The 237,733-nt window shown below is 40.1% G+C and overlaps 1 protein-coding gene and 2 pseudogenes across 5 annotated transcripts in view; 1 reads left to right on the top strand and 2 right to left on the bottom strand.

Moving 5' to 3' along the window:
• Nucleotides 1-17,360: 17,360 nt before the first annotated feature.
• On the bottom strand, nt 17,361-138,004 carry LOC308417229 (T-complex protein 1 subunit zeta-like; annotated as a pseudogene). Its single transcript has 6 exons — nt 137,885-138,004; nt 122,457-122,604; nt 121,212-121,431; nt 121,066-121,141; nt 18,472-19,234; nt 17,361-18,106 (listed from the first exon to the last, which is right to left on the bottom strand). The product of its transcript is annotated as a T-complex protein 1 subunit zeta-like (transcript).
• A 9,416-nt stretch (nt 138,005-147,420) lies between these two features.
• LOC308417207 (mitochondrial import receptor subunit TOM20 homolog) lies at nt 147,421-148,027 on the top strand (annotated as a pseudogene). Its single transcript has one exon. The product of its transcript is annotated as a mitochondrial import receptor subunit TOM20 homolog (transcript).
• Nucleotides 148,028-233,589: 85,562 nt separating this feature from the next.
• The window catches only part of BRMS1L (BRMS1 like transcriptional repressor), a 33,295-nt gene continuing 29,151 nt past the window's right edge, over nt 233,590-237,733 (bottom strand). For 2 of the 3 annotated variants that reach the window (XM_080939551.1, XM_080939552.1), the window contains 2 exons: nt 237,369-237,495; nt 233,590-235,162 (listed from right to left, as the gene is read on the bottom strand). In XM_080939551.1, coding sequence (XP_080795677.1) covers nt 235,045-235,162; nt 237,369-237,495 — 245 coding nt within the window. In that variant the 3' untranslated portion in view covers nt 233,590-235,044. The remainder of the gene's footprint in view (nt 235,163-237,368; nt 237,496-237,733) is intronic. The other variant, XR_013975586.1, reaches the window with a different exon arrangement.

Here is a 237,733-nt window from a genome sequence, read left to right as displayed (position 1 = left end):
GAGAGACAGGCAAGTAGATTACTGGAAAGAGGTAAAAACATTCAAAGGAAAAAGGACAACATCTTCAACAAATGGTGCTGTTTCAACTTGCAGTCAGCAGGCAGAAGAATGTAAATTGAACTTTTCTTATCTCCTTGTATTAAACTCATGTCTAAGTGGATCAAAGACCTCCACAAGAAACAAGGTACACTAAAACATAAAATAGAAAGTGGGGAAACCACACAATAATTAAAGTGGGAGACCTGAATACCCCACTCTCACCAATGAACAGATCATGGAAACAGAAATTGAACAAGGACACTATAAAACTAGCAGAGGTTATGAACCAACTGAAATCAATAGATATTTATAGAACATATCATCCTAAAACAAAAGAATACACCTTCTTCTCAACACCTCACAAACCTTCCCCAAAACTGACGACATAACTGGTCACAAAACAAGCATCAATATATAAGAAGATTGAAATACTCCCCTGCATCCTTTCAGATCACCATGGTCTAAGGCTGGTCTTTAATAACAACAAAGACAACAAAAAGCCCATATGCACATGAAAACTAAACAATGCTCTATTAATTGATAACAGAGTCAAAGAAGAAATAAAGAAAGAAATTAAGGATTTTCTAGAATTCAATGAAAATGAAAACACAACATACCCAAACCTACAGGATGCAATGAAAGCAGTACTGAGAGGAAAACTCATAGCTCTGAGTGCTTCCAAAAAGAAACTGGAAAGAGAATACATTAGCAACTTGACAGCACAGTTGAAAGCTCTAGAACAAAGGGACGCAGATACAACCAAGAGGAGTAGATGGCAAGAAATAATCAACCTTAGGGCAGAAATAGACCAAATAGAAACAAAAAAAAATTCAAAGAATCAACAAAGTCAAGAGTTGGTTCTTTGAAAAAATTAACAAGATTGATAAAACCTTAGCCAGTGTAGATAAACCTTAGCCCTTAGCTAGAGGGCAAAGAGAGAGTATCCAAATTAACAAAATCAGAAAGAACAGTGGACACATAATAACTGAAATTGAAGAAATTCAGAAAATCATCAGATTCTACTATAAAAGCCTATACTCAACAAAGCTGGAAAATCTCAAAAAAATGGATGAATTCCTAGACAGATACCAGATACTAAAGTTAAACCAGGACCAGGTAAACCATTTAAATAATTTCATAACACCTAAAAAAATAGAAACTGTCATCAAAAGCCTCTCAACCAAAAAAAGCCCAGGTCCAGATGGGTTCAGTGCAGAATTTTGTCAAACATTTATTGATGACCTAATACCAATACTAATACCTGCAAACTATTCCACAAAATAGAATCAGATGGAACACTACCTAACTCATTTTTTGAGGCTACCTCATTCCTAAACCACACAAAGATCCTACAAGGAAAGAGAACTTCAAGCCAATTACACTTATGAACATTGATGCAAAAATATTCAACAATATACTTGCAAACCAAATCCAAGAACACATCAAAACGATCATTCACCATGACCAAGTAGGCTTCATCCCTGGGATGCAGGGATGGATTAATATATGGAAATCCATCAATGTAATCCACCATATAAACAAACTCAAAGAAAAAAAACATATGGTCATCTCACTAGATGCTGAGAAAGCATTTGACAAAATTCAACACCCCTTCTTGTTAAAAGTCTTGAAAAGAATAGGAATCCAACGCCCATACCTAAACATAATAAAAGCAAAATACAGCAAACTAACAGCCAACATGAAACTTAATGATGGGAAATTTAAAGCAATCCCACTAAAATCAGGGACTCAACAAGGATGCACACTCTCCCCCTACCTATTCACATAGTACTGGAATTCCTGTCTAGAGCAATTAGACAGCAAAAAAAAAAAAAAAAAAAAAAAAAAAAAAAATCAAAGGGATACAAATTGGAAAGGAAGAAGTAACAACATCATTATTTGCAGATGACATGATAGTGTACTAAAGCGACCCCACAACTTCCACCAGAGAACTCCTACAGCTGATAAACAAGTTCAGCAAAGTGGCCGGATATAAAATTAACTCAAACAAATCAGTAGCCTTCCTATATTCAAAGGACAAACATGTGGAGAAAGAAATTAGGGAAAAGATGCCCTTCACAATAGTCACAAAAACTTTGAAATATCTTGGTGTGACTCTAACTAAGCAAGTAAAGGACCTGTATGACAAGAACTTCAAACCTCTAAAGAAGGAAACTGAGGAAGATCTCAGAAAATGGAAAGATCTCCCATGCTCATGGATTGGAAAGACCAACATCTTAAAAATGGCCATCCTACCAAAAGCAATCTATAGATTCCATGCAATCCCCATCAAAATTCCAACCCAGTTCTTCAAGGAATTGGAAAGATCAATGTGCAATTTCATATGGAATAACAAAAGACCTAGAATAGCGAAATCCATCCTCAACAACAAAAAAAAAAAAAAAAAAAAAAAAAAAAAAAAAATCTGCGGGAATCACTATCCCTGACTTCAAGCTATATTACAAGGCAATTGTGCTGAAAACTGCATGGTACTGGTACAGAAATAGGCATGTGAATCAATGGAATAGAATAGAAGATCCAGAAATGAGCCCTCACATATATGGTCACCTGATTTTTGACAAAGGAGCAGTAAACATTCAATGGAAAAAGAACAGCCTATTCAACAAATGGTGCTGGTCCAACTGGCACTCAGCATGCAAAAGAATGAAAATAGACCCGTTCTTATCTCCTTGTACAAAGCTCAAGTGTAAGTGGATCAAAGATCTCCACATTAAACCAGATACACTGAAACTATTAGATGAGAAAGTAGGGAAAACCTTAGAACACATAGGTACAGGAGAAAATTTCCTGAACAAAACACCAATGGCTCAAGCTCTAAGGTCAAAGATTAACAAATGGGACTTAATGAGATTGCAAAGTTTCTGTAAGGCTAAAGACATCATCAAGAAAACAAAACGGCAACCAACAGAATGGGAAAAGATCTTTACCAACACCACATCAGATAGAGGCCTAATATCAAAGGTGTACAAGGAACTCAAAAAGCAAGACACCAGAGAATCAAATAACCCTATTAAAATATGGGGTATAGAGCTAAACAAAACGTTCTCAGTTGAGGAACACCAAATGGCCGAGAAACATCTGAGGAAGTGCTCAACATCCTTAGCCATCAGGGAAATGCAAATCAAAACAACCCTGAGATTCCACCTCACACCAGTCAGATTGGCCAAGATCCAAAACTCAGATGACAGCAGATGCTGGCGAAGCTGCGGAGAAAGAGGAACACTTCTCCACTGTTGGTGGGGTTGCAAACTAATACAACCACTCTGGAAATCTGTCTGGCGATACCTCAGAAAATTGGATATAATACTACCTGAAGACCCAGCTATTCCACTTCTGGGCATATACCCCAGAGACACTTTAATACACAACAAAGATATATGCACCACAATGTTCATAGCAGCTCTATTTATAATAGCCAGAAGTTGGAAAGAACCCAGATGTCCTTCAGAAGATGAATGGATACAAAAATTGTGGTACATTTACACAATGGAATACTACTCAGCCACCAGAAACAATGACTTAACCAAATTCTTAAGAAAATGGCTGCATCTAGAGAAGATCATCCTGAGTGAGATAACCCAGTCACAAAAGAACAGACATAATATGCAGTCACTGATATTGGGATGCTAACACCAGAGGCTTGCACTCCCCCAGAAACAACTCACAGACTGTATGAAGTCCAAGAAATAAAGAAAACAAAACAAAACAAAACAAAAAAATCTTTACACAACAAGAAAACTTTGACTATTTCCATGTTACATTTTGTTTTATATGTACTTTATGCTCATTGTAACTATTAAGTTTTCAATGCATGCTATCAAACCTTTAAAAAATCAAGTACTGACTAAAAAATATATTCATATAGTTTTATGTAAAAATTATTTTAAAATCTGAAAAAAAGTGCTGAGAAAAATGTATTGTATAATTTTATGCAAAAATGCTTAAAATCTGTACATTTACCTTTGTTTTGTAAAATAAAGTTGTTTAGGAAAAAAAAGAAAAAGAATAAAGAAAGTTTCTTCAACAAATGGTGCTGTTTCAACTGAGAGTCAGCATGCAGAAGAATACAAATCGATCCTTTCTTATCTCTTTGTACAAAACTCAAGTCCAAGTGGATCAAAGACCTTCACATAAAACTAGATACACTGAAACTAATAGAAGAGAAACTGCAGAAGAACTTAGAACACATAAGCACTGGGAAATTTTTTCTGAACACCAATGGCTTATGCTCTAAGATCAAAAATAAACAAATAGAACCTTATGAAATTTCAAAGTTTCTGTAAGACAAAGGACACTGTCAAGAGGACAAAACATCCTCCAACAGATTAGTAAAGGATCTTTACCAATCCTATATTTGGTAAAGGGCTAATATCCAATATATTCAAAGTCATTTTCAACTGAGGAATACGGGATGACTGAGAAGCACCTAAAGAAATGTTCAATAACCCTAGTTATCAGGGAAATGCAAATCAAAACTACCCTAAGATTCCATTCCACACCAGTCAGAATGGCTAAGATCAAAACCTAAGATGACAGCAGATACTGGCGAGGATGTCGAGAACGAGAAACACTTCTCTATTTTTGGTGGGATTGCAAGCTGGCACAACCACTCTGGAAATCAGTCTGGTGGTTCCTCCAATAATTGGTCATAGTACTATCTGAGGACCCAGTTATAGCACTCTTGGTCATATACCCAAAACATGCTCCCACATTCAAAAATGACACATGCTCCACTATGTTCATAGCAGACTTATTTATAATAGTCAGAAGCTGGAAATAACCTAGATGTCCTTCAACAGAAAAATGAATACCAAAAATGTGGTACATTCATACAATGGAGTGCTACTCAGCTATTAAATACAATAACTTTATGAAATTCTTAGGCAGATGGATGAATCTAGAACATATCATCCTGGTTGAGGTAATCCAATCACAAACACACGTGGTATGTACTCACTGATAGGTGAATATAAGCCCAAAATTTCCTAATACCCAAGATACAATTCACAGACCACATGAAGCTCAAGAAAAAGAAAGACCAACATGCAAATGCTTCAGTCCTTTTGTGAAGGGGAAACAAAAATATTTACAGGAAGAAATGCAAAGGTAAATTTTGAAGCAAAGACTGAAGGTTATCCAGAGACTGTCCTACCTAGGGATCCATCTCATACACAACCACCAAACCCAGACAATATTGCAGATATTAAGAAGTTGCATACTGACAGAAGCCTGATAGAGCTGTCTCCTGAGAGGACCTGCCAGAGCCTCTCAAATACAGAGGTGGATACTCACAGCCAACTGAGAACAGGGTCCCTAATGGAGGTGTTAGAGAATGGACTGAAGTAGCTGGTTGGGTTTGCAACCCCATAAGAACTACAATATCAACCAGATTTTGCAGAGCTCCCAGGGAATAAACCACCATCCAAAGATTACACATGGATGGACCCATGATTTCAGTTTCATATGTAGCAGAGGATAGCCTTGTTGGGCATCAATGGGAGGAGAAGCCCTTGGTCCGGACAAGGCTCAATGCCTTCGTTTAGGTGAATGTCAGGGTAGGAAGGTTTGAGGGAGTGAGTGCGTTGGAAGCAGGGGGAGGGGTAATGGGATAGGGGGCTTCTGGAGGGGAAACTGGGAAAGGGAATATAATTTGAAATGTAAATAAAAATACCCAATAAAAAATTCCATCTAATCCAATGTTTTATTTTATCTTCAGTGTGAAAGACCATCTTCCTAAGGCTTATGAACTTACCCAGATAGTTGAATACATTTTCCTGAGAGACCCTCCCTATATGATAGCATAAGTCAGAAAACCATTTTGGAGAATTTTGAAAACATATTTTGTCTTAAGTCTTCTAATATGAGACCTCAGTTGGGATTTGTCATTTCGTTGGTATCTTTCTTTCTCTAAATCTTTAACAATACTCTTTCTTCTTCCTGAATTGACCTAGATGATCTCATCTTATCTCCTACACTACCCAGGAACACAAAATATGTGGTCTATTTTTGGCTCCCCTAGAAAAGCTGCTTTGGAGCAAATCTGTTTTCAGCCCCTCCTAGGATGAACAGGTGACATACAAAGTATTTTCTATTTCCAATTTTTACAACTCTTTCCAGAAAACAGCAGGCAAACAATTTTAATACAAGGCCATTTTCATTATGTGTCTACTAGAGAATATATCCTTGCATTAAAATAAACAGTAATAATACAAAAAGTTTGCTCATACAGTAATAACAACTTTTCTAAATTACAGTGATTGTATCACACAGCAGTCTAGTAGAAAATGTGGGTTTTTTTTTTTATCAGAAGACAGGGAATTTATTATTTCCCTCTTTTTGGCATTTTACAGCAATTGGAAGCAGGTTTCTGAAAGAACAATTCAGTACATCAGCTCTCAAATACAAAATATATTTTTTTCAGCACTGAAACAACTCATTTAATGCCCTACTTCAACAAAATATTGTCTACCCTATTCTGGTAATTATATCAAGTCTGCTGTGCACTGATTTACACAGTGTATTGTTTGCCTGGATAATTGGGGCTATTAAGCTGCATTCAGAGGCTGTAGTATACCTACAGTCTCTAATTAATTAGACAAACACGCAGAGAAGTAACCGGCAGTGTCAAAGTTGTGTGTTGTGTCTTCCTTCACTCTCCAGCAGCAGCAAAACCAAGGGAAACAGGCAACTTGAACTCTCTTTGTAGGTTTCTACTCTTGAGGGCTGGGAGGAGCCAGTACAGTCACCGCCCCCCCCAACACAGACCTTGTATTCAGTTCTTAACAATTTCTCACCACTGAACCACTCAACATGTGAGGTACCTAAACCTGTAAATCAACTGGTATAGTTTCTTCACCACGTCATCAAAGTGACAGCTTCCCCCTCTACCCAATTTAAACAGTGGTCACAGAACTCGTTCTTTTAGATAGCATCATCTCGCTAACCGTGGACTAGGTTGTCAGGGGACTATGATTTTTCCCAGAATTTACACACTCTTTGAAGACACTAAAAACTCCATATTCATCCAATATGTTAGACTTATGCATTCTGTGTGAGCCACTAGTGTGTAGTCTGTGTTGTGCATGTACATTGTCTCCCAATAGGCACACTGGGAGATGAGTAGTCTACTCATGAATTCAGAGCTGAATAGGTTATTGAGAAATGGAGCCTCCATCGAGGAAGCAGTCAATGGAGAAGGCCTCTGAAGGGTGTGTCTGTCACTTTCTTATCAGCATCCTTCCTTCAGATCTTTCTGAAAGGAGAAGCCTCATCTACCAAATACTTCAAGCACCATAATATTCTGCCTCACCTCAGACCCAAAGGAATGGCTCCCAATGACCTGGGACATTTTCTCCTTTTAAATAGTTCATCTTGAGTGTTTATCACAGTAAGAAACATTTGACCAACACAGTCTAAGGTTCAAAGTCCCTAAAGCATCATAGCATATTTACTAGTTTTGTAACTTCTCACAAGAGCAATACACGTCATACATCAACCCAGAGGCCAGATGCCTGCCCCAGGTCACCAAAGGCAGCAAGATACTCATGGTCCCTGGTCTTCAGCTGCCCTCACCTGGCACCAACAGCACACATAGTTATATTGCAGGGGTTCAAAACTCTTCAAAAATTAAAGAGAAAAAAAATCTTCCAATGCTCCCTGATTTACAAAAAATTTACATAAATACACAATACAAAGTGTAATACAAAATAATAGTGTGTTGGGTGTTTCACAATGACTCAGTTTGGGGCAAACTGCTTCTCTTTTACTCCTCCTTGTAATTATTTCATCCGTAAAACATATATTACTGAACACAGCTCCTGCTCTGTCAAAAGTGAGCCACAGGCTGGGGAATGTAGAAGCCAGGGAAATGCCAGAATATGGTGCTATTCAGAGTCTGTTCCTGCTACATAATTAGGAGATAAGTATGAAAAAATTCAGAATTCTTTAATGCACTTAAAATCGCTGTCATGAAGCAATGGCTGGCAGATTTGCATGTGAAAGGAGTGTGAACGGCATGTAGGAAGAATTGTGAAATTACTATAGTATTTATTATTATAACTTGGTGTCATGCTAGTCTCATTTTAGAATGAACCATAAGAATAGATTAAATTAGTGCCATTTTCTTTCCTTGTTAACATCTTTGTCACAAGAGCAAGCTGTCAGAATTTAGTATCTAAAATAGTCCACAGATTATTCCTCATGATAGCTGGCCATTTCTGAACCCTGGACTTTGATTGGTTGCTCTCAGTCCTGTCCTTACCGATATGGGATGGATGCAGGGAAATAATAATCTTTTAAGCAACTAATCAGGTTGCAGACACTCTGGTAAAGGCAAGAAAGACGGCATAGTGCTACAATTTTCAAACAGCATTTGATAGAAAATATTATGTCTTAAGAAAATACTTTGGACCATGGCTGAAAGTTGTATTTGACATGTGACTTTATGATTGCATTAGCATCTTTCTTCTTAAGTGTCTAAGATAATTAACAGTGAACATTTTTAGTCCCAGACATTTGAAAAACTTGAAGACAAGTACTGAGTTTGGCTTAACAGTCTTTTACCTCTTCCACATTGTATTTATACCCCACTGGTGCCCTAGTTTCTGCGTCTGCATCCACCAGGAACGTTCCCTTCTACCATCATTTTCCCAAGTCACATTTCTTCATAGCAAGGGCAATTGCAAGTCTTGGTTTCTCCCAAATTATCCCACTTTATGCCTGTTATTGGTGTAGTTACCCGCATCTTATTCTAACACTTAAAAATGTCTCAGTTAGGACAATGTGCTATATGATTACACACTATAGCATAGAGACGCTCACTGCTCATGTGACTGTGCTGACTTTGCCTCCTGCTTTAGCTTTTGGCTGACTGACTTTTGCACAGAAATTTGTCATTCATCTCTCTAGTTCTCATGGGAGCTTGAACAGAGAAAGCACTTGGCAAATATCTCTCAAATCAAGAAAGAATATACAGTTAAATCATTTCACTATTCAAACTACAATCATTAACCTCTTGTTTTCCATACTGCATGGAACCCAGGGGTCTTAGTTACCATTTTATTGCTCTGAAGAGACAATATGACCACAGCAACTCTTATAAAGGAGAGCGTTTAACTGGAGCTTACTGATAGTCAGAGGGTTAGTTCATTATCATCATGTCAAGGGCCATGGCTGCCTGCAGGCAGAACGTGCTGGAGAAGTCGCTGAGTTCTACCTCAGGATCAGCAGGCAACAGATAGACAGAATGACACTGGGCCTGACTTAAAACCCACTCCAGTGACACACTTCCTCCACTGAGGCCACACCTCCTAATCCTGTTAAATATTGCTACTCCCTGCTGGCTAAGTATTCAAATATGTGAACCCAACTAGAGTGGGAGCTACCCCAAAATCTGTTGCCTGTCTGTGAGACAGGTTCTAGCTGGGCTACCTCGACTAGCCTCCATGAAAGAGGATGTGCCCAACCCTGCAGAGACTTAATGTACCAGGGTCGGGGATACCCAGGAAGTTCCCTACTCACGCAGAATAGAAGCAGAGGAAGGAGAGGGGAAGAGTGCACTGGAGGGGGGGAGCAATGGAAAGGGTATAAAGTGAATCTGTAAAAATTAGTTAATTAAACCCCACCTGAAAAATTCAACCTGTGACAAAACAGCTGTGGAGAACTTTCAAGCTATCCTTTGAGAAAGTCACTCAGCCAAAGAAGCAGGTAACTTTAAAATATAGGCTCGCTTGGCTTGTTACACCATGTGCTGTGTAGACTGTTGAGGACTCTGCCTCATATCCAGGTTTTGTGGGGTCTGAGGTAAATACAATTTGTAAAATAGAAACAGATCATCATTCACTATACTGGCGCAGTTTTACCATTTTTTACCTCTATATATTTGTCTGCAGAATTTAAGTGTGATTTTAATGTGCAGATTCTGCTCCTTGCTAAGACCCTGTTTGAGCTCATGGTTTAATCTCTGTCCCCAGTGTCCCAGCTGCCATCGTACAGGGGAAGGAAGGAGATGATGACTGTACTTTGCTGCACATAATCTCCAATGTCCACTTAATTATACAGCACAGCAACCTCGTGGCTTCATGATGTCTGCCTGGTGCAGTGTGTTTGTCCAATATTCAAAAAAAGAAAATCTCCCAGGTTTTAACAGCATTTTTACCTGGTGCCACAAAATGTCACCTTTTCTGAAATGAGCCTTAAATTATAATGATCACTAGAATTACCAAAGACACTGGATGCCTGCTCCTATGTCATGATACAGGTCAGGATGTCCAAGCACTCGACACAGTAAGGTTCAGCACTAAATTCAACCACATGATCTTACCCTCTCTTGGGATTTTTTTTTTTAATCGTATAGAAATGTATCATTTGGTTCATTTCAAGGTATTGTGTGCGAGGCCCCCACAAAACCAAATCATTAATCGGAATTAATCATGGAAGTACGAGAAAAGCAGCGAGCCAGCCTGGCCAAGGGTGACCTGTCACATAATCAGGACACATTAAAACCACGGACGCTACAATTTTTTTGTAAAGGCTCAGGGCAGGAGTGTGGAGAGATAAGTGGGCATGTTTTAAAGATCATAGACAATGTGTTCTTCAAATGAGTCTAACTTAACGCTTCTCACAAGGTCAGATCAAGGGCGAAGAAATGAGAATTGGCCCAACAGAAGAGCAATTTCCAGCTGAACAAAGAGCCAGATACTCTCTTCTTCACTGACAACAAGAAAACCCATGGGAATTCGAGAAGGGTTGGCCACTGATGCTAAAAATGTGTTGTCCGTCTTCAAGGCTTACGAACTCTCCTTTCAGCCATCTTTTATACTGCTACTCTCCGTTTTCGTCAATGACCTTTCTTCCATCCAACTCAGCCTCCGCCTAATGGCCTGGAGAGGGACTTCTTCACACGAAGGAAAGCTTTAGATTTCAGATCCCTCTTTCATTAGAGGGGAAAGTGAACAGTCTCTGTGTGCTGGGTGTTAATGAATGTGAAGAAAGATTTTTTTTTTTTGTATGTGTTTTACACATTATGTTCTTGACTCCGAGAGGTGCCACAATAAATTGCCGCGCTTCATTTACAAGGAGCCATAACAGAAGCAAAATGAGAATCTGGCGACAAATTGCTTCTCAGTCACCCTGGGTCAGGCTGTTGGGGCTAATGAGAAGAGGGGCTCTAATTTTAAACTCCTCCTCAACCCAGCCATTCCTGCATTAATGTTCACTGTTGTAAATTGTAAAGTCAAATGAAGGAGGCACTGTTGAAAATTAACCAGTATTTTTATCCCTCGAGTGCCCAAGAGAGCGTATTTTGGCTTCTGTAGCTGCTGGTTATCAGGGGCCCGCTCAGCCTCCACCAGGGGTGCCAGCTCCCTTGACACACACATCCCTCCCCAGCACAACACTACCCTTCTGATTTCTTCTCCGTTTACTCCCAAGCTCTCTTTCCACCTTCACAAAGGAAAATCAACCAGCCGAGTAGAGATTTTAAACAAGATCGTAATTGAAGTCTTGGAGGAGCCGAGTTGGAAACCATCTTCTGTCTGGGTCCCGTTAACAAGATGCTGTCTGTACACAGGCGTTAAAACCCAGAGAATTGGCCTATCTGCTTAGTTGTGCTGCATAACACAATCATCTGTAATCGTGGGTGCAGAAGAAGAGCCAGTATCTCTCACCCAGTAAGACCGGAAGTGCGCTGTCACTGGAAGCTTAAAACAGGATTTGAATAAAGAGTGAAAACCCAGTACTGAACCTGCCACTTACAAAAATGTTTTCCTGATGCCCCTACTTCCTGGTCTGCAATAGCAAATCTCAAGCAAAAAGAGGTTCAGGAGAAGGGAAGATGTCGCATTAAATAGTCAGAGTTTTGATCCCACGAGATATCCAGTCAACAACTCAAACTTCAAGGTTGCGGGTGTGGGGGGCGGTGGGGATAGGGAGTAATGTGTTTTGAGTGAGTATTAATGAGACGAAGTTCCTCTTGTGTGTAATGGGTCTGTCCGGGTGCATTCTTTCATGGAATCACTACATAAAATACAAATTAAGCACACTACCCTAGTCTAATCATTGTAATCAGTTATGTTTTCATGTGTACATCACTGATCTATAAGGCTGTTGTCGTTCTTGTGTGTGGTTTAATTGCTTGTTTTTGCATATCTTGTGTGGTTGATGATGTTCTAGGAATCTTTTCCCCTAAAGGAGACTTTGTAAATTACTTTGTTTAGATGCTAATGATTGTATTTCATTAGTGGCCCTCTCATCCAGAATCATCTTTAAATGAATGAATATGCCATAATTAAAAATCTGAATTATGAATTACTTTGAAAGGAGACAACATTGTCCCGATTTCCCACTGCGACACAGTGTTATTTCAATTATGTAAATATGTTTAATCATTCCCCTTTTGTTTTTCTAATTATTTAATATTAATGTTGCTTTACCCCTTTATTGCTACAAGAAGGGATATGGCATCTTAAATGAGAGTACTTAGACAAGTGATACACAGATGACTAGATTAAAGCAGACATTTATCAGAATGCATAACCCATTTCAAAAACAAACATGCTATTAACATTCCTACTAACATGGCAATGCTGCCTATAATTGCACTTGGTGAATGTTTTGTCTGTACAAATCTAGCATATTCACAATGAACAATTTCCAGTTATCTTTTTCCTTATATAATGTCTAAGTCGCCTAATACAAGTTTTGATTATCTTGAGGTATCCATGTGAACCCATCTTGAGACTGTTATTTTTCTACGGTGTGGAATTTACACCGTTACAGTATGAACAGACTTGACCTATTCAACCTTCAACACTCTACATCTAAACCTTCGAAAAGTGTTTGTAACGGAAAGGGGGGTGTAGTTCTGAGTTCCCCATCCTGGTTCCTTTTTTTTTAAAACTCTCTCCCTGAAGTAGGAAAACTATTATGAAATACTTTCCTATTCACCAGCTCTTCAGAAGCCCCCCCCACCCCACCCCCCCGCATCTTCACTCTCCACAGAAGCATGAACCCAGTGTTGAGAGCCCGGAAGGGCCAGTCTATGACAGTCAACTCTGTACTTCAGGCATCTTATTCAAGCCAATTGCTGAAGCCTGGCTGGTCCTTTAGAAAACATGGTGTTGACTTCAATTTAGACATTTCTGTTTTCATGTAGCTACACTACAAGAAGCGTGTTCCTCTACCATCTAGTAATTTAGGTACTTTCAATATTATTGCAAACTGACTCTTGAAGTATAAGTGCCTTAATTATGTTGGTTTAATATTTTTGTGCTTAAATATTGTTATTTATAAACTAACAGTGGGAAGTGCTACAACTTCCCCATGTTTCTTTCTTATTTCGTTGCTACAATGTAAATTGCTCCGGTTGTTTGGCTGTTAAGTTTTATTAATGACATTTGTAACATTAATATTATGATTTTTACAATAGTTAGTCTTTTTCTGCAGATTTAAGGAGTAAACAATCTTTAAAAATTTTCTCTTTCGACTTCTATATTTTCCTAATTTAAACCCTTTGCTTTAGCTATCATGGGAACCAGAATGAGGAATTAATGCAACTGGTTATAACTCAGAGAAATGCGCAAATTGCCTTGCAGTTTTCATCACGAACCACATTTATAAAAAACCCAATGAAAAGTTATTGTTCAGTGTTATGCTTGCATAGAAATAAAATTACAACTAAAAACAAGTTATTAAGAAAACTGTAGAAATTACGATCTACTTTATCCAGCTTTTATTTTAGTTCTCCACTCTTGGGCAATGAGTAACTCTTCCATAATTACAAGGAAGCTTTTCTGCTTAGAAAATGTCTTGTGATTGACATGTAGGGCCACGGATTGTTAAAGCATAGCTGGGAAATCCTCAAATTCTATACAGACAATGAGTTATGTTGTCTTCCCTATAGTCAGCAGCACAATAATTACAGTGGCCTTTGAAAAATAGTCTATGTTCAATTTTAATGATAGGCATAATTTTCAAATTATTTCTAACTATACATGAATTATTATTTCTAATTATTTATTACTAAAACCCTATTTATAAATATTTTTCACATATATAACTGAAAATCCTGAACTATCACAGCACAAATACAGGGAAAGGCCAAGTAATCCTTTGAAAGCTGTGTTTGAAGACTTTGACTGGCTCAGGCTTCTCTGGGTGGGGCAGTCCACAGAGGGGAAATGTCTGAGATAACTGGGGGAGGCGAGCATTCACAGAAATCTGCAGTTCAGCTTTTAATCATGATTCTCCACAATCTCTTAAAGTAGATGGTTAGGATTTTTGTTCAATATGTATTATCTGGGAGAAAGATGAATGGTATTGGAAAAATCCATAACTCTTATCAACTGAATCATTTGCCCCTTTCATTACAGGTTAGGATGAAAAGTAAAAGGGAATCTGAGAAAATATATTCTCTGGGAGGCCAGCATTTCTTTTGCTAGAGACTGAAGTTTATCTCTTAGGAAGATGGTTCATCTAGGAAGCCCATCAAGGCAGGTGACTGTGTCTGGCTCAGAGGTCTGTTTATAACACATATGGAAAACTACTGCTTTTCACTAGTTACAGACAGCGTGGATATGTCAACCTCAGGGTTCAAATCCTCAGACTAACAACCCTAGTGACTTGATTCTGGTAGCTCAATGGGGACAAGCAAAACCTATGGAGTAAGTCGAATCCACACCTAGATCTAAACCTGGCAAGTCTCCTGCATAATGCTGGTTCCAAACCAAATCTCCAGATTAAATAGCCAGAGAATAGATCTGAACTTGAATCTTAGGAAACCTCCTCCCTCATGGCTGCTAAATCCATGGAAAATGGCTTAGAAAAAAAGCAAGCTCGTGATATCTCTCCCATGACAACTGGGGGAAAGCCGGTATGGGCCAGCGATTTTTATTCTTACCAGTCACCAGGTGTGGAAAGGCAAAGAGAAAGAGACATTTTTCTTTTCATTTTTCTTAAGTTCTCTTAACTTCATTCAAGAATTTTAACTGAGGGCCTACAATGACCAAGGAGCTTGGGGTACTCCATTAGTAATGAGACACTGGAAGCTTGGTTTATGCTATCAGCATGGAATGTGTAAAAGTGCCATGGGGTGGGTTGGTACAGGTTCTCGGGCACACTTTTTATATGAATACAGGATATTTTTTTAAAATCTCCCTTTAACTGTGTTTATTTTTGAAAAACTCATAGTATCATTTTATACTGAGTATTTATGGTTTTCTTCCACTCTCAAAATGATCCCTAATTTCTCTCCAGCTGTTGCTTCTTGACTCTTCACTCCATCCTGCATGTCTATACTTCCGTTAGTTATCATCGAAGTCATTTGAGAATTTATTTCTTACTCTGCTTAATATTTTTATACCTTTACCTGTCTTTACTTGGGATCAACTCCTCCAATCACTTTTTCGGTACCTAATTTACTCTTTGAATCCACTGAAAACTTAAGCTCTCCACTAAGTACTGTTTTTAAAATTGTTTATTATTGTTGTTGCTGCTGTTGTTATTGTACTATTTTTCATCATGTTTGTGGCTTATTCACTTTTATTTTATGACCATCATCGTTAGCTCATAACCAAGCATCTACATTATTATGGGTTGCTCTCTGGAGATTTCTCTGAAGCAGATGCCTGTAAAGGATCCTTTCCTGGTGTCAGTTGGCTCTGAAGTTTCAGTTATAAACGCTTCTTGACTATGAGTCTTTCTCTTTATACTTCATACATGTCCTACTCTGTGTGTCTGAGACTGTGTTCCTTGCTACAGTCTCTCTTCAGATAGTTTTTGCTCTTGGGTCAGACTCACTCTTTCTCTAACCATGAGAAGCTCATATTTAGCCAGACTCTAAGGTCATGGCTTTTCTCAGTTATTGTCCATGAGCAAGGTCACACCTGTATTTTACTTGAAATAAAATCTTAGTCTTCACAGTAACTGATGTACAGCACAGCTTTCTTCTGATCATGATTTCAACCACTTAAGGTTCCAGTCCCCCATGCTCTGTCGTTGCTTAGCCCACTGACTATGAAACTTCATATTATTTGTCTGTGTGTGTATGTGAGTGTGTGTGCATGCATGTGTGTGTTTGTCTGTGTGTGTGTGAGTGTGTGTGTGCATGCATGTGTGTGTGTGTGTGTCTGTGTGTGTGTGTGTGTGTCTGTGTGTGTGTGTGTGTGTGTATGCTTGGAAAGGAAGAATCTCTAAATGAACTCACATCTCTACCTTTCTACCTTGCTTCTGTAGACACAGGCTCCTCTCATCTTCAATGATACTCCAGCCACACTAATTCCAGCCTTATCCATTCTCCTTGGTCATCACGTCCTCTGTATCTTCTTGCCATGGTCTTATAGCCTTGAACTCCTGATATTTCCAAGACTTTTAATATAAAAGGGTGTTGAATTTTGTCAGTTGTTTTCTTTGCATTTAATGAGATGATCATGTGGTTTTTGCCTTTGAGTTTGTTTATATAGGGATTAAGGTGATGGATTGCCATATATTGAAACATCCCTGCATCCTTGGGATGAAGCCTACTTAGTCATGGTGAATAATCATTTTGATGTGTTCTAGGATTTGGTTTGCAAAAATTTTATTGAGTATTTTTGCATCGATTTTTATGAGGGAAATTGGTATGAAGTTTTCTTTCTTTGTAGAGTTTTTGTGTGGTTTAGGTATAAGTATAATTGTGAGTTAAAAGAATGAGTTGGGCAATGTTCTTTCTGTTTCTATTTTGTGAAATAGTTTGGAGAGTATTGGTCTTAAGTCTTATTTTTTTTAGATTCACTCTTAAGTATTATTAGAGATACTATGAAATCCATAGATTCCCAGATGTGTTTTACACTGGCAAGAATCTTACATGTTTAACGGGGAGTTGGCCGGATAATTTCAAATACATTCATTAACAAAATTATTCTTCCGAGCCAAATTTTCTGTAGCCTGAGTTGGTGAAGAACTTCCTGATTTTATTCCAAAGCTAGGCTTACAGGTATGTATCACTATGCCTTATTTAGGAGAAAACCACTACAAATTTTCGAAGAATACCTCAGAAACAAGGTAGACAACATGCTTATCTTATATAATGTATCACTGTAGCAAAAGCATCTTGTTCAGTGGGTTTAAAAAGACTTGCTCTGAGTGTTTTCAGACATTCAATGCAAAAATAAAACAAAATTTTACAGTATTATAATTTAAATAGCTGCCAAATGTCCTTTTCCTTTTCTCGAATCAATAAGAGTAAATTCTTTTGCAAATCACTTGAAGCTTGGACAAAAATAACCATTCCCCCCAATATTCTGCAGCATCACAGGCAGACATCTTCAACCCTTCAGAGAGGACATCCCAGCTCTCATCTTGGCAGTGAACACAGTACAGGAGTGAAGCAGCTGCTTCTTCACCCAGCAGTTATCCCACACGCCCATTTCTGCGGCCACCATCGGCTCACCTGTGTTTACTACAAGCTGACCGGATTCTGAATGTTCAGCCTAAACTTTAACTAATGTCTCCTGAAGGTCAAAACCAGAGTTGTGCTCAAGAACCTTGAGACTGATGAGCAAGGACTCCAGGATGAGCCCTGCCCTTCACACTGGGCTTGTAGTTAATCAGAGCTTCTTCCAGTGCCACTTCCACGGCACCTGCCCCAGGGACAACACAGCCATCATTAATATCATTTCTGACAGCCCTCAAGCCATCTCTTACTGCATCCTTGATTTGAGTCAGTGTGTACTTATTTGGTCCTTTAACCAGTAAAGTGACAGAACAGAGATTGTTATATTTCTCAATAAAGGTGAACTTCTCCTCACCCAGTGTGTACTCATAGACAAGCCCTGCATGTTCCAAACAGTAAGAATTCAGGTAATCAAAGGAATTCAGAGATATCCCACCACATCCAAGTGTCAGCCTGTCCATGTTTCTCCTCTTGGCTCTGTGCAAGGGTGTCTAAAGAAAAGGGGTCAGTCCCCTTTTGATTAATAATGACAAATTTTTTTCGGAATCACCACAGGCTTTCTTCTTCGGTTCTATGATTTTTTAACTCTATCTTCAATGAATTTTTTTAATTGAACAACTTTATTTTAAAAAACAAAGATAAACATACAGATTTTAAGCATTTTTACATAAAAGTATATGAATACATTTTTGTCAGTACTTTTTTTTTTAAAGGTTTGATAGTATGCATTAAGATCTTACTAGTTACAATGAGCATAAAGGACATGTAAAACAAGATGTAACCTGGAATTAGTTAAAGTTTCCTTGGTGTGTAAAGATTAAGCATAATGGTTTTTCATTTTCTTTTTTTTTTTTATCTTCAATGAATTTTCTTTCAACTTTTACTAGTCTCTCTCTCTCTCTCTCTCTCTCTCTCTCTCTCTCTCTCTCTCTCTCTCCCCCCCCCTCTCCTTCTCCCTCTCTCTCTCTCCCCCGCTCTCCCCCCTCTCTCCCTCTTCTGCCCTCTTATAAAAAATAATCCAGAATTCACTTCTGTTTTCTCATACTTTAAGGACACATTGCATGTGAGGATGTGGGCATTCTTTACTATTTTCTACATGTCAGGGTGTCGTGCCCCATGATCCAAAACAAGCCCTCTGTATCAGTTTCAGATTTATGCTTCATCTCCATGGTCTCAACCATGAAGAGGTTAATGGGTTCATCTTTTTTTCCTAATGACCAAAATGGAGTTCACCACAGCCTCTGTCAAGACATCTGCAAGTTCAGCATGAACTGTAGTCTGCAGAGAGGTCCTGACCACATCGATGAGTTTTCTCCGTCTATCTCTTTGCTTACTTTGACTTGTTCCAAAAACGGGAGTGCCTTTTCCTATGCAGCTTCAAAACCTTCAGTTACTGTTCTGGGATGAAGACCTTCAGAAATGTAGAGGTCTGCTTGTCTGAGCAGCTCCCTGATGATGAGGACACTGGATGTAGGGCCATCACCAGTTATGTCATCCTGGGCTGTAGCCACTTCCGCTATCAAAGAGGCCTTTGGGTGTTGAATTTGCATTTCATGAAGCAAGCACATTGCCATCTTTAGTAAGTTTGATGTCTCCAGCACCAGATACAAGTATCTTCATGGTGTCCTTAGGCCCCAAGTTAGTCCTCAGAACATCCTGTAGGCCCCGTGCCACAAAGATGTTCACCGCCAGCGCTGCCTGTGCCCCGGCCACCTTGGCCTTAGAATTTAGACTGCCATGGCTGGCCTAGTTCAGGGAGAGACCAAGAACAACTGGCTCTATGCGGGTCTTCTCAAAAAGTCTATGCTGTATTTAGTCTTCTATAAAAAGTCTGGTAGAATTCTGCACTGAACCCATCTGGTCCTTGGCTTTTTGTGCTTGGAAGGTTTTGATGACTTCTATTTCTGTAGGGGGTATGGGACTGTTTAGACAGTTTATCTAATCCTGACTTAACTTTGGTACCTGGTATCTGTCTGGAAAATTGTCCATTTCCTTTAGATTTTCCAGTTTTGTTGCGTATAGTCTTTTATAGCAGGATCTGACAACTTCTTGGATTTCCTCAGTTTCTGTTGTTATGTCTCCCCTTTCATTTCTGATTTTGTTAATTTGGATACTCTCTGTGCCCTCTAGTTAGTCTGGTTAAGGGTTTATCAATCTTGTTGATTTTCTCAAAGAACCAGTTCCTGGTTTTGTTGATTCTTTGTATAGTTCTTTTAGTTTCTACTTGGTTGATTTCTGCTCTGAGTTTGTTTATTTCCTACTGTCTACTCCTCCTGGGTGTGTCTGTTTCTTTTTGTTCTGGAGCTTTCAGCTGTGTTGTCAAGCTGCTAGTGTAGGCTGTCTCCAGTTTCTTTATGGCTGCACTCAGAGCTATGAGTTTTCCTCTTAGTACTGCTTTCATTGTATCCCATATGTTTGGCAATGTTGTGCCTTCATTTTCATTAAATTCTAAAAAGTCTTTAATTTTTTCTTTATTTCTTCTTTTACCATGTTATCATTGAGTAGAGCACTGTTCAGTTTCCATGTGTATGTGGGCTTTCTGTTGTTTTTGTTGTTATTGAAAACTGGTCTTAGTCCATGGTGATCTGATAGAATTCATGGGATTATTTCAATCTTCTTGAATCTGTTGAGGCTTGTTTGATGACTGATTATATGGTCAATTTTGGAGAAGTACCATGAGATGCTAAGAATGAGGTATATTATTTTATTTAAGGATGAAATGTTCTGTAGATATGTGCTAGATCTATTTGGTTCATAACTTCTGTTAGTTTCATTGTGTCTTTGTTTAGTTTCTCTTTCATAATATTGTCCATTGATAAGAGTGGAGTATTGAAGCCTCCCTCTATTATTGTGTGAGGTGCAATGTGTTTACTGAACTTTTGTAGGGTTTCTTTTACGAATATAGGTACCCTTGTATTTGGAGCATACATGTTCAGAATTGAGAGTTCATTTTGGTGGACTTTTCCTTTGATGAATATGAAATGTCCTTCCTTATGTTTTTTTTTCCTTATGTTTTTTGATATATTTTTGTTGAATGTCAATTTTATTTGATATTCAAATGGCTACTTCAGCTTTTTTCTTGGGATTATTTGCTTGGAAAATTATTTTCCAGTTTTTTACTCTGAGGTAGTGTCTGTCTTTTCCACTGAGGTGTGTTTCCTGTATGCAGCAAAATGTTGGCTCCTGTTTATATATCCAGTCTGTTAGTCTATGTCTTTTACTGGGGAAATGAGTCCATTGATGTTGAGCAATATTATGGACCAATTATTGTTATTTCCTGTTATTTTTGTTGTTAGGGTTAGAATTGTGTTTGTCTGACTCTCTTCTTTTGGGTTAGTTGAAAGAAGATTACTTTATTGCTTTTTCTATTTGTGTATTTTCTCTCCTTGTGTTGGTGTTTTCCATTGGTTATCATTTGTAAGGATGGATTTGTAGAAAGATATTATGTGAATTAGGTTTTGTCATGGAATATCTTCGTTTTTCCATCCATGCTAATAGAAATTTTTGCTGGATATAGTAGCCTGGGCTGGCATTTGTGTTCTCTTAGGATCTGTATGACATCTGCCCAGGATCTTCTAGCTTTCTTAATCTCTTTTGAAAAGTCTGGTGTGAGAAGTCTGCCTCTATATGTTACTTGACATTTTTCCCTTATTGCTTTTAATATTCTTTCTTTGTTTTGTGCTTTTGGTGTTTTGACTATTATGCGACAGAAGGAATTTCTTTTCTGGTGCAATCTATTCAGAGTTTGTAGGCTTCTTGTATGTTTGTGGGCATATCTTTCTTTATATTGGGAATCTTCACTCTTTTCTATACCTATTATTTTCCTGTAAGCCTGTGCATTAGCACTACTAGAAAATTAGCTCCTCCCAGCAACATCTGGGTACGTAAATCTGTGGCACAGGGTCAGCTCTGGGCACAGGTGGAAACCAGAATGATCCTGTCCCAGCATGCTCCTCAGTTCCTGTGTCCTGAGGGCTCTGGGCATGTTCCTTTTGGGCCAGGAGTTTAACAGCAGTGGTTGTCTCTCCTGTGTTCTCAGATGTGTCAGTACTCCTGTGAGACCAGCTCTCATACAGTTGGGTCTGAGTATAGAGAGTTTTAACACAGGGTCAACTCCTGGTGCAAGCGGGTACTGGAACAATTTTTTGTTCATTTTTATAAACATGTGATTCATACCAACATCGATTTTATTTCATGTAGATAGCAGGTGTACAGCACCATATGCTGAAAAGAATATTACTTTCCTAGTAAGTCTTTTTTCCTGTCTTTGTCAAAATAATTGCCCCATTTGAATTGATCTGTTTCTAGACCTTCCGTTCTGTTCCACAGACCCATGCATTTGTCTTAGATAAATCCATGCAGCCTCAATACAGGAGCTTCATAATAAGTTTAATGTTTTCATACACTATATTCTAATCATGGTTTCCCCTCCTCATATTTATGCCAGATTGTTCCCTCCTCCCTTTCTCCTATCCTCCCTTTCTAGCATGTAGTTTGTATTTTATATGTCTTTCTTTGTTTTCAAAATGTTTAACTACTTTTTTTTCACATTAATTTTAGAATTGGTTATATATAAAATATCCATTTTGGTTAAATATGTAAGTGCATTTATATGTATTTGATGTATTTATTATCTGAAATTTTCTAAGGCATGAGCATGTATGTCTTTATCTACTTAAGAGTTCCTTTGATTCTTTTTATCAGTGTTTTGTTATCTTCAGCATAAAATCTTCTATGTTGTTTTGGATAGTTTTATGCCAACTGAACACAAGCGAGAGTCATCTGAGATGAGAAAAACCTCAGTTGAGAAATTGCCCTCATGAGATGGGACTATAGGCAATTGTATAGGACATTTTCTTAATTAGGGAGGCCCCAGCCCATTGTGGACGAAGCTATGCCTGCGATGGTTCTATAAGAAAGCAGGTAGATCCAGCCATGGGGAGCAAACCAGTAAGCAGCACCCCTCCATGGCCTCTGCATCAGCTCCTGCCTCCAGTTTCCTGCCCTGTTTGAGTTTCTGCCCTGACTTCTTTTGCTGATGAACAGCAATGTAGAAGTGTAAGCCAAATAAATCCTTTCCTCCCCAACCTGATTTTGATCATGATGTTTCATCATAGCAATAGTCACCCTGACTAAAACACACATATTGCTGGATTTATACTTAAATATTCTATGGGTTGGGTGTTTAAAATATTAAATGGTATTGCTTTTTCTAAATCTTTTTTTCAATTTTATAAGGCTAAGGTATAAAAATTGACTATGTATGTCTTGAATCTTTTAATTTATACAAACTTATGGTTTCTATAAGCTTTTGTGGACTCCTTGGTCTTTTATTTAAAAAACAGCTTATTCATTTCTTAGTGAGACGATGCTTATGTGTTTGACAATGTTATATATGTATATAAAAAGTTTTGGTCATTTTTATTCCTCCATCACCATCTCTCATGCTTAAATTATTTTTTCTCGTGGTTAAAACCTCAATATGTATCCCCTTCTACTGCGTGTTTGTATATGTGCATATGTGTTAATGTGTGTGTGTGTGTGTGTGTGTGTGTGTGTGTGTGTATGTGTGTGTGTGTGTTTTCCACTGAGTTTTATTAGAGTTGCTTGCATGATCATGGGGAGATTATTTACTGAAACATAAACAATTTACCAGTGACTACACCACTAAGAAAAATTCTTCTTCTCCCAGCAACACAGTCCCATGGTTAGATATGGAACCATATCAGCCCCCTTCACTGCTTATGATAAAATGTTCACTACTTTATGTGCTATTTTGGGTAGACTGTTTAAGAAACTAAAGAAGTTTTCATCTTACTGGATGTGATGGCACACACCTTTAATCCCACCAGCAGGGAAGCAGAGGCAGGAGAATTTCTGTGAGTTAGGTCAAGGGCATCCAGTTCTAAGTAGTGAGCACCAGGACCACATAGAAAGACCTTGATAAAAAACAAAAAACAAAAAGGGAAAAGGAAGACATTTCTGTTTTGACCTTGTTTTCATTTATATTTTGCAAAATGCTTTCATTTCCTCAAATTGACAAAATCAAAGCAGGCTTTACTTTACTATATCATTAGTATAGAGCGCTGAAAAGAAACTATATCATTATCTATGAGCGCTGAAAAGAAACATCGTAAAGTCTGTTAATTTTTCCACAGAGCTTTGTTACTATTCATTATGGCTGCACCATCAAAAGCTAGTCACCAGTGAATGGCTTACTTGGTTTCACAAAACCCATACCAAATACAAGAGTCATGTAGAGTAACTGTATACGTGGTGCTTTTGTGCTTGTCCTCTTATACTGCTTCTATGTGATGTCTTTGGTTTTCTTTTTCCATGTGAGAACTTTTCTGTCTTCACAGTGTCATGGGCAGATTCTCCATTTGCTCACCCATCCATGGACACCCAAGCTGATCCTTTACCTTAACCATTGCAAGAGCCCTGCTATAAACACAGGGTAGAGGTTCTCTTTGACCCAATTTCATTTTTTTAACAGATGGCACCGGGAATATTGATTTATATTCTAGTGCAGTTCCATGTCTAGTTTTTAGGAGAAATTTACTGACATCTTCCTTAATGGCTAAATTGATTTTCATTGCCTGCCGAAAGTGTGTATGAGTTCTCCATCCTTGCTATCCTACGTTTGATATCATTGTTTTCATAATAGCTAGGCTGTGTAGGATGGGATGATACCTTATGGTAGTTTAGATTTACATTCTGGTGAGCATTTTTGTTTAATGTGCTCATTGGCCTTTTGTATAACCTGTTCTGAGAACTATCTGTTTAGGTGACTAATACAACTTCAAACTGGATTTTTTTTCCAACTGTTCTTTGAGTTCCTTTTGTATTGTAGACGCAATCCCTTCTCAGATGAATAACAAGCAAACATTTTTTTCCTTTTCTACAGACTCTTTTAACTCTATTCATTCCTTTGCTATAAACAATCTGTGAGGTATCTATGTGTGTGTGTGTGTATATACCTGTGATTCAGGCATGTGCTCTCTTGCAGAAGCTTGAGGTTAATAATGGGTTACTTCTTCTATCACTCTCTTCATTGCTGGGGTTTTTGTTTTGGGGGGGTTGTTTTGTTTTGTTTTGTTTTACCTGCTTGTTTTTTGTTCATGCTGGGGGTCTCATTATGTAGCTCTAGCTGGCCTAGAACTTACAATATAAACAAAAATGACCTCAAACTCAGATAGGTCCTTCCACCTCTGTTTCTGGGCCATGCTTGAGATGTTCCAGCAATGCTCTTGTCTCCACTTTCCCGGTCTAGCAAGCTCAGAGGTGACAGGCATGCATCACTGCGCCAGCTTTTGACATTAGTGCTGATGTTTCAAATGCATATCCTCATGGTTATGTAACGAGCATTTTACATACTAAGCCATCTACACTTTGTCTTCTTAATTCCATTTCTCATCTCTGCTCACATTGTCTGTGCTCTTTGCACAGGCTGTTCTTGTACTCTTCATAGCTTTGAGTTTTATGCTCATTTTATTTTTGTTGGATATTTTATGTATTTACATTTCAAATTTTATCCCCTACCCCCCCCTTCTGCTTGCTTTCCTGAAGATGATCCCACTACCACCTACCCATTCCCAACGCATTTCCCTTCATTGAAACAAAGGCATCCATATCAGGCTGCTGTCAGCAAGCACCTCTTGGCATCAGCAATAGTGACTAGATTTGTTGGCTGAATATGGGATGGATCCCCAGATGATGCAGAATTTGGATGACTTTTTCTTCAATCCCTGCTCTACAGTTTGTCTCTGTATTTCCTCCTGTGAGTATTTTGTTCTTACTTTTTTTTAATTGAACAACTTTATTTTAAAAAACAAGCAAATGTAAAAATTTTAAGCATTTTTGCATAAAAGTATACAAATACATTTTTATCAGTGCTTGTTTTTTTTTTTAAGGTTTAATAGTGTGGATTAAGATCTTACTAGTTACAATGAGCATAAAGTACATGTAAAACAGGATATAACCAGGAATTAGTCAAAGTTTTCTTGGTGTATAAGGATTAAGCATAATGTTTTTTCCTTTTATATTTTTTTCTTTTCTTGAACTTCATATAGTCTGTGAGTTGTTTCTTGGGTGTTCAGAGCTTTCTGGGATTAGTATCAAATTATCAGTGATTGCATATTATGTCTGTTCTTTTGTGACTGGGTTACTTAAGTACACTATCATGCCATCTGCAAATAGTGATGTTTTAACTTCTTTCTTTCCAATTTGTATCCCTTTGATTTCCTTTTGCTGTCTAATTGCTCTGGCCAGAACTTCCAGTACTATGTTGAATAGGAAGGGAGAGAGTGGCCAGCCTTGTTGAGTCCCTGATTTTAGTAGGATTGCTTCAAGATTTTCACCATTAAGTTAGATATTGGCTGTTGGTTTGCTGTATATTGCTTTTATTGTGTTTAGGTATGGGCCTTGGATTCATGTTCTTTCCAAGACTTTTAATATAAAGGGGTGTTGAATTTTGTCAAATGTTTTCTCAGTATCTACTGAGATGACCATGTGGATTTTTTCTTTGAGATTATTTATATAGTGGATTACATTGATGAATTTCCATATATTAAATCATTCCTGTATCCCAGTAATGAAGCCTACTTGATCATGGTGAATAATCATTTTGATGTGTTCTTGGATTCAGTTTGCAAGAATTTTGTTGAGTATTTCTGCATCAATGTTCATAAGTGAGATTTGTCTGAAGTTCTCTTTCCTTGTAGGGTCTTTGTGTGGTTTAGGATCGAGGGTTATTGTAGCCTCAAAAAATGAGTTAGGTAGTATTCCATCTGATTCTATCTTTTGGAATAGCTTGGTGAATATTGGTGTTATATCCCCAATAAATGTCTGATAAAATTCTGCACTGAACCCGTCTGGACCTGGGCTTTTTTTGGTTGGGAGGCTTTTGATGACTTCTTCTATTTCTTTAGGTGTTATGGGATTATTTAGATGGTTTACCTGGTCCTGGTTTAACTTTAGTATCTGGTACATGTCTAGGAATTCATCCATTCCCTGCAGATTTTCCAGCTTTGTTGAGTATAGGCTTTTGTAGTAGGCTTCTGATGATTTCTTGAATTTGTTCAGTTTCAGTCATTTTGTCTCCACCTTCATTTCTTATTTTGTTAATTTGGATACTCTCTCTTTGCCCTCTAGTAGTCTGGCTAAGGGTTTATTAATCTTGTTAATTTTCTCAAAGAAACAGATCTTCGTTTTGTTGATTCTTTCAATGGTTCTTTTTGTTTCTATTTGGTCTATTTCTGCTCTAAGTTTGATTATTTCTTGCCGTCTATTCCTCTTGGGTGTATCTGCTTCCTTTTGTTCTAGAGCTTTCAACTGTGCTGTCAAGTTGCTAGTGTATGCTCTCTCCAGTTTCTTTTTGAAACAACTCTGAGCTATGAGTTTTCCTCTCAGTACTGCTTTCATTGCATCCCATAAGTTTGGGTATGTTGTGTTTTTGTTTTTATTGCATTCTAGAAAATCCTTAATTTCTTTCTTTATTTCATCTTTGACCCTGCTATTGTTTAATAGACCATTATTTAGTTTCCATGTGTATATGGGCTTTTTGTTGTCTTTTTTGCTATTAAAGACTAGCCTTAGACCATGGTGATCTGAAAGGATGCAAAGGAGTATTTCAATCTTCTTATATCTACTGAGGCTCGTTTTGTGACCAATTATGTGGTCAATTTTCAAGAAGGTGCCGTGAGGTGCTGAGAAGGTGTATTCTTTTGTTTTAGGATGATATATTCTGTAGATATCTATTAATTCTAGTTGGTTCATTACCTCTGCTAGTTTTACTGTGTCCTTGTTCAGTTTCTGTTTCCATGATCTGTCCATTGGTGAGAGTGGGGTATTGAAGTCTCCCACTATTATTGTATGGGATGCAATGTATGTTTTGAGCTTTAGTAGGATTTCTTTTATGAATATGGGTGATTTTGTATTTGAAGAATATATGTTAAGGATTGAGAGTTTCTCCTGACAAATTTCCCCTGTAATGAGTAAAAAGTGTCCTTCCTTTTCTTTTTTGATAACTTTTGGTTGAAAATCTACTTTATTCGACATTAGAATGACCACTCCAGCTTGCTTCTTGGGGCCATTTACTTGGCAGTTTTTTCCCAACCTTTTACTCTGAGATAGTGTCTTCTTTGTCTCTGAGATGAGTTTCCTGTATGCAGCAAAATGCTGGGTTTTGTTTATGTGTCCAGTCTGATAGCCTATATCTTATTATTGGGTAATTGAGTCCATTTATGTTAAGAGATATCAAGGAATAGTGATTGCTGTTTCCAGCATTTTTTGCTTTTTGAGGTAGCATTGTGCCTGTGTGTCTTTCTACTTTTGGTTTTCTTGCTTAGGAGTTTCCTTGTTTTAACTAGAATGTAGTTCCCCTCGTAATATTGGGTTTTCCCCCCATAATTTGTTGTAGTGCTGGGTTTGTGGTCAGATATTGTGTAAATTTAGTTTTGTTTTGGAATATCTTAGTCTCTCCATCTATGGTGATTGAGAACTTTCTGGGTATAGCAGCTTGGGCTGAAATTTGTGTTCTCTTAGGGTCTGCATAGTGTCTATCCAGGATCTTCTAGCTTTCATAGTCTCTGTTGAGAAGTTGGGTGTGATTCTGATTGGTCTGCCTTTATATGTTACTTGACCTTTTTCCCTTACTGCTTTTAGTATTCTTTCTTTGCTTTGGGCACTTGGTATTTTGACTATTATGTGTCGGGAGGAATTTCTTTTCTGGTCCAACCTATTTGGAGTTCTGTAGGCTTGTTTTATGCTCATGGTCATCTCATTCTTAAGGATAGGAAGGTTTTCTTCTACGATTTTGTTGAATATATTTACTGTTCCTCTTAGTTGATATAATTCGAACTCTTCTATGGCTATTATCCTTAGGTCTTCTCATTGTGTCCTGGATCTCCTGGACATTTTGGGTTAGGAGCTTTTTGGTTTTTGCATCTTCTCTGACTGTTTTGTCTATGTTTTTAGTGTTGTCTTCGGCCCCCGAGATTCTCTCTTCTATCTTTTGTAGTCTATTGGAAATGCTTGCATCTGTGACTCCTGATTTCATTTTTAGGTTTTCTACCTCTAGGGTTGTCTCTTTTAATGTTTTCTTTATTGTGTCCATTTCCGTTTTAAATTCCTTCTTTTGTTCCTTCATCTCTTTGGTTCTGTTTTCCTCTAGTTCTTTGAGTTCTTTGAGTGTTTTTCTTGTTTCTTCTTTAAAAGCTTCTATTTCTTTATGCTTTTCCTCCCATTCTTGTTTAAGGATCTCTATCGTCATCTTGAGGTATGATTTCGGGTCTGTGTCTTCTTTTTCTAGAGTGTTTGGCATTCTGCTGTTTGCTGTGATGGGAGATCTGGATTCTGGTGTTGCCAGGTTGTCTTGGTTTCCCTGGGGTAAGTTCTTTCGCTTTCCTCTTGACATCTTGCTGTCTGTATTTATACGTGATCTTGTTGTCAGTGATTGGTTCTCGCCTCTCCCTTGTACCTGGCCTGTGTCCCTGGATTGCCAAGTGTTCCTGGTGGCAGATGGCCTGAGTGTTTATTCTGTATGCAGCATGGTCTGCTGGCTGATAATAGACAGTCCAAAGCAATGTTCCTCCTTCCGTGAACCAAGCAGGGGAGGTAGGGGGTGCACTTTCTGCTCACTCGGCATAGACCTCTCAGGTTCCACAGCGACTTGGCCACTTGGAGAACTGTCTCACTAGGCCTGTGTCCCTGGATCTCCGCTGTTCCTGGTAGCAGATGGCCTGAGCGCCTGTTCTGCACACACGGGCCACCGGCTGGAAACACACAACTCTGAAGCAGGGTTCCTGCTTCTCTGAACCAGTGGGGGGGGGGTGGCGCACTTTCTGTGTGCTTGGCAGAGATCTGTCTGCTCCCCAGCTACTCGGAATGCCTTCTCACCTGGCCTGTATCCCTGGATCTCCACTCTTCCTGGTGGAAGATCTTTGTTCTTACTTCTAAGAAGAACTGAAGCATTCACATTTTGGCCTTCCTTCTTCTTGAGCTTCATGTGGTCTGTGAATTGTTTCTTGGGTATTCTAAGCTTTAGGACTAGTATAAACTTGTCAGTGAGTGCATACCATGAGTGTTCTTTGTGACTTGGATACCTCACTCAGGATATTTTCTAGTTCCATTCAAATGCCCAAGAATTTCATGAAGTCATTGTTTTTAATTGCTGAGCAGTTATTGTGTAAATGTACTACATTTTCTGTATCCATTCCTCTGTTAAAGAACAGCTGGGTTCTTTCCAGCTCCTGGCTATTATAAATAAGGTTGCTATAAATATAGTGTCCTTGTTGCCCAGGAGTGGTATAGCTGGGTCCTCACGTAGTACTATGTCCAATTTTCTGAGGAACTGCCAGACTGATTTTCAGAGTGGTTGTACCAACTTGCAATTCCACCAACAATGGAGGAGTGTTATTTGATCCACTTAGTGATGTGATCTCAGCCATCTGGGAGCTATAGCAGGAAAACATGAGATTAAAGCCAGCCTGAGCTACATATATATTCAAAAGTCTTCAAGGTTAAGTGCTTGGGTAGCTAAGTCAGAGGGCCAGAAGTGGCCCTGGCTTTTCACCGGTGTTCCATACTCCAAGCCCTACCACCAATGTCATTATTCTCCATCAAATGTTAAGCTTTATTTTGAAATATATAATAGCACAAAAGTGTGAAAATAGGTGCATTTTTATGTGAGAGCATCCACATCTCTACATAAAAACATCCACATTCTTTTTCTTTTACACAGGTTGCCATTTGTTTGCAAAGTCATGTATGTTCAAAATTGTAGCTTATTCCACAATTAAATATTAACTGTGTTGTAATTATTTTCAAAAATGAGAATTGTGTAGCTTCTCCAGGATGTATATTTACATTGAGTGGCAATGGAACAATTACCTAACTCCTGTAAGCCACACTTTTCTGACCAGTAAAACCAAGAACAATAATCATGCCTGCTTAGGACAACTTCTTGGATTTAAGTGTGCCATTTATTAGACAGTCTGCCCAATGACTCATAGCAAATGGTACAACCAGTTTTGGTCCAGGGGGTGGGGTAAGATCTTTTTATTTGTCTGTTTGTGTTTTGATTTTGGAAGAAGTGGAGATTGAACATGGAGCCTTATACGAGTACTCCTCCCCTGAGCCATATAGCCCATCCTTTGACTTATTTGCCGTGTTCTCATCTAAATTATTAACCTCCACACAACAGTATATGTGTTAGAAATAAAAAATAGAAAATAGTTTTTTCTATTGGGAGGTATATCTCTATATCAAAATACTTAGGCTTTCACTTGGGAAGTTAGCCACTGAATATTCTTTCAGCAGAAACTAAAACATCGAAGCAGGAAATACAGGAAAATTACTTCAGAGTCATGTATAGAATATATTAGAGAGGTTGTAAGAACTCCAGTTGCTTACGCCTTTCTTCAACCACTACTAATATAATTAAGCTGATAATTATGAACAAATATAAACATTCATATCTAAAGAGATTGTCCTGATTTTTTAAGTTAAAGTTAGTCCATAACAATTCTTGCCTTTAGTAACTGATCTATGAATAATCTTTGTGGAGCCAAAGAATGGACAAGCAATCAAAGAAACATAAAGAATCAAATGTAATTTTGAAGATGGCCTTGATTTAAGAAAGCAATTTCCCCAAGAATGTAGAGCTACAATATAAAGCTTAATAATCCTTCAAAATAAACCCACCTTATAGTAGAGTTGGAAGATTTACTCTTCTTTAACCTAGAATTTTTCATTATTTAAACATGAGAACCATCAGTATTATACTTTCATGTCTGCAGATCAAAGCAAATACATAATTATCTTAAGTCACTGTGAATTCATTGATGCTTTAAAATAAATTGGTACTATATAATAGCGCCATATACACACATATTAGAACAGTGTGTATGAACACTTATCTAAAACCATATCATTTAATTAGTCTACGTACAATGACCAATATTTTAATAAATTCAAGGATCTTTTGTAATAAATTCAGGGCCACCTAGGAGATTGAAACATCTAAGTTTTCTTATATAATAATACTATCTTCAGAAATATCAAGGGTACTTATCATTGCAAAACTGTGAAAAGAATGAAAAAGAAAACAAAATTCTCTTTTCAGTACAGTGAAGCCATTAAGAACACTGGCAGGCAATATGGTTCTTGGAGTTCCTTTATAATCGCAAGATTTTTCACCTCCTCTCCTGCTCTCATCCCTTCTGCCATCAATATTTATTCTAGGAACCAATTGAAAATCTAAGGACCATCCATTTTATTCATTCTATTGACATTTATTTTGAGCTCAATATGTGCCAGGCACAGATAATGAGCTAACAGGCCTCGGGCCTTCCCTCACAGAGGTTACATTGTAGAAGAGACAGACAACTCTTCACAGATAATACAAACAAATGGGTCTGTCAGTGCCAGGAGAGGCAAGTGCCAGGCACTGTACACGGAGCAGAGGAACCTGATACACAATCTCACACTGGGAGTAGGACAAAGGAGAAATCCCGTAGCAAGTGACCCCAGAGCAGATGTTTCAAGGATGGGAAAAGACAAGAAAGGAATTATAATGAGAAAAATATTATTGGTAGACAGATTTAAAGGGCAGGATATCCGGCTTCAGCTGTAAGTTGAGTTGACGGACAGAACCAAACCCTTGGGAGGTGTGACAAGATATTCATTCTTGACCTGAGAAGTTACAGGCATTCTTTCAAGCCCTTCCCCCTCTGACTGTGGGATGGTGGCAAAGTCTCTGCCTTTTCTACTCTGCATTCCTCTTTTGTGAAACAAGGGTAATAGTTTAGACCCTGTATGGATGTGACGACCATGAAATTGTCATTGGTGAAGAGTGGAGTGCTGGGTAAATATTCCTAGTTCAGGGGTAACAAGTTTTATAGCAAAGGTTTCCCCCCACTCCTCTGCTTTCTGTCAGTTCTATTTACTCTAACCCAGACACCAATGATATCTTTTCCTTCCATGCCGCTGTTTCCTTCTGGGAGCTCAGGAATCTTCCTCTATGCTGTTTGGTTCACAGAAGAGCAATAATTTTATGGAAAAGGGAAAAAGAGGAACCCAACTTGTACAGCCAGTAGGAATTAAAGCTTTAAAGTTCAGACAGTTAAGTGCCACACCCCATCAACAAGAGACACTGTGGCTGTAGAAGTTAGGCCTGGTTCTACCTCCCAGTTTCATGCTCCCAGAAATAAGACTCAGACTCAAAATATATTTACAAATGCCTTGAGCATATAGCTGGGCTCTATTCTAATTAGAACCATAACTTAAGAGAACTCATTTTGTTTTTATCTATGTTTTTCCATGTGGCAGGATACCTGTGTTCAGGTAACATGTGTCCATCTCCTTATAGCTTCCCTGGTGGATCTTCTTATGCCTGGCTCTATCCCATAGTCTTTCTGCCTCCTGGATGTCCCTCCTCTATCTTCTGCCTAAGCTATACCCAATAGGCATTTAAAGTAACAGGTGATATATCCATATAACACACAAGGTATTCTCTCTATAGGTGGCTACTGTGAAAACAAAGCATTTGCCATATGTCAGAAAACTAATGAACAACACAGTTTTTGTTTAACCATAAAGCGGGGTTCTCCATGTGAAGGCTGCACCAACTCAAACACAGAAGTCCTTCCTCTGTTCATGGAACCGTCAGGCCTATTCCCCTTCTCTCAAGCCTATAACCCTTTTCTCACATTTTGTATTCTCTGCCATATGCTGTTAGGATCTTTGGTTGACAGCCTCTGTCAGACTCTATGCTCAGGTACTTTGAGTATCCAGCAGTCTCCTTTGATGATAGAATGAATTGTCACTGTGGTGACCCAACTGCCTTGAATGTTAGAGGGACCCCTGAAGAAGCTATACTCCAGCTAAAGAACACTATAGCCTCAGCTTCTGGGTGTGTCAGCTTCTGGGTCTAAAGGTCGTGGGACCAGTTACATTTGTTTGAACCTGTATCAAAAGAAGAAAACTTCACTTTAGCCAAGACAAGCTAAGTAACCTCCAACTGACCTCACCTACAGCAGCCCCAAGGGTAGCTTAGAATCTTATTAAGAGCTGTCCTCAGTTAGATGAAAGGGAGGAAGAATATGGCTTTTGGTGACTCAAGTTGTAACTGATAGATGAAGCTTGTATGTACTTGTGGTCTATAAATGGGGTTGGGGTTTATTTCATTTTGTTTCAGCAGTTTTAAAGACCAAATCCAGGACCTATGTGTGCTACCTCTGAGATGAACCCATAATCTCTGTGACTGTGTATCATTCTAGGCTAGTAATTGGTACTCTTGTGAGAGTTGTCATTGGCCTTGCCAGAACCAGAAACTGTGCTATTAGATATGTAAATTATAATTCTACATTTACATGCCACATCCCTTTCTAACAATGATCAAGGTGTGCCCTACATTTTTACAATTAATCTTAGACCTTTCCCTCTGATGTACAACACACACACACACACACAGAGAGAGAGAGAGAGAGAGAGAAAGAGAGAGAGAGAGAGAGAGAGAGAGAGAGAGAGAGAGAGAGAGAGAGATGGATGGATGGGGAGAGGAACATTACGCTCTAATAAAGACTCATCTCAAATGGTTTGTGGTTTTTCATAGGTACAACACACTAAGCCTGATATATGGCAAACAGAGAAGCCGGGGAAAAACTGAGAATGGTACCACAAGGAAGCAGCTGGAGAATTCCAAAAATCAGTGGCGTATAGACACTGTGGTTGCCAAGAATGGCAGCAGGTTGTGGAGCAGTTGATACAGCAGAAAGAAGCAGTGAGGAGCCCCCTGGTCCTGTGGAGGCTTGATGACCCAGGATAGGGGAATGCTAGAGCACGGAGGCAGGAGTGGGCGGGTGGGTGAGCGTCCTCACAAAGGCAGGGGGATGGGAGGAGGGGACCAGGGGCTTGTGAAGGAGAATAACATTCGAAATGTAAACAAATAAAATAACCAATAAAAATAGAAAAAGAAAAAATATGCCTGCCAGGACTACTGGAGAAGAAATTCCCATGCAAAGTAAATGTTCCATACAAAGATACTCTCAACAAACACACAAACAAATGGATTCATGTGATGAAAGTAATGTGTGAACATATTTAAAATTATGGAAGTGGAGATTTTTAGAGCACTAACATTTATGAGTCTGTTCATTTGTATTGTTTTGTTTTGCTTACAAAGTGGATCCGTAATTCTCCAGAGTTCTATAGTTTGAAATTTTTGTTTCAGGAACCACAAATCTGTTTATATATATATTATATATATATATATATATATATATATATATATATATATATATATACATAAATAATATATATATTACCATTAACCAGCCCAACTGGGGATCTACCTCATGGAGAGATGCCAAGGCCTGGCACTATTACTGATGCTATGATGTACTTACAGACAGGTGCCTAGCATGGCTGTCCTCTGAGAAACTCTACCAGCAGCTGAGTGGGACAGATTCAGATACTTACACCCAATCATTGGACTGAGGTCAGAGACCCCTGTGGTTGAATTAGGGAAAGGATGGAAGAAGCAGATGAGGAGGGCAACCCCATAGCAAGACCAGAAATCTCAACTCACCAGGACCTTGGAAGCTCCCAGACACTGAGCCACAAACCAGGTGGCATACACGAGGTGGTCTGAGGCCCCCAATACATATATAGCAGAGGAATGCCTGGTCTGACCTCAGTAGGAGAAGATGCAGGGAGTCCTCAAGAGAATTGAGGCCCCGGGGAAGGGGGGAGGACTGGTGGTGAGTGAGCATCCTCTCAGGGACAGGAGGCAGGAGGAATGTGGTGGAGAATTGTGGGAGGGGGTCCAATGGCTGGACTGCAAAGAGAAAGAAAGAAAGAAAGAGGGGGAGAAAGAGAGAAAGGAAGGAAGGAAAGATGAAAGGAAGGAAGGAAGAGAGAAAGAAATAAAGAAGAGGAGGAGAAGGAAGAAAGGAGGAAGGAGGGAGGAAAGAAGGAGGAAGGAAGGAAAGAAGAAAGAATCAAAGAAGCAAGGAAAGAGCTCTGGACAAGCCATTCGCAGCAATTCCAGCTTTATCTCATGGGTAGAGCATCTGGAATTACTGGTTTCAAGGTCACCGAAGAATGAAAAGAGAAATCTAGCAGTTGATAGAGGACACTTTGAAATCTAAAATGTGGAAAATAATTATTTTGACATGCATGCTATTTTCTAACTTCAGCCATATCATTTCAAACCTTCATTAAGGGAGGGTAGACGATGCAATCTTCTTGTGTGGAGAAACAGCAGCAGCCTACAGTGTAATATAAACATGCCGCTGTGCTTGCTGGTAAGTGAGAAAGCCTTGCCCCTGCCCAGGATGTTTTATAGGCATTATCTGTCCCTTTATTTCCACGGAAAAAGATAGAGACAATCAGCACTCACACCAACAGCTTGCACCTACCACTCTGCGCTGATGATGGGTATTTTCTCCCCACTTTAAGCTGGGAAAACTAAGACTAGAGAACAATACTACACCAATAGCAGACCTAGGCATGTCTGGTGAGCCTGAGTCCAAACAAAACAAAACAAACAAACAAACAAAAACTCTAGTTTTCCCAGAGAATGGTCATTTGTTATGTTTAGAGCACTTTTATAATCTTTTTACAAATTTTTGAGACAAGGTCTTTTCACGTAGTCCCAACTAACCTGAAACTCAGTGTGTTTGCAAGTCGGGCTGGCCTTGAACTCACAGAGACTCACCTGCCACTCTGCCTCTAAATGCTAAGATTAAAGAAATATGCCATCATGCCTAGCCTGAATGTTATAATCACAATGCCCACTAGATCTCTCTCCTATTGGCTACAATAGTCACATAATAATGGAACGTACAGAACCTGCCTCCACAAACTAAGAGGGTAGTGGGAGAAAAGACATTTAAAAAATTAAAGCATTGGTTATTTTTATTATTACATAACTGGTATTTATATATTGTAAAACAATAGCATGGGTAAAGAACTTTCATATCTAAGACCTGGGATTAATGAATAGTCTAAAAGGATCTGGATGGAAGCCCAGTGATGAGGAACTATTTTGAAAATGGAGAACATTTCTTTAAAACCCTCTCGTGGCTAATTGATCTCCACACTAGAAGGGAAAGCCCAATTTCACATGATTAAGAGAACAAAGGAGAAGCTCTGGCGTCCATTTGGACCACCACTGAGGCAATGTAAAGTCACAGAGAACAGTTCCACTGGAAACTGGCAGTTAAATCTGTTTTTCTTCCTTTAAGAAAAGAGAATTTGAGTGTCACTCACTTATTGCCCAAATTACAACATCTATTTAAAGCTGGTAGCGGAGGTTAACTGTGAGTTCCATTACTCACTGGAGTTACACAATGGAAACCCAAGAAACTCACACATAGGAACAGAGCTGGAGTACCTGCAGTGTGTCCCCTGGAGCATTGGCGGAGTTGGAAGCTGGGAGACGCATTAATCTAGGACCCTGCCCCAGACTCACCGAATCTGAATGTCAGTTTAACAAGATCCTAGGTGACCTGAGTGTACATTAAATTTTCAGAAGCACCTGGGGGAAGAGAGAATAGTTCCTGTTCTAATTGAAATTTGGGGTAGATAGTCACTACAGAGAGTTACTATACTGGGACTTGGCAGTGGTATAAATGACATCACACTGTCATACAAAGTCAAAAAAAAAAAAAAAAAAAAAAAGGTTACCCTAAGAGTTACAGCCCCCAAACATATATATTTTCAAAGTATCATTTTGGATTTGATGATTCCTTTCTACTATTAAATGAAATAGGAATTCCCCATACTGATAGGCAGTGGCTCTGTTTGTTTGTTTGTTTATAGCAAACATACACCAGCTACCAAAAATGGAGAGAAGTTCTTAAGTGCTACAGACAGACAGACAGACAGAGTAGTTTGCAACCTCGAATACTGGGTATGCCTCAATACATCTTATGCATTTACTATACTGGTGTTCCTTCATGGTTAAAAGACCAGAAAAAAATAAGTGACAGAATTTTACAAACATTAAGTGTGCAAGATTCCATAGGCATTTGTGGCTGACAGCTACAACCACAACAGCCTCAAGTTAATAGACGTGTTAGTGTTTCCCCTGAAGAGTATCCCCCTGTTGTTGTCATGTAAAAGAGAGGAGATGGGATTCAAGAAGACCTGTATTCCTAGAGAGAACGGGGTTCCGTAGGCCTGCAGTCCCCCTTCGTCTTCAGACAGTTCCCTCATCATGTCTCAATAACTAATAATGAAGTTGGCAAAGCAGCTACTTCTATGGAGACTTCTTACAATTTGCCTCAACCGTCACCTTGCCAACTGAGCTACCCTTGCTGACGTGACACATCTTTTTAATTAGAGCAATTTGTTTCATAGGATGAGTGATCCCTTTCTCGAGATTCCATGCCTGCTGTTTCTGAGCCTCTTCTCCTTGAGGACTCTTCTGCACCAGTGAGCCTCCAGCAAGTCTTGCTTCCAAGAGAAACAGAGTGCTGCATTTCAATGCTGCAGACCACTTCAAACTCATGTTTCCATTTCCCAGAAATGGTATTTTTTATGCATTACACTTCAGAAGCTATATCCTGTCAAATCCCAGGGCCAAGAAACAGCTCAACAAGTTCTGAAAAGAACTCACTTTCGTCCTTTTGTTGGAGGAAAAAGATAGGTCAAAGGGTTCTCTGGAGTGCTGTGGGAGAACACTGAGAGGTGAACGTCCTACCTTGCTCCTGTTTTGCACAGGTCTGGGCTGTGGTTAAATTATAAAGGCAGAGGAAGGCTGACTCCCACCTGCTTCCATAGTCAATAGTAGTTGCTCTGAGAACCTTCTCTCCCTCCCTCCCCGCCCCCGTGTGTGTGTGTGTGTGTGTGTGTGTGTGTGTGTGTGTGTGTGTGCGCGCGCGCACACACACACACACACACACACACACACACACATGCATTATCAGAGGAGTAGTTGCAGGTGTCCTCTGTAAGGTTCTACAGGTACTACATGATGAGTCTCCAGTGGTCAGGCTTCGAGTTAAGTGTCTCTACCTACTGAGACATATTGTTAGGCAAACCCCCAAAACTTTACCCTGTTACTCCACAACCACTCTCTTCAACTCTGCCCCACTGGGAAAACCTTAAAGATTTTACTTCAGAATAGGCTCCACGGGGAGTTAAGCATCGCACCTCTAAATAATAAGAGATAGTGAAATAGAACACTTTCACTGTCGAGAGTCTCTAGTGCTGTCATCTCTGTGTTTTCAATTGCCCACAGAGATGTTTTAATTTAACATTTGGTGGTAAGCATCCCTTGAAAGAAGAGGATAAATCTGCAGATCTACATTTTAAATTGAAGTGGTTGCTGCACATTCCCCTGGCTCGGGTGCTGGTTCTCCGGTGTTTTATTTTAGCCCTGTATTTCTTCATTACTTTAGGGAGAGGGGAATTTACTTACAGTAAGCAAGGACAATTTAATGTTTGTCTGTTCGTTGCGATCATGTCTCACTATATATGTATCCCAGACTCCTACTGGGGTCTCCCAAGTGTTTGGAATACAGGTCAGCACCAGCAGACCCAGCTAGAACTAATCAATGTTTTACAAAAGGGGTTTTCACTGGTTTCTTTGGTAAATATAAGTCTCATTTTGGTTTACTGGTTTTGTTTTAGGCAAATTGAGTATATATAATAATCTTCTGGCATGGCAATATCTAAAGAAAAACAAATATAATAAAAACTATACAGAGAAAATTATTGGCTTTATGTACTTGGTAAAGCACAATATTCATCATTATGTACCAGTATTGCAGGATTAAAGAGAAAAGCAACCTAAGAAATCCTTCTTCTTAGCATTCCAAGGTAGGATTTTATTGTTCTGGGGTTTTGTTTATGTTTTTGAAGAATCAAAGTACCTCACAAAGCTAGTCAGGTTATCACTGAGCAGGTGAAATACTTCAGTTACACTCTTCAGGATAGGAAGCAGGAGATTAGTGGAGGATTCCTGACCCTAACCACTAAGAAACACTACCATAGAAGCATGAACATTTCTATTGAAGCCAGTGAAAGGCATTTAAGATCGCCAACTGCAAAGAGTTTGAATGTTGCCCTCGTACAACATGAGCACCTGTAGCTCAAAGATCCGAACTGCTCCCAAATCTGTCTGAAACTTGGTATCACTGTTGTCATGAGGAGAAATTTGTAGAAGATTTTATTCCAGTTGCGTGGCTGCTCTCATCACATCCAAAGATCCAGCTGGAATACAGGCATGACGCATGCTTTTCGTCCCTCTGGCTAGACCTCTAACCCCAAGCAATGATGTCTAACTGAGGGACAAAGTGACAAATCAGAGAAAGATGACAGAAGGAGTCAGAGATAGGATGCACCTAACCAAGTCTCATGAGAACAATAGTACAGAAAGAGAGAGAAGGGAAGAGGCAGTTTCATTAGGACAATTTTACAAAGATAGATTGCAGGTGAAGAAGAATGAGCCAGAGACTGAGGAGAAGACAAAAGATTAGAACAGATGGCCTAAGTTAGTTTGAAGCCAAGCAGAGCAATTCAGTCAGAAGCTGGGAGGTCAGTTTGAATCCAGTCAGCTTGGAGAGGAGTATGGAACAGAACGGCTGAGTTGAACCAGTCAGCCAGAATTCAGAAAGAGCTAGAAACGGTGAGTTTGTTCATCAGAAAGCCTCCAAGATGAAATTACATCAGGTGAGTTAAAGTTACTTGTGCCGAAACTCCCCCAGCTGGTTCTATGAAATGACTGGCAATCCAAGTGCAGGAACACATAAAATCGTCCCTAAAGCTGTTCTCAAGCTGTGTATATAAGGTATGTAGAAGACACAAATGAGTTTATGCTTGTATATAATCCCCAATATTATCTCAGCATGTATATTCCAAAATCTCAGATACCTGAAATGCTTCTGTCTCAACGCTGCTTGGTTGGATACTATTTATTCAACAGACATCTAAGCAAAGAAAAACAACAACAAATCACTGCTAATGTTTACTGGATATTTCTATATTTATGGTTAGCATTTTATATGCTTGCTCTTACTTACAACCCCAGTAGGCAGGTTACTGGTTTAAAGAGAAAAATACAAGATACAGAGAAACACTATCTTAGTGGCTAAAGATCACAGGATAGATATGAACTCAACCCTGAAAACCAGTCCAGAGCCTGAAGTTTCACCCTTCTGACAACTAACATATTAGAAAATAGTTTAACCTAAGTATTTACAGGTTTTATAGCACTGAGTTTGGGGATATCTCAAAAAACACAGACATGATTATGTAAATAATTTGTCTTTTCTTATGTTAAAACTGCTAATATAAACAATATCAATCCATTAATTTCTTTTACACTTCACAACCATGTTATTAAGTTACTGCCTTTGCAAAGGCATTCTATAGTTAACAAATATTTATAAGATGCATTTTTAACATTAAGAACATGGTCTAACCCAGATCTCTGACTCCTGCAAATATTCACTGCCAGGTAGCTGCACTAATTCATCAAGTTAACACAAAAGTCCAGGGCATCTGATTACATCACAGGCAAGATAAGGCTCAACAAGGAAGGCAGTCTAAAAAGACTCTTGAATCCATCATTAGGAGATGTCCTTCTATCAGTGAATTTAATCAAGACAGCATCATCCTTATGTCTTAAATAATATATTTGGAGATGGCAAATTTTTCACGGAAGCATCTAAACATTGAGTGGGTAGAACAGACTCTTCTATCCCCTGAGTAGCTAGAACAATCTCTCACGTGAGTACCTAAACACTGATTTAGATCATTGAAATGCCATACACATCAAAACACTTCTACCTAACACTTCCTTTGAAGTCACGACAATCAGGTTTTTTTTTTTTTTTTTTTTTTTTTTTTTTTTTTTTTTTTTTTTTTTTTGTAACATCACTTTTTAGCATTTCTATAGCACTTCACTTGGACAAGTGCTGTGTAATTATTTCAACTCTTAGTTAACTGCTACCTACTTATTCAAATACAGTTACTCTCCCAATGATGTATAGACAGATTAACAGTACACACAGTTGGATCAACCCAGTCCTAAGAGACCAAAACGTATATCAAAATTCCAGATAAACACGTATGTATGAGAAAAATACGACAAATGGAAGACAAACATACAAATTAAATCTGTCACATCTCTGTATTGTCAGTCATGATATGAATGAGGGAAAAAACAGCAGTTACATTTGAACTAATATTGATGGAGAATTGTGTGTGGTAGACACTGCTGGTCATTGACCAATGGCTGATCACTTTTTACATTTCCCAACATCCCTTACAGCTAGAAACGGTGTCATGACTAAGTTTAGGGCAGTGGCATGGGAACTGAACATCACACAGCTGCTGGGTCATCTCAGTGAGAATACTGCTCACCACTGACCTCTTCTTTGCTCTTTTAGTTACTGTGAAGATCAGTTCTTGAGGTAGCTATCTTGGCTATCCCTCCAAGATTTCTGCTTCAAGCTTCAGCCTTGTCTTCCATCAATAATAAGCTCTAGCCTGTGAGTTAAAAATAAACTCCTCCCCAGCTTGCTTCTGTGCAACAGAGACTAAACCAGAGCATTAGAACTAATACACAAGAAATCCACTGAGAAGGGAAGGGAGCATGAGATTGGCTTGACTAACTCTTGGTAACAGGAGAGGTGGTGATTATAAGAACTTTCAGAAGGAGGTATCTAGAAACAACAGAGATGATGCCTATGGAAGTGGGTTTCGAATTCCATCTGCCCAGACACTCCGAAGCCACTACAACTATGGTCCAGAGGAGCCTGGCTACTTCTCTAGCTGCCAACAGAAACTGGCATGTCCGTTTGGCAATGATTTCACAGGCCTACAGAATACAAGAGTTATGGGACAATGCAGACTTACATCAAACTCTAAAGGAAAGTCTGGGGCCACACCATATCTAGCACGGTTGTAGTTCCTGCAGACAGCCCCGAATGGTATGTTAGGCAGTAAGGTTAAGCTTAAACTGCAAAGGAGAGCCAGTAAATATGATAGAAACATGAGCTAAAGATCTGCAGGAAAGTAGTGGAGCTATCCAAAGAGAGAGTGGTTGTGTGGGGCAAATAGCAAGCCATAGCACAGTGTGCCCAAGCCCACTAGTGTGCCCTCCACACTGTTCGATCCCCAGCTATGGAAGCGAATGTTTGTCCTAAGCATCAGTGTCACTTAGGCCCACCCTCCTGTCTGTGCCCCACTCCTCCATTTCTTTGGTATGGTAATAATGGACTCTCAGAAGAGACTTTGAACTTGGTCTTTGAACAGAGTTGGTTGTGTTAAGACTGTGGAGACTTCCAGAGAGGTACTAACTGTTTGGTATTATGAGACGGGCACAAGCCTTTTGAGAGCCTAGTGTGGAATGATATGGTTTATGAGGATGTGTTTTGCTTTGAGTTAACAAGGGGAGGGCTTGTGATGATTAATTTTTATTGTCAAGGTTTTTTTAGATTAAGAAATATCTATGAGATTAATGAAGGGAACCTTCAAATGTGTCTTGAGCAGGTTTGTAGAAAGGATTCCTGAGAAGGCAAGACATATACCAAATGTGTTCGGCACTTCACAAAGGTTGGGGCCCAGATAGCACAAAAGGGAAAAAAAATAAAATGTTAGCTCCATTTAAGGTTGCTGTCACAGATGATAAAATTAACTAATACCATTGATAAGTGCCATGGAGCCATCTAGGAATGTTTTGGTTGGTTGGTTTTGGTTTTGGTTTTTCCAGACAAGATTTGTAACAGAACCCAAGATAAACTCACTTTGTAGAGCAGGTTGGCTTCAAACTCACAGAGATCTGCCTGCCTCTTCCTCCCAAGTGCTGGGATTAAAGGCCTATGCCACCTGTTGGGAGATTCCTAAACTTGTACTACAGAAGGTATTACTATTATCTTTGTCCTAATTATCCTCAGGTATATAATTTGCTGTGCCTGAGAAATCTGAGCATATGTTTGACATCTGAAATTCTCTGACAATCTGTAAACTTCAACTTACAGAACACTGCTTTCTTTTCTTTTTTTTTTTAGATGTAGAATTAATATGCATTTATTCAGCATCTGGCCTATGTCTGCTGCTCCTTATTTCTACATAATGTCAATTTGAAGTTGTCAGCAGTAATCCCAGTTATGAGGTGAGGGAGCTATGTAACAATCACATGACTTGCCCAAGCTGGTAATTAACAGATTGGACCACTCTTGGATTTCCTGGCTCAGCATGTGGTTCCGTTTCTGACAACTCTACTTCACTGCCTCATCATTCTCTGATAGGTTTTTGCATGTCCAACCTCAATGAAATAAAACAAAATATATAAACAACAAAGCATAAAGTAATGACCTCAGACATTGGGGAGAAGAAAACAAAGACTGGTCCTGGCCAGGATGTAAGGACTGGGAAAGACCACAGGTAACAAAGGCAGTTCCTCTCCATATGAAAATTAGAGAATGTTTCCAAAACAAAACAAACAAGAAAAAAACAGCAGTGTGACAGCACTATTACCATAAAAATTGCTATCCTTTCTTGAAGACTATCATCTAGGACAAGGTAATTCCTCATCTAAGTAGATTCTGTTCAAAGTCAAAGGTACCAACGGGGATGATGAGAACAGACAACAGAGTCAGGGATTGTCCAGAAGCACAGGGTGTTAGATAGCTGAATTATTTGTACATATCACCACAAAAAAACTTCTAAAAGAACCATCCCATATGCTCAACCTCAATTTCTTGATCAAGTAGCCCTGGGAAAGAAAAGCCCTCTTTTTTTTTTTTTATATCTCCAATTGGTATTGTCTTGTCTATTTGCTACCTGAGTTGATCTGTCCAAAGCTAAAGAGGAAAAGTTAGGAAGAAAAAATGAAAATGATTAAATTAGTAATCTATACAATTCTTGGCCCTGACATTGAAATACAACCATATCTAGGAAGGTTATTATCTACTAAGTAATTACCAGTTCAATTACTCATAACTAATCATTCATTTGGCTCTAGATCTGGAATAAAACTTCTCACTTTCCAGCCAGGGTAATTTGGCATGAGACCACAGAATAAGCCTCCCTATAAGGAAATTATAAATGTCTGAATATAAATGTAGTCTCACGTTTCCACAATAAAAGTCACAATTCCAGTTAAAAGGTAACCAGCTGGCTACAGTAACTCAACCCTGACTCTACAGCACGCTAGAGGTAGAAAGATCACTTAAGCCTGGAAGTTTAAGACCAGCCTGGATATAGCAAGACCTCATATCAAGTTCAAAGCAAATAAATAATAAAAGAAATAGCACCATCATCTCTTTGCCACTGATGCACTAAAGTTGCAAAAACGTGTTACAGAGTTCAATAGTAAGATAAGAAATGCTAAATTATAAGCCTCGTGCTATCGAGTACTAAACAAAGGTGGGTGATAGAAAATAAAGTCAGGAAATAATCTGGGTCACATGGAAAGTCCTATGTGGGACGCCTTTCGCAGGACCAGTGAGCAGAGAGTCCCCTCCCATCCAGGGCATCAAGAGCACACCCTTGATTCTCAGTGTTTCTGATGAAGTTTCTGCTTCAATAGGACAACGGCTTTCTATCAAAGAGTGTCATAACATCTTATCAAAGATGTCATAACACAGAACCCTCATAATTGGTATGGAGAGCTCTGCAAGAGTATGGTAGTTGTAAGCCATGGCATCACCTCTCTTTAGGGAGAGGGAGCAAAATTTAATACACAGGGAGACAGAAAGATAATTAATTGCCTTCTTGGCAACCCACCAGTCTGCTGCCAGTTCGATCATTGTGACAAGTGATAAAATTAGAGTCAAAATATTTAACTCAGCCACTTACTAAAGTGGTAGACCCAATTTTAGGCAAACCCCCAGTAGGGGTGCTGATAGAGAAAAGACTGATTCATTTCCTGCAGCAGTAGCACAGATGTTGGCATCTATGGTGTCCTCAGTCCCAGGAGAGGCATGTATCTGTCTTTAATGTGTGTGTGTATGACATATATAATATACATATGAAATATATACATATATATATATAGTCTATCAATATAAGAAAGGGATGATAAATGGAGATAATTATAATATTCTAGATGGCTCCAGAAAAACACAGAAACTAAACCAAAACTAAGAGTAAATGAGAAAGGCAATGTTTGAGGAAATAATAAATGTTGTATTCCCTGAAGCGATTATTACACAGGGTGTAGGTGTATTGAAAGGTTATGTTGTTTCCTGTACACTTGTACAGTGACCAAAGAAAAACAAAACAAAAAATGAATAGGTCAGTCCTGGAAGGCTTTCAAAATGATCACATGCACGCGAGTCAATAAATAGAGCATAAGGTGAAAGAGCCGACATTCACCAACATTCCTAAATGAAATGCTGTTTTACCAACTGGATCCATTCGGGCTCAGCCTAATACAGCTTTAACGATAGGACTATACAGCTAAGGCAGGAAATTCTGTGCTGGAATCTTCAAAGTTTATAGTGGAGGACAAAAGAGCCCCTTGGGAACTAGGAGGGTGTCTGGAGGGATGCAGAAACACGCAAGCCTGTGTCTCCTGTTAACTGCGCCCAAACTTTCAGCGGCTCTCTGAGCCAAAGCCTGACTGAGGACTAAGAATTAAGAACTCCTTAGTGAAAACACACTCAACCTGTTTCCTGCTTTGCTTTTCCTCATCCTCACAGCAAGACACTAACATGAGTGAGTATGCATTTTGGTGACTTTAGATAGGTGTGTATATCCATGTAGTTAATCACACCATTCAAGATACAGAACCTTCTCAACCCCTCACAGAGTTTCCTCAAGCATGCGGTAGTTCCACCAACACAAGTCCTGTGTCTGTCACTGAGAATTGTTGCTTCTTGGTTTTTTGTTTGTTTCCCCCTGCCCCTTCGGGTATGCTTTTTTGGAGGGAGGGGACATTTCCTTTACTTATGTTTCTCTAACTCCTCAGTTGAGGACCCCATTCTCAGTCCATTTGGCTGAGAATATCTGACTCTATTTGTCAGGCTCTGGCAAAGCCAGAGGACTCTCACATTGGGCATTCTTTACACATCTATCTTGTTAAGAAAAACAATTAGTTCGTCCAAACTGCTTGCACCAGTTGCTGGTTTTCTGTTGCTGATGAGAACCTCAGTGAAGGAGTGCATGAGTCCATCCACCTCTTCCACATCTGAGTTGTTAACAGTTTTGAACCATGTAGAAGTTTTTGTGTGGGTGCATGCTTCCATCTGTTTTAGGCAGACTCTTAGGGGGAACTGCTGAATCACAAAATAATGGTTCAATCTTTTAAAGAAACTGACGGACTTAGAGCTTTGCAATCAGCATTGCATGAGCTTCCAATTACTTCACAGTCTCACCAATACTCAACACAATGTCTTCAGTTTTAGCCGTTCTAGTATGTGTAGTAGCACTTCATGGGATTTAATTTGCGTTGTCTTGACTAACACTGTTGAGCATCTTTATGTGCTTATTGCCCATTCATATATCTATCTTTATGAAGTGCCTGTTAAAAATTCTTTGTTCATTTTAAATTGGGTTGGTTCCTGCTATGTTGACTTCAACTTTTTTTACTAAGGATGACAGCACTTCTGGTCAATTTGATTTAGAGCTAGTAATTGGAGTCTCTCTAATGGCACTATTAGGCTCAGAATTACTAACCAAGTTTTAAGTGACAAGGTCAAGAATACACAGAATACATAACCTATATCATAGCACTGCTCTGCTTCAACTCTGGCAATGGCTTCCTATGGTGATTCAAATAGAATCCAAGCTCTTCATCTTGGTGCCCCAAACCCCCTGTGGTCTAAGCACTTGTTATTATCTGAAATCATTCTATATCTCAATGTATGTTGCCTGCTTCTCCTCCACTGGAATCAACAGTTCATGAGCACAGGAACTTTGTCTTGGTCGTGCATTTAGCATTAGACCCAATCGACGATTCTAAGAACACAGCATTCATCCACTGGCTGTTCTTTAGAAAGTCTGATTCTCTTTCCCTCCCATCTGTTTCCCCAAAGAAAAGTTTTCAGTCTCTGGAACCAGAGCATCATTTATGCGAACTATTGAGAGCTGCTGGTGAGAACTCTCAAAGCCCCCCATGTTCAGGCACCACTCTCTTCCCAGTCCAGCCATAACCGAAAGTGATTTGAGTTAGACAAGAGAAAGGGAAAGCGTGTCAGCAGAGGGGAAGAAGCACCATTTTTATACTGTTTCATAAACAGTTCCTTCTGGACGGCCTTGTTGCTGGAAGTTTGCACTTTTCACAACTGCCTCTGGTGGCATAAAGTTTCGGCTTGCTTTCCTGGCCAGGTTCTCTTCTTAAAATAGATAAGAGAAATAGCTGATTGCCTTGAAGAAAGCCTTATTTTGTTTCCCAGTACCACCCAGTACTCAGTGCATCACACACACACACACACACACACACACACACACACACAATCTTGAAATAATAAAAAGTCTTTAAATCTTACTTTTATTCCTTCTAGTATGTGATCTGATTGCCTTGATCCTTATAAAATTTTAAACATATATGTTTATATATATGTGTGTGTGTGTGTGTGTGTGTATCCTTTTTAAATTCTTCTCTCATACAATACATCCCCACTTACAGCCCCTTCTCCTCCACTCCTCCAAGTCCCCCTCACCTTCCTTCTTCCCCAGTTCCACTGCTCCTCCATTTACCTTTAGGAGAGAGTAATTCTCCCAATAATACCACCTGAATATCCCATAACAAAGTCTAAAAGACTAGGCACACACCTCATATCAAGGCTGAGCAATGTAACCTATCAGGAGGAAAAGGGTCCCACAAGCAGACAACAAAGACAACCCCCAGACTCCCACTGTTAGGAGTTTCCCCCCTCACACAAAAAAAACCCCACCAAACTAAACAACCACAGCATGTATGCAGAGATCCTAGTGCAGAGCCGTGCAGGCTCTGTGGTTTCCACTTCAGTCTCTGTGAGCTCCTGTGAGCTCCTGTGAGCCCTGTTTAGATGATTCTATGGGCAGTGCTCTTCTGGTATCTTCAACCCCTCTAGCTTCCCCTGTTCTGTAGGTTTGGGGGAGTAAAGTTTTTCCCTTTTCCCACTGGTTCTCCATTCCTGAAAAAAAAAAAAAACGATTAATAGAGAATGGCCATGGTGGTACAGTCCTTTAATCCCAGCACTTGGGAAGCAGAGACAGGAAAATCTCTGAGTTCAAGAACCATCGGGTATACATAGTAAATACTAACTGAGGCTACACAGTGATACTTTGCCTCTAAAAAACTGATAGATAGATAGATAGATAAATAGATAGATAGATAGATAGATAGATAGATAGATAGATAGATAGATAGATTTTTTTTTTGTTTTTTGGGTTTTTTGGGGGGGTTTTGTTTGTTTGCTTGTTTGTTTGTTTGTTTTTTGTAGAGCCATCAAGAGACAATGTCTGGTTCCTAATAGAACTGCTTCTGTAATGTGTGTGGCCATTTCCAGTGCCAAGTGTACTCATTCTCTTCTCATAGTCTAACTAATGATCAAAGCCCCAACTTCTGGTTATCATTATTTATTATAGAAGCCTCATAAAGCCATATATCTTCCCTGTAAAGATTAATAACAAATTAAAAGTAAATACTTTCATTTTGAAATAATTCTACAATTAAGTCCCCCTTTGTGAAACTTCCCTCTGTAAAGTTAGTTCATTGTGTGTGTGGTTATCTGTTCCAAATGTAACAATAAAACATACTGTGTGGCAGACGCCAGGCATGGATAAGAGGGAGGCTGACACACCCACCACTTAGCACAGGGTTTCACCTCCAAACTCTTCTTTTGATCTGGTGGACACTGTGCGCTGCTTTCATCAGGCACTCTCAGGGACTAGAGGGTATGTATACAGAGGGTATGTATACAGAGGGTATGTATACAGAGGGTATGTATACAGAGGAGTTTGGCTTAAGGAACTGGTTCAACCTATCATGGCGCCTGGAGAGTTCATGCTCTGAAGGGGGGCAGGCAGAAGGCTAGGAATCCAGAGAAGAGCTGTAATTTGAATCTGCCAGCCACCTGCTCAAGGAGCACCCTCCTCTCTGAGGAAAGACAACCTTTTATAAATATTGGGATCTTTTAGTGATTAGGATGAGACCCACCTACATTATGGATATTAACTCACTTTATGCAATGCCTACTGATTTGAAGATTAATCTCACTTAAGAAAGAAAAGAAGAAATTACCTAATAGCTGAGTAATACTTTATTGTGTAAATGCACCACATTTTTTGTATCCACTCCTCTGTTGAAGGACATCTGGGTTGTTTCAACCTTCTGGCTATTATAAATAAGACAGCTATGGACATAGTAGGGCATGTGCTCTTGTTAGATGTTGGAGCTTCTTTTGGGTATATGCCCAGGAGTGGTATAGCTGGGTCCTCAGGTAGTACTATGTTCATTTTTTGATTAAAAAGTCAGGAGTGGGGGAGGAGCACCCTCATAGAAGCAGAAGATGGGGAATAGGGTAGGGGGGTCGTGGAGCAGAAACTGTGAAAGGAAATAGCAATTAAAATGTAAATAAATAAAATATTCAATAAAAAAATCTAAGAAACAAAACCATCTAGGATACCATATGACCAGATATGTACACGTCTAGAAACTGGCATATAAAATTAGCCATCCATATGTAAAGCAACCAAAGAACAGTATAGTCTATATATTTTAAATGAAGAGTCCTATCATAGGTAAAAAAAAAAAAAAAAGAAAAAGGTACTGACTTTACCAGGAACTGACTCATAGTCAGACTTTTGCAAATTGCTCAAGATGTTAACATTTTTCAGATACTATCTCTGCTTTATAGGTGAAGAAGATAAGGCCCATAAACACATGTAAATTGTCCAGAATCACTCATCACAAATTCTAAGCCAGATCAGCATGGCAAAAATCCCCAAAAATTAGAGAGGAGAGGATTCCAGAAACACCAGGAAGGCAGAGATGGGGCCAGATCAAACTTGACAAGATAATGTTAAAAGTTCTCTGTCCTCAGTGAGGTACCTTTTCAAACTCAGAAGTCATATCATAAATGTTCACTTGTCTCTGCATTGTCCTTCTTCCTTAGAATGTGAGTCTCGATTGGAGGATGCGGTTGAGTGGTAGAGAGCTTGTCTAGCGTTCAATGTTCAGGACCACAGCACATCAATAGGGAAAGTAAAGTGCACATTTGTGAATAAGCAAGACATACGTTATGTAGACGAGTAAGATTAACTTCCACTCTGGGATATGCTTCACCTAAAACAAGTCTTTATTAACAGAAACATTTGTTGTCCCCAGTTTTTTTTTTTTTTTTTTTTTTTTTTTTTTTTTTTTTTTTTTTTTGGAAGCCAACCAAAACAGTATAACATGATTGTTTCAATCTTTAGAACATACTTTGCAGTGAACATCATATATAAGTCCTCATTCATGTAGCTCACCATTTTCTTTTGACAAATATTTAGAAATAAAAAGATTTTATCAAAATGGCATGTGAGTGTGGTTTTGGTTTCTCTTCCTGTGAAGCTGAAGGCGTTGCCTATTGATATATGTGGATGGTCTAGCGATGTTCTGTTTTATAATATGCCTAGTTAAGAATGCGGTCCATTTGTCTGTTAAGTTATTATGTTTTATATGTTTGGATGAATTATATATGCATATATACACATACACACATATATATTATAGATATATTTATTTTGCAAACATATTCTCCCAGTTTCTGGCTTCGTTTTTCGTTCTTTCCATATTATCTTTTACCAGACAAGTCTTTAATTTCAACATAGCCATCTACAGTTAATGCTTTCCCAGTCCTATTCAAATATGTCTCTTTACCTAAGGACAGGAAGGTAATCTATTTGTTTGTTTTCTAGAAGGTTCTACTTTTGCACTGTCAGAAGCTTTTAACTTAGGCATTTAAATTTATAATCCACCTTGAACTGACATTTGCATATGATACAAGGTATTTATCATAAACTAAAACATAGATATAGAAAAGTCACATAATATAATTATTGTAGGGAAATGTTGCCAAGGTAAAAAAAAAATAATGCTTTAATCTGAGTCTCTTGTACTCATTTCTCAATCAGTCTCCTCACAGATTCTGATTTTGAATACTGACAAAATCATCTCAGTTGGGACCAAAACTCTCTTGAGTGTAGACTCCCCTAGAAAGGTGTGACTATAGTCAAGAAGCTGACTGATCCCAGTACTCAACAAGATTTCCTTGGATAGCACAATTCAGCCTACAGATGAATCTGGGAGAATTATAGGGCCCTCTCTGTCTCTCTCTCCCTCCCTCCCCACCTCCCTGTGTGTATGTGAGTGTGTGTGTGTGTGTGTGTGTACCAATGTGCATATATGTGGAGCCCAGGGGACAAGCCTGAGTGTGTTTAACCACAGCTATCCACCTATGTTTTGAGACAGATTCTCACTGGCTTCAAATTCACCACATAGGCTAGGCTCCTGGTCAGTAATCCAGGGAATCTGTTTGGCTCTGCTTCCCCAGCCCTGAGATTACAAACACACACCTTAATACCATGAACTTTTATGTGTTTACTAGGGATAGAATTCAGATCTGTGTGCCTATGTGGAAACCACTTTACTGATAACTATCTCCCTTACTGTAGTTTTTATGAAAGCCAAGATCATTCTAAATATCAATCTCAAATCAGGGGTTTCTACTCCACCATTCACCATTCAGTTCCCAGATAAAAGACACAAAACTTTTATTTTATAATAAAACGTTAAAGCACTAGAGAAGGGCAGTTATACCCTCTATGCTATTATGTCTACTTCCCTGACAATAGTCCTGAGTTAACTTGCCATGTTACAGCTGGGCCACTCCTAACTTCAATTGGTCAGCCCTCGTGGCCATGTTTTCATGATTCATCTGCCCCAAGGCTTCTTCTCTCTCCACCTTCTTTTTATTCCCCTCGTAGTGGTCCTCTGACCCTAAGCCAGAAACCAACAACTGCACCCATTTCCCTTCTGCTCAGCTATAGGATGTGCACTTTTATTCACCCATTGTGATAACTTGGGGCAAGGTTACATAGCATCACTTGGGTCTACAAGAAAATCTCCTCATTCTGGGGTCAACCAAAGCCAGTATTTAGCATTACAATACATAGCAGCAGACCATATCTCAACAATAGATTTTCAAATTAAAGAAGTTTCTTCTATCTCTGTACTTTCTATTTGCTTCTTGGTTTTCTTTTGTGGTTATTGTTGTTAATTTTTTCAAGACAGGGTTTCACTGTGTAGCCCAACCTTTCTAGAACTCGCTCTGTAGACTAGGTTGGCCTTGACCTTAAATATCCATGTGCATATACCTCTCCAATTCTGGGATTAATGGTGTGCTCCAAGATCATAGACCCATTGATAGATTTTTTAAAAAATAATAATTCAAACATTGGATTTTTTATAGTTTTTTGAGACATGGTGCTGTGGTTTCAGTATGCTTGGCCCATAGGGAGTAATAGTTAGGAGGTGTGGCCTTGTTGGAGGAAAAATATCACTGTGAGGTTGGGCTTTAAGACCCTCCTCTTAACAGCAAAAAGAGGTCAAAGCGATACAAATTAGAAAGGAAGAAGTCAAAATATCACTATTTGAAGATGATATGATAGTATACTTAAGTGACCCCAAAAATTTCACCAGAGAACTTTTACAGCTGATAAACAACTCCAGCAAAGCTGGATATAAAATTAACTTGAACAAATCAGTAGCCTTCCTCTGCTCAAAAGATAAACATGTTGAGAAAGAAAGTAGAGAAACAATACCCTTCACAGTAGTCACAAAGAATATAAAATACTTTGGTATGACTCTAACCAACTAAGTGAAGAATCTGTATGACAAGAACTTCAAGTCTCTGAAGAAGAAAATTGAAGAAGACCTCAGAAGATGGAAAGATCTCCCATGCTCATGGACTGGAGGGATCAACATAGTAAAAATGTCCATCTTGCCTAAGGCAATCTACAAATTCAATACAATCCCCATCAAAATTCCCACTCAATTCTTCTTAGAGTTAGAAAGAGAAATTTTCAAATTTATTTGGAATAATGAAAAACCCAGGATAGCAAAAACCATTCTCAACAATAAAAAAACTTCTTGGGAACTCACCAACCCTGACCTCAAGCTGTATTACAGATTAATTGTAATAAAAAAACTGCATGATATTGGTACAGAGATAGGCAGGTAGATCAGTGGAATAGAATTGAAGAGTCATAAATGAACCCACATACCTATGGTCACTTGATCTTTGACAAAGGAGATAAAAACATTCAATGGAAAAATCAACAAATGATGTTGGTTCAACTGGCAGTCAGTATGCAGATGAATGCAAATCGATCCTTTCTTATCTCCTTGTACAAAACTCAAGTCCAAGTGGATCAAAGACCTCCACATAAAGCCAGGTACACTAAAAGTATTAGAACAGAAAGTGGGAAAGAGCTTAGAACACATAGGCACAGGGGGAAATTGCCTGAACTGAACACTAATGGATTATGCTCTAAGATCAAGAGTAGACAAAGGGGATCTCATGAAATTGCAAAGCTTCTGTAAGGCAAAGGACACTGTCAAAAGGACAAAACAACAAGCAACAGATTGGAAAAATATCTTTACTAATCCTATATCTGATAGAGGGCTAGTATCTAATATATACAAATAACTCAAAAAGTTAGACTCTAGAGAATCAAAGAATCCTATTAAAAATGGGATACAGAGCTAAACAAAGAATTCTCAACTGAGGAATATCAAATAGCCCAGAAGCATCTAAAGAAATGCTCAACATCTTTAGTCATCAGGGAAATGCGAATCAAAGCAACCCTAAGATTCCACCTCATTCCAGTCAGAATGGCTAAGACCAAACACTCAGGTGACAGCAAATGCTGGCAAGGATGTGAAGAAAGAGGAACACTCCTCCACTTGTCAGTTTTTTTGTTGTTGCTGATGTTATTTTGTCTTTCACTTCTTTCATTACTGAAGGGTATGCTTTGAAGTTTCCCAAATGATTGTATATTGCCCTGGTTCTCATATATTTCTACCAAATTTTGCTCTGTGTACTTTGAACACAATTTATTTTTATCTTCTGAATCCTTTAACTCTTGTTCTAGTTATTCCCTGTTGCTATAACAAATACACTGACAAAGGTATCTAAGGAACAAAAATGTATTTTGGCTGACAGTTCAAGGGTACAATCTATCATGGCAAGGAACTTACATTGGTTGAGTGAGAAACATTCCATCAGTCAAGAACCAGAGTAATGAGTCTTGGTGTTCAGAGACACCATTCCCGGAATAATGCCACTCACATTCCAACTGAGCCTCCCTCACACCAACCCCAGTCAACCTTAACAACACAGCTCCTCACATCATGGCCTAGGACTTTGGTCAGTTGATAATACATTAGCCAACACAACCCCAGACCCCTTGTCAACTTTAAATGTCTCCTTTTCCACATTTATGGTAAAACTTCTTGGCTTAAAATTACTTCCGTTATCATCAGATTAGACTGATTCTGTTTCAGGTTTGCATGACACAACCTTTAACTTTCAACATTGTTGGTCTTTGTATTCAATGTCTCCTCTAAGTATTTACAATGTAGTGCAGTCATTTTTAAAATGTGTTTTGATAACTTTTGATTTTTCGTTGAAGGATCCAGTCTGATAATATTAAATGTACTGCAGATAAATCACAGTTTGTGTTTACTGCTTACTGTTTCTATTGCTGTTTTATTTACCACTTCTTCAATATAGTTTTTGTTACCCCTTTCCCTCCTTCTTGTATCTCTATTGCCTTGTTAATTATATATTATTGGCTCACAGTTCAACTTAGTTATTTTAGTTTCTTTACTAATTTGTTGTATATACTTTTGATTTTATAGGTATAAACTGATTTTTTACCATTATCTAGATTTTATGTCCTTAGAATACTTTAGTTCCATTTACCTTTCCATCACTTTTTAAATAATTATTTTAAAACATTTAACTGTACATATAATTTAAAATTCATGAGCCAGTATCATTTTGTTGTATAATTATATTTGCCTATTGATTTTGCTTTACTGTGGTCCGTAGTTCTATATGTCTGTGTTTCTTCCTGGGATTCTTTTGGTTCTGCCTCTTTTTATTGCTTTATTTCAGTGTAAGTCTGTTGATAAACAAACTCCTCACTGTATCTTCAGTTCATACTCTCTTTAAATGATATATATGCTGGGTAAAGAGTTTTATATTGACAGTTACTTTCAGTTGTCCTGGAAACTTTGAAGACTACCTAATAACTTTAGGTAATTTAAATATGTTTTATTGGCTGAAACTTTGATGGTTATAAGTCCCCAAATCACTATCCAGGTTTCTCACTCAATGATAATTTGAAACTTTATTTTCATCATTTACTAACTAAAATATTTGTAAATTTAACATTTTACTGAGATTAGATATTCTATTCTTAGAACAAAAACAAAATATTTATTTTGGTGTGTGTTTGTGTGTCTATAAATGTGTCTGTATATGTATATGTGTGTTTTTATATCTCTATGTGTGTGTTTTTATATTTTATATATTGCATCTTACTAATGCTCAGAAGTATAAAAGCTTTGTATTAATATTTTAAATGAACAACACTTCACAATATTTACTGGTTGGTATACAGGCAAGTTATCACACAGCACTACTTAAGTATCTTTGTGCCTTTCAAGACAGACAAATCAGATCATCAGCTATGATAAAATTTTGTCTTTTCCCAGTATTCAAGCCATTTTGTATAAAAGTAGTTACAATAAAAAGTAAGTTACTAAATAAGTCTACACATATAATATTGTTTGCCTTAAAAATAACAAAAGCAGACTACAACACATATAAACTTTGAAAATATTACCCTAAGTAAAAGACACTACCAATGACCCGGTATCACGTGATTGTATTTACGTGGAAGCCCAGGATGAGAAATACATAGAGAGAGAAAATAGATTCATTGTTGCCTTCAGGATAAAGATGAAGGAAGTGACACGGGTAGGAGTGCTGGGGTGATGGCTAGAAGGCACAGAGTACCGAGACCCTCTAAAACCACCGGAACTAGGAATAAATACGTAATTAAATCGTACATAAATAAGACCTCAGTAGCACTGTTTTTAAAATAAGAGTTATGGTTTTGATTATTAGCCTAGCCTTCTTGGGTAGTACAATGGGGTACTGCTCAGTTGTTAAAAAAAAAAAAATGACATCGTGAAATTGGCAGAGAAATAGATGGAACTATGGGGGAAAATCATCCTAGGTGAGGTAACCCAGGCACAGAAAGACAAACATGCTATGCAAGCGGGTATCATCTGTCCAGTAAATGAGAATCAAGCCACAATCCACAGACCCAAAGAGGTTATCTATAGAGATAATTAATTAATAAATCTCGTCAACAGGGATTTGCTACCCGCTCCAGTGGTTTGTGTTCCCGAATGAAAGACACACACACAAAGACTTTGTAGCTAAATATACCTCAAGCAGCTCAATAGCTGAGCCACTGTCTAACCTCGAGTTACTACTTGCTAAACTTTGTGTTTTATCTTGACCTCGCTCTGGGCCATGATCCCCAGTTCCTTCCCATGGCGGTTGTGCCTCTCCATCCTGTATTCTTCTCAGACAGGGCATTTCTCCTCTCCTCCACACCCCCGGCATAGCCGCTCTCCTCCTTTCCCTCCTCCTAAACCCAAACCCGGGAATCCCAAAGTCCTGCCTCTGTCTGCCTACCCAGCCATTGGCTGCTGGCATCTTTATTTACCAATCAGAACCAACAGGGGGCTGGGTCCCTCAGTGTCTGACTGTGGACTCTCTAGTGCAAACAATTTGGGGGACCCAAATTAACATTAGAATACAATCAGGATTAGACCAAACTCACCACAATTAGGTAAATGGAAAGTCTCTACATAGGAATGCATGGACCTTCCTAGTAGAATTGATGTTGTTCACTAGACAGACGTGCAGCGAGAGCATAAATTGAAGGTCTCTATCAGGTTTCCTCTGGGAAAAGAAAAGGGGGAAAGACTGGAGTAGTCGGAGCGGATGGAAGACACCAGAACATAGCCTCCTGAATCAATAAGCAGGGCTCGTATGGGCTCAGAGACTGAAGCAGCAAACACGGAGCCAGCATATGTTCTAGGTCCTCTGCATCTATGCTATGGATGTTGGGTTGGTGTTCTTGTGGGACTCCTAACAATGGAGGCAGGTGTGTCTCTGAGTCCTTTGCCTGCTCTTGGGATTCCTGAGTTGCTCTGTCCAGCCTCAATGTAAGGAATTTCACTTTTTCTTATTGTATCATGTTTTGTCTTGTTTGGCTGTCCTCTCTTACAGGACTTGTCTTTTCTGAAGAGGAAACAGAAGTGGGGTTGGAGAAATCTGGGAAGAAGGGAGAGATGGGGAGCTGGTTGGAAATGTATGAGGGAAGAATCTGTTTTCTTTTGTTTAAAAAAAAGAAAAATTTTAAAAAGGAAGAGTTACAGTAACCTGACAATAGAAGAGAAACATTGTAAAAAGCACTTTCACAATAACAGAAATTGGGTTAAGATTTATAGACACTCATTTTGCTCTGTGGTTTCATTCATAACACCTGTGCTTTAATGTGTAGACAAGAAACTAGAGCAGCAAAACTTACTCTTACTAGACACTTGCCTAGTAAGACACTTCTAGTAGGTTCTGCCAGGGGAACCCACTGGAGAATGAAAGAAACATTCTCTGTTTGTGGCGTTGACAGAGACAGAGACAGCAAGTGCAGTCTCAGCCTCAAGCAGCAGCAAAGACAAAAGTGACCTGGCAGCAGCAGCAGCTGTGGACTGAGAGGCTACACTTCTGCCAGCAGCTGGGAGTAAAACATTGGGTACTCCATGGCCCCGACAGGCACATGCTCCTCAAACCTGAGGATGCTGCTCAGGTTCTGCAGTTGCTGTTTTAGCCAAACTTCCACTAAACCTGTCATCAGTTCTGGTCCTAAACTTCTGTCTTGTTTATATAGAGCAAATAGCATTCTTCTTGAGAGGACCCTAATTGTTCAAATAAGTTTTTTTAAATCAATTTAACAGTGGTTCTTATAATAATGCATATTAAATCAAATCAGCTGTGCTTTTTTTTTTAATTTGTTAAAGGAATAATTTGTTTCTTTCTATTGGCATAGTGACTAAATGAAATATACAAAGAAATTTCCTAATAGCCATTTCCTGTGCCTGTTCCAGGGTCATGAGTACAGGTGATCTAGTTGAGAGTCATTCCCAGAGCACTAGAGAGAGGGCGCAGAGAACCTGAGATACAGAAGGAGCAAAAAGCAATAAAAGATACACTGATGTCTGAGGATAGGAAGCAACTGGAGTTGATCCCTCCTGGAGATTTTTAGGGGAACTGTGTACCATGGACCTCAAAATGCCTCCTCATTATGTTTTAACTCCAGTGATTGATGGACCTATTAGCTAACCTATATATTACTAGGCTTGGAAAAGCACTAGAAAAGACAAGGTGTGGTGGGAGTCACAGGTGGACATAGGAGTTGGGCTAGAAGTCATGGGTGGGCAAAGGGATGTGGGGGAGTTACAGGGGGTAGAAGGATGGGGGAGTCACAGGTGGACATGGGAGTTGGGCTAGAAATCACAGGTGGGTAGAAGGATGTGGGAGTCACAGGTGGGTAGATGGATAGGGCAGTCACAGGTGGACAAAGGAATGTGGTGGAACTGTGGTCAGGTGAGCAAGAGGAATGTGGGAATCGCAGGTTGGCAGGTAAAGCATTAAGACTGTTTTCTTACAGATTTCATGTCATGTTTTATTTAATTTATGTCTCATAAACTCTAAAATACTTAAAACTGCTGGCTATCTATTTTAGCAAAACTTTGGAGAATTAACTTTTTCATTTATTGATTTTAATTAGCATACAAATGGGTAGGGTTTGTCCACAATACCCAGAGATATCATCCAATAAAAAAAGCCAAAGAATTGCTCAAGTTCTTAGCTTATAGTATACTACAAACAACTGAATTATTCACTCTTTAATTCAGCTATAGCATATCAGGGCACATAAAACACTAATAACCAAGAAAAAGATACCCAAAAAAAAAGATAGAAAGAGTAGAGGTGTCCCTAGGGCACTAGAAAAAGGTGTTTACATTTGAATAAAGGCTTTTCTTGTCATAAAAATTATTTTAATATTTTTACATGAAATGTTTTGACTTTCTCTTCAATGTCAAGCCATTTTCCCCTCAAATGACTTACCTAATAGACATGTGGAAGTGCTGTAGAGCATTCTCTCATGCAGTTAAAGTAGCAGGAAAATTATTCTACATTGGCTCCTGACAACTAGTATTCCTCCCTGGGGCGCATAATGAGAGGACTGTCAGGCATGCTGAGTGTCCAGTACAGAAGTATTTAATTAATGAGCTCTCATCTTGTCTCTAGGTAATTCTTCACAGTCCTAAGGATACAGAAAAAGCACCCGCTGATCAATCTACAGAGGTTTTTTATAGAACCCAAACCACATTTGCTGCTGAATTTCAATTTATATTTCTTTAAGTCTAAGTTACCTGAAATTAAATTTAAATCTAACTTAATCGCTTTTGTAACATGCTTACTTTTTTAAAAAGAAGAACACTAACAGAATTTATAGAACTTTATATTTTAGATATTATTTCTATATTAAGAGCATGGGAGAAAACTACCATGGATTCAATTCTCCCTAAACAGCCATTATCTGTTCATTAAAATGGCATGTCTACAGCCTAGAAAAGAGAAGCACATATGTGTGGGGTATTTATTCATCTACCAGTCTTGAAATCCCTCACAGATTTATAGCAATATTTCCATAGTCCTAAAATTTAACTACCCAACATCCTGGTCTAGAATTGTTCTAGATTGCTCTAGACTGTTCCTTTCCCATATCAAGGTGATTTCCTCTTTCCTGAAAAATCTCTGTTTCAAAAGCTGCCAGTGTTTTCTTTCAGAACAATAAGCAGCACCCATCTAGGGAACTTGCCTCTGGTGAGCACTAAAAAATGCTGTCCATACACAATTCCTAGGTCTTATGTGTTGAGTAAAACCAGGATCTCTGGACTTCCAGGGCAATGCTTCTGTCTATTAACTGAGTCGCCAAAGGAAGTGTGGGACATGCGCCTTTCCCATTGCCATTGTTCCCCTTTGCCCACCAATCCATAATCAATAAAAACAATTCTTCAGTTCCTACAGAGGTTAACAGTGTGTATTTAAGTACAGAGTTCATGGTCAGTCTAACTCTAAAAATTGGCTCTCCTTAGGTTTCTTTCAGATTCTTATGATATTTAATAAAACCAAATTGTAAAGTTTCTCTTGACTTCATCTCCATTCGAAAGACTTTCATTTTTGTAATATCAATCAATTATCCACTTACTACACTCAGAATGATGTGGAGCAATTTTATTTAAATGAATTCTAGGTACAATAACGTTAACTTTAAAGGAGAAAGCTTTGATGATTATTCTAAAAAACATGAAGACTATCATTTGGCCCTCTTCTTGAGTCTGAAGACAGACCTACCGTGTACTCACATTCATGAAATAAATAAATAAATAATCTATTTTTAAAGACAAATATCACATTTCCTGACATGTGTGGATCTGAGGTGATATATAAGTACATAAAACCAGACGTATACAGAACATAGAAGCAGAAGCAAGACAATCATGGGAAGGAGTGTAGGTAGTAAAGGGAGTGGCTCAATATGGTTAAAGTGTATGGAATCCTTGCATGAAAATATCTTTATGAAGCCCTTAACAATGTCCAATCAATATACACTAATAAAATCCAGGGTGTCATGATGGCTGGTATCTGTTGTAACTGGTCAGCAACCATACCACAACAGTTAAGTCTTTTACTATTGCTCTAATAGATCTTTCCAGACATTGTTCTGATAGCCTCAAAATCTCTTCCTAGTTCTCTTCTTCCAGGGTGGCAACCATCCTCCTGCCTCCCACCCTTCATTGCCTGAATACACGTGTCGGGCAAATAGGAAAACTAAGAATCTTGTTTAGCCAGGTCTGAATCACACTGACAACCATTGCTGTGGGCCAGGAGGAGGGAGAATGATGACCAGAATATAGAGGTTGGTGTCCCCTCTGTCCTTACAACTCTGTGACATAGAGGTTGGTGGCCCCTCTGTCCTTACAACTCTGTGACATAGAGGTTGGTGTCCCCTCTGTCGTTACAACTCTGTGACATAGAGGTTGGTGTCCCCCTCTGTCCTTACAACTCTGTGACATAGAGGTTGGTGCCCCCTCTGTCCTTACAACTCTGTGACATAGAGGTTGGTGCCCCCTCTGTCCTTACAACTCTGTGACATAGAGGTTGGTGTCCCCTCTGTCCTTACAACTCTGTGACATAGAGGTTGGTGCCCCCTCTGTCCTTACAACTCTGTGACATAGAGGTTGGTGCCCCCTCTGTCCTTACAACTCTGTGACATAGAGGTTGGTGCCCCTCTCTCCTTACAACTCTGTGACATAGAGGTTGGTGTCCCCTCTGTCCTTACAACTCTGTGACATAGAGGTTGGTGTCCCCCTCTGTCCTTACAACTCTGTGACATAGAGGTTGGTGTCCCCCTCTGTCCTTACAACTCTCTGACAAAGCAATGGCAGCAGTGGACACTGAGAAACACTCCCAGACCTACGCAATCAGAATCTGGGTTCAACAAGACCCCAGGTGACTCACATACAACTCTGAAACTGGAGTCTGTCTCCCAGGAACACTGCAGGGGCACACAGTGGAATTATCAAAAGAAGAAGACAGTGTGTATTCACAAAAACATGGCAGCAGTCAGCGGTGATTGTCATTTCCATTGCTAATTCCTCAGTGAAAACAGTCATGATTTTTCCATATTTCTCCTCAGTGTCATTAACTTTAGCATGCATTTAAAGACATTAGTAGGAAATGTTGGGGAGAAAGCTCAGCTTGTAAAATGCTGGTGTATAAGCATGGAAATCCTATTTTTGATCCCACATCACAGAGGTGAACAAAAGGAGCACGCAACCATGCCACTGGGCAGGCAGAGACAGGCAGAGCCATTGGACTTGCTGGCTCACCAGCTTAGCCTGCTTGGACAGTTCTAGACTACTGAGCAACCCTGTCTCAAAAACGCAGATGGACAATGCCTGAGGAATAACACACCAGGTTGACTACAGGTGTCATGTGATCACACATGTATGTATCCCACACCTCCAGATGCAAACATGCACACACGCATGCACACAAAAAGTATCTTAGGAGCATTTACAACTAGCTGTGACCATAGGGTCAAGCTATTCCATTCCTAGATACAACAGAGATGTCTGCATGCCTGTGTTTACCCCGATGCTATTTCACAACCCTAAGCTCAGCCTAGGTACCAACAAATGGATAGCAAAAAAGTGAGATACCTGTAGGATATTATTTATTTATCCAGAAGAATAAACCCATGAGAAATGGATAGAAGTGGAGAATTGTCTTCTTAAAAAGAAATACTAAATAAAGAATTTTTTTAAAGGAAACAAGCAAACCAGACTCAAAAAGGTAAAAAATCATGTTTGCTCTTTTGTTAGACAAAAGGTGGAGAAGAGAAAATCGAGGACGGTAGGGTAGGTGACTATCATCAAGAAAAGAAAACATTTGAGGGTTACTCTGAAGTTTCTTGGTTTTTGTTTTTAATAGTTTCTACCCTCCTTTATCAAGGCTAATATCTGATTTGGGTATTTTAGAGATGATTTATATGTATGTATTTCTGTCAGGCAGAAATGCATCAACATCTAAGTGTGTGAGTTGGTCTCTGACCTTGGTTAGGAAGCTTCCATTCAGCCAGCGTATCTACTCCCTAGAGGATGGGCAAAGCAGTAGTCAGGAGCATGGACCAGAAGCCAGAGACTAGTCAAAAACCTGCCTGTGGCTTAATTCCTGTCTGTTCCTCCATGAACAGTGCTCATCACCATCTTAATAAATTAGATGAACACGCCACACATCATTCCCTATGTGTGCTTTTGAAATAAACAGATGTTAGAACTAAACTCTCCATCACCATCACGAATTACAATTGTTTGTGGCTAACCCACCCAGGGAGGTCTGAGAACGTATTGCTCATGTAAGACTTGGATCTGCCAACCTTCCTCCTTTCTGTCACACCTCTTTTCCACCTCTGATGAACTTTTTCTTCAAAACATGAGATTGTGGAAGGAATTGCTCAGAATTCTTCTAGCCGACCAAAGCGACTCTGGCCAAGCTGCTAAAACAAAGGCTTCTAAGTTCCTACATGAAGACTTGGAACTCAGCAGAATGCTCAGTGGTTAAAAGCATCTGCTGCACTGTCAGAGGACCCAAGTTCCCTTCTTAATACAAGTCATCACAGCTATGACTGCCTGTATCTACAACTCCAGAAAATCTGGCACCCACACATGTATACACACACACACACACACACACACACACACACATGCATGCATGTAAAAGTAAAAGGCTGAAAATTATCCAAGCGCCCCCCAAAAAAACTTAATTAAGAATCTAAAAAAAATACAATTGTCTGTTTGTTTGTTTGTATTCTTTGCAAATTCTAGTTTTCTGACTCCTTTAGCAGGTTTTCAGGAGGATTTGGTAAATAAAGTCAATAAATACTCAGAACAATGTTTCATCGAAGCAAACAAGAGGTGTTATCACAATGGAGCACACTAACATAGGCTAAGGAGACCAGGGGTTCTGGTGACCCTGTAAAACACACCCAGGTGAGAGGGAGTGGGTGCCTCCCGTCTGATCCCTAGTCAGTACACCAGTGCATGGACGTTGTACAAGCCGTGGGGAGAGGTGGACATTAGAAACAGGAAGAGCAAAGGAACTAACAATGTTAAAAGACAATCCACACATCTGTCTGAATTATTTAAACTTCTCCAATTCACATTCTCCCTATTCCTTCACCTGAATCTCATTTATACACTGTTGCAGCAAATATTAAATAAATCAAAGGTTAAGCCTTCTATTTAATATTTGCTGCAACAATGTGTACCTTGTTGAAGGAGACAATTTGCACAAGAAAGTATTAGATATTTGTGATCATTCTAACAATGTTATATATTAGAAAATGCCCCAGTCCACGACGTGCCATAATTTCGGTAGCCTGGAAAATATTACAATTTGTTCAAACCGCAATTGATGTTATTTCTGGATGGTAATAAAGGCTGTTTATCTTAGGGAGCGTGAAAAATATGTGGGCTGTGCAAGTGCGCCATCTGCTGGCCACAGGGGACTCATGCGGCACGCTTAGCGTGCAGTTGAGACCGGAGCACCTAGGACACCAACCTAAATGGCTTTCCCAACTGAACGCCAGCCAGTGCCCGATCTTTAACTTTCCCTGACACTAGCATCTTGGGAGAAAGGGCAACTTGAGTGTCCCTTGGAAGCCAAATCACTGTGGAATACCATGCTTCACTCACGCACGAGAGGAATGAGATCCCCAGAGCCACACAATTTTTCTGAACGTTTAGCGACTCTGGAAAAAGTGAATAAAGGTGAGGTGTGTGCCACAACAAACAAAATGCCCCAGCCAGTCGGATGCACCACCGTCGTGCACCCTTGCTAGGCGTAGCGAGAAACTTTGAACCTTATACCCATATAAAAAATCCTGCTTATATTAAAACACAGGAGTCCTGTGTGGGTTTTGTTTTTGCTTTGTTTTGTTTTCCACTAAAGAAAGAGAAAACAAATTGGGACCGTTTCTGCCATCAACCCACTTGGGGTTGTTTTTACTTCCCAGGAGGACAGCAATCTAAAGATTCAGTCACAGTTTGGCTCCAGCAGTCACTGGGGGAAGAGTAGGGACTTCTCGCCCAGAAACCTTTTGTTCCGCTTCTTTGACAAGTCTCTTTTAGTTTAATCCAGCCAACTACTTTTTCAAAATTGATTTAAGTCCAATACCATCTTCTTTTCTTTAGTCACATGTCCCCCTAACACTAGTGCTCACTGACTTTGGACAATGAAGAGTACCGTCCAACAGGGGGCGGTGGTGGGCAGACACTTAACACCCCTGGTTCTGCCCTGCTCTCTCCCTCAGACAATAGACTAAAAATTATCCGAGCACTCCACAGCCATTCTGAAACTCTTTCGAAAAGGAGGAGCATCATTTTCTGATGCCAACGTTAATCTGGAAAGTCGGTAATCTGTCAAGAACAAACACCGGCCTTAATTCTTAATTCTAACTCAGGACTCCAGGACGTCTCCAAAGCAAAGCTCCTTCACCACATGAGAGACAAGTGTGGGAACTGTCTGTAAACAAGGCCAACACCTAGCAAAAACAAAACTCACTAAACACAATCCAAACAATCCCTAAGGGAAATAGCTTCAAGAATCTTGAAAATCATACCTATTTTTGTTTGTAATGTGTGAAATTATTATAAGTATGTTCACCAAGAGGACTATTGATGGATGGCTCACGATTTAGCTAAATTCAATGAACCGCACACTGAGCCTATCCCAGTAGGTGACTCATGCATTTTTTATTTCAAGTATCAAGTGTTTGCCAAAAACAGTATTTAAAAAAGAAAAAAAGTAAGGGAAATTGTTCTGAAAGTGCTCGTGAATAGGGTAGGACTACCCACTGGCAGGCGCATTTTTGCTCTGACCACTTAGGTGGGATTTGGTGGAGCTGCTTTAGACAGCGTTACACAGACAAGTGCTCACCACAGCAACGCTGGCAGGTTGGGCACAGGCTCTGCCCTCCTCAAATATGGTCATCTTGCCGGATACCCATATCAGCAAAGATTGGAGAACCCACCAGGTGCCCAGTCATGTATTTGATGGGGGGGGGGGGGGGCAGGGCATACCAGTCTTGCTTAAAACATGATGGAAATAAATGCATGTGTTCGGTTCCTAGATATCTTCTATTTGGGCCTAGCTGGTTTTCTTCTTTTGTTCTTAAATTTATAAAAAACTGATTATCAGAGAAAATGGAGGGATAAAAACTTACCCAGAAGAAATAATGAAAATGATTTCTGGTGTCTACAGCCATATCAACCTGAACATGCTGATCTTCTCTGAATTCGGAAGCTAAGCAGGGCTGGTCCCAATTAGCATTTGGGTGGGAAAATGACTACTGGTAAGGAACAGTTAAAACACCATTTGGGTTTTCATAAATGGCCATTTACAAATTTCTGGGTGAGATTCCTGATTCCCTGAGCCTTGATCAGTCAGAAAAGGAAATGTTCATAGGTCCCCATTGCCCAGCTAAATGTCTCTTCAAGTAGAAAAGAAAGATTCTGAATTCATTGATGACATAATACTATTCTTTTAAAGCTCGGATACTTGGCTCTTTTAATAAACACTTGTAGCTTCAAAATATTCCAAGGGGAATAATTTCAGCACTCACAATGCCTTATTTAAAGGGTGCGGGGATAAGAGGAGGCAACGTCCTCAATATTTGAATTTATTTCTAATGATTACTATTCTTCTAAGTCACAAATAATGACTGTATTTTGGATTATATTGGCTGTTTCATCTGTTTATTATTGCAGACAAGAAAGTGTGCATTATCCCTTTATGATCCTACACACACACACACACACACACACCCTACCAACCACATTCACACTGTGACTATTACTTCTTCAGATAGGTTTTTAAAAAGGAATGCTGCAGGAACTTAGTAGGACAACTCAACACTGTAGTCTATGGACACTCTTTACAGGTTTCTGATCTATTGTTGCTTAGCAACATCACAAAGATATAATTTCCATCTAGTGGTGAGATCAAGTATTTCTGCCTTCTGTTTAATATCGTGATAAGCTGAGCTCCAGCTACCCCACACAGCGCAGGGTGCTTGGTCAATTTCATCATTAGAAAGAGGAAGGCAGGCAGAAATCTGCAAGGCTTTCTCTTTCCCAGATACTTACCTTCACTTCCATGCTTAGCCACTGCTACACAACACACTGCTTTAAAACTCCAGTCTAAAACAGTTCCTTCCACAACCTCTGACAAGCCTGTTTGGCAAGGCTCAGCTGGCTGGCTACATCTTGTGATTGTTATCTGAAGGGCAGAGGCAGGAGCAGGTGAGCCTTCGGAATGTCACCCCAAATGGTTTTGTTCCTAAAGGTGCAGTTTGAGCTGAGGCTGATGAGAAGCTGGGAATGGCGTTGGCATCTGCCTTATCACATGGCCAGCTGGACACGCTATCACTGCAGGAGTGATGGGGTCAGACGGGGAAGTAAAAAGGCGACAAGAGAGGCCCGTTTGCGTTCTGTCATTCGCCCTCCTTCAGAATTGCTTGCGCATGGCTTTAAGGTTTGTATGACCTGTAGATTCCTCGCTCCTGCGCTCTCTGTATTCTAAATTGGCCTCCTCATGTCCACCTCCCTGACTTTGGCACACCATTGCTTCATGCATGGGACAGTCTGGAGAGTGAGGCTGAGTCATGTTTCCCTTCCCCCAGATCTAAGCTTTCAGAGGCGATGAATTCTGAGGGTTTTCCTTTGAGGTAGCTCCCTAAATCACACAGCATTTGTTGTCTTCGCAAAAAGAAGACAAAGCAGACCAAATAGATGCAGGCTGTGCTGGATGCAGCTGTAATGACTAGGGACTCAGTGATGGCCAAGGGACCCTTCATGTCCTTTAGGTCCATAGGATTGAGCCAAAGTTGGAACTTCTCACATTTCAACTACCGAAATGTACTATAACTTCCAGTGACTGAATTCAAGATTTTCACAAACCTTGGAATCTTCTGCTGAATTTTCTGCATTTTCCTGCAGAAATAACAGAATTTCTAGTTAGTTCAGAATGTTGCCAGTCCTTCAAATGGCCAGATTGATTATGAAACTCCACTTCTCACACGTACTCATCTGCCACTTGAGAACTTTCTAGAGCCACGTCTCTAGCATCATTTATGGTTCAACACTTCCCATAGAGCTATCGGGCCAGTTATGAATGAAATCTTCAGGTTCTCTGAATCTTTTAGCCATGAGAAACCTGAGTGTCAAGATAGAGGTTAAACTGTTTCTTATAACAGCAACGGTCAGCTGTATGCCGACACTGTGCTCTCTACACATACGAGCTCATTTACAAGCTACAACGACTACAGGATGTAGTAACCAGTACTAATCCTATAGAGTAAGGCCCAGAGAGGTTAGTGAGTGTGTCTCACCTACCAAAGCAAGTGAGAGGAAGGAACAATATAGTCTGGCTTCTTACCGTTCTAGAGGCTTGGGAAGTACAAATCAAAGATTCCAGAAGATGTACTGAACTCCTGGTTCTTAAACAGCACCTTCTCTCTGGACTTCACACAGAAATAAAGATGAGTGACTTCCCTTGGGTCAACAGTGTAATGGCATCTGTGACAGCACTGCTCTCATGACATAATCATCTCACAAAAGGTCAGGGGATAAGATGTAAACCTTGTAGGGGACTTCTGTAGAAACACCAACACTCAAGCTAGAGCAGATTTGTTGGGGATGCTAACAATATCCTCCTGCCTTACCCGTGGGTTGTTTGATTCCTACTGAGGGAGAGAAGAGCAAACAAACAGTGTCCAGTGGTATTAGATTACATTGGGTACAGTTCTGGGATGCGTGATGACTGAGTCTGTGTGTTTCATATGATGCCAGAGAAGATGTCATGATTCTGGACAGAAAGCTTTCCCAAAGGCAGTGCCCTCTGTGTCTCATCCTGTGTGTGACTGTGTGATTGGTAGATAGGTCCAGCAAAATCCAAGCCTGGAGAATCAAACAGCAGCCTGCTGTCAGCAGACCTCCATGACAGGCTATATAGTCAGCCGTCAGCTGATCTGCGCTATAAAAGACTCATTGTTCTGATCTGTCAGGATGTGAAGGCCCAAGACTGAACAAACTCCTAAAATAATTCTATATAGAGTGCCAATCTGATGGAACGGTTTCTTGCAAAGGGAAATCCAAGGCTTCAGTTGAGTCATTTCCTGAAGTAGAAATTTGGCTTAACCGAAAGAATAAAGTAACCTCAGAGATATCAGATATCAGATTCCAAATCAAACTTGTTATGAGCTTGGTATGGTCATTTAGACTATGGAAATAACACCACCAACAACAATAAAACAATGAGGAGCTCACAGGTGACTAAAGACATTCAAAACAGTTTGTTGTACAATAATAATGCCAATCAGACGTGCATTAGGATAAAAAGGCAATTTTTATTCCTACTCAAATTTACCCATTTTAAAGAATAGTCTTAATTGAGAATGCCTTAAATTAAGATCTACACATTCTTTTTTTTTTTTTCAATAAGACAGAAGCTATATTTTTTTTTACAAGTCAGCATTGAGAAGAAAAGGTGGGTCTATAATATGAAAGCTGACTCGTCAGCTGCTTCTGATGAAAAGGGAGATAGTTATGTGCGTAGGAGCATCAGGATGAAACTAAGTTGATTTTTTTTCTCCTGTTCTACCTAACAGTTTAAACTTGAAGAAGAAAATGACAAAGTAAGTCATATGCAGTAAATCACAAGTCCTAATTTAATTGCAAATAAATAGGTCACAACAATATTAAATTGTTCAGTGCTAGACTAAGAATGATAAATTATCATAGATGCTAAATCTTGAAGCCAGGGCATATTTCAGATGATTAGTTTCTCTGAGGAGTTGCTTTTAAAAAATAAACAGTTATCAAATGTCAGTGTCTGTTGGTGAGGACGTGAAGGAAATGGGACGTTGCCATTGCTGGTGGGAGTGTGAACTCACACAGGTACTATGGTTAGTACTGGAGCAGCTCCTCGGAACAATAGGAAGTGAGCTATCTCAAGCTTCAGTTACAGCACTCTTGGGCATATACCACAGGACGCTTCACCTTATCTCAGAGACACCTGTTCAACCATGTTCTCTGCCACTCTAGTCATAATAGACAGAAATTGGCAACAACCTAGAAAAACTCATCCTCAGAAAGGTAACCAAGACCTAGAAAAATAGATATGGTATGTATTCACTTATGTGTATATTATGTGTAGATATTAGCTGTTAAGACAATAACAAAGTTACAGTATACAGAACACGGAGGTCAGATATAGAGTGGAACACTAGGAGAGATGAAAGTGAAACTGATAGTTATGAAAGGGTGGAAAGAGACTGGAGTGGGAAGGTCAAGTGGAGAGGGGTGGGAGGAACCAGGAAGGGAAGGGAATGTGGAGAGACAGCTAAACTTAAGGGGCATTGAGGGGTACTGTGTAAACCTAATACAATAGTAGATTCCCAGAGTATGTGTATGTGTGTAAAAGAACTCCAAATGAGGTCACTAAAATAATGGAAGGGACCTACCCAACTGGCCATCTCTGGTCACAGAATAAAACTTCCCAGTAACAGGATTGGATCACAATCCAGGGTTGAGTTGTTGGCCAAAGGGTTCCACTAAACCCCCAAACAACCTAAGCTTTTGCCAAGACTTTAGATTGCTCTCCACAAACTGACAACAAAGCCCCCATTGCAGCTCTAGAAACTGCAGGAGGCCAACACCTTCATCGTTCACCTTCATCGTTCATTTAATACAGTGAGCCAACTGGGGGCAGAGATGCTGAGCATTTAAATGCAGGATTCTCATGCAATTTTGGGAACCCAAATAACATAATGCCAGCATTAACACAGAACCACAACAGTGGTGTTTAGGGGACCCCAAAGAAGAGGAGACACAACAAGTCTAAGAGCCAGAGGGGATGAAGAAAACAAAGCCCTCTAAATCAACAGGATCAGCACATATATCAACACATAGAGACTGAGGCAGTGTAAGCAGGGCCTGCAAGATAGGGTAGCAGAGCTGAAAAACATGGACACATGCCTCCATCCCTGATCCTGGAACTGTCTCCAACTGAGAAACTACTTGCAAAGGAAAGTTTAGTTTCCTCCAATGGAGTCTAATTCGGGAAACAAACTACTCAAAGCTGGCTGTCTGCCCAGCAGTAGATGGTAACAGAAGACCTCAGTGGTATCATTGGAAGTTCCTTGCCTCACAATGTTGTGTCAGAGTTTTCTCTTCTTTGCTATTTTATCTTCTTACTTTTTGTTTTCATCTTACTCTATTTACATATTTTTTTTCTCTTCTCTCTTCTTAACCTGCAGATCCTTTGTGTTTATGTCATGGCTTCTAGTTTATTGTTTTTTTTTTTTTAATGGAATTTCTGACTGTATAAACAAGGAAGTCTCTGTCCTGTGACCTCTCTTGGGATCTTTTCCTTCTGTATGTTTGTTTGGATCTATTCTAATGTGTTAGTTTTTTTTCTATATTATTTTATTAGTATCCATTAGAAACCTGTTTGTTTTCTAATGAGAGGCAAAAAAGGTAGCATATCCACACTGGAGGAAAGAACTAGGAAGAGTAGAGGAAGGAGAAGCTTAAATCAAGGCAGATACAACTCAGTTCCTTCAAGTCCACTGTCTCCAGTGTGTGCTGTCTTTATCAGTGTGATCTCACCTTTGGGTTCTAGGAAGTAACCAAGGGCGATGGCAACTGCCTATAACATATCGAAAGTCCCAGGGAAAAGGCCTCTCATAGATCAATCAATACAACATAGTCATCCCTATACAATATACCAATGAATATCACTAAATGAATTCAGCAGGCTGCATTTATATATACTTATGTATATGAATATATTTGTGACTATATGTGTGTATGAATATATATAATATGTAAATAATATATTAACCATAATTAAATATGTCTTTAATTTGAAAAGAAATTGGCTGAGACAATTGGAGAAATTGGAAGAAGGAGAGAAATGGGTAGAAATGAAGTAAATACAGTATTCATATATGAAATTCTCAAAAGATGTTTTAATTAAATAAAAAGAACCTGTTTAACTTTACTGTTGTTAACATCAGTATATATTACTCCACATTATGTATATTCTACAATTGAGATAATGTCTTTTTACAGTAAAAATATCCAAATGCCAAATTAATAGTTAATTAATTTTAAAATAAATCAGTTGTATTCAGTGGGACTTCCTTACCAGTAGCAAATGTCATTGATTTTCAATGACTTCATTAATATGGATATTTAAGTTCAAATTGTAAAGTTCATCAACAGTATTTGATTGAATAGCTATCCTAAGAACTAATTTCATAATATAACTTCTAACCACTCTCGTGGGATGGCTCAATAATAGGATTTCTATTATTGAAAAAACTCATGTTAGTCTTCATTAGCAAATTAATTGAACTTAATACACTAAGAATTATATCACAGAGAATGAATCAGAGAAAAGTTACTACAAAAACATCTTTAAAATGTTATTATACCATCCTAAGAAACATAATTATATGTTCTTCATTCATTCGTTATGCCACTCCTGCTAATTAACAGTAGACTCAATGTAAGAGAAATAACTCACCATAAAAAGTCTTATTTTGTGGATGCAGTGAACTTTATTAATGGTATTCAAGAGAGTAGGGCTTCCTAGGCCCCTCCCATTATTATGGGGGTCTGGGATGGAAATTGTGAGGGAGATGCTCAGTGTTGGGGGGGAAAGTTGGGATAGGAACTCTTCAGCAACTGAAGGCCTCTCTCTTGTTTTTAGTGTCCTTGCTGGGGTGGATGGTCCAGGGTTTTTTACTCCTTGGAGGCCATGTAGGCCATGAGGTCCATCACCTTGTTTAGTTTTCATTGCCATGCCAGGAAATGAGCTTTACGAAGTTATCATTGAGAGCAATGCCAGCCCCAGAATCAATGGTAGAAGAGTGGGAGTTGCTTATGAAGTCGCAGGAGACCCTCAGATACCTGCTTCACCACCTTGATGTCACCATACTTGGAAATTTTCTCCAAGCAGTCTGTCGGATCCATAACAGACACTCGGCAAGGATGGGTGGGTGTAGGAACATGGAAGATCATCCCATTCAGCTCTGGGATGACCTTGCCATAGCCTTGGCAACACCAGTGGATGAGGGGATGATGTTCTCGGCTGCCCCATAGCCATCATGCCACAGCCAGAGGGGTCCTCCACAGTCTTCTGAATGGCAGTGAACTATAGTCATGAGCCCTTCCACAATGTCAAAATTGTCATGAATAACCTTGGTTGGGGAACTAAGCAGTTGAAGGTCCAAGATGCATTGCTGACAATTTTGAGCAAGTTGTCATACTTCTTGAGGTTCACACCCATCACAAACTTGGGGGCATTGGTACAAGGAAAAAAATGATGGCCCTTTTGGCCCCATCCTTCATGTTGGTCCCAGACTTAGAGTTGTCTGGCAGTCTCTTCCATATTTCAAAATTTGTATTTAGACTGTGTCTGTCTGTCTCTCTTGAAGGGTCCAGATGGCTCACAGTTTTGAAGAGTACGGTCCTTTATCTGGCTATCTGAAGTTGTTTCACCAGGCTCATGAATCACCTCAGATTCCTGAAGTGACTCATTTTGTGAGTCTGGGTGTCCTTGAAAACTCAGCAGAATTCTTCAACTGGAATTTAAGAGCAAATTCATCTATTTTCTTTCTTAAAGATATGGTTGGTATAGGGAGTCTAAATCACGTTCTTGTAATTTGTGATTCTTTGTGTAATGAAGTTACGTTCCCTGGGAAAATTAAATTCAAACTTTGTATAATACAATATTAAAATCTAGGCATCCTTGATCCAAGAACATAAGTGCTCTGGATTTGGGGACATTTGAGCATCTTGTGAGTCTTATAATATTTTGGATTTCAGGGCCTGGGTGATGCTCGTTCCAGGACAGGATAATGAACAGCACTTGCCATGTAGGTATCTGAGTACAAATGCCCAGTATCCACAGAAAAGCTGATACAGCACCACAGACAACTGTAATCCCAGCTCTCCTGATGGGATGGAGGAATCAAGGATGGAGATTTCACAGGAGTTTACAAGCCAACTAAGCTGACATATGCAATGGTGAAAAGTGAAGAGCCATCTCAAACATGGTGGAGGGTGAGGACCAGTACCATATGTCCTCTGACCTCCACTCAGTGACAGTGTGGGCTGTCACACACTGCCTACGCTCACACTGAATACTTACATCATACATATACATATAAAAATTATTTTTTTAATTTCAGATTTTTTAACTAGGAAATGCATAAAGTCCATGCATAAGTTCCAAAATCCAAAATATTCCAAAATCTGAAACTCTTCAAGTCCCAATCATTTCAAATACCGGACACTAAACCACTACTATAACTGTAACCTCCCTTGATCGTTGTTTTCAAAGATCTGTGGAATAACATGCCCCAGTTGGGAATCACTCAAATGTCCATCTACAGGAAAGTAGACGGACAGTAACATACCCTCACAAAAATACTACTTGTCCATTAAAAAGTAACCAATTGATGTGTAAAATACAGACAAGTCTCACAAATCTTTTACTGAGTAAAGGAAATCTCATTGAGGAGTGTGTTCTACATGGTTCCATTTCTTATTTATTCAAATAAGAAATATACACAAGTTTTTCATCTTCTGTCCTTAGCCCTGAAATATATTTTGTACATAGATAGGAGGTAGAGAGATGTAAAATTAATCTGTACAGACAGAATATAGCTGTGGTTTCAGAAGGGGACAGAGTGGTCAACTAGAAAACTGCACCAGGGAAATGGTGGTAATGAGAATGTTCTGTGTCTTAGGGAGGGGTGACAGTTGCATATGTGCGTACAATTGTCACACTCATTGTGGTACATATTTATAATTCATGTATTTTATTGCCCGTTACTTATGTGTCAATAAAAGAGCCACCACAGCAGTTAAATTTTGCAAGGATTCTTTCCCCACAGCATAAGAGTTGACTTAGAGCTAATAACAGAATTTACTTCTGAGAAAAAGAAACAAAGACAATGACATGGTGGAATTGGTCAAAGGAGCCTCTACCTTGATCTGTAATGTTTCCCATCGGTTTAACTTTGCCCCTTTACTTATACCTGGGGATCAGTTAATATTTGTCTGTGGCGCTTCCTGGTCATTTTAAAAGTTGCTTACTTATATTGCCCAGGGTTCACTCAGCAAAGCATCTCGTGTTATAATACACACACACACACACACACACACACACACACACACACACACACAATAGAAAAATAGAGAAATGGGACATCATGCAAGTGCTAGAGGCTATATGGGAGTCACTGGTCAAATCTGAGAAGCCAGGACAAGAGGTGTGAGGAAGACACAAAGCAGAAGCTGGGACAGAGTCTGGGTGTGGCTTTCCTCTGCATGTCTGCAGTGATGTGCCAGTCATCGAGGAGAGCTGAGTACAGTTCAGAAAAGAGTAAACATTGACTGAAGAACCAGTCACCTCTCAATCCAGAGTCACCATGAAGCCCACAGCCTGAGGAAAACAAGAAACTTCTTTTGTCTCATTTGCCAACATACCACCCAAGCTCAGAGAGATCTGGTAATTTCTGGGTCCCAACACTATCACCAGACACTAGACACTCCCGGGAGACTGTATACATCACCGAAGCTCAAGCTCTGTCAACACAACCACCTCACACCTGTTACTTTGGGAGAGCTGAAAAAAGACACCAACCTCTTAAAGAAAGCGGAGCTTCTGCCCCACTGTCAATCTCCTGAAACTAGACCTCTGTCAGTGAGCTGCCACAGACAAATGCTATGGACATAAAACTGGAGCCATGCTCATCACTGATGTGGAGCAACCAAGTGTTCACAAAATTGTGAAAACTACCTGCTGTCATGAAGGCGGTATTCCTCAGCAGAAGAACTGGGAATAGGAGGAGGATAGGATGGGAGTGTTCCTGTCCTAATGGCTCCAACCATATGCAAGGAAGAAGAGTCAATGCTAACAAATGTTTTCTCAGAAAAAATTACCTTAAAAGGGCCACTACTCACAGCATTACACACAGAGAGATACACACACACTCTCCTACACACACACACACACACACACACACACACACACACACACTGTCCCATTCCTTCTGTGGCCAGTTCTAATTCAGAAGCCTGAAGTTGTCAGAGAATTATGACAGATGTAGTTCTATCTTTACTCAGGTGACCTGATACAAGCTGTCATTATAATATTTCTTAGAGAAACTTTTTTCAATTCATTTATATGATACCTATTGATGAACATCTCAGGATTACTGAGCTTTTGAAATCAGAGTTATGCAACCCCTGTGCACACAAGTACATGTGTAGACTGGAGAATATGTGGCCACAGAGGTGAAACTCCAAACTTGAACCCAGTCTGGGCCATCAGATGCTTTACAACAGTAGAGTAAGGATTATGGTATGCTATGTGCACACTATAAATAGTGTGCAGTCTCGGATTCCTCCATCCTACATTGTCCAAATAAAGGAAGATAGTTTCCAATAGAAGAATAGTTTCACCTGTGGCACTTTTGAAATTTGGAGTTGACATTTATCTGTTTCTACAACAAAAATGTCCTATGGAGAACAAAATGACTGCCACTGCCCTCCACATGGAAGGGCACTGGGGAAATAACAGCTTTCCAGCATAAAATGTGCTAATCTGACTAGGCAAAGCTGAAGCTGGAGCTGAATTGTCCTATAAAGGAAGGGAGACCAGGCATCTAAGACAGTCCACGAAGATCTAGAGCTCTAAGGTATGTCACACAGCGGATATGTAACCAAGAGAGAAGTCCAGTTGAAAACAGTCCACAAGAAACGTAATATTAGAGGTTGCAATACCCTAAGAAATGTGTTTTAAACGTTTTATATGTTTTTCCTCCTACAATGCATTAGAGCTAGAAAGCTGCCTCAGCAGTTAAGAGCACCTGCTGTGTTAGTACCCACATGGTGGTTCACAACTACCTGTAACTCTAGTTCCAGAGGATCTGATTCCCTCTTCTGACCTCTGAGAGAAGCAGGCATGCATGTGATGTACAAAGACAAAACACTCATATACAATAAATAAAATAAAATACCATACACATGTATATGTACATGCATACATACATACATACATACATACATACATACATACATACATTCATACATACATGCAGTACTGGTGAGATAGATAAGAGGTCAGGAGCACTGGTTACTGTTCCAGAGAACCTAGGTTCAATTCCAGAACCCATGTGGTAGCTCACAACTACGTGTAACTGTAGTTCCAGGGAACCCAATACAATGGCCTCTTCTGGCCTCTGTGGGCACCAGGCAAGTTGGTAGTATACATACATACATACATACATACATACATACATACAGACAGACAGACAGACAGACAGACAGACACAACACCCATACAATAAACAAGTACTTTCTTAAGGCAAACATTATGCTCATTTATTTTCTAACTTATAATCCACACGTCCCCAAATATTTTAAAAACTCTGCATGCATGAGGATTGTATGTAATACTCAGAAATAAAGGGAGGAATGTCACAAGAGATAAGGAATGCAGATTCTTACTGCAAAGGACTTGCTTTCCAAAGAATGTCCTGAAAGACAATGCAAACAGAAGAGGCATAGTGGTCTTCCCAGTGGTGCTTTGAGCCATGCTAGGCTATATGAGAACAAGCTGAGTACAGAAAGCAAGTCTTGGAAGCATGCTGGGTGAGGAGATGTCTGAAAGATGTCTAGGTTTGTGATTAACAGCAAGGTCTTGAAGTCAGAACGCCTGTTTTGAATCTCAACATTGCCACTAGAATGGTGTGTCTCTGTGCAACTGATGAACGTCTTTGGAGCGCTCGGTCCTCTGTGAATAGGGGAGTGATAACACCTCCTCACACGGAGGTCATAAGTACTGAATGAAGCACAGTTGTGAGGTGTCTGGGGAAAGGCTTGGTCTATGAGGTCTGTAAGTGCTTGTTAGGTAAAATAGGCACATATCAAATCATGAACAGTATTTATTCCTGAAGAGTCGTTTTGTGGCAATCCAATCTTATTATTAAAATTTAACATTTATCTCTGGATTTTTAAATGTTTTACAGCGGGAATGTGTTGTTATAAAACAAGAAAAGCTAATTAAAAGATACCCCATTTATGAAAAAATGAAAAGTAATCCATAAGGATCCTCGTGGTATACGCAAGAGGTAAATTACTTTCTACAACAATAACATAATCTACTTATGATAAACTTTTCTGGTGCATTAAAGCCTCTGTTTTACAGAAGTTTGGAGCTGGACATGTGTCCAGCTGAAGATTCAACTTATCTATCATCAGAAGACAAGCAAGACTAATGAGTACATTTGCTCCATTCTGTTTCTATTCCTAGCACCCACTGCCTTTATGGGACTCATTAGTATCTGCTTGTAAAAGACAATGTGCTGGAATCATAAAAACAGTGTCTTAAGTGAGGCCCAGACTCATTTGTTGGTGGCATTTAATTAAAATTGCTGTAGATGTATAATAGTCTTCTCAAAGATACATTCTGTGCTGACAAATAAGACTCGGCTCTATTATTCCCACTTAGAAACAATAGCAACATGTGTAGTGGATGTAAGATATTCTGACTTGAGGATATTTAAAATCGCAATTAATCCCAGCTACATCCCTGACATTTTTAATATACAGGTCAAACTTAGATCAAGCCTCCAGGTATTTGTTATTCACTCTGTGTAAGAACATTCCCCTGATTTAAGGCACACGATGCTGTTGCTTTTGCTTCCTATGTAGCATATGGTCTGCTTGCGTTTAGTACACACATTCCTTGGCTACTGGGGGCAGGGAGGAGAGAGGAGTGAGATAGAGACATATCTGAGGACACTCTCAGATCATCTACACATAGTCCTCACAGTATCTCTCAGCCTGCGCCTTCCCTTTTCCTCTACAACTCAGGCTGGCTAATCGATTACAGAAGCACAGGAACTGACAGGCCACCACATGGAATGAAACAGTGTGGAGTCCAGGAAACACTGGCAAATGTATTGTCTAAGGAGCAGAAAGAGCAGTGTAACTATAGCTTACTGACTGGGACTAGAAAACCCTGTACAGAACTGTAACCACCACTGCGTGACGGGAAATATCAAAACAAGGAGTCTTCTCCAAACTCTCTGATCAACAGATCAGTAGACCTTGCCCAGCTGTTCACCTTAACAGGCATACCTCACCCTTATTTAAGGATTTACTGCCCTCCTCCCAACTCCAAACACATTGGGAGCTAACATTTCTTTTATAATCATACTTTCCTACTCATAGTTCATGAACCTAAAGACAGCAGCCGCCTAGAACAGAAATCGGAATTCTTTCTCACTTGTTGTAGGAATAGTCTGCTTCTCTGGTTGAAGAAGCTATAAGATGGGCTATTCCAATACATGGCACCCACTGCCTTGCTAACTTCGAAAGGGAGTGGGCTGATCTGCAGTCAGAGAAAAGACAGTGCCAAGGGAATTAGAAACTCAGAAGAGAAATAAAACTCTGCCAGGCTAGTGTCTCACAAACCCCTAGGTGTGGAGCAAGTGAACCCTGCCACCAGACAGAAGAACCAGTACGGTTGAGCAGGTTCAAATCCTCAGGGGTTTCAGAATTGAGAACAACAGTCGTGGGGACAGCTCTCTGCCAAACTACCTTATCTGGAACACTTAACCATGATACCCCATTGAGAGGACCATGACAATCGGTCGTAGAGTATAAAAACCCAGAGTTCTCCATGCTAATGAGATTTCTAGATGGTCCTTGAGTGTTTAGCCAATGAGCTCTCCTTTTTGGGCATTCTTTCCCGAAAAAGTAAAAGGTATTTAACACCTGGTTCACCCTGAGTAAGGGTACGCAATCAAATAAAACAGTTCAGTAAATATTTTTTCTTGATTTCTTCTTTGACCCATTCATTCCTTGAGTAATGGGTTGTTCATAAGTTTGCATATTTACTACAGGATTTCTTCGTGGAAGAGGGGTCAGAACGATTTCTTTTCACTGTCAATTTTAAGTTTTATTACATTGTGATTATATAGGATTCAAGGAGTAATTTCAATCTCTTTGATTTTGTAAAGATTGTGTCCTGGAATATGATCTATTTTTTTTTTAAAGCTCCCATATGCTGCTGAGTAGAATGTACATACTTTGGCTTTTAGATAAAATATTCTACAGCTATCTGTCAATTCCAGTTGATGAATGGTGTCAATTAATTCTATTGTTTTTATATTTTTTTTATCCATATGGCCTGTCTATTGGAGAAAGTGGGATACAGAAATCACTTAATATTGATGAATTGATGTTAATCTGTGTTTTTATTTAATTCCAATAATAGATTTTTTATAATATCAGGTGCCTCTGAGCTTGATGAATATTTGTTTAGGATGATAATGCCTTCTTAGTTAACTGTTCCTTTGATTCAAAGGAAGTGTCCCTATTTATCTTTTCTGGTTAGTTTTAGTTGAAAATCTATTTTGTCAGATATTACAATAGTGATACCTACTTGGTTCCTGGTCCCATTTGATTGGACTTTTGTCCAACACTTACTCTGAGGTGCTTGTCTATTATTAGAATTAAGATGTGTTACTAGGCAATAAATGGATAGATTCTGTTTCTTGTTCTATACAGTCATCATGTGTCAATTGGTTAGAAAATCAATGTAATCAGTATTTAAAGTTATTATTGAAATGTGTTAGTTGTAGTCATCCTGTTATTTGTTTTTGGTGATGTGTTCTTAGTGGTGTTTTGTGTCTTAATAACTATAGCTTTGTGTTTGAGTTCAACAGTCTCTAGTATACTCATTTTTCTCTTCAATCTGAAATGTTCCCTGCAATTTTTTAAGTTTGTTTTATTGCATATAATTTTAGACTGTTTACGTCATGGAAAATCTTTCTTTCTCCTTCAGTCACAGCATATAGATTTGGTGGCATATTACTTTATGTTAGCTCTCATATTTGGACTGGAAATACTACATCACTCCAGGCTCTTATCACTTTTCACGTTTCCACCAATAAATCAGCTGTTACTCTGGCGGGTTTCCATTTATATGTGATTTGCGTTTTTTCTCTTCATTCTTCAGTATGTTCTGTAATGTGTACTCAATGTTGTGACTGTAAGATACCATTGGGACTTTCTTTTTTGGTCTTGCCCATTTGGTGTTCTCTGTGCTTCTTATATTTGTATGTGTGGTCTTTCCTGAGTTTGGGGAAGGTTTCTTCTGTGATCTTATTGAAGATTTGGGCTATGCCACTGAACAATGTTCTACTCAATGATATCTTGGTCAAGAAAGAAATAATAAAAAAATTAAGGACTTTTTAGAATTTTATGAAAATAAAGAACAACATACCCAAACTTATGGGACACAATGAAAGCAGTGTTAAGAGGAAAACTATAACTTTGAGTGGTCCTGAAAAGAAACTGGAGAGAGCACACACTAGCAGCACAAAGACACACCTGAAAGCTCTAGAACAAAAAGAAGAAAATACATCCAAGAGGAGTAGACAGCAGGAAATAATCAAACTCGGGGCTGAAATCAAGCAAGTATTTTAAAAAAAAAAACTATACAAAGATTCAACAAAACCAACCAGGAGCTGGTTTTTGAGAAAATCAACAAGATCGATAAACCCTTAGCCAGACTAATGAGAGGGCACAGAGAAAGTATTCAAATTAACAAAATCAGATACGAAAAGGGAGACATAACAACAGAAACTGAAAAAATTGAAGAAATCATCAGATCCTACTACAAAAACCTATACTCAACAAAACTGGAAAATCTGGAAGAAATGGACAATTTTCTAGACAGATATCAAGTACCAAAGTTAAATCAGGATCAGATTAAAACACCTAAAAAGTCCCATAACCCACAAAGAAATGGAAGCAGTCATCAAAAGTCTCCCAACCAAACAAAGCCCAGGACCAAATAGATTCAGTGCAGAATTCTATTAGACCTTCATAGTAGATCTAATACCAATAATTTCCAAACTATTTGACAAAATAGAAACAAAATCAACACTACCAAATTCCTTCTATGAAGCAACAATTACACTTATACTGAAACCACTCAAATACCCAACAAAGAAAGAAAACTTCAGACCAATTTCCCTTATGGATATTGATGCAAAAATTCTCAATAAAATTCTTACAAACTGAATCCAAGAACACATCAAAACAATCATCTCTCACAATCAAGTAGGCATTATCCCAGAAATGCAGGGATGGTTTAATATACAAAAATCCATCAAAGTTATCCACTATATAAACAAACTCAAAGGAAAAAAAAACACATGGTCATCTCATTGGATGCTAAGAAATCATTTGACAAAATTCAACATCCCTTCATAGTAAAAGTCTTGGAAAGATTAGAAATTCAAGGCCCATACCTAAACATAGTAAAAGTAATATACAGCAAACTAGTATCCAACATCAAACTAAATGGAGAGAAACTTGAAGCAATCCTACTAAAATCAGGGATCAGACAAGGCTGCCCACTATCCCCCTACCTATTCAATATAGTACTGGAAGTCCTGGCCAGAGCAATTAGACAACAAAAAGTCAATTTTGAAAGAAAGAAGTCAAAATATCACTATTTGAAGATGATATGATAGTGTACTTAAGTGACCCCAAAAATTCCTCCAGAGAACTCCCACAGCTGATAAACAACTTCAGCAAAGTGGCTGGATTTAAAATAACTTGAACAAATCAGTAGTCATAAAAACTGTTTGGTACTGGTACAGAGACAGGCAGTTAGATCAATAGAATAGAATTGAAGATTCAGAAATGAACCAACACATATTGTCACTTGATCTTTACAAAAAAGTTAAACCACCCAGTGGAAAAAAATGGAATTTTCAACAAATGGAGCTGGTACTACTGGCAGTCAGCATGTAGAACAATGCAAATCCATCCATTCTAATCTCCTTGTACAAAGCTCAAGTCCAAGTGGATCAAGGACCTTCACGTAAACCCAAATACACTCAAACTAATGAAGAGAAAGTGGGGAAGAGGTTGAACACATGGGCACTGGGAAAATTTTTCTGAAAAGAACACCAATGGCTTATGCTCTAAGATCAAGAATAAACAATTGGAACCTCATAAAATTGCAAAGCTTCTGTAAGGCCAAGAACACTGCCATTAGGACAAAATGGCAACCAACAGAATGGGAAAAGATCTTTGTCAATCCTAAATCTGATAGAGGGCTAATATCCAATATATACAAAGAATGTCAAGGCAGGGAGGCAGAAGGGGTGGGTGGGTCGGTGAACACCCTCATAGAAACAGGGCAAGTGAGGATGGAATAGGGGATATGGAGGAGAATTCGGAAAATTGAATAACGTTTGAAATGTAAATGAAATATATCAAATAAAATCAGTTAAAAAACAAAAAAAATGAAGCAAAATGGTCCCACATTTATATAAATTATGGGAAACTTTCCTGCCAAATCAAAGAATAAAATACTGACATTCATGCCCACCCGGAAGCACACTGTTATGCTTAGCACATGATAAAGCATGGCAATAAAAGCAATTATTTGCCTGGGTCAAAAAATGAAACACAAGCAAATAATTTTTATATTAATGTAAGTTAGCAGTCTAGGTCATCCAACTGTTGATATGTTTGTAATCCAGCCAACCATTTATATGTAACAATAATAAGAGAACAGAGAAATGCAAGAGGAGTTGGATGGAAAAGAGTTTGGAAAGGGAGAGAGGAAATTATGTAAATCCAGTATTCATATATCAAATTCACAAAAAAATAAAATAATACTATATATTAAGATATACATGGATTTCAGACTTGGTTAGGAGCTTGGAAGACGGCTCAGTAGGTAAGAGTACTCTGTGCATAAGCTTAAAAATCTGGGTTTGAATTGTTGTATAATATGAGGGCCTGGGTTCGAATCCCTAACATTTATGTGAGTCGTTATGGAAGAGACAGCTGGATCCCAGTGAGCTAGGTAGCCAGCTAGTCCAGCCAATGAAAAATTGTGCCAAATGTACCTGTTTAAAGTCTAGTGACTCGAGTAAGATTTTTCCAATCTGAATAAATTATGAAGTATTCATTTAAATATAGTTTGGGCATGTCTAGTTTCTGTTCCAGAACGAAGCTGATGTTCTGATATTTTACTGGAGCAATCGTTGGAATGAATTTCTCTAAGTAGTAGATTTTTCACACCAAATTTGTGAAAAGATTTTTTTTTTATTACGAGCCTGTTAAGATTATACTGATGGAAAGAACTTGGTACCTAATTCCTCTTCTTTGTTTTAAACAAGTTAAAGTCTTATGTTAGCTGCAGAAAACAAACCTCAAGCGCCATGTTTTCCACTATGAATTATCTTGTTTGCACATGGCGCTTGATCAGATCCTTAGGCATAACAATGTTTTAGAGTGCATAAAATAAGTTCTATTCACATCCAGTTTGGAGCTCTCAAAATCTCCATCTGCTTTATCAGAAAATAAGTGATAACATTAACGTACATTAGTAACAGGAACAGTCAGCCCGCTTCAGCCTCCGATAAGCAGGGACCACATGGCTAATTACCTTCAGAAGGGAGTGCTGGGCTCACGGGGCTCCTCGGTATGTCTAATTGTTTCCCCCTAAGACAACACAATCACCAACCATCCGAGCAGCCTTCAGTACTGGAGCAAAGTATGGTAAGGTTTGTCCTGGAGTCTTCTGAGGCTTGCATTAATGCTTGAGACATAAGAATGCACAATCAAACTGCGTACATACCTAGGTGAAACCCAGTAGTACCCAAAGGTGAAAGTTTGTGTGATGTCTTGATTCCCTATAGAGGCTAAACTCGGGGTCTGACTCTCCTTAATCATATAAACTAGAAAATAAATGACTATGAACAGCATCGAAAAGGCATGAGTAAATTATCCATTTCTGCAGTGGTCATGCTGTTGGAAGTTTCTATGCCATCTAATCACTTACAGCCTAAAGTAAGGTTTGCTGGTAGCATCACCAGGGTTGCTGGAAACTTCCTAGCAATCCAGAACCCGGAGTCCTGCCACAGAAAATGGGACTCCAAGCTCCATCTCAGTGCTGTCCCATTTGCACATTGAAGTTTACAAAGCATGCTTTAACCAAATGCCCTGGGATTATAGTTGAGGAAAACAGAGCTGGGGAGGGTAAGTGGATCATCATGACCAAGCAGATAGAAAACCAGCTGGCACTCCCAGGTCTCTTAGCTCACAAGCCAATCGAACTCAGAATGGTGCAGAATTTCAGAGAAGAGGAATTTAAGTAAGTGTACTGTCTCTAAAATGGCCATTGATTGGTCCCGTAATCTCGGTTCAAAGCTCACACTGAGATCCTGAGTGAGTCCAATCACGGTGCCTCCTCCAAACATCCGCCGCAGACCGGCTGCCCAGAAACCGCCCCTGTCAGACACTCCTGCCTCACTGAAAGGACTTGCGCTTCGCCTGCCTCAGTCTGACCAATGTCTGAGGGCCTGCTAAAGAGCCAGCTACTGAATGGAGACGTCCAACCCTCTCCTGTTTCTCTCTTCCTCAGATGTGCTCCTGCTGCCCAGTAAATGAATGCAGCCTGAAAGATTTTTCTGGAGTCTTAAAAATATTAACATAAAGATATGCCGATATTTTGAAATTAACAAATTATTCTGCTTAATTATCATGTTAACTATTGTGTTAAAGTTAGTATGTCTAATATCAATGTATACTAAAATATTAACATGTCTTATTTTGTCGATAAATAAATAAAATATGATTTATTTATATAATTACTTTATGCAATTTATCATATTTAAATTATTTATATAAATACATACACTAAATATATGACAAATATATAATAAAGATTAACAAAAAGATACATGGAGATCTTTTTACTCATTGCCCTTCTCAATACTGTATCTATGTCTCCTTTCCTGGCTTGCTTGTGTTATTCTGCCTGTATTTTTAATTGTTCCTAAGAACAGCACCAGAGATCAAGCTAAGCTCTGTAGTAGAAGGGACCAAACTCTTTCTCAATGGAAGATCTTTATGAGAGCATCCATGAGTTGTAGTCATTCTGTTTTTAATCACGTAATTCCCATGTTACAAAGCACAGCTCTATTTAAAAAGCTGTATTTTTGTGGCACTAAACAACTTTAGTTATCGTATAATTCTAGCAAGATCAATTTCTCCTTAACTTCTACTGTGTGCCCTCAGATCTGCCCTTTGAAGTAATTATAGCAAGTTGAATCCATCATCCATAGAGGGAAAATCACTATGATGATTTGAAATAATTTGACAAAAAGACTTTGTCAACCTACAGCAGACCCAGCAATTAGAAGCAAGGAACAAGCAGCCCTGTCTCATGTTTCTTGACCCTGTGCCTTGTACTGAATTCATGCTATCAATAAATCTCTATTGAACACCTCCAGGGAAGCCATGCCTTTCTGGGTGACTATAAGAAAGAGTAAGCTGACAACTTCACACAGCCCTGACTCTGAAGAATGGAGACCTGAAGGTCAATTTTCTCGATCCATACGGATCTCCCCAGGTTGGTAAAAGACAGCAGTTCTCTCTCGCTCATTCTAATGTGGCATCACACTTCTTCCTGGAATGTTGTTTCCATGACTGCACTCCCCGAGACTGCTTCTTGAATACTGCTAGAGCCCTACCTCCAAAGTTAATAAACTGCCCCAAAGTCCTGGCCTGCTTTCTTTAATACTCCATCTACATACTAGAATCTCCCCCAGAGGTTCTCTCTTCCTACTGCATATGTTCCTTTGGCCAACACATCACAAAGCCAGGGAAGGAGGAACTTCTATTCGCTGAGCCTCTGAGTAGCCTTCCAGATTTCTCAATACACATTCATTTGACAAACATTGAGAGCCTTCTATTTTCTAGGTATACACTAGGGAAGTCCACTTAGTAGACAAATATTTCTTTAAAAAAAAAAACCCATTGACAAGAATAACCAGAGAGTCTTGTGACAGTCCTCATAGCTACAAAGACAAATTTGTCTTTTCCAAACAGCCAAAGCATGGAGTCAGGAGTTCCCGAGGAGATCATCCAATACAGTCCCAAGTTTTGTTTACCTTCCTAGTGAATGAAGAACCTCTTCTGCTGCTGCACGCTGCTATTATAACCAGGGTAGCAGAAAGAACTCTTTCATACACAGAAGAAAATGGGGGAGGAAATGCAGGATTCGAAATTCTCATAGAATTCAAACTTTATTTAACAGGACACATCTGAAAACAAGCACTATTTCAAAGATCTATGAATGTCTACTTTCTCCTTAACTCACCTCCCACCTCCTCTGCATTTTCTCCTCATTAATGTGCAGCATTGGGCATCAGACTAAGGGACACTGGAGAGAGAAAGGACAATTTCTGTGGATTTTTCAGAGCTATAAGGATGAACAGCTATAGAGAATCTCTGTGGCTCACACCGATGTCAACCACTGTCTCCAAGGAGGTCCACCACCACCTTAGAAAAGTTCTCGGCCCAGTGAGTCCTATCTCATGGCTGGTTTCATCCACACCACAGCTCCCTAAGAGTAGAGTCTATCCTATCTACCTTTCTGTTTATGAAAATCAATACGTACTGAATTGAGACCTCTTCTAGAACCCTCACCAGAACATACAGTGTTTTAAGTGCAGCCTGCAAATTTATTAGTAAAGTGCTACATATTGAGTAGGCTCCCTTTGGCTTGCCTAAGATAAGGCAGCATAAAGAACAAGCCCTTGGGAAATGCCTTTTAGTGACAATACACTAAAAGTCATTATAGCACTTAATAGCAGCTTGCTACATATACAAACATATCATTTTAAAGGGGGAGGTACAAAGCAGAAAGGCTCTGAATTTTTACTTGGTTGATAACTAGCTTTTAAATAGCTGCAGAGTGCCAGTTGGCATGATATAAGTGCATTTTCACTTCAAAATAGGCAGCTCATGATTCTGAATATGTGAATAAATAAGTTGTTGTAAGGTATTCAATACACACACGCTTGCCCACACACACACTCACATACACACACACACACACACACACACACACACACACACACACTCGCAGGTGCCACTTTGACCATTGGCAACTTTCTCTTGGCTTGCTCGGACTTGAGTCAAGTGGTTTGCCCGCTTTGCCTTCCACTAGTGCCACCTCCTCGTAGACTGTAACTATCTGGCACAGGGTAGAATCATGATTTAGCAGGAGGGCAAGTAGGAGGCAGGATGGAGTGCTATCTTCCCTAATTGCTATTTAAAGGAGACAATAAAAAGGATGAAACAAATTAAATTAGCAAAGAAGCAAGAGCCTCCCAATGAACTGGCCAAGATAATCAACTTGGAAAATTAGCTATTAAACCTCCACACATACCCATTTTCATAATTTTGTGTGTGTGCTTATGAGATGCAACCCACCCTTATTGAAATGTCTGGGATGAAGGTGTTCTTCATTTCTGAGAGAAATGTCATTAGCAATTGGCCTTGATGAAGTTGGAACTGAGGGGTTTTCTATGTCCTAGTTCATTATTGCTCATTAAAGTCTTGGAGCATTTTAACTGGAGCTGGGGATGATGGGAAAGTGGAGAAAAATCACTCAGCTCTGTCACTCTTTGCTTTATTCTCATTTCCTAATGTGCTCACCACAGTACAGATTTTTATCCTTATGAAAACTCATTTCAAATGCCTGACATTCAGACTACATTTCACAAAAATATTATTTTTTGCATTCATTTAGTATAGGTTGGGGACACATACCATCGGCCACATGCAGAGATGAAAGAACAACTTCTGTAAGACAATTTCTCCTCCTGTCATGTGAGTTTGAGGAAATCAAAGTCAGGTCGTGTGGAAGTGCCTTATTCCATCCTGGGCCTCTCATTCTTCCCGTCTTCTACCTTGTCTAACATGGTTGTACCTGACCCCTGGGCATAGGACCGCTTTCTGTTGGCTTACTTTTGTTGGGTTCTATTACCTACCACCCTTTCAACGCTCATTCCACCTCAGTCTCTCCCAACCACCTAACACAAGGTAGGAGAGAAAGAAGATTAGAGAGGAAGGGAAAGTGGACCTCATTAGGTTACTTCCTGCTCATTATGGTGTCCAGTTCTTAGGGGCAAGTCCAATATCTGTCATCAGAATATACAGGAATTCAGCAAATACAGCAGCAGGAACCAGCAAAAACACAGACAGCAGTAGTTAAAGCATCAGTCACCACAGCCCCTCTCAGGCCTCTCCTAGTTATACCTGCTCCAGAGTCCCCAGAATTAAACTATCTGCAGCTAGCAAAAAGCATGCCCTTCCTAAAGCATAAGACATCATAGTTAATGGCTGTGAACAAACTGAAGTAACCCCATATCCCACACCTGGGCTTGAAACAAAAACATAATCACATAACGGGTCTTTAAAGAAACCCAGATTCCCACTACAGATATATATGTATACATCTGTTTAGTTGGCGCCCCCCCCACACACACACATGCCATACCTTATTCTCTACAGTTTGACCATTTGTGGGTGTTTGTAACTGTCTCCGTATGGTGCAAATAGAAGCCTCTTTGATGGGGCGGGGTTGAGGCAAGATGAGAGCTACACCATGTTGGTGTAAAGATAGGTATTTAGAAAGCAATTATAATTTCATTCATTTTCTTTCTATAAGTTCTTGGATGTTTATTCCTCTTTTCAGTCTAGGGTATTGTTTCCAGTACTTTTCTGTAGGACTGTGGAGGGTGGACATGAATTCTTTTAGCCAGTTTATATCATGGAGAATTTTCTCTTTCAATTATGGCAGACAGTTGTTGCGGGATAAAGAAATTTAGATTATCACCTATGGTCTTTGTGAGCTTGGAGTACAGTGCTCTGTGCTCTTCTGACTTTTAAAGCTTCCGTTGGGAGGTCGTCTGTGACTCCGATGGTTTTCCTTTACATGGGACTCATGATTTTTCTCTTGCAGTTTTCAATATCCTCTTTTTGCTGTGTCTTTAGTGGTTTAGCTATAACATGCCATAGGGAGTTCCTTTTCTCGTCTGTCTGTTTGGAGCTCTATGTGCCTTTCCTATTTGTGTAGGTAGTTCTTTCTCCACACCATTGGGGAGGGTATCTATAATCCTGTTGAAGAGCAGGTCTATACCATTGTCCTGGGATTCTTCTCCTTTACCTGTGCCTGTAGTTCATAGGTTTGGTCTTTTCCTGGTGTCCCAAATTTCCTGCACACACCTTTCATGTGTTTTCTAATTCTTTTCATATTCTTTGCTTGAGTGGTTCAAGTCCTGATATTCTGTCTTCTCCTTGACACATTCTACTCATGAGGCTTTCTCCTGGGTTCTCGGGTTACATTCTTAGTTTCTCAATCCACCATCATTTCAGCTTGCTTATTTTCAATATCTTATCCCCTTATTGAAATAAGATTTCAGATTCTGATTTTTGTCTTCTTTTCTTGGATTTGACTCAAGGACTTATTCTGAGCTTCTCTGAGTTCAGTGATGTATTTATTGGTGTCTTCTCTAAAATCTTTGATTATTTTTGTGAGTGTTCTTTTAAATTCTGTATCCTGGGGGTTCATTTAGGAAATTCTAATGAAAGAACATTTTATAGGGCAGGTAGACTTTGCAAAGAAATATTATCAAGACCTTTCATATTGTTTGTGGTTGTTATGTGACCTGGGCATATGGACTTCTTTTGTTGGTTGTGTTTCTGATGTGAAACACTCAGCTCTCAAGTTCAAGTTTAGTTTTGCTTTGTTGTTTCCAAAGTTAGGTTGACCTCAGATTAGGTCTGAGGAATTGGTAGGCAAATCTTTTTTACCTAAATGAATACCCAGTGCTTATTTGTATTGGAGAAATGCACGTGATTCTAGTTCAGTGCTGATCATGAAAGCATACAAGTGAGACAAACAGCCAGATTTGATGAGGCTAGTGTGCAGGCAATGCTGCCAAACTATGCCCGAGAGAGAGAGAATGGCACAGGTAGGCCAGGGGTCTTTGGCACTCACCATACTAGGCTGGTGCACAAATTGTACACCCAAGGCTACGCCTGAAACAACTTTCAGGCAATAGCGTGAAAGGGTAAGAGTTCCAGGTTCTCACTAGACTGTAGAGTGTAGAAACCTAGATTGTCCTGGTGACTGAGAATAGCAATGAGCAGGCAGGTTTCCAGAATCTTCCTGAATTAACATCATGGATCTATTCTGTAAATCAAATATTTAAGTGATTCCTGCTAGACATCCTTCTGTATGTTAAAAAGCTATATTTCTGTACTCACAGTAATGCCAAATAATCTTAGAGCTCTCAGATAATAATTTCTGGAGAACCAAACTTATCACAGCTAAACAACACAATCCTCCAGACAATGATCACAGGTGGCAGCCAAGGCTTTGGCCTACTTCTGAGAAGGTCAATGTTCAAGTTAAATGGCTCTTTTGTTTGTTTGTTTGTTTTTATTCACTTTTTTCTTTTTTTTTTTCTTATTTAGTATTTCTGAGGGAAAAATGAGAAACTCCAGGTCAAATGAGTAGATAGTACTTTAGGCTGAGTGTCTGGTATAAGTATTAATTTTAACTGAAGAGAGAACATCTAACAACAGGAATTAAAGCCCTTTCTCACCAGAAAAAAAAAAAAACAGACTTTACCTTTCAAAATACAAATTGCCTTTGATATATATCTTTGCTATACTTTACGTTAATATTATACTTTTATTTTCTTTGTAAGAATATAGTGACACATGCTCCTGGTTTACAAATGTTCTTAAACATTTAAAGTAGGAAATATATCAAAGTGCATACCCCAGTATTGATTTCTGTTTCATTAGGCACCTTAGATTCTTAAGAGACAAGCATCTACCAGTAAATTAGATTGCTTATATGTTATTTCAGATACGTTCACATCATTTTCTCAACAAGCTTCAATTCCCCAAATATATCAGGAGTACATCCTAAGAATGCAGTTTAAGGAATGAGCTAGACAAAGCTTAAGTTTAGAGACACAGAATTTAATAATAGACAAGAAAACACTGCTGTGCAACTTGGGAGGTGACATGCTTATGTGTAAAAATAGAGTATTTGTACTGTCAAATAACTTACCCACTATATTCTTCTGGTTGGTAGTCAATTCTTTATTGTTTGTGAGAATTTATGGTTGTTTTAGAACAAAAGTTAAAATGGAAATTGATAAACGCTTAATGAATACTGACTGTTCTAGGTATTTTAGACTTAAAAATAATACATCCTTCTCTAAGAGAATCATAAACCAAGCTGGGAGTGTAGACTCACATCTTTAATCTCATCACTTGGGAGGCAGAAGAAAGTTGTTCTCTGAGTTCAAGGCCAGCCTAGTCCAATGAAAAGAAGTTAAAGATAGTCTAGGAAGTATTAATGGAGGTCTCATATGTGTTAATAGGCTTGTCTGGTTTACACAGGAGGCATGGGGTAAATTAGAGATGACTGCAAGCTCCTGACCATGAGCCACCCTTCCCATTAACCAGACTCCTTCTTCAGCAGAGGCAATCTCTACCATTATGTTGGCTAATACAGTGCATCAAAAATTAACTGTGATGTTCTTCTAGGTCCATACCCTAAGACTTCCTGCCTCTTGAAACAGTCATCCTTAGAAACCAGCCATTGTACTGTGAGGAGACCTTAATAATAATCCTGATGACACAGACCCTATGGAGAGCAACTGCTACCCTGGCCAGTAATCCCAGGTGAACTCTTGGGTGGCATCCCATACCAGACTGCTAGCTATTTGAGCCAGGCAAGAAGTGACTCCTCACCCCATGTGCGTCACTTTGACAGCACGTGCAATAACAGCCAGATGTCAGTTCTTGCATTCCTGACACATAAAATGATGCCTAAACATGAACTGGTTCAGGGGAGGAATAGATTGTAGCTCACTAGTAAATCTTTGAAATAGAATCCAATATTGGTTAATGCTAGCACCTTTTCCACATGAATTGAGAGCACAGCTTATGGACCCAAACTGCACAGGGCCCAGCTGTGAGAGCTTGGAAATATTCCTCTGCACTTCTGATTCTACAGAATGGTGTTAATTATTTTTTGTATCTTATTTTTATTGAAAATAGATTTTATATGATATATTCTGATTATGGTTTCCCTCCCACCAGTTCTTCCAAGAATCTCTCACCTGCCCTGCCATCCAATTGCACACCTTCTATCCCCAGCTGGAAAGTAAGCAGGCATCTAAAGAATAACACTAAAATAAAATAACAAAAGCAAGCAAATTGTAACAGGGCAAAACAAACCAAAAACAACAAATAATAACAACAACAACAAAAATAGAAGAAAAGGAGTCAAGGCAAAAGCACAAGAAACACATGTAGACACAGAAACACACATGTTCACACACATAGGAACCCCATAAAAACACAGCCAGAAGCCATAATACACATGAGCTATAAGATGTTTTTTTTGTCTTTGAGCTTTAATGAATCGTGATGAACAAAGAGGCTCAAAGGAACCATTGAGATTGTCCTGTGTTGTGCATCCACTGCTGGGCATAGGACCTGCTCTTAAGAGTGGTTGTCTCCCCAGGAAACTCCCTTGGCGAGAAGTACTTTTTCATATGTGAGTGGTTATCAGTTACAGATAGCTTCTGGGTTAGGGATGGGAGCTTCTGTCCACTCCTCCTCTCAGAGCATCTGACCCAGGCCCTCACTGGCAGTCCCTAGGAACTCATGCATGCTCTGGTGCTGCTGTGTTTAGAAGGCATTGTTTTTTTTTGGGGGGGGGGTGCTTCATCCCCTCTGGCTCTTACAGTCTTTCCACCTCCTCTTCTGCAGGGTTCTCTGAGCTCTGGGGGTGAAGGGACAGGGGTTGATGGAGATATATATTCCTTTTAGGGTTGAGCTTTCCAAGGTCTCTCACTCTCTGCACATTGTTCAACTATGACTCTGCATTTGTTCCTTCCCAGTGCTCCTGGAGAAAGCTTCTCTGGTGGCCAAGGGAGATCTATGAGTATGGCAGAAGTCAATGAGACACCACTATTCCCATTAATAAGACAGGCTGAAGGAATTGGAAACTACTGATTCTAAACACAGTTTGAGAACACAGCCAATCACAGCCTGAGAGCCAATCTGTCTACATAAACAGATTCTCCCATTTTTCCCAGCTCAGCTCACTATATAAACCGTGAGCATTCTAATGACAGGTTCTCTCCGAGTTAATATGCTGTTATCCTAAACCCTTCTATTTAATGTACTGTGAAAATGTTGTTTCAAGAGGTGGTCTGCTCCCCAAACTCATGTCCCTTAATTGTGTTAAGTATGATGGCTTGTCATGTCAACAAGATAAAGCCAAGGTTAATTTAATGTAAGATCTGACGTTTGTTTCATTTTTCTCTCTTCTGGCTCTATTAATTTAAATATTTCTCCCTCTTTGATTTTTTTCTTCTGTTTTCAGTTAGTTTCAACAAGTTTGTTTATAAGATGAATTTGCAGATCCTGGATTCTAAATGGAAGCTATTCAACATGAGACAAAGTCTCGGTTCCCTGGGGACCGGAACCCTGCTTGTCCTGCAGGTAAATGTTTGCTGCTTCCGCTCCAAGTCACTCCAATCACCTCTGCTTTTGCTTTCAGTCTGAAATTAATTTTGAGCAGTTGTGCAAGCCATATCTATGAGAGCTTTTAAAGAGGAAAACCACAGGAAAGCTAAAAGCAAAACAAGAATATCACCCATGGGTTTTCAAAGCAAGGTCTGGATAATAAAACAGTTCTAATGTTTTAATCCAAAAACAATTAAGTTTCCTGTGATTGAGACATACACAAATGAGCACATTCTGAGCATCGCAGATTATTGTCAGGAACCCAGAATAGTATCACATATCAACCCATTAACAGTCTCTCAGTAGAGCATGAATACTGTTACTTGAAATGGTCTAATTAGTTTATAAAGTTTTCAGAATGGAAAACTCCCTGAGTATTTGTAGGAAATGAAGGCAAAGAATGCTACAAATTAAAATGAAATAAAAGGAGTTTATTTCCAAGCCATAACTTAGAATCATCTATTTTGAATGTTGCTAGCAAAGAATGTATTCTTGATTAAGTTTTGATGACAGGCAAAATGGGGGGTATATTTCTAGTCCTCAAGACTCTTCGAATCTAAAAATCAAAATTAGAGCTATATAAAACAGATTAGCCCAATTTCCCTCTCCATTACCCAAAAGCTAATAATATACAGAAGAATTCAACATTTTTAAGATGGTCTCAACATATGTGTGGGAAGAGACAGAGACAGACAGAGAGAGACAGAGATACAGAGAGACAAAGAGAGACAGAGAGACACAGAGCGACAGAGATAGAGAGACACAGAGGAACACACACAGAAAGACAGAAAGCAAATCATCTTGAGAATGGATGTTTAAAAGTAAGTCATGTATGGGAGTAGAGTCATAAGGCCACCAAAGCCACTGATGCAGGAGAAAGAAGAAGGAGGAGGAGGAGGAGAAGAAGAAGAAGAAGAAAAACAAAATGTAAACAGACCAAAACCAGCACTACTGGAAGAGGAGGAGGAGGAACCCCCAGGATAGAACTGAGTTCCTTGTGCACAGAACTACACACAGAATTGTACGCACAGAATAGGCAGCAATGCCAGAAGGCCTAGCCACCAAACTTGCAGTTTATTTTATGTAAATTACCAAACTTGCAGATTATCATATGTAAATTACCAAACTTGCAGATTATCATATGTAAATTACCAAACTTGCAGATTATCGTATGTAAATTACCAAACTTGCAGATTATTTTATGTAAGTTACCAAATTTACAGATTATCATCTGCAAGCAAGGAAATCTGCTTGCTATCCTGCCACTGGACAATCGCATGGTCTCAGCTATTTAAATTTCTGTATTTGTTTCTCCAGCTTTGGAGTGAGAGCTGCTTGTTTTACCAAAACCAGGAACTAGAAATCTGTCACAGCCCTGCACCTTGTATCAGCGGTGCAGTTTAAAGAACCCTCGCATCACTGAGGCAAGGCCCCTTGTTTAGAGCTGGTTTAAACTGCTTCTCTTCAGCTGTTCCATATTCTGCCAGCATGTCCCACACCTCCGCACAGAGAGGTCTTGCCCTTCTCGTCTTATTGTTGGCCCTTACAAGTTTCAACCCAGGACAACCTCTGCTTCTGTGGCTCCCCATGTCTTACAACTGTTTCTGTTATCAGATTACCTCCAAATACTCAGTCCCCCAGCAAACATTAAGTCTAATGAAAACATTACCAAACGGTATTAAAAGCTAAGCCTGCATGTGTCACATTCCCTCCAGAGTCTTATTCTGGGTAATTTACATAACGGCTTCAGAATATTCAACATGCATTTTTAAATGTCACCATTTGCAGGGATTATTTGTATTGCTCTTAATTAACTTTCACTTCAAAACCTAGTTGGCCAGAATACAATTTTTTCTTTTCTTTATTTCTTTATTTCTTTTTTTTTCTTTTTTCTTTTAGTACATGGAATCTTCTGGTCTCATTAGACTCCCAGCTTGCTTTCCCCTAGATCAAAAGCAGGAAGAGGGGACTTGAAGAGGATTATCATACTGAATAAAATACACTTCTTCTTTGGCTCCTCATTCTGTGTGTGTGTGTGTAGAGGGGGAGGTTCTAGCTTGTATTGTAGAAAGAATGAATGCAGAAAATCTATTCTACAGATGATAATACACCCAGGGGACTGTGGTCACCTACATGTTAAAACAACTGTGTTATTTAAAAACTGAACCCAGTTCTTACTAGCTTACTTATTTTTGTATCAGAAGAAAGCAAACGAAATAACTACATTTTTACTGTTGCAAAGACTCCATAAAAAACAAAAAATGCTTTCCAAATATTTTCCCATAATTCATCTTGCTAATTTTTAAAATGACAAAGAATGTACACACTATCACTTATCATAATAGATAAGAGAGTCGTGAGATCTTAGACTCTTGGGAAAACAAACCATAGCTGAAATGTACTAGCTAGAAGAAAACATACTAATTTTATCCCTTATATTTTATTCTATATATGCTTGTTTTGCCTGCATGTGAGTCCATGTACTGCATGTACGCAGTGCCCAGGGATGCCAGAGAAGGGCACTGGATCTCCTGAGACTAGAGTTATAGATGGTTGTAAGCCACTATGTAGGTGGTACTGGGAACCAAACCAAGGTCTTGTGGAAGAGCAGCTAGTGCCCTTAACCACTGAACCATCTCTCCAGTCCCTTGTAGCTCATGCATATTTAAATGTATTTAAAGTTTTTTCAGACAAGGCTGAAATATAGAGCATAAAAAAGTACCTTACATCCTCATGGTCCTTTGACCAAGTCCCACTCCTTGCTCATGGTTAGCTACTGCTCAGGATTTGGCATACAAGCATTCTGAAAACATTTCATGCCAGACAGGTGTATCAATACAAACATAAGTAAACCCAACCAACTTATATCTGTGTGGGTACACACACTCATGTTTTTATTTCATGTTTTTCCTTTTAAGTTAATATATTTTTTAATTTCCCACACACATCATTAGATACATGTTTAAATGTTCCTAGAGTACATGTACAAAGGAGAGAAAGCATTATTTCCAAAGATGGGCACATTCTTATTTTAGAATCTATGAGCACGTTTGCTTCTGAAAATTACTAAGAAAGTTAAACTCTCTCTGTGTTAAAGTGGGCAGTTCCATAAATATCCACTCTGGATATCACGCCACCTCTTGTCCTTATCCATCAGTATATTACATTGATAGAACCCAGCACTGGCTACGTGCATTCTTGGCCCTCTGCCCTTAATTCGCATAACTATTAAATATCTACAATGAGAAACAAATAGTTTTTAGCAAAATATAACATATACATATGTGTTGCAAGTATTTTTAAGTAGGCGATAGAGAAATTAGCCCGTAATTTCTTAGAAAATACAAATGTGCTGTCAATCTAAAAGCACTCACTTGCCCAGTTATTTCTGAAAGTTTCTGTTATTCAAATTGTAGGCTCTTTGGAAAGTTAGGAAGGTGACTGAGGAGGCATTGGGAGCATTTAAGAGATCCAACAGCACACACCTGCCATCACAGATTTTGAAACAATAAACATCATAACAAGTTTTTTTAATGGATCTAGTTCCAAACTAGAAGAGTTTAAACAATTTCATTATGATATAGTTTACTATAGTTTATTATAGTAGTCATCAGCAAGAAGTTTTATATCTCGATTTGCAGGCAGAAGGGCCTGGTGTGGGCTTTTAAAACCTCATAGCTTACCTCCACCATGATACACTTACTCCAGCAAAGCCACAGCTCTTAATCCTTCTAATCCTATCAGAGAGCACCACTCCCAGTGAGTAAGCATTCAAATATATGAGTGGAGAGGGTCTTACTAAAACTACCTCAATAATCAATAAAATTCAACTTCTTTTCATGATAAAGCATTCTCACTAATTTGATTTTTTTTATATTCATCTCCCTAAGCTACTGAAATTTATTTCCTTAACTGAAATAAACTACAAACCCATAGTTTTTAACTAATGGTGGATTTTGGTATAGTCGCATGTCTTTGTTATATAAGCCCCTCTCACTAACTTTTATGCAATGTATTTTATATATACTCAAGCTTGAACTGAGGAGTTGATGTATACTTGTAACTCTATATGTTATAAACATACATAAATAGCACATGGAATATAGAAAGCGCTCATCATGCAGTTGACCAAGGGAAAAGATGACCTAAGGGCTTATGGGAGGACTTTCTAATTACGACTGTAGTCCCATCAGGTTCCCCTAGGCAGATGCTCTGATTCTCTAAACATATAAAGTCAATATCCATGACCTGACTCCTGAGGCATTGGGACACTCTCCACCTCTAAACCTTTTGAAGCACTTCTACATAGACGGTGCTTACTTTGCTTTTAAGTGGTCTGACTCAACAATTCTCAAGAGATTAGTTAACATGATTTTGTCCCCAAGAAACTGAACCATAGTCAATATACTAACCAGGAATGAATAAGACCTGAATATACATGTATACAATATTTGACTTTCATTGCAAATGAATTTAAACCCTTTTTTTTTAAGGATTTTAACCATGAGTGTGTTTCTACAACTTATTAAGAACATAGCACTCTCTAAAGAGAGCATTCTAATCACATTTCATTTTCCTGACTGTTTTGCACCTAATTACTTGCTTTGTTGAAGTTTTAAACACTGTCTTTTAGGGTTCTTAATAGGAACATTTAAAAAATAGAAAAATCATTCTCATTTCAAAGAAGGATTAGAAGAGCATAAAGTCACTTATCTGGGATACAGACCAAAAATTTAAGAAATAGGTAGTTGAAAAGATGCAAAACAAAAACTATTTTCAGAGTCTCCCAGTGGAGACTTCAAAATGACTTAAAAAGAATGTTAGAACAATATAATCACAAACACTTATTTCAAATATAGTTTTTAATAATTTTTAAAGCTTACACCTATATTTCTACAATAGCAAGTAGGAAAGAGTGATTATAGCCAAAGCAATTATAGCAAAAACAGTCCAGAATTGATTTCACAAATCCCAGAGCAGATGTTTGAGTTTAAACCATAGTGAACCACTACTACATGTAGACAAATGCTGCCCAATTGTGGGTAACAGCCACATACTTAACAGCCAGGTAGAGTGGTACACACCTTTATTTCCAGCAGTTGGGGGGCAGAAGCAAGCAGATCTCTGTGAGGTCAGGGCCACCCTGGTCTAGAGTGATCTCCAGGACAGCAAGACCTACGGAGTGAGATCCTGACTCAACCAACCAACCAACAAAAAGACTTAACAGCAGGAAAGTAACCCCAGGAACTGCCCCCCTGAAAACTGTACAAAATTAAAGGGCCTCCGCATGGGAAAGAAAAGCAGAGGAGCAACTGTGGGGTGAAAAAAACTGCCCACTCTGTGTCTGACCAGAAACGGATGTCCAGAATCTGGAAAGAACTGAAAATTTCAAACACTAAAAGTCCACCCAATCAATAAATATACAAATGAACTGAACAGTTTCAGAAAAATAAATACAAATGACTAGTAAAGTCTAAAAAAGAAAAAAAAAAAAACCTGTTTATTCTTAGTGAGGGAAGTCTAAATTAAAACTGAGGTGAACTCCATGTAACCACAGTTAGAATATTTATCTTCAAGAAAAAACATTGTCAACAAAGGCTGCCAAGAATAAGTGAAAAATAATCAGTGCTGTTTGGAGCACAAACTGGTGCAGTTGCTACGTAAATAAATCTGGGGCATCTTCAAAACATATAGAACCACATAGTGCAACTACACCACTTCTCTATATGCATCCAGAGTTCAAAGTCGGGATTCACACCTATTGCTCACTATTTGCAGTGGCCAAACTACAGAACAAGTCTAGACGTCATCAGATGATGGGTAGAGGAACTGTTACATATACATACTAGAATTTCACTCAGCGTTAAAAATAAATAAATTATGACATTCACAGGAAAGAAGATGAAACTAGACATCACTGTGATGGTGAAAATAAGCTAGACTCTGAAAGACCAAAATGCTATATATCCAATCAAAGTGAAGCAACAGGGCTAAAAGCAGAGAGGGGAACAAGGGAAGGGAATATGTCACGAATGCAGAGGGGGTGTCATTCGGAGACAGGAAGGTGAGCGAGAAGCAGTAAAGAGCTGAGAAGGAAAAGAATGAACAAGAACAAAGAGCATGCATGTGGTGTTTGTGTGTGTGTGTGTGTGTGTAAAATGCCCCTTTGCTTTCTATGGTAACTGGAAACTTAGTAGTAATGAAATTTAAAAGAAATGAAGTTTAGTAAAGCCAATGCGTCATTGCCACAATGAAACTGAGAGCACATCTTAGCAGTGTTTTCGCCTAAATAATTTCTAGAAGATTGTCTGAAGAGAGGACTAGAACGAGGGTGGTGCTGAAGACAGCAGAAGAGGGGTGAGAGAGCCGGGACATCCCTCTCTACAGACAGCCATCAAAACTGTCCACTCAGTTCTTTTCACAACAGTTCTCATGAGTTTTAGCATGATAAAAAATGCAATGAGAAAAGTAAAACATTTTTAAAGGATTGAGTCGAGAATGACAAGTAGAAAAAAAAAACAATGAAGAATCCAGACAGTTAAGAAAGACAAAAGGATAATTAAGCAAGAATTTTGAAACAATTTAAAATATTTTTAAACATTGACACTTTAAAACAAGAATCCACGAAACATGAAAAGATAAGGTTTGGACTCTGCAAATTTAATACCAATATTTTTTTTAAAGAATGTAGAGCCAGAAAGATGGCTCAGTGGATAAAATCATCCAAAGAACTAACAAGCCAGAACCCACAGGAAACAGAGAGAAATAACAAACTTCCAACAGCGTTGTCCTCTGCCCTCCACATGCACAGCCTGGTACATGCACACCCACATACATACAGCACACACGCATCACACATGAACACACCAACACCACCACCAACAACAGGTAAGTAATAGAAGGTAGACATTAAGGTGTCAAATGATAAAAATTGTGATTCTTTAATAATTAAACACAGAAATAAAATAGGAGTCACATATACCTAAACAACAAAACATCATAAAGTCATTTGAAAGACATTTAATACTGACATCTTTTAAAGGTTTAGTCCTAGAAGCAGGGAAGTACTCCCTCCCTGCCAGTTACTCAGGGATAAAAACTAAATAGCTTAGCCCATAACCAACACCATTAGGAAGGAGGGAGGAGAGGGGAGTCAGGTTATAACTCCTCCAGTTAAGCATTGCACTTCAGGTACCTACCCTCTCACCTAAGTTCTCTTGGCAGGGACCTGGCTTGTTGTGTCTAGGGCATTGACTATTCTCACCAGGTTTCAGGAGGAAAAGTCTACTGTTCTTTCTTAGCTGGACAACTTAACATCTTTTATGTTCAGCTGTGAGCAAAGCTAGTAGTAGAGTTTGCAGATGCCAGTAACAGATGAAATGTCGGACTGCTTGTTCAGTATGAGTCTTGAGAGGCGTGTGGTTTGAAAGGCAGTGTGTCCTTCCTTCTGTTTGCTTCTCCCTCCTTTGGCATTGGAAACTTGGTTCCAGCTTTAGGAAGTAGCAGCTTCCAACTGGTTTTGGGGAATACAAACTATAAGTGAGAAGTGAGTGGTTTCCAGCTGAAGCGTGTATTTTACACATCAAAGCAGACCTGGCTTCCAGGTTCTCCCAGCATCCCTCAGTCCCTACATGGCACCTGCCCCTAACCCTGAAGTTTCCAGCCCAGGGACTGGGCTGCTCTTTCTCCATCGGCTCTCTCTCTCTCTGTGTGTGTCTCTCTTTCTGTCTCTCTCTGTGTCTCTCTTTCTGTCTCTCTCTGTCTCTTTTTGTCTCTGTCTGTCTTTGTCTCTCTGTCTCTCTGTCTCTCTGTCTCTCCTATTCCTCCATTTCTCTCTTCTTCCTCTCCGTCCGTGCCCTGCCACCCTGCGTGCTTTTCCCATGGCTACTTCTCTCCCACCAAAAGCAGTTTACCAGCAAACCTACCTTTAAAATACTCTGATCCAGCTTGAATTGGCTCATTTCCCCAGCATTGAACAAAATAACCTATCAGAAAGCATACCTGCATTGTTTCATACACCAAGATTTGGACTTGTCTGATACTACCGAATATCCTAGCCCTGACCAACCAACCCAAGACGAGAAAAAAACAAACAACCCAACTAAGTGCATTAGAATAAAGAGATTTGATTTAAGTCATCAAAGTCATCAAGGTCAAAACCGAAACTAGGTTCCTGACTCACAATGCTTTTTATTTAAGCCTAACTGGTTATATACATACATACATACATACATACATACATACATACATACATACATACAAGAAACATGATTTAGATGTTAAGTGCTAGGAATTAAATTACTTTAAAATATTTTTTTTTACTTATTAACTTTACATCCTGCTTACTACACCCCTCCCTTCTTGGACACCCACTCACATAATCCTTCCCTCATCCCCCTTAACCGAAATAGATAGTAACCTCCTCTCCCACCAAATAAGTTTCTTAAGTATGCTTAGGATGAATGGTCTTAATGCTTACTCTTTGGAGGGAAATTGCTGTTTGTCGTATGGTTGTCAATTTGGGTACAATTTCCCTAGGGCTATTTTACAATAATAATAGAAAATGTTTTATATTTTGAAATGAAAATCTTTTCTGGGAAAAAATACTTCAATATTTTTTTAAATTTAAGAGAAAGAACAATTTCTGTATTTAAAAAAAAAAACACACATAGATTCGAGTTTGCCAAAGAGTAACACTGAATCCTTATTACAGGCCTGGTTACACTAGAAAATATCAGTACTTAGAATAATTTGGGGCTAAGCATAGGTCTGTAGAATACACTTCAATCAAAGAACAAGAATATTTAAAAATGTCAATAATTCTTTATCCACTATACCTTACCAGTTCAAATGTGAGAATATGCTTCGAGAGTTCCTTAGCAATCATAAGACATTTTCTCAAGTTACACCTGGGAAAGTCAGGCCTGTTTGTCACACCAGTGGCCAGATCAAGAGCTGGTAAGCAGAGAAGGGGAAGGGAAAGGCTGAGAGGTTTCCCATGTCGCAGGGCTATCCGTACTTAGGTCAAGAACAATCAAGTCCAATCACCAAAAAGAAAAGCAAAGACAGGAAGTTAGATAGAAATATAAGATGTGAAGAAATCCTTGCTGGTTGCCTATGTTACCTCCTATACCGTGTGTCAATCTTTGGACAATATGCAGTTCCTATAAGCAGATTATTTAAATTAATTTTACATTCTGTAGTCCAATGAGGTTCTAGGACACTAAATGTGAATACAACTGTTTGCCATTCACAAAAGGTTTTAAAAGATAAAATTAGATTCAAGCCTAAGAGCCTTAGGGATAGGCAATGTCATCTTAAACATCCACAGATACGCGATGTGTCAGGCCTGGTGTCTCTGGAAGCGATTTCCCAACTTGGTGCCGGTGAACCCTGAGAATGCATAATTGGCCACCTTATGCATGCACAGCTGCACAGATGCTCTTTACACTGAGTGTGATTTGGGAAAGCAAGCATCCCAGGCAGATGTTTCCTCCATGGTTATAGAGCATGTGATACCATCCACATTTGTCATAGCTAAACCCTTAAAAACAGAGCCGGAGAAAGAGACCCAAATCCAAAGAGCATTCATTAAAAGATGTAACTAGCCAAGTTCTTGCTATTTTGTTTCGTTCGTCTTTATAAGGTTGAAAACAAGCAAGCCTCCTGTCACACAGACTCCAGGATCCTCTGGGCCCAGAAAGGGATCGTGACATTTTTAAATTCAGGACTGTTTTCATTCCTCTAAGCGTGGATACTGTGTTGGTCTCAGAAGCCAGCTGGGTATACTCCATAACCTCTTACAGGTGAAACATTAACCTGCACCTCAGCCTAATATCTATTGCAGGAAACACGAAAGCAAAGGCAACCATGATATAAATGATGAGAATGAGGCAGTCAAAGGAGAAAGCTGAGGGACTGTCACAGCATGGAGAGCCTTCTATTCTCATGGCCCAGATGTCATCCAAAAACACTAATAACCATGGCCCAGACCAAATAAAGCAGGCAGACTACTATCCAAATAATTGAGAAGAAATTACTAAAATCTCCCAACCAATACTCCTGGTACAATTAAATAAGCATGTACTGCAGAAAACACTTATTGTAACACTTAAATATATCACTTATAACAAACTGATAATAAACACTTATTATATTTTTATTAATCAGTAAATTGTATAAATGTCTCACTCCACAGGTGAGTGGTGGCACTCACCTTTAATCCCAGCACTCAGGAAGCAGAGGCAGGTGGATCTCTGTGAGTTCAAGGCCAGCTTGGTCTACAGAGTGAGTTCCAGGACAACAAGGGTTACACAGGGTTGTTTCAAACAACAACAACAACAAAAATATCTCCCTCCTTGGGAGACTGAGCTGAATGAATGTGTTTATACACATATGATATACACACAGCTGCTCTGCCAGACAGTGAGCTTTCAGACTCAGATCTAATACGGTTCCTAACTGTTTCACTGATGTCATGCCAAATAATTTTTCATGCGAAAGCTAGATCTCAGCATCATCTCCTGGGGAGTGCATTCCTGAGCATTCTGTAAAAGCTTTGCCATCCTGACTGTGACTCTTTGAATCAGAGTACTGAGTGTCATGACCATCAAAAGCTTAAAGACAACAAGGAAGTAACTAACGTGGAAAATCTGGTTGAGTTTTGCAAGAAATGTACTTACCCTAAGCAGTCAAATATCCATGATAACAAGAAGACAGAAATCAATGTATACATCAAAGAGTGTTCATTTCCTACATGAATAAAGAAAATTAGTGTGTGTTCTATGGGACAAGGTATGGTTCACTTATTAGAGACAATGGTGTATTTTCAAGCAGCAGACCTTGACGAACCACTTAAGGTTGTGAGATCAAGAAGCTTCAGAGAACTGGAGTCCTTATTTCTGTGTTTCCTGACTCATGCTGAAAAGGTCCCAGTGGATACAACACAGTTCAAAGTTTGCAGAACTCAGTAGACGGGCAGAGAGGGGCTAGGGACCCTGGTCTTGGTTAACATTTATTTCATTAGAGCTAATTGCCTCATTATTATAAACATTATTATATTCATATTTGTTTCATCTCAAACTAATTTAATTGATAGAATTCTGTGTCCTTGCTATTATATGATACAATTAGCTCTCATTAGTTCACATTTCACTCATTTTCCCCTGACTGATTGCACTACACACTGATGCTCACTAATAGAAATATGTAATGTAATCAGTCAGAAGGAAAATGTTGTTACAGTGGCTCTAAACTATCATATTCATCATTCTGATTGTCTTCAGAGTACTGATATTCTTCCTATGATTTCTGTAAATTTCAATACTGTAAAATTTAGTGTTAATAATAAAAATCCTACTACACTTATTGACACATTGATTAACCACCATTTAAGTCATTAGTAGAATGGACTATTAATATATTTTGAAAGACAAACTGTCATTTGCTCCTGTAGCCTTTAAATCAGAAAGAAGGAAAACTCTGATTATTTATTTCTTTGGGTTTTTTCTCTCCCTGGGATTTTCTTTCTGTGTTTTTCATTGTTAGAAGCCTTCTATAACCGTGCAGAAAGCTTCGGGAAAGCAAGGACCTGCAGCTGATGCTTTCCCTGGGAGGTCAAGAGGTCCCTCGAATCATGCTACTGTTAACTTGGAGCATCTACAGCAGGGAGTCTCTAACGACAGAAGCACAGCTCAGAGCTCTGTCTGATTATTACGTCAGAAATGCTAAAGGATGAAAGGGAAGAAAAGGCCAAAGGGTTTTTTTTTTTTTTTTGTAATCAATTTTATAAAAATCCACTGGTCTTTCAGTGAGGCTCATCTGAGTACGCCCTGCTAGTTTACAAAGACAAAACACACACAGATTACCCATCATTCTCTGCCTAGACAGTTCAGTGTTGTTACTTAAAAGGTGAATTTATACATATGTTTCTAAATAAAACACTTGCTGTCTTTTTCCCCCTAAGAATTCTACCCTGTGGGTTCCACTAAACTGCAAATCATTCTGTGAGAAATAATGGCACAACAAACAGCACCATATTACTCCCGTGAACAGAGCTCTCCAACAATGCATGCACTCAACAGTCTTTCAACTGGTCTCAAACAAGATCATAGGTATAAAACACACACACACACACACACACACACACACACACACACACACACTGAATGCCAGGAAATTTAAAGCAGAAAAAAATGGCTTAATGGACTTGATTTTTGAAAAGTCCAAAACAAAAATCATTTTAAGTAAATAGAAAAGAGAAGACAAATTTCCATTACTTCTGCCAAGCTGAGTCCTGCCTCAGATAATGGTAGAAGACATTCAAAAACCAGAGTTGCTATAATAATCCCTGTTTGAATCATGGTTTCCCTGAACTAGGTTAAGCCTTTAGACAGAAGCTAATTGCTACAAACACTAATTTCCAAGTCCCTTTTGTTTCCCTTCGCAGGCACCTCTGGACGCAGAAGGTACCCAATTAGCAGAATTCATGGTCCTGATTGTGTATTGTGGGGCTAGTGTGTGAGCCGTATAAACACTCTTGATTACCGTCCCTCTGTAACGGCTGATTTTTTGATTGCTTAATAAGGCCATCTATTCTGCATCAGGGCCTGGCAAAGCAGTTGGTGAAATCAGTTAGGGTCACTTTTTTTCTGGTCCGAGTAGCAGGAGGAGTCTGTGATGGTAGCAGTTGACTCAAAACATAATTACAGGCTATTTAATCATATCTGCTTCCCCACTTAACATTGTTTGTTCAAGTTAGACATAGTTAAGTAAATCAAAAGGACAATAACGGCAAAAATGCTAAAAAATTACTGTTACATGGTTAAAACTCTAGGGCTTGGAATAATTACAGAAAACATAGCATGCAGTGATTTTTTAAGGTACTAATTTTTATTAGCTTCTATACACACTTTTGCTTATTTGGTTGTTGCTAGGTTTTTTTGGGGGGGGAGATTTTTTTTTTAAAGATTTCGTGTTATGTAAATAACCATTTGTCTGACAGGACTGATTTCATGTGAAGGGTCCTACAGGGACAATATTGTTTATCATGATGATTTTTATGTACTCATCCAGCGTTATAATTAGCGGTCAAGTAACGCCTATCCTGTTTTGTGATTAATAACTAATCCTCTAAAACACACCTTCCACTACATTGGATTGTCTCAATAGATGAGTCCAAGTGAGCTTCATACCCAAGGGCACCGCCATTCACGCTGAGCTGCCCCCATCCTCCCTCTGAGTACCATACCTGTAATTTATCAATAACACAAAACAGCTCAACAATCAAAGGGATAAAACTGAGTGGCAACCAGACAGCCATGGCTGCCAACAGGCATGGAGCCCATGTTCTGAGGCCACTAGGCAGGCCATTCAATCCAGCAAGGATGACAAATCAATACTGGGTCAGATGAAAAGACAGGCAGCTGCTTTCTCAGAAGCACACACTGCTCAGAGTGCCGCATACAGTTGCAAAACGACTCACACCCACATGAGGCAGGCGCTTTATTAAGTAGCTCCGTGTGCATGTTTTAGGATAATTATCTTTTGTCGGTTGATGCTACAGAGAAAGTTGCCTTTTGCAACCATCCAACAAGACTGAGAAGCCACTGCCTAACAAAGAAGGGTTTACAAGTGAGAGCCACCCTCCACTGTCCAGCTGTCTATAAAGGATCTGACAGGGTGGCTCTAAGTCTAAGACCCTTAGGATAGGAAGGTTGTCAGATGCAGTTGTCATCCCCACAGGGTCACAGGTGTTTGTGAGGATGATACTGGGGCCCCAGTGTTTACTTCAACTGGGGCAAGAATAATCAATGTTATGAATATGATTTCATGAAAGAGACCACCTGCTCTAAAAAGAAATAAACCCAATACAACAGAGAGTCTACTAAGCATAATTTGAAAGCCCCATATAGTTTTCAGTTTCGGGAAAGTAATCTGAGGGCAACTATCATATAACAGCCACCATCAATAAAAATCTTCCATAGATTCCCAGTCTCATGGCCTATGAGCTTCAGCTGCCGTCCAGTATTTGTTTAGTAGTGAGATACTGTGGGCTCAGGCGGTGTGCAAGGATAGTCGTCAGTTGGGATTGTGAAGAACTCAGTCCCTGGTGTCAGGGAGCTCACGGCTCAGTGGAAAACAAACAAGTAAACCTTTGCCAAGCAAGACAGGTTAATGAAGGAAAACAGAATGTCCTGAAATGACCAGGAACACAATTCAGCCAACATCCCCAAGAAAGCATGTTGTTTATTTTAGTTTCCAAGACATGGTTTCTCTGTGTAGTTCTGGATGTCCTGGAACTCATTTTGTAGGCCAGGCTGGCCTCGAACTCAGAGATCCACCTGCATCTGTCTCACAAGTGCTGGAATTAAAGGCATGAGCCACCATGCCCAGCTGTTTGTGTTAATTTGCACACCCAAGTTCATTTCAGTTACATTTTCAATAGTGGGGTAATAGAAGGATCTTTTGCACCCATAGATGGACACATGAATAAAATATGGTGTGTGTGTGTGTGTGTGTGTGTGTGTGTGAGAGAGAGAGAGAGAGAGAGAGAGAGAGAGAGAGAGAGAGAGAGAGAGAGAGAGAGAGAGAGATTTCTTTTTGCCTGAGACTTCTGGGATGAGAAGATGAAGGCCTAGGAGACCACAGAAAACAGACTTTCTGGCAAGCCAGTGGCATGATATTGATCAGGATGGAAGTTATAGCTAGAATTTAGTGGGAAGAACATAAGGCATTGAAGAGACCAGAAATCTTTTGTGACTCTATCACTCGTGATAAGAAAAGAAGAAAGGATCATAGGTGAGAAAGGAAGAGAAGACATGGAAAACTCAAGGAAGCTAGAGTGAGGGACTCAATTGAACTCACCTGCCTCCACCAGACAGCTTCAGGTAGGAAAGTGATGAGGTCTGAGACTTTGACATGGCACTCTTCCGTAAAAGAATAAATGAGAATGAGCAAGATTGACAATATGGAAATGGGGGGGTGCAGATTACAGCCATGGAGAGGACTAGCATGTATACCAAGAAGAGAGACAAAGTAAGCAGTCAGGAGATGCTTGGGTAACAAGGGAATATTATATCTTTCCCCAAATAAGGCTTCTGCAAGCAAGATGGTCACCAGCATCTCTGCTAGAGTCACAGATGACAGTGTGACCAGGTCTCTCACTCTTCAGCATCCACTTAAACCACCACAGACTGATTCCCAAATACAAACTGAACATACACCAGCAGTGTTTCCATCAGTACCCAAAGGACATTGCTTCATGACATTGAACAATGACCTATCTAAACTAGATTACTGAAGATTGTCTGCCAAGAAAAAGAGAAATCATGTTGGCTTTTATATATATATAGCAATCATATAAACCTTCAAAAATGGCAAGTTTTATGAATGTGTCTTGTCTTCCAACTGTATTGTCATCTCCAAGACAGCAGAAATCATCTCTAGACTCTTAATGGAAATATCCATCTCCTGCTCAGTTTCTCTGTGGGCCTCAGACTATCTAAAGTGTAAACTGTTTTTTTAGAGAAGTATTTTTTGAAGGAACTAGCTTCCTGACCTGACGCTCGATGTCAAAGATGCAGTTGGACCCAGAATTCTTGCTTTCTGTTTACCAGCTCTTAGCTTTTCCATCCTAGAGCAGCTGAACTAACCTAAAGAGAATTAAACGTTGTTGGGGTTGAGAGTGAGAGAGAGCCTAACGTGGGAAGCCTGATGAGGATGTGTGTTAGTGAAACACAAGCCCCCCTCAGGTGGTCAGCAGACAAACCCCCACTGTACACAGACACACATACCAAAGACAGGACTCTTTGGTAGGCAAGGTTACTGACAAGGAATGCTTGCAGTGAGACCAGATTCCAAGATGAAAGCCTTATTCTAAAATAAAGATTTTATTTATCTCTTTGCTTCCGATCTACTTCCTGTCTCACTCGCCGTCAGAAAATGGGATGACCCTAAAAGTATGTATGTGGTTAGCAAGGCAGAGATGGAAACCAAAGCAAGAAAATAACAGATTAGAAAGGAAAATATACTATGAAAATAAAATAAAGACAGACAGGAATAATTCCGTTTGGTTGGAATGTGGAATAGATGAGCAAATAAGACTTAAGAAATGGCAACACTGTGAAAGAAAAATGACGAGCTGTGAGCATGGGTGTGGTAGTTCGAATATACTTGGTTCATGGGACAAGGCACTATAAGGAGGTGTGGCCTTGCTGGAGTGGGTGTGGCCTTGCTAGAGTGGGTGTGGCCTTGTTGGAGGAAGTGTGTCCGGGTGCAGAAAAAAAGCTCAAGCTCAGCCCAGTGCAGAAAAGAACCTCCTCCTAACTCCCTGGGGAATAGGCTCTTCCTGGCTACCTGTGGAAGATAGTCTTCTCCTGGCCACCTTTAGATCAAGATGTAGAACTCTCAGCTCCTTCAGCACTGTTCGCCTGCATGCTGCCATGCTTCCCACCATGATGATCATGGATCAAACTTCTGAAACTGTAAGCCAGCTCCAATTAAATGTTGTCCTTTATAAGAGTTGCCTTGGTCATGGTGTCTCTTCTCGCAATAAAACTCTTAAGACAATGGGCTAACTAGAAGTCATGGTGACATCAATGAAGAGACTCAGAAGGAGCTTAAAAAAAAAAAACAATTGAATACTGAATAGCCAGCGAGCCTAAGCTAACTCCCCATTTCACAGTGGAACAACTAACTTTCTGTGACTGAGGAGCCCTTCCATTCTCCTCTACCCAATTTCTCCGATTCTAGCACCCTCATACCATCTTGCCTTCTTGATATATGTGGCGTCTCTAGAGAAGAAGGGGAGATTGCAGATTTTAACACTGAAGCAAATCTGAGTGATAAGAAATATCTACCCATGAGAGACTGAAGTGCTGAAAGGCTATTAAGCACTACCAGTCACCCATGCTACATGCTATGTGCCAGACACAGTGACTGAACCATATCTGCAATACTGCAGTTTTTTGAAAATAACTTAAACCAAGTGTACCTCATCATAACATCCTTTCTACTATGCCATACAGCCTCTTAGTATATGCTCATTTTTTAAAAAAAGACAAATTACTGGGAGTGGGGAAGTACTCAGACACAAGACTAGAGGCAGCCATAAGGGATGCTGAGCTGAAGAGACTGGCAAATTCAAATGCGGTTTAGAGGCTGAAGTTCTAGAGACATTATCCTTAGGTGGTGGTATCAGCCTAAATCCCTATGGCATGTGTGTAAATGGATGTGCACACACTTTTCCATGTGCATATTTATGTACTTACATGTATGAAAATGAGGAAGAAGAGAGCTAGACAGCATTAACAGGCAGGAAAAGAAGCCTACAAGTTCTCTGTGCTTGAAGAAGGAAAGATGAACATTAGAGGTTTACGTTCCTTCATTTTGAAAATTATTCAAGAAATTTCACATGCCAAACAGTCCAATGAAAGAATAAATGTTATAGATGAGAAAATCAAGAACAGAATCTATTCATCATCAAAGATTACAATAATGAAGATGTGGGTTTTTAGAACTCGCAAATCAAAGGATACCTGACCCTGTTCTCCAGGGTGAGAAGCCACTGGCCACAGACCCACCCTGCAGGCCCTGGGAACACAGGGCATCTCTGGGCAAAGTTCTCTGGCAACAGATGCCTGAAGAACCAGATGTCATTCGCACTTGGTTCATTCTTTCAATAACTATGGAGAGGGAAAATTTCCTCAGCCAAAGTTCAGCCCTGAGTCCAGCACCAGCTGCATCCCCTCTAATCCCTTAAAACTGCAGCTTCTCAGGACCCACTCCAGACCTACTAAATCCTAAACTTCAAGGTGGAGCCCCATGATCTGTAACTTCACATGACTCCAGACAAATCACTGACATTTAAGAACCATTGTCTAACTTCAGCACTTCTAGAGACAAGAGAAGTGGAGACAGGAGAGATGTAGAGGCAGGAACCAGGAGTGGTTGAGGTAACCCAGAAACCCTTATATGTGCTTCTTGATTTAGACAATTAAATCCTTGTACAGATTTCTATTGTGTGAATGTCAAGTTAATTTGTTTAAACTCATCAGGTAACATCTGCAAAGGATCCCCAAGACTATCTGCATAATGGCTGAAAAACTTGGTGTTTTATTTGTAGGCAAAACTTCTACTTGCTTCAGCAAAAGGAGCATCATAACCCTTGATGAACACGGTAGTAAAATGAAAGTGGTAAAATGACCCTAAGAAACACAGAATTGAGGGACAAAAACCTGAATGGTCACTGAGTTGCACTAGTCTTGACCTCAATTACTCTCGAAGGCAACTGTAGATTTGATGCAATCACAATCAAATCATTAGTCCCTATAATAATGACATCAATTCTCAGGAAAAAGTGAGAGTATATTCCATATACAGTGAACAAGCACCAATTCTATTGAAAAGCCTTCAAGGGATTAAAAAAAAGTAAGCATCTGTTATCCAGAAAGCCAACACCACAAACGTGGTTCTGAACAATGTAAAATAAATTGTTTTGTGATTGTTTTAAACTCCTAGAGAAAGAAATGACAATGTTAAAAATTCTGGGGTAGAAGTTGCCACCTGGCACTGGTTGTGCCTCCATTAGCAAAAACCTAATCACCGAGTCAGATTTAACAGGACAAATTATTCATTTCTCAAGGAGGGGGACTAGGTACTCTCTCTTGGTTACATCACTGATAGCCAACAGAATTCTAATCTACCTCAGGAATCTACACTTTGATGTAAGCCTTAAATCAGAAATGTATTCCTTAAAACCACTTCCCCTTTCAAAGCTACAGACTCCTTCAGTAAGCCACCCCTCATATATGCCCTCAAAAATTAAGGCATTTAACAATCCACCTTAAGTGGTTACAATTCTAAACTGCAATAATCTTGAAAAAGAAACACCATTGCTACGTTGTATTTTTTCCAAGAAACTGCTTAATCTATATAGTTATTTGACTCCCTCATTAACAATCTTTGTGCCAAGATGGCTCCTAATCAAATTCTGGCAGAACACAAGTACCATTAAAAGGAAAGCATACAGATCTTTCGTCTGAGAAGAACGTATTTTTCTTTCTGGTTGAGCAATGTTATGCAACAAATGCTTCCAACTGGCTTTCTATCAAGGAAAATCATTAAAGATGAAATGCTCTAAGGGACATGATCATAGGAGCCTAATGCTTGTAAGTAATTACATTCATGCTGATAATTAGAAGAAATGTCTGTGTAGTGGATACAGCACAATCACCTTTCACCACTGGTCTTGGATTTGATTTCTCCAAGGAATGCCAAAAAAAAAAAAAAGTCTTTATTTAGCTGCAGTTTAGGCTTTCCACAATCCACTTCTTTTGTAATGTTTAAGGAAAAAAAGGAGACAGAATCTGAGAGAGATAGAGAGAAGGAAGAGAGAAGGAATAGGCACCTTGACATTTTAACTGCTTTACTTTTAATGAAAATATTCTTCTCTGAAATGATTGTGAAGCAGGAATGGGCAAAAAGCCAGTTGGTACTTATTTATCATCAAATAGCATTACATGTCCTCAAATGCCTCATTCCAGCCTTCAAACCTTCCCCCTTTTATTCCTCTGCTAGTGTGCATGCATGTACACACAATTGAAAGTCTTTCTTTCCGACCTAAACAGCAGCACATACGTGTACATAAGAGCAGTATGTGCTCACAACCGTGGGAATAGGTCCCAGTGCTCAGACCTGAGGAATAAAATTTGCCTCCAAGTGCATTATCACTAGGTCAACCTACATTAGACAAATGGCACAATTTATCACAATTGGTGTTTCTCCCCAACAGCACATTGACTGTGGTGAGCTCAGAATAAAATTGACAGTAATTCTCTCTTTTATTTTACAGTGAATCTGTTGCCTGTAATCACTGTAGACAAAAATGGTTCTAATTTCACTTCTTAATCAAATGTACGTTCAAAGAGCAGGGCAGGCACTAAACCAAAGAGACACTTCTAGGTCCTTAGCTGTCTAAGATAGTACTGTGCTCTTTCTGCTTGTTTTATCTTTTGTCCTAATTCCTCTCCCTTCTCCTTGCCATTTCATGGCCTCCTCCTGCCAGCTGAACCATTCCAGTCCCTCTAAGATTTTCTACTAGACTCATTCTTGTTATCACAAGGGGCAGCCTGCATCTTTAGAAAAATAGAATAAGCCATTTAATACAGACAGACTATAGACCATCCATGTAATACAAGACCTGGGCCCTCTGTTTTACTCTGAATTTCTCTTTTTAGGTCCATGAGAGGTCAGTCATCTAAATACTGAGCATATACATAGAGAGATCGTTTACTGTATCAGAACACCGTTGGCTCTTCCAGAGGACCCAGGTTCAAGTCCCAACACCCATGTGGCAGCTTCGGACCAGCCAGTGCTACATAGTGTAAGACCCCACGGTTTTTATAGTACTGTACAGGGTGCTAAAAAGAAGAAATAGTAATAGTCTTACCTACTGGGAACTCTGAATGCCATAACTCCAATTTGCCAGGCAAGATATGACCCCTGGTACAACAGAGGCCTGAAAGTTGTAGGGATCCCAACCACACAGCCTGATTGAATCCCAGCCTGCTCCGTGGGAGAGAATGTATGCCTGCCATAGAGAGAATGTCAACCTGGCCAAAAGTCCATGGCTCTGGAGGTCACAGGCCCTGGAGGGTGAGGGGCTACTGCTATTTTGATAAATGGATATTTGTCAAACTGCCTCTTGAGCATTTGCATCTCTACCCACAGAGTTGGGTTGTTCTCAGCCTGGACCAGAGAAGCCTTTTTCTGCAGTGGCAGCAGTGCAGAGACTCAGAACTGGACCAGGGCTGAGAAGTGACTGTTAAGTACTCAGACCTAAGTAGGACACGGATATCAACTGCAAGGCTCAGGTAACATCTCAGACATGGGAACAGAAAGAATATAAGATTTGGCAGCAGGAAAGGGTGCTCAGTAGTTAATCAGCATTAACTACTCTATCAGAGAATCAGAGTTTAGATCCCGACACCCACCTCATATAGCTCACAAAATGCCTGTAACTGTTTCCAAGGGACCCAGTGCCCTTCTAGCTTTTATGGGCAGACATACACACAAACACACATACACACTACCACAATACACTCACAATACACATGCACATATATACATATACACACACTAATATGCACACATATACACATTAATACACATATACACAGACAAATATATACACACATATACATACTGATACATATTCACTTATACATACACATGCAGTCACACATACACACACTAATACACACACATTAATACATACACACTAATACACATACAGTAAATGAGTAACTAAGATAAAAACAATCTGTTTATTAAAAAAATGAAGGGCAGAGGATGTGAAGGGGTCCTATGAAGTATGAAATACTGTTTTCTGGACATGGCATGACCATTGTGCTCACAGAGTCGGTGCAGCTACAGTTACTTGTACAAGATCATTTCAACATCAGCAGCCAACATCCCAGCAGAGAGCACCAGCAAGACACAGGACATGATGATGTGAGCACATATTGGGGAATGCCCAGGGAGAGAGGGGAAGCTGAGGTATTGTCAAAATATATTATATACATATAGAGAACTGTCAAAGACTAAGTCAGTAGATAAAGACAACAAAAAGAGATTGTAGAGAAAATAAGAAATTTAACTCCCATCTTAGGTTTGTGGTCAAGGTTCTGATGGTACCAGAAACCCTGACAAGAGAAAAGCATTCAAATATATTTATGGGTATGTCTGCCAGTTTGTATGTCAACCTTAAGGTACAGGAACCTTAAGTAAAGAGTAAACATGGAAACCACTTGGTTAGGTTGGATGAGGAGGTTAACACTTGTGGAGAAAATGCCCAAAAAAGAACAATATGAGCGCACAGAAAAAAAAAACATAACAAGACTTCTCAGATTCCTCTTGCTACCTCAGTGTCTTTGACCTCTTTCTCCCTAGAGAATTTCTTCTTCTTCATATATATATACATACATGCATGAAGATGCCTTCACATGACAGAAAAAAGGTCTCAGAGCCCCTGAAACTGAAATTAAAGGCAGTTGTGAGCCTAGGTATGTGAGTTCTGGGAGCCAAACTCTGATTCTCTGAAAGAGCAACAAGTGCCCTTAACCACTGAGCCACCTCTTCAGCCCTAATTGGTGTGTTTCTTGAATGAGGATCTTATGACTTCCTCCAGGAAGAGGACAGAAGAAGATAAGAGGAACCTTTTTACTTGTGCTATTCTCTCACACTCCAAGACTTCCTATCTCAGGATAGCATACATAGCCTGTCAAAGCACTTGAGGACTTTATGTTCTTCCTTTCCCTAGACTTCCACTCCTAAGCTCAAAAGATAGCTTATGGAAATTTCCTCAATACATAGATGTTCCCATGCAGCACTCCTCATGACTACCACCCTTGACAGTGATCGACAGGAGCCTAAAACATGGCGACTCCTAAGTCACTCATTAACTTCATCTAGTTTACTAGTATGGACCAAATTATGTGTTCCCCCCCCCACACACACACAACATTATGTTCAAGTCCTAGACTCCATTTTTTCAGATATGACTTTATTTCCAAATAAAATCATTACAGATATATAATTATGTAAGATTAGAGCTGCCAAAATGGCTTAGTGCACTTAATGCAGAAACATGGAGACCTGAGTTAGGCTTCCAGAACCCACTTAAAGATACAATAAGAGAAACCTCTCCATGGTGTTGTTTTCCAGCATTTGCGTATACACATGGCATGTACTCATGCACACACATGTGTACAAACAGGCGTGTATGCACAGACACATACACCATGCACATACATAATATTTTTTAAAGAATTCTATATGGAATGCATCTTTTTAAATTCACAAGATAAAATCAAACAGTGTAATGGAGAAATACCCAGCCAACATAACCAGTATCCTGATAAAAGGAAAATCTGTTCAAGGACATAAAAGAACAATATTGTGAAGACCACAGTCATACAGGAAGTTTCCAAAAGCTAGAAATCAGCTTAATATAAAACTTTCTCTAGTACCCCAGAAGGAATGGCACTTCCATGGTCTTCCAGCCTCTATACTTCGAGATGACACATGTATGCTGTTTGAGCCACCCAGTGTACCTTGTTGCAGCAGCCTACTGTACCCACCTTCAGCGAGTCCCACCAGAACAGCTCTGCTCTCCGGTGCTTCAAGCTCAGTGATGAAACACAAGATCACCACCTGCCACCTGAGCTTGGCCTCCAGTGACTCATTCTTCCACCTTCTCACCCATCCTGCGCCACATCATTTCAACCCTACTTAAGAAACAAGTTCGTTATCCCTTTCCCTCTTCCTATTAGCCCACGCCCCTGCTTGTCATCTGTCAGCAGGAAACAACACAGTTGGTTTTCCTACCTCTTTGTATGTTGTCTCTTTAATGCAGCTTTCACATGCCAGCCAGGTCAACTTTTCAAAGTCATACATCTGAGAGCTCTCGGCCTCTCTCAATCTGACCTCAGTTTACCTTTTGCTTCCACCTCACAGTGTTCTTTATCTAAATCCCAAGATTAGAAACGTCACTGAAACATCATATTCCAGAGACGAGATAAAGGAAATGATTTTTACAGGTATAAATCAACCATCCGTGATAATATATCTCTAGTCTGACTGGACCTTAACAAATTTCTGGGGTAAAATACCCCTTCTAGTTTGCATACTTAACATTAATAGAAAGTTACATGTTAAGATTTCATTACCATGAAAATACAAACTTCCTCTTATATTTCTTTCATTTCCCAAAGAAGTCATTACATTTTTTAGATTTAATACTAGTTCATATTTTGTCGCTGTAATTAAATATCTGAGGCTGTGTACTCTAAAATAAAACAGACTAGAGGGTGTCTGGCCCACCCTCTGGGAGACTGAAAATCTGCACAGCACAGCTCTGACTCCTGTGGAGAGGACCTTCCTGGTTGAGTCATGTTAGATGACATATGTATAGAGGAAAGGTCACCCAGTGGGCAGGAAGCCCAAGCTCTTTGTTTTGTTTTATTTTGTTTGCTTTGATACCCTGGCTGTCCTGGAATTCACTCTGTAGACTGGGCTGGCCTCAAGATCAGAGATCCACCTACCTCTGCCACCCAAGTACCTGGATTAAAGGTGTGCCTCACCACTGTTCTTTCTTAATAACTTGCTACCAGAAGAATTAACTAAGGCTCTCATAAAAGCTACCTTAAATCCATCTGAAGACAGCAACCCAACAAACTAATCAACTCCCCACTTTTAGAGGCTCTACTAACTCCAAATGTCACCTCACTGGAGACCAACCTTCTAACATGTGAATCCTTCCAACAGACCGATGTAGCTTTAATCTTCCTATTCATTATTTTCCCCTAAACTTTGCCAATTACAGGCTTTTAGCACATCCTTCTGCGGAGACATCTTAAAGTCGCTGTTTCCCAAGTCATTTTCATTTCTACTGTCAGGTCCTTCATCCCTCTCTTGAGCTTAGAAAAAAAATATAAAAGTAGCTAAATCTAGAGTAGGGCTAGAGAGATGTCTCAGTAGTTAAGGCCACTAGCTGCTCCAGGGGACTCAAGTTTCATGGCTGCTCATAACCATCTGAAACTCCAGTTCCTGGAGATACAATAACTTCATCTGGCCTCTGTGGTACTGCATTCAAATGGTGCACAGACATACATACAAACTAAACGCTAATGTGAATAAAATAATAATAAAAATCTAAAAAGTAAATCTAGATCACTCTGCCAGTTTAAATCCAAACTAGTGCCAAAGCACACACTTGGACTTCTTCCTAAATGTCTGAGCAATACCTTGCCAAGGGATGGTTTGTGTCATTAAAAAAAAAAACTAATTATAGAAGTGCACACATGCAAATGTGTTCGTGTGCATGTTACATAAACACCCCCAAAATATAGTTTGTCATCTACACTCCAAAAACATCTTGACTAAACCCCAGATTCCACCCTAAACCTCCAAACAAAAACCAAATTGCTTCCCCACTTACAGAAATGAAACCATAACATATCTGTGCACACACTTCACTAACCAGCCCCTCCTCCAGCACATGCACAGTGTGTGGCCTACACCAGGCCACTTCTGCATCCTCTTGCTTCCCACAGCATCCAGCACCAGTAATTTTTCTTCACTACTCTGGTGGGAGACGATAAGGACTGAAAAACTATTTTCAAAAGTAATTTTTCAAAGTGGCACAGCCAAAGTGGCAAAAGGTAACTATTTGTAATAATTATGGTAATAAAAAGCATTATTACACTGTTGACCTTTGGGAAGCTTTCAGCCTACAAACATGAACTAATGAACAATGAATTTTAAAACCGCATGCTCCGCTCACACTCCCATTCCTGGACCCCATGCCAACACTCGTTTTCCTCTTACTTGTTAAAGTTCAAGTGGGGGTAGCTCTGAAGGCCTAAATTTGGTGCAAAATAAAACATCCTATTAATTGCAAAATTAAAAGTCATTCATTGAAGAGCAAGCCACTGACTTCACACCCTCCACCTTCCTTACTCTTCACAGTGTAGAGCCTGCTAACATGGCCCCATGCAGCCTTCCCCAGGCGCTCTTACTTGACGATCCTGTAGTGACAGTCAGGAGTCCTCCTTAATTCAGTAAGTTTCCATCATCTCACTTCTTGATGCAAGTGCCTTTACTTTTTACGAGCTATACTCCCACTGATAGTTTCTAATACACCAGCTTGGGATTTCCCCTAAGCATCATATGTAGCTACTCTTGGGCTTTTTAAACAAACCCAGTTTGCTAAATTATGTGATCTTGGTTGATTTACATACAGGCAATGACAGAGCCCCAATTACATTTTATGCAAATAAAATTTTTAAAAATTAAATCTAGATCATCCTGCCAGTTTAAATCCAAATTAGTGCCAAAGCACACACTTGGACTTCTTTCTAAAAGTTTGACCAGCACCTCACAATGCTTCCGCCTTCCTGTGAGGCGATCCCAAGCACGGTCCATCTCTATGCCACACGTTTCTTAGCAGCTTCTTTAGGTGCCTCTGAATTTTTAGGACATTTACTCAGCACTCACTGGGGCACTAGACTCCTTGCCCAACACTTAATTTTCTAGTGTTAAAGATTGAAATTCAAATATGAAAATACTTAAATTGCTAGAGTCTAAACACATGCTTACGTCAGACTCCAGTTACCTCAAAGGGCCTCTGCTGATCTGTAAAGCTGTTTCTCCATCATTTCTCTTCCTACCTGCTGACGGGTGGAAATTAAATACAAGTACCCTGTTTAAAAAGACAACCATGCTATTGTGTTTGAAGTACTCAGAAATGGTTTATTCCTTTTACTTCAATATTTTCTTCAAATTTGCTTCCTCTAGTGGGACACGGCTCTTTATTTTTCTCTGCTCCAGACTGCGGGGACCTAAATTGCAAGAATTAGTTATAAGAGGGCATTTAACAGTCCTGAAGTTTGCTTTCATACCACACTTTACGTGAAAGCATCAGTCTTCGAGGGGGGACTGTTCCTATTATATAAGTTTACGAGTTGTTCTGCCTTTGTTGTATCTTCAGTTTTAAGTGCAATGATTTCCTCATATAAAATGCTGTCCTCTGCGGAAACTGTCGAGACATTCAGGAATGCTGCTCCCATGTTACACACGAACCTGTCGCTCTCCCACAGGATGTTTGCTTCCTTTCTGTAAAATGCTGGCCCTACATAAGCAACATGCCATAGTATGACCAAAAAAAGGCCCAAAAATATGACAAATGAAAAAGGATAGAGTTATTTAATATAATTTAAAAGTGATACTAACAGGATATATATCATTCCCGCCACTCCCTTGTACAAACAGAGTCTTGTACCTGATAGGAGTAGATGATTATTTCTCAGAGCCCTGTGGAAACTGCGAACACAGGCGAGAGCGCAGTTTCAACACCGAGGCAGTGGGGTACCAGGACCTGTGTGGCCATGAGAGAAACACACGACTGTAGCGGTAATTATTAAACAGTGGCATAAGGTCTCACACACTACACCAACGCTCCCCCTGCTACTCTCTGTCCTCAGCAACAGCCGCCCTCCTGTGGCTCCCTGCTGAGGGCTCTGCTCACATTCCCAGCAACGCAGTAAAATCAAAACCCTTGAGGCTTGTCATTTATCAATCAGATTTATATCAATAAATTCTCACTCCACAAAACGTCCACACAATAAACTCAAAGCCAATTGATATTGATACAAACTGCCCACCTAGATATGACAAATTGTCCTGTAATAATCCGTCCATTATAAGATATTCATAGCTACCCGTGACTATTTAAAGCCACACAGAAGCGAGCCATCCTCCTCCTCCATTTTCTCTTCTTCTCCCTCTCCTCCTATCTTCCTGACTTTCTAAAACTCTGCCCCCACCTTTCTTTTTCACTGCCCGACCATAGGCCTTGTTTTATCTTGTGCCTGTCCTTACCTGCATATAGACATCAACTACTCATGGTGGAGGAGGTTTCTACCCAGAGGAGCTAAGGGACTCGTATACAAACAGCTAGAATCTGAATGCATCAAGGCTGGCCTCAAACTTGAGATCCTTCTGCCTAAGCTTTCCTAGTGCTGAGGTTGCAAATCTATGTTACCACTTCCAGCCAAAGTTCAAGACCCTCACTCTTAGCCTTAAACAGTAGCCACCACTCACTAAGTGTTTTCTGTGAGCTAACCCTTTAATCCACATCATAATCTGCTACATTACCTCCATTTTTCAGATGAGGCGACTGAGACTCAAAAGACAGTCTGAGGAACCTGCCTTCTGAAGTAGACAGCTGCTGTTTCATGCTACGAGACTCCTTCCAACACCTCAGTTCCGGTTTGAAGAAGTAACTGGTACATAATGTAAACACCTAGGAGCAAAGGTGTTTTCTTAGCCTTCACATTCCTAATGCTCAGAGCAGAGTTTGATATTAAACAGTAAACACTTATGAGGTGTGTGCCCAGTTTCCCCGCAACTGCACAAAGCTCCTCTGCCCTGGCTCTCCGACCTTCCTGATGCCTCAAGCACCTCCCAGTAGTGTGCTTGCCCTAAGCTCACTCTCTGGGAGTTTTGAATCTTAAGAGTCCACAAACCCAGGAAAAATCAAGCCTGATCATTTCAATGGCCAATGTCCTGGTTTCATTCCATTGCTGTGTTAAAAACTCTGACTAAAAGCATCTTACAGAAGAAAGATTTAACAGGGCCATTGTCTAATAAAGACAAGGAGGCTGAGAATGTTAAAGAATGGTGCTTACCCAGCTTGTTTTCATTTTCGATTCCTTTTTATAGAATTCTGGATTGCCTGCCCAGGCATGGCACTCTCCACCTTGGGCTGGCTAGTTCTTCACTCATCATTAAACAATAAAAATAATGCCCCCATGAGCATGCCCATGGGCCAGTCTACTGATGGGAACAATTCCTCAATAGAGGTTCTCTCTTCACAGGTGTATCAAACTGATAGCCATGAGAGACCATTACAACCACGCTTCTGCAACAGATTTTATAGTGACTCAATGTTTTCTTTCTAGCTAGGCTTCTGTCTTAGTTACCTTTCCTTCGCTGTGAAGAGATACTGTGACCAAGGCAATCATTAGTAGATAGAAAGAGTTTATTGGGGATTACAGTTCCAAATGGTTAGAATCCATGACCATCATGGCAGAGAGTAAGGCAAGAAGCAGGCAGGCACTAGAGCAGTAGCTGAGAGCTTATATCCTTATCCCCAAGGAGGAGAAAGAGAGAAGATTTACAAAGAACTGAATGTGCTTTTGAAACCTCAAAGTCTAACCCCAGGGGCACACCTCCCCCAAAAGGCCACACCTAACTCCTCCCAAAACAGTTCCATCAACTAAGGACCAAGCCTTCAAGAATATAAACCTATGGGGTCTAGTTTCACTCCAACTATCAAAAATTTGTATTCTCTCTCTCTCTCTCTCTCTCTCTCTCTCTCTCTCTCTCTCTCTCTCTATCTATCTATCTATCTATCTATCTCTATCTATCTATATCTCTCTCTCTGTCTCTATCCTTCCTCTTCCCTCCTCCTCACTTCTTTCCCCCTCTCTTTTTCCTTTGTTCCTTCATATGTAAGGAAATGTTGACAGAGATCCTTAGGGCCATATAGAATTCTCTAGAATTCATAGAACTTAGATAAACTTTTACACTTCCAGTGATAGTTTATTACAACAAAAGGATGCAGATTAAAATCAGAAAGGGGGAAAGACATACAGGGTTGTGTACAAGACCAACTGGGCACCAGCTCTTGCTGTCTACTCCCAGAAGACTTTCATGTATCTCACTTAATTCTCCCATCAGCAATGCTTGAATGTACTTGTATGACCTACCTCAGCTATTCTAATTTCTAAACCCAAGAAGTCACAGTAATACACATAGCCCAAGGCTTCTGGAATAAAACCCATCCCTGTAAACAGGACAGGAGACAGTAGCTGAATGCACCAGGAAGAGTTTATAGAATATTTATTGCAGTGTTATTCTTTATTAGTGTGTGTGTGTACATGTGTGTGCCACAGTACATCAGAGGACAACTTGAGAGAGTTGATTTTCTCCTCCCACAGTTTAAGTTCCAGGTCTCAAACTCATTAGCTTGGAGACAGGGGCATTAACCCACTGAGCCATCTCACTGACCCCACAGTATTGTTTCTATAGTATAGAAACTGGAGATAATCTTCACACCTAGCGAAATAATGGGTTACGTCAAAAGCCAACCATGTTTTCTGCAAAGGGCAATATACTTTGATTTTTACAAACGATATAGTTTGTCACAGCTACTAAACTTGGACATTGCCACACCAAAGCAGACAGCCACCATTGCAACCCAGGAAAACTTCATTTAAACAAGCAGATAAGCGGAAAGGGCAAGGTTTGGGTAATAGATCAGAGTTTTCCCATCTTTAAGTTAAGCTGTAATAAATACTGTGCTTTTCCTTCTACCATCAACCTCTGGTCTTCATCAGTCAGATGTCCATATTTCTGTAAGCAACTCATTGAGACACCAAAGGGGGGAAAACGACATGACTGTAGGAGAACAAGGTGAGAAAAGAGTAGGGCAGGGAGAGCGAGAGGAGTCAAGATAGGGTGATGGGTGATTTACTTTGACCAAAATACATGATATATGTATGTGCAAATGTCATAATGAAGTCTATTATTATGTATTGAAGAATATTAATTAATTAACTAATATTGATAATTTTTAAAAGATTTTAACATGTTAGGTACATATGCCCCAAACCACAATAAAATGGTTATAGAAAAGAGGAAATGTATGAGAATATTCAAATGTATAAACAAAAAGGTAGTAAAGTGATATTAATAAAACTCCATCAGTATTTTGGGAAGGCTGGAATTAGAGAGGGAGAGTCACTTGCTATTTAACCATCATACCACTTGAGGGTTTGTTATAAACACAAATCTTTAACTTCTGAGTGCGTGATGGCAGCTGAGTCGTTCTCCCCATGTGGAAATTTACAACTTCTCAACTTTCTTTCCAAGTCAGGGTTCTAGAGAATTCTTTTAAAATCTTAAGTCAAGTTATCTTTTTCTGCTAACAGTATAAGTATCTCTATGTCTTCTTTCAAGTGAATAGGTATTTTTGTTTGTTTATAGTGTTCTTTTTTTTAAGATAGGGTCTCATATAGCCCAGGCTGGCCTCAATTCAGTATGGATCTGAGGCTAGCCCTGCATCCACAATTTTCCTACACTAATTCTTCCAGTCATGCTTCCAAAGAATAGATTTTAATAACCAAATATACATACATATACATATATATATATGTATGTATGTATGTATCTGAAAGGTGAGGGTTTGTGAGTATGAAAGGAAAATTGCTTCAGTCACAGCACCAGTTCTAGGAATTCCCATTAAGCATTCATACTGCATTGCATTTCTAAAATGTCACACAAGGACCTGAAACCGACTTGTCAGAAAGAATTTACCGACGAGCAACTCAGAAGCACTCAAAGCTCTTGGAAGCTACAAATACAGTACCTTCTTGAATTGAATTTATATACTTCATAAATGTAATTCTATACCACAGTACACAAAAAGCCCTCAACGCTACATTTCTTAGTATATACAAAACCAGATTTAAACAGACTTTTCATTTGATCTCTTCATCACTTTTACTACCGCTCGTGTTTGTGTGTGTGTGTGTGTGTGTGTGTGTGTGTGTGTGTGTGTGTACCAACTTCTTCCCTGGTAGCTTACAGAGAATCAAGTTTACCACACCACAAGCAGAGACTTTTGAAGGTCTCATTTACTTCCCAGGAGCTGTTTTATCCCAGCAGCTATGATCCTAAGAGCTCTATGCTGGCCACTGGTCACAGAAGCCTGCCCTTCCCCCAAACACAGATCACTGTAACTTCATTCTAATAAAGCATGGTCTGGAAGTACCTGAGTTTGATATTCTATCACAAAATGTTCTTATATTTAATTGCTTTTCATCTTTTTCCTAACTTTATTATGTGTCCAAAGATGACAGTATAGTATTTCGTGCTATTAACATAAGAAAACTTACTTGTGGGCAGGTTGCTCAGACCTAATCAAAGAAAAACTCTCTTTCTGTTAATTGGACAATTAATGGCTGTTTTAGAACTAGAGCTGATCCGAGTACCTTTTATGCTCCTTGCAGCCTGATTATCCAGGAGAAAGTTCGGTTATCTTTATTATCCCTGTGGATGGGAAGGAGAGCCTTGGGGAAGGGACAAAGGGATTAGCTTTGCTTACTCTCCAGTCTGCCCGTTCACGTGCAGCCCCCTTTGTGAGTTGGCTGTGATTTGAATCTTAGGGAGACCGGATGAATCTTGACAAAAATCTTTAATAGAATTAAAATCTATTTCAGGCATCAGAAAATAGAATTTCGATTATGTGCATTCATGGCTCCTTCGGGGGGAGGGGGAGAGGGAAAAAAACTCCTTGCCTACTTGCCTGTATTTATCTGCCAAGTCTTTTTTTCTGTACCTCTGTGTCCCTGCCTCCACCTCCAGAGTGCTCGCATTTCCAGGACTAAAAGACAAAACCATGGGCCAGTCCCTGCAACAGTATCATTTATTTGTGTTCTTCAAGCAGCCTGCAACACAGCCAGAAGATAATGGACGCCTCGTTTATTCAGGCTCTGAATGATCATATTTAATTCCCTGTGACAGCTGTCTTCTGCACATTAGCATTGCAAATAAGATGGGTTTTGTAATGGCCTTCTATTGAACATGATTCAATTATGTGTGGTCCGTATCGAGGCAGGATTTGGTCTTAGTATCTATAGCAATATTTCTGCACGCTGCTGCTCTTTACACGGCTCACATTTAATCTGGCTGTTTACTACAATGCTTTCCTTGAACTATACTGAACTCCCTACACTTTCAAATAAAATAAAGAGGAATGAATGTCATTTGAAAAAGCAGTTACCGGGTACATGGATCTTACATATCCTCTCCTCCTTACATATGTAATCAACCTGGAAACACTTTGGGGGGAAAAAAACTGCCAATTGTCTCATTTTAATACCTAGATAATAAAAATTACTACGGCCAATTAAGCGGTAGACAAAGCTAGACACACTAGGGTTCAATGCCTGGTTTAGCATATCGCTAACAACACACTGTCAGGCATTAAGCCAATCAGTGAATTCACAGCAGCTCTATTTAATGGAGGTGAGGAGCCTATGACTGGAGGAAAAGCATCCTCTCTGTTGGTGGATGGTTCCTCGTAACATGATCTTTGCAAGGGGCAAAAGGCAACACTTTCTCCTCTGAAATACCCAATTTCTGAGGCTCTTTCTTCCAGAAGCTCACGTGCAGATGTTGCCACCACATGCAGATGTTGTTGGGCTTCCCAAACTCAGCAGCTGTGGCGGCTTCATGTGATGAAAAGATGAAGCAGTCGGTGGGGGAGAATAGAGATGAGTCCACACGACATCATCACAGACCTTGAGTCCACCTGAGCTAGTTATGAATAGTTTGGTTCAATGTGATTTGGAAACAAAAGCCCTCGGAGACTTGGGATGTTTACTGCTAGGGAGAAGCACAACTCTGCCATCAATCACTGAGCACACACTGAGAGACCTCTTGCTCCAGTTACATATGTAGTTGAAGATAGCAGTGTCTGGCATCAATGTGAGAAGAGGTCATTGGTCCAGGGAGGGCCTGTTTTCCCAATGTAGGGGAATGCCAAGGCCATGGGGTGAAGAGGGTGATTAGGAGGCAGTGCACCTTATTGAAGACAAGTGGAGGGGGAGGGAGGATGGGAGAAGGGGATAACATTTTAAATGTAAATACAGAGAGTATCTAATTAAAAGGAAAAGGCAAAAAGAAAGGTACTCTTGAGGCTTAGTGCAAACACACACCTGGAGATACACTCTGTGGGCCTGGAATGGCATCTGAGAGGTGATATCAATGTTCTCAGGCCTTTGACCCTGCCCCAACCCCAGTCATGTGATGGCACTGGTTGTCAACTTGATGGGATTGAGAAAGTCTATAGGAGTGCCCATAATCCAGGACGGTATATCTAGGTGTGTCTGAAAGGTTATTTCTAGAGACAATTAGATCTTTTGGGCTCCGGTTTAATAAAATGTTTAAAGCATTTATTTCCTTCCAAATCCATAACGCATTTAGAATTTGAACAGGTTTGGAGGTGGGGAAATGAATGGAAGGAGGGACCTAGCTGGAGGAAGTAGCTCACTGTGGTATTCCAGCCCTGTCCTGACTTCAGGATGCTTCCTCACCAGCTGGCCCTTAGCAGGCTCTTCATAAGCTCCCTAGCACTCTCCCTCACTTTGAGTCCGAAAACTTGGCGGTCACATGACCATAAAACCATGCGCTAACCTAGAACCTCTTCCTTTAAGTTGTGTTAGATAGTCTATCCTGGCAACACTGAAAGCCAGCTCCTACGGGCAGCAAGGACTGTGAACATGCTCTCTGGAACCGAGCATAGAGAGGAGACCCAGAAACAGGGGGAAGAACAAGTAGATCTTCCAAAGACAGAAAACTCAAGTTTTAACATGGATTAAATCACCTGGGACTGAAGTGACTGTGTTTCTTGTCCAGGAACTTTTTTCCACAAGAGGTCAGGATGGAGGCTGGGCATCATTTAAGGTGACGGCAGGGATTGAACCTAGAACCGCATGATTGAGAAGCTTCAGCCTTGTCCAAAGGATGTAACTTTCAGCAGGTCATGCTCATACAAACCTGTGATTCCAGTACAAAAGATGGAGGAAGGTCATTTAGGAGTTCAAAGCCAGGCTAGGCTACATAAGACCTTGCCTCAAATTAAAAAGAAAAACAACACCAAAAGCCCAAAGCCAGCCTATAGTATATAATTTAGTAATTATATATATATATATATATATATATATATATATATATACTCAGATTATGCTCATGCTGATGATCTTGGATCTATACTCTGACACAGGCTAAGGAATGAGAGGATCCCTGTGGATCATTCATCATATGTTACCTTGCTTTTGTATGGCTCTATAGGTTGTATGTTGCAACATGTTTTCCTCTCAGCTATCTGAGTGGCCTTTTAAAATAACAAGGGTGTCTCTGTTTAATACACAGAGCAGGTTTGAAACATGTTTAAGGCCACAGACTAGGGTCAGACAGCTCAGGAGAAGGATGAGTGCATCTGTATCACTGAATTCTCAACTTAGAAACCCCTTCCACCCTAACAAATCAGGACTGATAGTAAGTATATTATTACCCACGGAGCTTGAAAGAAAAGACCAAGTTCTTCTCAATCCAATACAGTAAACCAACCAATCAGAACAATGTAGTAACAGACACTCTCTGGCTTATTTGGAAAGAAACAAACTTTACTAGAAAATAATAGGATAGTTCACAAAGTCATGGAGCAGAGCAGTAACGCAAGAGTCAAAAAATGAGCAGAAACAAGAGAGGCCAAGAAGCCAGTTCTGCCACCACACAAAAATGATTCTCTGGGAGCTGAAGAGATGGCACAGCAGCTAAGAGCACTGCTATTGAAGACTTGGATTTAATTCCCAGTATCTCAGTAGCGGCTCAAATTCATCTGTCACTTCACCTCCAAGAATGTCCTCTTCTGACCTCCATAGGGGCCAGCAGTTCTCATGGGGCACACAGATACATGCAGGCAAACATCTATACATGTTTTAGTTCTCCATCTCATACATGCTTACACACACAGAGAGACACACACACACAGACACACACACACACACACACACACACACACACACACAATATAGAATTAACTGGAGCAACAGTGATAAGCAGAAAATGCCTGGCTTACACCACATGGGCAATGTTATCCCCACTGCTGCCATTGATCCTGATGGCCCGGGACCTCCTCTTTCTCTGACCTTCTTTGCTGCCATCTTCAAATTTAGAGACTAGTGCAGAGCCCCAGGGCCAAGTCTTAAGTGACATGTCTATATTATAGCTGCACAGCAAGCTGAGAAATTATCAACCACTGTCAACTCTGAGAGAACTCCTGGCAATATAGGAAAGTATTAGCTAAATTAGTTAATGTAGTAAATAACTAGCCATATTCAGTAATATAAGAAAGTAGACGCTAAATATGGAAATGACATCAGTCCCAACAAAGCCTTTTCTCTTGTATTTGGAAGTTATCCATTAAGGAAAGAACACAACTCTGATGTTTTCTCTTTAATAGTGTGCACGTTGTATAGCCAAAGGAACATATTGGAATATGCCAGAAGATCTCTGCATTCTCCTACTTACCGCAGCACTATTCCTAACAGCCAAGGTGTGAAGTCAACCTTAATGTCCATCAGTAAAGAAAAAAGTTTTCAGAATACCTAACACAAAACGTTATTTGTTTTCCTCAAAGTTATTAGACAAAAATATAGCCCAAAGATTACTTTTTTTACTGTGAGCTGGGATAGCTCATTAGTGAGGCAAGGAGACTAATATCTTAAATAAATACTTTTATAGATAGATGATAAATTACATAGATAGACAGATAGATAAAACAGGCTACGTTTCTTTTTTATTAGATATTTTATTTATTTACATTTCAAATGTTATTGCCTTTCTCGGTTTCTCCTCTGGACACCCCCTATCCCATCCTCTCTCCCCCTGCTTCTATGGGGGTGCTCCCCAACCCACCCACCCACTCCTGCCTCCCTGCCCTGACATTCCCCTACACTGGGGCATCGAACCTTGGCAGAACCAAGGGACTCTCCTCCCACTGATACCCAACAAGGCCATCCTCTACTACATATGCAGCTGGAGCCATGGGTCCATCTATGTGTAGTCTTTGGATGGTGGTTTAGTCCCTGGGAGCTCTTGAGGGCCTGGTTGGTTGATATTGTTGTTCTTCCTATGAGGTGGCAAACCTCTTAAGCTCCTTCAGTCCTTTCTCTAGCTTCCCTTTCTCAGTCCAATAGTTGGCAAAAAGCATCCAAGAGGCTTGGACTTGCAGAGATTGATGAGATTGATGTATCAGAGAAATAAGTGAGCTGCGGGGTATCTTTTTAATCTATTTAATCACACAGCACAGTGAGTGAAGCAGTGAAAGTTCATGAGGACAATAGTTCGTGATGTGCCATGCTAAGGGGGTTTCTATGTAAAACACCAGATCTTTCATCATGGCTCTAACCATTCTCCCGGGGGCCACAGCAGACAGCTCCCTATTCTATCCTCAGAGTTCCCCCTACTGACTTCTCTGCAGCCACTTTCTGGAGAATATGCAATCAGTCTTGCTGCTTGTTTCCTCTAGGCGTGTGCTGGTAGATCCACTCCAACTTCTTCGGGTTCTCAGAACCCCCACATCAGCCTCTAATGGATTATTTGATTTGTTTATTGGTTCGTTTTTGTTTTTGGTTCTGGTTTTTGTTTTTGTTTGTGTGTGTGTGTGTGTGTGTGTGTGTGTGTGTGTGTGTGCGTGTGTGTGTACACTCTTAGGATTCTACCCCCACTCTCTTCTCTGCTTCCACAACATCCTGGTCTCAGCCCAGCCTGCACTTTCATCTCAGGGTTCTTCACATACTAAAATGATGTCATCTGGATGCTGGTCTCTGTTTGAAGAGGGAAAAAAGTTATTTGAAAGAATAACAAATGTAATTCCCGGCTGACCTGCTCTAGGACCAACCCAAAGTACTTTTCTGCTCTGCCTTTTACCAATGTCTTGACCTGATTGTGCCACTGTGGGTAATTTCTAAGCAGCAAAAACATTAAAATTTGGCAAACAAAAAAATAAATTCTAAGATCAAGAATTCAACAGACTCAGTATCTGGTGGAGGCCACTCTATGTTTTTCTACTTTTTCTGTGTCTTTTTATGATGGAAGGAGGGAGGGCAAGACAGCAGAAAATGAGGTTGGACTCCTTCTTATATGTCCTTTTTAATGGCCACTATCCTATCCATGATGGCTTGGCTCTCGTGACCTAATCACTTACTGAAGGCCCCATCTCATAGCCTTGGTGACACAGTTCAGCCCAGTGAATCTGGGGGTAGCACATCCAGACCACAGGACACAGGAACAGTGTATTGGATGACACTGTTTTCAGGAAACATGGCCAGTGTCTGACAACAGACCAAAGAATAGACATCACCAAAGTCTGATTTGGTGAACCACAAGTTTTATCGGGTTACTTACTAGAATATGGGTGAGTGGTTACTTATGGGTGCAAAAAGCAGCTGCATCATTAAAGGCCACCCCATCCTGGGTGACAGGTCACAAAAATTGGCAACCAGCAGCACCCTAAACAGACTACATGGAACTCAGCAGGCTGGAAAGCATCCTTTCCAGGTGGCTCGGTTGGTCTTAGCCTCTTCCAGGCAACTCACCTGCCTTGTTTCTTCTAGACTGGAAACTGTTGAAGTTCTTTTAGGCTGCTAGGCTTGTCTGAAATTCTTCTCTCAGTAGTCTTTAAAGTTCATATGCTCTTGGGAAAAGAGAGGTCTATTGAATCTTGTCAGTTTTAGGGACTTCCTGGAGCTAGAGTAATTTACTTCCTAAGAAAAGGAGCTTCCCTCTAGCATTCACCTTCCCTTAGAACATTCTGTTGTTTCACCTCTTTGTAAAAATCCTGTATTAAGAAGTTTGGCTCTAAAATGGAAGGTTTTACTTTAGAAAGAAACAACACATCAGGCTGAGATTGCTACATCTCTGTGACCACCACATTCCCCAGTCTTAGTGATAGTCATTCAACCTCCCATATCCTTTACTTTCTACCTCATTTCATTGCATAGTTAGCTAATCTAGAAGTGAAATATATCATTCATTCATTGAGTGCCACTTAATAAAAAGCATCCCTTTCATCCTTTGTATTAGTAAACAGCACAAGAGCAAGTAGAGATGTTTGTGTCAAGCAAAAAATGCACAAGTCATTGCATAGAATGTCCTAGGGTCAGTGGTGAGGAGACAGAGTCACCCCTCTACTGTGTCACTCTCAGCAGCCTGAAGAATACCTTTAATCTTTTAGAGACCTTAATTCAGGCCAAACCTTACCCTTTGTAGCTTTGAAACAGAAAAGGTTACAGGGCACTGAGTAGATGCTTGGGTGGTAAGAGCTCTTCTGCTCTTGCAAAAGACTTGACCTTGTTCCCAGTACCCATGTCAGGCAGCTCACAACTGCCTGTAACTCCAGCTCCAGGAGCTATGATGCCTTTGGCTCCCTGGGCATTTGCATACCCCTGCTCACACATTCTTGCAGATGCCTACACTCATGAATTAACATAAAATAAAATAACTTTTTAAAGATGTCAAGACTAGCCAGTATGAGGAAGGATTGGAGGTCTTATTAAAGATATATTAATATAAACTTCAAGCACAAAAGTTAGGAGAAGAAGAATCACTCAAAAAGAAAGTAAGACACCCAAGTGTGTCTATGGGTTTCTCAAAGGCAGTCTAATTAGCATTAGCTGTGTATGCCATCTACATGGCTCTCACGTTACAGTTCAAAGGGTTGCTAGGAAAACTTTTCTTCCTTTTTCTTTATCTTTTTTGATAAGGGAGATAATAGGGTAGTTTCAGGGGTGCCTTGGACAGGATTATAATCTGATTCAGGAAAACCAGGAGCCACTGGGGTTGCTCAGGTGACAGGGACAGTCTTTCCTTTAAAGGAGGATGCCTTGAGATGCTCAGAAATCTGCAGCTTTATGGGTGGGAGAGGGGCTTTCTGCAGTTGATTCACACCACTCTGCAGATGAGAGGATAAAAGCAGGCCCTAGGGTGAAGGGTTGCTTTAGCCTTTATGCCCCACAAATTCTTCATATTTCTAGCTTGCTTCAATATGGGCAGACTCACAATGGAAACCTGGCTGCCCTATCCCCAGTTTGCTGCAGTAAACCTCATGAAGCTACCTACCTCTTCTTTCCACAACCCCAACCCCTGCCCAGTGTTTTCTGACCCTCTCCAGGGACACCACCTCCCCACCCCTTGCTGGAAAGCTGTACTCTAGCATGCAGATATCTTTGACTATGTCTTCTGTCCTGCAAGCAATCTATATCCAGACACACACCCCATCTTCACTATACTAATACACCCCTACCTCTTCCCCACCCCTGCCTCTCCTTTCCAGCTCTCTCCCAGCCCCTGAGGGAAGAGATCTGCAGAGCTGAACCCTTTCTTCCCCAACAATAACACACAACCACTGTCAGCAGCAATAGAGCCTGGTCAGAGCAAAAAGTCTCACCACATAACCGTCAGAATCTTCCATTGAGGATAAAGGTGATCCTGACCATAACATCCCTAGGGACCCCCAAACCACTTCAGAATGTTAAACCAAGTCTCCTGCACTGGAAGACAGATTTTCCATTTGTAACTAACTTGGATAATGAGGATGCTTGGCTCAGCGGCAGTAGAGAAATTAACGAAATTTAATCCTGCCAACCAGCTTTATAGTGGGCTTGCTCATGCACCATGTAGCTGTGGGACCCACTTCAGATGGCAGGTGTGTCTTTAAGTTTTAAATCAGCCTGCACCAGCACTTGGGCTTCAATAAAACATCTTTGTTGTAATAAAACTGAATCTGTTCAGCACCTGGTATCTCTTCCTTAGCAATTTGACACACCCCAAAGCGTGCACATTGCTGGTAGCTGTAAAATGAGCCCAGAACACACAGAGGAGATGCATGCTGCATGCTCATTTCTTTCTTGTTCAATCCAGTTTTATTACCCAAACCACCACCCCAGAGGGTCCCGCTGAAGCAGTTGACAGGATTCAGCATTTTGTTCTGTTGTTGTGTTTTGTGAGATTTGGTTTTGTCACTATTGTTACTGTTTATTCTGTTGGCTAGGTTGTTTATTGTAATTGGTTGATTGACTGATTGTATATTGATTAAGATGGAGTCTCTTTATATAATCCAAGCTGCCCTATAACTCTTGCAGTATAGCCCAGGTTGGCCTCAAATTCACAATCTTCCTTCCTTTGTGTCTCTGGAACTGAGATTACAGGCATGCTGACAACAGATGTATGTTATTGATCTGTTTGACTTATGTGCTGTTTGTATGTATTATCTGGGAAGTCTCTACTAGTGTTTTGTTTGGTTTTGGAGTTTTTATAGTAGATTTTGTTCTTTCACAACACCACACAGGTACACCACATGCTCTGCTCACTATTCCCCGACCCCCTCCTACCCACTCTTCCTCCCCCAACCCCCTCCTACCTCACTCTCACCTCCCCCTAACCCCCTCCTACCCCACTCTCACCTCCCCCTAACCCCCTCCTACCCCACTCTCCCTCCCCCTAACCCCCTCCTACCTCACTCTCACCTCCCCCTGACCCCCTCCTACCTCACTCTCACCTCCCCCTGACCCCCTCCTACCTCACTCTCACCTCCCCCTGACCCCCTCCTACCTCACTCTCACCTCCCACTGACCCCCTCCTACCTCACTCTCACCTCCCCCTGACCCCCTCCTACCTCACTCTCACCTCCCCCTAACCCCCTCCTACCTCACTCTCACCTCCCCCTGACCCCCTCCTACCTCACACTCACCTCCCCCTGACCCCCTCCTACCTCACACTCACCTCCCCCTAACCCCCTCCTACCTCACTCTCACCTCCCCCCGACCCCCTCCTACCTCACGCTCACCTCCCCCTGACCCCCTCCTACCTCACTCTCCCTCCCCCTGACCCCCTCCTACCTCACTCTCCCTCCCCCTGACCCCCTCCTACCTCACTCTCACCTCCCACTGACCCCCTCCTACCTCACACTCACCTCCCCCTGACCCCCTCCTACCTCACTCTCACCTCCCCCTGACCCCCTCCTACCTCACTCTCACCTCCCACTGACCCCCTCCTACCTCACTCTCACCTCCCCCTGACCCCCTCCTACCTCACTCTCACCTCCCCCTGAGCCCCTCCTACCTCACTCCCACCTCCAATAGGCCTCTTCCCTCACTACAGATCCATTTCCCCTACTATTGATTTCAATTTTGTAGAGTGTCCTACACAGTTGAGCCAGTGCTCTCTGTGTGGTCTTAAACTCAGAAATAATCAAAAGAACCTGGTGGGCTCCCCAGTGGGTAACTACATGGGTTTTAAACTTTAGCATCTCCCAGGATCTGTTGGCTGCCAATGGATCAGCAGTAAGGGCTCCATGTGTTCCTTCTTCCTTCATAGCTGGTTGTTAGGAGGGCATCACATCTAAGAACCCAGGGAAAGTATGCACAATTACTACTAGTTCCCGATTGCCATGACCGTGTCATGCCTTGAAGATGATAATCCAAAACTCCTCTCCCTACCTCTCCTACATTTGTTATGCCCTTTCTTCCCTGGGCCTTAAGAGAATTGTATAAGTGTCTTGTATAGGGCTAGACCCTCAACTGTTTTTTTTTTTCCTTGCATTTACCTCTGTGCCCTGCATGGGGTAGTTTCTCCATTTACAAATAAGAATGGCCTTTGTCTATGGATAGAAACAGAGATATTTAAGAAATAGTTTGATTCTGTCAACTCATCTAAGCAGCCACCTTAGGTCCCTAACCCTCACAGTCGAAGACCATTTTAGTCATGGATTTATTTTATTTTATTTTATTTTATTTTATTGGTCATATTGTATTAGTTAGGGTTTAACTGATGTGAACAGGCACCATGGTGAAGGTCTTAAAAGGACAACATTCAATTGGGGCTGGCTTACAGGTTCAAAGGTTCAGTCCATTATCATCAAGATGGGAACATGGCAGCATCCAGGCAGGCATGGTGCAGGAGGAGCTGAAAGTTCAAGATCTTGTTCTGAAGGGAAATAGAAGGCTAGCTTCCAGGCAGCTAGGAGAAAGTTCTTAAAGCCTATGCCCACAATGACATACTTCCTCCAACAAGGCTATACCTCCAAATAGTCCCACTCCCTGAGCCAAGCATATTCAAACAACCACACAGATTAACAGCATTAGGCAGGAATTCCTTCTTTTAATCAAAGCCCCAAGTTCAAGTAAGGGGCAGGTGGTTATTCCCATAACAGTTGTACCACCTTTGCACTAATAATGGATACAGTTCACCTGGCAGGCGGGTACTGTAGTTTGTAGAGTTTAGAGCTGAATTAACACTGGATACCTTTATCTCTTAATAGTCTCAGTTGCACCATGTAACACCATTAGAGCCAGCCCGTAGTGGGAATCTTTCAGCCCAGTTCCAGCTTGATTTCCCTACACCTTGCATCCAAATGTGCTTACTAGAGCAGTGGTGTCTGTCTTTTATCAACTAGCGCTCGTAGGGAACCAGCAGGCAAGAGCCTATGCTATTTTGAGGACCTTCCTGACAAACAACTCCTACAGGGGTGTCCCATACTTAGTGCTGGGGTTTCTGTTTACTAACCATTGCTTCTGGGGTCTGCATTGTCTAATCTTATAGGGCTTATGCCTTTAAACTGCATGTTATTTTTTTTTTTTTTTTTGGATTGGGCCTAAGTGATTTTTCTCAAACCTCCTTTGTTTTACACCCTTCCCCTGTGTCTCCCACACGCCCCTTCTCTCCCCACTTGAACCTTTCTGCCCTTCACGATACCTCCTCTCAACACTTATTTAATCTGCGTGTCACTTACTGTGTCTTCTGCCGTAAGGCAGCCAGCCAACCACCTCTCTTCCTTTGTTAGTATCTTGGGTTCCCCAAATCCTCCAAGGTAAACACATGAGAGTCAAGGCTAGCACCCACAATAAGAAAAAAGAAACATATGGGTCTTTGTTTTTCTGGGCTTAAGTTACCTGACTCAGTAGAATCTTTTTCAGATCCACCCATTTTCTTGCAAATTTCAAGTTTTCATTTTTCTTTAAGGCTGCATAAAATTCCACCATGTACATGGACCGTTCATCAACGATAGGCATTGGGTTGGTTCTATTTCATCTCTATTAGGAATAGGACAGAAAAAACTGGGGGTGGGGGGCTCTGTAACTGAGCTCTGCCTAGTGAAGGCACGGCTCTAACTTTGATTCCCAGCACTGTAGCAGGAAAACAAGAGAGAAAGCCAGGTAAAGAAGAAAGGGGGGATTAAAAAGGGAAGACAAGCATCAGAGAAAGGCAATTATCCCACGGAGGGCCAACTATTTTACTCCTGGAATTAAGAAGAAGAAAAAAATAGAGCAAAAACTTACTTTAAATTATTTGATTAATTCATGTCAAAAGCCCACATGCCTAATGTATTAAAAATGAAATTTATTCTGACATAAATATTACCAAAAATATTAAACGATATTTCCCAAATCATCTCCTGCTCATATATTCTAACAAAAACAAAAACAGGAACTAGAAAGATGGGCCAGCAGTTAAGAGCCTTCACTGCTCTTGCAGAAAGCCCGGCTTTGGCTCCCAGCACCCACTTCAAGCAGCTCACAAATCCAGCTCCAAAGAAAGTGATGCCCCCTTCTGCATTCTGCACTCACCTGCGCACAGACACAGCAGACAGATGTACACACAGCTTCTTTTATCCTTTTAAAAACATCTAAAAGTATATAATACAGCATATACAAAGTGGTGATAATTTATCATACAGAGTCAAGAGCTGCGTAGAAAACAAGAACTTTACATCTTGGTTTCATTTTTCTTCAGTAATTCAGCACTGACAGAGAGATCCCAATTCAAATACAGATAGGGAAAAGCATTGTGTACATAAAAGAAATCCTGTCATTAAAACAGTTACCCAAGAGAAGCCAGCATCTGGCCCGATGGTTTGGCCAGCAAAGGCTGCTTGCGTGGAGATGATTATGAAGTGGCAGCATCCCAGGGCTCAAAGTAGGCAGCCAGCCTTTATCTTCCCAGACTGCCAAGCACACAGTACACAGGATGTGTTGGCATCAGCGCTGGTCATAGTACTTTCCCACACAGGTGAGCTTCCAGTGTGAATGCGTGAGCCAGAAGCAAGCTGCTCTGTTGTACTGTGCTGTCATTCTCTGGAAGCGACCAAGTGAACAAGAGGCTAAGCCCTGGTAGCCAGGCAGAGAACCAGTAATGAAATTTGGGTGTCTGAAATGTCACGTGGTAATTCAAGATAGGATGCTAGTAATACTATTCCACTCTGAGGAAATTCTTTATCAACCTGTACTGTAGGAGATTCCTCATCAGAAATCATGACTTCTTGACAGGCAAGAATGGTATACTTGGACCACTTTGTTCTCAAAACAAAGCAGTAGAGATTTTTAAGCTACCTGCAGTTGTCCTCCTGAAGCTACTCAGTTTGTTCCCCACCCCCCAATTCCTATACAGTCTCCTCAGACCAGGGCAGGGGCAAGTCCTCTCCCTGAGAATGAAACCCCACCTACCTCCTATTCCAAAAAAGGTATGAGCTCCCTCATACCTGCCCCTCCCCGCCCTCAACTAGATTGACATCTGTGCCTGCTTCCTTCCTGTGTCAGAATAACCTTGAACCATGAGTTTGTTCTTTTCCTCTCACTTCCTTCAGGATTCTGTCAGCCATATCCTCAATCTGTTCCATTTTTCAGGTACCTTCCCCTAAACCACTGATACATTCATGTTCTTGACTCCAGACTACTTCTGCACATCAGGAGCTTTCCTTCCGTTTACACCAAGTGCCTTGAAAAGCGGTCCACATGAGGCCTGAGCCCAACTCTTATTTTAAAAATCTCTTTATTAGGACTATTCAATTGCTCCTGTCTAAAGGAAATAAATGGGGACAAAGAGTGGAACAGAGGCTGAAGGAAAGGCCATACAGAGACTGCCCCACCTGGGGATCCATTCCATATGCAGACACCCAACCCAGACACTATTGCTGATGCCAAAGAGCACTTGTTGACAGGAGCCTGATACATCTGTCTCCTGAGAAGCTCTACCAGAGTCTGAACAATACAGATGCTGATGTTTGTAGCCAACTATCAGACTGAGCACTCAGACCCCAATGGAAGAGTTAGAGAAAGGACTGGGGGAGCTGAGGGAGTTTGCAACCCCATTGGAAGAGCAACAATACCAACCAGCCAGACCTCCTAGAGCTCCCAGGAACTAAACCACCAGCCAAAGAGGAAACATGGCTCCAGATGCAAATGTCGCAGAGAATGGCCTGATCTGGCATCAATAGAAAAAGAGGTCCTTGGTCCTGTAAAGGCTCCATGTCCCAGTGTAAGGGAATGCTAAGGTGGTGATGTGGGAGTGTGTGGGTGTGTGGAAGAGCACCCTCACAGAAGAAGGGGGAGGAAGAATGGAATGAGGGGTTTGTGGAGGGAAAACCAGGAAAAGGAATAACAGTTGAAATGTAAATAAATAAATATCCAATAAAACATTTTTAAGAAAGCATTCAAGTTGAATCCTACTTCTGGTCAGAATCCTGATGCCATGTTTTCTAAGTCCAGTGAAAGACAACAAACTTGCATTTCATAGCATAAGTGACTGACCTATCATTATAACAAAGAGCTCTCAAACTATAGCAGCGTACAATAAATGCTTATTCCATTCTTACCATAACAGTCTTGAGATCAGAGGACCAGTTGCCAGAGTATCTGTGTTTCAGGTAACAACTTGGAAACCCAGGACTTCCCCTGTCATTGACTCATCTGATTTTAATGTGTGTTCACATCACTGAGGTTCTGGTTTAAAGTGCAGTTTCTAAGAGGAGATTCACCCTATGAGTTAAGTACAAAATGTTACTTCCCTACTGAGAGAGCTGAGACATTATCATCTCTCCAAACCCAGCCATCCCCAAACTATAAGGATCTCTTCCCAGTCCCAGTATGGTTACAAACATATGTTATTATGAACGAAGATGACACCTCTCAAATTTGTGATCTCTTCTTCTTTATTTTACATTTTTATAGAGATATAGAATACATACTTATATCCACATACCATCTATCTACCAAGTCTATTGGGCCCATTGAGTGTTCATATGTACATGTATTTAGAGCTGACCACTTGGGACCTCTATATCAGTGGGCTCATTTCTAGAGAAAACAGATTCTACTTTTCTCAGCAGCCACTGGTTGCCTGAAGCTCTTCATCCAGCTCTGAATTTTCCCCCATCCATGCTGGTGTGCCATCTGCTGTTGTCTTTGTGGGGGTCTTGCTTAGGTAGCCATTATGTTGAGATTCACGGGTGCTTCTTCTCTGTCAGGTCTAGAATCCAGCAGCAGGTCCCCTGCCTGATACTATCTCCCCACCTGCTCTTTCTCTGTTTTCCCTGACCCTTAGGTATAGAGGTTGTCCTCCAAGCATCAGCTGGCAAAGAAACTCAGAAAGGATTCATTTCTTCTAAGCATAATATCCAGGGTGAAATGTTTATAGTGATTGTTGTTGATTTGTTGGTGTTATTGTTGTTGTTGCTGTTTTGTTTCTAATGAAGTTTCTGGTCTAGAAGTCAGGAGAAGCCTTGGTTTTGTATTTCTAACAAGTAAGTGATGAATGCTAGCCTGCCAGATTATTAATCACTCTGAATAAAAAGCTCTAGGGTATTGCCTCTTCCTGATTAATAAAATCTGAGCCACGGGAACCTGAACGTCAAAGGCATGTAGAATATGTGTGTGTTGGGACTTAGGACCCAGGCTCAGAAGAACTCTTGTTTGCTGGTATTCCAGTGGTCACACCTGGATTTAAGAAGACTGGGGACGTGTAGATGTTACTTTTTATCCATTATAGTATTTTCCGAGATGGACTAAAAACAGAGCAGAAATGTTTGGGTATCAAGCACGACCTGAAACCAAGACATTGTCTGGAATATAGTCAGATATTTTAACTACATTGGAGGTAAAGATTTAGAGAAAGAACAACTGATGATTTGCATAGGTGGCTAGGTCAATGAAAGACTGTGGGGTGCTCCCTTGAACGCCTACACTGCAACTCTCAGAAAATAAGTTCATCCCAGAGAGGAATGATGATTTGGGATGTTCAGGACTGAGATGTCCTCTACCCTTTCTTCTCGATTTTGTCATGTGTTCACATCCACATAGCGTTATATAACTCAGGCATCATACACCATGCAAGACCCCTTTGGAGCTTGATCTTGTGCTGCCTGAGCAGACTTTGCCTGGAGTATTGCTACTACTACATTTTTCTAAATTTACTCTGCATTAAAGCACATGTTTAGAGAAAGACATTTTGAGGTTAAATTCTAGTTCTGCTGTTTTCTGCAAAACTAGAGGCAACATACACATTTCTCTGTTCCTCAAGATAAATATAACACCTCATTGAACGTTCTGAAAATGAAATGGGGCACTATAGCTATAAATCTTACACAATACCTGATACAAAGTAATTTTTACATGTCACATTATGTCATGTGTATGTATGTATAGATACATATGTATGTATATGCATTTCTCATGACATTTTATTCCTTAAAACACTAGTCTCACCAACATGATGCTATTTTCCCATTGCTGTGCTATCTTTTTCCTTCTCTTACCAAAGACTTGAAGAACAAGTCAATTGAGTTTTATTGGTGACTCTGACAACCTCATAGACCTTAATATGTTGGGTGTGTTAGAAACACATCTCAAGCTACCCTTGAAAACAAGGAGCAACTTCTCGTCCACTGTTCTGCTCAACTGTCAAAGAGCACACATAGATCAGGACAATCCTGAAGCCTCAGTGTTCAGACATCCCTAAAGGCTCACAATGACGGTGAATCATTTTGTGACTCTCCATTCCCAACACCAGAGTTTTCACTGAAAACTCTATGAAACCGGGTTCCTATATTAAGGATAATCTTGAATCAAAAAAGCAAAATTTAACAAAGAATTCAAATAAGTATACATGGCAGAGTTTGATAGGTTTCTGTCAGGAAAGTATCAGAGATAGAAGAAACCCAAACGTCAGGACACAGGAGCAGATGTGGCGAATGCCCTCACTTCTTTTATCATCTTGACACAACAAAATACCCCTCTAAAGCTGCTTTCTAAAACCTTTGCTATTTCTAAAAGTACATCAGCACCCCAAGCTGGTGTTCAGGTCCATCCAGTCAGCTGGCAGCTCCACATAGCTGAGCTACAGGAAATGTGTATTTAATGAGGAACTTCCTCTATGCAGAACGGAAGCTCTATAAGGGGTTAGACTGGCGTTTCCTATCCAGTCAGTGTTTAATAGATGAATACCTCAGTGTAAGCAAGAAATTCCTTCTGTATGCCTAGTATGGAAAAAAAAAAACATAGCCGTGAGCCCAGAGAATACAGTCACACCATTATTTGCAAACCCAGAACTAGTGGTCAAGCCTTCACGTTTGGCCAAGATAAACCCTGTGATAGTGTGCTTCCAAGATCTCTTGTCTCTAAGACCATGGTTCGATATGTGCTGTGGCATCTGCTTCACACAAGCAGGTGTGTGAGTTAAAAGAAAACCACAGGGAATCGGGGGTCAGAGCTGGGGTCACTCTACATGTGAGGAGAGGAGTTTAAAACCCCAGTACAGGTGGAGCTGAACATGCCTGTATCCAGTACTGAGGAAGCAGTACTGGAAGAATGTTGGGATTTTCTAGTCATCCTAGTCTAAATGAATCGGTTAGCTCCAGGTTCAATGAGAGACCCTGTCTTAAAACACAAGGTGACAAACTACTGAGAAAGACAGTTGATATTGATTTCTGGCCTTGACACACACACACACACTCACACAGACATGTAATAGATCAATAGACAAAATACCACAAGCCAATTTTTAAAGAATTTAGGGGAAGAGAAAGAGGAGACTGTGAGGATAGGAGGGAGGGGAAATGCAATCAGGATGTAAATTTAAAAATTACTAATCTGAAAAAATTATGTATATCTATGAGATATATATGTTTATATATAAGCTATATAATATATATGTACATGTATATATAAGTTATACATACACAAATAGATAGACACATATATATGAAACTTTAGATAAGTATAAAATAATAAGATTTTTAAGGGTTTTCAAAATAAAAGGGATTGAACTGGACCTTCTTTCTCCAGGCCCAAGTTGAGCACATGAAAGGCAGGCAGAAGCAGGAGGGCCATCGGCCTTGTCTACACCACCCAGTTCAAGCTTCACACTCCCTTTGAGGTGGGAATTTCTATTGTCTTCATATGGTGAAGCAACAGAAATGAAAACAAGCTGAACACCGCCCATAGTACAAGGTCTCTCAGCTAATGAATGGTAGATCCATGCCTTAAACTCAGCCTTTCCCAACAAATCCAGCTTGCTCTGAAGCCCTCCTGTACTGCAGTTTAGGGAAATAAGCCGATTGTGTGCTGCTTCTGACATCATAAAAGCTTTGGCACGGAGGAGTCACATAGATAAAAATTCTGGAGCTACCACACTGCCCTATGGGCGTGATTGATCCTGATGATTTGTGGACCCTCCCTAGGCCCTGGCCACTGGATTGTTTTTTCTGGGGTGAGTGTTTGCAAAATAAAAGACAAAAGTGACAAGGGTTTTAATCAAACAGGGTCTGTTGGTTATACTGCACCTGCATTGCTATGTGAATCTGAACAGGCCCCACTAACTCACAGCCACCTTACACACCAGCTTTTCTGTAAAATGGAGAAACCATGCCTGAATCGTGTCAGGCACAGCAGCATAATAGAAAACCCTACCACAGGGGATTTCCTGTGTGCCTATAATGTTCCGCTAATTAAGTCTTGGAAGCATTTAAAACGGTTTTCAATATGTATACTCACAGTGCAGCCTTAAAGAAAAACTCCACTTCAAGTCAGGCACCAACAACGGTGAGCAAATGGATTTGAATTGTCAGAGGTAATAATGTAAAATACAGTGTTCTGCCCAAGAGAAAGATTACTTGTTCAGACATGCAGCTTATAGAAGCCAACTTTGGTCTTTTGTGGGTTTTTTTTTTTTAAGGTAATTTTCTCAGATAGTTGTGGTATGTATGTGGTGTGGTGTGTGTGTGTGTGTGTGTGTGTGTGTGTGTGTGTGTGTGTGTGTGTGTGTGTATTAACTCCATAAGCAAGGAGGTCAAAATTCTTGACAATAAACTAGAGAAAGAATGGAAAACTCTTTATATTGCAGTGAAAGGATAAACATTAATTTAATAAAAGCTACATTGTGATGCTGTAGATTTTGTCTCTTCATGTCTGACTACCTTCAAGCAAATCTCACTAACAAATGATCCAGAAGAAAGTAAAATAAACCACCACTAGAAATTTTACCAAGTTATAACCATTTAATTCCAATCAAAGATGCATAAAGCACTTTTAAAACATAGGCCCACCTATGCCTTAATGCATAGTAGTAAATGTATATTTACTTAATGTATATGTAGTAAATCTGATACAGGCCCAATCTTACATTGATACATTACATAAAGATCTAATTCCACATAGCATGGAAAACTAGGACATGATTTAAGAAAAATAAAAGAATTACAGAGCCTGACATTCTGTTTAACCTCCACAAATAATAGTTTGCTCATTAGTTAAACATGGACTTCAACATACAAAAGACTTGGTAAAGCAAATAAATGAAATATTTAAAAAGTACTCTTAATTGTGGGATGAAACTGTCCTCCTTAACACAGTCCCCCCACCATGGTCCAAGCCTCATTGCATCATTCCTAAAATGTAATCTACTTTGGAGGCTGTTGGGATGACTTCGCAGGCAAAGGCCCTTCGCCGCAGGATGGCCCGACAGCACAGCATCTGACAAATCGAGTCCCGTCCCGGATCCAGGAGATGGGGAATGATTCCAAGCCTTCCTCTCAGCACCACACATTTACTTCAAACTACAGCTTCCTCACTGCCCTTCCTCCAGCATTCAATACAGAGCCAGCTCCCTGTCATCCCAGTGCAAAAGTGATGATGGCAAAGATGATGAACTGAGGCCAGGACTAGCATCTCACGGGACATAAATAGCAATGGCAGAATTTCCAGAGGTTCCTCCAAGTCTTGGAGAGAGGCAGGGAATCTCTCTCCCTTATCTTGCCCAGCTGGGAGAGCGTTCCTTCCTTCAGCATCTCAGCCTTTAGTCATTACCCAATAGCTGTGGTACTGAAGTTGATTTGCAAGGCTAAATTTTAGTCCATTTCTATCAGTTATGTGAGAATGACTGAGATTTCACCACATACAGCCATGCCGCACAGTTAGGTGGAACTGTATAAGAAGCCTTTAATTTCACAGTTATGATGTAAAGTCGGGATCTTCCTTACACCCTTGATATTTTATAGTCCGTAAACGGTTAATGATGACAGTGACAATTGTGATAATAACAGTGATAGACATAAATAACATGAAAGAACGCACAGCTGAGAGCTCGCCTGTCGCCCTCAAACCACTTTCAACGTGTTTTATGTGAGGCTCATTTTTATAGCTAGATGACATCATGAAAGAAATTCCCAGTTTAAAAAGAAAACCAATTCTGAAAGATGCTGTTGACATCTGCGACCCCGTGGGAATTATTTCAATCTCTGGGCAATTTGTTTTCGATCTCTGTGTCCTCCACAGAAAATTCAGCTGACTTGCTGCTATGCACCACCTAGGCCTCAGGCCACCCTTGCTTCTTGGCTCATGAAAATAAAAATAATCTAACCAATATGATCACACCAGCATCTTCTTCAAATGCCAGGATTGTCACTGAGTTGTCCTGACCAGAGACAAAAGAAAATTTTATTTTCTGTTTATCACAGGCATTTTTCATACATGAAAGCCCAGACCTGGACTGCTTCTCCCAACAACTGTGACTGATTAGGATTCACGGAAGCCATCAGCCTTGGGTGAACGCAAGCATCAGATTAGGCGGCTGGGATCATCTCACCGTCAGCGTTTGGACAGAGCTCCTTCCTGCCAATGTGCAGGCTGCCTCATTAAATGATGTAAAGAGGTCAGAAGTTAATCAGTTTCAATTTGGCATGCCCGCTGAGTGCTTTCTAGTCATGTCTATATTTCCAAATGAAAAGAAACATGAAATAGTTCAAACTAGTGGAGCATTTCCTAATGACAACTTAAACTCTTTAGAGATACAATTTCTCATTTAACCTTGGGTTTGTTTGGTGTTTTTCCTTAAAATCACTAACCTATATTTAATATATAAATGTCTAAGTTATCTGGTTCTTTTCTTTTAATTTCACTGATGTTTAACTGACATTGAATGAATTTTTATATTCTTTAAATGGTAAATGCATGGATACTCGTGGATGAAAACAAAATGTCTTAAAAACAATGACTACATGAAATTCTTAGACGAATGAATGAATCTAGAAAATATCGTCCTGCTTTTCCGACTGGACTGCAGACTGGCGGCAGCGAGCGGCCGGTGTGCTCCGATCGGTCGGAGCTAACCACTGCCAAGGGGGCTGCGGTGGCCCTGCACACGCCCCAGTGGAGCGGAAATGGTGGGCCGGAACAGCGCCATCGCCGCGGGCGTGTGCGGTGCCCTCTTCATCGGGTACTGCATCTACTTCTACCGCAAAAGGCAGAGTGACCCCAACTTCAAGAACAGGCTTCGAGAATGAAGAAAGAAACAGAAGTTTGCTAAGGAGAGAGCTGGTCTTTCCACGCTACCTGATTTAAAAGATGCTGATGCTGTCCAGAAATTCTTTCTTGAAGAGATACAGCTTGGTGAAGACTTATTGGCACAAGGTGACTACGAGAAGGGTGTGGACCACCTGACAAATGCAATTGCTGTGTGTGGACAGCCTCAGCAGCTCCTGCAAGTGTTACAGCAGACTCTTCCACCACCAGTGTTCCAGATGCTTCTGACCAAGCTTCCAACCATTAGTCAGAGAATTGTAAGTGCTCAGAGCTTGGCTGAAGATGATGTGGAATGAACCAGACACCGACATGATGAATCTCAGTGAAATAATTTAACAGTTAGCTTGGAAGCTGATCAGCTCTGGGGAGATAAGGGCAAATTGTACTTGTCATGAACTGTCCCACACTGACGTCTGCCAAAGGGAATGTGAACTTTGGTAGATCCATTGTCTGTTCTATTTATTTTTCCAGTGAAAAGTATTTTGATAGAGCTTTTCATTTTATAAATACAGAGTTAACCAAAACATCATGGATTTTGTTTGTTCTTAAGACATGCAATTCAAGTGTAAATACAGTAGAGTATTACTTAGGTAGAAACTCCTGGTGATTTTGAAAGATTGGAAAAGACTATGAGGAATCGTTGGATAATGCACATTTTAAAGACCAGAACATTTTATTGTATGTTGTAAAATTGGGTAGAAACTTGTGTTTGTGAAAACTGAGCATTAAAACCTTAGAGAGAGAAAAAAAGAAAATTTCATCCTATTTATAGTGAGGTAACCCAATCACAAAAAAAAACAAAAAAACACCCATGTTATGTACTTACTGATAAGTGGATATTATTAGCCCAAAAGCTCTGAATACCCAAGATAAAATTCACAGACCACATGAAGCTCAAGAAGAAGGAAGACCAAAATGCAGATGCTTCAGTCCTTCTTAGAAGGGGAAAAAAAAATATTCACAGGAGGAAATGCAGAGACAAAGTTGAAGGGAAGGCCATCCAGAGACTGCCCCGCCTGGAGATAGCCCACAGTCAGCCACCAAACCCAGACAATATTGCTGATGCCAAGAAGAGCTTGCTGACAGGAGCCTAATACAGCTGTCCCCTAAGAGGTTCTGCCAGAGCCTGACAAATACAGAGGCAGATGCTCAAAGCCAACCATAGAACTGAGAACAGGGTCCTTAATGGAGGAGTTAACAAAATAATTGAAGGAGTTGAAGAGGGTTGCAACCCCATAAGAACAACCCTTCCCAGTTTCCACCCCCCTCTGCTTCTATGAGATTGCTCCCACACCCACCTACCTGCCCACCCACTCCCACCTCACTGCCCTAACACAACTGACCAGAATACAAGGAATAAAAAGACAAATGAAAGGCCAACAACATCTAGATGTGCCTTTCATTCCAGGATTTAGAAGACAGGCGTAAGAGGATGGCTGAAAGTTGGAGACCACTCTAATTTTCATAGCGAGTTATAAACCAGCAAGGTCTATACAGCTAAACCCTATGTGAAAAGTAGTAATCATATATACATATAGTGTTTAGGAATTGAGAGTTCAGGACCTGCGCATATACATAGCCAAAAAGCACAAGCTCCAAGTTCAAGAAGACAACCTGCCTCAATGGAATAAAACACAGTGTGATAAAAGAGAATGCTCAGTTTCCCCCTCTGGCTTCTGCATTTGTACCAACACACTCTCTCTCGTGCGCACACACACACACACACACACACACACACACATACACACACACACACACTCACACACACACACACACACACACACATACTCACACACACACACACTCACACACACACACACACACACACACACACACACTTGTATGTATACAGTACACACATACACCACAAATGTACACAAAGAAATTGTGTGGTGGTACACTCCTTTCTATAATCCCAGCACTTGGAAAGTGGAGGAAAGAGGAATAGAAGTTCAAGGCCACCCTATAGCACATAATGAGTTTGAGACTAGCCTAGACCCCATCAGAAAGAGCAAGAGTGAGCAAGAACTTGCAAAACAATGTTTCCTGATTCTGTAATAAATGCCCGGAAAGGGTAACAAAAAATGCAGGGTTTATTTCGCTTCTGCTCAGTGTGGTAGCCCCACCCATCACACTGGGATCACACTGGGAATCTCGGTGCAGGCTAGTCAAATGGCATCCACAGCCAAGAAGCAAAGAATGACAAATGTTTGTTCTCAGCTACCACACTTTCTCTTTCAAACAACACTGGGTTCCAGCCCAGAAAATGACGCCACCCAGTGGGCCAGTCTTTCTATGCTGATTAATGTAATCAAAATAATCTTCCACATGACTGGACCAGAGGCCCATCTCCAAATGATTCTAGGTCTAATCAAGTTGATAACTGATACAATTTCGTGGTGTGAGAGAGTATCCACCAGAGCATGGGAGAAGAAATGAATGCAACATAAGAGCACAAGAAATGTGCAGAACACATCGATGTGTGGACGGCCAGGGCTTCAGAACACAAGTACTGACAAGGATGACGCAGACCTAGATGAGAGTCTTCAAAAGCAGGCAGAGGTCTCACACTTCGTGTTTAAGAAGCTCCTTGAACTCAAGCAAATTAAATACCAAGAGAACCACACTTAAATGCATTGTGCAAGACCGCTTAAAACTAACAAAGACAACTCAAAAGCACAGAGAAAAGACACATTGGCTTTAGAGAAACAACAATAAGACAGCTATTGGCTTATCAATAGAAAACAATGAAACCAAACAAAATGGATTGATTTCTGTAAAGCACAGGAAAAAAAATCACTTTCAACTTGACAAACACTTAGCAAAAATATCTTTCAAATGGGAAAGAAAACAAAGGCATGTTCAGGAAAACAATCCTGAAGACTTCACTACCACAGACCCAGTCTAAAGTCAGTGTTCCACTGGCTACAATGATGTGTTCCACAGTCCTGCCACTGGGGAGCTCAGATCCAGGAGCTTGGGGCTAACCTGGGAAACACAGCAAGACGTCAACTCTTCACAAAATTTGTTGGCCGAAATGAAATGATTCCAGATGCATGAAATACATGATAGAGTGAAAAGCGTGTAGTTATGTGAGGCAAGTATGTAGTCATGACACACTCAAATGACTAGCGACTTCATAAAGCAATGGTAATAATATTTGGAAATGAAATGAATAACACCTGTCAGCTCTGTCCAACTATTCCTATCCCAGGAAAGCTCCTCTCACATGTTCTTGCAATACTACATATGAACAAACTTTCAAAACACTGACCAATTCAATGGCCTGGAAGCTATTTCTAAGTTCTGGATGGCAGGTCCGACTCAGCTCTTCTGGCCCAAATGTGCTTCCAAGCTGATTCAAACTGGCTTCTCTCAACTTCTAGCTAAATTGCTCTGCTTGGCTTGAAACTAACTCTGGCAACCTGTTCTAATCTTCTGGCTTCTTCTCATTCTCTGGCTCACTCTGTCTTCAGCTGGAACCCGTCTCTGTAAAACTGTCCCAGTAAAATGGCCTCTGAATTCTACAAACTGAACTGCCACCAACTCAACTCCCCTGCACTGCCTCTCAACTGACTCCTGAATTCTGGGATTGGATTAACGTTGTGTACAACCATGCCTTTCTATAGCTGGAACTTGTTCTGTACCAAGTTGGCCTTGTGACCTGCTTGCCTCTGTGTCCTGAAATTAAAGGTGTGTCCCTATTCCAGCTGGAGTAACCATGTTGCTGGATTAAAATTCCTCTACATCTCACAAAAAAGTTATTCTTTGATTATTTGGTTTTTCCTGGTTCTTTATTTTTCACATGGATTTTAGTTTCAGCTTGTCAAATTTCAAGGGGAAAAAAGCTATTATACTTAATCAAGTTTATGAATTAATTTTTGGGAGAATGACATCAACAAGTCATTTATAAACTTCATGTCTATAAATTTACTATACACCTTCCATAAGGCCTTACAATTAACTCCATCTTCAATAGTACTATGTACAGACAGTAGGCAGATGTTCTGGACAAATGTTCTATTGTCCATAATACAATTAGTAACTCTTAGGAGAACAGCACAACTTTTAGATGTCCCAGCAATGCTTCTGTGTCTGAGTGGCCCCTGGACAGGGGCTTGAGCTGAGGGAGGTTCATCTGCCAGGAAGTGCAGAAATTGTTAACAAGAGAACAAAGTATTCTCTAAGGCAGAAATAACACAGTTACCATTTCAGACAAAGACTATTTCCCACATCTACAAGTGCCCAACAGAACAGTTGAGGAAGCCAGAACTCATTTTTAGGCATTGATGTGTATGGTCATTGTGCTTCTCTGAGAAACTAACATGGGAACAGAAAGCACTGAAATCAGATACTGAAGTTGCCTAGCAAATTGTTAGTTTGTGTGCTGTCTCCTCAGACCATGGCAAGGGCAGTAACTATGAATTTTAGTAATCAGCCACTTCATAAATAGTAGCTATTGTCTAGATTCATGACCATTTTGTGTCCAGAATTTATGAATGGAATCTTGTTTCCTTGCTTTTTTGTGTTTGTTTGTTTGCTTGTTTTTGAGACAGGGTCTTACTCTGAATCCTGGAGTTATGTAGACCGGGCTCTCCTCAAACTCACAAAAGTCCCCTTGCTTCTGCCTCCTCACTGCTGGGATTAAATGCATGTACCACCATACTAAACCCACAACCAGAATTTCCATAGTTTATATAAGCATGTGTAGCAACAGCACACTAAGATGCGATCTATCTTCTGCAGGCTGATATGAAAATATGAGAAGGGATTTCTTGTCATCTTCCTTTTGTGCTACCTTCTATAAGAAATCAGCAACTCTGTTTCCAAAAGATATTTTCAAATGCAAATACAGAAATGTTTCCAGATTACATGTGCCTGTGCCCTGGAATGTGTCTGTGTGTGTGTGTGTGTATGTTTGTGTGTGTGTGTGTGTATGTGTATGTTTGTGTGTGTATGTGTGTGTGTGTGTGTGTGTGTGTGTGTGTGTGTGTGTGTTTAGACCAGAAAACAGCCACTGGTGTCATCCCTTAGGCAGTGTCAATCTATGGGGTTTGCACTGTCCTGAAGCTCCCTGGGTAAACTATCCACCTGGTCAGTGAATCTAAGGCAGCCACCTGACTCCACCTCTCCATCAGTAGGATTACAAGCACATGCCACTGCACCCGCCTTCTTAGGTGGATACTAGGGATCAAAACCAAATCACTACTTTACCAGCTAAGCTGTATCCCAAGCTCCAGTGGTGAGATTTTTAAAGGAACAATGGGTCTGGGGATCAGATATGTGTTCTGTTAGACTTGTTTGATGCCCTGGGCTTTCTGTTGCTCTCTGTTTTCCTCAGTTTTCCACCAATTTGACTTGGCATTTCTGTTTGGTCCTTTGCATTTTCCTGCTACAGCAATAACATTTTCATAGCTCTCACTGTATTTCTCAGACTCAATTCTGGTTTTCGAATTCAAACAAGATGTCTGTTGCAAGCCTTTTCCTGGCTGCCCTCATGAGTGCTTCAGCCCACCTGAACTTGCAGGTTGTACTTATTTTAAAAGTTTTTAACATTTGAATCTACTGAAAAAAAACACCTTGCTTACCTATGGACAGACATCTCACTGTGGCTGAGAAAGATGGGACCTGAACTGAAATGGTGCTTCTCCATCTATACAGTGAACATACATGGGGCTCACTTATCAACTACCAAGCTTGAAAGAAAGGGCCACATAATTTGTCAAATAAATTGTCAATATCTTAACATCATTTCTATTATAAATGACATTGTTTCTTGTATTCTCTAGCCTTTTTCATAGTCTATTGAATTTATATTCAGTAACACTGTATGATGGTTTGAATATGCTTGGCCCAGGGAGTGGCACTATTAGGAGGTGTGGCCTTGTTGGAGGAAGTGTGTCACTGTGAGGGTGGGCAATGAGACCCTCCTCTAACCATGTGGGAGCCAATCTTCTCCTAGTGGCCTTCAGATGAAGATGTAGAACTCTTAGTTTCTCCTGGGTCATGCCTACCTGGATGCTGCCATGTTCCTGCTTTTATGATACTGACCTGAACATCTGAACCTGTAAGCCAGTAAATGTTGTCCTTATAAGAGTTGCCTTGGTCATGGTGTCTGTTCACAGCAGTAAAATCCTAAGGTACAATGCTAAGTCCCTGTAAGTCTCCACGAGTTACTTTCATATCACAGCAATCTAAATACCCAACAGGATCAACTGAAGACAGGAAAAGGCTATCTTGTCTCAGTCAGTCCATCATTGTGGGGGCAGTATAGCAGAGCAGCTCAGTCCTTAGCAGCAGGAATGTGGATTTCACCTGCCTTCAGCCAGGGAAGCAGAGAACTAGGATTGACATAACCTTAAAGGGTTACCTCTAGTGATGCACCCGTGCCAGCAGAGGACCCTCCCAAAGGTCCACACTTCCCCAAACACAGCCAAGAAACAAGTGCTCAAAGTGAGCCTATGGGAGACGCTGCAGATTCATACCAGGAGGAGCCCGATTAGTAATTTTCTCTTACTTTTCAGAGGGCACTTTACAAAAGGTCGCAATTCCAAATCAAGGAACTGCATTCTTTATTTTCTGAGCTAGGGAACTAATTGCAAAAAAACTTAAAACAAGAGAGAGTTTTTTCATATCCTTTTATGCAGACTATCAAGTGAATTTACCTGTGAGATCTGTCACCAGTGAGACCCCGTCTCAATGGTAAATTTGGAGGCTAGTTCCCTCTTAAGTCCCTCCTGCATTAGAGCACAGGACAAACAAAGCTAATGGCAGGCAAAAACCCAACCATGAGTGTGAAGTCTGTGTTTGAACCCAAAACAATAAATGTAAATCTAAGTTACATTTTGGATTTTCAATTTCAAAGAACCTTAGCAGTAGAGAGAGAAGCAACAGAAAAAAAAATCCATTAGAAAATGCTATAATGAGCCAGGGAGCAGAGAGATCTCTGCCTAGTGGGCACAGAAAGCGCACCCCTGCCCTGCCTGACCGAGGGACCAGAAACACAGCATTGGAACCTCTGTTTCCACCCGGCGACTTTGGGGCTCAGAACAGGGCTCGGCCCATCTGCCACCTGGACCAGTGGAAATCCAGGGACACAGACCAGATACTAGGAAAAGGCAAGAACATATCACTGACAACAAGATGGCAAGAGGAAAGCTAAAGAGTATATCCCAAGGAAACCAAGACAACCTGGCAACACCAGTAAAAAGCTCTCCCATAACAGCAAACATTGGAATGCCAAACACTCCAGAAAAAGAAGACGCAGACCTAAAATCATACCTCAAGACGCTGATAGAGATCCTTAAACAAGAACGGGAGGAAAAGCAAAAAGAATCAGAAGCTTTTAAAGAGGAAACAAGAAAAACACTCAAAGAACTCAAAGAACTAGAGGAAAACAGAACCAAAGAGATGAAGGAATGGAAGAAGGAATTTAAAACGGAAATGGACACAATAAAGAAAACACTAAAAGAGATAACCCTAAAGGTAGAAAAGCTAAAAAAAGAAATGAGGAATCACAGAAGCAAGCATTTCCAATACATTACAAGAGGTGGAAGAGAAAATCTCGGGAGCCGAAGACAAAATGGTAAACATAGACAAAACAGCCAGAGAAGATGAAAAAAAAAAAAAAGCTCCTAACCCAAAATGTCCAGGAGATCCAGAACAGAATGAGAAGATCAAACCTAAGGATAATAGGAATAGAAGAGGGAGAAGAGTACCAACTAAGAGGCACAGTAAATATCTTCAACAAAATCATAGAAGAAAACTTCCCTACCCTTAAGAATGAGATGTCGACGAACATAAAAGAAGCCTTCAGAACTCCAAATAGGTTGGACCAGAAAAGAAATTCCTCCCGACACATAATAGTCAAAACACCAAGTGCCCAAAGCAAAGAAAGAATACTAAAAGTAGTAAGGGAAAAAGATCAGGTAACATTTAAAGGCAGACCAATCAGAATCACACCCGATTTCTCAACAGAGACTATGAAAGCTAGAAGAGTCTGGACAGACATCATGCACACCCTAAGAGAGCACAGATGCCAGCCCAAGCTGCTATACCCAGCAAAACTATCAATCACCATAGATGGAGAGATGAAGATATTTCAAGACAAATCTAAATTTACACAATATCTGAGCACAAACCCAGCACTACAACAAATTATAGGTGGAAAACACAATACAACGAGGGGAACTACATCCTAGTAAAAACAAGAAAACTCCTAAGCAAGAAAACCAAAAGAAGAAAAAGACACAGACACAACTCAACCTACAAAAGTAATAATAGCAGGAAACAGAAACCACTATTCCTTGATATCTATTAACATAAATGGACTCAACTCCCCAATAAAGAGACATAGGCTATCAGACTGGATACATAAACAAAATCCAGCCTTTAGCTGCATACAGGAAACTCATCTCAGAGACAAAGACAGATACTATCTCAGAGTAAAAGGGTGGGAAAAAAAACTTCCAAGCAAACAGCTCCAAGAAGCAAGCTGGAGTGGCTATTCTAATGTCGAATAAAGTAAATTTCCAACCAAAAGTTATTAAAAAAGATAAGGAAGGACACTTTTTACTCATTACAGAGGAAATCTGTCAGGAGGAACTCTCAATCCTTAACATATATGCTCCAAATAAAAAAGCACCCACATTCATGAAAGAAACCCTACTAAAGCTCAAAAAATACATTTCACCCCACACAATAATAGTGGGAGACTTTAATAACCCACTCTCACCAATGTACAGATCATGGAAACAGAAACTGAACAAGGACACTGTAAAACTAGCAGAGACTATGAACCAACTGGAATTAATAGATATATACAGAACATATCATCCTAAAGTAAAAGAATACACCTTGTTCTCAGCACCCCATGACACCTTCTCGAAAATTGACCACATAATTGGACACAGAATGAGCCTCAATCGATATAAGAAGATTGAAATACTCCCATGCATCCTCTCAGATCACCATGGTCTATGGCTGGTCTTTAACAACAAAAAAGACAACAAAAAGCCCACAAACACATGGAAACTAAACAACACTCTGTTAAACAATAGCAGGGTCAAAGAAGAAATAAAGAAAGAAATTAAGGATTTTCTAGAATTCAATGAAAACGAAAACACAACATACCCAAACCTATGGGATGCAATGAAAGCAGTACTGAGAGGAAAACTCATAGCCCTAAACGCTTGCAAAAAGAAACTGGAGAGAGCATCAGCAACTTGACAGGACAGCTAAAAACCCTAGAACAAAAGGAAGCAGATACACCCAAGAGGAGTAGACGGCAAGAAATAATCAAAATTAGGGCAGAAATAGACCAAATAGAAACAAAAAGAACCATTGAAAGAATCAACAAAACCAAGAGCTGGTTCTTTGAGAAAATCAACAAGATTGATAAACCCCTAGCCAGATTAACTAGAAGGCAAAGAGAGAGTATACAAATTAACAAAATCAGAAAGGAAAGTGGAGACATAACAACTGAAACTGAGGAAATTCAAGAAATCATCAGATCCTACTACAAAAACATACTCCACAAAATTGGAAAATCTGGAGGAAATGGATGAATTCCTTGACAGATACAAGATCCTAAAGTTAAACCAGGACCAAGTAAACCATCTAAATAATCCCATAACACCTAAAGAAATAGAAGAAGTCATCAAAAGCCTCTCAACCAAAAAAAGCCCAGGTCCAGATGGGTTCAGTGCAGAATTTTATCAGACATTTATTGCTGACATAACACCAATACTCTCCAAAAGATTCCACAAGATAGAATCAGATGGAATACTACCTAACTCATTTTTTGAGGCTAAAATAACCCTCGTTCCTAAACCACACAAAGACCCTACAAGGAAAGAGACCTCAGACCAATCTCACTTATGAACATTGATGCAAAAATATTCAACAAAATCCTTGCAAACTGAATCCAGGAACACATCAAAACAATCATTCACCACGACCAAGGAGGCTTCTCCCTGGGATGCAGGGATGGTTTAATATAAGGAAATCCATCAATGTAATCTACCATATAAACAAACTCAAAGAACAAAATCACATGGTCATTTCACTAGATGCTGAGAAAGCATTTGACAAAATTCAACACCCCTTCATGTTAAAAGTCATGGAAAGAACAGTAATCCAAAGTCCATACCTAGACATAATAAAAGCAATATACAGCAAACCAACAGCCAACATCAAACTTAAAGGTGGGAAACTTGAAGCAATCCCACTAAAATCAGGGACTCGACAAGGCTGCCCACTCTCCTCTTACCTATTCAACATAGTACTGGAAGTCCTGGCTGGAGCAATTAGACAGCAAAAGGAGATCAAAGGGATACAAATCGGAAAGGAATAGGTAAAAGCGTCACTCTTTGCAGATGACATGATTGTGTACTGAAGTGACCCCACAAATTCCACCAGAGAACTCCTACAGCTGATAAACAAGTTCAGCAAAATGGCTGGATACAAAATTAACTCAAACAAATCAGTAGCCTTCCTATATTCAAAGGACAAACATGTGGAGAAAGAAATTAGGGAAAAGATACCCTTCACAATAGTCACAAAAACTATGAAATACCTTGGTGTGACTCTAACTAAGCAAGTGAAGGACCTGTATGACAAGAACTTCAAATCTCTAAAGAAGAAAATGGAGGAAGATCTCAGAAAATGGAAAGATCTCCCATGCTCATGGATTGGAAGGATCAACATTTAAAAAATGGCCATCTTACCAAAAGCAATCTACAGATTCAATGCAATCCCCATCAAAATTCCAACACAGTTCTTCATTGAGTTGGAAAGATCAATGTGCAATTTCATATGGAACAACAGAAGACCTAGAATAGCGAAATCCATCCTCAACAACAAGAAAACATCTGCAGGAATCACTATCCCTGACCTCAAGCTATATTACAAGACAATTGTGCTGAAAAAAGCATGGTACTGGTACAGAAATAGGCATGTGGATCAAAGGAATAGAATAGAAGATCCAGAAATGAGCCCTCACGTATATGGTCACCTGATTTTTGACAAAGGAGCTGTAAACATTCAATGGAAAAAGGATAGCCTATTCAACAAATGGTGCTGGTCCAACTGGCACTCAGCATGCAAAAGAATGAAAATAGACCCTTTCTTATCTCCTTTACAAAGCTAAAGTGTAAGTGGATCAAAGATCTCCACATTAAACCAGGTACACTGAAACTATTAGATGAGAAAGTAGGGAAAACTTTAGAACACATAGGCACAGGAGAAAATTTTCTGAACAAAACACCAATGGCTCAAGCTCTAAGGTCAAAGATTAACAAATGGGACTTAATGAGATTTTAAAGTTTTTGTAAGGCTAAGGACATTGTCAAGAATACAAAACAGTAGCCAACAGAAATGGAAAAGATCTTTACCAACACCACATCAGATAGAGGCCTAATATCCAAGGTATACAAAGAACTCAAAAATCTAGACACCAGAGAATCAAACAACCCTATTAAAAAATGGGGTACAGAGCTAAACAAAACGTTCTCAATTGAGGAATATCGAATGGCTGAGAAACATCTAAGGAAGTGCTCGACATCTTTAGCCATCAGGGAAATGCAAATCAAAACAACCCTGAGATTCCACCTCACACCAGTCAGATTGGCCAAGATCCAAAACTCAGATGACAACAGATGCTGGCGAGGTTGAGGAGAAAGAGGAACACTTCTCCACTGTTGGTGGGGTTGTAAACTGATACAACCACTCTGGAAATCAGTCTGGCGATTCCTCAGAAAATTGGACATAGTACTACCTGAAGATCCAGCTATTCCACTTCTGGGCATATACCCCAGAGACACTTTAATATACAACAAAGATACATCCACCACAATGTTCGTAGCAGCTCTATTTATAATAGCCAGAAGCTGGAAAGAACCCAGATGTCCTTCAGTAGATGAATGGATACAAAAATTGTGGTACATTTACATAATGGAATACTACTCAGCCATCAGAAACAATGACTTAACCAAATTCTTAAGAAAATGGCTGCATCTAGAGAATATCATCCTGAGTGAGATAACCCAGTCACAAAAGAACAGACATAATATGCAGTCACTGATAGTGGGATGCTAACCCCAGAGGCTCGGACTGCCCCAGAAACAACAGACTGTGTGAAGTTCAAGAAAAAAAGAAAAGAAAAGAAAAGTAAACAAAACAAAACAAAAAAAGTCATGCTAAATCCTTACACACCAAGAACACGTTGACTAATTCCAGGTTACACCCTGTTTTACATGTACTTTTTTCTCATTGTAAATAGTAAGACCTTAATGCAGAGTATCAAACCTTAAAAAAAAAAAAGAAAAAGAAATCCAAGCACTGACACAATTGTATTTGTATACATTTATGCAAAAGTGTTTAAAAATTTTTTCTTTTATCTTTGTTTTTTAAAATAATGTTTAAAAAATGAACAAAAAAGAAATACAACTTAACTGAATGCAGAGATTAAGAGTCTCTATTATAAAACAAATCATATGGATTTGGAAAAAAAAGAAAGAAAATGCTATAATGAAACCCAATGCTAATATTTAAATACATATATATTTTTATTTATATGCTAATCTTAAAATACATATATGTATGTATATGTATATCTATTGAGAGAGAGAGATGCTGTAAAATATTTACTTAGTCATTGAATATTGTCTGAAAACAACTTATCCTCAACCAGCATCTACCAGTTTCCAAGAGCTTCTCAGTTAGGGATGAGACTTCATGCCTGACACCCTTTCCTTGTTAGGAGTTGATCCAGCAAAGTTGTGTGTGTGTGTATGTGTGTGTGTGTGTGTGTGTGTGTGTGTGTGTGTGTGTGTGTGTTGTCAAACTACTATGAGTACATATGTGCCTGCTCATGTGTACCTATGTATTTGTAGACATGTTTACATTTGTACTTTATAAGGCTTCAACAAATGGCAGTAAGTTTCCATATAAGTTAGTCAAAGAGTGCTTAGTGTTATTTCTCTTAGTATCCCATCCTCTTCTATATCCACCCATCCCCCACACCAACTTAACCCTTTCTGTTTCTCCTGTAGAGATAACTACCCATCCATGTTCATTGCTGCATCATCAATGACAGCCAGAAAACATCCTAGATGCCCAACAACCAGTGAACAGATAGTAAAGGTGTAGTATGTTCACACAATGGAATATTATCCAGCCATTAATAAAAACAAAATTATGAAATTCACAGACAAGTAAATGTAGCTAGACAAAAATCATTCTGAGTGAGGTAACTCAGACTCAGAAAGACAAACTTCAAATATTTTCTCTCATTTGTATATGTTACCCTTGAATCTTTAGATCTGTACATTTCATTTGGAATACCCATAGAGGTCAGGAAATTTGTGAGGAGCCATGAGAGAGGGTAAGAGTTTTCAAGATTGGGAAAAAGTACGACAGGGGCTTAAAGGAGAATAAATACATTAAAATGTAAAAACTAAGAAAGAACTCAAGTAGTGCCATAAAGGGTAAACTACACACATGTTCTAAAAGCAGAAAGATCAGCTAAAATACATGTCAATAGCTCTAGACTCTGAGCTTCTGAGAGCCGTCCAGTTGGTTCTTCTTACTACTGAGTCCTCAGAGGCTAGCACAGTATCTGACTCAACAAATACTTGATAATTTATCAATCACCTAATTTTCTGAGAACTCACCAAAAGCAGAGGCTGTAGAGGTGAAGATGACAAAGCATACACGTGTTTAAACAAGGAGGCAACTATGTTTTAGAAATAAAGGGAAGAGAGAAATCCAAACGACCCCTAGCTTCCTGGCCTGGGAGACCAGATGGACAGAAACATCCTACAACCAGAGAGGAAAGGAAGAGCTCCAGGCACCTTTCCAGGAATGCATAATGAATTCCATTTCAGACACATTTACTTTGCGACTCTTCTAAAGAGACTTATCCAAAATGCAGCTGGCTCTGTGGATATATGACTCACCACAAGTCTCGGAGGTTACAGGTATCAGAGCATCACACAGAAATATGTAGAGTTCAAGTCTTTTTCTCCTATGATGTGCCGTATCCATCTTGAGCTACCCTAGGGTCTCAGAAAAATACTTTAAAAGACTTGAGCAGATCTGAAGAAGCCTCTTGAATAAAACTTGAGCCCCACTTGTGGGGAACTCAGTGACCCACCTCCATTTACAAGCCAGGCAATCCTTCATTCAGGAATAAGCACAATCAAGTATACCTACTCTCATAAAATAATATCACTTTGAAGTAGAACAAAGTATAACGATGCACACTCGCATGCACGTGCAGACACACACACACACACACACACACACACACACACAAAGAGAGAGAGAGAATAAAACCAGTACCTTATATGCTTAATTAAACATTATTTTTAATTATAATTAAATATTCTGTCTATACACACCAAAACATAAGTACCAACCCCTGCCATAACAGCCTAATCTTGAAAACATGCTAAATGAATGAAGTCAGACACAAAAGCTACATATATTTATTGCATCATATGCAGATCCATACAGACAGGATCATGGTTGCCAAAGAATGGGGAAGGAAGAAGATGGTTGTGTCTGTTATCAGTGTGAGGTTCCAAGAAGTGAAAGTTTTCTCTATAAAAACTCTACAGCATTGGAGAAATAAATTGAAGAATGCCAAAAGGTAAAAAGACCTCTCATGAACATTGGCAAGTTAATATTAGGAAAACTAGCTACATTTTTAATCTCTATAAATTTAATGCAGTCACTATTCATCAAAATCCCACTGACATTCTCCACAGAACTACAAAAATAATCTGAAATTAATATTGAGGCCCAAACCCATTAAAACATAATATCCAAGGCAGCCCTTAGCAGCATGAGTGATGCTGAGGGTACTGTGATATCACAACACCTGACCTCAAACTATATTATAGAGCCATAGTAACAAGTACATGGTACTGGACAAAGGCCCCCAAGACAAGCCCAGGCGGTTATAGTCACCTGATTTTTGGCAAAAGGATCAGAAGCATACATTCAAAAGGAAACAGTTGTTGGTCTTCCTGCTCAGATGGAAAGGTATCCTAAGACATGGGGGCCCAGGCAACACACAGTTCTGAGGTGGGACAGTGTCCCAATGGATGGACATCCTGGGAGACCTGGAACTACAGAGCTCTGAGAGGAAGCCTCCTCAGCAGAGGTGGTGCAGCTCCCAGAGGAAGGTATCCCCAGCTGAGCTGAGGTGCTCAGGAGCCTCTGCCCTGCTCCTTCCTGCTTCCCTTCTTCGACTCATTGCCCAGAGTCACACTAGGCAGCAAATCTCATAAAAGAGATGGTCCAGGGTGTGGAGGGATGAATCCGGAAGTAGTTGTCTCTGCTCCTGGGAGGGGACATCGGAAACTGAGCAGACACAGCCTTCATATAGGGGTTTCTTGAGGGAGTGTAGCTTTTTAGGGCACAAATTTCCAGGGTGAGTATTGGTGGGATTTCAAATCCTGAGCTTGAGGGAGCTCAGGGATTGGTGGGTTGTCCTGTTCAGGGATTGGAGGGTTTTCTTGTTCAGATTTTTCATGTAAAATTAGCACAATTTAAAAAGGGTCTTAATTGAAGAGTTGAAAACACCTGTATGACAGTTAGGGAGTCTTGGGGAAGGGCCTGGCTGTGGGAGCTCCTAAGGCTGGGCTTGGCCATTTTTCTGCCTTGAGGGTTTACAAAGTCTAAAAAGTCTACAAAGGGATTTTACATCAGGGAGTCTGCATGAATAGCCAACAACAACCCCATTACTAAATGGTGCCAAGAAAAACTGCATCTTTACACGCAGAGTGAAATGCAGTCTGCATCACTTCGCCATGCACAAAAATCTACTCAAACGGGATTGAAGACTTTACATAAGACTTGTGGCTCTGAAATTGCCAAAGGGAAACATAGATTCCACACCTCAAAATCTAGGCAAATTTTCTGAAAATGGCACCAAAAACATAGGAAAAAAAAACATCAAAATTCAATAAATGGGATCACATGACATGAGAAAACTTCTGCACAGCACAGACTCATTGGCAGAAAGAAGAAACTAAACTACCTATTATTTTCATTGCTACTTCATAACTGTAACTTTGCAACAGTTATAAATCATAATGTAAATGCCTATGTTTTTCCATGGTCTTAGGCGATCCTTGTGAAGGGTTCTTTGATTTCCCCAACAAGGTCACAACCCACAGGCTGAGAACCAGTACCAGAGCAGTCCTATTGACCCAAGAGGTATGAACTTGTCTAGTCACTACTTCTGCACACGTCTGAGCATCTCTCTTCTTTCTCTCGAGTCCTACAGAATACGGACTGATATAATGTTTCTACCTTACCATTGCCCAATAGATATGTGGACCTTCTCCCTCAGAAAATGTTCAGGTCTATCCTTTGACTGACTCAGCTTTGGTCAAAGATGCACTTGGCTCATAAACTCAGTACTACATTGGGAGAGAAGCAATTCCATTGAGGAAAGCGGGCAATTGACAGAGAAAAACAAGCTACACATGAAAAGTGACCAATGGCCTTTGTCGCTGTCAATAGTTTCTGAGGCCCAGACATTTTCTCTGTAGCAGAAGCATATAAAATACTCTTTTATGAGTCACACAAATGAACTGTACTGTGACACATCACTCTGGGGCATCTGTGGAAGAAAACTGTCCTCTCAGAAAGGGCTGCTGTCTGTTCTTTTGATGAGATAATGAGGACTCTCTAATTCAATATTCCTTTTTTGACTGTCAGGAAGCTCAGCACTAAATTTACTGTTCAGTTACCTAACTATATTAGGTCTCATCATTAGAGCATCTAATTTCTTTTTCTTTTGATACTTTTACAGTTCTAATTCCTGGCCTGCCTAGCTTTGTGGTACAAATATATTTTATTCAAACCACCTCAAATTCTCCTTGAAAGACAGGATTTTTTAGAAGTTTCTCTAATACCTAGTATTTCTTAGCTTTATTATTTTCCATTATTAAACTGATGAGTGCTTATTATATAAAATTTAGAAGAGAAAAATTACCCATGTCCTGACTGGTGTTCTTACCAGTCATTATTAACATAGTTTAAAAAGTAGACAGAGGACGGCCATTTTGTCACAAAATGGCTCAACAGATAAGTGCACTTGCTTTGCTAGTGAACTTAATTTAACCCCTGGACTGCATGTAAAGGTAGAAGGAGAGAACTAACCCAATGAAACTGTCCTCTGACCTGCACTGGTCAGCACTCAGACGCCCAATAACAATGGTCACCATCATCATCATCTTCGCTATCATCGTCATCATCACCATCATCATCACCATCATCACCAGGATTATGATCAATTAAATATTTTTTTTAGTTAAAGGAGAAGAAAGTCACATAACAAGCTAGATTAAATATATTTCTTACAAGAAAATCTCTGGAGGTTTTAAATTGTGAAAGCAGCTCAAGGAGAATAAAACTTTTTTTTTTGTTTGTTTGTTTTGTTTTTTCTAGACAGGGTTTCTCTGTATAGCTCTGGATGACTCTGTAGACCAGGCTGACCGAAAACTCAAAGAGATCCACCTGCCTCTGCCTCCCAAGTGCTGGGATTAAAGGTGTGTGTCACTACTGTGGGGCTGTGGTCTATGAAAGGTATCCTGATTCCTGGTCGAGATAGGTCAAAACCCTGGGGGCCCTAAGGGACAGTAGGAAGCTCCTTAATCTCCCAGGAGATCAGGTCCCTCTCAGGAAGCCACAGCCCACTGCAAAGAGGTTTGAGTCACGTAGGGCCCCTCCTCCACAGATAAGGATGTGACTACAGGTCACATAGGCTCAAGCAGACCAGTCACATAGAAGCAGGACCACACCCTCAAATATGTAGATGAGGTATTCCCAAGCTCTCAGGCCAAAACATTAGGAAGTATCGACTGTCAGATCCTGACCCACCCCAAAACTGTATGTAAGAATCCTATCCAGAATCAAAGGTGTACAGGAATTACTCCATCGTGTGAGAGCTGCTGTCATGAGAGCTGTAACACCACCGCTTGGGAAAGAGACCTGCTCTCCAGAAATCAGCTCCCCTGCACCACTCAATGTCTAGGCAGCTTCCTTCTGGCTCAGCCTGCCCTGGTCCTGTAGTAGTGGCAGAAATGAAGGCAGGGGGTGCAAGCACCAGCAGTGGAAGCAGCAGAAGCATTTCCCCCTCAGTGCTCGACTTCTCTCCCCTTTGCCTCAACCGGAGCACCTGGCCCGACCAGGCATCTCCATGTAGTAAGGCCTTGGAACACAGGCCCACACACTACCTCCTGACAAGAATAAGAAACATTCACCTCTAAGAGATGTAGTTCAGTGATTGAACACTTAACCTGCATGCTTGAGGTCTTTAATTTAATTCCCAAGAGCAAGACAGAATTAAAATGGTCCTTTTAGTATTGGCAATGATTCGCCAAAATTTATTCTTTAAAACAGTTATTGGGCTGGAGAGATGATGGCTCAGTGGTCAAGAGACGTTGTTGCTCTTCCAGAGGACATGAGTTTGATTCCCAACAAGCACATGATAGCTCTCAACCACCTGTAACTCAAGTTCCAAGGGATCTGACCCCCCATACAAGGTGCACAGACATACATGCAGGCAAAACACCCAAGGTATATGAATAAATTTAAAATAGTTTAAATTAACTAATTAATTTTACACTTAAGTGAGTTTGCCTCTGTGTCTCTATGTGCCCTCTGTGCATGCGCTCAGAAGACAGAGGTTTTCAGATTCCCTAGAACTAAAGTTACAAGTCATTGTGAGTCATTACCTCGGTGCTGGGAACTGAACCCAATCATAGGCCAGTGCAGCAAATACTCTGAATTCCAAACCATCCCTCGATTCTCACAGTGTATTCCTACTAAACAGCCTATTAAGTCATTATTCCCAAGTGCTGTCTATTCCATTTAAGCTCAAAAACAAATGAGTAGATTTTATGATTTTACATAGCAAAGACCTTTAACAAGCACACCTGTGAGGATGAATCAATTGTGCCAAGGTGACAATAGTAAAAGTCATGGAAGAATTTAAGAGTCACGAGTGCCTGTCCACCTCAAAAGAGAACTATATTTAATTCCAAAAGAAGATAAAAAAGAATAATAACACTAAATATTTTCAGTCCTACCTTAGTTTGCTCGGGCCACCATAAAAACAATGGAAAAGCATTTCCTCAGGAAGTCTGAGAAGAGGAACCAGCTTGGTCAGTCTCGAGCAAGGGACCACTCTGTAGTGTGTGGGTGGTGGCCACCTCCTTTTCGTACTCTCATTGCACAGGGCTCCCCCCTAGTAAACAGGAAAGTCCAGTCTGCATCAAACAGTGTGGGTGAGGGGCACCCACAGGTCCAGGAATAATTCTTCCCAGGTTTTATGATGCTCATGATCTGGTAGGGGGCTCACCATTCAACCCAAGTCCTTAACTATGCTGGTATTCTGTCTCTAACATTGTATGTGGCCCTCACCCCTGGTGACTGGACATCTCCGATCAGCTAAAACACCAACAGAAGCAAACACTTCTCTTCTAAGGACACAAATTTTTTTGGATCATGATGTTTAATTTTAGTACTTTATGTGAGTCTTATGTCCAAGAACAGTAATACTGGAGGCTAGAGCTTTGAAGTAAGAATTCTGGGCAAACACTGTTCAGCCCAAAATAATCTATTTGCTCTGAAAGTCAAAGGTTCTGGCAATAATTTAGTTTAACTCTAAATATTTAGGGGGAAAGGGCATTTAAGAAGAGGTAAGAGGTTTTTTGGTTTGTTTGGTTGGTTGGTTTTGTTGTTGTTGTTGCTGCTGCTGTTTTGATTCTTCATGGAAGGGCAGTTTACCATGAAGCCAGCAGGATAACCCAGAAACAAATTGGTTAATTCATGGTATAACTAGATTCAAGGTAGACAAAGCCAGCTGAAACCAGAATGCTTTGTTTTACCCAATCTTTTACGTACATAGTACGTACTTCTATCTAAATATTTTCATCAGAATAAAACCCCATCCTTTGTATTCCAGGTCCACATATTTTTGTCTTTAGTCCTCTTATATGAAGTAGAAAATTAAGCAGAAAACATATATGCATCAAACATTGTGACCCAGTCTCTGGACTTGCTCACATGTGCTAACTCTATTCAGAAGGCATGTGATTTTCCCCTACGCCATGTGAAGTACAATACAGAAATTCATCTTTTAGTGAACTGTGACTTTTCCCCAAGATTTTTATTTTGCATTTAACAAAATAACAGCAAATTTCAGGTATTAGAAGGATCGAAACAACCTCTTCTATTCTGTTGTCCGCAGAGCACCATCTTTTATTCATGGCTTCTCTTGTGGTGCTGGGAGGCAGATTCTGTTGCTATAGCAACGCCCTGCATATCCTTGGGGATAGCTTACAGTTTCACTTTTTTCAAAAAAAAAAAAAAAAAAAAAAAAAACCAACAACAACAACAAAGAGCCATTGATACTACACGTTGCCAAAGGTTATAAAAGTTGAATTCTAAAATGAAAATATTGCTTCTATAGAAGTGGACGACCATATGCATCCCATGAATTCAAAGAGATTTGTAAGGATGCGACCTCTGTGTGAACGCTGATGAATCCAGTGTGGTACTGCCTGGCTTCAATGGATTGTTCACGGCAAAAGTAGTCAAAGTGTACACCTTGTTTTCTAAGACCGCTGTGACAAATAAAGGGTTGTTGCCGGTGTCCCTAAGGATCCAAAAGCAAGAAAGTAAAAAATAAAATAAAATAAAAAAGACAGAGGTCCTATCACATACGTTTTGGTTGTTACTTTGTAATAACCTTCCTATCTCCACCCCCAACCAAAATGAACTGCTATATAAAATCCAATTACACTCTGACAGTAAATAGATCCTCAATGAGTGGTTGTGACTGAATCCTTGTTCCTCAGAATAGATAAAATGTACAACATTCTCAAGAGCTCTGAATCTGTATTCCTTGTCTCATTTAAACAGGATTCTCCTCTCCTCTGTAAGGAGAATTCCTTAGCTGTAACCATAGGGGAAAGAACACATTTTCAAGCTTTCCCTTTGAGATAAGTTGTCTCAGCCCTGCAGAAGTCCGAAGGGATGCACCAAGACAGGATGAGAAGTTGGGGAATTGTTTCCTAGAAAAACAGTTATAAGCACTTATAGTGGGGTCAGGAGTGGAAGTCTGAATTTCCACAACAATAGGATCTGCTGACTAAAAATAAAGATTAAAATGTAGAGCCTGATCCACCTACTAGAGCCAGAGCAATTCTCCAGGGTTAAGGAGACATTTTTAACAGACCAAAGAAACATTGCGATTCAAGGCCTTCATTCATTCATCAATGTTTACTAAGTATATGTTATGTTACAAGCCACTCAAACGCTTTCTAAATTCATGATTGTACTCTTAAAGGGCTAGGCTCTAATTTTAAGAAGACTTGCTAAGCATGCATTCCATAGCTGTAGCCCAGGGGATGCTATTAAAAACTAGTTTCAAAGGTTCTCACGGCTACTAACAAGTATTGTATTCCAAATACAATGCCCACTATGAAGCAAGAATGTTTCAGCAAATGTGTTTTTATCGGCCACATCTTAGACAGCTTCATTAATTAAAATGAATGATGGCATAAGTGGGTTATAAAACATTAAGTAAAAAACAGATGCATGAAATACCAACACTCCAGATTGCTGTGAGTTCATGGCCAACCTGAGCTATGTGGTGAATGCCAGGCCAACCTGGGCAACTTTGTGAGATTTTGTCTCAATAGAAACAGGCGGTGGAGAAATGGCTCAGCCATCCAAAGCATTTGCTGTTCTTGCAGAGACCTCAGACTTCTCCCAACATCCACATGGTGGTTCACAATCAGTTCACAATCATCCATAACTACAGTTCCAGGGAATCCAACCCTCTCTTTGGACCTCCACAGACATCAAACACACATGATGCATACACATAATGTGAAGACAAAAGATTCGCATATACAAAGCAAAATAAATATGTATTAAAGGGTCAGTTGGTCTTACCAACTCCAGAGATGGTTCCGTGGTAAGAACATTTGGTGGGCAAATATAAGGACTGGAGTTCAGATTTCAACATCCACATTCACATGACAAGCTAGCTGTGGTCCTGCACATGACTGTGGTGTGGGGCACTCGTGTGAGCTCAAAAGGAATAAGGCAGAGAATAACAGACATCCAGCACCTTCTTCTGCAGCCATACACATACCCTGGCACACATATGTGCACATACATCTCACATACATACATACTACACATGAACTCTCTCTCTCTCTCTCACACACACACACACACACACACACACACACACACACACACACACACACATATATATATATATATATATATATATATATAATGGCATGAGTCCACAGTGATGTTTAAAAGGAGAAGTGAGGAAGGGAAGAAAACCCAAGGGGGGGGGATCAAGAATCAAGGTTGAAAAATCTTCTCTAATGAGATACCAGCTGTTATGAACTAAATTCTGTGCCCACCAAAATTCACATATTGAGGCCATTACTTATAACCATGACTGCATTTGGAAATGAGACCTTTAGAAAGGCAACTACTGATAAATGAAATCACATGGGTTGGGATGTAACTGGATAGGACTAATGTTCTTATAAGAGGAAGAGACATCGAAGCTTTCTCTTCTCTCCCTCTTCCCTCTCCCTTCTCCCTCCCCTCTCCCTTCCCTTCCTCTTCCCCTCCCCCTCATCCCCCTCACCCTTCTTTCAGGGAGATAAGGCTGTATAGACACAAATGAGCAACTACAAGCAGAAAGAATTCAGCAGAAGCCCTCTAGACCTGTAAGACCAGTTTGTAGCTTAGTGCCCAGTCTGCTGAGTCTTCTTGTGACAGCCCATACTGCCTAATGCCTCATCACTATTTCTCTATCCCCAGTATAAGAACAGTGTGAGTGGTAACCTACACCCACAATACTAACTAGCAATACTAACTAGACTGAGTGGTTTTAAAACAGTAAATAAATTAATTTAATTTAAAAAGAGAACAGGGAATTAGAATGGAGATTCCAGGGAAGAGGGGGAGTTTGGAGATGGGATTGGGGATGGATATGATCAAGATATATACATGTATTGAACTCTTAAAAAAATAAAAACTACCTTTAGGAAGAAACAGCAGTAAATTCAGCAATCAGTCGGTAAAGGATTGGTTTTTTTACATGTAATTTTTGTTTATTTGGATTTTTTTTTCATTTCTTGTGGAGCTGGGGGTTGAGCCTAGTGTTCCACACATACTAGTAAGCAGTCTACATTCTCAGCTCAAAAACAATCGTTTTTAAAACATCTCCACACAGATTAGCTCTGCAACTGGCCATGGATATCACCTTCTTAACCAGTTGATCAAGCTCAATATTGCCAACAGTGAGACAAGTTGGCAAATACCTCCGAACAAATCCACTTAGAAGGATTCATTGTCTATCCCATACCCTAGCCTGAATGTTTAGCCTGAGCCAAATCAGGAGGAAATAAACAAATCTCCACAAAGGAGATTGGGGGGGAGGGCGAAGCAACTGTTTTAGATCCTCAAGGTGGAGACACTTTTACAATAAAAGTTCTAAAATAGGCCTAATTGCAGTTAGTAGTTTATTTATTTGTTCCCGTTACAGTTGGTTTGATTGGATCTTGGGTCAACCAAGGTAACTGAGTAGATTAGGTATAACTTTGAAACTTTTCAAGTGGTTCTACATCTTGGATAACAATATTAAATTAATACCAATTTTTTCTTTACAACTTTATTTTAAAAACAGAGATACATATACAGATAGATTATTAAAAGCATTTTGATATAAAACTATATGAATATATTTTTGTCAGTACTTGATTTTTTTCAAAGGTTTGATAGTATGCATTGATATCTTACTATTTACAATGATCATAAAGTATATGTAAAAAAATGTAACATGGAAATCGTCAAAGTTTTCTTTGTGTGTAAAGATTAAACATAATAAATTTTAACTTCCAAAAAGAGAGTTATCTTCATAGCTCTCAAGTTATTAATGATTTAAGGTCTAGGAGTAACACACTCCGAGGATAGTATTGTGATTCTACAGGAAACTGTCTATATTTAGAAAAAATATATACACTAAAGTACCCATGAATAAGCTACTGCCACATCTAAGGCTTCCTTTCAAATGGTTTAACAGCAGCAAAAATAAGAGTCCACACACGTGCAAGAAAATAGAGGGCAAGGTGAGGAGGTGAAATGTTGGTAACTAGTGTCTGTAAGGAGAAAGGGGAGTGCTTGGTAGTCAATGTCGGTCCTAAAGTTTCTGTGATTTGCGTTATTTTTAATTTGAAGTTAGAAAACATTTAAGAAGCATGAATGTGTTAAAGAGTTCAAAGGAGACTGAGTGACCAAGGGTACGATTCCTCTTACAGGGCACCCAGGTTTGGTTCCCAGCATTCACAACGGTGGCTCACAACCACCCCTAACTCAGAACCTAACCCCAGGCGCACCACATACAAGTTACAGGATACTTTCCGGGCCCCTGTGTGTCTGAGTTTTCACTCTCTACAATTTGGACGCATATTTAAATACTAAGAACCGGTGTGACTCACCAGCAAGAATGGTCTGCTGAGACTCAGGGGACAAGGAATACTTTGTGATTGGCCGTGAGAGATCCATGGGATTCGGGGCGGTTCTCCAGAAATTCTTTTTTTATATATATTTTTTCTTGATTATTTGGAATTACAGATCATGAATTCTGAGCACCCTCACTTCCCAGTCATCCCATGTCGAACCCCCATCTCCCTTAAGACCTCCCCGAAAAAAGAAGAAGAAGAAAGCCAATTTGCGTTGCTCATACGCTCACTGGAGCAAAGTCAAAATCCCAGTGGCCAACCCCTTAAAGAAGACAGAGCCCTTCCCCACCGTAACCCCTGACACTTCAGCAACCTTATCAAAAATTTTAAGAGTTCTCTTTGATAGCGTTCTGTTTAGCCTATTACTGTAACATCTTAGGTAAACTTTCAGATCTGTATTTTTTTTAATCATATTTTTAGAGTACATGTTTGAAAGTATGCTGACGTGGCAAAACTGTAGCAGAAATATTTTGTAGCAAGTCGGAGCTTGTAAACAGCCGGAATCCCTGCAGTGTGGGCAATGTAACACGACTCCATGGTCCTGCACGCCCTCCGCCCTCCCCAACTCTGCCTCTTCAGCCTTTCTCATCAGTCTAGTTAGCCAGGCCTTTCTCTAAGTACTGCCAAATAAGAAATCACCACGAAGACAAGTGGAGGGAGAAAACGTTTTTAAAATAACTCCGCACACCACCTGCTATTGTAGTAAATGCCTTCTCTCAGACCGGGCTTCTGAGCTTCCTGCAAATCAGTGGTGCAGCTCCCCAACGGGGGTCAGTGTTCTCTATTCAGCTCAGAAATCAAATACCTCTGACTGGGCCATGTCTGCTTTTGTCCACTTCTGACCTACATGGTCATGTGAGGGACATCTTTGTCTCACTTTTCTTTGGTCAGCGAGTTCGTGTCCTTCAATAGGCTGGGTCTTGCAGTCCATTAACGAGAATTCTCAGCTTAGCTCTGGGCCACCCAGAAACCCCGGATACATGTTCCTGCTGAAAGGCTACACTGGTGGCCCATTCAGAAGTGCTAATGTCAGAAAAAAAGGGTTGAATGGGGCGCCAATGTACACCATTGCTGAGGCAAAGTGACTGAGGCTTCCGACAAAGCTTCCCCTGTGGTAATGTTAAGCGGTTATCAATGGTGCAGAGACTGAGCAGGAACTAATGCGACAATCATGCCATCCACAGGTGGCACAAATGCAGCCACGTCAATGTGAAATCGCGGTGCAAAGTTCACTGCAGTTCAATGCTCTTTTCAGCTCTCAACCTCCAGATAAACGTGTAGATACACCTACTGCGGTGGGTGTCACCTTCTTAATGCTGCAATCTTTTAACACACAGTTTCTCCTGTTGTGGTGACCCCCCAACCATAATTATTTAATTGCTACTTCATGAGTGTAGTTTTGCTACTGTTAGGAATCGTAATGCAAATATCCGATATGCAGGATATCTGGAATTCGACCCGTGAGAAAGGCCCGTTCCACCCTGCTCCCCAAAGGGGTCGAGACCCACGGGTTGAGAACCACTTCTTTCTTTGGTTCTATAGCACCCTATGGATTCTTCACATTGGCTTGCTGAAGACATTCTAAGAGGAAGAAAAATGGGTGGTATCTGCTTCTAAATTTTCCTAGATTTATATCTTAATGTCCTTTTATTTTCTCATTGATGCACAGAAGCAGACAGAACTAGGGACTCACCCTAAGGACACAAAAGGACATTTTAGCTCAGAAAAAAAATAAATAAATAAATAAATAAAATGTCATAGCACCATCTCGTGTAGCTAATTCTTAGAAAAGAATGCCCTGTTTTTCAAATAAATTGTGAATTTGTGTGACTAAATCCATTCCTCCCTTTCCTGAGCAAGAGGAAACAAAGGAGAAAAGGAGAATGTCACAGCTGCCTATTTTTGCTTCCAAATAGATATTTCTAAAAAGATATAAAAAGAGCCAATGAGTCAAGATGTTCATGAGTATCTTTAGATTCACTGTAAGACCTTGGACTTCTGAACAATTCATAAACACAGAGTGTTGTCACATATTAACCTAGAAGAATAGCCCAAGATTATAGTCGCACCGTCTTGGTCTGCTTTCTGTTGTCATTGTTGAGCAGTGTAGCCTGGGTAAGTCATAAAGAATCGAGGTCTGGCTGGGTGTGGTGCCACAGGCACAGCAGAGATGGGAAAATCAAGAGTTTATGGTCAAACTGGGCTACATGAGACAACCACAGATACACACCCACATAATACATACATGCACCTTCATAAAACACATTTTATTTATTCAATTCACAGTTCTAAAGCCTGCGGTGTCTTAGAGCATAGCACTGGCTTCTGCAAAAATTACCTTATGGGAGAACAGCAAGTGTACCAATGTAAGCCTCTCTTGGTATTGCAAAGCCACCGATGCCACCATTGTGGGATTGGATGAGGTCTAATTATTCCTCAATTCAAATCCTAAATTGGAATTTAGCCATATTCTAGCTATAACTTTCTAAATGGAAAAATTGTGAATTTTTATTTTAGGAAAAGCCCTGTAGAACCCACTCAAAGATAATCTTGAACAGAGTTTTCAAGAATGAACATGTGTAAAAACGGGCAGCTCTTTTGATCAATGATTTTGAATTCCCAAGTTCAAGATTCCCAATAAGGAACACAAGCATTCTCCCTGAGAAGAAACATGCTGTCCAGGAACGCAGGCACTAAAGAACCATCCTTGCCATGCAGTCAGCAGGCAGTTTCTCATTCTTTCTATAAGCCATCCTTCCAGCAACTGATAAAGGGTGGTATTTGTTTCCAAATTTTCCTACATTTATATTTTAAAGTTCTTTCATTTTCTCATAGATGCACAGAAGCAGACAGAACTAGGGACTCACCAATTCTTTCTAGCTCCTGAATTTCATGCCACAAAGCATCGTAAGACTTCTGCAAACTCTTAGTGACAATACTAGTGACTTCAGTACCAGTCCCCAAGTTCATGACCATGTCTAACACTAATGACCTTCCAAAGTTCACTAATATGTGACTTTGAGAATTAAGCTGTCAACTCATGACTCTTGAAAAATGTGCACAAAACATAATACACACTGTTTCTTTAACTTTACAGCAAGAGGAACCAATACCACCACCTCTTTAAATGAGTTGATAGTCTACAGACCCAGGTAACCTTTAAATCAGCTGACAGTCTACAGACCCAGGTAACCTTTAAATCAGGTGACAGTCTACAGACACAGGTCACCTTTAAATCAGCTGACAGTCTACAGACCCAGGTAACCTTTAAATCAGGTGACAATCTACAGACCCAGGTCACCTTCATAAGAAACTTCTGTGTTGCTGCTCACTACAAGCCAACATACACAAAACCCTGCTCTTCCCATTTTCCTGCACCTGAATGAAAAATTACAAAAGAAAGTAGAATTTTGAAAGCTGACATTTTATTGGGGATAGAATCCAGAATTCACAGTAAGCATGCTCACACAGCAAAAACTCAACCCACCTGGAATCATTTGTAAATATTCCAGAGTGTTGAAAGTGGAGAGCTCTCCACTAAAGTAGAGACCCCATAAACTTGTTTTCATCTGAATTTTAAAAGGATGATTTGTAGGAGTGAATTTTCAAGAACTTGGGCTCTGGTCCCTGCATAAGGGCCTGCTAGAGCCTTCTTGCATCTGGTCAGCCAACAACTAGTGGCCCTGGGAAGCTTTCCTACAAGAGCCTCTTTTAACCCTTCAGCTCCATGGTGACTCTGCTCACAAGTGTCAAAAGCTAACAGTGACTAGCATCCAAGGCCAGCAGCTCTCAGGCCTGGGGAGAGTGGGGGCAGTGTCCCAGAACTCTGACTTCTCCCCGCTCTTCTCTGAGGGTGTTACAAGGCTTCTCTTTCCTGTCCCTCTCTGTCCAGTTTCAGTACAGTTTTCGCTACTTTTGTGTGAGGCTACACTAATTGAAAAACAAGTTAAGGAAGCTTGATGCTTACAGAAGTCGGAAGGGGAGGTCAGATCCCCTGGCACTGCAGTTATAGACAGTTGTAGACAACCATGTGAGTGCTGAGACCCAAAGTCAGGTCCTCTTAGAAGATCACTAAGTGCTCTTAAGTGCTGAGTCAGCTCTCCAGCTCCTTAAATGACTTTTAAAAAATAATGATTCCCTGGGCATTGTTTTCTTCAGTGGCCCCTCAAAAAACAATAACTCTACAAAATTCCCAAAAAGAACTGGCCAGCCCACAGCTGTCCCTCTGTGTATAGCTCTTCTCTCCTCCCCACGACCTCCTCCTCTACTGTCCTTCCCTGAGCTGCCCAGACTCTGCTTTTGAAGACATACTTGACTTCAGAAAAGCTAGGCCATGTCGTCAAAGATCTCTGCTTTCTCTGAAGCAAGCTAATAGAAATAATGGGTCCAGTGGGAGAGGAGAAGCCAGAGGAAAGGTGAGATTTGCTTCGATACTTGAAGGAATTGACAAAGCTGACCAAACAGTAGCTAGCAGGGAAGGAAAGGGGAGGGCAGGGGAGGGGAGAAAGAGGGAGAGGGGGGGAGGTCATTCACCAGATCTTTTGTGTAATCAATGAGCTAAGGGAGCCAGGTTTTTGGACTTTTGTGGGCAGGGGTCGAAGAAGGGGGTAATTTTAGAATCTTCCTTAGAACACTTACTGAAGACTACATAAATTCCTTGGGTACTTGAAACTATTAATGGAGACTACACCCATGGAAAGCTGTTAGCATTTGCTCACAGGACAGAAATGGAACAATGAATGAATTACAGTTAAGAGAGGGAGAGTCGATAGCAATCGTTTCATCTGGGTTAGAAAGCTAAGTCTGTAAATGCTGCTAGGTAAGAAATCAGAGAGGACTTAGCAGAAATCCCTTGTTCTCATCAGACTCCATGTCTTATTACAGAAAGACAAAAGACAAGTTGCTCTCACCATTTCCCTAATTTTAGCAGATAATTCTGTAGAGTGGTAGTGGCGTTTTTCAGGTCTTTCTGTGTGTGACTTATCACACACGGGATTTTAGGATGGGAGGACATCCTGAAGGATAGGATAGCAACCTATCGACTTAAAGCAAAATCTTCTCCACTGACCTTAAGACTGAAACTAAATGACTGTTGTTTCAAAAATTGACTCAAGACCAGTGGCACACGCCTGCAATTCCAATATTCAGGAGGCTGATTTCAAGACCAACTTAGGGACACAGGGAAACTCCAGCTTAAAACAAAAACAAACTAATAACCACCTTCATTTTATAAAAACTATTACAGGGGTAGGGGGTATGTATATGTGGTGTGTACAGGTGTGTGTGTATGTGTGTATATACAAGGGTGTGTGTGTGTGTGTGTGTGTGTGTGTACAAGGGTGTGGGGGGTATACAGGCGTATATGTACAGGTATGCTTGTCTATGTGGGTTCCTATGAAAGCCAGAGGCTGACATCAGGATGTCTTCCTCAATCACTTCCCCACCTTATTCTTAGAGACAGTATCTCACGCTGAACTCACTGATTTGCTAGAGTGACAGGCCAGCGAAGCCTGGGGATCAGCCTGTCCATGCCTCCTCACACATCCACACACTAGGGTTACAGACACTAGAACCCCTAATTTTAACCCGGGTGGAAGAAAGAAGAGCTCTGGCCCTCGTGCTTTGAACAGGTTCACCCCCTGAGACAGCCTCGTTTCCAAATCCCCTAGACTCTGCTTTCTAAAGAGTAACCAAACTGGGAGGAAAGAAGACAGAAAAGTCCCAAATAGGAATAACTCCGAGATGGCTCTAAATCTTCCTCTACCGCTGAAAGGAGATGGTGCTGGTGGAGGCTATAGTACTTTCCTCAAACGGCCACCCATTTCAGAAAGTGAATAAGTTGTATTTATCCCAAAATACAACACTAACACTGATCACATTTAGGGCATCCATACAAACACATACCGAGCGTTCTCCCACGCATTCTGACATTGTTTAGTTGTTGTTGTACTCATTATAAGCGAGTGCTCTTTACATGGAAAGAATTATATTTTTTAAACCTTCCTTCCTTTTGGCTCTAAACCAGAATTAGTTGGGCTTTGTGTAAATTTTAGCCTTAAGAGGCAAATCCTTTCACTGAAAGAAAATCTTTCTCTGAGTATCCCACGCTCAGCTGCTGGATAAATAGAACGAGCTGGAAACTATGCAAAGACAGTGTTTTAGTTCAATGCAGCTGATTCCACACATGCACATGGGTGGGTTGATCTCACCGAGCAGTACTCCATGAATCTATTCTTTCACGATATAATTTCCCTCCTGCTTCCGAAGCTTCCAAACAAACATCTATTTTTGTTTTTACTCCCTCAACAAATGACATTTACATAGGGGAATCACATTTTAGCAAGGTATTCAGATAGTATGATTTTAAAAAGCCAAGTGTTAAGTGAAACTTTTGTATACAACTCTTTGTCTTTAAGAAAGAAAAAGCCAACTGTGCCAAGATTTCTAGCAAACCCACCACTGTGGCACACTGAAGGCTTGTCTGGACCCCAGAGCTTGCCATAAGCTACAGTTGCCATCTTCCTGGATGGCCTTTGAAGTTGTAATGTGTCTGCACTTCAAAGCGGCACCAAGACAAAAATAGGGATGAAGAGAGTGGTCCTATTGCCCAACCCAGGAAATGTTAGACATACATTATGAGCCTAAATGGTTTTCTGTTTCAACATCAAAATCTTCTATGACCAAAAGATTAAAACGAGGTAGAATACATTGTATTCATTGATATAGTCATTAGTGAGTGACATGTAGCAAGTACCAATGGAATCTCTATGCTTTCTAATGAACATGGCAGAAGCAGACAGCAGCCCTCTAATGTGATTGCTTCAAAGCCACTCTCCCTTCCTAGACTGTGTCTTCCTTAGGACCCTTTACCATGTCAAATGAGCCTTCTGTTTTCCCAGGTTCCACGGACAGGAGTTGAATAGTCTCTGGGCTATGTACTAAATCAACATTTCTAACTAAAATGAATATGTCCCCAAGAAACAATAAATTGAGTTCATACTTTAGTACAATTTTCTATATTAAAAAGGCCTGAAAAAGTCTTCAACTTAAAAAGTAATCAGTAACTGAGATCCAAACCTAAAAGAAAGCCTGAAATAGCACTTAAGAAAACTGTGCAGAGCCCACCAAATGTAAGTAAATACTTTGCTTCTGTTTTGTAGCCCTTTTTTGTTTGGTTACCATGGCAACCTGTTTATGTTGCGGTAACTTGGAATGTATAAGAATTTGCTACAGTTGAATGCTTTGTCCTATTGATCCGTATGATAGTCAATAGTGAAACTAGACAGAAATAAAAGAGGGGGAAGGGCACTGATGATGTGGACCAAACTAACATGTTATTTGGGAACCATAAATTAATAATTAATAGTAATAATAAAGTTTATTATCTTTCCCAAGTATTTTCAGAGTTGCTATGAAGTAAGTCTTCCAGGCAGTGATGACTTCCCTTGTCCCGTGGCCTGTGATTTCTCACTTTCTTGACCTTCTGAACTACTCTTTAGCTATAAGACATAGTCGGCCCTTCACTTTGCTTTCATTAGTTCCTGTTTCTAATGGGTCATGCCACTAGAAGCCTGCCAGAATCCTTCTCAGCATCCTGATACCGAGGCAGTGTAGTGGAGCAGACAAACTCTGCGAGGGGAGTTGGGTGCAGTTGATTGTAGTCTTCATTCAGAGACCAATCATTTGTTCGGCATTTAAAGAAGTCTCATTATTAACACACCAAGATTTGGTTGCTGTATCATAAGATTAATGCACTTTTAAAGGTTTTATAATTAAGCAGGAAATTCCAGAACACAACTGGGATTCCAGTACTCAGGAGACTGAGGCAGAAGGATTACAAATTCAAGGCTAGTCAGTACTATTTAGTGAGTCCCTGTCCCCAAAACTAGTACACACACACACACACACACACACACAGAGAGAGAGAGAGAGAGAGAGAGAGAGAGAGAGAGAGAGAGAGAGAGAATATGTTACATAATGTATGCTATCTATAGTATTTAACCTACATGTTTTTATTATTATATTCTGAGTTCAAATCAACTGTTTATTTTAAATTGTATCTCAGGAAATATTAATAAGGATGACACTGATACTCAGGAGACATTATCACTTTGATATAGACTATCAAAGTCTACATTTTAAAACCCTGGTTGGACTGGCTGACAGTGGACGGCTTCTAAGATGAGCAGAGGCAAGGTAGGCATTTGTAGTTACACAAACAAAGAGGCGAAACCCATATGCACTTAAAGACCCACTTGAGCCACATCACTGGAGAGTAAGCAGGGTGGCCTTACTTGGTGTCTCACCTAAACACAAACTCAGGGTTACAGAGAGGCTGCTTGCTTCACATATCCTCACTGCTTTTCTTTAAAGCAACATCTATTGAGGTTTAGTTCCATTGCTAGACATAGCCAATGGGTTCAAATCTCAGTCATTGTTAACGATTCAAAGATCATCTAACTTCTCCACTCACAGTAATCACTACAAGTGCTTTAAACCTGTCAGCAGCCTATTGGAGGTGGCTGGCCATGGAAGCTAATTCAACACCATACTCCAAAGCCACCCATCCATGGTCAGGCAACTTTAATTATTGGATAATCCTTCCATACACTAACAACAAATTATTCTTGTGGATTATTGTATACCATAGTCCCAGACTATAATTACTGTCTTGACAAAGTTTAGGAATCCTCCCTATCTCCCTCCCCCTCCCCTTACCCTCCCCCCTCTCTGAGTATGTCATTCTTTGAGCTCATCTCTCTGTTCCTCCATATCTGCCCTCCACACTTGCAACCACCCCCAAAAGAAATAAATAAAAATAAAAACAACAAAAAGTGGGGGAAATGATATTTAAAAACAATAACATCTGTCTACCCTATCTATGAGCTGCTGGGACCTATGGAGGACCTGGTTCTGCTGAACTAAAGCCACAGGGTCTCTATGAGGCAGAAAAACAAGAAGATATCGGAGAATCACTGGCGATGATCAGATTGATATCGTAAACATTTGTGATTTTTTTTTAAAGACAGTGGTCTACAGAGGAGCCAAAAACATCCCCAAATATGTTCAGACCAAAGGCAGGTAGTCTATTGGTCTCCACCAATAGACTCACCATTCCTGAGATGCATGAATCATAGATAATGCACAACTCATTCGGGATAAGCTATTAGATCTTATACTTTTTGTTTTATTTTAAAAATTGAGACATGAAGACTGTCATGTTTCACTAGCATTCCATTTGCACTGTCACTGGCAACCTCCACAGGTGTGAGTGCTGAACTATTACATGCCATATGCAGTGAACAAAGCATCCTACCAGGAAAGTGTAGGTCCAGTCACTTCCCCATCAACCCCATCCTTCTCATCATCACAGCAAGTTTCTTTTATAGTGCCCAGTGAAGTGGCTGATGGACTGTATTATTTTAGACACATTTCTAAAATGGGCAAGCAGCTTTAAAAGATCTCTTCCAAGAAACACCAAGCTGACAATAATGCAAAGGTGAGTCCAACAGAAACGAGGAGGAAGGCACGAGTGATCTTACTGTTCACTGTACCTCTCTATCACAATTATAGCTATGGGGGGGGCTGTTTCAAATATGTGTCTGTGCATCAGCAACGAAGACCTTACAAACCTTAACTGAATTTGATAAAAATTCAGAAATTCCTTTCACAAGGTATTTTCTTAGTAGTAAAAGAATACTATATTTTGACTAAAAGCAGCTTACATGTCCCAGTCATAATCCATCACTGAAGAGCATCCTTGGACAGAGCCATACTGAAATGTGTGACATAGGCTGTGGGTAAGGCATATATGAAAGCACATGGTAAAGTATGTGAGTTCACATGTGAATTGTGGGACTGCCTTTTAAAAGAGAAAACACTTTAGTGAAGTTACCTTTAAAATCTTATTATTATTCAAGGGTTGTGACTGGAGTGGTACAGCACTTGCCTAGGGTGAGGCCCTGGATTTGATTTTCAATGCTGCCAGAACAAAAGAAGGAGGAGGAGGAGGAGGAGGAGGAGGAGGAGGAGGAGGAGGAGAAGGAGGAGGAGGAGGAGGAGGAGGAGGAGGAGGAAGAAGAAGAAGAAGAAGAAGAAGAAGAAGAAGAAGAAGAAGAAGAAGAAGAAGAAGAAGAAGAAGAAGAAGAAGAAGAAGATGTATTAAAAGTTCCTGCTCGTCTCACAATGAGGAACTTTAAAAGTACTTTCAAATTGTAAAATGAGTTGTATTTTTTTAAAATACAAATGGTCAAAATTTGTTTACACATTTTATGATTACAGTAGGTTGTTATCAGATCTCTCCCCAGTCCTGTGTGTGTGTGTGTGTGTGTGTGTGTGTATGTGTGATGTACAGTGTAGGGAGATTAATGTGCATGTGTATCTTTCTCAGTCTTTCTCCATCTTAGCTTTTGAGGCAGGGTCTCTCCCGGAACCAGAACTCGTGGATTCATCTAAGCTATCTGGCCAATAAGCACCATGGCTCCACCCCTCTTCACTTTCCTGTGCTAGGACTACAGGTGCACAGCATATCTGGCTTTAGCATGTGTGCTGGGATCCATACTCAAGTTCTCATGCTCATTCTACTGACTGAGCCTTCTCCCCAGGGCGTCCAGGAACAAAAAGTACAAACATATTTGATGGTTTGTTTTGTTTTGTTTTGTTTTTTCAGAAGAGACAGTTTGAAAGAATGAGAAAACAATTACTTTTCTTCATTTAAATTTGTGTTGGTTCTCCTCTCCCACCCCCATCCCCCATTCTTCTGCCCAGTCCCTCACCGGTCCCAGTATCTCTCCAGCGGTCACACACACTACATTCCCTATTTCCCCATTCCTCTGCCACTTAGAGCCTTCTCTTCGATCCCACAGTTTCTTTTCTTGTTTCATGACCTATGCCTCCATGAGACAGAGAGAGAGAGAGAGAGAGAGAGAGAGAGAGAGAGAGAGAGAGAGAGAAGAAAGAGCATGCATTATGAAATGTAGAGGTACTTATAAAAATTAAAATCTAGAATCAACATATGAGAAAGCATGTGGCATTTGTCTGTTCTTCTGGGCCTGGATTTCCTCATTAAAGATAATACCTTCCAGTTCTGTCGGAACACAATCCAAGAATGGAGCCATGAGAGGATTCTGAGCGTTTGCGAAAGAACTACAAGAAAACGAGACAAGATTCTTGTGACTCGGTTTTTTCAAAAGCACAGAATTTTTTTGGAATGTGTTTTTGCACTCCTCCCAGGGGAGCAGTTAGCAGTGAGTTCACTTTATTCATTACAGATGACTATTAATTTTTTTATATTCCTCTATGGGGGAAAAACAAAACAAACAAACACACACAAAAAAAAACAAAAACAAAAACAAAAAAAACATGTTTCACCACCCGAAGCTTGTCCTTGTGATTGACACTTTACTCGGGTGACTCAGCAATCTGAGAAAACTGATGCTCTGAATAAAGTTGGCTATTGCATGAGACTTTAGTCCGTCTCATTTTTAGGCCCCCTCTCTCCCAGGTTCACAACACCAACTAGAACAGTAAACAAAATGGTACCAGGAAGCAGGGCCTGAAGTCGGTTGTGACATAAGAGAGTGAGGGAAGAGCACTATGGGGTCGAAACCCTGGAAACCTGGTTTCCAGGCAATCAGGGAACATTGAGAAAGGGAATTTGTTTACCTGTTCTTCCCCAGCCTCAGGAGCTGCACTGTATTTCCAGTGCAATTTCAGCAAAATCAGAAGTTTATCTAATTAGGTACTAACAATCTATGTAAAACTCTAGAAGGAAAGACGACATTGGACAGTCCTTGTGTATTATCTCAAGAGGCAAAGGAAGAACTATTTGAATCTAGACTAAAAGAGACATCGTGTATCCTTGTGGATCTGCATGGCCTTCAGACTTATTTCCTCACTAAATTGTCTCCCATAGATATCACAGCACAAGAAGACAAACCTTTGGAATGGATCTACTTACACCATAACCTCACTCTCCTTTCTCAATTAGTAAATCAGGGGAGGACCTGAAGTCACTAGTTATATGGGTTTGATCCTTGCTGTATTCTATTAACCATAACTAACAATCCATTTCTTAAGAGTGGTACAGAACTCTGGATTTTCATTTTGTTTTGTTGGTTGCTTGGTTGGTTTTGGTTTGGTTTTTGGATTTTTGGTTTGGGAAGGCAGAGTCATCCCATTGCAGGTGAACCCACTGAAACATTATGGATTCTTCTTCAGCTCCTCCAGCCCCAGACCTTCGAGGATGATGGGGAAGACTGAGGAGACAGTGAGAGACAGCGCCTGGAATGAAAGGAAAGGAGATAGAAACCACATTGTCAGGAGTCAGGTCTACCCATCCAGGGCCAAGTGAAGGTCCTAATGTGCCAAGGAAGAAGTTACTTCACTAATGACTCTGTTTATGAAAGGTCCTTGGGACCATAATAGACTCACTTGTTCATCTGAAGAAGCATTTAATTTTTCCTTGAGATTTAAATTACTTCCCATTCGCATAGGATGTCATAACATTTTTTATTCATGTTAAAGGCAGGTACGGATTTACAGTCTATAAGATACCAGAACTACTAATCCTATTGATCCATTTTTAAGCTATTCTCTAGATTTTCCTGATCAATTTAATAATGAACTGAAGCACATGCTGTAGAGAGTCTGTTTACTGGCATGTTCCTCAGAGTTCTCTCAGATTAATTTTCTATACAACCCAGAACTATGACCTTCAATGGCTGGGTCCTCCTAACATCAATCATTCAAGAATGTGTCCCCCACAGTTGCCTACAGACACTCTGATGGAAGCATTTTCTCAGTTAAAGTTCCCTCTTTCTAGATAACCTAACTTATCAAATTGACAAAGAAATTATCCAGCACTGTTAGTGAAAGTTTTGATATTTTTGTTTGTCGTTATATTGGATTCAGTTTAACAATGTACTTAATTCTGGTGTTGATTTCACTAACCCATATTCACTGTCTTTTCTGAGAAAATGAAATGCCAGATTACCAACACTACAAACAAATGGAAGAAAGGAAGAAGGAAGGAAAAGGGGGAACAGAAGAAAGGAGAGAGAAAGGGAGAGAGAAGAAAGGAGGGAGAGGAAAAAAAGGAGTGAAGGAAAAAGGAAAGAAGGAAAGGAAGGAGTGTAGGAAGAAAGAAATGAAGGGAGGAAAAGGAGGAAAGGGGAAGGGAAGTAATCAGGGAGGGGGGAAAGAAAGGAAGGAGTAAAGGAAAAATAAAAGAACAAATGGGCTCTTGTCCTCTTGTTTTTTTATCTGCTTTCCCCTTTGTCCCTTCTCTCCCCATTTCCTTCCCCCTCTCCTTCCATGTTCCACGTGTTCATGGCCAGCCTCTACTCTTCTCCTCTACTCCCCTTCTCTCTCTCTCTCTCTCTCTCTCTCTCTCTCTCTCTCTCTCTCTCTCTCTACCTCTGCTACCCTCTTAACTCCCCTCCCTATGCCCTAAATAAACTCTATTCTTATAAAAAAAAGAAAGAAAGAAAGAGAGAGAGAGAGAGAGAGAGAGAGAGAAAGGTAGAAGGAAGAAAGTGAGGGAGAGAGGAAGGAAGGGAGGGAGGGAGGGAGGGAGGAAGAAGGAAAGAAGGGAGGGAGGAAGGGAGGGAGGAAGGGAGGGAGGAAGGGAGGGAGGAAGGGAGGGAGGGAGGGAGGGAGGGAGGGAGGGAGGAAGAAGGAAAGAAGGGAGGGAGGAAGAAGTAGACCAGGTGTGTTTTATGTTGTGTTGTCCTACTGGATTGGCAAGCACAATTACTTTTGCAAGGATTCACAAGCCACGCCCTCACTGCGATTGCCTCCTTTGCTAATGAGACCACAAATTGCAGCTGGTCAGTCAATCAGCTCCTTTTCGCCTTTTGGGAAAGCATCCATTTCCCTAGAACTTCTCATCGTCCTCAGTATCATTTTTAAGATTTTTAGCCCATACATTTTCTAAATGAGATGGTGCACATACCCCAAGGCAGTGTTAAGTGGTAAGTGGCAGGCTTTGGGTTGTGTTATTGTCAGAGTCAGGTGAAGCCATTGATAATGCTGCAGAAAGGCAATCAATGAAGCCGTATTTAAACCTAAGTAGCTGTGTGTAAGCTAAATGTACTTATTTCAATTCTAATATGGATTTGTCCCCATGAGCATTGACATTAATACTTAGAGGTCCCCTCTCAGACACCGTAGGTGGGACGAATGTAGAGCTGCAGAGGTTGGGGTTAGACAATAGCTCTGGTTAGATGCCAGGAGGAAAAGCCCTGACACTCAGGTTCATCCAATATGGTTATGGTTTATTCAAAGTCACATCAACAGATGGCGTCTAATTTGTAACTGCCACATGAGGAAGGGAGCACCCTAAAGATGTCCCTGAGCAAATTTCTGTCACTTTTCAAAAGCATTCAATAACTGACAAATTAAAAATGCTTCCAGGACAAGCCTGCTTGGCCATTCCGTGGACATTACACATTTGTTTACTAGTCAATTATAGTAAATTACCTGTATATGCTCTTCCTCATTATGATAATTGCACATATCATTACATTTTTTTGTTTTGCTTGGCTGTATTTTAGTGTCTATCCAGTTAGAAACACTGACACCAAAAAAAAAAAAAAAAAAAAACTGGCACATGGTTGGAATAGACTCAGAACCAAATTTAAATATTTTGTTGTGAAGACAAGCAAATTATACCTTGGCACAGTGTCACACGCCTGTAATCCCAACACTCAGGAGTCTGAAGCTAGAAGACTAAGTTCAGAGGTAGCCTGGGACGCCAGACTCTGCCACAGGGACAAAAGAACAAGAAAAAGAAAGGAAGAAAGGAAGTAGTTCTAACACTAAACACATTACATATACACATAACAGATATTAAACCCGCTGCTTAGATAAATGAATTTATTTATAAATGTACATGTTATAAGTAAACATGTTTAAATATATAATCATGAGTTATTGGGCAGAGGTGAAAACAATGGTTATTTAAAGTTACTGTGTTCTTAATAGTAAATAAGCAGCTTGTGCACCACCTTTATGCAGACACTCAAAGGAAAAAGGACAGGAAGAGAAAGGGAGGCGTGGGAGACACGATGGGGAAGGACTCCCAGCTCCTGCTCTCTTTTAAGCTATGACGTCCACCTTTCCTCCTCCGCAGCTTGCCTACCCACTCACTTCTTGTGAAGACCCTTGTCTAGCAACTTCAATTGCCACCTTCATAATTGCTTAAAAATAATAATCAAAACAAGAAAAGAACAAATATTGCTGATTATTTTACTCCATCCATCCTGCGATGTGTAAACCATTAATCAGTTAAAAGATTTTTTTTTCCTGCTAGTTGAGGTCAATTAATAATTTGGGCCATTAAATAATTTTTCAGCAAAAAACTAAAGAAGGAAAAGAACAGCCACCAAAAAGGAAACGGTGAGGTAAGCACGCAGTGATGTGGTAAGCACACAGTGATGTGGTAAGCACGCAGTGATGTGGTAAGCACGCAGTGGTGAGGTAAGCACGCAGTGATGTGGTAAGCACGCAGTGGTGAGGTAAGCACGCAGAGAGGAGGTAAGCACGCAGAGAGGAGGTAAGCACGCAGGGGCGAGGCTTGTGCAGGTTTAAAGAAAATGTTAAGCACACAGCGGTGAGGGTAACATCAGGTTTAAAGCACAAACCGCAGAAATGTTCACAAGCCACGGTTCCTGCTTTTTCTAGAACATGGATCCAAGCCATGCTCACGTTGTTCTCTTTCACATTGCACACACTGAAAACTTTCATTCTGAGTTTCTATTTCCTAGAAGTGGGGTGAGGGGGGGGGGGCTGGTTATTATTCCTAAACCCATTGAAATTGCATTTGTGGCATCAAAATGGATTTTTTTTTAAAGCAGGATGCTGGATTGATGGCAAAGCAGCTGCTCCACAACAAACGAAAGCAAAAATTAATAAGAAACCTTAGCAAAGAAAGACCATTGGTTCTGCACACCCAGAGCAAATCGGCTGGATTCAGAAGAGCACACTTTGATCTTTTCCAGACTAATTACCACTCTGTGTCTTGACTGTTTTGTGCATTAGTTGCCCTTCATACAGAACCGAAAATGCCCTGGTACACAGCTGTAATACGAATGAAAATTTGACGTTCAGTAAACAAAGAGTGGCAAGGGTCACTCTCTCAACACAATAACTGCATAATACAATTTTAGAATGCCTTTTGTATACCAAAATATGACACATTTTAAGGCCGTTTTGAACTCGGAGTAGGTAGTCAAGGCTGCTTGTAAAGGAAAGAAAAATTGTCCCCAACTCTGATCTATAAGTATAGATTGAAATAGTTTATCTCAGCATTGTAGAAATGCTGAGGAATTTACATATCTAGAGAAATAAATGTGTTCATTTTTAGAGGATGGTTTTTCATTTGTCTATAAGGTTAATTGGGAGCAAATTCCCTAAGTAGCTGTTTGCAATGGTGATAATGGTGTTTATTCATCTTTCTGGGTCCTGGATTTTCTCCTACAAAGAATTCAGGTTATTCTATGTATAGACTTTGTAAATAATTATTTAATTTTATATCTGTTGAAAATATTGTTTAACCAGTATATTTTTGAAACACTAACATAGCATTTTAATGTAAAATAGTGTATTTAGAACTGAGGCAGTAACTCACTGACAGAAAACTCCTTGACATATGCACAGTCCAGGGTTTCATCTCCAGCAGAGCAAACATGTATTTACATTTTCATATATTTAAAAAACATCATAACAGGCTGGAGAGATGGCTCAGCAGCTAAGAGCACTGACTGCTCTTCCAGAGGTCCTGGGTTCAAATCCCAGCAACCACATGGTGGCTCACAACCATCTGTAATGAGATCTGATGCCCTCTTCTGGTGTGTCTGAAGACAGCTACAGAGTACTTATATATAATAAATAAATAAATAAATACTTTTAAAAAAGGAAACATCATAACTATCAAAGCACTAGAAATGTGTCTGGCCCATAACTGGTTTGTCTTTAAAGCATGATTATACAGTATGGGTTATACAGCAGTGTTCCTCTCTTGCGATGCTTCTACCACCCATAGTAAGTCATGGTCCTAAGTACTAAGTGGAAAAATCCAGAAGTCAACAATAAGTCTTCATCTGGAGAGTACTCTGAACAGTGTGGTGAACTCTCACACTATCCCTCTCCATCCTCCTCCTGTGGATTAGTTCAGTAACCATCTTGGTTTTGAGATCATCAGTCATGGTTGGCAAGGTTTGTGTCCCAATAGCCTTTTATTCACTTAGTATCACAAGAATAGTAATTCAAAGAAGGCACTGGGGCATAAAACATGGGACAAATCTACACTGTGCTCCACAGCAGTGCTGCGGGGCATATGGGGGACACTGTAACCGGTATAGGATTGTTTCAGTATCCTTTGGTGGCTTTGAATAGACCCCTGTGATCATTCAGGGGCTGCCTCACTTGGGGATCCACCCCATGTGCAGCCACCGAGCCCAAGCACTATAGCTGGGAGGTGCTTGCTGGCAGGAACCAGATAGGAATGCCTCCTCAGGGGCTCTGCCAGAGTCATGCAGCTGAGCATGCTTGCAGCTAACCATCAGACTAAGTACAGGGACCCCAGTGAGGGTGCTGGGGGGGGCATGAAGTAGGCTGAAAGGGGTTGCGGCCTCATGGGAAGAACAACATTGTCAATCAACCAAATCCTCCACAGTTCCCATGGACTAGAACACCAACCATTGAGCACCCATTGAGAGGCCCATGGCTCCAGTTGCATGTGCAGTGGAGAATAGCCCTGTCTGGTATCAATATGAGAAGAGGCCTTTGGTCCAGGGAGGGCACGTTTTCCCAATGTAGGGTAAGCCAAGGTACTGAGGTGGACAGGGTGGTTGGGAGCTAGTGCACCTTTGTGAAGACAAATAGAGGGGATGAGGGGGAGGGGAGCAGGGTGGGCAAAGGAGATAACATTTCAAATGTAAATACAGAGAGTATCTAATTAAAAAAAATTTTAAATGTCCCCTTGCTGTATTTGAAACACAGTTTTGGTTATGCCTTAACAAGTTGTCTAACAAGTTGTCACCACCTAAGGACAGATCACATAACCCAGTACATTGAGAGGGTTTTATATTATAGCATTTGATGCCGGTTGTGCTTAAACCAACTTTGGATCTAGAGAACCTTTACCCAAATATTTCAACATGTACATTTATGCGACATATACATTTATGTGACTTCAAAAACATACTCTAAAAGCCAAAGCATTCACAATATATCTACCACTTAATGCTGAAATATTTCAAATTAGAATTGAAGAGAGAAGATCTATGAAAAAACATTTCCAACAGGACTTGACAAGAAAAGGAAAAGCTGCTCTTTTGTGTTTTACTGTATCTCAAATTTTTGATAAGAAGTTGTTTGCCTAATTAACTGTTCATTAGAAATGGGGAGAGGAGGTTAGTCAAGATCGATCGAGGGTAAACAGCTGTAACCCAATCAATACACCAGTACACACACTAGTGTTGTATATATGCATGCTTACATATCATTACTTTCTCAATCGCTCTATGAATCATATACATTTTCTGGCCTTGTGGGTTTTAAAACTTAGCCAGATGCATGTGGCAGCTTTCTAAATGCCCCATTTTCTCTGATTCATTTAGCTATACCTACACCTAACAGAATGACTCTCCTGGGGAGATAGTTTCCTATTCACAGCGAGAGATGTAAGAGTTCTGCACAATAGATTTTCAATGTGCTCAGGAGAGGCTGGGAGCTACCGTCTGAGCACCATGTGGAAAGACAGAGATGTGCACAGAGACAGCACTGAGCCAAGAGGATCTGTGATGCTTTTTCTCTCGAATGCAGTCAAAGCCAACCTCTGTGAACAAATCAGCACATGGAGCAGAAGAAGGGAGAGGAGACAGGGATCTGAAAGTCACCTGGGTTTATTCCCTCACTAAAAGTGACCACAGAACTGCTAAAGAGAGATTGTTAAATAAGCCCTTAAAGTATCATGCGCCAGGTTGTTGTTGTTGTTGTTTTGTTGTTGTTTTGTTGTTTCCCTGAGGGTGTTTGTTTTGGGTTACAAGAATTTACTGATGACTTAGCTAAATTTGCTTTTTTTCTTGAGATCATTAATTAGTTTATTTCCCTTGCCATTCTTTTTTCTTCAGACCTGCCTCCAGATTTACAGATGACATGTTCAGCAACAAAATATTCGGAAATATTTTATTTTTTCTTTTTAGAGCATGTGTTCCGGTTAAACACCCAAATTAAAGGCCCCTTCACCTCACCTTACTCAAAAGTTAAAAAGAAATATGTTCCTTGAGATAGAAACATTCTTACAACAACGACAATCACAATTTTGGAAATAAAATATTTAGATTTTGTTGGCAGAAGACACTCTCTATGGTTTCTTAATGATCCCATAAAATCCTTTCTGTACAATCAATTTCCCCTTTTGAATATTGACCCTCCCCCAAGTCCCCTAAATGGTTAATGTTTTAAGCCTGTGCCTTGGGGTTATTGCAGTCACGGGTTCTGTTTTAAATTAAACACCTAATTATAAGGAAATCATTCATAAAGAGCAATGTATATAAATCAGAATGGAATAACATGGTCTCTACATATGTTTCCCCTTTCACACAGTTTTTGAAACAGGGTCTGGGTTAGGGGTAGAGCGTGGCCTAAGATTTGTCAATGAGCTCAACTGTTGGCAGTTATTTTTGCTGAGTATGCAAATTGGTCTCCACCCTGAGCTGTGTGTTTTGGTGCAAGAGAACACAGCAATTGGCATCTCGTTTCCTAGCAATGCCCCATGAAGCACTCCGCCCTTGTGGGTCGCATTGCAGCTTTTGCTAACATTTTACTTCCTTCTGGCAAGACTAGAAGACTAGAAGAAAGGAAAAAAAAGTCTCAACCTTTGGGAGAAAAGTGAGTGCTTTCAGAAAATCCCATAATAAAAAAAAAAGATTCAATATATAATGGGGCTTTTAACTGCTCCCTAAGCCATATTTCTTCTTCTTCAGGTTGGAGGTTACAAGGTACTTTTTAAAATGGTTTTAACACTTGCCGGTCACTGAGAAGATTAAAGGCATAAACTGCCGAGGCTGGGTGGCAAGGCTGCTACCAAAGGCTTCACACCACCAGTGTACCAATGCCTTTTTTTCATTTCTCTGCATTCAGACGCTTACAAACAAGAGTTGAAATGTTTGGGATTCATGCAGACCCGGTGCAGAGCCAGCGCATCTCACATTCCATCAGAGAGTGAGGCAGGCGTGGGGCTCAGTGCCCTCTGGCCCTAAGAAAGTTATCGTACATTTCTCTTTCCCATCTGTAAAGTGGGGATAAAAGATAGCTTTGGGGAATAAGGCTTGACAGGGGTGAATGAGTAAAACTGTAGCTTCAAATGGTTTGAAGTTAGATGGAATTTCAGTGAAAGAAAAGTACCTTTAACCCACTGAGAGCTTCCATTGATGCAGGAAAATGAAATCCCTCCACTCTATTGCCCGAACAAATTGAGCAATGGACGTTCATATTTAAAACGTGTACACAGTTCTATCATAAAGGCTGTGGTGCAACCCAGGAGTTTAGTGCAAATGAAAGACTGTGCATGGAAGTACTTGGTAAAACAGAAAGCATTGCACGTGTAATGATGCTAGGAATAGCACTAAGTACCAGCTTGTACTTGATGGTGCAAAGCAAACCTTGGGCCATAGAAGCTTTTGCCCCCAATTTGTAAATGATTAACAGGAGACAGAGACACTAAGTCACTGGACTATGCCACCCAGCAAGGGAGGGAAAGCACAGACAAGCACCGAGATCATCTGACTTCGAGCCTGTGCACATTGACAACAGCAAGGAAGGGCTGACAAGAATCAGCTTTACCCAAGTCCCACTCGGGCTTGCAGTTTATACCTCCCAAAATGCCATGTCATTATGAATTAGGAAGTGGCTTGTTTGTTCAAAAGGAGTCACTTTTCCTAGGTTGCTTTTCTTGTGCAGCATTTTTTTTTTTTATTTTATATACTTATTCATTATTATCATTATTTTGTTTTGTGCTTTTTAATTTAAATGTATATTTATTTAAAAAAATATGAAATGAGTAGTTCAGTAAGATTTAATTTGCTTGTATGTACATAGGGTAGGGTATCATGTAGTCCAGGCTGCCCTTAACTCACTACATAGCCAATACTAGCCTTGAACACCCAATCCTCCTGCCTCTGCCTTCTAAATGCTGGGTTTACAGAGGCATGAAATAAATATCACTCCCTAAAAGAAATTTTTCATAGTCATATTTTGTTGCTCATATGAGGGTAGTAAGTACACACACCACATGAACAAACCCACTAATAGTTCTGCCTTGAAGGTTTACTCGTTGTCAGCTAACACTAATTGCGCATAGGGACAGTGAAGGTACTTGCTGCTACACCCAAAGACCAGAGTTCGACCCCAGTTCCCAGGAAAGAGAGAAACAACCCACACAAGTTTCACTCTGTCCTCCACTTGTGTGAACACACACACACTAAAAATAATTTAAATGAAAAGGGATTTGCATGTACATCTAAGACAACAGAAAACATTAGTGGCAGCTGTGTTTTGTATTCAAATCAATAGATACTTGTAGTTCTGCACGAAATCTTTTTCTAATTCAAAATGCTGCTGGTGTGGAAATGACAGGTATATGAATTATCAAATAGTTTACTGGGTAATTCTAGTTAAGAATTTACAAGACCCAGGGTTACAGCTGTGACCAGGTGCTAAAGGCCTTGACCTTAATCTCCAGACCAGAGCAAAGGTATGTATCTTAAGAAACACATATTCTCAGACATGTTTTTCTGTTCTGTTTGTTTCTGTTTGTTTGAGGCAGGGTCTTGCCCAGGTTATGCTGAGCTGGAGCTCTCAGATGTCCTGCGTCCATGTCAGAGGTGCTGAGCTCAGGCTTGGCCACCACCTCAGGCTCCAAAGATGCTTCGTCATACTTTCTTATGGTAGTGATTCATTAGATCCATTACCCCTTTATGAGATAAAGGAGTATCAGAAAAGGGTATAAAACTATGTTGATTTTTTTTAAAAATTTAAACAGACAGATACACTTCCTCTGGCAGCACATACTCTAAAAGTGGAGCAATGCAGAGAAGATTAGCATGGACCCTATGCAAAGATGACATGAAAATTCATGAAATGTTCCATATTTTTCTTTTTAGAAGGCAGGTAGCAAATGAAAGACCACCCCAGCCATTTAAGGCCACTCCTAACTTCCAAAAGAAATTTTTGAGAAAACCTAATGTGTAGATATTCACCACTACAGCCTATGCTCCAGAGGATTGTAATTAATTTTGTGGCAGAAGATTTTTAAGAAGAATAAAACATCAGAATCCGAGTCTTTCTGGGATGATGAGCTGTGATCACCCAGCCATACATGACAGTGCCAGAGAAATACTTCCTGATATCAAAATATTTTCCTCATTCTGCCATTACACTTAGTCTGAAGTCATTTTTTTAAAAAAGATTCAGAGCTGTGTTTTGAAGAAACTTGGTGTGAACTTTGCTAACAATGATCCAAATACGTTTTTGGATTACTCTCCGGAGAAATTGCAGCGTTTCCTGAGAGCAGTTACCCACTTTACTCTGTGAAATGAAAATCTCTTCTCTTCTTTGCATGTCTCTTTAAAACCTAAGCCAGAAGAATGGGTCACGCTTTGGGACATTTTCTTTTTTAATCTTCTTGGGCCTTCCACTCTGTTTCTAAAGCGATACTTAGTGTTAACTAGGTTGCAATTTCGTTTGAAAGGAATTGAACAGGCCTTCCAGGATGAGGTAAAGATTGTCCACTGAGAGTATTTTGGCAGCTACCTTTAAACATGCAAGGATCTGTGAAGACAGCACTCCTAGATTTAATACAGATAATGTTTGGTTCTTTGAGATAGAGATGATGTAATTCTGATATCAGCAAAAAAAAAAAAAAGATACATAAGACATACTTCTCTTTGAATAAGCGAAGTTTTCTCTGTAGCATTTTATTATACTGAGAATGAGAAAGACATTCATGAATTTCTCACATGCTGACAATAGAAACATCTGGTTTTGTTTTGAATTTGAGTGGTTAACAGTATACAATAGCATTTTGTGCTGCCTGTAATTGGAGTGTGAAAATCAAGGCATGTGGTAAAATTTATTAGCACACCATTTCTAGGAAACAAGGAGAAAGTACAAGGCTAGTTTCATAAATGTAAATTAAAACATGTGGGTCAGTAAAGCTAGAAATATCATTTTTTTAAAGAATAAGTAAAACAAATGGTTTTCATGTGCACGAAAATTGTTTGAGTAATTCTTTATAACACAAACAGAAAAATAAGATGTTTTCTAATGTACTCAGGGTCACAAACAGAAGACTATAAATATGTGCAATACTGACATCTAACAGTGTCCCCTGTTCAATAGCTAAGGAAATAATGAAAAGCATGTTTCTCTTACACTCTGACTACCAAAATTTTGGAGGTTCCAGTATATGTTGATATATATTTATTCACAGATATTTATTAAATGTCTCCTATGATCTATACACTGGATCAAGGGCATTAGACAGTCTGCCCTCCAGTGGTCACCCCTTAAAGACAAACAGTAAATGCTCAACAAGGGACTGGCTACAGAATAACCATGTAGCTAGGTCTTTCCTGAGCGCATGTGGAACATGTAGCCACCAAGTAACCTTCCTACATCCTATAGAGACTCTAAAGTGGTGGTTCTCAACCTTTCCTAATTCTGAGACCCTCTAACACTTCATGTTGTGATGACCCCCGTTATAAAATTACTTTCCTTGCTACTTCAAAACTGTAATCGTGTTGCTGTCATGAATGGTAATACAAATATCTGTTTACATGGTCTTAGGTGACCATTGTGAAAGATTGTTCAACACCCTCCAAAAGGAGTTATGACCCACAGATTGAGAACTGCTGCTAAAGAGTTCTGTTGAAGGGTCTAAAAGAAAAAAAAAAAAGTGGTTCGTTTTGCCCAACAAGGTCCCACCTTTGATCTGAGTCAACTAACTGATAACTAACTGAACCCGCAGGAGAGGAGAGAACACGTTCTTCCCAGCTGACTCTGAATCGTGGAACCACAGAGGTTTATGTTTTGCTCAAACACATGATTAGGTTGGCTCAGGAAACTGCTTCTCCACAGCTAAGACTCAGGCAGGGAGAGCTGCCTCATGGTGGGGACAGCAGTGGGGTAAGAAAGAGGCTCACCTTCAGCTGTGGGGCTGAAAAGGCTAGCTTCTTGTAGGAAGCCTCCCTTAACACCTAAAACATCACACACATTACTTTGCAATATGTGTTGCTTCGATGTGGTCACTTACTTCATGACAGATTATTTATTCAAAACCAGAAAGACAGAGTGTGTTTCACTTCATGAAGAATGCAGTGTCTCTCTTTAAGTCTTTTTACCGGTAAAATTAAGCCCATCCTGATCATCTTTTGATTGACTTAAAACCAACTGATTTGGGGTATTAGCTACATCTAAACAGTACAGTCATAGGCTCCACTCACATTTATGGCAAAGAAATAACACATGTCATGACCACCAAGGAGTAGGAAACCAAGTCATCCAACAGTCCCCTCAACAAGAGCCATAAAAGGACTCAGATTAAGAAAAACTTGAACATGTTTTTATGCCAGCATACCATACACACACACACACACACACACACACACACATACACACACACACAAACATACACACAAATACTTTAATTGCAAAGTGACTTTAATAAAACCAAAAAAAAAAATCAGTATAGTCCTTTACTTTAGTATGTTTAGAACTAAGCTCTAATAACACCCAAAGTAAATATTTTTAAATGGTTTGTTTGGGCCTGGTTTGGTTTGAACTTAGTTTTTTGAGATAGGGTCTCACTCTGTAAAATAGGCTGTCCTGGAACTCTGTACCCCAGACTGAACTCCAATATTTGGGAATCCTCTTGCCTCAGCTTTCTGAACACTGAGAAAAGTGTTACAGGCATGAGTCAATACACCCAGCTAGTTTCAAATGTTTTGACTTTAAAATGAAAATTGCTACAAACATGCCAAACACCAGCCCCATTACAGCCAAGATCAAGTTGAGCTAAAAATATGAATATTAAATTATCATGTAGCAAGTCCTATAATCAAATGAATACTTGATTTTAAAACCAATAGGATACACATAAGCATGTGTTATGACTTGAATAGTAAGATGAAGAATATTATTATTGATGAAGTATATGTTGTATTGTATACCTTACCATCAAAATAAGTGTTTAACTATATAATATATATATACACAGGCTAGCTTGTTAAGTGTAATTGTATTGTTGTCAAGGACACAGACATTTAACAAACCTCATGCAATATCTTCACATAGTTTGAATGCTAATTCTGCAAAACAAAACAAAAAACAAAAACAAAAACCACATAAATATAGGGGTGCCAACTGAGCCCAGGGACACTGCAGGCCAGGCTGAAATGCAGAAGCAACTCACTAGCCATTCTGACCAACACTCTGCCCACACTGGCCCTAAGTAGATGTGTCAGCCATTTGTCTAATCAGATGCCACAAATGTACATAGTAGAAGGTGAGAAGGGGCAATGCCCACTGACTTCTTCATGTCTGCTCTCCTGCTGCATCTTTAGAAGCATCCTTTAATTGCCAAAATGTCACAAACGCAGCCAGTACAATTATTTTAGGTTCTCTGTCAGCCGCTGTGTGGTTTAGCTGGAATTAGAGGCTCCTACGATGGCGGGTGTGGGGAGGAGACTGGATGAGAACACACTGCCACGGAGAGGGTTCCTCTCCTTCAGGGTGGAAATGCACTTGTTTAAAAAGTCTGGAGCAATTTTTGGAATGGGAACTCAATCTCCGAAGTCAGTTTCTTTAACTCATGGGTAGAAACTTACAGACAAAAATATTCCAAAATTTTCAGTATTCCTTAAAGACAAATTTTCTTGACAATTTCTGTAACCTATACCTCCCAGAACACCAGTGACTTCTCCAGAAACACACCGGGGTTGTGTGTAATGTTATTTGCAACAAAGAAAAGACACCGACGATTTCACAGGGAGAAAACCTGAGCTTCTTTCTTTCTTGTGCATATACCTGGAGTTCATGAGGTCGAGGAATCCAAACAGTTTATATATCACCTCCATGTGCTTGCTTTTCGGAAATCTGTGACATCCAGCCAAGGATCTGAACAGAGATGAGTCAAAGCATAATGTGTCTGCAAATTCTGTCAAAATGAGCACTGCAAAGTGTTTGTCACTGTTGTTTCTATAACATTGAAAGAAAAAAAGATTCTGAAATCTGTTTTTGGTCTAGAACATTTGACTGTCACTTTTTGCATAATATCCAAAGACAATTGCATAGCAACATGCCTCAGATCATTTGAAGGGAATCATTGAAAGGTGGCTTGGTGAACTTGACCTTTTATGGCTCTGAAGCTAATATTTTACATTTTAAAAAAGTCTGAAGATCTCCATCTCAATCACTAGCTATTACTAGTTGAAGAATGAAGACTACACTGATAATGTGTGTGATAGTTTGAATGAAAATAGTTCCCCATAGGAACGTAATTTCTTGCTTAGTCTAAAGCTGATGAACTGTTTGGAGAGGATTAGGAGGTGTGGCCTTGTTTGAGGAGGTGTGTCACTGGGAGTGGGCTTTGAGGTTTCAAAAGTCCTTGTCAGGCCCAGTGTTACTCTCTCTGCCTGCTTCACAGTGATTAGAAGAGTTCTCAGCTACTTCTCCAGCACCATGTTGGCTCCTATCCCACCATGCCTCCCATCATGATAATAATGGACTAACCCTCTGAAACTGTATGCAAGCCCCCAGTTAAGTTTTTTCTTTATAAGAGTTGACTTGGTCATGATAGCTTTTCAGAGCAATTTAACAGTGACTAAGACAATATCTAAGAGCATAGTTGGGTAGTTTGGACATGAATAACCAGTACAGTCTCTCATCATGATACAGGTAAGTATCATGCTGTCTTTGAAAGAGTATTTTTGAGAGGGATGAAGTCTTTCAACATGTGGGTAATTGTTAACTTGGAAGTTATGGTACTGAATGCTTGGGTCACTCAAAATTTTCACTGAGTCAATGGTTTCAGGTTCTTGTGTTAGGAATTCAAAGAAGAGACCTGTGCCAGGGACCAGAGCACCAGCACTAGACCCGATCCCACAAACCCAGTTGCAGCTTGACTCCCCAGGAATTCTGACACATCTAAGCTCACCAGCTCACAAGAAGGACAGGCTCCAGTCAGACACGGGGAGGCGAGATAACACCAGACATAACCAGATGAGAGGCAAGTGCAAGAACATAAGCAACAGAACCCAATTTGACTTGGCAACATCAGAACCCAGTTCTCCCACCACAGCAAGTCCTGGATACCCCATCACACCTATAAAGTAAGATACAGAACTATACTCTTCATTTCATGAAGATGATAAAGGACTTTAAGAAGAACATAAATAACTCCCTTAAAGAAACAAAGGAGAACACAAGTAAACAAGTAGAAACCCTTAAAGAAGAAATTCATAAATCCCTCAAAGAAATACGGGAGAACATGATCAAACAGGTGAAGGAATTGAACAAAACCATCCAGGATCTAACAATGGAAATAGAATCATTAAAGAAAATTCAACAGAAAATTGGACATAGTACTACCTGAAAACCCAGCTATTCCACTCCTGGGCATATACTCCAAAGATGCGCCAACATACAACTAGGACACATGCTCCACCATGTTTATAGCAGCCTTGTTTATAATAACCAAAAGCTGGAAAGAACCCAGTTTTTCAACAGAGGAATGGATACAGAAAGTGTGGTACATTTACACAGTGTAATACTACTCAGCTGTTAGAAACAATGACTTCATGAAACTCACAGACAAATGGATGGAACTAGAAAATATCCTGAATGAGGTAACTCAAACACAAAAGAACACACATGGTATATACTGACTAATAAGTGGATATTAGACCAAAAGCCCACAATGTCTACAATACAACCCACAGAACATATTGCGAGTAGAAGAAAGACCATGGTATAGGTGTTTTAGTCCTGCATTGAGTAGGGAACAGGACAACTGTGGGAGGTAGAGGGAAAGAAGACAAAGAGGGAGAAAGGATGGGGAGGAAATATGGGTGGCAGTATCAGGATCTGGAGATGTAAAATAGGTACATAGGGTTAGGAAACTGAACAAAAATATGTAGCAGCAAGAGCTGGTTCTCTGAGAAAATCAACAAGATTGCTAAACCCTTAGCCAGACTAACCACAGGGTACATAGAGAAAATCCAAATAGACAAAATCAGAAATGAAAGAGGAGACATAACAACAGAAACTTCAAGAAATCATCATAACCCATTACAAAAGCCTATACTCAACAAAACTGGAAAATTTAGATGAAATGGACAATTTTCTAGACAGATACCAGGTATCAAAGTTAAATCAGGATCAGACAGATCATCTAAACAGCCCCATATTCCAAAAGAAATAGAAGTAGTCATCAAGAAGCTCCCAACCAAAAAAAAAAAAAAAAAAAAAAAAAAAAAAAAAAAAAAAACAAGGACCCGATAGGTTTAGTGCAGAATTCTATCAGACCTTCATAGAATTCATACAATACTCTCTAAATTATTCCACAAAATAGAGACAGAGGGAACACTACTCAACTCATTCCTCGAAGCCACAATTACACTCATACCTAACCACACAAAGACCCTACAAAGAAAGAAAACTTTAGACCAATTTCCCTCATGAATATTGATGTAAATTACTCAATAAAATTCTTGCAAACCAAATACAATAACACATCAAAATGGTCATTTACTGTGGTCAAGTAGGCTTCATCCCAAGGATGCAAGGATGGTTTAATATACAGAAATTCATCAATGCCATCCCCTATATAAACAAACTCAAAGAAAAAAGCCCACATGATTATCTCTATAGATGCTGAGAAAGCATTTGACAAAATTCAGCACCCTTTTATGTTAAAAATCTTGGAAATGTCAGGTATTCAAGGCACATACTTAAACATAGTAACAGCAATATACAGAAAACCAGTAGCCATCATCAAAATAAATGGTGAGAAACTTGAAGCAATCTCGCTAAAATTGGGGACTAAAAAAGACTGTCTACTCTCTTCCTACCTATTCAATATAGTACTTGAAGTACTAGCTGGAGCAATAAGACAACAAAAAGAGGTCAAAGGGGAAAGGAAGAAATCAAAATATCACTATTTGCAGATGATATGATGGGATACTTAAGTGACCCCAAAAAATCAGTTTTTACAGCTGATAAAAACCTTCAGCAAAGTGGCTGGATATAAAATTAACTCAAACAAATCAGTAGCCTTCCTCTACTCAAAGGACAAACAGGTTGAGATGAGGAACTAGGAATAGTTACTGGAGGGTCCCAGACACCAGGGAAATGTGAGACTCCCAGAACCCAACGGGGATGACATTAGCCAAAAAAGAAAAGAGAAAAGAGGGAGATAGATCCTGTAGAGAGATAGATAGATCCAGCAGATAGGCACAGCACCTGGTGGAGGGATTGAACACCCACCCATCTCAAAGTTTTTAACCCAGAAATATTTTTTGTCCAAAGGAAGAACAGGGACAAAAAAAATGGAACAGAGACTGAAGAAAGAGCCAACCAAGGACTGCCCCACCTGGGGTTCCATCATATCTGCAGACACCAAACCCAACACTGTGACCGTGGTCAAGACTACAAGTTGCTGACAAGAACCTAGTGTGGCAGTTCCTGAGGAAGTCCAGCCAGCAACTGACCAATGCAGATTTGGATGCTTCCAGCCAACCATCAGACTGAGCTCAGGGGACCTGGTGGGGGAGCTGGCAGAAGGACTGGAGGAGAGGAGGTGAATTGCAACCCCACTGGAAAAAACATAGGCTGGCCTGACTGCCCAGTTCTCCCAGAGTCTAGATCACCAACCAAGGAGTGTACCTGGAGGGATCCATGGCTCCAGATACATATGTAGCAGAGGATGGTCTTGCCTGACAGCAGCAGGAGGGGAAGTCCTTGGTCCTGGGAAGCTTGATGCCCCAGTGTAGGGGAATGCTGGAGAGCATCCTCACAGAGGCAAAGGAAGGAGATATGGGTGGATACAGGATGGGAGGCTGGTGGAGGGTTAACCGGGAAGTGGGATATTATTTGAGATATAAATAAATGGAATTACTAATCTTTTTTAAAAAAGAATTCAAAGGAGAAAATTCACAGATACAGAGGATGAATACTAGAGAGATTTTATTATTATTGTTGTTGTTGTTGTTGTTCATAGGTGGGACCTTAAGAGAGCAGAGCTTCTTTAAAGCTAGAGGGGTCCCCAAGGATTGGATGCCATCTAGGCACTAGTCTCAGAGTCTTTTAAAGAACTCAGCAAAAACCGGGGTGAGGCTTGGGAAGGGGAATGAACTGGTTAGTCCATTGGCCCAACCTCTAGGTGTCCAGGTGCCTTCCCGAGGCTTTGGTCCTCACCTATAACTTCTAGTCAGAGGTGAGAGATAATGAGGAACCAGAAGGCTCTTTGGCATTCCTGGCCTCCAGCAAGAACTTCACTGGCCTTGCTGTTTTGGCTGGGGACGGTGTCAGTCCCTGGCCTACATCTGTCTTAGTCATTCATTTCGCTCTTTGTTTCTTCCTCTTGTGCTTCCACAGTTCTCCTTCCCCAAAGATAAGCACCTATTGCTCCCCCTTGTGTTATTTGAACCGAGTTTACACTTTGACTATTTCCATGTTACATTTTGTTTTGCATGTACTTTATGCTCATTGTAACTATTAAGTTTTCAATGCATACTATCAAACCTTTAAAAAAATCAAGTACTGACTAAAAAATATATTCATACAGTTTTATGTAAAAATTATTTTAAAATCTGAAAAAAAAGTACTAACAAAACATATATAAAACAAAACAAGTAAATATAAAGGTAATTTTTTTAAAAGAATAAGGAATTAATAGCAACTAATGAAATCAGAGGCCATAAATTTGAAGGGCATTAGAGAGGGTATACTAAGTCACCTTGGTCTTGGTATTTTATCGAAGAAATAGAAAAATAATGAAGACAGCTGCTATTCTCGTTAACTTGCTTATACAATTAGTTTGATTAAAGTATAAAATATAGACTTTGCTCTGGGGGATGTAGCTTGGTGATAGAGCATTTGTCTATCTTATGTGAGACCCTACATTCCCACCATGGTAAAGAAAAAAGCATAACATGAATATTGCTGTTATTATTTTATATTTATAATATTGCCATTCTTTTTGCTTTTCTCTGGAGTATTTTAAGTCTAAATACATAACTGGTTTTGAAGATATATAAAGGACTGTGATCCAAACTAAAAAAAAAAACAAACAAAAAAAACAAAAAAAAAAAAACTGTCTCTGTGGTACAATCTGCAACTCGTTTCTCTCACACAGCATAGACATGTGAAGGTCCATCCATGTTGTTGTATGTGGCATGTCACTTTATTCGTCAGTTAGATTCCACTGCATAATCCCAACTCTGCACTAGGAATCAAACCGAGGGCCATCTGCACACTGAGCAAGCACTCCCCTAATGAGCTATATCCCCATTGTGGAATACGACACAACATCTTTATCTAATCACATGTCAGTGAGTCTCTGAGTTGTTTCTAATTTGAGGTATTACCAGGAAGGTTGTTAAGACCATCTACACACAGGTTGTTGTTTATACATAAACATTTTATTCTCTTGAATAAATAAATACATAGATGTGAAGTAGTATGAACAATATGTAAAGTTATGGTTAACATTTGCACTATCACAAAAGAACACACATGGTATGCACTCACTGATAAGCAGATACTAGCCCAAAAAGCTCTGAAAAACCAAGAAACAATCCACAGACCTTATAAAGCTCAAAAAAAGAAGGAAGGCCAGAATGTGGATGCCTCAGTCCTTCTTAGAAGGGAGAATAAAACACTCACAGGAGGAAATACAGGGACAAATAGAGGGGCAGTGATTGAAGAAAAGATCATTCAGAGACCACCTCACTTGGGGATCCACCCCATATGCAGCCACCAAACCCAAGCACTATTGCTGATGCCAAGAAGTGCTTACTGGCAGGAACCAGATATGGATGCCTCCTCAGAGGCTCTGCCAGAATCATACAAATACAGTTGAGAATGCTTGCAGCTAACCATCAGACTGAACACAGGGACCCCAATGAAGGAGCTAGAGAAAGGACTGAAGGAACAGAAAGGGTCTGCAACCCCATGAGAAGAACAACATTATCAACCAGCCAAACCTTTCAGAGCTCCCAGGAACTAAAACACCAACCAATGACATATATGGAGAAACCCATGGCCCCAGGTGCATATGTAGCAGAGGATAGCATTGTCTGGCATCAATGGGAAAAAAGGCCTTTGGCCCAGTAAAGGATCATTTTCCCAGTGTAGTGGAATGCCAAGGTGCTGAGGGGGAGAAGGTGGTTGAGAGAGGGAGGACCTTCATAGAAACAAGTGGAGGGGGAGGGGGAGAGGAGTAGGGAAAAAGGGGAGAGCGTTAGAAATGTAAATACAGAGAATATCCAATAAAAACAAAGAAGAAAACAAACAAAATAAAATTTAAAAATATTTGCACAAATTGCAAAGCTGTTTTCCAAAATGGTCATGGCAGTTTGCATTCCCATTATACATGTGAGAATTTTAGTACCTCCAAACCTCAGCCAACTCTCAACAGTCTCTCTACATGTCTAGGCATTTTAAAAGTGTATGCTCAAGTATCATTTTAGTCTTAATTCGAAAGTCTCCAATTGATAATGTTGAGCATATTTTCATGTGTTTATATGCTACCTCCATGAGTGGTGGTGATGTCTCTGTAAAATCTTGGCCTGTTTTTGAGTTAAATTGTTTATTCTTCATCAAATGTGTGCTCTGAAAATATCTACTTCCAACCTGCGGCTTATACTTTCATTCTTTTATATTGTCTTTTGAAGAGTACAAGTTTTCATTTTGAGGAAATTCAATTGTATCAACTTTTTGTTTTATTTCACATTTGTTAAAACTTTATTAAATTGGGGTTCATATTAAATATATGATCCACCCTTAATGTTCATAGTTCATATATGGTCCAGATAGTGATCGAAGTACCTTGAGTTTAGATAAATAGATAGATAGATTGATTGATGAAAGAAAGAAAGAAAGAAAGAAAGGAAGGAAGGAAGGAAGGAAGGAAGGAAGGAAGGAAGAAAGAAAGAAAGAAAGGAAGAAAGAAAGGAAGAAAGAAAGGAAGAAAGAAAGGAAGAAAGGAAATTACTCCAGCATCCTTAGTTCACGTATATGGGTGTTTTGCCTTATGTCTGACTGTGGTGCCCACAAAGGCCAGAAAGGAGTATTTGATCCCCTGGAATTAGAGTTACAGATGGTAATGAGCCATCGTGTGGATGCTGGGATTCAAACCTGAGTCCTCTGGAAGAATAGCCAATTTTCTTAACCACTGGACTCCAGACTCTGTTACTTATTTTCTGTCTGGTTGTTTTCTAAACCACTGAGAGGAGAGTGTTTGAATCTCTACTTGTAACTATGGAGTTGTCTATCTGTCTACTCTGGATACCCTGTCAGTTATCTTCTATTTTCAACCATGTAAGGCATAGTTTCAATGGCTACACCAACCATCACCCAGCCACCCCACCACCCTTCCACCCCACCACCCTGCCACCCCACCACTACACAGCCACTCCACCACCCCACCATCCACCACCCGCTCTGCCTCCTGGCCACCCCACCACTACATAGCCACTCCCCACCCCACCATCCACCACCTGCACCTCTTAACTGAACTGATTCCTTTTCTTCACTGTCAAATGTCATTCTTCAGATCTGAAAAAAATAATTGTTCTGAAGTCTACTTTGCCAGTACTTTGAAGTCAGTACTCCAGCCAGTGTGTTGACGGCTTACTCCACAGAATGGCTGAAGGCCCAAGCAGGGCAAACACAGCAGGTTTTGACCTCTCTCCTTCCTTCTTCTTGCTAAACCTTTAGAGTACATTTCTAATTTGACCACCTTGTCATTCCTAATTCACTACTAAGGCTGATCTTCAAGGTCCAACTATCAAAACATCAAGGTCCAGCCACAAAAATTCATTGACTAACCTAATTGAAATATTCAATCAGAACTTACCAACATATCCTAGCTCACTCTAACACAGACCTCCCTTTTTCCCCTTTTAAAACTGTCACTTGCAAAGCTTTTTGCTGCTGTTTCTGCCCAATTCAGGTTCAGCCACCTTGTCTCTTTGCCTTGTTTAAACAAGGATCTCTTTGTGCTTGAAAACTGGTGTTGTGGTGTGGTCTATGCCTAGTCTGGGGACCAGAGAAGAGCACCTACAATATGTGGGCCCTTTCAACAGTGGTGAATCACTGAGATGTGGGCCTTATGGGAGGACCTTGGGTTATCAAGCAGGTGCCCAGAACTATGGGACCTGATGTGCACAGTCAGCTTCTCCCACTTCTGGAACCACAAAGCCACAAAGCTATGAGGTCACCCTAAGACTGGAACCTCCGGAACCACAAGTAGCCCTTCTTTTTATGAGTTAACTGCCTGGAGAAATTTGTTGTCGTAATGGGAACTGAGTGATACATTGTGCTTGGCCTGGTGTCTACAGAAAATAGCAGTTGTACTCCAGAAGAGTGTGAGAAAATACTTGGGGTGGGGGAAGGAGAGGCTGCAGGCACCAAGGACAGCTTCAAGAAAAAGCAAGGGGCTGGCATGTTAAAAAAGTAAAAAGCACTATGCAGTACATCTCCTACATGACTTTAGATTAAAACCTCAAATGGGATGTCAGAGCCACACTGCATGTTCACAGGAAGATAATGTCTGCCCTGCTCACCAAAGAGCTGTGGCCAAAGTATAATGTCTGCTTCACAGTGGTCCACAAGGGCAACAAGGTCCAAGCGCTTCAGGGACCCTGCAAGGCCATGGAATCAACAGGTAGTCCAGTTGCACAGAAATGCATCACCTACATGGAAATATGAGAAAGCTACATCTCACAAAATGTTCATCTGGGATTCACCTGAGAAAGGTGGGTTAATCACCAGGCTAACCTTGAACAAAGTTGGGGGAAAAAATCCCAAATGGAAAGTCAACCATCCACAACTTGGAAAACAGAAAGACAAAACACTTAGTCTAAAAACTCAAGAGTGGATGTGTGTCAGACAAACATAGTTTAGCTCCAGATGCCTAAGCTAGGATGTGTTTGAAACTTTTCAAAATAGCTGTAGAGTGTTCCTTTGTTATTAATCTGCAGCTCTATATTTCTATATTTCCATTTTGTTTCATAGTTAATGATTAAATGTTGGAAATGTTTTCCAATTCCAAATGGTATCTGTTTAATAAATGTAACCCATCTTGCAAAGTAAAGAAAGGAGTCTGCCAGGGATGGTACAATGTTCCTGTAAACCCAAGACTCCAGATGCTTATGCAACAGGATCCAGAGTTTAAGGCCAGCTGGGTACAAAGTGAGACAGCACAAGAGGAAAGACAGGACACACGTCAGCCTGACATTTCCCAAATATTGTTCTTTTGCTCTTCCAGAAGACCTGAGTTCCAGTCCTAGCACCTACATCAAGCAATTCACAACCACCTATCATTCTAGTTCCAAGGAATTGTTACACCATGTTTATTGTGTGCCATAAGGAAAGGGAAGGAATACACCAGTGGCCTCATGATGCAGTAAAATTGTTTTTATTTATTTATTTATTTATTTATTTATTTATTTATTTATTTATTTATTATTACCACCACACAAGCAGTTGCTGATTGATCAGGGCCACCAGACAAGGACTCAAGAGTTTTGCTTCTTCTGGCTTCTCTGAGTAGGGGCTGAAGCAGGGTTTGTAGCAAAGATAAAACTGCAAGCATCTGAGCCAAGTTACAGTGACAATTTTTACCAGTCAGAACTCAGAGATGAGGGTCTTTCCCCCATGTTCCATCGTTGTTGACTGGCACTGAATGTAAGTGGTTTTGCCCAACCAATCAAACTCATTTGTTCATTCTGTTCTTAGGAGCAGGCATTAAGTTTTGGGTGACTATTGTTGCCTAGAGAGGAAGTTGGTCAGCTTAGGTAAAAAATGGAGTTTGAAGTCAAAATGGCACTACTTAAGACAAGTGTCTCTTCTCTGTTCCCAACAGAATCTTAAGCCCTTTCTAGTGGGGCACTCACACATATATGGCACACACACACAAACACACACACACATACACACACACACACACATACCATTCATGTAAATAAAATCAAATCATGTAATTAAATAAATTAAAGATGCAATTTGGATTTACCTGAAGGGTTTTTTTTGTGGTGGTAGTGTGTATTACTGGGAAGGAACTGAACCTAGGAGATGTCTTGATTTTTTTTTTTTTTTTTTAACTTTGCATTGATGCATTAATGAGATCTTGGATGGGGCAAATGTGTTTTGGCTGTGGGACAGGTAGGCATGCCTAGAGACCAGAAGACAAATTGTAACAATGACAGATTGAACAATGGCCTCCAGAGTCCTAATTCCTGGAATGTATAAATATGTTAGATTGTATGACAAAGAGTACTGAAGGTTGCAAGTTAGGTGACCTTGAAATAGGGAGGTCCTCTTAAATCATCTGCTGGGTACAGTACAATCATAATTTAAAGCAGAAAACAGCCCAACAAAGGCCAGAAAAAGGCTGGGAAGTGGGAGGAAGCAGAAGGAAGCAGGAGGAAGCAGCAGGAAGCAGGAGGAAGCAGGAGGGAGCAGCAGTGAGGGCCAAGCTTCAAAGAACTGAAAAGCCAGAGGAAGCAGGATCATGCTCACAGTCCCAGAACAGAGGGTAGGGCAGGCGGCCCCTGAGTGTAAGCTCTACAAGAAACCTGTTGTGGATTGAAGAAAAGATTTGTGGATTGAAGAAAAGATCACTTAGAAGCCATCTCACCTGGGGATCCACCACATCCACAATCACCAAATCCAAACACTATAGCTGATCCAAAGAAGTACTTACTGGCAGGAACCAGACAGAGCTGCCCCCTTAGGCATGAGTCATATAGACACAGCTGAGCATGCTTACAGCTAACCATGCGTCTGAACTCAGGGACCCCAATGAGGTTGCTAAAGAAAGGACCTAAGGAACTGAAAGGGGCTGCAACCTCATGGGAAGAACAACATTATCAACCAACCAAACCCTCCAAAACCCCCATAGACTAAAACACCAACCTTTGTGTGCACTTTGAGAGACCTATCGATCCAGTTGCATATGTGGCTGAAGATAGCAGTGTCTGGCATCAATGTGAGGAGAGGCTTTTGTTCCAGAGAGGGCACATTTCCCCAATGTATGGGAATGCCAAGGCAATGGGGTGGAGAGAATGATATGGAGGAAGCGCACCTTTGTGAAGGCAAATGGAGGGGGGGATGGGAGTGGGGCAGAGTAAAGGGATAACTTCTCAAATGTAAATACAGAGTATCTAATAAAAAATTTTAAATGCTATAAACGAAAAAAAGAAGAAGAAGAACTCTGCTGTAACCTTGGCACACAGAACTGTACAATGATAAACCTGCTTTGCTCTAAGCCTCTGAGCTTTGTCATTTATGCAGCAATGGCCGGAATCAGACACCTTCTTCTGTCTGCCTTTGAGGGTCCCCTTTACCAGTACTTTGATTCTCAGCATTTTAACACATCATCCAACATTTTCCTTGGAAGATAATTCAAAGAACAATTTTTTAAAATGTGCCATTAAAAAGAAAAACAATACCTGGGAAGAGGAGAAAAGTTAACTCTAAACAGTTGAATATTCCTTTTATACAAAGCAAAACTTTTTGAATGAAGACTGACCATAAAATGTTCATCTCTGGTTAAGTATACTCAATATCAACAGCGTTTTTTGAGAAATTATGCATTATTATCTAAGTCCTAAAACTTTACAATAAAGAAAGAAAAGCAAGTGCACACATTACAGCGGCTCCACGAGGGAACAGAGTTCACTAATCAATAATATTTGATGCACAGCGCTTGATGACGTGTAGGGTCTCTCTGCCTTATTTTGACTTAATAAATTCATTTCAAGAATAATGCTCTAGAGTTGGAGATGTAGCTCAGTTGGCAGAGTGCCCACATGGTGTGGACAAGGCCTAGTTCGAGTTTCAGTGTTAAATAAACCAGTTCTGATGGCCCGTGCCCGGTATACTAGCATTTTTGAGGTGGCGAGTTTGAGACTAGTCTGTGCTAGTCAAAACTAGATCTCTCAAAAGAAATGTTTTAATAATGCTATTTATTGGTTCATCTAATAACTTTCAGATGAGTGTGTGTGTTGCCTGAATGTGTGTATGTATACCTCATGCATGCCTGGTGTTGCCTGAATGTGTGTGCGTATACCTCATGCATGCCTGGTGTTGCCTGAATGCGTGTGCGTATACCTCATGCATGCCTGGTGTTGCCTGAATGTGTGTGCGTATACCTCATGCATGCCTGGTGTCCAGAGTTGCAGACGGCTGTGAGCTGCCATGTGGATGCTGAGAACTAAACCCAAGTCCTCCTCAAGAGCAGCCATTGTTTACAAGTACTGAGTAACATTATAGTCTACCTACATATAAACATATACTGAGTTTTCTTCTCAAAGTGCCTGGAAAATGTTTGTATATATGTCTCGAAATGGCAGAAAAAAAAATCAAAAAAAAAAAAATCATCAAGAGGAACTATTCCAAAATGGACAATCTGAAGCAGCCCCATATCCTATACTTGGGATTAAAGTGAAAACACATTCTTAAAATATTTCTGTGTGTTTTAAAGAAATCAAAATTCCTACTACGCAAGAGGTAAAAGGTTATGGTTTAACTTGGTATGTTTAAGTGTTAAGTTGACAAGGAACAAAATTGTGATAGTGTTTATTGTTTACTTGACAGAATCTAAAGTCACCTAAGAGACAGGCCACTGGACAAGCCTTTGGAGGGTTACTTTGATTATATTAACTGAAGCAGGAAGATCTACCCATTATGGACGGCACTGTTTCTTGGGTAGGATCCTGGACAAGTAAAATACAGAAGCTGAGAATCAGTATAATGTGTTGTTCTGCTTCCTTATTGTGAATACAGAGTAACCATCTCAAGCTTCTGCTACTATATTGTCCATCATGATGGAGTGTGATCTTGAACTGTCTATGAGCTAAACTAAGTTCTCCCTACCTTAAAGACATGTCTAATTTTCAAATTGTAACATGATGCTTCCATCTGCAAAGTTTATATTCTGAAAAACTACATAATCAAATTACAAAAAAAAAACCCTCAATATTTTAAGAAAGTTTGATTTTAGGGGGCCATGTTTATAACTATGTTCAGCTACTTGTAATTATATGCAGCCTGTGGACCACAGGTTAGACACACTTGGATGCCACAAATATACATGTGCATACATATACTTTTCCCTCTTGCCTATATTTTTGTCCTTGAGTAGAATCCTAGCAGCACTATTTTTTTTTTAAATAATGGCACATATTTAAAGCATTCGTTGTAACAGAAAGAAAATTAGCCTCTTCCAGTCTGTTGTACTCACACTGCTCAACACTGTGAAACAAAACCATAGCCAATGTCACCAAATTGCTAGCTGGAAAACAACTAAACAATTACCTCTTAATTTCAATTTCAGAAATTATACAGTAGCTTGTTTTCTGATACCTCCTTTGTCTTAGTTTTTTTTTTTTTTTTTTTTTTTTTTTTTTTTTTCTGTAGCTGTGATGAACTATTTTGACAAAAGCAACTTAGAAGCTGGCAAGATGGCTCAGCAGGTAGAGGCATTTGCTGTACAGGCTTGGCTAATTAGTTACTTTTCTGTTCCTGTGATAAAAGTATCTTTTGTTCACCTGTAATTGTCTCAAAGACTTACTGCCTCATCTGGTAACCTAGGCCCAGTCCCAAAGCATCTAGCCTCCATACAGTCTACTCTAGGCCCAAAGTACCTTCAGCCTCTACAACTTACTGCTGAATATGCTCACTCCTTCCTAGTCTTTCTTTTTTCTTTTTTTTTTTTAATTTTTATTGGATATCCTCTGTATTTATATTTCAAATGTTCCCCCCCCCTTTCCCCAACTCCCATCCTTCCTCCCCCTCCCCTTGCTTCCATGAAGGTGCTCCTTCTCCCAACCACCCTCTCCACCTCAGCTCCTTGGCAAATGAGCCTTCACTGGACCAAAGGCCTCTCCTCCCATTGATGCCAGATAATGCTGCCCTCTATACATATGCAAATGGAGCCATGGCTCTCTCCAATATGTACTCATTGGTTGGTGTTTTAGTCCCTGGGAGCTCTGGGGGGTTTGGTTGCTTGATAACCAAATCTTCCTAGTCTTTCTGATCTCTGCCTAGCTGATTCAGTCTGGTTTCTCTCTCAGCCTCTCCTGAATTGCTCTGCTTGGCCTCAAACTAACTCTAGCAATCTGTTCTAGTCTTCTGGTTCCTTCTCATTCTCTGGCTCATTCTGTCTTCACCTGTGTCTAGCTTGTTCTCTTTTCAACCCGTCTCTGTAAAACTCTCCTGATAAAACTGCCTCCTCCTTCCTTTTTTTTTTCGCTCCACTCTACTCTCTCTTAAATGGTTTTTTTCCCTTTTCTCTCACTTCTTGTGAAAGTCGGGTACATCCCATTCTGTCAAATCCTTCTCTGATTCATAACTTTGTCTGCCACTCATTAGACATCACTTTCAAACATGGTTGCTTCCTTCTACAAATTAACTTCATTGTTTGGGATTAAAGGTATGTACTAATGGTGTGTTTGTATTCCAGCCAGAGAGATTAAAGGTGTGCACTAAGAGCTGAACCACTAGAAACAGGTTTTGTTTTGTTTTTAGTGAATAACACAATCTTGGGGTTCACAATCAACCAAAATCCCAGTATTTTGATTTACCAAATGAAGACTCAGAAGCCAGATGCTGTGGTAGAAACCTGCTAGCTCAGAGAAGCAGATAAAGGACCCAGCTGACCTTCCTACTCCACTGACATACCAGAAGGAAAAAGCTCCTTCTCCTTCCCCACACTGTCTTAAATACCCTTTAACTCAAAAACTCTCCTTTCTTTTTCCTGGGTTTTCCTATGTTCACTCCCTGTCAACTGGTCACTTGCTCCATCTCTAGACCTATTTTATTTAGCTCTTGTTTACAGAAAACTTTGGGGTTAAGGGTATGTGCTAGACTTAGCCACACAACAAGAAACAGATTTTTCCAGTTTATAATCTCAGGTTTCACAATGTGATCAACTATTCCACAACAAAACACCATGACCAAGGCAACTTACAAAAGAAAGAGTTTATTTTGGCTTATGCTCTCACCTGAGGGTTAAAAAGCATGTTGGCCAGGATAGCCTGGCAGTGCTATGCCCATTCAGGTAGCATTTGTGAACCACAAAATACCACCAAGGAACTGGTTGTGCTATGTTTTTGTACATACATAGGTGTCTACCACTGTGCATATGGAAGTCAGGGAACAAATTCTAGAAGTTGATTCTTCTTTTCACTATATCAATCCCAGGGACCAAACTCTAGTCATTAGTCTTGACCCAAGCTTTTGTTTTTATTTTTCTTTTTAATGTAAAGCAACATAAGAGATAAATGGTTTATTTTAGCTGAGGCAAATTTCACTATGGCTCAGAATTCAAGGCAGCAGGAGCTTGAAAAAGCTGGACATGCTATGTGTGTTGTCAATAGAAGAGTGAAGAGATGTGAACTGCTGCTCAAGTTCTTCACTACGATCCATAGCCTACAGCCACCTGCCCACAATTAATGCAAGTCTTTCCATAGCAACTAATGTAATAAAGATAAACCCCACCAGCATGTCCAGTGGCCTATGTCCCTGTTGATTCTAGATTCTGTCAACTTGAAAATTAACACTATCATACCCTTCCTATCCAACATATCCCCCAAAGTACAGCATTTTAACCAGTGAAATACAAAGTACAGGCAGAGGAGACAGCTACACAGTTAGAGCACCTGTCTAACAAGCAAGAGTACTAGAGTTTGGATCCCCAGAACCCACGTAAATGCAGCTGGGAATGCATGCTCCTCCAAGGACAGATGATCTTTGGAGCAAACCTGTACACTGACACAGGGCAATGATTTGATCAAGTAGGGTAAGAGGATCATGACCTAGGGAATAGCCACAAAGGAGTTAAGATTGCCTTTGAAGGACAGTTGATTCTTTGGGTTCTTTTATAATTACTCAGGGAAGGAAGCACACAAAGGACTGAATACAAAGCAGTTGTCATTAGTGTTAAGTGAGCGATACAATCAGTCTCATTAAGGCTAGGATGAGGGTCAGAAAACTAGATACATTAAGGTGTTCTTAGTTTAAAAGATGAGAAGAATTAAAAGCATAAGAAGATCAAAGAACATTATTACAAAAAAAAGATTATTCACATTCTAAAAACTGAAGATTACGCAGGGAGAAAATGCTGACAATTAAGTGAGTATAGGCCAAAGCCCAAGATGCAGGTAAACACTGGCTTCCTTTAGAAAAGGACAAAGATGATTTAGTTAAAACACTGACAGAAGGGCTAGGTGTCTGGAGGTCTGAAGTCAACAGCAGGGCCTCTGATCCCATAGCAATTCATAGCATACTTCAGGTACTGCTTTTCCAGCCCTGTGGGAAGCATGAATGACTGGTTCCGCTTTGGTCTGCACTGACTTAAACATCTTTTCTGTCTACACCAGTCATGGAACTGGAAACTCCACTAAAATTTAAGAAAAATCTGACTTTACTATATTGCCGAGTTCCCTTCCCAACACACACACACACACACACACAGAGAGAGAGAGAGAGAGAGAGAGAGAGAAAGAGAGAGATGTGGGGTGAAGAATTAAAGAAAAGAAAAATTTGGGAGATAGGAGTCCATGATAGAAGACATTGCTAGGTCTAATACCGAGAGCCAGAGTAAGATGGCCTACAGCCCTCATTCTCTTTCCTCCTTTCCTCTCAATCCACCCAAATAATCTTTCAAACATCAAAACAAAAACAGACTGTTCAGAGAGAGTATGGTCTTTAGGAAGTGTGTTCGCTGTTGTTTTAACTGAGCTTTAGGAAGTGTGTTGTCGTGGTTTTGACTGAGCAGTATAAGATAAACAAATGAGTAAGTTCCAAGTGTTCTCTTGTGAAATTAAATATCCCAACCAAAGGACAAAGCAACTTAAAGATGCATCATAAAACCTGGTTTTTCCCCTCAGGTAGTCAAGAGGCAGCCTTCTAGACTCCCATTTCCAGGAAGACAAAATAAATGTCTAAACCGAAGACCTTAGGCAGACAGGAAAGCCTGAGGACAAACAAATAGATGAATAAAAGTAAAAAACAAGTTCTAGTTGGCTTCTCTGTTGCTGTGACCAAAGTACTTAGGGAAGAAAGGACTGAGTCCATCTTACACTTGTAGGCCTGTCCAGTGTCGAAGAAAGGCGGGGCAGGAATGTGAAGCAGAAGGCATGGAAGAGTGCTGCTTGCTGGCTCACTGTCTGGCTCACTTTCAGGATCATGCTTGCCTAGCTTCCTTTTAGAGCCTGGGAAATGATGCCATCCACAGTAAGCTGCACCCTCCCATATCCATTGAGAAAATCAAGACAATCCCTGCAGACATGTCCACAGACCAACCGAATAATGACAACTACTCAATTAAGGCTTTATTTTTAAGGCAATTCTAGACAATGGCAAATTAATAAGCAGTACAAATTAGGACAGATCCTCCTTGACAAGGCTCCCTGAATGCAGTAAGAGAAGACCCAGAGAAAACATGACCTTCATGGCTCCCACAGTAATAAGGCCACTCCCATCTGGGGCTAATGCCAATCCAGAAGTCAAAACTCCTACCCTGACCCTGTTATAACACAAGGGTCAACAGAGGCCAAATAGGGAACTCAGTAAAAGTCAAGTAGTGTCCTTGATAAAAGTCAATTGCCATCCCAGTGACACAAGAAAGATATACTGGGGATGGGGGAGTGTCGGCTAAAATAGAAGATTAAAATCAGATCCAGAGTGCCATAGCATAATATGAAAATAGTTAGGATAAGGTAGAAAATCGCACATCATCCCAGTAAGCAAGAAGAGCTCAGACTGAATGACAAAAAAGGATCAAAAGACACAAACTGAGATGACAGAGATGTGAGAATTATCTCACAAAGAGTAAAGCTGCTGAGATTAAAACAGACCAATAGCAATGATGAACACACTTGAAACAAGGGGGAAAGTTGTGGCTCAGAGGTTAAGAGTACTGGCTGCTCTTCCAGAGGACCCAGGTTCAATTCCCAGCTCCTACATGGCAGCTCACAACGGTCTGAAACTTTAGTTCTAGGGGATCTAAACCTTCTTCTGGCCTCTACTGGCACCTTATGCACTTGGCACATGTACATAATGCAGACAAACAGATATAGAATTAAAATAATAGGTCAATGATATAGAGAACCAAATACAAATGGCAGGCTAGTGGTTTGGAAAAATGACCAAGATCGAAAGCTAGAAGAAGGGTCCTATTTTGTAATCACTCTGCTAAGTCTACTTTGAGATCAAATCTGTATACTAATTTGTATATTTTAACTCATTTAGTTATCATACAAAATAATAGGTTGCATTATGACATGATTTTCAGTGAGGAACTTGCTGTTATTCTAACTGGTATCTTGCTGCCCCAATATATAAAAGATACAAGAGATATTTTTCTCTGGACATGCCCCAAATTTAATATTTTTTTAGCTTTAAGAGTATAATTATAATGTCTTAGCACTGACTTATATTTCAGTACAGGGGGTTGAATTCGGGACCTTAAAATACTAGGTAATAAGCTATTACTGAACTATATACATAGTATTTCCCAAAAAGAAAATTATTTGAAGGCCGTGGAGATGGCTCAGAGGGTAAAGGTGCCTACTACCAGGCCAGATGAACTGAGTTTAATCCCTGGCACCTATGTAGTGGAAAAAAGAAAGCTGACTCATGTGACTGGTTTTCTAGCCTCCACGTGGGCTCCATGGGAAGCATATGCAGAAAGACTGTAAGAGACGTGTGTGTGTGTGTGTGTGTGTGTGAGAGAGAGAGAGAGAGAGAGAGAGAGAGAGAGAGAGAGGGAGAGAGAGAGACAGAGACAGAGAGACAGAGACAGAGAGACAGAGACAGAGAGACAGAGAGAGACAGAGAGACAGAGAGACAGAGAGACAGAGAGACAGAGAGAGATGGAGTGGGGTTGGGGTTCTTGCTGAGCTGCACAGGCCAGCCACCGGTAACTTCTGGTTTTAGCCCTCCCCTGGATGGGCCTGAGGGTGTGTACTGATATCCTGAGTTCTTCCTTCCTCAGACTTCCAGCTTATCTAGAGTTACATATCCTGTTAGTTTGGAGAACTTTTCAGACTTATCTTAGTCCTTGTTCAGTCAAGCCTCTTCTCTCCTTCTAAGATTCTATTTAAACTTTGCAGGCAAGCTACACAGCAAGAATACATACTTGTGTGTTTCGACAGTAACCAACACCTGTCTAACTGGGTTAATGTCTGCTGGACAGAGGAGAAATCACGCCTGATACTAGAAAACTAGCCACCTACACATCGTTTGGTTTCTAGGAAGGTGTTTTGACGTTGGTAACACAAGTTATAAAAGTTGGAGGATGTGAAAAATCTTGGATTGTGATGGGAGAGCAATTTAAGGTATATGAGGAGAATGGAAAATGCTTCAGATGCAATGTTCAGGGTTGGGACAGGGTATGCCAGGGAGAGACTGAGGGATGCTGGGTGACCCTGGCGGCCAGGTCTGCTTTGGTATGTAAAATATGCACCTCAGCCCTTGTCCAGGGGTCTGAAACCAAATACCATGACTAGTGAAGTCATGGACCCTAGAAAATATCTACATTATAAGACATCAAAATCGAGAGAAAATGAAAAGAGATTATTTTACAATAATAATGAAAATATTTTTCTAGCTTCGTCAGATGGTAGGAAAAACTAAAGTGATACTTGGGGGTCTGAGGATTTAAACCAGAACATACCTAAGCCAAATGGCACATACTTGTTACCCAGCACTTGGAAGCTGAGGCAGGAAGATAGTAAGTTTGAGACCAGCCTGGGCTACATAGTTAGACCCAAGTGCCTCGAAGGAAGACTGGCAAAAAGAGAGGAGGTGACGTCAGGGAAACGTGCAGTGACTGGGCCACTCTTACATTAGAAGTAAACGTGTAAACTGGAGCGTCTATGAAGAACTGCTTGTCAATCACATAAAAAGCTAACCATTCAACTACCATGTAGCCCAGATACTGCAGTAGAATTACTCAGTACAGAGACAAAATGACTTATATTAATAAAAAAAATAAAACCTGGAATTGGATATTTATAACAGTTTCATTTATAATAGCCAATAAAAGTTGGCTTTTGGGGGGGTATCTTGGGTTAAAAAAAGGTTTAACAGTGAGTTATCTGTCTCAGAAGTAAAAGTGAAGACAATTATTAATACAGACAGCAATAGGGATGGACATCCAGAGTTAGGCTGAAGTTAAACACTGAAAATTTTCATTTACAAAACAATTTTTAAATGAAAGAGTTATATAAATGGAAAACAGATTGGGTGTGGGGAGAGAAGGGCTCTTTAAAGGCAATCAGAATGTAGGGAGTGAACATTGTGGAGCATGTGTCCTTATTGTATGTTGGAGCATCTCTGGGGTATATGCCCAGAAATGGAATAACTGGATCTTCAGGTAGGACTATGTCCAATTTTCTGAGGAACCACCAGATTGATTTCCAGAGTGGTTGTGATTTCAATGCATACTATCAAACCTCTAAAAGAATCAAGTACTGACAAAAATATATTCATATAGTTTTATGCCAAAATGCCTTTAAAAATCTGTACATGTATCTCTCTTTTTTAAATAAAGTTGTAAAAAGAAGAAAGAAAGAATGTGGGGAGGGGAAGGGGCATGCACAGCCCATAATCCTAGCACTTAGTAGGCAGAGGCAGCTGGATCTCAGTTCCAGACTAACAGAACTACAGAGAAAGGCTGTGGAGGCACTCTGCAGGCTCCTGTGGTGACAGGCATGCCAGCATCCTTCATGTGATCCCATACATATGGTCCCTGGTTGACAAGAACATGTAATCCCAGTGAGCTTTCTTGAGACTGAAAATGCATTTAGGACTCTAGGTTACTGAGCACTGTGGCTTAACCTGCTCTGCCTTAAACATGCTCAGAACATGTTCCCATTGCCCCCAAAAGTCATTAACATGAGAGGGATTTGATAATAAGGTGCTGACTGGGGCACATGCACAGATGTGATAGAAACACACAGAAATGACATGCTGAACACACTGGCAGCTCAGCACACTGCAGAATACCACCCGTCCTCGTGATTGTACGGGTGACTGGCTGAGAACCGAGCCAAGGCTTGCTGCTGCTTCCCAACATCACTGAGAAAGATTACACGCCGCATAACCATCTCAGGGAAAAAAAAAATTCAGTTTTGGGAAGAGCAGTTCTAAGATCTGTACGATGGCTGAGCATCTCCAACACCATTATTAATTATCCTCTCCATTTTTGCTAGGTGTACTGTTTGCCTGTCAACACCAGTAAACACCATACACACTACTCTCTCCTCACCAGTGGTGTGCAGAAGCTATCTCATGTCATCACAGCAGAGCAAAACTTCAGGAAATTTGCAAGCTGGTTGTTGGATTACTTGTTGTTAAAGTTATAAGGACTTAGAATTAAATAAAGAATAGTAGCAGCAAAGAAAATACAGCCTAACTCATCATGGCTTAATTTCTTTTACTACGTGCTATTGTCTGCACTTCAAGTGTATATATTTATATGTGTGTGGTTTTTATATATGATATATTTTATACACATGCATATAAAACACTGTTTGGCATAATACTACATTACTCGATAACAGTATAATAATGTGCATCTCTTCTTTTGCTGTTGTTGAGCTCAGGGTCTTGGTCTTGCTATGTTGAGCAGGTAGACCTCGAACCTGAGCTCCTGAATGTCTGCACTGAGTGTGTCCCAGCTTAAATTTCTCCTATGAACACCACATTCAGTGGCATCCTTTCAGTAGCTTCAAATCATCCTCGATGGAACTGTCTACACTAAGAAAGTCAGTGAAGGCTAAAAATCAAGACTAATGTTTTTCTTTACCACGGTAGTCTTAGCTTTAAAAGTTGAAGGCAACATTGTTCAAGAAAATTAAACTTGAAAGTGCATTGTGCTGTAACCATTATAAGTAGCACACCCATGAGTAATATTTGAAAGCTATTACTTAATTCATTGAAGTTCCTACATCATTAACAAATGAGTGAACGGCTCATCAAGACTTATTCTATTTTTGAAATTATGTATGAATGGGGGACAAGGTGAGATGTGTGAGTAACATGCCCAAAGAGTCCAGAAGAGGTGTCAAATACCCTGGAGATGGAACTACAGTCAATTAGCAGCAAACCATGTAGGTACTGGGAACTGAACTGGGGTCCTCTGGAAGAGCAGTAAGCCTATCTAAGCAGTAATGTCTCATCCTACCAGTGAGATCAATCTCTCCAGCACCACGGCCTGTTTATCTTGTTTCATCTTTCATAATCAACAACAACAAATATCAATTAGCATCTGTGTCAGAAAGCCCATTCTTCAGTACCATGAGCAGTTTCTTGACCCAATCTGATAATGTCAGAATAGATCCTAGTGTGGTTCGCTTTACACTGTTGTCCCAAAGATAATTCTAAAGAACCGTGGAGATTTAGCAAGAAATAGCACCTCACACTGAAGTTATATTTATAGACTACAAAGCAAATGTAATTTGTTTATTTATTATTATATATAAATATATTATTTATTTATTTTATAATTTATATAAATTATATAATTTATATGTAATTTTAAATTGCCATAGTTTCTAACGTAACATAGTGCAGGTACCATCTGCTGCTCTCAGACACACAGTTAAAGACACAGTATTTACCTGTCCTGATCTGAACATCTTTCTTCATCAGTTTAGTCACCAGAAGCTTATCCTCTTACAGGGAGCAAAATTAAAACATAATTCCATTTTTAAATATTATATAAGATGCTCTCTTATAACTTAAATATTCTATAATTACATTTATTTTCTTTTTACTCCTTTACTTCTATTTATTTGTTTGTTAGATAGGTTCTTATATTATAGCACAGGGTCTTGAACTGTTGATGTTCTTGCTTCAGTCTCCCAGGGCCAGGATTAGAGGCATGAGCCACCACATTCAGCCTAATTCACTCTCTATATTTCATGTAACCATCTTTAAATTACACATACCTTTATCACACATTGTAAGTGTGATGCATAATCTTAGTTAACTTGACTAAATTTGGAATCAATTAAAACCAAGATGTTGGGCATACCTAGGAGGGATTCTCTTAATCCAGTTATTTAAGGCAGGAAGGCAGACCCTAAATCTGCCCATGACCAGTGGCAGCCCATATAAAAGGACATGGAAGAAGGAAACTGCATTTTTGCCTGCAAAAGCAGAGATTCATTCTATAACTTCTGATCCTTTAGAGAACCAACAAATACAATAAGAGTAAGTACAGCATGAGAGGATGGTGTTTAATATGTGTGTGTGGTGCATGCATGTTTAGTGTGTGTGTGGTGCATTTATGTATGCATAAAGGTGTACTTATAAGGATATAGGAACCAATCCAACAGACTGAAAAGCTCTGGCCTTGTTCACCCAAAAGGCTTCCTTAGCACCGACTCTCCAGCTTCATCTTTGGTTTTGCTCCCTATCTACTAAGTTAGACCTCTGTAAAACCAAACACTTTATCCCTGGACTCCATTCCAGATGCCTAGGGGAGAACAGCTGGCACTGGGAATGGGTTGAAAGGATGAGAAAATCCAGCAAGTTTCCAGCCCTCACATTCATTTGTCCAGGAACAACTCTAGCTCATTCCTGAGACGGAACGGACAAGTGCTCAGGGTTTTTCGGATGACCAATCCCACCTCAGTCCCAGGGTTCATAACCTGATCCAGGAAATAATAGGAAATTGAGAGATGTCAGATTTGTCCTTTCTACTATATAAACAGTCTCTAACTACCTGGCATTGTAACTTAAGAACCCAAAGTGCCCTCTGCTGGTGGCCGCTGTTAGCCACTGCAGTTATAAAAATAAATAAAAATAAAAACTGCAGAATTCACAGTTTGTGTAGTTCACACTTGGTTATACTGTATTCACTGTTATGTGCTCCAACTGAAAAAAAATGGATTTCAGGCCCCATAAGTTAAGGTAACTCTAAATTTTAAGAACCTAATATTTTAAAAGTTCCTTTTTAAGCTTATGTTTTCAAATATTAACAAATAATCCACACAATGCAAAAGTGAACAGAGAAGTCACTTCTAACTAACAAGGAAGTTGTTAGAGGAGAATATTTGTCTTCAAATTTTGCATTATGTACAGTTTTAGTTCCAAAATACTACATTAGGTGTCCACGTGGACAAGCACGCAAGCCAGAGGTACACAGAGGCCAAAGAGCAGCTCTCCGTCAGACTGAGCAGGCGCAGTCCCGCCCTCTCTGCCATACTAAGCAAGCCAGAGGTACACAGTGGCCAAACAGCAGCTCTCCATCAGACTGAGCAGGCGCAGTCCCGCCCTCTCTGCCATACTAAGCAGGCAAAGGGCCACCAGCCCCCTTTCAGGTGCTGTCGCACATGTCTACCACCTAAGAATCATGACTATAAGAAGGCATAAAAATTATGGGATCTTTTAAAAGAATTGTTTGTACATGGATGGGTATTTTGTCTGCAAACAGTTTTATGCACCAGGTGTACACGGTGAATCCCGAGACCAGAAGCTGGATTCTCTAGTACGAGAGATACAGACAGTCGTTGGCAGCCATCTGAGTGATGAGAACCTAGGTTCTCAGAGCAGCGGGTATCCTTAACCACAGAGCCATCTCTCCAGTGCCAATACCTGTAGTTATTAAGATGTAGTTTGTATATTGCTAGTAATGTCATTGACTCCTATTCTATGAACCTGGGTTTAAGAGAGAATAAAGGGGTTAGTGGACTATTTTGGTGAATAACGGTACTTGCTACCAAGCCTGATTATCTAAGTTGACTCTCTGAAACCAGAGACTGGAAGAAAATAACTGATTGGATGAGTTATCCTTTAACCCTCACACATATACATACATGAATACTCAATTACTATATGCACACATATTAAAAAATAAGCAAATTATATGAAATCAGGTGGAGGACCATGAAAGAGCAGATCATTGAATGAATTATGGCTGGACTGTTTCTTTCTTCCTATGTAAGTATCATCATAAAGAATATTATCTAAAATACCACCATCATCTCTTTCTCAAAGCTACTTTGTGTGGCTGTAAGATGACAAAAGAACTTGCCACCATGCCCAGTGACCTGTTGTCTCTGCCCTCCATATATGTGTATACACACACATAAATAATGTGATACAAAGTGTAAAGCTACTTTACTTACATACATTTACAGTAGAAAATTCTAGAAAATCTGTATTTCCTAAGTTCTAAAACTCTAATAATGGTATGCCTATATGCTGAGGTCATTAAAAGTTTTCGATAACTTTGGGCATAGCCAAATAGGTCAATGATAGTGTTTATTCCATAAGAATTTAAGAGAAAAATCTAATGTAGATCTTTATGTAAAGTGGATGGAGCTTGGGTGTTTATATTGTCAGTCAGGGCTGGGTGTGATAACACACGTTCGCACTGCACCCAGGAGGCCAAGACAGGAGGACAGGGTGCCCAAGGCTGGATTGGGCAGCAGGCTAAGATCCTGTCTCAAAGAAGAAAGCAAAACTAATGATGCTCCTAACAGTGGCCTAGAAAATCTACTGATACTAAGCAGATGATTAGGGTTTACAACACAAGATGTCTTTTACTAAAAGTTTATTTTTAAAAGCAAATTCATTTTAATGATTTCGCAGATAAAATTGAGGAAGTGTGGAGCAAAAACCCTTAACATGGTTATAGAATCAATAGACAAATATGAACTGTATTCCTGCCACATCCTCTCAAAGCACTTTCATCTGTAGGAAAGTTCTACTGTTTCTTTGTTTAACTGAATACTTTGTTTCTATAGTAACTCTAAAGTAATAATTGGCTACAACTTCCCTAAGCCTTTAACATGGTGGATTTTTTTCAGTTAGTAAACAGTAATAAAATATAATCCTTGTTTAGAACTTCATTGTCTTCCTGAATAGCCCTTAATTAGTATGCAATAGGATTAAATTTAACTGTAGCCTCATTACAAGATTTTGAATGATTAGGAGGAAAAGTCCAAATTCTAATCTAAGCACATGCATCTTGTAGGAGTTGGCTGCCACCTTCAGGTTTTAATTAAATGTGTAGAAATGAGAGCTTTCATTAAATTTCCTGGTGACAGCTCTAAGGAGTGCAGTTAAACTATTATTGTCTTTCAAAAGTAAAATACTATTTAGGCTAGCCTGTGGCACAAATGTCTTTAGGAGGGGACTTTCTGTCTTGTCTTTATGTCTAATGTGACTCATTTGATCACATGTAATTAGAAATGAAAACCAGAGTTTATTTGACTGGTCCCTTTAACTGCAGTTATAAAGTAGAAGTTCCTACAACATTGCCCCAAATACAAGTGCCCAAGAAGCTAGAAATGGCCTCAGGCAGCAGCACAGACCACAGTCCTCTGCCCAGTCTTTGGTGGTGACTCAGACCACAGATATCAACACAGACCCAGCTGTAATAGGACCATAAACCCTGACATGACCCTCAACAGCAGCATAGACCAAGGACATCAGTGTGACCCCAGGTGGCTGCTCTGGACACTCATATCAGCAAGCCCTCATAGCAACATGGCTCACAGGGTCAACAAGGCTTCAGGACACAGCGTATATCACAGACGTCCACAAGACCACCAGACATCAACCCAGACACAGGATGCATTAGGACCTCTGACCCACATGTGACCCTCAGTGGCAGCATGGACTAGGGACATCAGCATAGCTTCAGGCAGTTGCATGGGCCACTCATTTCAACATAGGCCCCAGTAGCAGCACAGCCCACAGACATCAACATGGCCACAGGCCATATCAGGACCACCACCCTGTCGTGGCCCTCAGCAGCAGCATGGACCACAGACACCAGCATGGCTTCCAGTGATATCATGGACCTCAGTGGTCCTTCAAGAAGCTCCAATTCAAACACTGAACAGTTCTTCATCTTGGGTCTCCATTATTGCCCTGATCCACAGCGATAACTCATGCTGGGTGGCATGTTCTGGGATTGAGTCTGCATCTGTGTAAGCTCCAGGTTGGTATATACCACCTTGCTGACTCTACTGGGCAAGGACATGTTTGTTCTACTGTCAACCTCAGTCCTAACACCTGTTACTGCTGTCACACACCCCCAGCTCCACCTCTCTCTGCAGTGTGATTAACACTCTATCTTTCCCACCTCTCAATCATTTATTTATTCTTTGTAATGACACCCACCTGGTGAGGCACGATGACCTAGCTGGAATCTACTGGGTCCACCTGGCCCAGATAGAACTTCATGTCTACACTTAGACAAGCTTATGGATATAAAGAGACCTTTATTTCTTTTCATCCCCAACAGGGTGGTCTTGCTGGATATTGGCATTTGTTGATGATGTTGATTGTTGGTGCTCTAAAAGAGAATGCAGAACCTACCAATGAGGTCCAGGTAGTTTATACTTAGCGCTCTCTCCCTCCCTCCCTCCCTCCCTCCCTCCCTCTCTCTCTTTCTCTCTCTCTCTCTCTCTCTCTCTCTCTCTCTCTCTCTCTCTCTCTCTCTCTCACACACACACACACACACACACACAGAGAGAGAGAGAGAGAGAGAGAGAGAGAGAGAGAGAGAGAGAGAGAATTCCAAAGACTTTTAAGTTTTGTCTTTGAATCTGTGGTTGAAAAATATTAAGCTTATGATCTTCATGATGGAAATCAATAGAAGATAAAGATCTCAGTGATTTTTAATCTGTGGGTCACCACCCCTTTAGGGAAGTATCACACATCAGATATCCTGCAAATCAGATATTCATATTATGATTCGTAACAGTAGTAAAATTATAGTTATGAAGTAGCAACAAAAATAACCACAGCCTAAGAAACTGTATTTCAAGAATGTTGAGACTGGCTAGAGATAATTTAGAAAGAGGCAGCCTCTCCAGAAGTAACTGGAACACAAGGAATCCTTGAGTACAGTCCGCTCATACCAGCTCAGAAGCTGTTATCTCTCAGCTCTTTCCATAGGAGAAAACCTTGCCCACCATTCCCCACTGTTACTGCCCTGGCTTCAACATCAGACGTATACTGATTCTCTTCCCTCAGTTAGTGAAGGATACAAGGAAGGGCTACATGTCAACTCATCAGAAAACTGGGACTTAGATCAGACAGATATTAGAGAAGTGGTGTTCTCACCTGAACCACATCGTCCAGTCAGGCGAGAAACATTTATTGGAGAAAGTAGAAATGGGTGCTGCATGAGCAGACAAAGTGAGGTCCAGCTGGGAGTGAGAAACAAAGCTCAGTGCTGGGTTTTAGAAATACTGTGAACATTTTCTACAGAAAAAAAAAGTTAGGCTATCATAATTGTTCCAGTAAAATATTCCAGGGCAGCAGGAAGAGAAAGGGGACAATTTCAGAAAATGCTTGTTAGACTCTGAGAGAATAGATAATTACATGGACTGTGAGTGGAATAAAATATATAGTGGAGTTATACTCGAAGGCCTCTATATGTTACCACAGAAACTCTTGCTCATCGATGCTCACTGCTGCTCTAACCTTATCAACCAGAAATTAGAAACAGCCTAGACATCCCACAACAGATGAATGGATAATAAAAATGAAGCACATTTACACAATGCAGTATTATTCAGCTGTTAAAAATAAAATTCACAGGTAAATGGACGTGCCAGAAAAAAAATCATCTGCAGTGATGTAACCCAGACTAAAAATGACACATTTTATATGCATATATGTTTGTTGTTTGTATATGTAGGCATTATATACATATGGTGGCTTTTAAGCCTTCAGTAAGTATGCTGTAATTCATATAGCCACAAAATTTAGTGTAGAGTAAGAGACTATAGGAAGGGGGCATATCTCCCAAGGAAGAGGAAATATAATATACAGTAATGGAGACAGAGGGTAAAACTAGAATGAGAATATTACCCAGGCAGGGGAGGAAAGATGGAGCCAGAGAGCGAATACAAGGAGGGACAGCTAACAAACACTAGGGGCCATTTGAGGAGACATATGAAAACCTATTACTGTAGTCCTTAATGGTTCTTTCTTCCTGCTGCCTTTAGATCCAGATTCAGGACTCTCAGCTGCTCTTCCAGCACCATGTCTGGCTACATGCACCACTCTCCCCACCATGATGACGATGGACTAAACCTATGAAACTGTAAGCAAGCACCAACTAAATACTTTTCTTTATAAATAGAGTTGCTATGGTCATAATATCTCCTCACTGCAATAAAACACTGACTTAGATAGTTTTCTACAAGTGAGTCTCAGTGGGTGTATAAACCACACTAATGGCACTATATGCCATGTTGCAAGCATTCCCCATTGTTATACATTAACTCACTAAATTCTCTACTGTCTTAATTATCATTCCATGGGGAATGATAATTATCATCAATGGGGAAACTGAGACTTCAGAGGTTAAGTTTCTAAGCATATAGTCAGTAAGCTTCAGAACTCACAAGCAGAAGCAGTGTAGTTCTACAATCTAGGTGTCAAGCCATCTTACCACAGCCTTCACAAGTGTCTAACTGCAGGTGGTAGGTTGAATAGAAAGCAAAACCAAAAATGGAGTCTATTTGTGACCAAGAAGAAAATTCTTGGTTTTCTGTATGGTAATAGTACCAAGAACATGAGCTCTGGAATAACCTAACTGGAACCTAACTGAAATGTTAAACCATAATGAAGATAGTGATCAACTTGAGATTTGTCAGGATAATGATACTGAAGCCCAGGTATGAGGATAGAATGGAGGTCTAGATATCTGACTGAAGCAAAGGAATTCAAGACAACACAAGAAAATGTCAGAGAATGAAGACAATGAACATCACCCCAGTGTTCCTGTGATAAGGAGAAATAGATATCCCTATATATTATTAGTAGAATTATAAACTAGGTAGTTTATTTATAGAGAAGTTTGGCAATATCTAGTAAAATATAATCCAAAATAAATATTCCAAGCCATTCAATCCAGGAATTTTACCTGAGATAGGAGATACATCTATGTCATCGTCACAGATTGTCTTAGGGTTTTATTGCTGTGAAGACACAAAATGGCCAAGGCAAGTCTTATGAAGGACATTTAATTAGGGGTGGCTTACAGTTTCATAGGTTCAGTCCATTATCATCATGGCAGAAAGCATGGCAGCATCCAAGCTGGCTTCTGGAGGTCTACATTTTGATCAGCAAGATGAGGCAACAAGAAGACTCACTCTTCCACACTGGGTGGGGCTCTCAAATACTTCCTATACAGTGAAATACTTCCTCCAGCCAGGCCATACCTCCTAATGGTAACACTTCCCATGGGCCAAGCATATTCAAACCACCACACAGACTAAAAAGCTTATGTTGAAGAGTGTTCACTTCAGACTTGTTTGATTAAGAAATGGAAAGAAAGCTATAGATGTAGATGAAATCCAAACCAGCCTCCACATGCAACCCTTCATTCAGAATAGACTTGGCAGGCACACAAACCACAAACAATTAGCAAGCCATATTAACATATTATACTTGAAAATATTCTGCTTGAAAAAAGAATGCAGAGTAGTAAACTACAATCTTCCTTTAGTACAAAAACAAAACAACAACAAACAGGACTTCTGTGTCCCTTCCTCCTTAACTGGAAGACAAATGTAGAGCAGAATCTTACAAAATCTTCTAAGCCTTGGGATGGAGGTAGAAAAGTTACAGAGAATCACAAGGTCAAGAAGGCAGTGATAAGCAAAGCAACCACCTTCCTCAGTAGTTTAAACACAGGCCATGACCTCGACTGAATGTTCCTTTGGACAGTGCACAGCAAAAGAAACAAAAGCTTTCAAGGATGGAAAGATGAGTGATGTAATCCTGGGCTCAGACAAAGGCAAAGACTCAGGACCTGAGTGAGGTTATGGTACACACTCTTGTATGGTGGATAATTGTTATTACAAAATGAATATAAAAGCATATGATTCACATAAAAAATACTATAGTCTTGGAAGGCAGTAGATGAATCTCTGTGAGTTCAAGGTCAGACTGCTCTACATAAATGTTATAGTCCAAGCAAGGACTAGACAGTGAGACCCTGTCTCAAAACAATCTGCTAGGGGTCATGGGTAAAATATTTAAAATGCTAAACGTACTTAAGTATAATGACCTACTGACACACTTACATAACCGACTGAAATACAAACTGACCTCCACATGTGAGTACTTCACTGTCTCCACCATACAGATGCCAGTTACAGAGCCTCTCAGTAACAAATGAAATAGAATATTTTTCTCAATATCCCTGTAGAGAAGGTAAGGTTGTGTTCTCTAATTATCTTCTTCCTCATAGTTGAACATGATTTATAATCTCTGGTAGCAGTGGTGAAAGGGTACCATATGGCCTGCTTCTAAAACCAGAGGTCTACAGCACTCTCTCCTCACCCTCCCAACCACACTCTCTTTAGCAACAAATATATAAGCAAAGAGCCCAAAAGGTGTGCTGTCTAACTGCTCTCAGCCTCCTTTTTAATAAAATGTGTCTTGAAAGAGAACATAAGCTTCAACTTTTGGTTAAAAATTTTAGCTTTCCATAGCATAACACACACATTTTCTCCCCCTAAAAGTTAAGGTATTTGAGATTGTTTCAAATGTTCCTGGTATTTTGACTTTTATAGTTGAAGAAAAATATTAAGGTAGAAAGAAAGAAAGAAAGAAAGAAAGAAAGAAAGAGAGCAGGGGGAGGGAGGGAGGGAGGGAGGGAGGGAGGAAGAAAGAAAGAAAGAAAGAAAAAAAAAAGAAGAAAGAAAAAGAAATGAAGGAAGGAAAAAAGAAAATCCCAATGTAGGACAAATATGTAGTCAGAATTCTTACATTTTTATTCATTTTGTTTTGATTATGCAAAAACTAATGACTTAAAATACACACACACATACTAAACTATATTAAAAACAAGTGTGGCACATGACAGACACTCAAATTATAACTTTTTAAAATATCACTGGCTACCCACTAGTCAGGGACCACTCTGCTCCAATAAGTTAGTCAGAGTGGCAGGATACATGGTCTAAAAAGAACTTAGAAGTGGGCAGAAAGAGACGACTTGGTGTTTAAGAGCATTTGCTGCTCTTCCAGAGGTCCCAACTTTGGTTCCCAGCACTCTTATGGCTTACAAATGCCTATAATGCCAGCTCTAAGGGATCCAGTGCTGTCATGGCTAGCACCCCACTACACACACACAGACTCACACAGACTCACACACACACACACACACACAAACACACACATTCACTCACAGATACACACACACATTGATGAGCATTTTCAAAGAACAAATTTTAAACAAAAATGTAGAAGGCTTTGGGAAAGCAAGAGGCTAGCCCCCAGTGAACAATTGGGGAATATCTCACAATCACATACGGTGCACAACCATACAGATAAAAACATGCCTCCTCTCTACCTCTAGTCTGAACTTTCCTGCACTTTTTAGAATTTGTCATCTCTTCATCTTTCAAAGTACAGTAGCTTACGTTCCAGTTCGATGACTATATAGAGATCTAGGCTAATGTACTCATGGCCACCCCTTACTCACTCCCCCCTTTCCTTGAGAGAAATGCAATTTCACTCAATCTTACAGATTTACTGAGTACAAAGGCAGACTCTTGGAAACATCAACCAGTAGTTCCACTAGTCTTTTAAAATAATTACCAAAGAGGGGCAAGGCACACAGACAGCTCTGTAAGCAAAATCCTAGGTAGCAATGTGTATACCAGAACATAATGTTTATTTCATTTATTTTTCAGTTTGTTGGTTTGAAACAACCAACACATAGCCCAACTCTGTAGCCAATTCTGGACCGAAAGTTCTGGTCTTTCTGCCTCCACCTCCCACATGCTAAGGTTACAGAAATGTGTCTCCACACCCAGCAAGAACAATCTTTATTGAAGACAGAATGAAATCAGTGTTCAGTCCTCCTAGATGAGCCAAGAGAAGGGGGCTATTGAAGTGCAGTCCATTAGTGTTGCTAGTCATTTGAATTAGATGATGGTCAGGACTGTTTTCTGAACTGTGAGACGGCAGGCAAGGTAAGCTGAATGTGAACAAGGAGCTGTGGTGGGAAAGCCCAGCGACTGACAGGAGAAAGTGATCAGAAGCATGGCAGTGGCGGCAGTGGCATGGCACACCAAAGCTTTCCAAGTCTTCGGAATAAATGTCACGACTAAAAGACTAATGGATATTAGCCTTCTATCAGATGTGGGGTTAGTGGACATTTTTCTTCCCAATCTGTAGGGTGCTGATTTGTCCTATTGATGGTGTCTTTTGCCTAACATAGCTTCTTAGTTTCATGAGGTCCCATTTATCATTAATTGTCAGTCTTAGAGCCTGAGCCATTGGTGTTCTTCAGGAAATTTCCCCCTGTGCCAATGAGTTCGAGGCTCTTTCCCACTCTCTGTTCTATTAGATTCAGCGTATCTGGTTTTACATTGAGGTTCTTGATCCACTTGGACTTGAGCTTTGTGCAAGGTGATAAATATGGATCCATTTTCATTCTTCTACAAACAGACCACCAGTTAGATGAGCACCATTTATTGAAAATGCTTCCTTTTTACCACTGCATGTTTTGGGCTTGTCAAAAGATCATGTGTCCACAGGTGTGTGGGTTTACTTCTGGGTCCTAGATTCTATTCCATTGATTGAACTGTCTGATTGATCTACCAATACCATGCAATTTTTATCGCTATTGCTTTGTAGTACAGATTGAGTTCAGGGATGTTGATTCCCCTAAAAGTTTTTTTTATTGTTGGGAACTGTTTTGGCTGAGTTTTTTGTTTTTCCATATGAAGTTTAGAATTGCTCTTTCCATGTCTGAAGAATTGTGTTGGAATTTTTATGAGAATTGTGTTGAATCTGTAGATTTCGGTAAGATGGACATTTTCACTATGTTTATCCTACCTACTCATGAGCATTGGAGAGCTTTCCATCTTCTGAGGTCTTAGCCAAATGCCTAACATCAAGGAAAGGGAAAGAAAAGACTCTACCTCCAATAGATAAACAGTGCCATAATTGGAGGGACTGAGTTACTAACCCACAGTCAAAATTTCTGACCCAGAACTGTTCCTATCTATAAGAGTTACAGGGATGAATATGGAGAAGAGACTGAAAAAAAAAGTAGTCCAATGGCCAGCCCAACTTGGGATCCATCTCATGGGGGATGGAGGAGCACCAAGCCCTGACACTATACACTATTACTGATTCTATGCTGTGCTTCCAGATGGGAGCCCAGCATGGCTGTTCTCTGAGAGGACCAACAAGCAGCTGACTAAGACAGATGCAGATACTTACACCCAACCATTGGACTGAAGTCAGGGATCCCTATGGTTAAATTGGGGGAAGGATCAAAGAAGCTGAAAGGGAGAGCAACCCCATAGGAAGTCCAGCAGCCCCTACTAATCTGGACCCCAGGGAACTCCCACCAACCAGTAGCACAGATGGACCAGTCTGAGGCCCCTGGCACATATATAGAAGTTCGCCGGGGCTGGAGAGATGGCTCAATGGTTAAGAGCCCTGACTGTTCTTTCAAAGGTCCTGAGTTCAATTCTCAGCAACCACATGGTGGCTCACAACCATCTGTAATGGGATCTGATGCCCTCTTCTGGTATCCGAGGACAGCTACAGTGTACTCATGTAAATAAAATAAATAAATTTATAAAAAAAAAAAAAAAAAAAAAAAGAAGTTCGCCTGGTCTGGCCTCAGTAGGAGAAGATGTGCCTAATCCTCGAAAGACTTGAGACTCCAGGGAAAGGGGAGACCTGGTGGGGAGCACCCTCTTGGAGAAAAGGGGGAGGAGGAATGGGATGAGGTACTGTGGGGGAAGGACCAATGGGGGGAGGTCAATGGCTGAAATATAAATAAATAAATAAAAATATAAATAACTAATGGGAAACTATCTATATAAAATACTTCATATCACTGGAAAGTATATGCTTACCTTGATCTTAACATGAAGGTGGAATAGTAAGTCAGAATACAGAAATTAAAGTTTTCATGGTAAGTGTAAGTAATAAATCTTTAAATTTTTTCTGGTTAAAATTTCAAAAGGGTACACTTATTAAAGTATGATACAACTGCATGTGTGTTTTCAATTAAATATACGCCTCATAGAGGTGCCAGTGAAGCTGAGCAGAGGCCCTTCCACAGCACAGTGGGCCTGCTGACGTCCACAAGTGGACTGGGTATGGATAAGTACACAACACGACAAATGACGTTCAAACACTTCTTTTTATTACATACTAAATTTAAAAATACAAATCTCATTAAAAATGCTTATCAAACATCTTATATATATTTATATATATATAAGCACTGCCAAATGCTACTGGATTGGGACAGTACGCACAGCTGCTAAGGGTTATCAGAAACAGAACTGAGCAGCGCAAGGTTGCTGATGTGAATTTCAAAAGTCAGAGGTTACAATTTGGCAACTGTGGAGTAGTGACCTGCACAGGATGTCTTCAGAGGTAAAACCATATGGAACTAACGGAATCATGCGGAGACTCCTTTGAGGAGTGTTAAGTGAATCTTCCTCATCCTCTTAAATACCATTGTAACAGAAATTAAAGTGCATGAGACCAGCAGAGTACTTCATTTGGCTGTACCCTGTGTACACACTGTAGCCAACAGAGCAACTGAGCAGCCAGGCTGAGGGCTCACGTTTCTGCACAGCTCCAGAGGCTTTCTAAGTTAATCTTGAATGTGGCTAAAGAAAGGGAGGCCAACATTTTCTAAATTGCACCAAATGGCCTTAAAGTATAAAAACACTGGACTTTTTAAAGCTAATTTGGGGGGTGGAGTTAAAAGAAATATGTATGTCACTCTAGCAATAAAATTACACTAAGGATCTAGTTTTGCCTCTGGAAAATACTTACTAAAATCTTCAAAAGTTCAGATGTGCAGAAAGCGTGACAATACTGCCAGCCACTTGTCACTTTGATACTGTGCATCATAAACACCAGGCAGGATACCTGCCCTCTAAAAGCTCACAATAAACACAGGCAGCAACATATTCACACTTGACACAATGCTACTAATAAACACCAAATATGATCTGCAAGAGGTCACCACCGTCAAGGAAGAGAAGGAAAACTAGTCTACAAAAGTGCTCCCTTTTCTTCTCAAACCCAACAGTTTAATTTGGGGTAAAACAAGATTGTACAGGTAGGCCACCAGTTCTAAGTATGCTGGGGACACTGTATATACATACTCACACACTTATGTATAAATCTCAGTTCTGATTGAAACTAATGTACTAGTACAAATCATTTATAGGAAACATTTCATCAGCCTTATGTACAAACACAACGGGTGGCAATGATGGGGATTTAAAACTGCAGGTGACTGCAGATGGAGTTCATTAAAGGTGAGACACACTCACATGAGTAAGACACAGAATGAAACGACACGGAGAAAGAAATACATACCAAACAGACCTGTTGGCACGGGACCTACGAGGCAAATAAACGTGATGGTCATGATCAGATGTATCACTATTTCTCTTAACGACTTACTAATATGGGTCTACTTAGAGTACTACCTAGAGGACACATTCTCTCACGACTGGATGAAAGGTTAAGCTGCTGAGCACATTCTCTGGGCTCCCATGGCACACTACACTTGGTAACACTAATAAGGTAGATGTGGTAGCACTTAAATCATGATTACGAGTGTTTAATTGAGTATTTTCCTTTCTGTAGCTGTGCAATGTAAAGCTTAGATTTGCTTCCATCAGGTCTCTTAAACCAAACTTCATCATGGTTAATCGTTGTGATTACAGCACTAAAAAAGAAAAAAAGAATGAATTACAATGTGGTTCATTTCAGTTCAATTTATTTTATTATTACTGGAAATTTATTTCTCTTTTCCTTTTCCTTATATTTTTAAAGACATGCCTTTATAGCCCAGGTTGGCCCTGAGCTTTCCTCTGCCTCCAATGGTTCATACTAATCTTTAGATGACTAGCTTAAAAACAGGTTTCATGCCAGCTATAACAGGCTCAGCAGGTCACTTACCAGATGCTGTACTATCAACACAAACGCTGCTATCTAGAAAAAAACGTGTTGTTTACAGTAGAATAAAAAAGCTGATACTCTGAGAATTTAAATATAAAGGATATACTATTTCAAAAAATCACAGCAAGATAACTTATAGGCTACATAAACAATTATTTAAACTACAAGTCTAGATTACCACTTAAAAAGACAATTTCTAGTTTTAAAGTTATATTTTAATTACAAAGTACTCCTTTTCTAAGATTTCTTTTTTGGCATTCAGTTTATGTGTATGAATGTTTTAGCTGCACAGTGTACAAACTGTGCAGTGTCCACAGAGACCAGCCAGCTCCTGCGGAGCTACAGTTAACTGGCACCTGTGATGCTGGGAAGCAAACCCAGTCTTCTCAGAGAGCTGCTCTTACCAGCTGAACCACCTCTCCAGCCTCAATAAATACTCAAGTTTTTACTAATTTTCCTTTTCTTCCCTGCCTTAATATTTTTTTTGTCTGAAACTCAGTCTCCTGCATTCCAAGTTGCCCTCCAACTCTACGAGTACCTATTTGTGTTGGAAGCACAGAGGTAGATAAGCTACAGGAAAACCAGGCATGTTAAACACACAGGGTTCTCCACCCACAAGTCTTGGAACTGGTTAACAGCCTAGGCGATCCTTGTGCTACCTGAATGGCCAGGAGTTCTCCCAGGCTCCCACGCACAGGACTAAAGATGGTTAATAGTCTAGGTGACCTGAGACAATACCAGATCCTCCCTTAGGCCCTTAAAATAACACACATAGCTTATCTCTAGAACTTGTCTTCATGGAAGTGACATGTACTTTGAGAAGAGTTCAACTGTAATCATGCCTTCCTGTGCACATGGGATTTGTGTTACACTAGAAATTTTTTCCTAAATTGTACTAAAATATGCATAAAATAAAGAGCCTAGAACTAGACTCTAGAAGTCAACCAAAACTGGCTACTAAGTCATGCCGACCTGAATTTTCTTCTTGCTTCATGTAGATCTTTATTCTGCTGGCGGTAGTCTGTGGCACTTGCAGAGATTCTCACAGCTAAGACTGGCCTTGAACTCCTGATCCTCCAGTTTCCAGTTTCCTAGTTCTGGGATTATAGGCTCTCAACCCTCCCCAGTTCATGTAGTGTTGGAGACTGAAACCAGGTTATGTGTATACTCAGCAAGCACTCTAACGACTGAGCTGCACTGTCAGATGATATGTGTATCTAGAAAAGTGAAATGGGACTGACGAATTAAGAATTAATAGGCCCACCAAAAATTCTTAATAGTCTGTGTACTGGCTGGTTTTGTGTCAACTTGACACAAGCTGAAGTTATCACAGAAAGGAGCCTCATTTGGGGAAATGCCTCCATGAGATCCAGCTGTAAGGCATTTTCTCAACTAGTGATCAAGGGGGGAGGGCCCAGCCCATTGTGGGTGGTGCCATCCCTGGGCTGGTAGACCTGGGTTCTATAAGAAAGCAGGCTGAGCAAGCCAGGGGAAGCAAGCCAGTAAGTGACATCCCTCCATGGTCTCTGCATCAGCTCCTGCTTCCTGACCTGCTTAAGTTCCAGTCCTGACTTCCTTTGGTGATGAACAGGGTTATGGAAGTGTAAGCTGAATAAACCCTTTCCTCCCAAACTTGCTTCTTGGTCATGATGTTTGTGTGGGAATAGAAACCCTGACTAAGACAGTTTGGTTTGAAAACCATTATATTAAGATCATAACGATTAATTACACTGTAAGAATTAATAAACAGGATGACATAAGCCTAGCCAGTATGTTAACGCTGATCAACTCTAATGTGATGTCTACTATATAAATACTAGCAATGTGCACACATTATTGGATCTTACTCAAGTAAAAAGGATCCAGAAGAACTAATGATGCATGACAAATATCTTACAGAGGCTGCAAATACTGACTGACAATAGGTGGATCAGCAATGCTCAGCAACAATGCAGTGACAGGAAGCTTCTTACCTTGTGGGACACTCATCTTTTTTGTCAATACATATCGTTTGTCCACGTATATACCATTCGCCATCATAATACAGCCTTCCCTCTTCAGATCTAGCACTGTGCAGATGTTTTTCCAGTTTCACAGGTGCTAAAGGAACCAGTTAAACAACTGACATGTTAACAAGACGCTGTCAGACTGTAAGACAACAGTAGCATGCACATATATGTGTGAAAACATTCCAAACATTCTCACATAGAAACCTAAAATGTAATAAAAACAAGAGCATCTCTTACTTTTATAGTTTACTATCTAATGCAAACAAAGGTAAACAACGGTCAGTGAAGCAGAGCCAAAAGTAAGCAGGCACATAAATGATTAATTACCC

The sequence above is a fragment of the Micromys minutus genome, assembly GCF_963924665.1.
Source record: "Micromys minutus genome assembly, chromosome: 1".
Lineage (NCBI taxonomy): Eukaryota > Metazoa > Chordata > Mammalia > Rodentia > Muridae > Micromys > Micromys minutus.
The sequence above is the reverse complement of the archived record's forward strand: the minus strand, read 5'-3'. Positions and strand labels throughout refer to the sequence as shown.